The following is a 288,358-nucleotide window of genomic DNA, read 5'->3' as shown; positions in this document are numbered from 1 at the left end:
AAAAAACTAGTCAGGCTGAAATACACAAGGCTATAAGCAAGATGCAAAACTGAACAGATGTTATGACAGTGAGGATGCACAAAATAGAGAAATAAGTGATACAGAAGATAAAATCATGGAAAATAAAGAAGCTGAAGAGAAGAGAGAAAGAAAAGTATTTGAGCATGAATGTAGATTTAGGGAACTCAGCAACTCCTTAAAGCATAGTAACACTCATATCACAGGAGTCCCAAAAGAAGAAGAGAGGGAAAAGGGGCAGAAGGTTTATTTGAAAAAAAATTATAGTTGAAAACTTCCCTAACCTGGGGAAGGAAACAGACATTGAAATCCAGGAGGCATAGAAAACTCCCATCAAATTCAACAAAAGCTGAGCAACACTAAGACATATTTTACTAAAATTTTAAACTATGGAGATAAGGAAAGAATACTTAAGATTCTAAGATAAGAAAAGAAATCCATAACCTACAAAGGAAGACAAATCAGGTTCTCAACAGATCTTTTCACAGAATCCTGACAGGCCAGAAGTGAGTGGCATGATATATTCAAGGTGCTGAAGAGGAAAAATATGTAGCCAAGAATATCTTATCTAGCAAGTCTCTAAATAGAAGGAGAGAAAGAGTTTCCCAGAAAAACAAAACTAAAGGAGTTCCTGACCCCTAAGCCAGCCCTGCAAGAAATATTAGAGGGGTCTCTTTGAGTGGGAAGGAAAAACAAAAAGCAACAAAGATTAGAAAGGAACAGAGAAAATCTCCAGAATCAATGTAATTTTACAATGGCATTAAATTCTTATATATCAATAATTACTCTGAATGTAAATGGACTACTTGCTCCAATCAAAAGACACATCAAAAGACACAGTGTATCAGAATGGATTTAAAAAAAAGAAGACCCATCTATTTTTGCTTATAAGAGACTTATTTTAGATCTAAAAACACGTGCAAATTGAAAGTAAAGAGATGGAGAACCATCTATCATGCTAATGGACTTCAAAAGAAAACCGGAGTAGCCATACTTATGGCTAGATTTTAAAATGAAGACAGATAATAAGCATTTTGTAAAGTATATAATTGTCAATTCATTATGTTTTGCAACTGAAACTAATACAGTGTTGTTTATCAACTGTATTTTAATAAAAAAAAAAAACACCTTAACACCTATTTCTCATATTCTTTGTGTCATCCAACTTTGCCAAATCTAATTACTTACAAGAGAATAGTTCTCTGAGTACACCAATCAAACCCACCCGTGGGGGTCAGTGTCCTCTGAAATCCAGTATGTATGAACATTAAGAGTTATTTGGGAACACAAGAAGTGTGTGTGTGGATGCCAAACCAGCAGTTGACAGCATCTACTGTAACTACTGGATCCTCCCTACCAGTCAGTAGGCTTTCTTCTTCCTAACTAGAGGAAGCCACAGGTAGGTTCTCTTTGGATACATTCAGCCTCAAAACATGAAGCCTTCCCAAAGATCCACAGAAATTACTTCAAAAGACATTTGGAAACAAGATTTACAACATGGAGGACTTTGATCTCTGTTTCATAATGTCTACTTAACCTGCATTTCCTTCTTCTGACAGTTCTTTTTATTAACTGAGCTAAGCTATGGATTTGTCCATTGTAAGATTTGTCGTTTGCTCAGCCTTAGACCACGGTAACATCTCCCAAGGAGTCACAACCTAAGTCTTTGCTTCAAAGAGCAGAAGTGCTCATAGTTGGATGTGGACTACAGAGAGCACAGCACAGGTATGGAGTGGAAAAATCAAGGTCTTTGGAAAAAAATAAATAAATAAAAATTAAAAAAAAATCTGAGTTTGAATCCTGCCTTTGTTAGTTAATTGCTGATTAATTTTAGGCAAGATATTTAGCCTCTCTGAAACTACTTTCTCATCACAAAATAGAAATACTACTGGGACACCTGGGTGGCTCAGTGGGTTAAGCCTCTGCCTTCACCTCAGGTCATGATCTCAGGTCCTGGGATCCAGTCACGTTGGGCTCTCTACTCCACAGGGAGCCTGCTTGCCGCTCTCTTTCTGCCTTCCTCTCTGCCTACTTGTGATCTCTCTCTTTCTGTCAAATAAATAAATAAAATCTTAAAAAAAAAATACTACTACCCACCCAGAGGGCCATTGATGTGACTAAATGACTACCAATCTTTTCTCTCCTCATTTTCTTAGAGAAGTCTATATAGGGAATTATCAGATCATACAAGTGCAACCAATACACAGTTTCAAAACTATTGAAATATTGAAAACAGTTTTCAACATTTGGCTTAAATTCTCTAACACAAAACAAGTTGACTGGCTTTTAGTAATTATACTATAGAGAGTGGGACTTCATTGCACACATGGCTGAGATTAGAAGGCAATCTATAATTCAGAGAAGTCATTAAATGCTTGCCTGGCATTTTGATTTTTCTGTAGATGAAAAGTCATGATGTTTTCTAATATATTTGGAGGCATTTATGGAATTCAAAATGGTGTGAACAGCAACTCTGAGCACTGTCAAAACTGAGCATTCTCAGTGCGGTGGATAAATTATGTGGTTACTACTTAAATTATCACCTGTTAAACACAAAGTGTGCTACAAACCAAGTTATCTATAATATGTAAGATAAGAATAAATGTTTCCATCAGGAGCATTAATTTTCAGCCAAATTCTCTTTATCTGCATTGAAGTCCGAAGTGGAAATTTCTAAAAGTCCATAATATCATGAAATTTATTTCCCCTTCAAAATTTAAAAAACAAAACAAAACACAAACTTTAGTTGTAGTTTTCCAAGCAAGTTTGTGTACTTGAATTTTAATTATTTTGCAGTTCTCATTTGATAAACAACTATGACAAGTTGCCTTTGGGTCTAATGACATATGCTGTTAGTAGTACTGAGAGCTTTATCTGCCCTCCATTTGAACAAACCCTATGTTGTCTCAGGAAAAGAAAGGGGAATTCCCTCAAGTTAGCCTCCTTTATACCTGTCTGCAAATATCCATCCAGAGCCAAGTGTATTAGTGCTCAGTTAGCCTCACCGTGTAGATCCTGGCACGCTTGCAGCTGAGGACAAACCAGGTTAGGGATACATATAGGGCTACGAAGTAACCCACAGCTGAAAACTGATCGGTGGGTGTGTGGGGGGACAGTGGGGGTTATGAATGAAATGATGGCTTCCAATTTCCTGGAACAATAAGTGAAGTTTTCTCTTTTTCAAAAGGCAGCTTTTTTTTTTTTTTTTATATTACTGTTCATTGATTATGCAATATTAACTCCTGAGTATAAAAGAAAAATACTATTTTACTAAAGCTTTTATTTATTATTTTTTAATTATTTTATGTTAGTCACCAGATAGTACATCATTAGTTTTTGATGTAGTGTTTCAAGATTCATTGTTTGCGTATAACCCCCAGTGCTCCATGCAATCTGTGCCCTCCTTGATACCCATCCCTGGGCTAAGCCATCCCCCCACCCCTTTCCCCTCTAAAATCCTGTTAGTTTCCTGGAGTCCATAGCCTCTCATGGTTCATTCCAACTCTGATTTCTCCCCCTTCATTCTTCCCTTCCTTCTTCCAATGTTCTCCATACTGTTCCTTATGTTCCACAAATAAGTGAAACCATATGTAAATTGACTTTCTATGCTTCACTTATTTCACTTAGCATAATGTCCTCCAGTCCCATCCACGTTGATGAAAAAGTTGGGTATTCATCCTTTCTGATGGCTGAGTAATATTCCATTGTATATATGAATCACATCTTCTTTATCCATTCATCTGTTGAAGGGCAACTCAGCTCTTCCCACAGTTTGGCTATTGTGGACATTGCTGCTATGAACATTGGGGTGCATATGGCCCTTTTTTTCACTATACCTGTAACCAAAAGACAGCTTTAAAACATCTTTAATTTCCCGCAATTCACCTTCAGAAATGCTAGTGCTAAACTCCAATCATTTACTATATTGTGCGTACAGAGATTTTTACACTATCCAGCAGATAAACATGGATACTTCCTCCTATGCCTGGGGAGGAACCTGAATGCTCTCCTGTGTGGCAGTCTCACATCAATGCAGGCACAGAAGCTTTCAGGCTTGAAACTCATATAACCCTGATGCAAATGCTGGGTACATCACTGCCTGAGTCTGTTTCTTTTTCCTTTTTAACTAGTCATCTATTTTTAACAAAGAGTATATGACCTGTTTATTTGTCATAAAAACCACAAGGCTGAAGGCAGTTGGAAAGGATTGAATTTGATGGGAATTTTTTTAACTGACAGGAGAGCTGCCCAAATGTAAGGGCAGGGCTCCTCAGTGGTTGTGTTTGTGCTATGTCCAATCTTGCCTTGTGTCTGTGTTTCCATGTCACTGGGAGGAATGAGAAAAAATGGAGAGCAATGAGTACCCAGTCTTCCAACATCTGCTTTGGGGACCACATTCTGAAAGAAGAGTTAAAGTTCTAATAGTTGATAATAGCAGATATCATTTATGGACTGTGCTGCATGTACTAAACACTGTGCATTAGTTTTGCATGTATTATATCATTGCTTTCTCTGTGAGCTGCTGTTCTCTCTATTTTAAAAGTGGGATGGGAAAGCTGTGAAGAAGAGAGGCTGGGTGTCTTGCTCAATGTTCAAGAGTCATGCCATAGAATTGTATGATGCCTTCCTATGAGGCAATGAAGGAGTGTCTTGTTAGAAGATCTCCACTCAAGGCATAAGCTTGCGGTGGAACTGTCAGTGCCCCACCCAGACCCTGTAGGCAGCTTTCCAAGTTCATAGAACAGATTTCTCTCTTGCAGAACCTGAAAATCCTTGCCGAAGGTCATTCTTTGGCCACACTGTCCATGTGTTCAGCAGGCTGTAAGTGCTAGGAAATTAATGCCCAATGATTGACCAGGACAGTTCTGAGATATGTTTGTAATACGATTCTCCAGAGAAGCAGAACTAATGAGATGTGTGTGTGTGTGTGTGTGTGTGTGTGTGTGCATGCGTGCATGTGTGCTGACACACATAAAGACAGACAGAGACAGAGACAGGTTTAAGGAACTGGGTCACATGGTTGTGTAGACTAGCAAGTCCAAAATTTGTAGGATTGGCTAGCTGTCTGGAGACCCAGAGAAAAGTTGCTGTTACAGACCAGATCCAAAGGCAGACTGCTGACAGAACTCTTTTTTGCTTGGGGGAGATTAGTCTCTTTCTATTCAGGCCCTCAACATTATGGAGAGTATATCTTCTTTACTCAAAGTCTGCTAATATAAATGTTAACCTCATCCAAAAAAAAAAAAAAAGAAACAAACCTTGGCAGAAACATCCTAAATAATGCTTGATTAAATATCTGGATATGGTGGCCTAGCCAAATTAACACATAAAGTCAGCCATCCCAATGTTCTGCCCTATCCCCCAGATTTCCCAGGAGAACTATGCTCCAGCTACTCACAGTAATCACCGACTTGATGACAGACGGCATTGACTCCCTCCGCTCCTCTCTCATTTCTCCAGGTCCCTGTCTAGTGCCTCCTGGGTGCACTTCCCAGATAAAATGTAAAATGTGGCTAACTCCACATTTCCTAAAGAGGAATGTGATTGGCTATACTGATGCTATCAAACCAGGCCACTTGTTCGTTGACTGGTGCATAATTGGACTTCCCTTGAGTCAGACACTTTACTCAATGTTCAGATAGCCAAGGACAGATAGGTGGGGTCGGATAGAACAGACATGGCAAATGCTCACTTGCCCTTCAACAGATTATGCTGGGAGTCTTCCCATCAATAGGAAGAGGGGCAGAAAGACCCAAAACCCAATGTGGACATAAATCATTGTATAAATACTTGGAAGACTCCCTAAAGAAAGACTTGATTGGCGAGGATTCATTTTCATGGTCACATTTAAACAGTGGACTAGGCATAATAAAAAATAATTAACTTGTTTTCATCTAAAGTGCTTTCTTCCATTTTCTTTTTTTGAAGGGATGCCAACTTGATATGAAAGGTATTTGAAGTTAATACAGCCTTCAGCATCCAGGAGTGATTAAATCACTCTTGCAAAGTCATAGATATTAAATCAGAGACAGAGTCAGGACTAAGCCTATAGACAACTGAATTCACATGTCAAAGTGGAAATCAAAATATACCAAACTTACAGTCATTTCACAATAGATATGTGTATCAGGTCATCACATTGTACATTTTATTTTTTTGCATGTCTATAAAAATTATTTTTTTAGCTTATTTTTTGTTGAGGTATAATTGAAATATAACATTATATTCATTTCAGGTATACAACATGATGATTCAATATTTGTATACACTGAAATTATCACCACAGTAAGTCTACATGATTCATTTACATCAACTATAAGAACAGAAAAAGCTAAAGTGATAGAAGTCAGAAAAGGCTGAGGAGAGATAGGGCAGGGCCTGAGATGTTCTGAAGCGGTGGAAATATCTATACCTTGTTTTGGTTGCTGGTTATCTGGGTCTGTACCATTTTTAAAACTCAGTAAACTGAACACTTAAGATGTTATACTTTAACTAAAAGAAAGGAGAATCCAATATAATAATTTAATCAGTCAAGAAACATCAATGGACACTGAAACAATTAGGAAAAAATTGTTGGGGAATAGGATATCTACTTGATGCCAAAGTAGCATGCCTAGGGAAAACCCTACCTATTTCATGGCAGTCAGCACCACACCCAAAGGACCAGGCATAGCAGCATTCCCAGCAGAACAACTGTTTCATGCCTTGTGGTACAATGCAATAGGAATTAGCACCACCTATGAAATATCTTTGCCAAAATGTAGGACTTGAATCTAATCTAGCCTCTAGACCAAACCTCCAGGATACAGAATATACAGGAAATAGAACAGTTAAGTGACATGAAGAAACAATCAGACAAGTCCAGAATGTAGGATATTCTTCAAGTGGCTTGGATCCAAAATCAGTATCACCAGGGGGAAGAAAGAAGTAAGAGGACTGTTCTAGATTAGAAGAAACTAAGCACACATAAAAACCAAATGTGGGGGCCTAGCTGGCTCAGTTGATAGAGCATGTGACTATTAATTTTGGGCTTGTGAGTTCAAGCACCATGATGGGTGTAGAGCCTACTTAAAAAAAAAATAGGGAGATTATTTTTTTTAATGCAATGCACAAACTTTAATTAAATCCTGGTTTTTAACAAAGTTACAAAAGGGTTTTTTTGGGACAGATGGGAAAATTCAAATCAGGGAACCAAATATTAGATATTGCATAATTATTTTAATTTTTAAGTAGTGATAACAGACCATATTTATATAGGAGAATGTTCCTATTCTTCAAAGATTAATGGTAAAGGCTAAAGTATTTAAGGGTGGGATGTCATGAGCTCTGCAACTTACTTTCATGGTTGAGAAAAAATTTTATTTATACAAATATATAGTATAATTTAAGAAATGGCAGAATGTTAATTGCTGATGCAGAATATATGGGTGTTCATTGTACTCATTATTCCACTTTTCTCTATATTTAAGCAGTTTTGTAATAAAAACACTAGAATATAATACAGTTGAAAGGAGTCTAAATGCAATATGGTACACAGAATAGTTCCTTAAACAGAAAAATGACATTAGCAGAAAATCTGGTAAAATACAAATTAAGCCTATAAATTATAGTTAATATTATTGTGCTAATTTCCTAATAAAAGTACTATGGTTGTATAAGATCTTAACATTAAGGGAAGCTGCACAAAGGGAACTCCTTTTTCTATCTTGGAATATTCTGTAAATCTAAAGTTATTTCAAAATAGAAGTCTTAAAAGTGGCAACCAGTAATGTAAAAGCTAGAAATTTTTATTGTATTTTTATATGCATAAAAACAAACAACTTCAAGGTCGAGTATCTACAACAATGACCTTCCACAAATCTCTAGTTTGATGCAAAGAGACTTCAGGCATAAAAAACATTTCCTCAGGACCATGTATCAGACAGAAGGGAAGCAGTTGGTACCCACTGCCTGGACATTAGTGTGGCCGGTCAGACAGTAGCCTCGATCCTTGTGGGTGAAACCGCCATCTGGGCAGCAGCCAGCCACCTTGTTTTCCAGGCTCAGTGGAGCTTTCCTCAGTTCAGCAAAGACATGGGCTGAGCTGTCTGCCTGTGCAGCACTGACTGAAGACCTGACAGTGGTGCTAAAAGGCTCAGTTTCTCCCCAAGTAGTGGATGCTTGGCATGCTTGGGATGGGGGCATTCCAAAGGAAGAGGTCTCTTGGAGGGGGCTGTTGGAAGCAGGAGAGGTATAATCAGACTTTGGGGTTGATCAGTCCTGTTGTGGAAGGAGAGCCCTTCCTGGTCTGTCCCCTAACAGTAAGGATTTGGCAGGAAGTGGTTGGGGATGAAGGCCTGAGAAGAACCACTTTCCAGGGGTTGGAAGAAGTGGAGGTGGCTTGCCCACAGTGGGGGTATTCCTGCCTTGAAATGAGGCATGATCACTGCTAGACAAAGAGTCCAGTATCTCCAAGACTTCTAGTTGCCTTTTCCTGGTCTTCAGGTAGTCCAAGAGGAGGTTCAATTCATTTCTGTACAAATGGTTTCTCTCAGTCAACAGAAAGAGAAGGTCCTGGATGCTGGAAGGGATGGAGTGACTCTTAAGACACTCCAAAGCCTAGATGTTGTCCACCAGATCTCCAGGCCACAGAGCAATTCAGCCATTCCTACTGTTTCCATTTAGAGAGAAATCTGTATTTTTTAGCCACTAGCGCCAAAGCTTCTTCCAAGGGTATATAAGATGTATTTTGATTGACCCAAGAAGCATAGGTCTATCATTAGACTGTTCAGTAAGAATGCAGTCCATCAAAAACTAATGATGTACTCTATTTTGACTAATTGAATATGATTAAAAAAATAAACTTTTAAAAAATATTTTAAAAGGGAGAATACACCAAAATCTGAAGAAAATTATTACATGTGGAGACCAAAATGGCATCAGGTGTGGGATAATAATTGGGAATTTTACTTATTTTGTTGTTTATCATTCAGTGTGTTTCTATATATATGGGCATACCTCGGAGACATTGTGGGATGGTTCCAGATCACCTCGACAAAGCAAATATCACAATAAGGAAGGTCAAATGAAAAAAAAAAAAGGATGCAAATGGGGGACCCATCATCTTTAACTTCCTGGAGTGCTCATGTAAGACTCAATTTGGCAGAGAGGTGAGTCATACCCATCACAAGGGTATGACTGATGACCTATCACACTGATGGCCTATGACTGCTGTGTATTCCCTGCATTCTTCCTTGATAGAAATAATAACACTCTCTGAAGGCCTCTCTTGATCACCTTCTTTCTGAACCACTTGACAAAAATTCTGGAAAAGCCCTTCTTTTGAGCGTCCCTGCTACTGGCGTCACCAAACTGAGTGGACTGGTATCACTCTTGGTTCTCTTCATTCATTGAATAATCAGCCACATTCTGCCATAATTCTTTAATGCTTAGCATGTTTTCAGTCTCCTTTAAGCAGCTCTCTTTGGGAGAATAAGAAGTTGGAAGAAAAGTTTTATATTGGCTTACTACTAAAACTTTGAAGACAAAGCATAGTGTTCTCTCCTGAGCATGAAGCTGGCTCTGTGAGGTGCTCCTGCAGGTGCCTTTTGCCATTGATGATAATTTTCTTCCTTTTAGCCACTGAAGATCTTCCATAATGTCTTCTGAGAATCCTGGCCAATGAAGACATCTAAAGTCCTGAATGTCAATGATGCAAATACCTCTGGGAGGGAGATTCCAAAGGTCTTACAGGAGTATACGGTTACTTCATTGAGAATCTAAAACTGCCAGTGAGGGCGTCTCAGTTGGATTTTGGTGAACCTCCAGAATTATTGAATGTCAGCACCTGAGATCACACAGCTGGTAAGTGGCACAGTACAGATCAGCTGTGGAAACTGTCCACAGAAGGTGATGAAATCCGTGTGTAAATCTCAGCCTGCTGAGGATTCCCAGAAGCACTACCCACATTGTAAGCTTTAAACTTATGTATGTTGTATATCAATAATGTCACAATAAAGCTGGAAAAATAAATGAAAACAATGCAGTAAAAAAAAGAAAAAGAAAAAAAATATATACCATACAAAGCAGACACACATACATGTGCACACACACACTCATAAGTACATATGTCTTGGCCAAGTACAGCTCTAATCAAACTTGGAAAGTCTTCACTGGCTTTGCTTCTCTACTGATTACATTGCAGCTCTTGTTTTTAAACATTTTTCAAGTAATTGTGAATATGTCTATATTTCAAGTAATGTGAAAACAGAAGATAGGAAGTATACTGCAGCATTTTTAAAGATAATAAAGATAAATCATTGTATTTTGCCAGCATTATATACATGATTAAAATGGTTTTCTTTCTGCTAAATGTACGGTGTGCATTAGTGCACACCCTGAACATTGGAGATCTATTCTGACTTAACATGTTTCCACAGGTTTTCAGTCCAAGAACTTCCCAAGTGACTGCAGCCATCTCGTGCTCTGTGAGGGCAGTCCTGGGTCTATCTCATTTACTGTTGAGTCACCAATGCCCATCAACACTTGATGAAGGAATTAACAAAATGCCCACTCATGTGCCAGGCTCTGTGAAGGATGAAGAGGAACCCACCATACCCAACAATAAAGAAACTCACAGAGAAATTAATCATTCTGTCATTATTATGGATTTTCCAGTTTCCCTCTGTAGTTCTATGGTTTAGCTATCACTTTCCTATCATCCCCAAACAAGCAACCTCTAGTGTACTTTATGTACCTATAGATTGACCTTTCCGAACATTTCATATAAATGGAATCATGTAATATGTGATCTTTTGTGATTGCCTTCTTTCACTTATCATGTTTTTATGTTCAGCCATACAAAGCACATATGAGCACTTTATTCCTTGCTATGGATGAATAATATTCCAATAAATAGATATATCATATTTTGTTTATACATTCATCTGTCAATGGACACTAGGATTATTTCTACTTTTGACTACTATGAATAATGCTGCCATTCATATTTGTGTATAGTTTTGAATAGATAATGTGTTTTCAGTTCTCTCAGGTGGATACCTAGGAGTGGATCAAATGGTAACTCTTTGTTTACCATATTCTTGCTATCTTGATTTTGCTTTTTCTTTTCCAAGTTATCAGTTTCTTAAACCAGAACTATGACCCACATACATTTTTCTTGCATTTTCTTGAATTAAGTCTCCTAAATTCCAGTTTTTTCTTCTACTAGTTAGAAGTTATATATTCCATATTATTTTAACTATTTATCCCTTAACTTTTACTCTTTAATTTTAAGCTTTAAATGTCTAAGTCACACATATATTTTTTCTAATAAGTTCCTTCTCTATATTTCCCCCTTCCTAGGGGCCAAGAAGCCCCACATAGGCAAGAAGCATAATGTACGTTTTTATACCTTCTACTCCCCCGCCACCTACTGCCTTATCTCCATATTGAAATCATCTAGAATTCTAATGTCAGATAATTCTTTTAAAACATTTTCTTAATTAGTACTAATTTGGTTCTAGATTTTACTCACAATAGCATCTCTCCCCTTCCTCCTGGACTAATTCTTCTTGACGAGTTATAGCCTCCAGTATTTTTTCAGAGTCCATGAGTGGTATACTTTAAGTCCACACCTTTGAAAAAAATGCATGTAAATCACAAATTCAAATTTCCCTTCTGTGATTAAACCATGCAATCATCTCTGATTTTACTCACAGCAAAAGTCACACTTTTCAAATCCTAGCATGACCTGTTGCCCATTCTTCTCAGTCCATGTTAGTGACTGCTCAGATTCACTCATTGCTGCAGTAGCCCTCCTCACTATTCCTCTAATATGAGCAGGCAGGCAGGTGCCATCTCACCTTGTGCATTTGTTCTAGCTCTTTTCTCTTTGGAATATAATATTCTTCCCCCGGACAATTATTTAGCCAACTTCCTCACCTCAATTCTTTGCTCAGATGTTACCTTCTCAGTGTGGTTTCCTCTATATTTCCTTCTTCCTTTTAACCTGGAATACCCTGTTCTCTTTATTTCATTCTACTTTTTTTTTCCATAAGAAAAACAAAAAGTTTATCTCCCAACAAATGAGAGTCTAGGACCAGATGGCTTCACTATTGAATTCTACCAAACATTCAGGAAGAATTAATACCAATCCTTAAATTCTTCCAAAAAATAGAAGAGGAAGAAAATTCATTTGATAAGGGCAGCATTACCCTGATAGCAAAATCAGACAAGGACACCACAAAAAAAAAAAAAAAAAAAAAAAAAAAAAAAAAAGAGAGAGAGAGAGAAAATTACAAACCAATATGCCTGATGAACATAGATAAAAAAATTCTCAGCAGAACATTAGCAAACTGAATTCAACAAAATAGTAAAGGGACCATATACCATGATTAGGTGGGATTTATTACATGGATGAAAGGTGGCTCAACAGCCACAAATCAATCAATGTGAGACACCACATTAACAAAATGAAAGAGAAATATCATATGATCATCTCAAGAGATGCAGAAAAAGCATTTGACAAAATTCAACATCCATTTATGATAAAAACTCTCCACAAAGTGGGTATAGAGAGAGCCTACCTCAGCATAATAGAGGCCAAATATGATAAGCCCATAGCTATCATCATACTCAATAGTGAAAAGTTGAAAGTTTTCCCTCTAAGATTAGAAATAAGACAAAGAGTCCCACTTTCACCGCTTTTATTCAATACAGTACTGGAAGTCCAAGCCATAACAATCAAACAAGAAAAAAAATTAAAAATCATCCAAATGTAAAGGAAGAAATAAAACAGTCACTATTTGCAGATGACACTATTTGCAAATGATATTATAAATCAAAAACCCATAAGACTCCACCAAAAAACTATTAGAACTAATCAAGTTCAGTAAAGTTGCAGGATATAAAATCCATTGACCAAACATGTTACTTTTTTTTTAAGATTTTATTTATTTATTTGACAGAGATCACACGTAGGCAGAGAGGCAGGCAGAGAGAGAGAGAGAGAGAGAAGAAAGAGAGAGAGAGGAGGAAGTAGGCTCCCTGCTGAGCAGGGAGCAGGAAGCAGGGCTCTATCCCAGGACATTGGGATCATGACCTGAGCCAAAGGCAGAGACCTTAACACACTGAGCCACTCAGGCACCCCAAACATTTCTATACACTAATAACAAAATATCAGAGAGAGAAATGAAGAAAAAAATTCCATTTATAATTACCCCAAAGAACAAAATATCCAGGAATAAATTTAACCAAGGAAGTGAAAACCTGTACAATGAAAACTAGAAGGCACCAATGAAAGATGGTGAGGATACAAAGAAATAGAAAGATAATTCTGTGTCCATGAATTGGAAGAATTAATGCTTTGAAAATTTCCATACTACCCTAAGCATTCTACAGTTTCAATCCAACCCCTGTCAAAATTTCAATGCCATTTTTTTTTTTACAGAAATAGACCAACTATCCCCAAATTGATATGGAACCACAAAAGACCTATGAATGGGCCAAATGCAAAATGAATGCCTGGTTTTGTCTTTCTGGCCCTAGAAGTGGCAACAATTTTCTGCTGTTGCTAACTGTGGGTAACCTACACCCTGTTTAGATTCCCTACTCTCTCAACAATTGTTAAAATCTTTTACAAAACCCCTTCCATATTAAGATTCTAACATGGTTTATTTATTCATTTTTTACTGAATAGTTGACACACAATGTTACATTAGTTTCAGGTTTACAACATTGTGATTCAACAACTTTATACATTATGCTATGCTCACCACAAGTATAGCTACTATCTGTCACTATATAACATGGTTGCAATCCCATTGACTACATTCCTTGACTTTCATCCCCATAATTTATTCATTACACAACTAAAAACCTGTACCATCCCCTTCCCTTTACCCATTTTGCCCATTCCCCATCCCTTTACTCTGGCAACCACGAGTTTGTTCTATGTATTTATGGGTCTGTTTCTGTTATTGTTGTTTTTTTTTTTTTTGCCTATTTATTCATTTGTTTTGTTTTTTAGCTTCTATATGTAAGTGAAATCACTTTTTGTGTTTCTATGTTTGACTTATTTCATTTGGCATAATACCCTCTAGATCCAGCCATTTCATCACCAAAGGTAAGAGCTCACTCTTTGTTATGGCTGAATAACATTCCATTGTATACATATACTACATCTTCTTTATCAATTCATCTGTCAATGGACACTTAGGTTGTTTCCCCATCTTGGCTACTATAAATAATGCTGTGATGAATATAGGGTGCATATATCTTTTTGAATTAGTGTCTTCATTTTCTTTGGGTAAATACCTAGTAGTAGAATACTGAATTATATGGTATTTCTATTTTTAATTTTTTTAGAGATTTCCATACATTTTCCACAGTGGTTGCACCAATCTACATTCTCACCAACAATGCAGGAAGGTGTCCTTTTCTCCACATCCTTGCCAACCCTTGTTATTTCTTATCTTTTTGATATTAGCATTTCCAACAAGTATAAGGTGATATCTCTTTATGGTTTTGATTCGCATTTTTCTGGTGATGAAAGATATTGAGCATCTTTTCATGTATCTGTTGGCCATCTGTAGGTCTTCTTTGGAAAAATGCCTATTGAAGGTTCTCTGCCCATTTTTATTGGATTTTTTAGTGGGTTTTTTGATGTTCAGTTATGTAAGTTCTTTATATATTTTGATATTAACCCTTTATTGGATATACTGTTTGCAGATATGTTCTCTTATTCAGTAAATTGTCTTTTCATTTTATAAATGGTTTCCTTCACTGTACAAAAGCTTTTTACTTTGATGTAATCCCAATGAAACCACAAAATACCCCAAACTGCCAAAACAATCTTCAGAAAAAAGAACAAAGCTGGAGGTATCATAATCCCAGGTTTCAGTATATACTACAAAGCTATAAAATCAAAACAGTATAGTACTAACACAAAAATGGGCATATAGATCAACAGAACAGGATACAGAGTCCAGATAAAAATTCATGCTTATATGATCAATTAATCTACAGCAGTGGAAGGAAGAATATATACAATGAGAAAACATCTCTTCAATAGGTGATGCTAGGAAAACTGGGCAGCTACATGCAAAAGAATGAAACTGGATCACTTTCTTATACTACTCACAAAAATAAACTCAAAAAAAAAAAAAAAAAAGGATTAAAGACCTAGAGCCTCCCAGGCTAGTCTACTTTCAAGACAAATGGAAGTACTTAAAAGGTTCCATATAAGAAACATATCCTGTGTGGGACTTGATATGAAAAAGGATGGGAGGCAATGGCTAAGAGTAATTCATCTGTGTTCCTGGGGCTAGTTAAGAAGACCATCTCAGACACCTGAGTACTCTGGTTCTCACACTGGGTGTTATATGCAACTAATTGTTGCACACTACATCAAAAACTAATGATGTTGTCTAACTGAACATAATAATAAAAAAAAAAGAAAAGAAAGAGTAAATTTAAATTTATAATTTACTTACATTTGTAAGACCTGAAACTATAAAACACGCAAAAAAAAACCATAGGCAATATTCTGTTGGACATAGCCTTAGTACATCTTTCTAGGTACATATTTTTAGGTGAGGGAAACAAAAGCAAAAATAAACTTTTGGTTCTAAAAGGGTTTTGATTTTCTTGGCAAGATACTGATTGATACCCAACTATATAATTTACTTATTTATTACACTTGCAATTTGTCTTCCTATAAGCTCCACAAAGGCAGGGATATTTGGGTTTATTTTATTTACTGATATGTGGCAAATGCCTAGAATAGTGCCTGGCACATAGTAGGTGCTAAACAAGTATTTATTTATTGAATAAATGTTAATTTCTTTGCTGGATGCTGGAATGTGACTCCCCAGATACCTTTGTTAAGACTAAAGAACTTAACTGCCAGTGCTGTGGGAAGACATACCTTAGTTTTCAGGCTTCTCCAGAAATGGCTCTAAGCTAGAAAGAGCTGCTCCATCCAATGCTGCACTCTTTTCCTGGGAGCATCCTGCATCCAATAATTGATGCATATTAGAGTAGAAAGATCCAGTCCCTCACTATAATGTGGGACAACTCTGAAGTCCATCCCACCTCAGAGCTCCCCTTGGGTTCAGCAGAAGCAATTTCCAGGGCTTCATTGCAGCCCAACTTTTCTCTTTGCCTAATCCTATTTCCTTCTCTTCCCCCAGGGGTGTTGACCCCTCATAAAACTGAATACAAATCATCTCAGTGTCTGCTTCCTCGTGAGTCCAACCTGAAGCAGTTTTTTGGGGGGTATAAAACTCTAGGTAAAGTTCTTTTCCTTCTTTGCTTTAAAGCAATAGTTCTGTTGTCTTGTTTATAGTGATACTGGTAAGTATTTTAATTCCACCTGAATCTAGATATTTTATACTTGTGGTAGATGTTCAGTTGCCTTCCTTTTTTTTTTTTTTAATTATTATGTTCAGTTAGCCAACATATAGTACATCGTTAGTTTTTGATGTAGTGTGCAACAATTAGTTGCATATAATACCCAGTGAGAGAACCAGAGTACTCAGGTGTCTGAGATGGTCTTCTTAACTAGCCCCAGGAACACAGATGAATTACTCTTAGCCATTGCCTCCCATCCTTTTTCATATCAAGTCCCACACAGGATATGTTTCTTATATGGAACCTTTTAAGTACTTCCATTTGTCTTGAAAGTTGACTAGCTTGGGAGGCTCTGGACACTGTAGGTTCCACCTAGGCTGTCCTAAGCACCAATAGAATAAAAATCTCAGAATTGTCACCCACTTTAAGCACTGGTCTACCAGCTGAGACTCTGATCCAAGTCAGTCATTCAGTCATAATAACACCATTCTTCCTGGCCATACTTTTGTTAAGAAAGACAGAGTTGATTTTCTAGCCTTCGGTCATTGTTGGGTAGATAAGTGATGTGTACAGATGTACCATCTTGTAACCATGGGGTACCAGACTAGAAACAAAAGGCAAATACTCTATGGGATGCAAAGCCAAAAAACAACAACAATAACAACAACAACAAAAAGAAATATTCTGGATATCTGATGACATGAGTCACTGAATTAATACTGGAACCTTCTTACCCAGGACTTGAGTGTAAAGACTTTTCCTCACTGGGTGTCTGTGTGGCTCAGATGGTTAAGTGTCTGCCTTCAGCTCAGGTCATGATCCCAGGGTCCTAGGATAAAGTCCTGCATTGGACTCCCTGCTCCTTGGGGAGTCTGCTTCTCCCTCTGCCTCTGCCCCCCTCTCTCTGTCTCTCATGAGTGAATAAATAAAATCTTAAAAAAAAAAAGAATTTCCTCATTTTAAAAATCTTCTTTTGATTCTTCTATTTTTTGGACCGAAAAGCATCCTATCTGATGCATTGGGTAATCTTGCTTTTTTCTAGTCAATTTGGGGGTAGCATCTAAAATAGCAAAATCATTTTTGTCCTTTTCCTTCTGTCTCCTTCCTGAGGTCAGAATGTGTGCATCTTGTCAGAAGCTCTAGCAGTCATTTCTAAACTTTAAAAGAATAGCCAAGCAAATGAAGAAGACATCTCTGTCCTGAACCAGTGGCAGCAACATCCTCCCTCTGAGCATATTACAAAAGAAAATAAATCTTCAAGTCTTTAAGCTAGTACAGGTAGGTCCCTGTCAATAGCAGTCAAACATAACTCCTTATGGATCAAATATCCTTTGCATATTCATGTAGTAGGTTATCTACTTCTCAGGTTTTAGGAGCTTTTTATGTATTATAAAGATTTGGGGTACCTGGTGGCTCAGGTGGTTAAGCTTCTGCCTTCCACTCAGGTCCTGATCCCAGGGTGGAGTAATCCTCTGCTCAGTGGGGTGCCTGCTTCTCCATCCTCATCCTCCCCTTCCCCCGCCTCAAGTTCTCTATTATTGTCTTTCTCCCAAATACATAAATAAAATCTTTAAAAGAAGAAAAGATTCACCCTTACTGTATTACAAACTTTTTCTTCCTTCCTTCCTTCCTTTCTTTCTTTGTTTCTTTTTTTAAAGGAGCCTGATGCAAGGCTTGATCCCAGCACCCTGGGATCATGACCTGAGCCAAAGGCAGACACTTAACCAGCTGAGCCATCCAGATACCCCTACAAACACTTACTCAAGCAGTCTCTTTTCTATTAACTTTTACAGTATTTTGCCATGCAAATGATTTATAGTTTCATATAACCAGATTTTTTTTAAGCTTCTGAGATTCTCCTCTTGGTTAGTGTGGTAGTGTTAAAGATTAGCCAAGAATTCTTTGATACTCCTCCCAGCAAGAAGTGGAGCTCAATTCCCCTCCCTTGAGTATGGGCTGAACTTAGTGATTTATTTCTAATGAATAGAATATGGCAGAAGTAATGAGATGCCAGTTTTAAGATTAGGTTATAAAAAGACGGAGGCTTCTATCTTGGGCGTTTATTCTCTCTCTCTCTCTCTTTATCATGTCTTACTCTGGGGAAAGCAAACTGCCATGATGTGAGCAGCCCTGTGGAGGTATCATGGTGAGAAGTGAAGGCTTTCTGCCAACTGCCAGCAAGGAACTGAAACCTTGTGGCCAAGAGCCACATGAGTGAGCTCAGAAGTAGATCCTCTAGCCCCACTTGAGCCTTCGTATAACTACCATCCTGGCCAATAACTTGGCTGCAATCTCATGAAAGACCCTGAACCAGAACCATCCAGTTAAGTGACTCCAAGATTCTTAGGAAGTCTGTGAGATGATAAATGTTTGGTGGAGTGTTGGAGTGATCTGTTACACAATAATAGATAAGGAATTCAGTTACAAACCATGTCTGTTTTCCCAGATTATATCTGCACTGTCCTGCATTTTCTTGCAAGATTTTAACTTTTAAAAAGTATATGTTAGGTCTTGATTTAAAAAAACAAATTTTATTTCTTGAATCTACTTGATTTTATTTTTTATATGGCATAAAATAAATTCACATACTTTTTCTAGTAGGAGTATCATGTATTATATAATCCATTATAAATCTCTTAATTCCTCAAAGTATTACATTTTTATAGAAGTCAGGATTTCGGGGCACCTGGCTGGCTCAGTGGGTTAAGCCTCTGCCTTCGGCTCAGGTCATTATCCCAGGCTCCTGGGATCAAGTTCCACATCGGGCTCTCTCTCTGCTCAGCGAGAAACCTGCTTACCCCCTCTCTCTGCCTGCCTCTCTGCCTACTTGTGATATCTCTCTCTCCCTGTGTGTCAAATAAATAAAGTCTTAAAAAATAAGAAATCAGTATTTCTGATGTCTCCTGGAACAGAGACATCACTTATGTATTTGCCAATCTCTAATCTAATAGAAATCATTTGATTACAGATCAGAGGCCACCAGATGAGTCTATAGGCTCAATGGTGGCAGTATAGAGGGGACTGGACAGTAGAGGAAAGGGGTATGTTATATCAAGGGAGATACAGACATGGAAGAAACTTAGGGAGACATAGCTGGAGGTGCCATGGGAAACAGAGAAAGGAGGAGAAGGACCCTATCTTTTCTTTTCCTCCCATTCCTGAATCTTCTGCCAATGACTCACTTTCAATGGACCTTCCAGAAAGAAAGAGGAAGGAGATCAAGATAGGGTAGGAAAAGTCTAAGATTTCAGTATAGCTCCAAAAAAGTTTCAATCCAGCCAATCAGGAGTCCTCAAGTAAAAACTGTTAGAGGGTTCCAGCATTCCACTAGAATGCCCACTATATGTGGTCAATGTTGGGAGTAACCCCAGTAAGCATGATTTCAATGCAAACGTGGGGGAATCCAGAAGAGTAACAGCTAGAATAGTCAGTCAACTACATTTCCCTTGGTAGGATATCTGATCACTGTATTTCCATAGTCACCACTTATGGTTTTAAAATTCAATATGTATTTAAATCACTGAAACAGAACCACCAGTGGTCTCTAACTGCAAGGCTAGAGTTATATACTTTCTGACTACATAAATACTTAGCTTGTGCATCTTGTCAAAATACCATGTTATTTAAAAAAATGCACACCATACTCTATTTTCATCAATTGTCACAGCATAACTATCTTTTTTTTTTTTAGATTTTTATTTATTTATTTGAGAGAGAGACAGTGAGAGAGAACATGAGAGGCGAGAAGGTCAGAGGGAGAAGCAGACTCCCCATGGAGCTGGGAGCCCGATCGGGACTCGATCCCAGGACTCCAGGACCGTGACCTGAGCCGAAGGCAGTTGCTCAAACAACTGAGCCACCCAGGCGCCCCACAGCATAACTATCTTTTATACCTAAGGGAAAATAAAAAATATTTGGTATGCTCAGATTGAATGGCTATCATGTTCCAAGCAATGTTCTTAGGCTTGGGGTGAGGGTGGGAGAGATACAGGGATTTAAAAAGAAAAAAAAAAAGGACAGATTCTGCCCAAGTAGAGCTTACATTCTAGGGAACATGGCAGGATACAAAATAAAAGAGGGTAATATAATTAAAACCCTGATTTGTAGGGTGGATTGTACCCAAAGGGAAGGAGGCAGAGCAGGACATTAGATAGAGTAGTTCGGGCCCCTGAAGTGATGAAAGCTGATGAAAGTCTAAAAGAGAACGAATATTATAGTATAGCCCAAACAAACAAAATTAAATAAAAATCATGGAAATCAAGTGAATGAAATCACTTTTGCTGTCTCAAAATGTTTCATAAGTTATGTTCAATGCTTTAACTGCTTTTGGACAGTCTTAATAAGTAATAAATAGCAGTCAATATTTTAGATATTTAGAATTTTTGATTTTGAGATAAAATCAAATGGCTTCTTTTTATAATCTTTATGATTTTCTGTTAAATGACAAATTTAGAAAGTTTTAGGCTACTTGCAAGCATTTCTCTACAAAGAACACATTATAGATGTGGATAATATTAATTCACAATAAATAGCCAGATAGAAGTAATTTTCACATTTTCTCTTAGCATTGGTTGCCTACGTCAGAGAGACATGTTGATCTGCTGTATAAAGATCTCGATCAGATAAATGCGATTTATAGATCTGAGAAGACTATCTTGAGGCCAATTTGAGGAATTATCATTTATCTTCTGGAACATACATTTCAACAGCAATGTTCCTCATGTCTCCTACCTTCCATCAAGTGTTAATTAGAGCTGTGAATTAAATACTATGACTAAGAATAAAACAGATTAAAATATATCATGGTTAAGGTAATTGTAATGTCCATCCTGCTCTAATTTCTACAGTAAACTTGGTTTAGATAGACAATCAAACTCTTGAGACACAGTAGGCTCCACCTAGCACCAAATTTATTTAGCTTTACTAAAGGATGAGGGCCCATGACTCTTAGGCACAAGCATTCTGAGTGTGACATGTGTCCTCCTCACAAGAGACAGGACTTAGTGCAAATGACCCCAGCTCAAGAAAGTCATCAGCTCTAAGCCCTCCTCTGCTTTATGCCAGCTGGCTGTGTAACCCCCTATACACCTTCATTCTTTAGGGCAGCTGCCATCTCATCAATGTCAATTACTCATTGCTAAAGAACCAATTTTGACAGTGTGCATGTATAGACTAATCACTTGTACATAATCCTCAACCAAATTCTATTTAATCAGCAGCATATCATCCCAGTAATTCTTTGAATTTAATATTGCAAAAAGAAAAGATCAGGATTCAAATCCTCAGATACCCCTAAGCCTAGAGGAAAAACTACAGAACCAGCTGTTAACACTTTCTTTCAGTTCACCTCGCAATCCCCATTAAAACCTCCTTGATACACATTTCAGGCATTTTCTTATTCTTAGTATAGCAACTTCTATAATAGTTGTATAATATATATATATATATACTACAATATAGATAATCACTAAGATTTGCATCCTCCAATGAGGAGTTCCAATTCTTGGGATTCTCTTTGCAATACAAGTCAACAAGACTCTGCTCCATTCACAAGTTTTCTGATATATATTCCTTTACCAATTGCTCGATTCCTCCCTCCTCCATTTTCCTTCCTTGCCTGCATTGTTTGTCCCTTCTTTATAGGTATTGATAGAAACATTCAACTCTGTGGTGTCCTCTGGCAAGTTTCTATGGAAAGTACATCAATTGAATTTCATAAGTCAACTCCCCAAAACATCTATTCATCCTGGAGATCATCTTCTACATTGCCTTGATTTTCGTTTAGCTCTATATGTGAAGTTAAAAATCATTTATTATACTCTGTAACATGTTAGAATAATGCTTAATACATCATACATCAGTTGATATCATGGTGCCACTTTTTCAACTTTCTAAGCAAAAACACCTTTTTTCTCAGATACTGCTTATTTCCCTTAACCAAGGTGGTCACTATAGGCCACAGCTCAATAAACTCTAGGTTCCATCTAGTATGGGGATGACCATATTCCAGCCACCATGAAGCAAGTTTTCATTATACCAGGCTTCCAGTTTTCACTCTGCCTTACCACCCTTTGCTTTTCCAAATTCCAGAAGAATCAATGGGACATAGCCATCATATCTCACAGATAGTTACCCTCTTGGACATTCATTATTCTGATTCCATGATGCTTGACTGTATAGTTTGCAGTCACATCCACATCTGACATAGTCAAAAGCAGAGCAGATTCTGAGATACTGTGTAAGCAGCAAGATGCAATTCTTTATGCCCTTAGAGAGAAGCCATCCTGGCTTGTAACAATACAATGTATCAGGTTCCAGAAAAAACAAGACCATGTGTCCACCTCAGTTCAAAGATAGGATTTCTCTCAAGTCTAAAAGAGAACGAATATTATAGTATAGCCCAAACAAACAAAATTAAATAAAAATCATGGAAATCAAGCCTATTATTTAGGTTGGTCATCAGGTGATACTGAGTGATGTCACTTCTTTAAATCAAGCAACTAGAATTCTAAAGTGTAGCCAATATTCTAGCTTCATTCATTCAAATCTCATTCTCAAGAGAAAGCAAATCCAGAGTTTTCTCCCATATCTGCCATGGTTTAGCACAAGGGACATTTAAGAGCATTATTCTCTTGCTCCAAGATACAGTCTTGGGAAAATACAACATTATCCCTTATCAGCATCAGTAACCATCTGTCTGCTCCATTTCCATCTACCACAATTTACCTCTTGTCCATTTGTTATCCATCCCAGACAGTGAACCTGGATCCCTGGATTCAGCCATAATGTCCACTCATAGGACAGATAGCAGGATTAGCCTTGCCATAACTTCCTCTTTTGTCCATTTTCAGGAAGGAGAAGAAATCAAATTAGAAAAGCAAAGGATGAAAATAAAATTAAAAAAAAAAAAAAAAAGAAAAGAAAAGAATGAGGGAACTATACCAGCAGGCAGCTGGGAGGATAACATTTAGAGGCAGTCCTGGTGTAGACGCAAGGTGAAGCCATTAGCTTGCCCTTGTCACCTTTGGGGAAAAAAATCACAATTAAATTCCAAGATAATGAAATAGTATCTTGAGTCTTGTCACTGTAGTCTTGGCCCAAGTTATTCCCAAGAACTGAACTGACTGAGCCCTGCATTTTAGCCAGTCCGTTGACCATCTTCAGCTGTGGTGTATGTGCTATTAGAGTTCCCCAATTCTCCATAGTTGCTTCTTCTGAAAAGGAGACCATCCTAACATCAATGTGAAACAAACAAACCCTTAGTTTTGTTGGTTGTAAGCATATACTGGAAACTTCAGTTACCCTTGTGGGAAGATGTATTCCTTCCATAAAAAACAGCAACAATAATAAATTGTGCTGGCCTCCTTACAAAATTCATATAGAAAAGTTAGCATTAATCAAATCTTTCAATGTTTAACCTGTTCCTAAACACCTTTCACTGTGTATATAGCTTACTGAAAAGCTACGATAGCCAACATGTACTCTCCAGGAGCCACCTGCTTTACTCCTAGACCAAATAGGATGACTAATGTGACAGTGAAGAGATTATCAGTCCTGCTTCTGTTTAATCTTCCCATGACTCAGTATTGCTTAATATTCAGCTGAAAATGTGTGTGGTGGAGAAAAGAAGGAACATCATATATGGGAAATGAATTGCCACTTCTACCCAAAAGTATTCAATAAGTAGCCAAACACATTTGATCTTGAGGTGGATTTTCTTCCCAGTCACATTGGAATAATGTCAATAACTGTGAAGGGTCTGAGATTTTACCTTACTTGAAGGCTAAAAAATTTAGCCTGCTGTAGTGTCATTGTAGAAGCTATGAGATCCCTGGATCAAAAGACTTTATTACTCATAGAACATGAAACATAAAGGGCGTGTTTGCATGGTTCCCCTGGCACCAGGTAGATGCTGCACTGCAGGTATCAATTTACTGAAGCTAGGAAAAGCATCAGCATGATTAAGAACAGGAAGAATACTGGGGTGTCTGTATGTTTCAGTCAGTTGCACGTCCACTCCTGATTTCGTTTCAGGTCAAGATCCTAGGATCATGAGATTGAGCCCTGCATCAGCTCCATGCTCAGCGGGAATCTGCCTGAGATTCTCTCTTTCTCCCCCTCCTTCTGCCTTCATGCTCTCTATCACTCCCTCTCTAAAATCAACCAACCAATTAATCAACCAATCAAACTTTAAAAACAAAATAAATTAGAAAAATTTAAGAAGAGTAGAGTGTGCCTGAAGCCAGATCATCAAGGGAAGAATGAAGAGACTAGCAAGGTAAGCAGAAGCCATATTTTCAGGACCTATGAATCATGGTAAGAAGTCCTGAATTTTATTTTTTTTAAAGATTTTATTTATTCATTTGACAGACAGAGATCACAAGTAGGCAGATAGGCAGGCAGAGAGAGAGGAGGAAGCAGGCTCCCCGCAGAGCAGAGAGCCCGATGTGGGGCTCAATCCCAGGACCACAGGGCTCCATCCTGGAACCCTGGGATCATGACCTGAGCTGAAGGCAGAGGCTTTAACCCACTGAGCCACCCAGGCACCCGCTGAATTTTATTCTTATAGAGAGGGACCCATGCAACTCTTCAAAGTAGGAAATACCATAAAGTGATTTATGCCTGAAAAAGATCATTCTAGCTACTATGCGACAAAAAGATAGAGAAAGGTCGAGAGTGAGAAGTTTAGTCCAAGTGAGAGGTTAAGGATGGCTTAATTAGGAGGTGGTAGGAAAATGGAAAGACATAGATAGATTTAAAACCATAAGTAGCTCAAACCAATATGTCCTGCCAATGAATTGGTGGGGGTAGGCTCTGTGCTAGAGGTGAAGGAAGAATTGTGGCTGGGGTCCCCGTTTTTCAGCTTGAAGAAAAAAACAAACATATAAGAGGTGGGAAGCTAGGAAACAAGATTTGGGCAACCAGAGGGATATTGATAAGAGCTCCTTTTGAACAAAAGTGTATTGAAATGCATATAAATTTTGGGGTGTTAGTACTTTGGGTTTAAGTGAAGACATGGAACTAGACAATATGACCCAGTGAATTAGTACAGAGAAAAGACTAGAACAACACCATAGATGTGGACAAAGATTTAGCTATAAGAATGGACATCATTGTGTTCATCATAACAGAAAAAAAAAAAAAAAACCCTGTAGCCCCAAATCCATTAATAGATGAGTGATTAAACAATACTATGCCCCAAAGACTCCACCCCCAAATTATTAGAACTCATACAGCAATTCAGCAATGTGGCAGGATACAAAATCCATGCACAGAAACCAGTTGCTTTTCTATACACTAACAATGAAACTGTGGAAAGAGAATTTAAGGAAACTATCCCATTTACAATAGCACCAAAAAAAACATAAGATACCTAGGAATAAACCTAACCAAAGAGGAAAATGATCTATACTCTAAAAACTACAGAATACTTATGAAAAAAATTGAGGAAAAACATTCCATGCTCATGGATTGAAAGAATAAACATTATTAAAATGTTTATCCTGACCAGAGTAATCTACACTTTCAGTGCCATCCTTATTAAAATACCATTGGTATTTTTCAAGGAGCTAGAACAAACAAACCTAAAATTTGTATGGAACCAGAAAAAACCCTAAATCACTGAGGGAATATTAAAGAAAAACAAAGCTGAAGGCATCACGTTGCCTGACTTCAAGCTATATTACAAAGCTGTGATCACCAAGACATGATAGTATTGGCACAAAAACAGACACATAGACCAATGGAACAGAATGGAGACCACAGAAAGGAAATAGTCAACAAAACTAAGAAGCAACCCATGGAATGGGAGAAGATCTTTGCAAATGACATTACAGATAAAGGGCTGGTTATCCAAGATCTCTAAAGACCTTCTCAAACTCAACACTCAAAAACCAAAAAATCCAGTCAAAAAGTAGGCAGAAGACACGAACAGATACTTCTCCAAAGAAAACATACAAATGGCTAATAGACACATGAAAAAATGCTCAACATCACTAAACATCAAGGAAAGACATATCAAAACCACAATGAGATACCACCTTACACCAGTTAAAATAGCAAAAATTAACAAGAAGGAAACAGCAAATGTTGGCAAGGATGTGGAGAAAGGGGAACCCTTTTACACTGTTGGTGGGAATGCAAGCTGGTATAGTCACTCTAGAAAACAGTAAAGAGTTTCCTTAAAACATTAAAAATAAAGCTGCCTTATGACCCAGCAATTGCACTACTAGGTATTTATCCCAAAGATACAGATGTAATGGAAAGAAGGGACACATGCACACCAATATTCATAAGAGCTACGTCCTCAATAGCCAAACTGTGGAAGGAGGCAAGCTGCCCTTCAACAGATGAATAGATAAAGAAGAGGTGGTCCATATATACAATGGAATATTACTCAGCCATCAGAAAGGATGAATACTCATCATTTGCATCAACATGGGTGGAGGGGATTATGCTAAGTGAAATAAGTCAAGCAGAGAAAGACAATTATCATATGGTTTCATTCATGTGTGGAACCATGTGCATGTGGAATCTTAGCATTGAGGAACATGGGGGAAGAGAAGGAAAATTGAATGGGAAGAAATCAGAGAGGGAGATGAAGCATGAGAGACTATTGACTCTGGGAAACAAACTGAGGGTTTCAGATGGGAGGGAGGTGAGGAGGAGGGTAACTAGGTGATGGGTATTAAGGAGAGCATGTGTTGTGATGAGCACTGGGTGTTATATGCAACTAATGAATCATTGAGCACTACCTCAAAAACTAATGATACAATGGCTAACTGAACATAATAAAAAAAAATCTGTAAACAAAACAAAGCAATACTATATTTTAATACACAATTTTAATACTAAAATTGTGTTCTATAATGTATTTGCTTATATAGAAGAGGTTTATGATGTTAAAAGAGTTATGCAGCTACATATCCATTTTTATTCAAGAACTCCATGCATGTACAAAAAATAAGAGTAAAAGAAATAAGTATACATAAAAATATTAATGGTGGTCTGACTGGCTAGATTACAATTTTTTTCACTTCTACTTCTTCCTCAGAACATGTACTACTTGTATAATAGGAGAATAGTTATGAAAAAATGAATTGACTCCTCAAAACTCATCTTTCTAGGGACTTGTGTATAAGCATTAACCCCAGGAAACCAGACCAGTCCAATCTGTTTTACTTCTTAGCATCATTGGTGTAGTCAGTGGTTCTGACCCCTTGCTGCACACTAGAATCCATGGGGAAACTTGCATTTCTATGCCAGGGCCCTCACCCTAGAGATTCTGATTTAAATGGTCTGGGCTGGGGCCCAGGCATAACTCTTTGGAGGTCCAGGTGATTCTGATGGGCAGGTAGGGCTGGGAACCACTGGCAAACCCTGGCTTGGTCTCCAAAGCACGGTCTGTGAAAATTGGGAGAGGTGAGGAGGGTAGAAAAGAAGCTAGAAAAGGAGGAATTGTGAAAGAAAGAAGACTTGGAAATAAAACATTAGAGAAAAATTAATCAGGACACAAAATGCAAAGAGGAAAAGGTTGAGAACTCCTCCCACCTCAAAATAGCTTTTGTTTCACACCAGGCACTAGTTGCAAAAATCTGATCCTTGCACAGAAGTTGATAATAAGAGGCCGTTCCCAAAGCTGCTGGAGCAGGTGTTTCCTCCCAAAGGGGGGCGGGCCAGAACTGTAAATCTCATTTTGGAAGTTTCGATCCCTGAGGATACTATTCTGTGTTGCTGCCACTCTTGCAGCCATCTGTACTGAAACTCGGCTCCCGTTTCTGGGGCAGCCCTCGATCCAACTGGCAGCCCCACGGGTTTGCATTCTTGCACAGTGTGTGAATGGAGGGGGAGAGCCTTTGGCAAGGCAGCCCTGGGGTCTCCTTCCCTCAAAAGATTCGCCAGTGATCCTTGCCCTGCTGGCGTCCTCTTTTAATTGCTCCACTGTGGGGAGCAATTGAGATTAAACGGCTGCTTGCTGGGTGGCTGTGCAGTGCTAGGCCTGCATGGCCCTATTTGGAGCATTTGTTTGATTGAATGAAGCAACTACTGCAGTTGCTGAAGCTCCTGGGGTGTTCCTTGAAGTCATGTCAAAGCAGGCTCTTAATTTTGCAAAACAGCCTCCAAAGTCAAACTGGCTCTGTACTGGGGCCATTCTAGGTAGAGGGATGTCATAAGCAGAGAAGCCAGAAGGCACAGAAAGAACTGGGCAGAAGGAAATTTAGGACTACGAGTCAAGAAGATGGGTTATCCCAAAAGTCCAAGTTGCTCCTAGAAGTCCAAGCCAGAAACCCAGAAACCCCTAGCCCGCGAAGGAGAGAGACACACCCCCCTCACCACTCCCAGAGGTCCCACACTTCTCTAACAAAGCTGGGGAGCAGGAGGGGTGTCGGGAGAGGGTGGTGGGGTTATGGGCATTGGGGAGGGTATGTGCTATGGTGAGTGCTGTGAAGTGTGTAAAACTGGTGATTCACAGACCTGTACCCCTGGGGCAAATAATACATTATGTTTATTAAAAAATTAAAAATTAAAAAAAAAAAAGCTGGGGAGCCTCTGGGGTAAAGGTCATCCCAAGAGAGCCCAGCAGTTCTGTGTTTGGGATGCTAAGGCCCAGAGTAAGGATCACTAACTATGACCTTGGGCAAAGTGCCAAGCTTCCTGAGACCTCAGGTCAGTAAACCTGCAAAAGGGTGACAAGAAAGCATAGGAAATCAAGGTGTGTTTACATTTTTTCCTGGGAATGTTCTCAAAGATGAGCTTTGAGCCATGTTCAACCCCATAATACAGAATGGATTGGGGACCTCATTTAGATTGAACCAATGCAAATGCCAAATCTCTTGGCAACCCCAGAAGCTGACCACTTCCTATTACTTGCAGTCATACTCAGCCTCCTCTGAACTCTCTGGCCTCATTGATTATTACCTTCCCCCTCACTTAGTTTATCCCCACTCCCCTCACACACACACACACCTACCCCAAGACCTTAGCATTCAATTACGTACACCAGACTCATATTGGAGAGTAAATTATACTTCTAGTAAAAAGAACAAGCATTTCCATTTAGTATGGATCTCTTCAGGCCCTACTGCAAATGAATTACCAAATGTATGTATCAAGGCAGACCAACCAGGGAATGATGCCTGATTATTATCAATTATTAGCTATAAACCAATTGTAAATTGGGAGTTGTTTACTACACAGAAAGCTTTGCTTACTCGGACCTTGGATTCTGGGCAAAAATAGTTGACAGGACCTATTATTTACTGACTTCTAACATTTTGATGGTATAGTTCTAGCTTTCTTCTGCTTATAGTCAGTTTAGCCCAGTGTGCTGGGTAATCATTAAATGGAAAAGAAAAACATCTCAAACAGTCAGCCTATGAGATGTGAGGTAACTACACAAGAAACCAGAGCCAGAGTCAAACAGGCTTAGCAGATGTTAAGAAGGGTACAGACTAGAGAGAGCAGATCTCATCTAAAGGAGGCACTAACGAATTATTATTCCACGGAAAGGTGGGTTTGGTGCTACCAGGTATGATTTTTCAGTACAAGCCAGAAACCCAAATTTATGAGAAATTCCTGTTTTAAAATATTGACAATAATTCAAATTGAAGACAAAAAGTGGCATGGGTTAAACTGTATCTTTGGGACAGATTCAGCAAACAGACTGCCAGTTTGTGAGTTCTGAATTGACACAGAGAAGGTTGCAGCAAATAAGGAATGAGACCAATGGAGCTCTATAAAATGCAGAGTGAAGGGTGATGGCCCCTGAACTTGAGATCAGGAAAGGTGTCAGAAAGAAAACAAGTCTTAAGACACTGCCTGAAGAACATGATTTGGAGTTGCAGGCAAGTGTGTATATGCCTGCCAAACTTCAGAACAGCCCACAAAGGAATGGAGACAAGATGGACAATGCAGAGCCCAGCCAACTGAAGTATAGCAAGCATGCAAGTACAGCAGGATATTTAACCTTTCCTTTTACTGCCCATGTTTTCACCTTTTAAGAATATAGGTGGCCCTGGGTTCATTGCCTCAGGACAGAAGTCACAAGCAGCTGAGCTTGTTTCCAGAACCCCCTGGGTCTAGGGTATAATTCCCAAGAAAGGTGGTAGTAAAATGAAATAAATAGCCTAGAAAGGGCTTGCCCTTGGCTATGGAAGTGAAAGCAAGCAGAGAAGCTGAGAAGTCTAGTGGCAGAGGTAGACTGCTCTCCATTTGCCAGGAAGAACCATCTGGGAAGGTACCAGACCCCAGAAAGAAAAGGGATATAGTACACCCAGGCAGGTAAGTTTCTACATGGCTGCCCAGATAGATTCCCGGCTACCGTCTGGAAGTAGCAGAGAGTCCCCAGGAAAATGCATATTCTGTTTTACCACGTATGAGTGTATGTTGAATGCTTCAAAACCAGGGAGATCCCTCCCCATACCCTGGCTCCCCTGAAAAAGAGTAAAGTTAAAGTTTCTGAGGACCCAGTAAAATGGAGCCTTAAAATAAGAGTTGCTTTGTTTTTCACACACCTGAGTTTGTAGACTGAGATTTGTTGGGTCCCCAGTGTTGGGTCCCCCAATAATGGGTCCATGATTAAAGGAGCGAGACTGATACAAAGCAAAGGTCAAGCAAAGCTTTATTTCACCCCAAGCATCAAGAATCAAACCAACCAGCCGGGGCCACGCCCGGGACCCCTTCCTGCCTACAGACTAACTTTTATAGAGCAAAGGCCTCACACAGGTGGCGAATGAGATTGTAACACACAGAGAAAGCTGCACAGTCATGCTAGGTCACATATAAGTGACCAACTGAATTACAATTTACCCTATAGTAGACATTTGAACTAGCCTATCCCTTGGTGAGAATTGGCGCCCAAAAGGCAGGGTCCACACTCCTTGGTAGCTAGGGAGACAGTACGCACGCTTTACTGATTGGATGTCTCCACCTGACCTAACTCATCCCTGCATTCAGGCTGTTATCTCCACCTGACCTGACCCACCCTTGTATTTGGGCTCTGTTACCTGGGACTGGTTTCCTGGACTTGTTTTTAAATAAGTTCCCCTGGGGGTTGAGGGTCAATTTAAGTTTTACTGCATAAACAACAAAATGGTTGTTCAACCGAGGTGGGGCCACTCTGGCTAAATAGGCCCTTACAAGATTCAAACTGGATCCCTTACAGAGGAATTAAAGGTGAAGGTGAATAGGTCAGAAGCAGTGTCTGAACTTGACTCTAAGCTCCTCTGCCAATGATCAGAGGCAATCACTAACATGACCCCTACCCTGGTATTCACACCCTTATGTATTCCCTTTACACGTTGTACCAGGATTGGTCTGTGCATGACCAATAGCATACAGTAGAAATGATAGCACACCACTTCCAGGACTAGTTTATATGAAGACTGTAGCTTCTATCTTACTCTTGTGTGCTCTCTCTATCTGATCACTCTCTCTGGGAGAAGCAAGCTCTTGGGAACAGCTTTAGGAGAAACTCACATGGTAAGGAACGAAAGCCTCAGACAACAGCCAGTGAGGTGCTGAGGCCAACCACTGACTATGTGAGTGAACTTGGAAGCAGAGTCTCCATCCTCAAACAAGACTTGAGATGACTGCAGCCTCACAAGAGAGACCCTGAACCAGAACACCCTAGCTAAAGCCACTCTCAGATTCCTGACCCTTATAAACTGTGTGATAATAAGTGTTTGGTGTTTCTTCCTGTTTAGTTTTGGAGCAATTTATTATACGGCAATAGGTAACTAAAACATTACTCCCTCAAAAGATTCAGCAGAAGTTGAACCTAATAAATAGGAATTAAATGACTGGCCACCAGCAAAGTGCAGAAATGTTGTCCTTTCTCTACTGAGATGATGCCACTACCTTCTGCCAGTGGACTGGATTCAGGACAGAGAAATGGACAAGGTGGATAGTCAAGGATAGATCATGACCTTGAGCAGATTCAAGAGAGAGGATTCAGGTAGATAGTCAGGTATAGATGCTAAGCCACACTAAGCACTAGGCACTTCTGGGTGTTACAAATCTCGCACAGAAATTATATGTCATCAGAGGGAAGATTGCCATCATGGTTTACAGCACTTGAGAAGTGATGTGTTAGTTCCCAGGTGTCCTGGAAGCTTCAAGCCAAAGCCCCCCAAGCTGGGCAGCATAGTCACTTGCATTGGGTATTTTAAGGTAAAGACTAATTTTCAAGAGCAGCAAATCTTTGCAAGTCACTTCTTCCCTCCCACTCATTTTTTTTACACAGAAGGGGAACATTTGCTGTTTTTTTAGTGCCTAGAGCCTTAGCATCTGCCCTCTTGTCATTTGGGAATTGAGTTTTTCAGCACTTGCTGATTTTCAAAGTAGCCATTAATCACCCATGACAAACCAGAAGTGGTTATAAACTGGAGCACTGAAGGGTTAACCCAGGGATTCTTCATCTCTGATGTGTCTGACATTTATTCTGCATGGTCTATGAAGCTGGTGTGTGTAAAGTAGATACCCCAGAACCCAAGAGAGAGCCTGTGGGAGGCCTGCAATCTAGGCCTCCCTGGATAGGTTTTCTAAAGTCTTTCTTCCAGCATCAAGTCTGCTCACAGGTATCCTTCTGTCTTAGGAGACCCCACAGGAAGGTGCTTCCAGAATGGTGTCAGTGACTTCCCTCCAGTATGGGCTGGCTCCACTGCTAACTATTCCCACTAGAAATGTTTGCAATCCTAAATGAACCTATTTTGGATCCTGAGACTTAAAGGACTCTCTAAATTAGCACAGGGCTTTTACTCAAGGAGGGTCATTCATATCACCGCACCCTGGTGATTCTTCCTTTTAACCTTCTGACAAGTATCCATTCACAAAGGACTGAATATTATTTTAAACTCTCTTATCTGGAAGCTAGAAAGCAGGGATGAATTAAATGTAGACTTGTGGTGTCAGGGGAAAGGCAACTCATGATAAGCCGCCTCCGTTAAGTGTTAAGAAAATGTCCAAATGACTGACCAGTAGTCTTTATCATTGGGTGTTTGGATGGGCCAACCTGGGCTGGTGGCCAGGAGCAAAAGCTTTCTGTTACCTCCAGTCTCTCTTTGCAAGCAGGGCTTTTGCTTCCTAACTGTAGGAAGAAGAGGTTTAGGCAGACAAAGGAGGAAAGGAGAGAAAGCTGAGTGGGGCAGAAACTAGGGGTAGTATGGAAACAGCTCTTTTCCTGGACTCTTGGATGGGTTTGAACACCTATGGGTAGGGGCATAAGGAGCAGTCAGAATCATCACAAGAAGCTTGAGGATACTCTGGACACAGGCAGAGCTGCTTCTGGGCCCAGGGATAGAGTCAGACACAGCTGTTGGAAAAGGTCCATCTCAGTAGAGCTAAACATGCCTCCAGTCCCTCAAAGAAGGGGAATTCCTGAAACCATTCACATTCCTAACTCCATCTGCTTCTCATAGAATCCAATCTGTGATTTGGACACATTGGTTTTGTTAGAACATTGTTCTACTCATAATTATAATTATTGTAAAAGATTAAAGAAAAACTAATACCTGTGCTCAAAGACGAACAGGAAGTTTTCATATCACTAAGAGTATGCTTAGCATCCTGGGGCTTTGGAAGTTTGACTTTCTAGAACAGCTAGTACATTTCCTTCAGTCTCCAGTGTGGTGTCTGAAATATGTTTCTTTAAAGTGACCACAGACACCTGAAAGAGTGGGAGATGGTATTTGGTTAGCATGAGGCTTGGCCATGCTGTCAACAAAGGCCATGGACCATCTCACATCCTACTTTTCTAATAACCTATAGGGGTTTTCTAGAAGGGCCTCTATGGCTGGATGCCTGGAAAAATGTTTTCCGAAGCCTCTTCTATCCTCCCATTCCCAGATCTCTTGAGACTTAAAGATGTTTATGTCTACAGGGCAGGGTCCAAAGACAAAATTATAAGAGCCCCATTGTATAGATGAAAATGTAACTTTTGATTAAATGAAGGAACATGGAATCCAGAATCTCACTAAACCCAGTTAGAAACATGTGGTAACATTAAAAGGTATCTTTGGATGTGGCCAAATGGACCCCCTTCATTTTGCTCTCCACATGGTGTCTGCTTTGTTTTTGTAAAATAATAGCCAATTAAATGGGGCTCTATGGCACTGCCAGGGCAAGTAATGCCTGTGGGCCCAGCTAAAGCACCACTGGGAAATGCCACCAGAAACATGGTAGGATCTATTCTGGTGCTGGTGATGGCAGCATGGCAGTAGTTTAAGAGGCTACAAAATTTGGGGTCCTTCATGGCTATAAAGGCTCCAAATCTGGATTCTTATCTTTCCTGCAAATTACTTTCTTTTCTGCTTAAGTTAACCAGAGTCAGATTTGCAACCCAGACCCAACTTTCAATAGCCTCCAAGATGTAGACAAAGGAAGAAAACTTATTTCAATAGGAAGACTCAAATGTCTCCCAAAACAGAACCATACACCTGTCTGATGCACTCTTTCCCCCTGCTGGATATACTCCATTTCTGGTGGTTTGGGGTACACATTTGGTGTTTTGTTCTTTCAATTTGAACCATGACAACTGTCTCAAAGATAGCACACAGGCCTGGATCAGGTACTCTGGCAGACACGGAAGAGCCATGTTCTTAAAGGACTAGCTGAAAGGTAAAAATGGTATTTTTACTGAAAGGTAGAGGGTGGGTCCCTATGCTAATTAATGAAACTAAAGAATGATAGAAAATAGCCACTTTCCTTCCACAAAAGCAGACTTCTGCATAAAGTACCTCAGATGACATCCTGCCTCAGTCCTGCTCCTTGAGGAGCAGAGCTGAGACAAAACTTGCTTGAGGTAGTTGTTTCGTCCTGGTCTCCCAGGGATCAGCAGTGAAGAGAAAGGGAGCATTAGATGGGGAGGAATGAAAGCCATCATCAGATGTGCCATCATCATTGAGTAGTCACCACTGTAGGCCAGTGGGGGTCAGCCTTCTGAGAAGACCAGGAAAAGTATACCTCAGAATTGTCTACCTTGCGGACAAAAGGGAAAAGCATTAACAATGGGCTATGTCCACAAGCCAAGGGTTGCTCCATGGGGTCCTAACCCCACACATCCAGATTGCACATGTAGCTGTGTGAGGTAGACTCTCACAACTCCCACCTCCCTGTCACCCCAGGCCATAACAGTAGCTATAGGGCAGGTGTGGCCCTGCCAGCAAAAGGCACTGACACCTGGGAACTGTGCATTCTAGCTGTGCCTGGAATCAGATGCTAGGCCGTAGGGATGTAAGATGTCATGCAAAGCATCCCATCTCATTCCCACTGGTGCTCTCTCATAACCCATCTTGCTTTTCAGAAGGTTAGTATCATGTTGCATATTTGCTAAGAAAGATTGTTGCCTAAGTTTGGTCATTTTCAGGGTTTTGTCTTAAAGATTTTATTTTATTTTTTAAATAATCTCTTCACCTAACAGGCTCAAACTCACAACCCCTAGATCAAGTCACTTGCTGACTTGAGTCAGCTGACTAAGTCAAGCTAGGACCCCCAGTTATTTCCAATATTTCTGGGACAAGCCCCACATCATCATGGAGGAAAAGCAAAGATCCTGCCCAGTCTTGGCCTCTTTTTCTTATGTACACTCTTTAGCTTATGCATCATTGCTTTGGATTCATTATCGTGGCCTGGGCACAGGGAATAGTGTCCTAAGATTTGGGTTTGGGGGTTAGGAAAAGAAATCCTATTTAGGTCTAAAGCAGGAGCCTCAGGCTCCAGGCCAGCTTTTTCAGGCTCTGTAAGGAGGTCTGGGGGGTATATATCACAGGCTCAGCTAAAGTGGCTGCTAGTCTCTCATGACCTATTGTTCCTTGTGTGGGGGGCTCCCTTGAGGATCTCCCAGGAAGTATGTTACTGAACCAAGACATGACACAGGATTTCTCACCACTTTGAAGGCAATAGAGCACCTGCCTTTACCCATGACAATTACCTGGGCAAAGACGTGAATGATGTATTCCACCAATAACCTGAAGTTCTTCTTTATAGGTTTCATTTTTAGTTACCAGAATTGTTTACCTTATGTCATTTTTCTCCTCATTGTCTTCTGGGGAATGCCCTTTATAAAAATTGTACTGTATTTTGTAATGGTAAAAATTTTGTCACTGTAAAGCAGTAACAAAATGAAGCTTAGGGTTGGAATTCTGGCCATAATTATGTAACAATATCTCTGAATACATTATCATTGACAAAGTATCAAAGTAAATTATGAATTAAGTAAAAGAGTTCAGAGTTTATTAGTTTCCTCTAAGCTTAAGTTTATACTAATTTGGAGCGCCTGGGTGGCTCAGTGGGTTAAAGCCTCTGCCTTTGGCTCAGGTCATGATCCCAGGGTTCTGGGATCCAGTCCTGCGTTGGGCTCTCTGCTCTGCAGGGAGCCTGCTTCCTCCCTTCTCTCTCTCTCTGCCTGCCTCTCTGCCTACTCGTGATCTCTCTCTCTTTGTCAAATAAATAAAATCTTTAAAAAAAAAGTTTATACTAATTTTATTCTTCATTCCTAGTGATACCAGTATTTGTCATCACTAAATACTTTTTTCAGCAAAGAATTTATCAGTCTAAAACAAACTTTTCTCAACTAACTGATTTCTTTTTCAAGTCCACTAAGTCAAAGTGAGCGATTAATAATACTTTTTTCTATAAGGACAAGAATAGTGATCCAAACAGCATTAATGGGTATGAAAATATTAAATATGATAGCTATTAAATTGTGATATCTGTATCCTCTACCATTAAATATGCAAAAGCTATAACATGGTCTCAGTATAGGTTGAACTGTCATTGACAAATAAGAGTGCTAACTCAGGGAAGAAGCAGCCTAATCTAGTACTAGAGTCAGAAACTGCCCGTCACGCTTACCCTGACTTTTAGCCCTAACAGTCTCTTTCCTTCCAATTGCTCTTTTGCCCAGAGAGAGCTCTTAAAGCAACCATACTACAACACATCTCTTGCATCTGACTTTAGCTTTTATGTAAGTATTAGCAAAGCTCCATCTTCATATCCTTGCTAGAATTTGTTGATGTTTAACACTTATAACCCTATTTATTCAGAGATTAAAGTTTAGAGAAAATAAGATTATCCCATGTTGTACTTGAAAGAACACAGGTATATTCTGTATAACAACCCAACATACGATGTAAAAAAGTATCACGGAAAACATAGATAGGCCAGTGGGCATGGCAGTTGCCAAGGAAGAAACAGTGAGTGTGTACTAATAATATCTTGTCACAGGTAGGTGTCTCTCTCCTTACCTTTTGGAGAAATGCTCCCTTATACCCTCCAGCCATATAGCTCTGGTCAGTCTGCCAGTCACAGGCTGAATTGATCAGTGATTTGCCACATGTCCTTGTTCCAGCCAAATTCACATCAATCTAAGTCCCTCCTTGGAATTTTTCTTACTGAAGTTGTTGTGGGAATGCTTTTTTCTCTTTGATCTTGTGGCTATTAAAAAAACAAATGTGTCTGGAGCTGCCTGAAGCTTTTGTTCCAGTTTCCTCTGTACAGTGAGCCTGGGAGAACCAAATCAGCATGCAAAGAGAGGTAGGTATAAATGTAGAAATGCTTGGAGGTACCAGTGACATCCAAGTCCCTCAGTCTCGTTATCCCTGAGATCAGCTCTACCTGTACTCCCTCTTAGACAAAGGCAGAAACCTCTAACTGCCAGAGTCCAAATACAGAATGCTTCATAAACAGAGATGCCAACTGGGGCTCAAAGGCAGGTTAAGGCCTTGGATGCATGTTAAGAAAAAGAAGTGCAGGCTGGTGGCCTTACAATGATTAGACCAAAGAAGGAAATGTGCTGTCCAGGAATGGGAGAGAAGATTGATCAGAAATGAAAATAGGATAGTATACTTTTGGGTGCTATCATTATGGAAATAAATAACTTCTAAATTGGTTCAGAGTTCTAAAATAAATGTTGAAAAGTTTCCCTCACATGCTTGTTTCACAATCAGTTCTTATCCCTAGAGGATACCAATGTGATCAGTCTCTTTTATATCCATGCAGCTGTTTTTTGCATATACCAGAGATATACATAACTATTTTAGATATGTTTAAGTGCCAAAGTAAGACAGTAGTCCTGCATTTAGTAGGCAGTGGAAACCACTGTAGTATTTCTTTGTTTTTTTTGTTTGTTTGTTTTTGTGGGTTTTTAAAATTTTTTTTTATTTCTTTGTTTTTTAAAGCTTTTATTTATTTATTTGAGAGAGAGAGCATGAGCAGGGACAGACGGAGAGGGAGAGGCAGCCTCCTTGCTGAGCGGGGAGCCTGACTCAAGGCTCCATTCCAGGCCTAAAGGCAGACACTTAACCAACTGAGCTACCAGGTGCCTCTGTGGTATTTCTTTCTTGAGGCATAATTTACAAAAAATAAAATGAATTTGTCGATTCTTAAAAGACTTACATAGAGACAGTAGTGTTTTAGGAGGATTTGGTTATCAAAAGAGTTCTGAATTTCACTAGGTGTAGGTGGGCTTAATAGTTATGTGACATGACTGAGAAAAATAAAATAAAATGACCTGTGGAAAAATATTAAAGTTCTAATACAGGTGTAACTGGAGTTTCAAAAAGAAGGAAGACATAGAAAGGGTAAAAATATTTGTAGAAATAGTCCAAATTCCCAAATTTGATGAGAAATGAGAATTTAAAAAATGAAGAATCTTAGCATGACAAATACAAATAAATCACAACTTGGTACATTATAGTTTACTGTTAAAAACCAAAGATAAAAGAAATCTTAAAAGAAGCCTGACAAAAAAGGATACTTTACACTCAAGAGAACAAAATTAGGAACTATGGTTGATTTCTCATCAAAATCAATTGAAGGCAAAAAGTCAATGTAATGACATGTTTAAAAATGCTGAAAGAACCTCACACCTGTTAGAATGGCTATTATCAAAAAGACAGGAAATCACAAATGTTGGTGAGGATGTGGAAAGGGAACCCTTGTGCACTGTTATATATCCACACAGTAGAATATTATCCAACTATTAAAAAAGGGAAATCTTGTCTTTATGCAACGTGGGTGAAACTTGAGGGTTTTATGCTAAGTGAAATAAGTTAGAGAAAGACAAGTACCATATGATCTCACTTATATGTGGAATCTAAAAACAAAAACCAAGCTTATAGGTAAAGAGAACAGATTGGTGGTTACCAGAGGCTGGGGGTAGGGGTGGGTGAAATGGATGAAGGGGGTCAAAAGGTATAAACTTCCACTTATGGGGTACCTGGTTGGCTCAGTCAATTAATTTCTGACAAATATATATGGTAATATGTATAAAGCAATAACTATTACACTAAATTGTGAGGCTTATAATATATGTGGATGCTATACATATGTATATTTTAAGTATATATTATATGTATATGCATGTACATATACATATATACAGCTATCATACAAAGGATAATGTAAGTCAGTGAAAGTAACATGACTGTAAGGTATAGTTTAGGTGAAATGGTATGATATTAACTCAAAATAGACTGTGAAAAGGTAAGAATATGTATTATAATCCCCAAAGCAACCACTAAAATAAAAGTCAGCTGATAAAAATAAAATTCTAAAAAAAAAAAATTACACAAAAGAAGATAGGAAAGAAAGAACAAAGGAACAAAATACAATTTAGACAAGCAGAACACACATAGCAAAATGGCAACCCTAAATCTAACCATGATTCTATTAAGTGTAAGTGGACTAAACACTCAAAAAGCAGAGATTGTCAGTTTCATTGAGGAAAAAAAGACATATCTAACACGCTATCTACAAGATGTTTTTTTAAGTTTTTATTTAAATTCTAATCAATTAACATACAGTGTCATATTAGGTTCAGTTGTACAATATAGTAATTTATCACTTACATACAACATTGGGTGCTCATCACAAGTACACTCCTTAATCTCCATCACTTATTTCACCCACCCACTCACCTACCATCTGGTAATCATGTTTGTTCTCTATAGTTAAGAGTCTGTTTCTTAGTTTACCCCCTCTCTCTTTTCCCCCTTTGCTTATTTATTGTTTCTTAAATTCCAGGTATGATTAGAAATCATATAATATTTGTCTTTCTCTGACTTATTCAGCCTAACAAAATACTCTCTAGCTCCATCCATTCTGTTGCAAATGGCAAGATCTCATTCTTTTTGATGGTTGAGTAATAGTAATATTTATATATATGAATACATGCATACATGTATTCATATATATATGAATATTCGTATAAATATGTTCATATTTGTATAAATATGAATAGAAATATCTATATGAATATAATTTATATATTTATATTGAATGTATAAAAATATATATGAATATATGTATACATATATATATTCATATATATATCTCACAGAGTCTTCATCCATTCATCTATCAATGGATACTTGGGCTGTTTCCATACTTTGAGTTTTATAGACAATGCTGCTATAAACATCAGGGTGCATGTATCACTCTGAATTGGGATTTTTGTATATAAGAGATATTTTAAATACAAAGATATAGACAAGTTTAAAGTAAACCTATAGAAGAGAATATACCATGCAAAAAGGAAACTTAATAAAATTAAATTTGCCACATTAGGATTGTATATGGTACTCTGTAAGCCAAAAAATTGCTTTCAATAAAGAGACATTTCAAATTATAGAAGAATAAATTCTTCAGGAAGACAAAAAATCAAAATTTAAAAGTATAGGTCATCTATACATGAGGCAAAAATGGGTAGAACTAAGAAGAGAAAAAAATCCATAATTATAGTTGGAAATTTAACTTTTCTCTCTCAGTTACTGATAGAAAAATTAGACCAAAAAAAAAAAAAGAAAGAAAGAAAGAAAATCAGTGGGGACAGAGATTTGAAAAATACTGTTGACCAACTTGACCTAAATGACATCTGTAGAACACTTTACTACCAACTTCAGAGTATATATGGTACATTTATCAAGGTAGATTATGTGCTGAACCAGAAACTAAGTGCCAATAAATTCAAAAGATAAAATTCATACAGCATATGTTCTCTGTCCAGTGGATTTAGAAATCAGTAACAGCAAGTTATCTAGGAAAAAATAAACTGCAAATATTTGGAAATTAAACATACTTTCAACAAATCAAAGGAAAAATTAAGGGAAATTATAAAATATTTTGAACTGACTAATAATTAAAACAAAGTATATTAAAATGTATGGGATGCTACTAAAACATGCTTAGACTCTCAAAGGAAAATTGTACCTATAATTGTTTATTTTAGAATGGAAGAATTTTCTTAAATCAATTATCTAAGATTCCATGTTGAGTAACTATAAAGAAGAGCAAAGTAAACCCAAAGGAAACACAATACAAATAAACTAATTGATGCAATTGAGAAAATTAATAGACTGTAAAAGAGAAAAATAGAGAAAATACAAAAATGGAGCATGTTAAGAAGAAGTTGGTTCTAAGATTAACAAAATTGATAAGCCATAGTTACACTAATCAAGAAAATAAAAAGAACACAAATTACCATTATCAGGAATGAAAAGACATTAAAAGGATAAGCAAACATTATGAATGATTTTATGGTATTAAATAATTTAGACAAAATAAATTCCATGGAAAATACAAGCTTATTAAAGCTGATAGAAGGAGAAATAAGTAATCTAATGCCTATACCTATTAAAGATATTGACTATTATCAAAGTCCTTCTCATAAACAAGACTCTAGGCCCAGATGGTTTCATTAGCACATTCTATCAATCATTTAAGGGGAAAAACACCATCTTATACACTCTCCCAGAAAAAGGAGTAGGAAACACATCCTAACTTATTTTATGAAGCCAAAATTTTCTTAATACCAACACCAGACATAGGCAATACAAGGATACTGTAGATTAATATCTCTCATGTACATATAAGTGAGTACTTAGCAAAAATATTAATAAATCAATGCATTATGAACAAATGAGTTTTATACTGAGAATGCAAAATTAGTTCAAGGTTTGAGAACTAATAAGTAAAATCCCCCATGTTAACCTGATAAAGAGAAAAAAAATCACAAGATTTAAATAGATGCCAAAAAAGTATTTAACAAAATTCCACATCAATTTAGTATAAAAACCACTTAGTATACTAGGACTAGAAGGAAATTTCCTCAATCTGATAAAAGGCATCAACAAAAGACCTAAAGCTAACATCATACTCAATGATGAAATGATCAATGCTTTCCTCCTATAGTTAATGACAAAGCAAGAATACTCTTGCTCACATTTCTATTCAACATTGTCCTAGAAACTGTAGCCACTGCAACAAGGTAAGAAGAAAGAAAGCCATAAAGACAGAGGAAGAAGTCAAACTTTCTCTATTCACAGATGACATGATTGTTTATGTAGAAAATTTTAAAGACTCTATGGTATTGATAACTAGAACTAACAAGTGAATGTGTAAGGTCATAATATACAAGGTGAATATTGGAAAAAAATTAATTTTATCCATATACCAATTTAAAAACTGCAATTTTAAAAATCAATACCTTCTACAATAGCTTTCCAGCCTTCCTGGTATTTGGTTTGGCCTGTTACCAAGCTCTAGTCAATGGAACATGATGAGAGGTGTTCTGTATTTCTGCATCCTTCTAGGTATGGCTCAGAAAATCCTCAATCTTTAGTCCTCTCTCCCCTTCCTTATCATTACCAGAAACCTTGGCAGCCTTCAAGACTTTGAAGATGACAGAGCTGCAAGATAGGTGCCTGGGGCCCTGAAGTCCTACATTAAAAGAGAAATGCTTGCTATCAGGAATAAGTGTTTTGATACTTCTCATAACAAGTTTATCACATTTGATCCATTAGTTGATATTACCTTAACTGATGTACTGACCATCAATAGGGGATCAGAGAAGGAATGTGTGGTGTGTGAATATTCTAGAACACCACGCTGCAGTTAAATGCCATGATAAGATATACCCACACAACTGTGCATACATCTTAAGAATTGAATAGACAAAGACTGTAGCAACATTTTTCTAGTTGTCTCCTGAGGCCAGGAAAATAAATGCAAAAATAAACTATTGAGACTACACAAAAATAAAAAGCACAGTAAAGGAAATAATCAACAAGACAACCTACTGAAAGGGAGAAGATATTTGCAAGTGACATATCTAATAAAGAGTTAGTGTCCAAAATTTATAAAGAACTTATACAACTCAACACCCTGAAAACAAATAATCTAATTTAAAAATGCACAGAAGACATGAACAAAGAAATATCCAGATGGCCAAAAGACACATGAAAGGATTCTCAACATCACTAATCATGAGGGAAATGAAAATGAGAAAAACTAAAATGAGATACAATCTCACACTTGTCAGAATGGCCAAAAATAAAAAAACACAAGAAACAGCACATATTGGCAAGGATGTGGAGAAAAATGGAACCCTCTTGCACTGTTGATGGGAATGCAAACTGGTGTAGCCACTGTGGAAAACAGTATGGAGTTTACTCAAAAAAGTTAAAAATAAAGGGGATGCTTTGGTAGCTCAGTTGGTTAAACAGCCAACTCGATTTTGGTACAGGTCATTATCTTGGAGTTGTAAGATCAGGTACCCATTGGGCTCTGTGCTCTTTGAGGAGTCTGCTTGAGATTCTCTCTCCCCGTCTGCTCCTTCCCCCAGTTGCACTTGCTTGGTCTCTCTCTAAAAGGATAAATGAATAAAATCTTTAAAAAATATTTTTAAAAAAAGTTATATTTATTTATTTGACAGAGACACAGTGAGAGAGGGAGCACAAGTAGGGGAAGTGGGAGAGGGAGAAGCAGGCTTCCTACCAAGCAGGTTGCCTGATGCAGGGTTCAATCCCAGGACCCTGGGATCATGACCTGAACCAAAGGCAGATACTTAACAACTGAGCCACCTTGGTGCCCCTAAAAATATTTTTTTAAGTTAAAATTAGAACTTCCTCACAATCCAGTAATTGCACTAATGGGTATTTACCAAAAAATATAAAAACACTAATTCCAAAGGATACATGCACCTCAAAGTTTACAGTATCAATATCTACAATAGCCAAAGTATGGAAGCAGCCCAAGTGTCTATCTATAGATGAGTGGATAAAGAAGATGTGGTGCAAGATAAACTTGAAATGGATAAAAGACCTCAACATGAGACAGGAATCCATCAGAATACTAGAGAAGAACATAGGCAGGAACCTCTTTGATATCAGCCACAGCAACTTCTTTCAAGATACGTCTCCAAAGGCAAAGGAAACAAACGTGAAAATGAACTTTTGGGACTTCATCAAGATCAAAAGCTTCTGCACAGCAAAGGAAACAGTCAAGAAAACAAAGAGGCAACCCACGGAATGGGAGAAGATATTTGCAAATGACAGTACAGACAAAAGGTTGATATATAGGATCTATAAAGAACTCCTCAAACTCAACACATACAGAACAGACAATCATATCAAAAAATGGGCAGAAGATATGAACAGACACTTCTCCAATGAAGACATACAAATGGCTATCAGACACATGAAAAAATGTTCATCATCACTAGCCATCAGGGACATTCAAATTAAAACTACATTGAGATACCACCTTACACCCGTTAGAATGGCTAAAATTAGCAGGACAGGAAACAACATGTGTTGGAGGGGATATGGAGAAAGGGGAACCCTCTTCCACTGTTAGTGGGAATGCAAGTTGGTTCAGCCAGTTTGGAGAACAGTGTGATCTCTCAAGAAATTAAAAATAGAGCTTCCCTATGACCCTGCAATTGCACTCCTGGGTATTTACCCCAAAGATACAGATGCAATGAAAAGAAGGGCCATCTGTACCCCAATGTTTATAGCAGCAATGGCCATGGTAGCCAAACTGTGGAAAGAACCAAGATGCCTTTCAACAGACGAGTGGATAAGGAAGATGTGGTCCATATACACTATGGAGTATTATGCCTCCATCAGAAAGGATGAATACCCAACTTTTGTAGCAACATGGACAGGACTGTAAGAGATTATGCTGAGTGAAATAAGTCAAGCAGAGAGTCAATTATCATATGGTTTCACTTATTTGTGGAGCATAAGAAATAACATGGAGGACATGGGGAGATGGAAAGGAGAAGGGAGTTGAGGGAAATTGGAGGGGGAGGTGAACCATGAGAGACTATGGACTCTGAAAAAAAACCTGAGGGTTTTGAAGAGGCGGGGGGTGGGAAGTTGGGGTAACCAGGTGGTGCGTCTTAGGGAGGGCACATATTGCATGTAGCACTGGGTGTGGTGCAAAAACAATGAATACTGTTATGCTGAAAAGAAATAAAAAATAAAAAATAAATTTTAAAAAAAGAAGAGTTGGTGCATGTATGGGTGTGTATATTCCATTAATATATAAATAATATTATGCATACATATATATGCATATATATAATGGAATGTTACTCAGCCATAAAAAGAGTGGAATTTTGCCATTTAGAGCTAGATGAAATAAATCAGGCAGAGAAAGATAAATACCAGATGATTTTACCCATACGTGGAATTTAAGAAACAAAACAAACAAGCAAAGGGGAAAAATTAAGAGAGAGTTAAATCAAGAGACAGGCTCAATTATAGAGAACAAACTGATGGTTATCAGAAGGGAGAGGTCTTGGGGGAGGGGTGAAATAGGTGATAGGGATTACAAGTGCACTTGTGATGATGAGCGATCAGTGATGTACAGATTGTTGAATCACTATATTGTATACCCAAAACTAATCACTATATTGTACATCCAATACTAATACTGTATGTTCAACTAGGCTGGATTTTTTAAAAAAAGAACTATAAGAAAAATTAGAACAAAAAAGGACTGGGTAGACAGAAAGACTTAGATCCATAATGTGGAACCACTTATGTAAATTGGAATACTTTCTACATTGAAGGGATCATACACATACAAAGACATTATTAAGTACCTTAAAAAGGCTGGAGTGGAATGTGAGTGGACAAAGAGGAAAAACATGTGACCATAAAATGATACTCAACTCAGCCTGCAAGGAGACTGCACAAAGAGACAATGGGGTAGAAGATGGGGAGTCTAAAAGCAGATGCTACTAGGAGTCTATGTGAGATCAGTACACAAAGACAATGTTAAAGATTGTTTAGGAGGAAGTCCAATGGCACAGTTTGGTTTGCAGAAATAGCAAATAAAAGTATATTTAGTTTTTAAAATTCAGTTTGATATTTATTGTCACAAGTTAGGAAGGTATATGTTTTCTGGTAGATATAAAAATATCATTAAGTCATAATAGTGTTTCAAAGGAAAGGTTGTTGGAAATGGTAACCTGATAACCCAGGGGCTATTAATTAGAGCCTAAAAACAGGAATGTTAGAATTGAGACTATTATTTAACCAAAAGCTCTGCAGTGAATCTACAAAGAACTGCAAAGACCCCTGAATATACCTCACATGCAATTATTCATACTTGACCTTAGTTTTCTTTTAGAAAAAAACAGCTCAAAACTGTTAGACATTTCATCAGGTACATATAAGAAGGAAGAGGATCTGACTGCTTAATAATCCTACTGTTTTAAATTCCTATGTAAAGGAGAAGAGGCATAGTTCCAGTCTAGCCATTTGGTACATGAATTATATATGATTTTTGATGAGGCTCTTCAGACACTCATCTCAGTGTCTAACTGCTGAAAAGGGTACAATAAAAATATATTTAAGGCCCTGTGAAAAGAGCAACAGCCATTAAAGTTGTACTATTTAAAGAAAACTCATAACTGAATGAGATTGCTTTGGTCTCACTATAGTACTCACATACAACTTGGGAAGAAACACTCCTAGTGATACAAAACACATTTTGATTATTTGCTTATATTTGGGTAAGTTTCTGAAAGCTACCAATAACAGCAAGGGATACCAAAGAAGAATTTTATTTAAGAGGACAAAATATATAATAGAGGAAAAGGCAAGGAGTCAAATGTTTCATTACTGGTTTCAGCAATAAAATATTCAACACACACTTGTGGCCTCTGTACTACTGTGGTTCTCAAAACTTCGGTGCATTAAAATCTGTGCACTTTGTAAAGATGTCAAGATAAAATGCCTTTCCTTCACTATGAAACTGATGACTGGGATGACTGCTGAGGACATAGTCATCACACCCATTTTGCAAATGCTTTGCAGATGAAAACCCAGAATTATATTAGGGGACAGATGCTGCCAGGATGCATTATTTGAGATGCATTATGTAGCCAAAATGGAAAACATTCACTTTGAATTGTGTTGGGACAAGGTGGAGTGCAGAAAGGGTAGGAAAGAGGTTAAGAGAGATTCCCAGTTCACTCTTAGAATTCTTCTTTCAGGGTATTTGACGAATCTTTGCACTCTACAGCAAATTTTAAAATGTATCCTTTGGTGGCTAGCATTCCAGTAGGAAATAGCCTTTGGCACACCACCATCTAGTGGTATCCAAGAAGAACTCCAAAAGCTCTTTTTTTTTTTTTTTTTTTAAATGCTTTGGAACAGAGGAAGTGGAGGAGGCACTCACACTGGATTTTTTTTTTTAAGATTTTATTTATTTATTAGAGAGAGAGGGAGAGAGAGCGAGCACAGGCAGACAGAATGGCAGGCAGAGGCAGAGGGAGAAGCAGGCTCCCTGCCGAGCAAGAACCCTGATGAGGGACCCGATCCCAGGATGCTGGGATCATGACCTGAGCCGAAGGCAGCTGCATAACCAATTGAGCCACCCAGGCGTTCCCACACAGGATTTTGATAATGGCCATGCAGACTGTCCTTATCTGAATGAATTCTGCCACCTTCCATCATCGTTTTTTTTAGCGGGTGGGGAGGAACAGAGAGAGAGGGAGAGAGTCTTAAGCAGGCTCCATGCCCAGTAGGGAACCTGACAGGGCTCCATCTCACAACCCTGAGATAATGACCTGAGCCAAAATCAAGAGTCAGATGCATAACCAAGATAGCAACCCAATGACCACCCCCCACCCTGCCGTTCATCATCTTGAATAAGGCTAATAATATCTATTCCCAAGTCTATTGTGAGAATAAAAAGGACTCATATATGTAGTGCTCACCACTCTGCGGGGTGCAAAGTAATCACTAAAATATCTTCACTAGCAACCAGTGTTAAAGCCACTGACATTCCATGCTTAAAAACTCAACTCAAGCCATCTAGGTTTGTCAGGTTGCCCTACCGCCGTCATCCACAAACATAGGTGGGCAGAGGTAGCAGCACTTCCACGGAGCAAGAGCAAAAAAGAGAGGAAGGAAAAACTCCCCTTCCTCCCTGCACCCCGCCACATTTTTAAGGACAGAATTCTTAAAAACAGAACAGAGTTCTCAAAACAGAATTAGAATTAACCGTTTTGAATTTCACAAATAGCTCTGGGAAATCCAATAAAACATGGATTTGATGAAGTCCTAGAATCTAGGTGAGGTTCGGTGGGGTGAGGTCCGGAGCCGATGACCAAGAAAGAATCCTTGAGACATCTTTGGTGCAAAATGGTGGTTTATTAAAGCAAGGGGACAGGACTGGGCAGGAAGAGCTGCTGCCCTGGGTTGTGAGGGATGGCAGGTTATGTACCCTGGGGTTGGGGGAAGGTAAGGGAAAGGGAGGTTTCAATAGAACTTTCATATGCTAAAGAGGATCTACAAGGTACCGGATACTGGAGGTCCTGCCAGTGACAAGGTTGTTTTTCCCTTTTAGCAAGCCATTGACATTAAGATAGTTGGGGCATTCTTAAAGAATATTACTTTGTCCCACCCAAGAATGGAGGTGAGGGGGAGATTGTGAGGTGTCAGCCTTTTGCTTTGTCCTCAGCAAGCCTTCTGCTCCCTCATCAGATTCACCAGAAAAAAAATTGGGGCCATTCACTGAGCCCTGAAGCTTATTCCTATGAACCCTAAAGTCGACAATACCTCCTTGAGAAGCTGCAGGGCCATCAGAATAATAATCCTGTCCCTTTTTAAGACCATTACTTCTAGTGCTATGGGGAAGAGTTATTGGTAAATACAGGGCCCACTTTTTGTGTGTCCTCGTCTCTGCCCTGGGAATTGGGCTTGCCATTCATTCATTCATTCATTCACTGAGAAGAAGCTAATAGAAATCCTTTATGTCTACAGTAGATTTTCAGGTGTGTTCTCAAGCTTTACTGTCTCCTTCCTCCAAACTGGGAATAGGGGCTTGGGGGCTTCTCTAATGCAGTATGACAGCTGGAAGCAGAGGATGAAAAATCCGTAAAATACTGACATTAAGACCCGAGATATCTGTCTGATAATTTAGGATTTGAAACAATAAATAAGACAGGGCTCCAGGATTGCTAGCAGGCCTGGATAGTCATATCTTCATAAAAGCCTCATCCTTTATAAAGAAGTGCTCAAGTAAGGCTTACCTAAGTCTGAGAACCTCAGGACTTTCCTTAGCCCTATCACCAATCACTCCTGGGTCCTGGTGGGTATTTGGATCACAGCAGACCTTCTCAAATTCAAAAGTTGTACATGGTTCATTGTGATTTTAGGGACATCACTTAATGTAGTTTTTCATAGTTGAATAATTTTAGAAACATTATCTAATCTAAACGGGAGAATATGCATAGTTGAACATTCTGTCCTTGCCTGGTCAAATATACCACAAACCCAAGTGGGCTGCAGGATAAAGCAGGAAGAAGATAGTTGGTGTTGGTGGAGATCTTTTGATTTTCATTTCCCCCCATGAGAAGCTAACATTCCATTTTATATTTTGGTCTCAAATTGTATGCAGGCTAAATAATGCCTCTGTGGACAATCATGCCATACTAAGCCTAGCCACCTTGCTGATAAGCCATGGTCCCCCTTTTTCCCTTTTGTCTTCCAAACATTAGAGTCATCCTTCATATCTTACATTCTTTTACCCTTTCTTAATGCTTTTCTGTTTCATCTTTCATCTCAGCAATTCATTCTTTGGCTATATTTACTACTCTTCATCCTATATATGTGCTCTTTATCTGTACTTTTTGTAAAGTTTTTTTCCGGCGAGATAAACACAACACCAGGCAAAGTGGGTGCAAGGCAAGATTTATTAAAAACGCTCTCCGGCGAAGTTTCAGGGCTCAGGAGAAGGGGAGCCAGGAAAGTTGCGCCGGGAGGAGGCGAGGTTCCGCCACTCTGGAAAGCAGAGTGGCGGAAGTCGCACCCAAGGCAGGGAGGAGGGGGCTTTTAAGGGGTCTCGGAGGAAGCTCAGGGGTCTTTTGGAAGTTTCCCTTATTTGGATATCCCGCCTGCTCATCGGGATCCCATTGGTCCACGGGAGCCCGGGGCGGGGGTCTCAGATTCCTGCTTGGGCCTTTGTTCTCCTGTCCGAGCTCAGGTCTTGTGGCGGGAACTTTCGCCATCTTTAGTAGCCCTTCCTGCCAGCCCAACACTTTTCTCACATTTCTACTTGGTTCTTTGGTTTCTAGCTCTTGCTTCATGCTGCTAACACCATTCCTTATACCAAGTTTATTGATCATCTGTATTTTAGATCTTTGACCTGTTCCAAAACCCTGTTTCAGAGGGTTTGTGTTGTTTAGTTTGTGGTCTTTTATTTTAGTCTAGTTATGGAGTCTGCAGGCTATTTCCTTGGACATATTTGTCACCATACCTGATAATAGATCATGGGGAAAGCTAGGAGCCAGGTTCTCTTCTGTTTCAGTCTGGTGAGGCTGAAACATAAGTAGGAGAAGAACCCCGGGTACCATAGAGGCACCTTTGAAATCAATACCCTAATATCTGAGTTTTAATTGTAGAGTTGTAAGGGAATAGTATTTTGTCATCTTATGAAAGAATAAGAGTGTTAGGGTAGGCTAAGCCCCCTTTAGCTCAATTTCTCAGTGTCTCAAACACTGGAACCTTAGGCATATTTTAGTTTCCTTTTAATCAAGATCACACATGGTCTACATATATTTGCTGTAGAACTCATCTCAGATTAGGGTCCTCTCACAAGCATACCTAGGATTTTCTGAAGATTTTTAAATGCCAGAGAACCTGCACTTTTTTTTTTTAAGATCTTATTTGTTTATTTGACAGACAGAGATCACAAGTAGGCAGAGGCAGGCAGAGAGAGAGAGGCAGGCAGAGAGACAGAGTTGGGGGGAGGAAGCAGGCTCCCTGCTGAGCAGAAAGCTGATGTGGGGCTTGATCCCAGAACCCTGAGATCATGACCTGAGCCTAAGGCAGAGGCTTAACCCACTGAACCACCCAGGCGCCCCCACCCCTGCATTTCATTTTTAAATCAACACTTTGAGTAGCTACTTCACACTAGGTACTGAGTTAATCCACTGTGAGTAATGGGAATATAGGAACTGTTCCCTACTGTCAGTGTGTTTGGCCATCTGAAAGGAGAGAAGTCATCATGAAGAAATTTCCCTAACTTAAAAACTAATAAAAAAAAATTCCCTTTATCAAAAACAAGACCCAGCATTAGAAACGTTTGATCCATATCCTAAGCAGATGAGGGAAAAGCCAAGTTCTTTGGCTGCTTCATTCCACCCACCTTTCCTGGATTGGGCACAGCCTAACAAGCCAACACAACACCAGAGAAGGACAAGGACATCTCCAGGTTCAAAAGTGATGGGCTTCTCTCATTAACTACTTTTTTCAGAGTAGCAGTGGCCTACCATGGAAATGAATGGGAAACAGCCAGTAAGGTCTTCATGTTTAGATGGGACTATAAGGAAGGACTTAGACTAGACACAGTGCCATTCTAGTTTGGGTGATTTGGCAGGCTCCATTGGTGACCTAGGCTGGGTGGCCAAGGACAGAGGTGTTCCAAGCTAATAAAGGGAACTTAGAGCAAGGGGTAACAAACTAGAACAAGTGTCCAAGGAAACACTATTTTTTATTTAATAATGCTCACATTTGGCAGGATTCAATCCTGCCTTGTCCCCATATACATTATAGCTATGCAACAGAATCAAGACCCAACACCTGAACTGAGTTGAAAACAGAAACCCAAGAATTTATTATCAACTAAAATATCCTCTATCTAGCCTCTTCATAGCCATGATCAAAATTAAAATGGCTGAGTAGTGTAGTCATTCAGTTGTTACCATTGCAGACTGGCCTCTCCCATGGGTAGAGCAATAAGGTCCCTGTGAGCCTCACATGGTCTTGTACTTTACCCCCTTTTTTCTGATTTAATTACAATTTTCTGAATTAATTACAATTCAATTTCCAACTTTTGTTTCTAACCAAAGCCTCAAGGTCCCATGAAATATACCAATAACACAACTTCCTTTCAAGTGCCATTGTCCTAGGCAGGCTACATGGCTTAAATAGCCCCAGGGCCAACACTTTTCTAGGGATGATCCTAATGTTAGAAATGGGATTTCTCTATAGCTAGAACTTAAAAACAAAGCTAAAATTCAACTGTTTAATAATTTTAGAAAAGCCATAACGGCAAAATCAGGAAGAATAGCTTGGAACCAAAAGTCACTCCGCTGAATCAATGGCAAATTACCAGTTCCTAAACTGGGGCTGCTCAGATACTTCACAAAAACAACAACAATTGGCTGAGGATCCTGCTATTTCCCCTCACAACTGCATAGACTCTTCAGACCAAAGTTTGAATGGGTGGGGTGATAGCTGGAGGCTGTATTCTCCAGAAGATCAGATTAAATGCATAAAATAATTAATCTCTATGAAGATAGGGAGGCACATACCTGACTTTGGCTTGCCTCCATTCCTGGAGACTCAGCTTTTTCTACAAGGCCATTTGTTCGTCCTGAGCATACCCTTTCAGAAATCATAAAGCTCTCATTAAGTGACTCACGCAGTAGGTTTTCAAAAAGGATACTAGGCCCAGGCTGGATTCCCCCACCACCCACGAATAAGGAGGCTGTTGGGCTAGAGAGCTTTTATAGCTTGTGACTAGATTTCATGCTCTGGGAAACCTGAGAGGGAAGGAGTCCATAATTCTACTCAGTTGCTTCACAGGAAGGATTCTTCATATGAGCAACAGTACACTGTTTCTAATCAGCAATCAATACTTCTTATTATTGCAAAGCATACATTAGGTGAGTTCTTAAGAAAACTTGGAGTGGCTATATTTTTTAGGGAAGTCCGAAGTATTCCCCAGAGTCTAATGTGCCATTGGGAAAAACTACTGTCCAAATAGTACTTGGAAACATGGGTTAAGCTGATGGTTCTCATACCTTGTTGCACGTGGGCTATACCTGGGGAACTTAAAAGGTACAAGTTCCTGAGTCCCACCACAAGAGACTGGTCTGTGACTTTTCATTTGTATTAAACACCCAGATAATAACAAGGTAATTGTTCCATGTTCTACACAGTTGAAAGAGCAAACCTTCAGTAGGGCCAAAGGCTTACACAGCCTAGCCGGACCATACACTTTCAGGAGCACTTCCTATGACTCCATATCATAGGTGGTCTGCTCCAGGATGTATTCGAGATCCCACCATATACTCCACAGCTGTGTCTGTTCTATGTACAGAAGTGGCTCCAGGACCTCTCCATAGTTCAGAGATTAGGGTTGCTGGACAGAGGGACTGGGAAATAATGCTTGAGCTTAGATAATGAGCTTATTTGGGGTAGCTTGGGAAGGGTTGATGCTGATTGTTGGACAAGGGACTCTGACTTTATTGTAAGAATGATAAGTATCCTACAAAGATGGCTGATTCAGGCAGTGGTTGCAGGTGTCAAATTGTCTTACACTGGATTCTAAGGTCATTGAGGATTAGGACTGTGTGTTAGTGCCCCAGAAAAGCATTCCAAATAGTAGGTGCTCAATAACTAGTTGTTAAAGTTAATTGCCACAGCTGCATATCCCCTAAACCTAATACTAGATTCTCCTAAGTCAAAACTGTCACACAGGGTTACATAGGATGTGCACTGCAAAAATCTATCAGATGGAAGAATCCATCATTTATACTACAGTCATCAAAGACCAAAGTGTGAGAGCTAAAACCACAAAACTCAGAAGAAAATACAGGTGTAAATCTTCATGACCTGGGATTAGATACGTCATGTAAAGCTCAAGGAACAAATGAAAAAAATACAGTAATCAGAGTTCATAAAAATTAAAACTTTTGTGTTTCATGGACGCCATCAGAAAGTGAAAAGACAACCCACAGAATGGGAGAAAATTTGTATAAATCATGTATCTGGTAAGAGACTTTTTTTTTTTAAGATTTTATTTGACAGAGAGATCACAAGTAGGCAGAGAGGCAGGCAGAGAGAAAAGGGGAAGCAGGCTCCCTGCTGAGCAGAGAGCCCAATGTGGGGCTCAATGCCAGGACACTGAGATCATGACCTGAGCCGAAGGCAGAGCCACCCAGGCACCCCTGGTAAGAGACTTGTATCTAGACTATGTAAATAACTACTACACCTCAGTAGTAACATGACAAATAACTCAATTTTTTAAAAAGATTTTATCTGTTTATTTAGAGAGAAAGCAGGAGAAGTAAAAGTGAGAAGAAGAAGGAGAGTGCCGCTTCCAGTCAGCGACGGGAGAATTAGGCACAAACAAGTCAGCGGCAAAAGACTGGGAGCAGGGGACAACAGTAGAAAAGGACTGCTGCCGCGAGCAACTCCACAGTCTCACTTTTATTGGATAGAAACAATAGCCAACAGAAGGACTGATGAAGGTCAAACGTTAATCCCGTCTTGCAGACAAGCAAGGAGGAGGACAGAGTTTATAGTTAAACAAGCACATTCAAAGGACTCAAACTCACAACGGGCGCTTCTGAGAAGAGAAAGGAGCGATAGATAACAGAAAAGGGAAGCAGGCGGTTTTCGTTCCACCCTGAACTGACCGGGCATTCCCGGGTGCTCGGCTTCCCTGAAGCAGGTGGCGTTCCGCCCTGGGCGGGCCAGGTACTCTCAGCTGCCCAGCTTCACGGTCGTATATCGTCCTTCTCCCCAAAGACCTGTTGCTAGTATATGTATTTCTTAAGGCCATATCTAAATGTGCTTGGCAACTAGTAAAATCCTCCAGGAGTTACAGTTTAAGTAACAAATTGTTCCAAGGGGCAACAGCAGGTGAAGGAGAGAGAAAATCCCAAGCAGAAGCCACACTGAGCACAGAGCCCAACATGGTGCTTGATTCCAAGACCCTGAGATCATGACCTGAGCCGAAATTAAGAATCTGACACTCATCCACCTGAACCGCCCTGGTGCACCCAAAATAACTCAGTTTTTTAAATGAGCAAAGTATCTGAATAGACATTACTTCAAAAAAGTATGCAAATGGTCAATATACATATGAAAAGATGTTCATCATGTTTAGTCATGAGGGATATGAAATAAAAATCACAATGAGTTATCACTTCACACCTACTAGTATGGATAAAATCAGAAGACAGATAAATGTTGGTGATGATGTGGAAAATTTGGAATCTTCATATATTCGTGATAGAAATGCAAACAGGAGTCTGGAAGTTTCTTAAACGGTTTAATATAAAGTTGCATTATGACCCATCAATTGCACTCCCAGGTATAAACCCAAGAGAAATAAAAACATATGTCCAACAGAAACTTATACACAAGTATTGAAAGCATTGTTGTTTATAATAGCCAAAAAATGGATACAACCCAATTGTCCATCAGCAAACGAATAGGTAAACAAAATGTGGTATATTGATGCAATGGAATATTATTTGGTAATAAAAAGGAACAAGGTATTTTCTTTAAAATTTATTTATTTATTTACTTATTTTTATTTTCAGCACAACGGTATTCATTATTTTTTCACCACACCCAGTGCTCCATGTAATCCATGCCCTCTATAATACCCACCACCTGGTACCCCAACCTCCCACCCCCCCCCGCCACTTCAAAACCCTCAGATTGTTTTTCAGAGTCCATAGTCTCTCATGAAAAGGAACAAAGTATTAATACATACTATAACATGGACAAATCTTGGAAACATGCAAAGTGAAAGAAGTCAGACACAAAAGATCACATATGATTCCATTTCATATGAAATTCCCCAAACAGGCAAATCCATACAGATAAAAAGTATATTGTCACCAAGGGCTGGGATGGTTATAGGGAGATGGGGAATGGCTGCTACTGAGGATGGGCTTTCTTTCGGGCATGTGTAGTGTTCTGAAATTGATTGGGGGGATAGTTGCATAATCCTGAATGCATTAAAAACCATTGAGTTGTATACTTTAAGTGGATTAAGTGTATGATATGTGAATTATATTTTAATAAAGATGTTATTTCATTTAAAAAAAAAACCCACTACGATAAAACTAACAAGAAAAGGTCTAGAAGAATAAAGATGTTCTATATTTTGAAAATCTTTTTTGGTGAATTTGTGTAACACTAGATCTATAAAATAAGAAATTCTTCCAAGTGCATTTCATACCAGCTGGGCCACTATGTATGGTTTGGCAAATTATATGACCAACAACGTACTCAGTAGTGTGTAGGAACCTTGCCCAAGGTAAACTCCATCTCACACTGTATGCTTTCTAGCCTAGGAAGTAGAAGGTGACCTCTGCCCTGACCCTACATTGTATCAACAATCAAGAGCTATTCTTAATTTCCACTCATTCCTCCCCACTTCAAATGGCCCAGTTCACTTAAATTCCCTAAATATTACCTTGAAGTGCATAGCACATGAAAAAAGGCCAGAGTTGAGCAGAATGGATGTGAAACCCCAGCCTTACTCCTGGTTGAGTTTCAAGTATTTCTATTTACTTCCTGAGTCTGTACTGACCATCTGGGGACTCCATATATCTCCTTCCAGGTCCTGAAACCCTGGATTGTGATTCTTGTGAACAATTTATTGCCATGATTTCATTTCAAGAAAATGATTTGGATTGAGGAGTCAAGATGGCGGAGAAGTAGCAGGCCGAGACTACTTCAGCTAGCCGGAGATCAGCTAGATAGCTTATCTAAAGATTGCAAACACCTGAAAATCCATCGGCAGATGGAAGAGAAGAAGAACAGCAATTCTGGAAACAGAAAAACAACCACTTTCTGAAAGGTAGGACCGGCGGAGAAGTGAATCCAAAGCGACGGGAAGATAGACCCCGGGGGGAGGGGCCGCTCCCGGCAAGCGGCGGAGCAACCGCGCACAAAATCAGGACTTTTAAAAGTCTGTTCTGCTGAGGGACATCGCTCCAGAGGCTACCCGGGGCAAAGCCCACACGGGGTCAGCGTGGCCTCAGGTCCCGCAGGGTCACAGAAGGATCGGGGGTGTCTGAGTGTCGCAGAGCTTGCGGGTATTGGAACGGGAAAGCCGGCTACAGAGACGGAGCCGACAGTGAGCTCACAGCTCGGGGAGTGCGGCCCTGGGCTCTCGGCTCCTCCGGGCCAGAGACCAGGAGGCCGCCATTTGTATTCCCGTCCTCCGGAACTCTACGGAAAGCGCTCAGGGAACAAAAGCTCCTGAAAGCAAACCCAAGCGGATTACTCACCCCGGCCCCGGGTAAGGGCGGTGCAATTCCGCCTGGGGCAAAGACACTTGAGAATCACTACAACAGGCCCCTCCCCCAGAAGATCAACAAGAAATCCAGCTGAGACCAAGTTCACCTACCAAAGAGTGCGGTTTCAATACCAAGGAGAGCAGCAGAATTCTAGAGGAGGAGAAAGCAAAGCACGGAACTCATGGCTTTTTCCCTGTGATTTTTCTTAGTCTTGCGGTTAATTTAATTTTTTTCTTTTTCATTTTTTGTTCTTTTTTCTCGCCTTCAGGTGTTTTCTTTTTTTTTAAATTCTTTTCTTTTTTTTCTTTTTTTTTCTTTCTTCCTTTTTGAACCTCTTTTTATCCACTTTCTCCCCCCTCACGATTTGGGATCTCTTCTAATTTGGTTAAAGCATATTTTCCTGGGGTTGTTGACACCCTTTTAGAATTTTACTTGCCCCTTCATATACTCTTCTCTGGACAAAATGACAAGACGGAAAAATTCAACACAAAAAAAAGAACAAGAGGCAGTACCGAAGGCTAGGGACCTAATCAATACAGACATTGGTAATATGTCAGATCTAGAGTTCAGAATGACAATTCTCAAGGTTCTAGCCGGGCTCGAAAAAGGCATGGAAGATATTAGAGAAACCCTCTCGAGAGATATAAAAGCCCTTTCTGGAGAAATAAAAGAACTAAAATCTAACCAAGTTGAAATCAAAAAAGCTATTAATGAGGTGCAATCAAAAATGGAAGCTCTCACTGCTAGGATAAATGAGGCAGAAGAAAGAATTAGTGATATAGAAGACCAAATGACAGCGAATAAAGAAGCTGAGAAAAAGAGGGACAAACAGCTACTGGACCACGAGGGGAGAATTCGAGAGATAAGTGACACCATAAGACGAAACAACATTAGAATAATTGGGATTCCAGAAAAAGAAGAAAGAGAGAGGGGAGCAGAAGGTATACTGGAGAGAATTATTGGGGAGAATTTCCCCAATATGGCAAAGGGAAGGAGCATCAAAATTCAGGAGGTTCAGAGAATGCCCCTCAAAATCAATAAGAATAGGCCCACACCCCGTCACCTAATAGTAAAATTTACAAGTCTCAGTGACAAAGAGAAAATCCTGAAAGCAGCCTGGGAAAAGAAGTCTGTAACATACAATGGTAAAAATATTACATTGGCAGCTGACTTATCCACAGAGACCTGGCAGGCCAGAAAGAGCTGGCATGATATTTTCAGAGCACTAAATGAGAAAAACATGCAGCCCAGAATACTATATCCAGCTAGGCTATCATTGAAAATAGAAGGAGAGATTAAAAGCTTCCAGGACAAACAACAACTGAAAGAATTTGCAAATACCAAACCAGCTCTACAGGAAATCTTGAAAGGGGTCCTCTAAGCAAAGAGAGAGCCTACAAGTGGTAGATCAGAAAGGAACAGAGACCATATACAGTAACAGTCACCTTACAGGCAATACAATGGCACTAAATTCATATCTCTCAATAGTTACCCTGAATGTTAATGGGCTAAATGCCCCTGTCAAAAGACACAGGGTATCAGAATGGATAAAAAAACAAAACCCATCTATATGTTGCCTCCAAGAAACTCATTTTAAGCCCGAAGACACCTCCAGATTTAAAGTGAGGGGGTGGAAAAGAATTTACCGTGCTAATGGACATCAGAAGAAAGCAGGAGTGGCAATCCTTATATCAGATCAATTAGATTTTAAGCCAAAGACTATAATAAGAGATGAGGAAGGACACTATATCATACTCAAAGGTTCTGTCCAACAAGAAGATTTAACAATTTTAAATATCTATGCCCCCAACGTGGGAGCAGCCAACTATATAAACCAATTAATAACAAGATCAAAGAAACACATCAACAATAATACAATAATAGTAGGGGACTTTAACACTCCCCTCACTGAAATGGACAGATCATCCAAGCAAAATATCAGCAAGGAAATAAAGGCCTTAAACGACACACTGGACCAGATGGACATCACAGATATATTCAGAACATTTCATCCCAAAGCAAAAGAATACACATTCTTCTCTAGTGCACATGGAACATTCTCCAGAATAGATCACATCCTCGGTCCTAAATCAGGACTCAATCGATATCAAAAGATTGGGATCATTCCCTGCATATTTTCAGACCACAATGCTCTAAAGCTAGAACTCAACCACAAAAGGAAGTTTGAAAGGAACCAAAATACATGGAGACTAAACAGCATCCTTCTAAAGAATGAATGGGTCAACCGGGAAATTAAAGAAGAATTGAAAAAAATCATGGAAACAAATGATAATGAAAATACAACGGTTCAAAATCTGTGGGACACAACAAAGACAGTCCTGAGAGGAAAATATATAGCGGTACAAGCCTTTCTCAAGAAACAAGAAAGGTCTCAGGTACACAATCTAACCCTACACCTAAAGGAGCTGGAGAAAGAACAAGAAAGAAACCCTAAGCCTAGCAGGAGAAGAGAAATCATAAAGATCAGAGCAGAAATCAATGAAATAGAAACCAAAAAAACAATAGAACAAATCAACAAAAGTAGGAGCTGGTTCTTTGAAAGAATTAATAAAATTGATAAACGCCTGGCCCGACTTATCAAAAAGAAAAGAGAAAGGACCCAAATAAATAAAATCATGAATGAAAGAGGAGAGATCACAACTAACACCAAAGAAATACAAACTATTATAAGAACATACTATGAGCAACTCTATGGCAATAAATTTGACAATCTGGAAGAAATGGATGCATTCCTAGAAACATATAAACTACCACAACTGAACCAGGAAGAAATAGAAAGCCTGAACAGACCCATAACCAGTAAGGAGATTGAAACAGTCATTAAAAATCTCCAAACAAACAAAAGCCCAGGGCCAGACGGCTTCCCGGGGGAATTCTACCAAACATTTAAAAAGAACTAATTCCTATACTCCTAAAACTGTTCCAAAAAATAGAAATGGAAGGAAAACTTCCAAACTCATTTTATGAGGCCAGCATCACCTTGATCCCAAAACCAGACAAGGATCCCACCAAAAAAGAGAGCTATAGACCAATATCCTTGATGAACACAGATGCGAAAATACTCAACAAAATACTAGCCAATAGGATTCAACAGTACATTAAAAAGATTATTCACCACGACCAAGTGGGATTTATTCCAGGGCTGCAAGGTTGGTTCAACATCAACCTCAAATCAGTCAATGTGATACAACACATCAATAAAAGAAAGAACAAGAACCATATGATACTCTCAATAGATGCTGAAAAAGCATTTGACAAAGTACAGCATCCCTTCCTAATCAAAACTCTTCAAAGTGTAGGGATAGAGGGCACATACCTCAATATCATCAAAGCCATCTATGAAAAACCCACCGCAAATATCATTCTCAATGGAGACAAACTGAAAGCTTTTCCGCTAAGGTCAGGAACACGGCAGGGATGTCCATTATCACCACTGCTATTCAACATAGTACTAGAGGTCCTAGCCTCAGCAATCAGACAACAAAAGGAAATTAAAGGCATTCAAATTGGCAAAGAAGAAGTCAAATTATCACTCTTCGCAGATGCTATGATACTATATGTGGAAAACCCAAAAGACTCCACTCCAAAACTGTTAGAACTTATACAGGAATTCAGTAAAGTGTCAGGATATAAAATCAATGCACAGAAATCAGTTGCATTTCTCTACACCAACAGCAAGACAGAAGAAAGGGAAATTAAGTAGTCAATCCCATTTACAATTGCACCCAAAACCAGAAGATACCTAAGAATAAACCTAACCAAAGAGACACCGAATCTATACTCAGAAAACTATAAAGTACTCATGAAAGAAATTGAGGAAGACACAAAGAAATGGAAAAATGTTCCATGCTCCTGGATTGGAAGAATAAATATTGTGAAAATGTCTATGCTACCTAAAGCAATCTACACATTTAATGCAATTCCTATCAAAGTACCATCCATCTTTTTCAAGGAAATGGAACAAATAATTCTAAAATTTATATGGAACCAGAAAAGACCTCGAATAGCTAAAGGGATATTGAAAAAGAAAGCCACCGTTGGTGGCATCACAATCCCGGACTTCAAGCTCTATTACAAAGCTGTCATCATCAAGACAGCATGGTACTGGCACAAAAACAGACCCATAGATCAATGGAACAGAATAGAGAGCCCAGAAATAGACCCTCAACTCTATGGTCAACTAATCTTCGACAAAGCAGGAAAGAATGTCCAATGGAAAAAAGACAGCCTCTTCAATAAATGGTGCTGGGAAAATTGGACAGCCACATGCAGAAAAATGAAATTGGACCATTTCCTTACACCACACACGAAAATAGACTCAAAATGGATGAAGGACCTCCATGTGCGAAAAGAATCCATCAAAATCCTTGAGGAGAACACAGGCAGCAACCTCTTCGACCTCAGCCGCAGCAACATCTTCCTAGGAACAACGCAAAAGGCAAGGGAAGCAAGGGCAAAAATGAACTATTGGGATTTCATCAAGATCAAAAGCTTTTGCACAGCAAAGGAAACAGTTAACAAAATCAAAAGACAACTGACAGAATGGGAGAAGATATTTGCAAACGACATATCAGATAAAGGACTAGTGTCCAGAATCTATAAAGAACTTAGCAAACTCAACACCCAAAGAACAAATAATCCAATCAAGAAATGGGCAGAGGACATGAACAGACATTTCTGCAAAGAAGACATCCAGATGGCCAACAGAGACATGAAAAAGTGCTCCATATCACTCGGCATCAGGGAAATACAAATAAAAACCACAATGAGATATCACCTCACACCAGTCAGAATGGCTAAAATCAACAAGTCAGGAAATGACAGATGCTGGCGAGGATGCGGAGAAAGGGGAACCCTCCTACACTGTTGGTGGGAATGCAAGCTGGTGCAGCCACTCTGGAAAACAGCATGGAGGTTCCTCAAAATGTTGAAAATAGAACTGCCCTATGACCCAGCAATTGCACTAGTGGGTATTTACCCTAAAGATACAAACGTAGTGATCCAATGGGGCACGTGTACTCGAATGTTTATAGCAGCAATGTCCACAATAGCCAAACTATGGAAAGAACCTAGATGTCCATCAACAGATGAATGGATCAAGAAGATGTGGTATATATACACAATGGAATACTATGCAGCCATCAAGAGAAATGAAATCTTGCCATTTGCAACAACATGGATGGAACTAGAGCGTATCATGCTTAGCGAAATAAGTCAAGCGGAGAAAGACAACTATCATATGATCTCCCTGATATGAGGAAGTGGTGATGCAACATGGGGGCTTAAGTGGGTACGAGAAGAATAAATGAAAGAAGATGGGATTGGGAGGGAGACAAACCATAAGTGACTCTTAATCTCACAAAACAAACTGAGGGTTGCTGGGGGGAGGGGGTTTGGGAGAAGGGGGTGGGATTATGGACATTGGGGAGGGTATGTGTTTTGGTGAGTGCTGTGAAGTGTGTAAACCTGGTGATTCATAGACCTGTACCCCTGGGGATAAAAATATATGTTTATAAAAAATAAAAAAATATATTAAAAAAAAAGAAAATGATTTGGAGTTTTACCTTGAATTCTAAAGAACTATTAATTATTTCCTAATGGTCTAAAAGTGGAAAACACATTTTAACTGCTAAAGGAAGTTGAACACTGACTAACTGAAGAGTTTGGTACACTAATATTTATGAACAAAATGAGAGGATACATATAAAAAAACTTGAATGCTTATAAAACACAAGCGGTTTGTAGCTAGAAATAAGATGATACTAGTAGAGGACTTCAAGTCATTTGTCCTTAGGTTAATTATTTTGCCTCTTTTGGGCCTCAGTTTATCCATTAGTGAAGTAGGGGAATAGCAGTACCCTTTTCATAAGATTTTTATGAAGCATAAATAAATGTCGCCCTTGGCCCGCAAGGACGACAATGAGCCTGGTATGGTATTAATGCTTCATTTCCATTTATTTAATCAACTTCCTTAGCTTATATACAGCAGGGTGACCAATAAGGGGTCAAGCAATGGGGAGAGCCAATGAGAGTCCTGTTACTATGCTGATTAAATTTGATACAGCCAATAACTATGTCCTCCTTTAGGCGGGCTTCACCAGAAAGTTCATTGTATACTTGCAGCTATTTTGCTAGTAGTGAGCCAAGCACCTTCTTGTAATGGCGGGGACTTTCCCGGCCGGAGGCAGTCCCTGACATCTCCCCCTTTTTTATTTTATGGCAGAGATCGTGCCTGTCTTAGGTCGTCAGTAGCAGAAAACATCCTTACCCATCATCAGACACAAGATATCGATGATCTCTGTCCTGTCTTGGGTTGGTATGTTTCTCTACTGATCTTACCCGTCTTTGACTACCGATCTAGCATGCTTAGCCATATCTGGGGAGATGTCCCAGCCTCTATTGACATAGGGGCTTGTGCTATAGCTCGGCTCTGCTCTCGCTGCTATGTTCTCCATTGGTGAACGTTTCTGAATAGAAGCAGAATGCCAATAAGGAGGAGGACAAGATGACCATTTTTGGTGAACTGGAATATATTGCTGAATGTTTGAAATAGCTCTCGAAGAGAAGCTGGTTGCACACACGTACTATTTACTCAAGTTATCTCAGCCAGAAGGATTCGTGTGAAATTTTGAATATCGTCAGACCAAGTACCCTGCAAATACTACGAAAGCTGTTGGGAGGAATTGCTGGCCTTATTAAATTGAGAGAATTTTACAGGGGTAACACAAAGTGCAGAAAAAGGAACAATAGAACCAACACTCAGTATATCAGCTAGTGAAGAACGGGGGGAAGATAAAGGAAGAATTAGTTAAAGGTAAAGGATAGGGCCAAGCCTTCAGAATAGCCCATAATTCACGTGTCGCCGTCAGGGGAATTAGGAATATCAGAGTCCCCCACGACAGTAGGAGGATCATGGCTTCCTCTGTCCTCATCCTTGTTCTCAGAGGCCTTCCGGACCAATCTCTCTGAAATCCAAATTGGCACTTCTTTGTCCTGTGGGAAAACACAAATGGAGCCTCTGCTCCAGATTAATACAGGATCCGGGCCTTTCCATTGTCCTGTAAGGATATCCTTCCAAAGAACTAAGGGCTTGGGGGAAGAATCCATACGGGCTGAATGTCTTTCAGCTGCTGCTTGACCGTTTTTATCGAGCGTCAAAAAATTTAAAATAAATAGAATTGTATTTAGTTTGTCTTTAGGGGACCGGAACATGTTCCCTATTCCCCCTTTTTGTTTTAAAAGAGTTTGTTTGATGGTTAAGTGGGCACGTTCCACGATGGCCTGTTGACACATTGTGGGGCTGTTAGCCATACCCTGAGGAAGAACTGTCCATTCAAATCGCTGATCAGGACCAGAATGATTAATAGTGGGTATGGTAAATGCAAATTGGGGGGTATCACTGGAGTGTAATGGTATAGAAAAAAAAGCAATCTTTGATATCTACAACAATTGAAGGCCAACTCGAGGGGAGGGCAGATACCAAGGGTAACCCTAATTGGACTGGTCCCATGATAACCATTTGGGCATTGATTGCTCTCAAATCATGCAATAGCCGCCATTTACCTGATTTTTTCTTAATGACGAAGATAGGAGTATTCCATGGTGAAGTGGAAGGCTTTATATGTCCTGCAACAAGTTGTTCATACACTAATGTGTGGGCTGCTTCATATTTTTCTTTGGGCAGGGGCCACTGAGAAACCCACACAGGCTTGTCATTGTGCCATTGAATTTTCAAAGGCTCAGTGGCCCCTATGAAAAACCCAATCCCGGTCCACCAATCCCAGAGGTATAATTACTTAGGGGTACTGAATTTGTAATACCCTGATTTTTCCTCCCTAATCCTCCAACACCTGAATATCCAGCTTTAGTCATGAGGTTTCGAGCTTTCTCACTGTAAAAGGCTTCAGTAGTTAATTTTAGGTCCATTTGAGTAAGAATGTCTCTTCCCCAGAGAGATATAGGGATCTTAAGTACATATGGCTGAACCAGGCCGCTATGACCTTCATCATCCTTCCATGGTAATGTAGCAGCACTACACATGGGACTTTGGGCAACCCCTAGGCCTCTAAGGGTTTGATCAGCCCTTTGTAGGGGCCAATCTTTTGGCCAATCAACTTCATTAATGATACTACGATCAGCCCCGGTATCCAGAAGGCCCATACATTTTTTATTTCTGATCCACAGAGAATAAAGAGGTCTAGCCTCCATTCCAAGTGTTAGACATGCGAGGGGCGGGCCAGTGGAGCCAAAACCCCTCTGTCCATGGGATTTTTCTGTGTTGGGGAATAGTTTATGACAGCTTGGTAACACTATAATTTGTGCTATTTTATCACCTGGACTGATAACTGTAATGCCACGAGGGGAAGACACTAATATTTTGACTATTCCTGTATAATCAGCATCAATTACTCCGGGGTGTACTATTAATCCAGCAAGGGCTGTGGAGCTACGCCCTAATAATAGGCCTACAGTGTTCACAGGCAGTGGGCCCTTAAAATCCGATTCCACCACCTGGGTTCCCATCTCGGGGGTTAGTAAAAGTCTGGTGGTGGCACGGATGTCCAATCCGGCGCTTCCTTTTGTAGCCCGCCTTGGCTCGTGGGCGGGTAATGCGTGCGGGCTACCTGTTGAAGCACCCCATACATTTGAGGGCCCTGGGGTGATGGGCCCCATTTCCCGTTTTTTTGAATTCCTTGGGGGTAGTGGATTACCTTGAATATCTTTTACTGAGCGACATTCATTCGCCCAGTGTGTACCCTTGCCACACCTAGGACATATGCCAGGTTGCTTTACTGTTGGGGGACCCTTGCTGTCAGGACATTCTCGCTTAAAGTGCCCCTGAGCTCCACATTTGTAGCATTCCCCAGAATTTCCTTTAGCGCCCTTACCGTTGGGATAGCTAAATGCCCTGAAGGCCTTGAGTAATGGCTGAAGCAAGTACTTGTCCTTGAATAACGCTGTCATTAATATCCCTGCATACCTTAATGTATGTGCTTAAATCTTTAGCCTTCCATGGCCTAAGGGCCTCTTTACACCATTTATTGGCTTGCTCATAGGCTAGTTGTTTAATTAGAGGCATGGCTGTGTCAACATCCCCAAATACTCTCCCAGCTGTTTGCATCAATCTTGCAACAAAATCAGCATATGCTTCATTTGGTCCTTGTATCACCTTAAATAGTTGACCCTGCAAGTCCCCACTGCCCTGGAGGGTTTTCCATGCTTTGGTAGCGGCAGCCGCAATCTGCATGTATACGGCAGGGTTGTATTGCAGTTGGTCATGTTTACCAGTGTATGGCCCCATGCCCATAAGCATATCCAGATTCCATTGTGGATTGCCTGCAGCGGCATTACGCCGTGCAACATCCTGGGAATGCTCTTGCCATGCTGTCTTCCAGACCAAATATTGCCCTCCAGAGAGGGCTGCCCTTGCTAAATTCCCCCAGTCTTCGGGGATTAAATTCATGCCTGCTATGGACTCCACTAGAGAAATAGTAAATGCTGCCTGAGGGCCATACTGCATGACCGCTTCCTTTAATTGTTTAACTAATTTAAATTCCAAGGGCTGGTGATACCGTTGATGATTTTGGTCCTCTAGAACTGGGAAAATCGAGCTGCTATTGGCCCCCCTCCATGCGGTCTTCCAATCCTCATTAGCAGAGGGATGACATTTACATGTTATCTCCCCTGCCAGGGGATTGTAAGGAGGCGGAGCACTAGGGGTCACTGCTGAACAGGGAGGGTCTGGTTTTAATTTGAACTTCCACTCTAGCTCCTCCCCCGACATTTCTTCCCCTTCGCTAGAACTACGCCTTTCTGAAGCAAGAGATGAACGTTCTTCTTTCACTTCCTCGAGTGCCTCAGCGCCCTCCTGAATAACTGAATCACATTTCGGCTTATATCCTCCCAGGCACCCTCTGACTAGAGTCCATATAACTAACGTTCCTGGCGGCAACGGTTTATTTTTATCTCTCTTCTTAAAATCCTCACCTAACTGGTCCCATTGGGGGATATTTAGCAAGCCCTCGTCCAGAAACCAAGGCGCCACTGTCTCAACTGTATTCAAGAAAGTCCTAGCAGTTTTCGTTTTTAATGGCGTGCCATTGGCCTTTAGAAGGTCCTTTAGGGAACCCTCTAACCTCAACTTTGACAGTCCAGATCCCATAATTAGAATCCCAACCTAATGGCTGTTCCGTGTATACTCTCTGCTTAATTCCGGCTCTAAGGCCGCCCCGCTTCTTATTGCGGACTCACTAAATCCCGCCTCTAAGGCCGCCCCGCTTCTTATTGCAGTCTTGTACAAGATTCCCATCACTTTGATCGTGGTCCCTGCCCCACTTACCTGCGGACTTCTCCCTTGCAAGGTTTTTCTATTTTTCTTAATATTTCCCGGGTCTCAGCACCATTTGTCGCGCTCGGCCCGCAAGGACGACAATGAGCCTGGTATGGTATTAATGCTTCATTTCCATTTATTTAATCAACTTCCTTAGCTTATATACAGCAGGGTGACCAATAAGGGGTCAAGCAATGGGGAGAGCCAATGGGAGTCCTGTTACTATGCTGATTAAATTTGATACAGCCAATAACTATGTCCTCCTTTAGGCGGGCTTCACCAGAAAGTTCATTGTATACTTGCAGCGTATTTTGCTAGCAGTGAGCCAAGCACCTTCTTGTAATGGCGGGGACTTTCCCGGCCGGAGGCAGTCCCCGACAAATAAATTAATAGATATATTAAGAACCTTAGAAAAATATCCATTTCATACTCTTCTATTATTATAGTGTTTGTTAGTCTATTTCATAGCATATTCCAGATTTTACTTTGAATGAGTTTTGGAGGGATACTCCAACATGTTGGCCACCAGCTTATAAGCTTCCTCTTATCCTGACTCCAATTTTTCTGAATAAATAATAACAGCATAATTTAGTGGTTAAGAACCTGGTTCTGGAGCTGGTCATCTTGATATTAAACCTGGTTCTTTTATTTCCCAATAATCTCTTAGAGCCTCAGTGTCACCATCTGTTAAATACGGGGTTGCTGTGTAATAAATGAATTACTATATGTAAAGACTTAGAACACAGAAAGCACTGCATGAGCATTTTCTGTTATTATTAAGTTAGATTCAAAAATAAGAAAATGTTGGGGCGCCTGGGTGGCTCAGTGGGTTAAGCCGCTGCCTTCGGCTCAGGTCATGATCTCAGGGTCCTGGGATCGAGCCCCACATCGGGCTCTCTGCTCAGCAGGGAGCCTGCTTCCCTCTCTCTCTCTCTACCTGCCTCTCTGCCTACTTGTGATCTCTGTCAAATAAATAAATAAAATCTTTAAAAAAAAAAATAAAAAAAAAATAAGAAAATGTTATTGCTGGTTTTACAGTCAGAATTACTTATTCTTCTGGGTTGCTGCTAAAAAAAAATCTCAGGTACATAATCAGGTACCACCTAAGTCTACTCTCTCTAGACCTCACTACTGGAAAAGAATCTTAGGGCAACCATTCTGAGTTTAAAGCCCCAAATAAATATCAGCTCAAACATTTGAATTTGAATAAATACAAAGGAAAACAACTAATGGGAACCTTTCAAGGCAGTTATTTCTTCATGCAAATTCAGATTTCAGGAGAGATTTAAAAAGTACATTTGAAAGAAAGATTATTTTTTAAAAATCTATGATGTTGACAGGTCCTGGGAATAATTTCTGGCAGTAAAAAATGAAAGACAACAGTCTATTAAAGCTTAAGCCACGGGCGCTGGGTGTCTCAGATGGTTAAGCATCTGCCATCAGCTCAGGTCGTGATCTTCAGGTCCTGGGATCAAGTCTGGCTTTGGGCTCCTTGCTCCATGGGGAGTGTGCTTCTCCCTCTCCCTCTGCCTCTCCCCCTGCTTGTGCTCTCTCTGTCTCTCTTTCTCTCAAATGAATAAATAAAATTTTTTTAAAAAATAAAGATTAAGCCAGTGTAGGAACCCAATCATAACTGAATATGGTCATAAATCCTGGATTTCAGACCTTAAAAATATTTTATTATAAATATTGACTGGTTTGGCTAGATTAGAACCTGAAAGATCAGAAGAAATTTGACAGAATATGCACACTAGAAAGGTTACCTCTAAAGAGTTTCTTACGGATCCACATAGAAATTACTAAATCATCTAAAAAATTCAGTGAATCACAGAACAAGATGATGGTTGCTAATGTCAGCCAATGATGAAGAAAATGTACATGAACATAAGCATTACTCTTGATATGCTATTATGTATCTATAGCATACATATGAGAATTTGGACCCCTAAATTAAAATGCGTGGAAAGTTTCATTGCTGTCCTACTTAAGGGTCTCTTATTAGACATAAAATAGCCATCTCTCAAAAAGGAGGCCTCCTTCCTTAAGACCTCTCTTCTCACAGAAGAAGAGTTTTTATTAAAATCAAGTGTGGAGAGGAAATCACTGACAGATTGAACACATCCAAATTCAAATCTTTTATTTAACAAAAGATATCATGAAGAGAATTAAAAGACAAGCTACCAATGAGAGAAAGTACCAGGAATATGCATGATCAGGAAGGTAGTAATATCTGTAATATAGACAGAGTATATGAAAATCAACAAAATTGGCTAAGAATATGGATACAAATTCACAGGAGAAACAATAGTTGAAACTTCGTGAAACTATGTTGAACCTCAATAATATTCAAACAAGTGCAAATTAGAAATAGAAGATGCCATTTTGTCAATCACAAGGTGAAAAATTATAATATTAACAATAACACTAAGAATGTTTTATATTGTAATTTCCTTTTTCATTAAAATAAAGAAAATTTGAAAATTTCTTTATGACTAAAGAATTTATTCAGCCAGTATTTATTGAGTGCTACTAAAGCCAATCACAGTGCTAGACTATGTAGTAGTTAGTAAGATGAGTAAGAAGACACCTGCAAGTAAACTATAGCTTAGGGAGAAAGAGACCAATATCCAAGCAACCAACTAGATAAAATACAGAATGAAGTAGGTACATAACAGATTTGGAAGATCAGAAGATTCCCAGGGGGAGATATTCTCAAGAATGGCTAGCATTTGAACAGACCCAGTAATATTGAGCTGAAATAATACAGGCAGAAGAGAGAGGAAAGACATCCAGCTATAGTTTAAAAAAAAAAAAAGGTGAAATCACAGAATTTAGAAAGGTCGTGAAGAATCTGAACACTGAAGCTAGTCTGAACATGGTAGCCAGGTTGCAGATGGAGAGATCGGCAAATAGAAAATGACTTGTTTTCCAGCCTAGAATCTATAAACTCCCAACCAATTACCCTCATGTCTGTGCAGGTATTTGTTTCCAAAACTTTTTACTAAATCATGACATAAATGGGCTCTATCCTCAGGGCAAAATTAACACAGCCATCACCTAGGTATGTGACCCAGGTTCGTATCATCTGGATTAAATGGACAAATTGCTAGAAAAAAAAATTACAAAAAGTAGAAATCTTGAATAGTCCTAAGACCACTAAAGAAATTGATTCAGTGCTAAAAACAAACAAACAAACCTGCCTCTTTCCCCACAGAAACCTCCAATCTCAGAAATGCCCAGCAAGACATTTATGGAGGATATAATGATAATCTAGCCTAACTGTTCCAGAGTACATAGAAAAGAAGAAAATGCCCAAATCATTTTATGAGGCAAGCAAGACCATGACATCAAAACTTGGCAAGAACTATGTCAGAAAAAGGAGCACCTGGGTGGTTTAGTTGCTTAAATACCTGCCTTGGCTCAGGTCATAATCCCAGGATCCTGGGATTGAGTCCCATGTTGGGCTCCCTGCTCAGTGTGGAGCCTGCTTCTCCCTCTCTCTCTGTCCCTCCCACAACTCATGCATGCTCCCTCCCTCTTAAATAAATAAATAAATTTTTATTTTTAATTTTTATTTTTTTTAACAAAATATTTTTTTAAAAAGAACTATGTAAGAAAGAAAAAGTGTAAGGCAACATTATTAATAAGCATAAATACAAAAATCTCAAAAAAATACAGGCAACAAAAATTAATTAATATATGAAAGTGGTATTACACCATGACCAAGTTGAGTTTACCCCAGGAATGCAAGTATGTTTTAATATTTGAAAATAAATTAACTTAACTCATCACATTAATAGATTAAAGGAGAAAAATGACATGATTGTTTCAATGGAGAAAGCTTTTGGTAAATGATCTTACAAAATATATGAAAACATAAAAGCTAAGAAGGTCCAAAACAGACTTAAGCAGAAGCATATGATTGGAGGATTTGGTCCACCAGATATCAATTCTTTTTATAAAACTCTAGTAATGAAGAAAGTGATATTGATATAGGACTAGACAAATGAATCAATGGAAAAAAATACAGAGCCTAGAAATAGAGTCTCAAATATGAGGACACTATTTATAATGAAGGTGCATTGCATAATACTTGGGAAAGGATGATTTTTGCAATAAATGGTGCTAAAACAACTGAGTATTCATATGGGGAAAAATAATGTTGAAACCTGTATCTCGTGAACCAAAATGTGAGAGACAAACCTAAACTTTCAGAAGATAATGTAAAATATTGCTCTGACCTGTGGGCCAGAAAATATTTTTTAAACAAAGAACAGTGACTTTAAAGAAAAGCTTAATAAATTCACTACATTAAATTTAACAACTTCTGTTCATCAAAAGACACCACAAAGAAAGTGAAAAGGCAAGCCAGTCATAAAACTCAAATTCAGAATATGTAAAGAACTCCTACCAATAGTTAAAATTAAAAAGGCTATGTGTCATTGTAAATTTGTTCAAACCCATAGAATGTAAAAAAGTAAACTCTAAAGTAAACTATGAATTTGGGGGTAATGCTGATGTCAACGTAGATTCATCAGCTATAACAAATATACCACTTTAAGGGGAGTGCTGATAACGGAGGAGGCTATGCATGTGTGGGGGCAGGAGGCATATGGGTAATAGCTGTGCCTTCTGCTCAATATTGCTATGATCCTAAAACTGCATTAAAAAATAAAAATTGGTTCTTAAAGAATAATTATGAGCCAAAAGAATTTTTTTTAAAAACCAAAAGATTTGAATAAGCACAGCACAACAGAGGATATCTAAATAGTCAATAATTAGGGGAGAAAGGTGCATAAGTTTATTAGTAATCAAGGAGACTAAAATCTCAATAGGATACCATCATAGACCCACCAGACTGGAGAATGTGGAAAGTCTTAAAAAATAAAAATAAAAATAAAATCTAAGATATATGGAAAGTCTTATAATTCTAATGTTGCTGAGCATATGTTGTGATGGAAATTCTCCTATTTTCCAGGTGTGAATGAAAACTGGAACAACCACTTTGTATGTTCACAACTACTGGAATCCAGCTTTATCTAATCATAGAAGAAACAGTAGAAGAGAGATATACCCTTTGAGCCAGCAATTTCACTCTTGGACACTAAAGAAATTTGTTGACATATGTATCAGGATACACATAAAAAAATATTCAGAGCAACATATTTATGGTAGTTAAAACATGGATGCAAACCAAAAGCACATCAACAATAAAAATGGGGGGGGCGCCTGGCTGGCTCAGTGGGTTAAGCCGCTGCCTTCGGCTCAGGTCATGATCTCAGGGTCCTGGGATCGAGTCCCGCATCGGGCTCTCTGCTCAGCAGGGAGCCTGCTTCCTTCTCTCTCTCTCTGCCTGCCTCTCAGTGTACTTGTAATTTCTCTCTGTCAAATAAATAAATAAAATCTTAAAAAAAAAATGGGTAAGTTGAGATACATTAAGACAATGAAATAATGTGCAGCCATGAGCATGACCAAACTGAAGCAATGGATGAATATTGGCAACATAATACGGGAGGGAGGGAAGAAGAGAAAATAACTCATACAATATGACCTATTTAAATAAAGTTCAAAGAGAGCCAAAACTCAATTAGGTCATTTAAGAATAGCTGTATAGGGAGTAAAACTATAAAGGAGACAACAAATGGTTTCCACAAGAGGCAAGAAAGGATAGACGTTGCAAAGCATCTCATAATCAAGCTATGTTCCCTTTATTGGCCCTGATGTTAGTGATACAGGTGTTTGCTTTACAATTATGGATTAAAATATTAATTTCATCTATCAATGTTACATTTCACAAGTAAAAGCATAATTTCATTATATTTTTAAATTCATATTTGGTTCTCCTTTGTGTTCTAAAATATTTGATATGATTTATTTTTAGGTACTTACGTGAAATCATTTATAACAAGTAGAAATCAACCCATCTGCCTTTATGAGAATTTCAATACTAAACTATGGAACACAATTCAATTGTATGGATATCAACATTGAAGGAAGAAGGGGGACGATGGACTCAGAATTCACCCAGCACCAGATTATTAACAAGCTCCACGCTGCCACACATTCAGCTGAACTGACTCAGCTAATAGGCAGGAAGGTGGTATAAGAGGAAGGATGAGCCAGAACCTGCTAGTTTTGGGGTTGCTTAGGCATAGGTGGGCAGAGTTGCCAAGAAAACAAGTTCTTTGAACAGGTTCACATAGAGAGGTCAGGCCTGGGGAGAGGCAACGCAAAGCTTGAGGTCCAGAAATGGGAAGACTCCTCAGTGACTGCACAGGAAGGGACTGCAACCTTACAAAGGGCTTTTGATGTGGTATATGAGGTGAAATTCAGTGGCTTTAAAGAGATTCTAGCTGACAGGGCTCTTTTTGTGCATGGGTAGGGGGAGATTGAGTACAGAATCCCCATTTATAACAAGTAGAAATCTTGTCTTTCTTTAATTACTTCAGTGCTCACAATGCATAGCTGCTTTCTTGAATGGGAAAGTATGGTATGGCCTTTTTTTTTCCTTTGATGAGCATTGCTCCTTGTGAGGTACTTTGAAGCTTCTTTTATTCCTCAAAGAGTGGTCAGTGACCAAAAGGATATCTATCAAAAACCCTAGAAAATGGCAAAAAACTATGACCAAAACCAAAAGAGTTTTGATGTGGGAATTGGCAATATACCATGCTGAAGAACCCATTATCTCTATACTGAATTGTTTTGAATGTAGAGCTAACACTAGTGTGGAGTCTTGCATTTCAAACATCTCTAATGTTCTATGAACTAAGGCAAATCACTTCTCTAGTCTACCTTCTGCCCAGATCTTCATCCACTAATGGTGTGTTCTTACTCTACATGCAGTTATCCTTTCTTTTGACTCAGGGTTCTCCAACTTTTTTTGCAAAGGGGCACCTGGACGGTGATGGTTGTGGATGAGTAACATCTAGCTTACCAGTTTATAAACACATCACATTTATACCCTTCTGTGCTTACTGACTCCATGTAATATTCTCCCTTCAACAGAGGAGGGGTCATTATCAAAAGTGGTACAGGATGGGGCACCTGGGTGGCTCAGTGGGTTGAGCCTCTGCCTTCGGCTCAGGTCATGGTCTCAGGGTCCTGGGATCGAGCCCCGCATCAGGCTTTCTGCTCAGCGGGGAGCCTGCTTCCCCCATCTCTCTGCTTGCCTCTCTGCCTACTTGTGATTTCTCTATCAGATAAATAAAAAAAAGGAAAAAATTAAAAAAAAAAAAGTGGTACAGGATGGGGTGAGAGGGAGTTATGGAGATGCAAGGGGCTTGCCAATTTTTGTAAGCAAGACATAACATACTTATAAAAATCCTAGAATCAAGACTCGTGGGTGTCTCAGTCAGTTAAATGTCTACCTTTGGCTCTGGTCCTGGGATTGAGTCCTTCATTGGGCTGCCACTCCCCCCACTTGTGCTTGCTCTCTCTCTTTGACAAATAAATAAAATCTTTTTAAAATTGAAAAAGAAAAATCCTAGCATCTACTATTGAAAAGTAGATTTCTTCCCAAAAGATGTTCCTTCACAAAATCTTGCTCAAAGGAACCAAAGGCCAGAACTCTCTCTCTCTCTCTCTCTCTTTTTTTATTTTCAAGGAAATGGGCAGGGAAGGGGAAGCAGACTCCTCACTAAGCAAGGAGCCTGATGTGAGACTTGATCCCAGGACTGCAGGATCATGACCTAAGCTGAAGGCAGAGGCTTACCCAACTGAGTCACCCAGGCATGCAGGGTTGGAACTCTTTATTTCCTTTTTCTGAGGCTGAAGAGGTAATTCTTAGGGAGAAGAAGTCTGTCTTGGTTTGGAGATTTCTATGGAAAAAGAGGCGAAGTGCTGCCTGAAATGTCCAACTCTCTGAGCCATGCTCAACTGTTTGGGAGAAATCCAGCAGTTTGGGATCAGAGTGCAGGTTGACAAGTGGAGGTGATAAATCAAAACTAATTCCCTTCTCCCTCAAAGAGCTAGCTGTTCCCCCAGTGACTCTTAGTCAAGTACACCAATACAGTGGACAAAATTCGGCAAGCTAGAAGATCTCACTTCTCAGGCTTTCTAAGAAGATAAAGAAGGGGAGATATAACAAGTGAGAACCTCAAAATTATTCTAGTTTGAATTGGAACTCTTCATTCCTATGGAGGTGCTAATGTAGTAGGAGGGTACTAGGAAAATGCAGATTAACAAGGAAAGGACAAAGAGTAGGGATAGGCTGGAGGGCTGGAATGTAGAAGGCGACATTTGCTTATAGGAGGAAGTGCCTGACAGGTCCGCATCACTAGTTCCCAGCTGCCTGAGTCTCTGCCTCTCCCCAAATTCCTATCATTCTTGTATTGGTAAGATAAAGGGGTCAATAAATAACTTCATGACAACTGCTTGGAAGTTACAGGAGATAGGAAGAAAAGTGACAACTTGGGAGTTGTCTCCCTGTTGGATCTGCTTCCCATTTGAGGAAACCCAGAAGAAAAATTGTGGATAATACACAGCTGGTACTCAAGGGTAGTACCTAATGTAGCTTATTGAAGAGGGCTTGAAAAGTGAAGACAGGTGCCCCTCTGTTGGTTTCCTGCTGCACTGGCCTCTCTGGAAATAATTGAGTGAGCTCAGTGTCCCCCAAACTTAGAAGTCTCTATACCTCACTAGTTGAAACACGTGCTGGGACATGTGGCAGAGAGTCACTGGGGGATGTGACTATGGCTGAAGTGACTGTGGAGGAAACCAGGTCACACTGCTTAGAAGTCCTCTACCTCTGCAGGTAAGCCACAGGGGAGAAAACTGCTAAATGAAGCAGGGTTGGTTGGTTTGTACTTTCCTATAGTGAATCATAGGGTGTGTAGGCAGTGGTTACTGGGGTCCAAGCCAATTTCAGGAAAAAAATCAAAGTTTGAATGTAGCTTATCACAATGGCAGCACAGTACATAAACTCCCCTCAGATTCTACTCAGGGAAACAAATACTCTGGAGCACATTTATCCCAAGCATCCTACAAAATCTTACTTTATTAAGTACCACAAAGCACACAGGAAGTAATTTATCACCCGGGTCTCTTAGACCAGTGTTCTCAAACCTGAGCTTGCATCAGACTACCCTGCAAGGCTTGTTAAAACAAGATTGCAGGGCCCCACCCCAGAGTTTCTCATTCAGGAGATCTGGGGTAGGGCCTAATAATTTGCACTTCTAACAAATTTCCACGTGAAGCTATGTTGCTCAGGGATGTTTTTAGATGTGTTTTTTTGTTTGTTTGTTTTTGTTTTTGTTTTTGTTTTTTTTACTGGCAGAAGTACTCTGCATAGTAAAGGGCAGTAGTGACTTAAGTAGTGACTTAAGGAAAGTGCAGTATAAGTTGCAAGCAAATCGAGGTTTTAGTATCTGTGAAGACCATTACATTGTCTGAAGCCACTGGCTTCATAACTGTGCACCTCTCATTGTATGCCCACCGTTGTGAATACACTAGATGAAAATTGGGGTTGTGACTGCTTGCAGTCAGAAGTCTTCTGTTAACCATCAACTGGATTGATGACCTTTTAGGTAATCAGTTGTTTGGGAAAGTCAATGCAAAAACACTCTATAGAAAGTGTTTTTGCATTGTGTTTACAAAGTGTTTACAAGTGTGAAATACTGATTAGATGTTTGCTGTGTCTAACTGATGTGATGATGATATGAGCAAAGTACGCATGTCAGTAACACATAGCCAAATACATCTTGGGTAAATACAGGTTTTTTTGTATGATTAATTGATCTGATTTCCTGAACCTGATTACCTGTTTCCCGGCTACTTCCACCTGTATAACCAAGTACACTTGTTGGGGAACATCATGGAAAGTGTTTACAAGTGTGAAACACTGATCAGATGTTTGCTCTGTCTAACTGATGTGATGATGATATGAGCAAAGTATGCATGTCAGTAACACATAGCCAAATACATCTTGGGTAAATACAGGTTTTTTTGTATGATTAATTGATCTGATTTCCTGAACCTGATTATCTGTTTCCCGACTACTTCCACCTGTATAACCAAGTACACTTGTTGGGGAACATCATTGAAAAGTGGTGGCTGCCAGTTGACCCGTGAGCTGGACCAGGCACTCCGAGGCTCCTCACCCCCTCCCCTATTCTTGAAATGTAGGTTCCCCTTGCCTCTCCCACTATCGGAGGCTGCTTCAAGGACATAATCTAAACTTGAGCCAATTTTGAGATAGTGAGATGATGTTGAGAACACCTGCATGTTACACATGATTGAACATGTTACACATGATTGAGTTAAGGCCTCTTTATAAACTTTCAAGATTTGGTGGGCAGGCATAGCGACCCATTTATCTTGGTACTGCTCAAGACAAGCCTGGTACATAAACTCCCTTTGCCTATTGAAAATTGCCCCCTACCAACTGGATTGCTTAACAAATGGCATTATTTTTTTTCCAAAATTTCTAAAATGAAACTTGTGTACTTCCTCTAAGAACTGCCTTTCCTTTTGTAACCCTCCAAACTGTAAGACTTTTTCTGTTGTTTCTGTGCTTAAGAACTTGGCAACAGCCATAAGCTAACTTATTTTCTCATTACTTATGTTAACAGATGATATAATGAGATTGCTAGTTTGTTTGCATAACCCAAGATGTTAGTTAAAGGGTGTCAAAAAGGAGGTAAGAGTGTACACGTTCACAAAGATGAAAATGTATGTGTATAACATGTGACCTTGGTAAAGTACAGTTCTCTTTTCTTTAATCTGAAGTATCTTCTTTTAATTATGTAAAGATGCACTGCAAAGTTTTTGTACACAGGAGATACTGGAGTGTCAGTTGTAGCCTAAGCATATCTGACAAAGTTTCTCTTATGGAAAATAAAAATTATAAAGGAGAGAATATAAGATGTAATACCTGTTCACTCTGATAATATAGTTAGAGGAAACCATTAAATGCAGAGAGAATAGTAGAGCACATGGAAAAGTTAGGTGTCTTCAGTAATCATTTTGGAGGTTGTAGGAGCATTGGTTTTGTGGATCTGAGAGTACAGTGTGTGATGTAAGAGAGCAGATGTGTAATTATGGGATATTCTAACCCATCATCTCCTGTATCCTTGAGAACCCGTATTCCCTATACAGAAGAAAGGAGATAACGGGTAAAATGAAATAAATTAGGTAAAAATTCTGCAGTCATGAATTTGAAAGAGAGGTATTAGTATGGGTATTTTCATTTAACCTCCTCTTTCTGCTAAAGAGGTCTAGAAAAAACGACTAATCTGTTAGCACTGCTAGCACCTAGACTATGGTCTTGAAGTATCATTTCCTGTTAAGAGAAACCAGGGTTTGCCAGAGGAATGGATGATTCTGGGGCAGGATAAGAAATATAGAAGATGAGTTTGGAATGTCTTATCATGTCAGAAAGCAAGGAAAGCTATCAAAGTTACCAAAAACTAACAGGATTGTGTTTCTAAGCACTTGATGAAACTCCAAAGGCAGATGAAAGAATTGACACAATAATAAAGGAAATAGCTGTAATAGAAATACTCAAGAATGTAAGTCACCAGTAAATCCAAGAAAAATGTCACCTCTGGAGCATCATAGAGAACAAATTCTTAGTGTGGTGCATAAACAAATTCTAGAACACTGAAAAGAAATAAAATAAAATAGAATGGAAAAAGAAAAATGAAAGGTAGTCAACTGAACCAACATATTGCCCTGCTTTTTCTACATAGGCAGAACCACTAGGTAACCACTAGCAAATGAGGGGCAGCTTTTCTGTATAGAAGTAGCTACCCAGCTAATATATGACAGAATAGTAGATTTAGAATGTCACCATTTTGCACTCCCCAATGAATAAATGCATGTAGTCATTAAACATCAGGGGCTAATAATAATCAGAGAAAGAGAGGTGAAGAGACATCATGAGCCTCCTAATGCAAAAACATGTTGCCATCTAGGAAATTTTCTTGCCAAAAAAGAAAGAATTTGAATAGGATCAAGTCTCAGAAAATTCTGAGGACGGAAGAAAATGACAAATTACATTCTTAGGAATGTAATCACCAATATCCAGTCTATGGGAAACTTCAACAAATGACTCAATTTCTTCAAACTGCAAAAGGAAAAAGGGAGAAGGGGGAAACCTGAAGATTAAAAGATATCAAAGACATTGATTTTTAAGAAGCAAAGCTAAGCAATTGCATATAAGGACGAATATTCAGGAGTTAAAACTATGAAAAAAAGCAAGGAAGAGGGGCGCCTGGGTGGCTCAGTGGGTTAAAGCCTCTGCCTTCCGCTCAAGTCATGATCCCAGGGTTCTGGGATCGAGCCCCACGTCGGGCTCTCTGCTCTGCAGGGAGCCTGCTTTCCTTCCTCTCTCTCTCTCTCTGTGTGCCTCTCTGCCTACTTGTGATCTCTGTCTATCAAATAAATTAAAAAAAAAAAAGGCAAGGAAGAGGTGACTATTAAAGTCTGGATGGTCTTTACTTTTAGGGCACAGAGTGGCTAACAAAGTGATTGGCAAAGGTCCATTTTTTAATTTCGAATGATTGCATCATATCTGTTTTATAATCATGTATTAAACTGTATTTTATGTGAGTTTTCTGTTCCTGTTTTACAACAAAATAATGGAAAAAAGAGATACATGTAACCAACAAATTGTTGGTATCCTTTGCCAGAGGAAAGGTCTAGAAAACACTTTTTAAAAGCGATAGTCAACAAAATAGAAAAATGAGCAGAAGATTTGAAGAAGCACTTCACTGAGAGAAAATCCAAATACTCAATAGCAAGACAAGTGCTGAAGGGAAATACAAGTTAAAACTTCAATTAGATACTGCTACATGCCCTCAGAATATAACTTAAATGTTGGCAATATGCAGGAAATCTGAAGTTGCTGGTGGGATGTAAAATACAACTATTTTGGAAAACAGTTTGGAATTATCAGAGAAACGCAAAGACATATCCAGTGAAGGCTGTTAAATGTTTAACAGCTAGCTCTTTAGAAGGAAAGCCCTGATTTGCAGTATTTGTTGATTTCTGTGGTGTAAAAACTAGCAAGTAATGACTCTTTAAAAAAATATATGCATATATATATAAATAAAGGCAATTTTATATAATTTAATTTTTAATAAGAGGTGTTTTAATTTCCTTATAAAATTCCTGATGTTTTATTTTTTGGTTCTGAGGGGTCAGCATGAGCCAGGTCTAGCACATACACTTCCATGGCCACACACAGAAATTCCATACACCCCTAGATAAATGTGTTTATAGGTACACGTACAGAACCAGTCACAATCTTGTTTGTAATAGTTCAAAACTGGAAATAATCTATTATCCAATAATAAAAAATTAGATAACTTTGGTATGTTCATATAATGAAATTTATTACACAGCAATGAAAACAAACTGGAGCTGCATGTAGCAATATGGATGCACGTTTAAGAAAATGTTGAGGGAAAATTAAACAAAAGAATACATCCATACAACTCCATTAATATAAAGTTTAAAAACAGAAAATGCTATAGTGTTTAGACACAGGCATATAGGAAATGAAACTGTAAAGCAAACCAAGAAAATGTCATAAAATGAAGGTTCTATCTTTGGGCAGAAAAACAGAGTTGTACCCGAGGGTACATGTATTTCTGGAGTGCAGAAATACTGCTTCTTGAAGTGGTGGTAGTTTCTTAGACCTTCATTTTGCTAAACCTGTATTCTAAATATTCTTCTGCATGAGTATTGCATTTAAAATTTTTTTTAAAGTTAAAGTTAGTAGACAGTTTTCTCTAAGCATAACTTTTAGGTGCAGCAAAGTTAATATCTGAAAGATATGGATGTGATTGTCAAATTCTGACTTTGGTTTTCAGTTGGCATGGTATTAAGTTACCTCCCCTCTCACTCATTCCTGCTTCCAGATGGAAGCCTTCAATAGGAAAAAGGGGTTATCCTTCTCCTGCCCCCTCTACCCCAGCTCACCGCTTTTCCTGGCTGCCTGTGTTTTTCCCTTACTAGTAGCCTCAGAGAGAAGCTAAGCCTGAGATAGGCTGGACAGTCAAAGTCATCTCTTATGAGCTCTGCAGAGCCTTCTCTGGTCCCTCAACCTGAGCAGGTACATCTATATTCCAGGTGGTCCTGAAATTCTTTCCTTAGAACCTGGTCACCCAGCCACCTCCTAAGGTCACCCCAGATAGGACCAAGAAAACCTTATGTTAGCTCTCCCCTGCATGGTCCACATCTGGTGTGTGGTGGATGCTGTCAGTTCTTCTGCCCTGACTAGTCAAGGACAGCACACCCACTCAACCTGGCTAGCCTGCTGGCTCCACTACCAAGACAGAAAGTCAGTTCTTTCCCTCTCTGGATTTCCTTTGGTAGAAAGGAGTCAAGCCCCATCCATGGGTTCATTTTAGTTTTGTGAAGAATGAGTCAAGTCCCAGTTTGTCGGGGACCACCTCCGACCGGGAAAGTCCCCGCCATTACAAGATGGCGCTTGGCTCACTGCCAGCAAAATATGCTGCAAGTAAATAATGAACTTTCTGGTGAAGCCCGCCTAAAGGAGGACATAATCATTGGCTGTTTCAAATTTAATCAGCATAGTAACAGGACTCTCATTGGCTCTCCCCATTGCTTGGCCCCTTATTGGTCATCCTGCTGCATATAAGCTAAGGAAGTTGATGAAATAAATGGAGAATGAAGCATTAACACCGAACCAGGCTTCTTGTCGTCCTTGCGGGTTGAGGGTGATACCAGTTCTGGATCTCCCAACTAAATGGCGTACTGATCAAATCTCCAACAGATTTCTTGGGAGCCACCATTGTTGGGCTCCCAACAATGTGTTAGTGCCTTCTAACAAAAGGAAAGGGACAGAATTTGGCAGAACACCAGCTGTCACCAAAAGCATACTCTTACCAAGATTCACACTAATGTAATCACAAGAGTCCCTAAATGTGGATGAGAGAGTGTCAGAATGATTGACATGAAAAGACTTGAGCAGACATTGCTGCTTTGAAGATTGGAGATGTCACAGGCAAGGAATGAAAGCAGCCTCTAAAATCTGGCAAAGGCAATAAAATGGATTATCTTCTAGAGCCTTCCAAAAGGAACACAGTGTTGTTGACACCTTGATTTTAACCCAGTGAGATCCATTTCAGACTTTTGACCTTCAGAACTACCAGACAAATATATGTTGTTCTAAGCCACTAAGTTTGTGGTAATTTGTTATAGCAGCAATAGAAAACTAGTATAAAGGAAGAATGGAGACAAAACCAGGAGATTTCAACAGAACATCAATGCCAAGGGCAAATAAGTATGTGGATTTTGGAAGTATGTTGCTTACTTACTTCCTTTGGGACTTTAGAAAAGTTACTTAAGAGCTCTGTGCCTGAGGTTCCTCATCTGTGAAATAAGCTACTAACAATACTGTTTAGAACAGTGCTTTGTATATAAGTTCTTAATAGCTTTATCTGTTAACATTATTAGTACAGGATGATATGGGAGCAGGTAGAAATACCCCCTTACCTGGACTGTAACTGGACCTGAAAAGCATCAAAGGAAGATTAAGACTCCCTAGTTATCCCCCAAACTCTGCATGTCCCAACTCAGATCTCATTCTCAATCCTCTATGCCTTTGGTAGAGCACTTGGTCCATTAAGAAGATCCTCCATATCATTCTGAACATTCCCATCACCTTCCTGCTCTAACATAAATCTGCCCCCACTGCTAGTCACTATTTTCCCAATAGCCTCCTTAACTATGGGTAAGGAGAATTTGAGTTTTGGGGATATATCTAGTTTGGGATTCATAGGATATAATAATGAAAATCCCTGTACCCTGATGTGTAGTTAAGTTGCTGCTTGCTCTGTTGGACTAGGAATTACTTCTTCTCTTGTACATGGTTTACTCACCCAGTATAGGGGCCTATGGATCATATATCATATCATGATATGAAATTAGTCTGCAACTCCCACCACAGAGGTAAATGGGCAGTGGAAGAAAAATAAGATTTGGAACAAATGGGACCCAAAATTTTATGGAAAACTCTTTCAATTATTAGACATGTAAATTGCAAATAACAGATTGGGTTCTCATCAAAGCTCAGTTAAAATGAAAGATATCTCTTGTTTAATATACTAGGTAATGCAGCATGTGTAGCTGTAAATTCATTAGGCATTTATTTCTTTTTTTGATATGTAGAAATAAATGAAGACCCAACCAAATGAGAATAGGCAAAGTCTATTTATTCAGAACTTGCTATAACAAGTCAGCCATCATCACTTGCATTTTGGCAGAGACTCAAAGGCAAGCAGAGGAGTGGAAAAGCTTTCTGGTGGATAAAAGGGAAAGTTTCAAGTGTGCCCTAATTGGAGACTATTGGCATTAAAAAAAAGCTAGAGGTGGGCTAACTACAAGTGCTGTGTCTTAATATGATTGGTTAGGGGTGATATTTGGTTTTTGTCTGGTTAGTCCTACCTTGGAAGCAAAAATTAAGGAAGCTGTCAGGTTTTACTCAAATTCTGGTCATTTGGAACCCGTTGGTATAGAGGTTATTTTTGGCTTCCCAGACCAGTTGTTGGAGATAATGGTCTGACTTCCTACAGGTCTGACTTTCGGATAGTAGGCTCGCTTTCTGGGCTACTTACTGTAGATAAAGTTTTGGTTTCCTGTCCTGGTTGCTGCAGATTGGATCAGAGTTCTATTTCTATATATCATCTGGTCATTGTCTATTCATTTCAACTTTCATTTGAAATTGAAAGTTCATTTGAGTATCTGTGAAGGAAAATCAGTTTCCAAAGAACTAAGGAGCAAGGGCAAAAATGGTTGGACTTAGAGGCATCTGGTAGGTAAAAAGAAAAATGGTATGGGAGAGCTTGGTAAGCAGAGCCATAAAGTGTTGAGACAATCCATGAAAGGGTTAGTCTTGACAAATAGAGGAAGGTTCTTTCTGTGTAGCAGGAGAAAAAGAAAATGAGAGAGTAAATATACAAGGAGACAATAGTCAGATGATATATAGAAATAGAACTTTGACACCCCCTTCCCCCCAATCTGCAACAAACTGCCTAAGAAATTAATTCCCTTATCTGCAATAAATGGCCCAGGAAGTCAGCCTGCTGTTAAGTCAGACTTCTAAGAAGTCAGATTGCTATCACTAGTAACAATCCAGGAAGTTAAACAATAACTTCTGGAACAATCAGGTCAAAGTGGCCAGAACTTGATTAATAACTGACAACTTCCCTAAATTTTGTCCTTGTTTCCAACTTAGGACCACCAAAGAAAGACAGTATGCATCCCTAACCAATCACATTGATAGCCCACCTGTAGTTTCCCCAGGCCAATAACCTCCAAACAGGGCATGCCTGAAACCTTTCTTTTTTCTTCTTTCTTCTTTCTTTCTTTCTCCCTTCCTTCCTTCCTTCCTTCCTTCCTTTCTCTTTCTTTCTTTCTTTCTTCTTTCCTTCTTCTCCTTCCTCCTCCTCTTCTTCTTTTTTTCAACTAAAAAGCATTCCCACTGCTCTCCCCACCTTTGAGTTTCTGCCAAAATATGAGTGATGGTAGCTGACACCCTTGCTATCACAAACTCTGAACAAGTAGCTTTTGCTTTTCTCACTTGGCTGTTGTTTATTTCCTTCAGGAGAAGGAGCAGATAAAGACAGAGACTTAGTGATACAGAGGAAATGAGAGTCTCAAGATGACCAAGAACATAACACAAAAGGAGATAGTTTTACCCTTGGAGCCAAGAGTGTGGAGCTGGACACAGCTTGAGAAGATGGAGAAGGTTCAGGGGGGATGATGTAGAGAACAGAGTAGGGAATTAATAATATGAAAGGGATATGGTAGGGTAATTTTTTGAGCAGCCAGATGGTGGGACTACACGTATCCTGTAAACTGAAATGTATAAATTTAGAGTCAAACTTGGAAGGTGACAGGGGCCAGGCAGGAAGCATAAGCAAACAAACTTGGCTAAGGACCACAGGGAATAGTGGAGTCTGTCTCCAGCTACAGAACATGCCACACATGAAAGGGGGAGCAGCTATTCAGCTCCCACTGATTGGACCTGTGTGCTTCTGAAGGTGTAATGGTCCCAGATGCTCAATTTTAAAGAGAAACTAGAAATATAGAATTTTATAGAATTTTTTCAGTTTGTTTAAATGTTGGCAAATAATGTGATTTAAAAAAATAAGATCAATGATCCAGCAATTGCACTACTGGGTATTTACCTCAGAGATACAGATAAAGTCAAACAAGGGCCATAGGCACCCCAATGTTCATAGCAGCAATGTCCACAATAGCCAAACTGTGGAAGGAGCCAAGATGCGCTCCAACAGACAAATGGATAAAGAAGATATGGTCTATATATACAATGGAATATTACTCAGCCATCAGAAAGGATGAATATACAATATTTACCTCAACATGGATGGAACTGGAGGAGATTATGTTAAGTGAAATAAGTCAAACAGAGAAAGACAGTTATTGTATGGTTTCACTTATTTGTGGAACATAAGGAATAGCATGGAAGATATTAGGAGAAGGAAGGGAAAAATGAAAGGGGAGAAATCAGAGGTCAAGACAAACCATGAGAGACTATGGACTCTAGGAATCAAACTGAGGATTTTAGAGGGGAGGGGGGTAAAGGATGGACAAGCCTGGTGATGGGTATTAAAGAGGGAATATATAATATGGAGCACTGGGTATTATATGCAAACAATGTATCATTGAACACTACATCAAAAACTAATGATGTACCTGGGGCTAATAATACATTATATGTTAATTTAAAAATTTAATAAAAAACCTAATGATGCACTGCATGATGACTAACGTAACATAATAAAAATTATCAAAAAATAAAATAAAATAAAAATAAGATATAAAACATTCTATCAGTTTTGTTGTTGTACATTCATTTGCTTGAGGCTTCAGAGAATGAACTGAAGGATACACTGATGCCTGTTGTTGTTAATTCATCCTCTAATACTCTGAGCCTTTTTCTTACTGCTCTCCTGACTCCTCTAGTCACACTGACTACTCTATTTTAAATTGCAGCATCTCCAATAGCATTCCCTGGCACTCTTCTCTTACTCCCTATTTATCACCTTATCACCTATCCCCATGCATTTTTATTACCATTTTAGGTACTGCCTATTTTGCTTACTGTCCTTGCCCACAGGAATGCAATACTTGAAAGCAGGTAGTTTTTTCTGCTCTATTTCCAGGGTATAAAACAGTGCCTGGAATATAGTTTGCACTTAAATATTTCAATTGTTGATTAACTGGCTTTACACTTAGGCATTTTTAGCTACAAATTCAGGATTGCTTTTCCTTTTAAGTGATTTACGTTTTCCCTTGCCTTGGGTGTTTTTACTCATAGACAAGATTGTTTCTTGAGAATAAGTATCCAATAGTAACATAATCAAATTATTCTATTAATGTGAGAAATTGACTTTGATATTTATCACATTTGCCTTAGCAGTGGATATTAGAAGTTGTGGAGTGAGGGTGGACAAGAAGGGAAAAGACTGGAGATGGTGACTTATACATCCATTAATAGTTGACTAGATGGCTCAACATAACTCCTCCTTGGAAGATAACTAGAAAAACCATGTTAAATATAAAAATTAACTTCTTAGAACCATCAAAGATCTACCAACCTAGTGAAGAATTACAGAGGCGAAGTTCTGCAAAAAGATGCAACTCTAAAAAATGAGCCCAGTGATTAGGGGACTTCAACTGCTAATGCATTAGAGACAGAATTACCAGATAAAACACAACCAAATTTGAATTTCAGATAACAGCAAACATTTTTAGGATAAGTATATCCCAAATATTGCATGAGATATACTTGAACTAAGAAAAAGTATTTATTAGTTATTTAAAAGTTGTATTTACTGGATGTTCTTCAATATAAGAATGGACAAAAACTCTTCCCAACTCTCCCTTGAATATCCATGGAGCCATCATAAATATTAAATGACGTTCTTTCTAAGAATTGACCAGTGCCAGGCATCATATTCAGTGCTGGGAGAAGAGATATCAGTAAGATGCTCTCTTGGCTCTCAGGGGGGAATTTTCCTTCCTTGGGGTCTCTTGAATTTGTCACTTGCTTTTCCAGTGTTTTCCTATTACCTAGGGACTAAGGAGAGGGCTCTTTAGTTGGCCTCCTCCTTCCTACAGTCCTGCACAGCCCTTCCAGATCAGCCTTCCTGAACCTCAACCCACTGTCTGCTTTTCCAGAACCCCTCAAAAAAATTTGTTTTTCAGACTCCTCGTATCCAATAAATGGGTACTCAGCACTTGCTCTATGCCAGACACTCTTTTCAGTGGTAGAGATCCAGCAGGGCCCTACTGTAGCTGGAGGTTGGGAAAGACTTAATGAATAAGTATGCCATCTGGCTCACGATAAAAGTTCCATAGGAGGAATCTTCTATATTCAAGTGGTGACAACTTTTGAGTATTACCTGAGTCCTGTGATCCTAAAAAACAGGGAAGGTTAAGAAATCCCTCCACCCTTTGTATTCCAAAAAATCCACTTACTGAAAAGGACCACCTTTTACCATATAGCAGAGGTGAGACCTGTAGATACCTCTCTTACTTTCCTGTGACAAGGCCAGACGAGGATCCTCAAAATTCCCTTTCCTGCTTCATAAATGATTAGCTGAACTGCTTGTCCCCATGGATCAATTGGAACAGCATCTTTGTTAACCAAACTTTGGTTAAACTTCTCTTCTTCCTCCATGATCCTGAACTTTGGTCCATCCTTACCCTGAGTCAGCAAGGCCCCCCCATCCCCCATGCCCAAGAATAGGCTGGCCTCAGGGTCAAACATTCTCTGTTCTACTATCCAATTATAATAAGCCGTGATTATACTATCCCATACCTGGTTCATTCTAGCTTTATTTTTAACTACCTATAAAATAAAAATTCTTTTTGCCTTACCCTGGAAATGGATGTAGATCCCATGGTCATGGTGCTCTCCCTATTGAAATAGTCTTCCCCCCGCAACTATTGTCATAACCCTTTTGAACAGAAGTCTCTCCTTACTAAGTCCAGATTTGCTTTATATTTGATATTAGTCAGTGAAGGTCTCTCTTTAGAGCAACATTTGAGCAGAAGCCTAAAGGAAGTTAGGGAAGGGAGCATATTGATTCTGCAGTCAAATGCTCTACCCCTGAGCTATACCCCCTAGAATACTGATTCTGGTGGGAAGAAACATTCCACGTAGGGGAACAACAAATGCAAGACACAAGGAGCAATCATGCTTATCATATCCAAGTGGCAAGTGAGAAGGCCAGTGGGCTGGATTACCATAAGGATGAAAACCATAGAATCTTAGGATGAAGAGATACTGGGAATATGATTATACTGGGCCTATGAACCATCGGAACCTGGATTTTATTTTAAATGGGATGGGTAGCCATTGGAGGGTTTCTGGACAGAGACAACTTGATTTTAATGAAGTCACTTGACAAATGTATGGCTAAAGCTAGAAATGGGAAAACAGGTTTTTACAATACTCCAGGCAAGAAAGGATGGTGGCCTAACCAAGGGGCAGAAGTGGTGCACATCATGAGAAATGCTGAGATTCTGGATTTGTTTTTGAGACAGAGCAGTTTGCTGATGGATTAAATGGGAGTGGCAGAGCAGGGCAGTGAGAGAGAGGATTCCAGAATGAATCTCAGGTTTTTGACTTAAGTAACTGTATTTATGGAGTTATAGCTAACTGACCTGAGAGAACTAGAGGAGAAAAAAACTATGGAAGGATCAAGAGTTATCTTTTGGGTACGGAAATTTAAAGCATCAATTAGGTATTGTCTTAGCTTGGCAGAGCCCAAGGACTATTGGAGCCAGTAGTTTCTTTAGGAGGTACAGGGGCCAGCAATAAGAAAAGGGAACAGGAATGAAGAAAGGCCAATCAAAAGGTTTGATATTGCTCTCCTCTTCCTCTCCGCCATCTGCTCGGCAGACGCAAAGCAGCAACCATGCGTGAGTGTATCTCCATCCACGTTGGCCAGGCTGGTGTCCAGATTGGCAATGCCTGCTGGGAGCTCTATTGCCTGGAGCATGGCATTCAGCCCGATGGCCAGATGCCAAGTGACAAGACCATCGGGGGAGGAGACGACTCCTTCAACACCTTCTTCAGTGAGACTGGTGCTGGCAAGCATGTGCCCCGGGCCATGTTTGTAGACCTGGGACCCACAGTCATTGATGAAGTTTGCACTGGCACCTACCGCCAGCTCTTCCACCCTGAGCAGCTCATCACAGGCAAGGAAGATGCTGCCAACAACTACGTCCAAGGGCACTACACCATTGGCAAAGAGATCATTGACCTTGTCTTGGACCGAATTCGGAAGCTGGCTGACCAGTGCACAGGTCTTCAGGGCTTCTTGGTTTTCCACAGCTTTGGAGGGGGAACTGGTTCCGGGTTCACCTCCCTGCTGATGGAACGTCTCTCTGTCGATTATGGCAAGAAGTCCAAGCTGGAGTTCTCCATCTACCCAGCCCCTCAGGTTTCCACAGCTGTAGTTGAGCCCTACAACTCCATCCTCACTACCCACACCACCCTGGAGCACTCTGATTGTGCCTTCATGGTAGACAATGAGGCCATCTATGACATCTGTTGTAGAAACCTTGATATTGAACGCCCAACCTACACTAATCTAAATAGGTTGATAGGCCAGATTGTGTCCTCCATCACCGCTTCCCTCAGATTTGATGGAGCCCTGAACGTTGATCTGACAGAATTCCAGACCAACCTGGTGCCCTATCCCCGTATCCACTTCCCTCTGGCCACCTATGCCCCTGTCATCTCTGCTGAGAAAGCCTACCATGAACAGCTTTCTGTAGCAGAGATCACCAACGCGTGCTTTGAGCCAGCCAACCAGATGGTGAAATGTGACCCTCGCCATGGTAAATACATGGCTTGCTGCCTGTTGTACCGTGGCGATGTGGTTCCCAAAGATGTCAATGCTGCCATTGCCACCATCAAGACCAAGCATACCATCCAGTTTGTGGACTGGTGCCCCACTGGCTTCAAAGTGGGCATTAATTACCAGCCTCCCACTGTGGTGCCCGGTGGAGACCTGGCCAAAGTCCAGCGAGCTGTGTGCATGCTGAGCAACACCACAGCCATCGCTGAGGCCTGGGCTCGCCTGGACCACAAGTTTGACCTGATGTATGCCAAGCGTGCCTTTGTTCACTGGTATGTGGGGGAAGACATGGAGGAAGGAGAGTTTTCTGAGGCCCGTGAGGACATGGCTGCCCTTGAGAAGGATTATGAGGAGGTTGGTGTGGATTCTGTTGAAGGAGAGGGTGAAGAAGAAGGAGAGGAATACTAAAGTTAAAAATGTCACAAAGGTGCTGCTTTTACAGGGAAGCTTATTCTGTTTTGAATATTGAAAAGTGCTCTGATCAGTTAATTTGTATGTAGCAGTGTAGACTCTCATATACAATTACTGACCTATGCTTTAAAACACAATGCATTGTTACAGACCCAAGCTGTCCATTTCTCTGATGGGTTTGAATAAAGTATTCCCTGTCTTAAATGGAAAAAAAAAAAAGTTTGATATTAAGGTTGCTGCCATGTGCAATGAAAACTCAAATCCTCAAAAGTACCTGAGAAAATATACAAAATGCCTCCAGGATTGTCTGTCTGAAGGGCAGGGGGCAGGAGCCCTTATTCACTAGCTCCCCACCATTGCTGATCAATAGTTTCTCCAGGCTTGTTAACATCATTAACCTTTTAGTTGCCTATGCTCTGAACAGATCCAGCTGTCTGTTCTGGGGCATTGGAGGAAATCCCAGGGGGAAGAAAAGGAAAATTCTTTTTTTTATTAATTATTTTTATTAACATATAATGTATTATTTGCCCCAAGGGTACAGGCTGTGAATCATGGGCTTACGCACTTCACAGCACTCACCATATCACATATCCTCCCCAATGTCCATAATCCAACCACCCTCTCCACACCCCACCTCTTCCCAGCAACCCTCAGTTTGTTTTGTGAGATTAAGAGTCTCTTATGCTTTGTCTCCTTCCCAATCCCATCCTATTTCATTTCTTCCTTCCCTACTCCCAAACCCCCCACTCTGCCTCTCAACTTCCTCATTCAGGGAAATCATATGATAATTGCCTTTCTGATTGATTTATTTACTCAGCATAATACCCTCTAGTTCCATCCACGTCATCGCAAATGGCAAGATTTAATTTCTTTTGATGGCTGCATAGTATTCCATTGTATATATATACCACATCTTCTTTACCTATTCATCTGTTGATGGACATATAGAGTCTTTCCATAGTTTGGCTATTGTGGACATTGCTGCTCTAAACATTCGGGTGCACGTGCCCCTTCGGATCACTACATTTGTATCTTTAGGGTAAATACCCAGTAGTGCGATCACTGGGTCATAGGGTAGTTCTGTTTTCAACTTTTTGAGGAACCTCCATGCTGTTTTCCAGAGTGGCTGCACCAGCTTGCATTCCCACCAACAGTGTAGGAGGGTTCTCCTTTCTCCACATCCTCTCCAATATCTGTTGTTTCCTGACTTCTTAGTTTTAGCCATTCTGGCTGGTGTGAGGTGGTATCTCACTGTGGTTTTGATTTATATTTCCCTGATGCTGTGTGATGTTGAGCACTTTTTCATGAGTCTGTTGGCCATCTGGATGTCTTCTTTGCAGAAATGTCTGTTCATGTCCTCTGCCCATTTCTTGATTGGATTATTTATTCTTCGGGTGTTGAGTTTGATCAGTTCTTTATAGATTATGGATACTAGCCTTTTATCTGATGTGTCGTTTGAGAATATCTTCTCCCATTCTGTCAGTTATCTTTTGGTTTTGTTGACTGTTTCCTTTGCTGTGCAAAAGCTTTTGATCTTGATGAAGTCCCAATAGTTCATTTTTGCCCTTGTTTCCCTTGCCTTCTTCCCTTGGAAGAAGATGCTGTGGCTGAGGTTGAAGAGGTTGCTGCCTGTGTTCTCCTCAAGAATTTTGATGAGTTTCTGTCTCACATTGAGGCCTTTCATCCATTTTGAGTCTATTTTTGTGTGTGGTGTAAGGAAATGGTTCAGTTTCATTTTTTTGCATGTGGCTGTCCAATTTTCCTAATACCATTTGTTGGGGAGACTGTCTTTTCTATTGGACATTCTTTCCTGCTTTGTTGAAGATTAGTTGATCATAGAGTTGAAGGCCTATTTCTGGGCTGTCTCTTCTGTTCCATTGATCTATGTGTCTGCTTTTGTGCCAGTACCATACTGTCTTGATGATGACAGCTTTGTAATAGAGCTTGAAGTCTGGAATTGTGTTCTACCAATTTTGACTTTCTTTTTCAACATTCCTCTGGCTATTTGGGGTCTTTTCTGGTTCCAAAGAAATTTTGAGATTATTTCTTCCATTTCTTTGAAAAAAATGGATGGTGTTTTGATAGGGATTGCATTAAATGTGTAGATTGCTTTAGGTAGCAGAGACATTTTTACAATATTTGTTCTTCTAATCCATGATAATGGAATGCTTTTCCATTTCTTTGTGACTTCCTCAATTTCTTGCATGAGTACTTTATAGTTTTCTGAGTATAGATTCATTGCCTCTTTGGTTAGGTTTATTCCTAGGTATCTTATGATTTTGGGTGCAATTGTAAATGGGATTGACTCCTTGATTTCTCTTTCTTCTGTCTTGTTGTTGGTATATAGAAATGCAACTGATTTCTTTGCATTGATTTTATATCCTGACACTTCACTGAATTCCTGTATAAGTTCTAAAAGTTTTGGAGTGGAGTCTTTTGGGTTTTCCACATAAAGTATCATATCATCTGCAAAGAATGACTTCTTTACCTATTTGGATGCCTTTAATTTCTTTTTGTCATCTGATTGCTGAGGCTAGGACTTCTAGTACTATGTTGAATAGCAGTGGTGATAATGGACATCCCTGCTGTGTTCCTGATCTTAGTGGAAAAACTCAGTTTTTCCCCATTGAGAATGATGTTTGCTGTGGGTTTTTCATAGATGGCTTTGATGATATTAAGGAATATCCCTCCATCCTACACTTTGAAGAGTTTTGATAAAGAAAGAATGCTATATTTTGTCAAATGCTTTTTTGGCTTCTATTGAGAATATGATATGGTTTTTGTTCTTTCTTTTATTAATGTATTATATCACATCAATTGATTTGTGGATGTTGAACCAATCTTGCAGCCCAGGGATAAATCCCACTTGACTGTGGTGAATAATCCTTTTAATGTACTTTTGGGTCCTATTGGCTAGCATTTTGGTGAGAATTTTTGCATCTGTGTTCATCCAGGATATTGGTCTATAATTCTATTTTTTGATGGGGTCTTTGTCTGGTTTTGGGATCAAGATAATGCTGGCCTCATAAAATGAGTTTGGAAGTTTTCTTTCCTTTTCTATTTTTTTGGAACAGTTTCAGGAGAGTAGGTGTTAGTTCTTCTTTAAATGTTTGGTAGAATTCCCATGGGAAACTGTCTGGCCCTGGGCTCTTATTTGTTGGGAGATTTTTGATGACTGCTTCAATCTCCTTACTGGTTATGGGTCTGTTCAGGTTTTCTATTTCTTCCTGGTTCGGTTTTGGTAATTTATATATCTCTAGGAATGCATCCATTTCTTTAATTTTCTGGTTGACCCATTCATTCTTTGAAGGATAATGCTCTTTAGCCTACATGTATTTGAGTTCTTTCCAACTATTCTCTTGTGATTGAGTTCAAGCTTGAGAGCATTGTGGTCTGAAAATATGCAGGAAATGATCCCAATCTTTTGGTACCACTTGAGACCTGATTTGTGACCCAGGATGTGATCTATTCTGGAGAATGTTCCGTGTGCACTAGAGAAAAATGTGTATTCTGTTGCTTTGAGATGGAATGTTCTGAATATATCTGTGATGTCCATCTGGTCCAGTGTAACTGTCCCTCAGAACAATGTATTACTTAAAATATAACCCATGGGAAATTTTACTAGTTACCAAGTATGTTTAGATATAGCCTTAAGAAAAACACATACTGGCAACAGGCCTCTGGAGGAGAGGACGATATACGGCCTAGAACCTGAGCAGCTGGGGATGCCCAGCTCGTTCAGGGTGGAACGCCACCTGCTTCATTTTTCCGTTATCTGTCCCCTCCTCCCCAGAGCAACTGTAGCTAATTAGATAAGTCCTTTGAATGTGTTTGCTCAACTATAAACTTTATACTACTTGACCACACATATTTTGTCTTCCTTCTTGTTTATCTACATGGCATATGATTAATGTTTAGCTTTCTTCAGCTCTTCTGTTGATTACTGTCTACACCTAACAAAAATGGGACTGAGGAGTTGTTTGGGGCAACAGTCTTTTCTACTTTTGTTCCCTGTTCCCTTTCTCTTGCAGCTGAGTTGTTTGTGCCTCATTCTTCTTCCATGTGCCTTCAGGAAGTGGCAGGCTAGTTTGTCATTTAAGGCCTTTATTTCCTTGTTGATTGTTGATCTTTTGCTTGGATTATCTATCCACTTCAGTGAGGGGATGTTAAAGTTCCCTACTATTATTGTTTTATTGTCGATGTGTTTCTTTGATTTTGTTATTAATTGGTTTATATAGCTGGCTGCTCCCATGTTAGAGGCAATGTTACTTAAAATTGTTAGATCTTCTTGTTGAACAGACCCTTTGAGTATGTTATAGCATCCTTCTTCGTCTCTTATTGTAGTCTTTGCTTAAAATATAATTTATCTGATATAAGGATTGCCACCCCAGCTTTCTTTTGATGTCCATTAGCATGGTAAATTGTTTTCCACACCCTCACTTTAAATCTGGAGGTGCCTTAGGTCTAAAATGAGTTTCTTGTAGACAGCATATTGATGGTTTTTTGTTTTTTTATCCATTCTGATACCTGTATCTTTTGATTGGGGCATTTAGTCCATTTACATTCAGAGTAACTATTGAAAGATATGAATTTAGTGCCATTGAATTGCCTTTAAGGTGACTGCTTCTGTATATTGTCTCTATTCCTTTCTGGTGTACTACTTTTAGGCTATCTCTTTGCTTAGAGGACCCCTTTCAATATTTCCTGTAAGGCTGGTTTGGTGTTTTCAAATTCTTTAAATTTTTGTTTGTCCTGGAAGATTCTTATCTCTCCTTCTATTTTTAATGATAGCTTAGCTGGATATAATATACTTGGCTGTGTATTTTTCTCAATCAGTGCTCTGAATATTTCATGCCAGTACTTTCTGGCCTACCAGGTCTCTATGGATAAGTCTGCTGCCAATCTAATATTTCTACCATTGTATGTTACAGACTTCTTGTCCCGAACTTCTTTCAGGATTTTCTCTTTGTCAATAAGACTAGTAAGTTTTACCATTAAATGATGGGGTGTGGACCTATTCTTATTGATTTTGAGGGGGGTTCTCTGTGCCTCCTGGATTTTAATTCTTGTTCCCTTCTTGTATCAGGGTTATAATTTGCTCCAATATACCTTCTGCCCCCCTCTCTCTTTCTTCTTCCTCTGGAATCCCAATTATTCTACTATTATTTCATCTTATGGTATCACTTATCTTTCAAATTCTCCCCATGGTCCAGTAGTTGTTTATCTCTCTTTTGCTCAGCTTCTTTATTCCATCATTTGGTCTTCTATATCACTAATTCTCTCTTCTGCCTCATATATCCTAGCAGTAATAGCCTGCATTCTTAATTGTATCTCATTAATACCTTTTTTGATTTCAGCTAGATTAGATTTTAGTTCTTTTATTCCTCCAGAAAGGGCTTTTATTTCTCCACACAGTGTTTCTCTAATATCCTCCATGCTTTTTTTGAGTCCAGATAGCATCTTGAGAATCATCATTCTGAACTCTAGACCTGACATATTACCAATGTCTGTATTGATTAGGTCCCTAGCTGTCGGTACTGCCTATTGTCGTTTTTTTGTTTTGTTTTGTTTTGTTTTGTTTTTGTGGTGAGTTTTACAGCCTTGTCATTTTATCCAGATAGAATATATGAAGGAGAGAATAAAATACTAAAAGGGTGGCAAAAACCCCAGATAAATGTATGCTTACCAAGTCAGAGGAGACCCCAAACTGGGGGGAGAAGAAAGGGGATAAGAATAAATTTTAAAAATATATGTATGTATATGTATTAGATTGGTGAATAGAATAGAGCCACCCACTTGATTCTGGGTGTGTTTTGATCTCTTAGGAGAAACTACCTCCCAAAATTTTATAGAAAGAAAACATATATATACAAAAATAAGGGTAAACACCATAAAGGGATGGAATATAACTGTAAAGATGAAAATTTAAAAAAAATTCTAAAAAAGGGATCAATAAGATAAGTTGGTTGGAAAAAGAAAGAAGAAAAAAAGGGGGGAGAGAATGTGCTCAGGCTGGAGACTAGAACAAAGCGCTGTGTTAGATTTAGGGTATATTTTGATGTATTAGAAGAAACTGTATCCCAAAATTTTTTAGAAAACAGAAAACCTTATATATATTCAAAAAATAAGGTTAAATGCAATGAAGGATAAAATATGACTATAATAATGAAGGTTTAAAAATATTTTAGGTAGTATTGTGAAGATAAACTAGTTAAAAACATTAGAAGAGGAAAGAGGAAAAGTTAAAAAAATAGAATAAGAAAAAAAAAATTGAAAAAATTTAGTTTAACTTTGCAAGACTAAAGGATCATGGGGAGAAAGCCATGAATTGCATGCATTGTTTTCCCCTAGCTCTGGAGTTCCACTGTTCTCCTGATCAGTGAACTTGGTCCTGACTGGATGTTTTTGCTTCTGGGGCAGGGGCCTGTTGTAATGATTCTCAAATGTCTTTGCCCAAGGCGGAATTGTACCGCCCTTGCCAGGGGTCAGGCTAAGAAATCTGCTCAAGATCACTCTTGGGAGTTTTTGTTCCCTGAATGCTTTCCACAGAGCTTTGGAGGATGGGATTGAAAATGGCAGCCTTCCAATCTCCAACCCAGAGTTGCCGAGGGCTCGGGGCCCTATTCCTCAGTGTGCCCTCAGAGAAAAGGGGTCAATCACTCCAGTCTCCCTGGTCTCAAGCCGCACTCTGGGCTCACCCACCCTGTGACTGAGCATTTCTGTCTCTGGCTCACAGCCCTGTTTGGAGTCTCCAAACCCAGCAGATTCCTGCCTCCAGAGGAGGAAGGTGTGTCTCTCTGGATCTGCCACTTATGGAGTCCCTGCTCAAAAAGTAGGGGCCCGACTGTGCTGCAGATCATGGTTTAAGGTAACCCCAAGCTGAGAGCTCACTCCTCCGCTCTGCCTCCGTAGTCAGCTTCCCCGCTCTGATATCTGGGAACTCTGCCACACTCAGACACCCCCAGTCTTTCTGTGACCCCGAGGGTCCTGAGTCCATACTGTCCCTGCATGGCTCCACCCCTGCTTAGCTCCTAGAGTGATATCCTTCAGTGGAGCAGACATTTAAAAGTTCTGATTTTGTGCTCCACTACTCTGTCATTTGCTGGAAGCTGGCCCCTCCCCCCCTGGTCTCTCTTCCTGTGGCTTTGGATTCACTTTTCCACATGTCCTACCTTTCAGAAAGTGGTTGATTTTCTGTTCCTAGAATTGCTGCTCTTCTCTTCGATCTCCTGTTGAGTTTGTAGGTGTTCAGAATGGTTTGACAACTATCTAGCTGAACTCCTGTGACCTGATGTCATTTCCGTCTGCTACTCTCCACCATCACGCTGAGACCCAGAGAAGCTATTGAAAGGAAGGAAAGATGCAAATTGAATTCATTTTCCTTGTGACTCTTTTGGATGCAACCTCCAAACCCAACATCAGTAGCTGCTGCTGGGATTTTGTTCCCTCACTTTCTGGTTGGCAATGGTTGTAAGAGGAACCACGCTTCCAGCCTCACTAGAACATCAGCAGTTGAGGCTGCAGGAGCAGTAGCATCACCCCAAAATGAAAATTCTTGATTAATGTTCTCTGCTAAGTGAGTCAAAGCCAGAAAAAAACTGTTTAACCCGGCCACTTGGATAAAAAACATGGGGAGGAGACTACAAAGCAGGACGTGGTGCTAGAGATATATAACTTTAGAAGTCATCAATGTGTATATAATGTCCTTTTGAGTGGAAAATTGACTAAATAGAAGGAAATTTTCCCTATCACAATTCAAATCAAACCATCTAAGCAGACATCCACTCTACCTACTGGTTAGCTTGATTCTGACATAGTAGCCACTAGCATAGTCCCCTCCTAGCTGAGGTTATCCTGTATTGGATAGTGAAATGGCAAATCGCTCCTCCAAAAACAAGATAAAAGACTGCAATAATGACCCTAATTCAAATGGAAATTTGAGAGGCATAAATATAAGATCCCTTACAGAGATGCTAGTGTGCTTGTACCTGTAAAATAGTCATTCTTACAATAGGTATGTGCTTGCTTCTATCTCCCACTCAGACCAAAGGTGGTTGTCTCCTGAAGAATGATCTCTTGGGAGTACAGCAACCAGAAGAAACAGTTAGGAAATGATTGATTCACAGCACTTTTAAATTAGCTTCCTGCACCTCTAAGTGGTAAAATGAAGAGCTTAGACTAGACAATTTCTAAGGTCCTGCTTTCCTCACAGATTTCCATTGTTTTCCATTTTGGACTTAATACATTGACTGATTGAGTTCTTCATACTCAGTGACACAATCAAAAATTCTTATGATCAGGGGCACCTGGGTAGCTCAGTGGATTAAAGCCTCTGCCTTCGGCTCAGGTCATGATCTCAGGGTCCTGGGATCGAACCCTGCATCGGGCTCTCTGCTCAGCAGGGAGCCTGCTTCCTCCTCTCTCTCTGCTTGCCTCTCTGCCTACTTGTGATCTCTGTCAAATAAATAAATAAAATCTTAAAAAAATAAATTAAAAAAAAAAAGTTCTTATGATCAAACAGCATAGAGCAGGAGGAAAGAGTGATGACTCATCCTTGGTAGCTTTGGTTCTAAAGACCTGTAGTAGGTAGAGAGTTAATTGAGAGTCTCATGTCTGGACTTCAATATCTGAAGTAAAATATTGGCCTTTGATTTTTTTTCTAGAGGTAAAATAGTATCATTGATTTAAAAAACATTTTAAAGTTTCCAATATGTTATTATTTGCTGAACACCAGATTGATTGTGTGATATTCCTGGACAGAACATTTACAATCTAAAACTCAACAAGAAGCTAATCCTGAAGAAAGTATTAGAAATACTTAAGAGAAATAAAAATGACCATTTCTTGGGAGAATATCACGTTATTTAGACATTCATTTTAAGATTGTGAAAGAACATTTCCTGACACTTGTCAGGACACTTGTGTCAGAACAGAAGTCTTTCCTTTCATCCCCTTTGCTCCTTCCACCATAATCCTTAGTTACTGGGGATTTGGGGGGGGGGGTATTTTTATTCTTTAATTTTTTAATTTTTAATTTTTTATAAACATATAATATATTTTTATCCCCAGGGGTACAGGTCTGTGAATCGCCAGGTTTACACACTTCACAGCACTCACCAAAGGGGAGGGAGGATTCTTAAAGGAAAAGAAATTAAGTATTTTAAACAAAGGAATGTAATGCAGGAGTTGGGCTGAATGAGCAGAGAAAATGAACAGGGTTTCATGGTTTCCAGAAGGTTCCAGAGGTTCATAACAATAGAAAGACACTGCCTCTTCTTGAAGCAAAGAGATTTCAAGGTACCTGATGAAAGCTGCATCACAGTGAGCCTTACCAGCAAGAGTTGGAGTCTCAACGGAGACACATCCATGTCTGATAGGCAGCCTAAGGAAGACAAAAGTATCCCTTCTCCATTCTCCTACCAGTGTCCTCCATAGGCCAAATCTCACCCAAAGCCAGCTGACCTAGGGGAATGGAAAACACAGACTGCAGAGGCTGGCCCCTGTGATTCAAAGCAGGCAGTGGAAGGGTATGGGATTGCCCTGAGTGCAAACTGGACAGGCATGATACAGAATAACACTGTCAAAGCTGATAGATCCCAACAATAGAGAGGTTTGGTAGCCTTCTGGATGTTTGTACAAGTAGATGGATCTGTATCATGGATCTGTAGGACTGGCTTCATGGGCACATGATCTCTATGGTTGCACAGGCCCCATGAATTATGTAGCCTGTCCTGTGCATTAATAATCTACAGCTGCAGTTGTGGAATATAGAGAGAATGTGGCTGTGATGTTATCTTTCAGGTTAGAGACGCAAAGGACATTCAAGAAGCAGTGATGCTGAAGTTGACTTTGAAGGCTGAACAGTAGTGTCAGTGAGAATCCAGGGGCAAAGGGAGAGGGTTAATAGAAAAAGGGAAGGGAATAGAAGAGAAGGGACCCCCCGACTCTAGCAGAGGGCCAACTTTATGTAGATTGAGATGCAACCCAATAGATATGGGTAAATATTCTGCTCCATCTTCTGAACTCTGAAGTGTAGGAGATCTACTACTAGGAAGATTGAGTATTTTTGGTAAACAGCTCTGCCTGCCCTTTCCAGAAATTACCAAGCCCACTAGGATTATAATAATCATGTCACAGAAGAGAGCAGAAGATCCATAAAAACTTGTATGAACACACCTAATTTCCTCAGGTTTTCCATGAAAGCAGTTTGGTATGAAGAACTTGAAATCTGTAACAAAGATGAGAATTTCCTTATTGAATACACTCAGTGTATTCATTTTTCAATTTCCTATGCTACTAAACTCTTCCCATTCTTCTTTTATGCATTGCTAAACAGTTATGGGTCATAAAAGTTTTAAATTCTTGGGTCTATAGCTATATTTATCTCATCTGTTTTTATTCAGACCAAAGAAGCTGGACTCTTGAATTTTTATCTTTTATTTTACTAAGATCTTAGTAACAATATTTATCTTATAAATAGTAAAAGTCAAAATTATAAAGAGTTTCTCTTTTGATATGTTGAGGTTTTTATTTAACATATCTACGTAATATTTACAATCTGCTAGGCATTGTTCTAAGTGCCTTACAAATATTTGCACACAAACTTAAGTTCTCCATTTGTTAAAGCCCTTTGTTGAAGTGTTCTTTAACAAAAAGACAGGTTAACAAGAGAAAAACAGTTTAATGCATACAGGGTACATCATGCAGGAGAAACCTCAACAAAGAGTTAACATCAAGTGGTGGCTTAGAACTCTGGCCTATAAAGTGCTATCATCTTCAACAGTGAACACTAAATTTATTTAGAAGTGGTACCACAAAGGAAAACTATTTTAGGCTTCCTAGAGTGACAAACTGCAGGAAGATCGATATATAGGAAGAATCTAATGGAGTAAGGTTAATTTGCAGATTGCTGTAGTTTCTATCTCTATGCTGTAGATTCTATCTCTATGCTGATAGAAGTCTAGAGTCATCTCCAGTAAAGCAAAATTTATATCCTGCCTTTAAGCAGAAAGGGTGGGGAAGTTGAGAGAGTTTTTCCTGTATTTGTTGCTTCCTAATTGTTGTCAGCTCAAAACAATGTTTATGTCAAAAAGTCATATTTTGGGGTGACATATTCCTTCCAGAGACACTATTATTATTTCATTTTCAGATGAGAAAACTGAGGCACAAAGTGCCTCTTTGTGAATGAACATGTAGCCTGAAACCCCTTAAATAGCTTTTTCTATTCTGTAATTCTTAAACTGGTTTCCCTTTACTGAGTTTTTCACAAGCAGAAAGAAACAAGAGAAGTTTCTAGATCCTCTACACCTCCCTTACCTAAGTTCTAGTTATAGAAGATCCTAAGAATACTCCTTTTAAACTGCTTAACCAACCTACTTGGCTACTCTGGGCATCATACCATCTTTTTTTTTTTTTTTAACGATCACAAGTAGGCAGAGAGGCAGGCAGAGAGAGAGGAGGAAGCAGGTTCCCTGCTGAGGAGAGCCTGACGCTGGACTCAATCCCAGGACCCTGAGATCATGACCTGAGCCGAAGGCAGAGGTCTTAACCCACTGAGCCACCCAGGTGACCCCAATCATACCATCTTTTAATGTCCACACCCATTGTGTTAAAAAATCACCAAGTTTTTCTTAAAACATACAAAATGCAAAGACTAACAGAAGGTATCTGCGTTGAAAGAGATCCACGAGAAAAGAGCTGAAGGTAATGTGTTAGCAGGCAGGCAGGAATACCTGACACTCCTTGCTCCCAACACACACACACACACACACACACACACGCACACACACAAGTGTAGGGAGAAAGATAGCAGGGAAGCTTCCTTGAGAGGTGATTCTCACACTGTATCTTGAAGGGGAACATGTAGTTCACCAGGCAGAAAAGCAAAAAACAATTTCCAGGACTAGCATGTAGAGAGGCACAGGCCTGACACAGTATACAAAGTGCAGGAGATATGTATTGTTAGAAGATCGTTTTTTCCTCCAAAAGATAAAGTCATGATTTTCATAAAGATGTTAAAATGAAAGTGTGTTAATGACTTTCTATCATCAGGCAGATTTTATAATTACCAGTTGAGAAGACAAGTCCGAAGAACAGACCCATTTATAGATCAGGAATTTTAAAGAGAATGTGCAAATTGAGGCAAAACTGGGTTCTTCCACCAGTGAGAGGAGAACATCTATAGTTCTAGTCAACTGAACATCTATATGACAGAATTCGCATGTCTACAGACCATCTTATGCATTGCTACTACTTATTTAAAACTTAGAGCTGTAAGATAGCTCCCATAGAATCAGAATCAGATAACGCAGAAGGGTGACTCCTTCACATAATTTTCCACCGAAGCTCAACTTTTCCCATACAGTGACAGTAAGAGACAAAATTCATTAAATATCTAGTGGCCACATCAGAGAGGGCCACAAATACCAAACTGAAGAGTTTGGACTTCTTTCTGCTAGTTGTAGTCTCTGAGTAAAGAAAATTCATGAGGAGCCAAGCTGAGAAATGCCAGCATCTCCTTTCATGGGAGGGGAGGGGCAAGGCTGGCAGCAGGTAGAAGCTTCTTTGGAATAATACAAATATCACCAGCTAGACCCCAAGATCTGACTGTACTGCCCACCTGCTTGTACTCACTGACCTTTGTCCCACATTTTTCCTTAAGCTCTTTTTTCCTGCTTATACCTTAACTCAGGCAAATGAAAGTGAAATCTCCCTGGAGCAGTAACTACTGCCTCTGCCCACCCAGACAACCCACACTGGTTTGAACTTAACCCCTGACTCACGCTTGCACAGTTGGACCACAGAGTGGCCTGTGGAATGATTGAAGACTACTTTTACCTCATTATAATACTAAAATCTCCAGCCAAGAAGAAGCCTGAGCCTCGTTTACATAACATACAATGTCATGTATAGGAATATTTTCTTAAGACACATGCAGGATCCTATGCCTGCCTCTACATATGATAACAAGGCTTCTCTATCTAAATATTCATCCTAGCCCTAAATAAAAGGAACCCATTCACCCCTGCTAGGGAGTCACGGCTTTGGAAGTTATTACCCATAATCTCCTTATTTGCTGCAAATGAAGTTTCTTTGTGCCACAACTCAGTCTGGTGCAATTTCTGACTCACCAAGGAGCAAACTCAAGGTTGGTTCGATTACACAAGGACAGAAGCATGAATACAATTTAGGAGGCTGATGCAGTAGATCAGTCAGATTCCAGGAGCCAGAACCAAATAGCAAAGGGGAGAGTGGCTGACAAACACAGAAAGTAGAATCAAGCAGACATAATGAATGTGGCTGAGAGGGATGATGTGGAAAGAAGCTGTGTTTAAAGGTTTCTGAATTTCTTAAGACAAGTAAGTGGATGGTGGCACATCCACCAACACAGGAGCAAGCCTGTGAGGGAAGATAAGCTCAGTGTTGCAACCATACAAGAGCTTGAGGTGCCTATAGGATATGTGGGTAAATAAATCAAGAGGGCTGATAGAAAGGGACCCCACGTGGTTTGGGGATGGTTAGAAGCCACTGGCCAGCAGTCATCTCTGCCAGCGGCCAAGCGGAAGGGGCAGCAAGTGAGAGAAAGAGCCCTGAAAGTTTCCAGGAGACTCTGGCCTAGAAAGGCGCCACGGGCCACCGTCGCAAGCAGTGAAGCCTGCAATCAGGCCTTGCACTGGCTTGGGCCCTTCTGCCCGTTGGGCCCCGCCCAGCCTGCCTAGGTCTGCAGCGCCCAGACCCCACTTCCGCTTCCGGCCCCCGAGCCAGACGGCAGGCGGCGCGGAGCTGGGCCAAGGCTGGGGTCTTGGCAGCGGAAGCAGCTTTTGCGTGGCGGGTGGCCGCCTGTGAGTGGGTGCGGCCGGCCTCGGAGGGCATCAGCGGGCATCGCGGGCAGGGCGGGCCGCCCGGGGCTGATGCGGCGGCTGCTGCCCTCGGGCCCCACGGCGGCCCACGGGCGTGAAGGCGACGCGCGAGGCTCGAGGAAGCGAGGCCGGCGGCCAGGGCCAGGTGAAGCGGGAGGCTGCGGCCCTGAGGTCTGGGAACGCGAGGAGAGCAGGCAAAAGAGGAGAATGGTGGCCCGGGCGTCTGGGAGAGAAGAGGTGGAAAGTGACAAGTCGGGTGAGGAGTCCGGGCTGGGAAGGCTGCTGTGAGGCGGCTGAGAGGAGGGTCTTTGGGGGCCAGGGGAGCCCTTCGGACCCCTCAGATCCTCAGGGATTAGAAGCAGCAAAGGAGGCGGAGCTCCCCTTGCATTTGGGCAGACAGCAAGAAAGCGCTCAGGGATTGCTCCCATTTTTGCATTTGCACCTCAGCCTGCCCCATCATTGTTTCACACTAGTGTTTAACTTGAGTTTGTGTGGGCTTTACCGATGCACGTGGTTGACCAGGAGGGGGAAGAACAGGAATTCTCTTAGAAGGTGTTTGCCCTGTTAGGAGCCCTTGATCAGAATTACGGTAAGAGGAATTCCTACTAGTGATCCATTTTGGATAGTGTGAAGTGATACTGATGCTAGAGGTTATTCAGCTGCCTTGAAACTTATGTATGTAGTTCCTTAACAGAAATTAGGTCTTTCATTTAAAAGCATTTGTGTGTTCCCATACAGCTATTCAGGGAAATAAAAGTGGATGGCTTCACAATTTTTAAATTTTAAGTGGTATTGCTTTTTCCTCCTCAATATAAAATCTTTTCTGGTATGTTTTGTTGTTTTGATCAGCCAAGGAAAAAAGAAAAGTTACTGAAGCCTCAAGTGATGATCCACAGCCAGGGACTGACCTGGTAAGAAAGGAATCATTAACCAATTCGGAATCTTTCCAAACAGTGGAGTGCAGTGAATTTCAAAGTATGGCTTTCTTGCGGTCTTTGGGTAAGGAAGGTTTGGTAGAAGGTATTAAAAGAAGAATTTGAATTAAAAAACTTAAGGGCTTAGAAAGCCCTTAAAAAGTCCTTCTCAAAATAACTGAAAATAAGGCTACACAAAATATTAAGGTTGAATTCCAAGATGAACTGTACAGGAATACTTCAAAATATTCTTGTAACAGCTTGTCACCTGTAGTAGAAAGTAATTCCATTTTAAAATTACATGATTGCAGTTGTTTCCCCCATTCCAAGGGTTGTAATGATGAAAATAGCCTTTCATATAAACGTGATGGTGGACGTATGCATGTACCAGAAAATTCCTGAAAGTTAAAGAAAGAAAACTTTAGGAGTCTTGCAGATAAGAGTGACACAAATAATGCTCCTCAGCTTTTACAAACTGAAGAAAACTTAATGGGAGTAAATAAGTTATTGCTTGAAAAAAACTGATTTATACCAAAGTAAAAGTAATGGCTTGTTTTCCTGCCTTCAGAATGAAAACAATAAATACTCAATAGAGGAGAGCAATGTTGGGAGAAAACCCAGGAAAAGGATGAAGGTGTCTGAAAAAGGAGATGAAATGATTATTGAGATGAACTTCTCTAATATGTATAGCAAGTCTGAGTTGGCATTACAAGAAAACCAAACAGGTGCTGAGGATAAAGGAGCAGAGACTTTAGAGGCTAAAAAAAGTCCTTTAAAAGTTTTGAGAAAAATAAACCACAATACACTCTCGCCAGTGGGTCATTTATTAAGTCTTCCAGAAACAGCAGGGAAAAAACCAAGTCCTGGACATCATGTAAATGCTATGTTTCAGAAAACCCTTGAGCCACTTTTGGAAGAAGAAATAAAAAATGATTCAGAGCACTTAGGATTTAAAAGCATGGAGCAAGAAGAGTATATTAAGTTGGTGCAAAGCTCGATAGTGAAATTACCTAGTGATTGCAGTAATTTTGAAAAGAGATCTTCATGGGAAGAATTGAGAAATGAAGCTGAAGAATTGAAGTTAGGCTGTCACAGAACAATACCGATGACTGGTAAAAGAACTTGGCCTTGTTATTCCTGTGCTAGAATATCTGCCCAGTGTTGGAAAAAGTCTTCCTTGCCAGATTCAAATAACTGTCTTCCTGGGTCTCGGGAAAGTTTTAAGCAAGATGATTTTTTTAAACACCAAACAAATCAAACTCACTTAACTGATTCTAAATTATCATTACAAAGTACCATAACAGAAACAAACAGTGAATCTTCAAGTAAAGAAAAATTGGATTCTAATTTAAATTGTTTGTCTTTAGTCTCCACAATAGAACCTACTTTAATGATTATAAAGGAACCCATAATTGATGATAAAAAGATACAGTCAGAGGAACCAAGCAGAAGTGGTTCGGAGGTAGTTTCTAATACTACTGAAGATACTCAGCTAACTAATGTGCCTCAAAACTTAACAGGAAGTAAAAAAAAAGATAGAGGGAATTTAACAAAATTTAATTTGACAGTGGCTTCCCAGGATGTCCAGGAAGCAAATAACTCTATAGGCAAAACTATTCATCGAAAAGCATGCATTGCTAAGCAAACCCTTGTGGTTCCAGACTTAGTGAAAATACTGAACACAGGCCGGCTGACTAATTTTAAAATTCCATTACTTAAGAATAAAACAGAAAAAAAGAAAGAAAGAAATGCAAGGTCATCAGAGAGAGAAGCATATAGTCCCTTAGAACTTCTTGACAATTTATCTGGAGCCGAGGTAAGACAAAATAGGAATAAAGAAAATATTTCTACAGTAACTTCAGGACCTCAGTCTTTGAGAATACAAAATAGTGTAACTCCAGTGCAAGCTAATTCTGACTCATGCAGCTGCAAGCATTCCTGTAGTATTTCTTCAAGTTTTTTAAAGCAAGGTAATGGTAATAAACCATCCAACCACATCTCTGAACCAGGCAATATTATTTCAAACAAGGAAGCTGTTTCTCTCACAGTTGAAAGAAATACTTTTTCTTGTGATCTTGGGTGTATCGAGAAAAGTCCTGCTTTCTGCTCTAATGAACAAGAAACATTCAAACCAGTTTTCTCTGAAGTTAGTGGTAGAGAAATGACTAAGAACTTTTCAGAAATTAAAATGGGGTTTCCAGATATTCTTAAAGCATATGAAGATGATGTCCTCTTAATTGATGTCATTCAAGATGACCCAGACCTCTTTGGGGTCTCCAGTGAAGGGGAGCTCTCATTTACTTCAGAGTTCCCTATGATAAACCAGGAACCTAATGTTGCTGAAGAGCACCAGTCAACAGACTCTAAGCACATGGAACTTCCAGAAAAAAAAGAACCAAGCGATGACTTGAGGTATGCATGTTCCAGTATGCCTTTTGGTGCAGATTATTGTTGGTTTCAAAAGCATTTTCTGCTCTTAAGTATCACTAATTTATTCAGTCATCACTGAAGCTCCATTATTTTTTTAAACTCCCTTATTGCTGAGACCTGGACATGTCATTATGCTAAAATTAGTGAAAATAAAACAATTACACACTTCTTAGAAATTATAATGGGGCAGATTAGCTGTTCAGAATTTAAAAAGATGGTTTGTAAAGTGGCTTTTAAAACTACTAACATTGCTTCTTTCAAAAGTGTATTTGTTTTCTATTATTACAACAAATATAGATATACTTTTTTAAAAAAGATTTTATTTATTTATTTGACAGAGATCACAAGTAGGTAGAGAGAGAGAGAGGCAGAAGTAGCTCCCTGCTGAGCAGAGAGCCCGATATGGGGCTCGATTCCAGGACCCTGGGATCATGACCTGAACCGAAGGCAGAGGCTTTAACCCACTGAGCCACCCAGGCGCCCCAGTTACACTTTTATTTCTGACAAGTTACTTATTAAGAAGCTTATATTTTAACCCATCTTCTGTGATTTCCTTCTTAGATTAAAAATTAGTTTTTTAAGGAATGTAGAAGCCTTAGAAAGTTTATTTGATGTATTTGATGTATTTAGGACTCGAGAGTAGAATCAAAAGTTAAACTAGTTTTCAGAGGAAAGTAGCATTTTCTCAGGGTTCTGCTTTTTAAGGTGATGGTTCTAAATGATGATTTAGCCCCCAAAGAGGGCAAGTTTGCCTGAGGCAACTTAAAAATGAAACCCAAGTGGTAACTTTTGTGCTCAGGAATTTGATTCATTCTGGTTGGTCCAAATTTTATATTATGTCACATTTTACTAAACTTTTATGATTCTTTAAACTCTGATTTATATGTTACAATACTTGAATAAAGGAATGTTTTGTGAACAGAAACATGAAAACATTTTCTGCTAAGATTCACTGCTACATTACTTAAATCTCTCTGGTATTTATAAATTTTGTTTGGTTACTTTTGTGATATCATATTCTTCTTGATGTTCTTAGCGTTTTAAGAACTTGTTACTTATCACCAAATAGAGTCCTTTCTATCTGCTAAATGAAGGACTAAGAGCTTTATTATTTATTTTTAGTGATGTAATGAGATAGGGTTGATAATCTGCCCATTTTGAAGATGGAAAAAGTAAAGATGACAAGTTGTCACTTGTCCAGGGTCACACTGCTAATAACATAATCTGGATTTAATTTAGGTCTATCTTACTGTAGAATTAAGGGCTTAAGAAAAAAAAGATTAGTGGTCAAGAACTTGACCTTTGTACTCCTTATAATTTTTTAATCTCCTTGCCACCTAGCAGCTATGAGAACTTTTAGGCAAATTATTTTACCATATCTGTAAAAAGGGAAGATATTGCCTCACAGGTTAAATCAAAGAATGGATTTTGGTTTTAGCATGGCACTAGGTGAGGAGTAAGGGTTCAATAGAAGGTAGTTTTTGAACGTGATTTTAACTCTTGTTATACCATGCTTCCTTTGAGGAATTCATAAGGGAAATTAGAACAAATCTGCTATTTAGGAGAAGACCTCTCGGTTAGCTAGTAGGACGTTTCTACCACCAAAGGTAGAAAGAGAAAACTGTGAATTAGGCAGGAAGTTTGCTTTTTTGTTTGTTTGTTTGTTTTTAGTATAATGGCTCATTTTTGAAAAAGTGATAGATGTTTGTTACAGTAAAAGTATAAAAGGGGGAATCCTAAAACTACCACCACAAATAACAAATTAATTGCCAACAATTTGTATTTATTTAGGCATATAGGTAAATATAATTTTAGAAAAATTGTAGCATGCCATTTTTTAGTAAAAGCATTTACTTTTATTAACTTAATTGAGGGTATGGGGACTAAGGCAAACCTAAAGGGATTGCTGAAACAATACACTTCTCCTTCACAGGAGATTAGTTTCTAAGTGTCTCTTTTAAGTTAATAAGATTATTTAAAAGTTTGAATTTGATCATGACTTTTAAAAATTGTGTTCTTAGTTCAGATAGAAGCCAGCAGCATTTGCTTTTCTAAATTGATTCAGTTCCCCACCACCAATCCTTTTACTTACTTTCCTCTAATATTGGCTATTTAGTTAGCTATATTTTAAAGCTTTTTTTTTTTTTTCGGGAAGAGTTCATGATGGCTCTGTTCTTTAAGATCTTGGATACATGGGAATGTTGTCTAAGAGCAAATTGGATATAAAATTTTCAATTTATGTTTTTCCTTTTTACAACTATATAATCATTTCTACCTGTTTTCTCACTTTGAGTGGTGTTGTGGAAAAGTCTGAAGCCAAACTAATTCTCTGTTACTCCTTTAAACTGCTGCCACTGCTTCCACCATTATTGTCTTCTTTTCCTGCTCCCTCTTCCTCCTCTGCTGTCACTTGTTTCTCCTAGACAAGGTGAATCAGTTTGATTTGCAGTATCAAATTTACTTCAGATGATTTTTCTGATTGTCTTTGAACTTCATTTCTCCTTATTTCAAAAGCACCAATTATTATTCTTTTATTGGCTTCTTTTCTTTCATATCTCCTTCTGAAATTTTGGTTTTCAAATAAACTTGAAAATTTCCTCAGTTATTTTAAATGTTTTCTGCAATAGAAATACCAGTTTTATAATCATCTACAGTGCTAGGATAAACTTAACAGGGAAAAGTTGAGGTCTGATAACGAGAGGATCTGCTAATAGTTGTGCAGAAAGTTCTTAATGGTTCTAGAACTAAATGAAGCTTAAAATATAATTTCACATTTCACTTCTTTCCCTTTTATCAACCAGTTGGTAGTTCATGTATTACTTTTTCCTCATGCTAAGACAGTAAGAGGTTGAAGCCTGTTAGACTTGAGTTTGCATTTTATAGGAACAGAAATTAAAGGTGGGAGGGTTAGGCCCAAATACTGTTAGAAGTTCTGGACTTCCTCTTTTGTTAAAACAGGTAGAAAAACCCAAGTTAATACAATTATTGAGTAAAGTGTTCTTAGACATGTTAGGGAGAATTTTTAAGATGTTTAAGTTATGTTAGAATGCTTATTCATTGTTGATCTCTGCAGTGGGTAAAGCCTATATTAAAATCCAGATTGTTGGATTGGAACTAAAACACTTGAACTGATGAGCTTGGCAATCTATGATTTGTGAAATTTGTAAAATTTTTGAAGTTGCCTGCAAATACAGTTGGAAATCAGAGAATATAATAGTGCTGGATTTAGAATATAGGATTATCTTCAATCACAATTTTATTATATCCTAAAATTTCAGTTGAATGATATTATTCAGTGGATCATTGAGATTTTAAGAGTCTGCCAAGTATTTAAGGGAATTATTATGTAGCCATGGAAGAAAAATCAGTGTGTCTGAAATAAAAATATACAAACTAAAGTACTAAGAATACTAGTAGTTTAGAAAAAAAGAGATGAAAATGCATCCTGGGAAAGTCAAAATTTCTACTGATTCTTGAAGTTTGGATTGATTTAACAAAGGGGAAGAAGTTAAAAAGTTTGGTGGGGGAAGAAACATAATAAAAAGGTGGGCAGAAGATAAAGGTAGATATGAATATGGTTGTGTAGGGCAGATTATGAACCATTTGCTGACTCAGAGTTAGGAGCCATTTCTGTACCCATAGCACCTTTTGCTACCTTGGTTATGGCACTGATTTTTTTTTTTTTTAATTTTTTAAAATTTCTTTTCAGGGTAACAGTATTCATTGTTTTTGCACCACACCTGGTGCTCCATGCAATCTGTGCCCTCTCCAATACCCACCACCTGGTACCACAACCCCCCACCCCCGCCACTTCAAAACCCTCAGGTTGTTTTTCAGAGTCCATAGTCTCTCATGGTTCACTTCCCCCTCCAATTTCCCTCAACTCCCTTCTCCTCTCCAACTCCCGTTGTCCTCCATGCTATTTGTTATGCTCCACAGATAAGTGAAACCATGTGATAATTGACTCTCTCTGCTTGACTTATTTTACTGAGCATAATCTCTTCCAGTCCCGTCCATGTTGCTACAAAAGTTGGGTATTTGTCCTTTCTGATGGAGGCATAATACTCCATAGTGTATATGGACCACATCTTCCTTATCCACTCGTCCGTTGAAGGACATCTTGGTTCTATCCACAGTTTGGTGACCGTGGCCATTGCTGCTATAAACATTGGGGTACAGATGGCCCTTCTTTTCATTGCATCTATATCTTTGGGGTCAATACCCAGGAGTGCAATGGCAGGGATATAGGGAAGCTCTACTTTTAATTTCTTGAGGAATCTCCACACTGTTCTCTGAAGTGGCTGCACCAACTTGCATTCCCACCAACAGTATAAGAGGGTTCTTCTTTCTCCACATCCCCTCCAACACATGTTTCCTGTCTTGCTAATTTTGGCCATTCTAACTGGTGTAAGGTGGTATTTAAATGTGGTTTTAATTTGAATCTCCCTGATGGCTAGTGATGAACATTTTTTCATGTGTCTGATAGTATGGCACTGATTTTATGATAGTACAATTTACATCTATCTCATCTGTTAAATTCTTGGACTTCGTGAGTGTAGGAAATGTCCATGTGTCATTTACCTTTGCAAGTTCAATTCATCATACTTTGAGGGAAGGGAGAGAATTAAATTTTTAATTTCTTCTATAGTAGGCTATTGCTCAGGCATCTAGATTTGAATATATATAAGTGGAGACAGTGAATCCTTTCTTTCTAAAGTAAATAAATGTTGATGAATAATGGGAACTAAGACCGGATGAGTAGGGTGATGGCAGATTAAGAAGGTTGGAAAGTTCGTCATCAGCATTGGAACTCATCCGTACAGAACTGATGCTGGTGATCAGTGAGGATCAGTTACACCATCTTTGCAAATTGGATTTAAATCCATAAGGAACATTGTACGTTCTGGAGCTGATAATAATAAACACAAACTTATAGAGGGGAAAATGCCTGGTACCAAGGTCATTCAAATGACTCAAAGCGCAGTCTTTCTCTCCCTTGTATATTTGGACTGTAGCCTTTCAGGATGCTTACCTTGCTCCATTCTCCCTTTCCACTGAATATCTGAGACATGCTACAGTGCAAAATTTTACACTCAATTGTCAAAACTAATATATAGTGTCCACCCTATGATAGATACATCATTTATATTATTTTATTTAGTAAATTATTTATTTATTTAGTAAGTAATTATGAGTTTGAAACTGACCCTTTCTTTTTATTTTAATTTTTTTGAGTACAGTTGACTTATAATATTATATTAGTTTCAGGTATATAGCATAGTGACTCAACATCTCTGTACCCTATACTTTGCTTCCCACAAGTATAGCTACTATCTGTCACCATACAACGCTATTAAAATATCATTGACTGTTTCTGGTGCTGTGCCTTTTATTCCCATGACTTACTCATTCCATAATGAGAAACCTGTATCTCTTGCTCCCCTTTACCCACTTGTCCCATTCCCCTACTCCCTGTCCTTTTGGCAACCATCAGGTTATTCTCTATTGGTCTGATTCTGCTTTTTGTTTATTCATTTGTTTATTAGATTCCACATATGAGTGAAATCGTGTAGAATTTGTCTTTCTCAGTCTAACTGATGTCACATGATACCCATCCATGTTGTTGCAATAGCATGATCATCCTTTTTTAGTACTAAGTATTATTGTGTGTGTGTGTGTGTATGTACACCACATCTTTCTTATCCATTCATCTATCAATGGATACTTAGGTTGCTTCCATATCTTGGCTAATGTAAATGCTGCAGTAAACAGAGGTGCATATATTAGTGTTTTCATTTTCTTTCAGTAGTAGCATTATTGGATCATATGGCAGTTCTATTTTTAATTTTTTGAGGAACCTCCATACTGTTTTCCACAGAGGCTGTACTAATTTGCATTCTCACCAACAGTACATAAGGGTTCCTTTTTCTCCACATCCTCACTAATACTTGTTATTTCTTGTGTTTTTGATTTTAACCATTCTGACAGGTATAAAGTGATCTTTCATTGTGGTTTTGATTTGCATTTTTCTGATAGTTAGTGATACTGAGCATCTTTTCATGTGTCCATTGTCCATCTGTGTGTCTTCTTTGGAAAAATGTATGTTCAGGTCCTCCAAAACTAGCTCCCTTTAAAATTGAATCAAAGTGTTTAACTCTGCAAAGGACATACAGCTGGTAAGTTAGTAAGGGCTGAGATCTGAGCCCAGAGTAACCTGCTCTGAAGTTTGTCTCCCCAGCCCAAAACAATGCTGGGAGATTGGCATTTTGGTTACTTTTATGGCTTTAATTCAATTATTCTACAGATTGCTACAAAACATTAATTTGCTTTTGATCTCTTTTCTGTCTCATCTCTTTCTCTTTAAAGTGTCATTTTGACTTCACTTTTTTCTCTTGGACCATGTAAACCATTGTTTTTTGTCTTTGACAGGATATATTATACTTGGTGGAGTGATCATTTATTTGTAGTATTAGGGGACCTAGCACTGTGGCATTGGGTTAGGCAACCTCTGGCCAATGAATTGGATAATATTTCTCTGCTTTTGGCCACTTGTTATTTGCAGAATAATTGCCCTAGTAAATTTGTGGCAGCCCTGTTCAGAGACAGAGTACGTGAATGTATAAATAAATGAACACTGACCACAAGTCATCTAGTTAACTCTTAAAAAAGCAATAACATTCTGAGTTTTTCTTGGGCAATATTTTTCAGACTTGTTCTGCTAGTAATTATTCTAGAGCAGTCCTGTTCCACCTTTTTGTCAATTAACCTTAGTAAAGATACATAATTGTATTATAATCCAGTGTATATTTAAGAATATGTGAAACAGTGGATTTACAAAAACAATATTTTCTTTACTATAAGGGATGTAGTATCATATTTTGTATTTTATTTTGTTTTATTTAAAAAAAAAAGTCCTGGGTGGAACACATTAAACTTCATCATCCCCCTCGTAAAATGCTCTGGTTAGAGGATAAATCTAATGTAATCCATGTTGTTCTTCAGAAGCCTCTTTTACTACTCTCTCTTTTTTGCTCAGATCTTCTCTTTTGCATCTCTGTACTTCTGTAGCCTCACCCAAGTCTGTTTTTTTGTTTCCTTTCTTCCCCCTACCTTTCACTTTTAAAAAATTTTATTATATTGAAATTCAATTAATTAACATTAACATATTAGTTGCAGAGGTGGAGTTCAGTGACTCATCAGTTGTGTGTAACACCCAGTGCTCACTACATCAAGTGCCCTCCTTAATGCACGTAACTCAGTTACCCCATCTTCCCACCTACTTCCCCTTCAGCAACCTTCCGTTTATTTCCTAAAATTAAGAGTCTCTTATGATTTACCTCCCTCTCTTATTATATCTTATTTTATTTTTCCTTCTCTTCATTTTTGAACCTTCCCCCTCTCAAGGCAGAGCTATACCTTTCTACTCCACCAGTGCAAAACTGTAAAATAATTTGTGTGGATTATAATGTTGCTTTATTATTTTTTTAAACTCAGATTGACTGTCAAATTCAAAAAAAAACTAAATTACTTCTAAGAAGAGTGACATGTGCAATTTTACTTTCCTTGTGAGTTATTCATAGTAAAAATTTCTCACACTTTTAAACTTTGCCAGAAATAAAACTACTATTTTAATACAGTACTTTCAAATTAAAGCAGTACACTTGCTGTACCTTTTATGGCTTTGTTTTATTTGCAGGAATAACTGTCTTTGTGTGTGGAGGTATACCTATTTAAAAATGTAACTTTCATAATAATTAGCAACTGCAAAAACATTCCTCAATTCTTCTCTATTTGAGTCACTTAATTGTATTCATGTTATTACTTTAATATCTCTCACAGTTTTTCCTTCCTTTCAGTTCTCACTGCTACTGTCTTATTCATCTTTCTTCTAGATTATTGTAATGAGCTCCTAGTTAGTCTTCCTGAATTCTTAGTTTATCCTCCACATATTGATATTCAGAAATAGAAATTGATCTGCCAGTGACTGCTACATTGCTTCAGTGGCTTTTAGCCACCTGAGGATAGAATCTAAATTGCTTGGCTTGTCTTTTTTAAGGCTCTTAGTGGATTTCATTCATTCTCTTTGACAACGGTTTTAGTGGGGAGAAAGGGGAGTGAAAGGCTAATGAAAGATAAGCACAAGCTGCTCACTGTTTACACAATATATCATGTACTTGAATCCTTTTGCATGTTTCTTTTCTTCTTTTTTAATTTTTTAAAAAGATTTTGTTTAGAGAGCATGAGCAGATGGGAGGGGGGTGAACCAGAGGAAGAGGGAGAAGCAGACTCCTAACTGAGCAGGAAGTCAGATGCAGGGCTCAGTTCCAGGCCTTTGTAATCATGACCTGAGCTGAAGGCAGACTCTTAACTGACTGAGACACCCAGGAGCCCCTGCATGTTTCATTACCTGGAAGTCCCTTTCTTTTTATTCAGTTACTCAAATCTCATCTGAGCTGTTATTCTAAGAATTTGTTCCAGTAGTCCTCTTGGTATATCTCTCAGTATAATATGTCTGTTTGTATGTGAGCCTTCCTTATACTGGGATTTTCTAGATAGAAGAGAGGCATCTTCATTTGGGTCTCCCTGTTGGACCAGGAAGATGTTAGGTGCTAAGTATATGGAGAGCAAGTAGATACACATGGGCCCTGTCCTCACTGAGATTTTCATCTACCAGGAGAGACAGATAATTAAGCAAGTACAATCAAATATGATAGTAGAAGTACAAGATTTTAAAGGTTTCCTGGTCAAAGTAACATGTAAGATGAACACTAAAGGATTAGCAGGAATTAGCCGATTGGTGAAGAAAAGTAATTAGAATTTTGTCATAGAAGAAAGAGCCAATGTAAAGGCCCACAGGGAAAGGCATGTCATAACTGAGAAATAGAAATAATGTTCCCGTGGCTTAGGGCTTGTATGGCAAGAAATAAAGCTACAAAATGTGCAAAAAGCTAAGTCATTAAGGGCCTTTCAAACAGGATGACCATATAATTTATCTTCTGAACTAAAAAACTTTTGGGAGTGAAATGAGGAATTTTTAATAAGATATGCCAGGACAACAAGCATAAATAGACCAGCCTAGATACACTAGAAGTCATTGTGAGTTTGAACTTTATCCCAAGAGCATATAGGGATTCACTAAAGGACTTTTAAATAGACCAGATTTACATTTTAAAAATCATTGTAGCTCTGGCATGGAGAATAAATTGGTAGGGAGCTATTATAATAATTAGGCTAAAGGACAAGATGACTTAAAACAGAAATGGGAGTGTATTTGAGAGAGATTTAGGACATGAAGATTAATTAATCTGACAGATTAATCAGAAGTAGGAATTAAGAATGATACCTGGTTTCTCTCTTATTTCAAAGAAAGTCATAATTCTCTAACATGAAGGGGCAGGATTGGGGATGTGTTCTGGTAATGATGTGAAATTTAGACATGTTGAGTTGGAGAGACCACTGAAATACTAAAATGGAGCTATTTAGTAGACAGAGTCTAAAAGAGGGAAATAATTAAGGAAGGAGATTTGCATATTATGAGTCTCTGTTTGAATTTATTATTTTCTCATTCCTTAAAATGTATTTTTCTGATTGTTTTTAGGGCTTTATGTCAGGGAACAAATACTCCATGTTTTCCAAAGACTTTATAAAGAATGATGTATATAAAATGTTTTCTTTGGTTTTTCTTTTTCATGGGTAGGAAGTAATCCTGAACCAATGAACAGTCATAGAGCTGTAGGATAGGTGTTTTTTTTTTTTTTTTAATATTTTATTTATTTATTTTTCAGAGAGAGAGCAAGAGACTGAGCATAAGCAGGGAGAACAGCAGGCAGAGGCAGAAGCAGGCTCCCTACTGAGCAAGGAGCCTGATGTGGGACTTGATCCCAAGATCTTGGGATCATGACCTGAGCCAAAGGCAGCAGCTTAACCTATTGAGCCACCCAGGTGTCCCTGGATAGGTTTAATAAAACTAATTTATTAAATGAATAAAAATGGTGGGATTATGGGTGTTTACTATATTTTATTCTGTTTGCTTTTACATATTTTTAATTTTTTAAAAATGGAATTATGTTTGGCCATTTTTTAAATTTATTTTTTATTTTCAGCATAAGAGTATTCATTATTTTTGCACCACACCCAGTGCTCCATGCAATCCATGCCCTCTATAATACCCACCACCTGGTACCGTGACCTCCCACCCCCCACCCCTTCAAAACCCTCAGATTGTTTTTCAGAGTCCATTTGTTTTTGAGTGGCTCCTATAGATGTAGTTTTCATTTGTTGAGTCTATGCTATTGGGTTTTTTTTTTTTTTAAGATTTTATTTATTTGTCAGGGGAAAGAGAGAGAGAGCACAAACAGGCTGGCGAGAGAGAAACAGGCTCCCTGCTGAGCAAGGAGCCCCATGCAGACCTTGATCTCAGGATCCTGGGATCATGACTTGAGCTGAAGGGTCACTTAACCAACTGAACCGTCCAAGAATCCCTATACTATTGACTTTAAAAACATATTATCTCATTCAATCCTCTTGATAACTTCATGGATAGTTGAAAATTCCCATTTTACAGATATGGTTAGACTCAAAGAAATTACATAATGTTGCCATAGTTCACATAGTTAAGTGGCAGAACAGTATTTGAAGCCAGGTTGGTTAAACTCTGATCTCCATACTCTTGACCTTTAGACCACATGTTGTTTCAGAGACTACAAAAAAAAAAAAAAAAAGAGTCAAACTGCTCTCAAACTATATTCCTTTTACATTGTCAGTTATATACACACACCACACACACACACACACACTTCAGAATAGAAGTTAAGCATCAGCTTATATTGGTATAATACTTTAAAATTGTTTTGAATGCTTGATATATATCATCAGGTTCTCTCTGAGTAACAGTTTGAATGGCAGCACTCTCTGACAGTTGTAGCATATGTGTGTGTTTAAAGACCCAAATGAGGAATCTACTTGGGTATGCTGGGTTCTGAGCTCCAGTGTAATACTCTGTCCTTGGAGGACTTGAGCTGATATTCATCAGCTACTAAAGCTGGTAGTATATAATGTTTAGAGAAGTAGATAATTCTGTATAGAATCCATTATAATGTTCAAGCTCTGTTTACTTTATAATAGAAAACTTCCCATACTGGATCCTGGATTGATGAAGTCAAAGATCTGTGCTTCCTTATCAGCAGGTAAAATTTGACATTTTCAAAATATACAGTTTTGAAGTATCTTTTTATATCTCTATTCGGGCCTAGTCAAAACTCATTCATTACATAGGAAGCTCTTCATTTTAGAGTCTTAGCTATATATTTTATGGTTTGGCAGTTTTCCTCAGTTTTAGTTGCTTGGTTGGCAGATAAGATTTTGAGAAATTTTCCATTTGATTAGTTAGTAAGTAACTTTGTTAGGCATTATCTATAAAAGATAGATCATTGACCTTAGAGATTTTTGTGGCCTTATTTTGAAATGGAAATATATGTTTAGCTTTATCACATTTTAAATCTGAATTCTTACTAGAATTTTTTATAATTAATAGTTAATCATAAGTTTAAATACCTGGATCCTTACTTCACAGGCAATATTTTGAAAGTTAATTGTATTTTCATTTTCAAGTTTTAAAAATATATTGAATGTAGCTGGACATAGGAAACATCCTTACATTTGTCTTGATATATGTCAGTTTTGTTTTACTGCTAATTCTTTTTATATCGTGTAATGGAGTTATTCTGAAAGAGAGGGAGGAATAATTGTGTAGTTTGCTGAAACTAAAACGTTTGTCACGTTGGATTTTTTTTTGTTTTTTTTTTTTAAAGATTTTATTTATTTGTCAGAGAGAGAGAGGGAGCGAGAGTGAGCACAGGCAGACAGAATGGCAGGCAGAGACAGAGGGAGAAGCAGGCTCCCTGCTGAGCAAGGAGCCCGATGTGGGACCACGACCTGAGCCGAAGGCAGTTGCTTAACCAACTGAACCATCCAGGCGTCCCTGTCACGTTGGATTTTAAAAGAGGCTTAATTCTAACTTGTTTTCAGAACAATCTTTCAGTGATTTAGTTATTTTGCTGCATAAAGTTTCTACAGTTTAATATTATTTCTTTCCAGCAAATGAAATTAAACGTGATTCTGAAGGTGGAAACATTACCTTAGGGAAAGTTACTAATGAGACCTGTGAAAGTGAAAAGCCGAGAGACTTCATTGAACATGTAAAACGTTCAGACTTGGATGAAAAGGTACTGGGGAATTTATATTTTGTTTTTTCCTGGTCTAAATCATGGTAATGCAGAAATTCACGTTAACAGTGCTGTCAGTAGTTCAGACTTGGATGAAAAGGTGTTGTGGAGAATCTTCTTTTCTTTTCTTTTTTTCTTTAAATTCAATTAGCCTGCATATAGTACATTATTAGTTTCAGATGTGTTCAGTAATTCATCAGTTGTGTATAACACCCAGGGCTCATCACATCATGTGCCCTCTTTTTTTTTTTTAAAGGTTCTTTTTTTTTTTTTTAAGATTTTATTTATTTATTTGACAGAGAGATCACAAGTAGGCAGAGAGACAGGCAGAGAGAGAGGAAGGGAAGCAGCCTCCCCGCCGAGCAGAGAGCCCAATGTGGGGCTCGATCCCAGGACTCTGGGATCATGACCTGAGCCAGAGGCAGAGGCTTTAACCCACTGAGCCACCTAGGTACCCCTCATGTGCCCTCTTTAATGCCCATCACCAATGACCCCATTCCACCACCCTTCCTCCCCTCCAGCAACCCTTAATTTCTTTCCTATAGTTAAGAGTCTCATGGTTTTTTTCCTCTCTGATGACTTCCCATTCTGTTTTCCCTCCTTTCCTCTGATGTCCTCTGTATTGTTTCTTATATTCCACCTATGAGTAAAACCCTATGATAATTGTCTTTCTCTGATTGACTTATTTCACTTAGCATAATACCCTCCAATTCCATCTACATTGGACTGAATGATAAGTATTCATCCTTTCTGATGGCTCAGTAATAGTCTACTCTATATATGAACTACATCTTTATCCATTCATCTGTCGATGGACATCTAAGCTCTTTTCCATAGATTGGCTATTGTAGTAGGCATTGCTACTATAACCATTGGTGTTCACCCTTTGGATCACTACATTTGTATCTTTGAAGTAAATACCTAGTAGTGCAATTGTTGGGTCATAGGGTAGCTCTATTTTTAACTTCTTGAGGAACCTCCATGCTGTTTTCCAGAGTGGCTGTACCAGCTTGCATTCTAACCAACAGTGTAAGAGGGTTCCTCTTTCGCCACATCCTCACCACAGCTGTTTCCTGAGTTGTTTATTTTAGCCATTCCTGATTGGTGTGAGGTGGTATCTCATTGTGGTTTTGATTTGTATTTTGCTGATGCCAAGTGATGTGGAGTTTTTATTCGTATATCTCTTGGCCATATGTCTATCTTCTTTAGAGGAATGTTTGTTCATGTTTTCTGCCCATTTCTTGATTGGATTGGTTTTTTGGGTGTTGAGTTTGTTAAGTTCTTTAGAGATCTTGGATACTAGCCCTTTATCTGATACGTCATTTGTAAATATCTTCTCCCATTTTGTAGGTTGCCTTTTAGGTTTGTTTCCTTTGCTGTGCAGCAGCTTTTTATCTTGATGAAGTCCCAAAAGTTTGTTTGCTTTTGTTTCCCTTGCCTTTGGAAATGTGACCAGACAGATTTTGCTGCAGACAAGGTCAAAGAAGCTGCTGCCTGTGTTCTCCTCTAGGATATTGATGGATTTTTGTCTCATATTGAGGTCTTTCATCCATTCTGAGTTTATCTTTGGGTATGTTGTAAGAGAATGGTCCAGTTTCATTCTGCATGTGGCTGTCCAGTTTTCCCAGCACCATTTATTGAAGAGATTGTCTTTTTTCCATTGGATATTCTTTCCTGCTTTGTGGAAGATTAGTTGACCATAGGGTCCATTTCTGGGGTCTCTTTTCTGTTCCACTGATCTCTGTGTCTGTTTTTGTGCCAGTACCATACTGTCTTGACAATTACAGCTTTGTAATAGGACTTGAAGTCAGGTATTGTGATGCCACTAGTTTTGGTTTTCTTTTTCAACATTACCCTGGCTATTCAGGGTCTTTTCTGGTTCCATACTAATTTCAGGATTATTTTGTCCAGCTCTGTGAAAAATGTTAATGGTATTCTGATAGAGTTTGCATTGCTGCATATGATGTACGTATAGATTGCTCTGGGTAGCATAGACATTTTAATGAAATTTGTTCTTCCAATCCATGAGCATGGAATGTTTTTCCATTTGTTTGTGTCTTCCTCAATTTCTTTCATAAGTATTCTGTAGTTTCCTGAGTACAGGTCCTTTACCTCTTTGGCTGGTTTTATTCCTAGGTATCTATGGGTTTTGGTGCTATTGTAAATGGATTCTATTCCTTAATTTCTCTTCCTTCAGTCTCATTGTTAGTGTATAGAAATGCAACTAATTTCTGTGCATTGATTTTGTATCCTGCTATGTTGCTGAATTGCTGTATGAGTTCTGTTACTTTTGGGATAGATAGTCTTTTGGGTTTTCCACATAAAATATCATGTTATTTGCAAAGAGTGAGAGTTTGACTTCTTTGCCAACTTGAATGCCTTTTATTTCTTTTTGTTGTCTGATTGCTGTGGCTAGGACTTCTGTACTATGTTGAACTGAGTAGTTAGAGTGGGCTTCCAGTTGTGTTCTTGATCTTAGGGGAAATGCTATCAGTTTTTCCCCATTGAGAATGATATTCGCTGTAGGCTTTTCATAAATAGTTTTTATGATATTGAGGTTAGTTCCCTCTATCTGTACACTGTGGAGAGTTTTAATCAAGAAAGGATGCTGTATTTTGTCAAATGCTTTTTTTTTTTTTTGCATCATTTGAGAGGGTCATATTGTTCTTGTCCTTTCTTTTTATTTATTTATTTTTTTACCTCATCTTACATCATCTGTCCTTTCTTTTTATTAATGTGGCATACCACATCGATTGATTTGTGAGTGTTGAACCATCCTTGCTGCCCAGGAATAAGTATACTTGGTCATGGTGAATAATCCTTTTAATGTCCTGTTGGATTGTATTGGCCAGTATCTTGGTGAGGATTTTGGCACCCATATTCATTAGGGATATTGATCTGTAATTCTCTTTGGTGGGGGCTTTGGCTGGTTTGGGGGTCAAGGTAATGCTGTCCCCATAGAACAAGTTTGGAAGGTTTCCTTCCATTTCTGTATTTTGAAGCTGTAGAGATTCTTTTACATTTTCTTATTTCTTGTTCTGAATAGTTGTAATACAGATTCATCATAACAGTATGGTCAGGTGATAAGTATAACTTTTTGAGTAAAAGAATTGCATCATTCTGCCCTAGGATATATTGTTTAATGCTTTGTATAAGCACACTATTAACAGGTTTCCTTTGTCTGGGAAAGTGGGGTGTTTAATTATATATTTAGCCTTTTCTTTTTTAGTATGCTTAAGTTGATCTCAAACCTACATAAATCTAATTTGTTACATATCTTCCTGCCTCATTAAACATAGAGTACTGAATATCATTTGATCTTGAAATTTAAGAATATCATAGTATCCGAAGGCTATGAATGCATACAGCAGTTATTTAACCACAGATATAGAAGGCATAGGATTTGGAGCTAAACCTAACTTGATGGTGGAACATACCACTAGCATATGATACAGGGAAAAATTCAGATACCAAATATATTCTTGTTTTCTGCCAGAAAATGTGTGTGATTGTCTTAACCTTTTGCATAATTTAATTTACTCCTAGGCAACCATTTCATATTTTCTTTTTTCTCATTATTCCTTCTTATTCATCCTCACAGCTGACAATCTATTTTTCTACTTCACCAAAAAAATTGAAGTAACTGGAAAGGAACTTCCTACTTCCCTGCCAGTATAATAGCCAACCTAACTTGCATCTGCTCCCCAAATTCCAGCTTCTCCTCAGTTACAGTAGATGATCTAGCCAAGGTTATTCCTTCCACCTGTGTGCCAAAGTCCACCTCTTTCCTCTCTAAAAATACTACTCCAGTAATTCTTCTTTTTATTATTGGCTTATTTTTATCAATATATAAACATGTGGTTCTCCCATCTTCAAACCAAACCAAACCAAACCAAACAAAATGGTTTCATAGTCCCATTTATCTTTTCAGCTGTCATCCTATCTCTCAAATGCTTATCTTTACCCACCATCTCTACTTTCTGTCCTCTGGTTCTCTTGAACCCATTCCAAAGATACTTGCCTTCACTGCAACCAAAACTATCCTTAAACTCTTCAGTGACCTCCTTGTTGCTGGGTCTAATGGACATTATCTTAGTCTCAATGTTGCTTAACCTATCATTATTATTTGTCACAGTTGATCACACTTTCTTTGAAACCCTGGCTTTCAGGATAAACATACATGCCTGGTTTATTTTTTCCCTGTCTGCAACTTCCCAGTTGATTTTGCTGATCTCTCTTGATATACCTGACCTCTACATATTGTAGTGGCTCAGAGCCTAGACCACGATGTGTTCTTTCTTATCTAGATTGGCTCATTAAATGGTCCCGTCCAGCCTCATTGCATTAAATGCCATCATTGTGATAAGACTCTCAAATTTATAACTGCATTCTGAACTGCTTCTCTGAACAGATCTTTATGTTTAGTTGCCTACTGGACTTGTCCATTTAGATGTCCAGTTAGGCATCTCAAACTTAACATGTTCAGTCTGAATTCCTGAAACATCTATATACAGCCTACCAGATACTCATTTCAGATGTAACTGCACATAAAGACTGAGAGCAAAGAGATGGAAAAAGATGTTCCATGCAAATGGAAACAAAAAGCTAGTGTAGCTATACATATATCAAACAAAACAGACTTATAGCAATACTATAATAGTAGAGGACTTTAACATCTCACTTACATGAATCATCACGATTGGAAATCAGTAAGGAGACATATTAAGTGACATGTTTAAGACCAAATGAACTTAATACATATATATGGAACATTCCATTTAAAAGCATCAGAATATACATTCTTCTCAGGTACACACAGAACATTCTTTACGATAGATAATGTGTTAGGCCACAAAGCAAGTCTCAATAAATGCATGAAAATTTAAATCATATCAAGCATCTCTTCCTAACACAATTGTATGAAACTAGAATTAAATTATAAGAACAAAATCAGAAAAATGACAAATAATCTGAAGATTTAACAACATGCTATTAACAATTGAAGAGTCATAGAAGAAATCAAGAGAGAACTCCAGACAGTAACTGGACACAATGAAAACAGAAATAGGGCATACAAAAATCTGTGGGATGCAGCAAAAGCAGTTCTTTTTTTTTTTTTTTTTAAGATTTTTTTTATTTGACAGAGAGAGACACAGCAAGCGCAGCAACACAAACAGGGGGAATGGGAGAGGGAGAAGCAGGCTCCCCACTGAGCAGGGAGCCTGACACAGGGCTCAATCCCAGGACTCTGGGATCATGACCTGAGCTGAAGGCAGATGCTTAATGACTGAGCCACCCAGGCACCCCAGAAAAGCAGTTCTAGAGGAAATTTCATTGCATACAGATCTACCTCCAGAAACAAGAGAGATGTCAAACAATTTATCTGTATACCTAACAGAATTAGAGAAAGAATAAACAAAGCCAAAAGTTAATAGAAAGAAGGAAATAGTGAAGATCAGAATGGAAATAAATAGAGAATGAAAAGACAATAGAAAAGATCAATGAAACCTAAGAACTCTTTCTTTGAAAAGAGAAAATTCACAAACTTTTGGCTGGACTAACCAAAAAAAAAAAAAAAAGGGGGCTTAAATATATAAAATTAGAAATGAAAGAGGAGAAGGGGTTATAACTGATACCACAGAAATACTGTGAACAGTTAATTATAGGACAACAAATTGGGCAACTGTGAAGAAATAGATAAATTCCTAGAAACTTAAAATCTTCCAAGAGTGAATTATGAAGAAATAGAAATTCTGATTGCAACAATTCCCAGTAAGGAGATTGAATCAGTAGTCAAAAACCTCCCAACAAATAAAAACAGGACCAGACAGCTTCACTGGTGAACTCTGCTATAAATTTAGAAAATTTAATACCTACTTTTCTCAGATTTTTCCCAAAAATTGAAGAGGAGGGAACATTTCCAAACTCATTTTACAAGGTCAGCATTATCCTGATACCAAAATCAGACATGGATACCACAAGAAAAGAAAATCTTACCAGCTAAAATCCCTAATGATCGCAGATGTAGAAACCTTCAACATTAGCAAAGTGAATTCAATAATACTTTTAAAGAATCTTACACCATGATCTATGGGATATATTCCACAAATGCAAGGATGATTCTACATCCACATACCAATCCCTGTGATATGCCACATTAACAAAATGAGAGATAAGAACATATGATCATCTCAATAGATGCAGAAAAGCATTTGACAAAATTCAACATCCATTTATAGTAAGAATTCTCAACAAAGTGAGTATATAGAGAGAAAGTACCTCCACATAATCAAGACCATCTATGACCAATCCACGTTTAATGTCATACGCAACAGTGAAAGGGCAGAAGCTTTCCTCTGAGATCAGGAACAAGATAAGGAATCCTCCTGTTTCCTTTTCTTTTCAACATAGTATTGGAAGTCCTAATAAGGACAGTTAGACATGAAAAAGAAAATAAAAGATACCAAAATTGGAAAAGAAGACATAAAACTCACTATTTTCCAATGTCATGATATTATTTATAGAAAACCTTTAAGACACCACCAAAAAAACTGTTAGAACTAATGAATTGGATTCAGTAAAGTTTCAGGATATAAAATTAATATACAAAAATCTATTGTGTTTTTATATAGTAATAATGAGCTATCAGAAAGAAAAATTCAAAAAATCCTATTTATAATCACATCAAAGAGAGTAAAATGCCTATGAATAAATTTAATGAAGGAGGTGAAAGACCTGTAGATTGAAAACTGTAGTACACTGATAAAAGAATTTGAAGACATAGACAAATGGAAATATATTCCATGCTCATGGATTGGAAGAATTAATATCATTAAAATGACCAAACTACCCAAAGCAATGTACATATTCAGTATAATCTCTATCAAAATTCCAGTGACATTTTTCACAGAACTAGAACAAATAATTATAAAATTTATATGGAACCACAAAAGACCTTGAATAATGAAAGCAGTTGGTTATTCAAAGAACAAGGCCTGAGGTATCACACTCCTGATTTCAAACTATACTACAAAACTATAGTAATCAAAACAGTATGGTATTGGCATGAAAACAGACACATGGATCAATGAAACAGACTAGAGAGCTCAGAAGTAAACACATACATATATGGTCAATTAATTTATGATAAAGAAGGCAACATAACAATGGGGAAAGGACAGTATCTTCAATAAATGATGTTGGAAAAACTGAATGTAAGACCTGAAACCATAAGGCCTAGAAGAAAACATAGGCAATAATCTCCTTGAGATAAATGATAGCAGAGTTTTTTTGCATCTGATTCCAAGGCAAGGGAAACAAAGCAAAACTAAGCAAATGGGACTACATGAAACAAGTTTCTACACAGAGAAGGATACTATCAACAAAATGCAAAGGCAACTTAATGGGAGAAGACATTTTTATGTCCTATACCTCCTAAGGGGTTAATGTCCAAAATTCATGAAGAACTCCTACAACTCAATAACAACGAAAACCATAATCTAATTAAAAAATGGGCAGAGGACCTAAATTGTGTTTTCCCAAAGAAGATGTACAGTTGGCCAACAGATACATGAAAAGATGCTCAAAGTCACTCATCATCAGGGAAATGTAAAAAACCACAGTGAGATACCACCTTACACCTGTCTGAATGACTGTTATCCAAAGGACAAGAAATAACAAATGTTGTTAAGGATGTGGAGAAAAAGGAACTTTTGTGTACTGTTGGTAGGTATATAAACTGGTATAAATTCTATGGAAAAAATGTTTGGCAGTTACTCAAAATACTAAAAATAGAGCTACCATACAGTCTAGCAATTCCATTACTGGGTATCTAAAGAAATAAAAAAATATTAACTCAAAAAGATAAACGCATGCGTGTGTTCACTGCAGTATTATTTATCAGTATTACACTAAGTTAAACTAGAGGAAAACAAATACTGCATGATCTTTTTTTTTTTTTAAAGATTTTATTTATTTATTTGACAGAGAGAGATCACAAGCAGGCAGAGAGGCAGGCAGAGAGAGAGGAGGAAGCAGGCTCCCTGCTGAGCAGAGATCCCGATGTGGGGCTCGATCCCAGGACTCTGAGATCATGACCTGAGCCGAAGGCAGCGGCTTAACCCACTGAGCCACCCAGGTGCCCCACTGCATGATCTTTTTAAGTGGAATCAAAATCCAGATTGGTGGGTTTTGGTGGGTAAAGAACAGATTGGTGGTTGCCAGAGAGAAGGGGGGTTGTGATGGGGAAAAATGGGTGAAGGGGATCAAAAAACACAAACTTCCAGTTATAAAATAAATAAATATATGGCATAAGGGATATGGTTAACAATGCTATATTCACTTTGTGACAGATGGTAATTAAACCTGTTGTGATCATTTTGTAATGTATACAAGTATCAAAGTACTATGATGTATACTTGAAACTAAACTAATACTTCCTATGTCAGTTATAGCTCAATAAAAAATTAAATAATTTGTAAAAATTTTTTAAAAACTGAACTCCTGTTATATATCTCCTCATCTACCAAAAAACCAGTTTTTCCAATAATCTCTTTTTCTGTTAATGGCAGCTCCATCCTTTTATAATTACTCAGACTCAAAACCCTGGATTTCCTTACTTTTTCTTCTCAGTTCATATGCAGTCTGTAAGGAAAGCCTGCAGGTTTTACCTCAGATAATGTCTAGAAACTGTCCACTTTTCATCGTTCCCCACCAACACTACATAGCCCCAAGCTAATGTAATCTCTTAACTGAATTACTACAGTCACCTTTTAACAGATGTGTTTCTAATTTTGCCCTCTTGTAGTTTATTCTCAATATAGCATAAGTCAGATCATGTCATTCTTCTGCTTCCAATTCTCCATTGGTTTCTAATGACATTTGGATTCAAAGCCAGAGCCCTTAGTATCACCTGCAGTGCCTGTATCTTTTCCTTATACCCCTTGTTTTCTCTCTGATCTCTTGTACTCCTGCTGTATTCATTTCACTCTGACCATACTAGCCTCCTTGCTGTTCTTGGAACATACCAGCCTTTCTCCCACTTCAGGGCCTTTACCCATGCCATTTTATCTGTGTGTAATGTTTCCTAAACATTAGGAGTATAGCTGGTTCTTTTACTTCCTTCACATCTTTATTCATATTTCGTGTTCTCAGAGATAACTTACCTGGCCATCCAGTGTAAAACTTCAGTGTTCTTCTTTCTCCCAGCATTTCATATTCCCTTTTCTTATATTCATTTTGACTTAACATTGTATATATTCTCCTCCTACTAGAGTGAAAAATCCATGAAAGCAAGGATTTTTGTCCATTTTGCTTACTACTTCATCTCTAGCACCTAGAGCAGTAACTGATACAGGGTAATATTACAAATAATTGTTGAATGCATACGGAATGTGAACTCCAATTGAAAATAGTCTTTAAGTGCTAGAGGCATCCTGTAACATAAATAATCTCACCAAGTACTTGTTTAATGGTTTGATGATAATAGCCAGTATGTACTAAGCCTTTATTATATGCCAGCCAGCCTACCAGTAGTTATCACATTTTAGTCACATAATATAATGAGGTGTTATTCAGGAGTTCCCAAGGCCACCCTCAGATTTAGTGATTTTCTAGAATTACAGAGAGGTCAGCAAAGCTGTTATACTCAAAATTGCACTTTATTACAGCGAGGGATGCATGTTAAAATCCACAAAGAGTCGCATAAGGCAGAGTCCACAAGAAACCAGGCACAAGTTTCCAGTTGTCTTCTTCTAGTAGAGCCATATGGATGCTGCTTGCTTCTCCCAGCAGTGATGCGTGACAGCACAGAGAGTTTTGCTAGCTAAGGGAATTTACTTGAGCCCTGGTTAGGGTTTTTATTGGGGTCAGTCATGTTGGTATAGCTGGCTGGCTGCCTGTATGACTGACCTTTATCAGTCTCTCCAGATTCTCCAAAGGTCAAGCTGAAGTTAAATAACCCAAGGTCCCCACCATAAATCACATTGTTAGTTTAGGCTATCTGGAGTGGCACAAGGCCCCTACCGTGAATTACATTCACGGTATAGACTGTCTGGTCCCAGACCTACAGTTAAACAAAGACACATTCATCAGGTAGCATATTCCGAGGGCTTAAATGTTACCTCTGAGGAGTAGGTCAAAGACCAAACCTTCAGTATACATAATGTAGACAACTCTGGCTTGCTGAGATAGTTCTTTACTGGACATGGGGCATGTACTGTTACTTTCTTTTATAGATAAAGAAAGAGATTTTAGAGGCATGCCTTCTCCATGGTCCCACAGCAGAGTTCCTTGACTTTATAGCAAGAGTCAGCAAAGTTTTCTTTTATTGGGCTAAATAGTAAATACCTGTAAGATTTTGTGGGTCATTTAGATGCATGTAGCGACTATTCATATATATAAACAAGTAGAGTTGCTATGTTCAAGTAAATCTTTCCTTACAAAAACAGGCAGCCTGCAGGCTGTAGCTTGCCAACCCTTGCTCTGAAGTATTAAAAAATAAAACAACAAAAACAAACACAGTTTGTACTCTATTCTACTTAAAGCTGAGGAAAAGACTTAATCCATTCACTCCTGCAAGGATAGATTTTAGGAGATGTTTGCTAGAATTCACTGAATTTTTAGCACTGTTAATACTTTAAAGATGTAGACAATTTTTTGGCATAACTTTAAAAAATCTACAAAATTTTTTAGTTGCTTCCTAGTACAGTAAGATTTCTTGTTTTTGTTTTTTATTTTATTTATTTATATCAATTATTTTTATTAACATATAATATATTATTTGCCCCAGGGGTACAGGTCTATGAATCTTCAGGCTTACATACTTCACAGCACTCACCATATCACATACCCTCCCCAATGTCTATAACCCAACCACCCTGTCCACACACCACCTCTCCCCAGCAACCCTCCATTTTTTTTGTGAGATTAAGAGTCTCTTATGCTTTGTCTCCCTCCCGATCCCATCCTGTTTCATTTTTTTCCTTCTCTACCCCTCCAAACCCTCTACTCTGCCTCTCAACTTCCTCATATCAGGGCGATCATATGATAATTGTCTTTCTCTGATTGGTTTATTTGCTCAGCATAATATCCTCTAGTTCTATCCATGTCATTGCAAGTGGCAAGATTTCATTTCTTTTGGTGGCTGCATAGTATTCCATTGTGTATATATATACCACATATTTCTTACCCATTCATCTGTTGATGGACATCTAGGTTCTTTCCATAGTTTGGCTATTGTGGACATTGCTGCTCTAAACATTCGGGTGCACATGCCCCTTCGGATCACTACATTTGTATCTTTAAGGTAAATACCCAGTAGTGCAATCACTGGGTCATAGGGTAGTTCTATTTTCAACTTTTTGAGGAACCTCCATGCTGTTTTCCAGAGTGGCTGCACCAGCTTGCATTCCCACCAGCAGTGTAGGAGGGTTCTTCCCCTTTCTCCGCATCCTCTCCAACATCTGTTGTTTCTTGACTTGTTAATTTTAGGCATTCTGACTGGTATGAGGTGGTAACTCACTGTGGTTTTGATTTGTATTTCCCTGATGCCGAGTGATGTAGATCACTTTTTCATGTGTCTGTTGGCCATCTGGATGTCTTCTTTGCAGAAATGTCTGTTCATGTCCTCTGCCCATTTCTTGATTGGATTATTTGTTCTTTGGGTGTTAAGTTTGATAAATTCTTTATAGATTATGGATACTAACCTTTTATCTGATACATCATTTGCAAGTATCTTCTCCCATTCTGTCAGTTGTCTTTTGGTTTTGTTGACTGTTTCCTTTGCTGTGCAAAAGCTTTTTTTTTTTTTTTTATCTCGATGAAGTCCCAATAGTTCATTTGTTGCCCTTACTTCCCTTGCCTTTGGCAATGTTTCTATTCTTGTGTGTGGTCATCTATTTTTGTGTGTGGTGTAAGGAAATGGTCCAGTTTCATTTTTCTGCATGTTTTCCCAACATCATTTATTGAAGATATTGTCTTTTTCCCATCGGACATTCTTTCCTGCTTTGTCAAAGATTAGTGGACCATGGAGTTTAGGGTCTATTTCTGGGCTCTCTATTCTGTTCCATTGATCTATGTGTTTGTTTTGTGCCAGTACCATACTGTCTTGATGATGACAGCTTTGTAATAGAGCTTGAAGTCTGGAATTGTGTTCTACCAATTTTGGCTTTCTTTTTCAACATTCCTCTGGCTATTCGGGGTCTTTTCTGGTTCCATATAAATTCTAAGATTATTTATTCCATTTCTTTGAAAAACTGATGGTATTTTTCTTGGTTTTGTTTAAGATAAGGGGATGATACATTTTTCTAATACCACGGTAGGCCTTAATGTACCAACTCTTTAGAAAATCCATGACCAGACAGTAATATTTGTCTTCAAGATATCTGGCCATTAAGTTTGGGAATTGAACTTTATCCATCTCCCTCACCTTACATTTTAAGAGTTTGAGGGGATAAATAGGTTAACTTTGGTACGTATGTATGACCTATCACTTTTCTACATTCATGTACAGTTCTCTGTGAATTTTTAGAAATGTTCCTTATTGATATTTTATATATATTAATTTATATAATAATTATGTAATAAAGATATATGTTCGGTTTTTTCAGAAATCTTGTTTTTATTTTGTCTTGTATATCAGTTATACTCAGAATCCATATGTAACAATTGTTAGGTTTACCATGGTTGTAGTATTTGGTTAATGAATCTAGTTTTTGAACCCTAGATAGTTTAAATGCTAGTGTGCTTTTTTTTTTAAGGTTTTTATTTTGAAATAATTGTAGATTCACAGGAAATTGCAAAAGTAGTATAGTGAGGACCCAGGTACTCTTCAGCTAGTCTTTCCCAATGACTATATCTTTAAGTACAATATCAGAAACAGGAATCAGATATTAAATGTAAGTATATATACTTTTATTAAGTGGGAAGATTTTTGTAGCCATCTCTCCAAACAAGATAAAGAATTACTCCATCACTGCAAAGATCTTCCTTATGTTATTCCTTGGTTACACCTTTCCCCCTACTTCTTAAATTCCTAACCTTAGCAAACATTAATCTGTTTTCCATCTCTGTAATTTTGGTATAAATACAGATTTGCTGGAGGTTGGCTGGAAGATTATTAATTTTGTTATAAAAGAGCCAGCTTTGTTTTTATTGACTGATTGTTTTTCTCTTGCTCTGTTTTCTATTTCACTGACTTCTACTGATCATTTTTTCTCCTTTTTTCTGCTTACTTTAGATTTAATTTTCCCTTTTGTAGTTTTGTAAGGTGCAGCTAAGGTCATTGATTTAAAACTTACTTTCTGAGACAATTTAGTGCTATAAATTTATCCATGAATACTGCTTTAGCAAATCCCACATTTTTTAAACTTTGAATCGGTTATAGATTCACATACATTGGTAAGAAATAACAGAGAGAGATCTCATGTATCCTTTATCCAGTTTCCCCCAATGGTAACATTGCAAAACTGTAGTACAATATCACAACCAAGATATTGACATTAATACAGACAGAGATACAGAACATTTCCATCACAGCAAGGATCCCTCTTGTTGCCCTTATAGCCATACCTACTTTCTTCCTGGCTACCCCTAAATAATCCTTAACCCTTGATAACCACTAATCTGTCCTCCATTTCTATAATTTTGTCATTTCAAGAATGTTACGTAAATGGAATCATTCAGAGTGTTACCTCTTCAGATTTTTTTTTTTTTTACCCAGCATAATAATCTGGATATTCATCAAGCTTGTTGCATATATCAGTAGTTCATTCATTTTTATTGCTTAGTAATACTCCATGGGATGGGTTACCACAGTTTATTTGAAAGCTCTTCACTCATTGAAGGATATCTGCATTGTTTACAGTTTTTGGCTATTACAAATAAACTTCTGTAAACATTTATGTACTGGTTTTTGGTGAACCTAATTCTTAACTTCTCTGGGATAGATGCCCATGTCTGCAGTTGCTGGCTTTATGGTAATTGCATGCTAAGTTTTAAACTTGGTTAACTCAGCGTCCAGATTACTCTTTTGTGGTAGCAGTTTAAATCTTTGTTCAGTTCTTTTAGATTTAGCTGTGCTGTTTAAGAGTCACCTTAGAAAAACATAGTTTAGTGGTCAGCAAGAAATTTGGATGGAGTTTATAAGATTTCAGGGTTTCCTTTCTTAGGCTCTCTCCTTTTGTGGATTCCTAGCCTTACTTCCCAGTTTCTGACTTTGTCCTAAACTTAGCGTTCTTGTTTGTTGTTTGAATAAGGCAAATTTTTGGCCTTCTCAAGTAGTTCCAACTAGGACCCACCTTCAAGAATAAAGCTATGAAAGCAGAAGAATTAGCCAGTGCTATTCCTTCTTTCCAAGTGTAGACTTCTCTCCAGATTCTGCCAGCTATTCATATATTTCTAGTGTTTTCAGGCGGAGATTTTTAAAAATTTAATCTAGGATTTGTAGTTTTTACCTGCAGGAGGATTAGCCCAGTAAGACATACTCTACCATTACTCAAAGTGGTCCTGTTGTATATTATTTAAAATTTTATACAAATTGGAGCATTTTATACAAATGGTAACATACCATTCTTTTTCTTGCTTTTTAAACTTAATATATAGTGGAGAGTTTCTTTTGAATGTATATAATTATGCCTTTTTATAATTATATAATTATCTGCTGCATGGATATATTCTATTCAACAAGTTCCACTGTTGGTGGACACTTGGTTTGTTCCCATTTTTTGCATTTAAATATTGCTGCATTATGTATCCTTGAACATAAGGCATTTTGTATATATGCAGGCATTTTTGGATTAATTCTTAGAAGTAAAATTGTCAGATTGGCCTACATAAAGATGGCTGTGATTCATACTTTCAACAACATTGGGTAAGAATGCCAGTTTTCTCCCCCACACACTAACCAACTCAGTATTAAAATTTTTGTCCCATCTGTCTATTTTTACAAATGACTTTTAGTTTGGTTTTTTTTTAAGATTTTATTTATTTATTTGACAGAGAGAGAGATCACAAGTAGGCAGAGAGAGGAGGAAGAGGCTCCCCTCTGAGCAGAGAGCCCAATGTGGGGCTCAATCCCAGGACCCTGAGATCATGACCTGAGCCGAAGGCAGAGGCTTAATCCACTAAGCCACCCAGGTGCTTTTCTCTTAGACTAAGCATCTTTTAGTATGTTCAAAGGCCATTTATGTTTTTTTATGAACTTTCTTTTTATGTTTTTTTGCCCATTTTTCTTCTGAGATTTTTATTTTTATTTTTTATTTTTTTTACTTGTAGGAACTTTTTTTTTTTTTTAAAGATTTTATTCATTTATCAGAGGGAGTGAGAGCGAGCACAGGCAGACAGAATGGCAGGCAGAGGCAGAGGGAGAAACAGGCTCCCCGCTGAGCAAGGAGCCTGATGCAGGACTCGATCCCAGGACGCTGGGACCATGACCTGAGCCGAAGGCAGCCGCCCAACCAACTGAGCCATCCAGGCATCCCGGAACTTTTCATCTATTAAACATATTCTTACATTACACATTGTCAGGGAAATAGAAATAAAAACTATAATGAAACACCATCTCATACCTATCAAAATGGCTAAAATTAATAACACACACAAGACCAACAGATGTTGGCAAGGTTGCAGAGAAAAGGCAACACTCTTACACTTGTTGGTGGGAATGCAGGCTGGTACAATCACTTGGAAGACAGTATGGAGGTTCCTCAAAAATTTAGAACTTCCCTTGATTTAGCCATTGAACTGCTAGGTATTTACCCAAAGGATACAAAAGTACTGGTTCAAAGGGATATGTTCACCCCAATGCTTATATTTATAGCAACATTATCAACAATAGTCAAATCGTAGGAAGAGCCCAAATGTCCATCAGCTGATGAATGGATAAAAAAAGATATGTGCTGTGTGTGTGTGTGAGTGTGTGTGTGTGTGTGTGTGTGTGTGTCTGTAATGGAATATTACTCAGCCATAAAAATTAATGATTTCTTGCTTTTTGCAGCAAAATGAATGGAGCTAGAGAATAATATGTTAAGTGAAATAAGTCAGAGAAAGACAAATACCATATGATTTCACTCATGTAGAATTTAAGAAACAAAACAGTTGAACCTGGGGGAAAAAAGAGAGGTAAACCATAAAACAGACTCTTAACTATAGAGAACAAATAGGGTTGATGGAGGAGAAATGGTCAGAGGCACGAGTTAAATGGGCAATGGGTATTAAGGAGAGCACTTTTGATGAGCTCTTGGTGTTAAAAAGTGATGAACCCCAAAATTCTACACCTGAAGTTAATATTATACTGTATGTTTACTAACTGGAATTTTAAAATTTTTTTTAAAAAACTTATTTATTTATTTGACAGAGAAAGAGAGAGAGCACTAGCAGGGGGAGCAGCAGAGTGAGAGGGAGATGCAGCCTCCCCATTGAGCAGGGAGTCCGATGTTGGGTTGAATCCTAAGTCCCTGACATCATGACCTGAGCCGAAGGCAGATGCTTAACCAACTGAGCCACCCAGGTGCCCCAACGAACTGGAATTTAAATGAAAACTTGAAAGTACAAAAGTATACAAACAAAAAATATATTCTTTGTCATATGTGCCCACATTTTTTCCTGTTTTTTGACTGTGTTCTGACTTGATTTAGGAGACTTTACCTTGAAGGAGGTTTTTATTTTTAGTCAAGTCTGTTAGTTTTCTATTATGGTATTTGAATCATATTTAGAGAAGCCCTTCCCCATTTCAGGATTTAAAATTTTGTCCTGTATTTTCTCCTGGTGTTTTTTTTTCCCCCGTTTTTTATTATGTTCGAATTTTTATCTTTCTGAATCTAAAATTTATTTTGGGAGAAAGAATATAGAGACAAGGTACGCTTTAAAATTTTTTTTTCCATTTTATTTTATTTCTTTTCAGTGTTCCAGAATTCATTGTTTATGTACCACACCCAGTGCTCCATGCAATTCGTGCCCTCCATAATACCCACCACCAAGCTCACCCATTCCCTCACCACCACCCATCCAAAACCCTCAGTGTGTTTCTCAGAGTCCACAGTCTCTCATGGTTTGTCTCCCCTCTGACTTCCATTTGCAAATCAATCAATGTGATAGAATAAATCAAGAGATTAGAGAAGAACCATATGATCCTCTCAATTGATACAGAAAAAGCATTTGACAAGATACAGCATCTGTTCCTGATTAAAATGCTTCAAAGTATAGGGATAGAGGAAACATTCCTCAACTTCATAAAATCTATCTATGAAAAACCCACAGCGAATATCATTCTCAATGGGGAAAAGCTGACACCTTCCCTTTGAGATCAGGAACACAACACTCTCTCCACTCTTGTTCAACATAATACTAGAAGTCCTAGCAATTGGAACACAAAGCAATCAGAAAACAAAAAGAAACAAAAGGTATTCAAATTGGCAAAGAAGAAGTCAAACTCTCCCTCTTCACAGATGACATGATACTTTATATGGAAAACCCGAAAGACTCCAGCCCCAAACTACGAGAACTCATTCAGCAATTCAGTAATGTGGCAGGATACAAAAATCAATGCACAGAAATCAGCTGCTTTCTTAAACACTAGCAATGAAAATACAGAAAAGGAAATTAGAAAGTAGATTCCATTTACTGTAGCACCAAGAACCATAAGATACCTCTGAATAAACCTAACTAAAGAAGTAAAGGATCTGTACTCGAGGAACTACAGAACCACTTGTGAAAGAAATTGAAGAAGACACAAAGAGATGGAAGACCATTCCATGTTCGTGGATCAGAAGAATAAACATTCTTAAAATGTCTATATTGCCTAGAACAATCTATACTTTCAGTGCCATCCTGATCCAAATTCCACCGGCATTTTTCAAAGAGCTGGAACAAACAATCCTAAAATTTGTATGGAACCAGAAGAGACCCTGAACTGCTAAGGAAATGTTGAAAAAGAAAAACAAAACTGGGAGCATCACGTTCCCTGATTTCAAGCTTTACTACAAAGCTGTGATCACCAAGACAGCATGGTACTGGCACAAAAACAGACACATAGACCAGTGGAACAGAATAGAGAGACCAGATATGGACCCACAACTCTATGGTCAAATAATCTCTGACAGAGCAGGAAAAAATATACAGTATAAAAAAGACAGTCTCTTCAATAAATGCTGCTGGTAAAACTGGACAGCTATCTATAGAAGAATGAAGCTCAACCATTCTTTTCCACCATACACAAAGATAAACTCAAAATGGATAAAAGACCTCCACGTGAGGCAGGAATCTATCAAAACCCTAGAGGAGAACGTAAGTGGTAAGTAACCTCTTCGACATCGGTCATGGCAACTTCTTTCAAAACATGTCTCCAAAGACAAAGGAAATAAAAGCAAAAATGAACTTTGGGGACTTCTTCAAGATCAAAAGCCTCTGCAAAGCAAATGGAACAGTCAACAAAACAAAAAGGCAACCCACGGAATGGGAGAAGATATTCACTAATGACACTACAGACAAAGGGCTGATATCCAAGATCTATAAAGAAATTCCTCAAACTCAACCACACAAAACAGACTATCATGTCAAAAAATGGGCAGAAGACATGAACAGACACTTCTCCAAAGAAGACATACAAGTGGCTAACAGGCACATGAAAAAAATGTGCATCATCATTAGCCATCAGGGAGATTCAAATCAAAACCACATTGAGATACCACCTTATACCAGTTAGAATGGCCAAAATTAAGACAGGAAATAACAAGTGTTGGAGGGGATGTGGAGAAAGGGGAACCCTCTTACACTGTTGGTGGGAATGCAAGTTGGTGCAGCCACTTTGGAGAACAGTGTGGAGATTCCTCAAAAATGAAAAATAGAGCTACCCTATGACCCTGCAATTGCACTACTGGGTATTTACCCCAAAGATACAGATATAATGAAAACAAGGGCCACTTGTACCCCAATGTTTATAGCAGCAATGGCCTCAGTTGCCAAACTGTGGATAGAACCAAGATGCCCTTCAATGGATGAATGGATAAAGAAGATATACATATATCTTCCATATATACATGTCCATATATACAATGGAGTATTATGTCTCCATCAGAAAGGATGAATACTCAACAGCAACATGGAAGGGACTGGAAGAGATTATGCTGAATAAAAATTTTTTTGATGGATGGATTTTGTGTACTTTGTATTCTCCTAAGATAGAAAAATATCTAAAATATTTATATTCACACCTGTTGATGTCAGAATTTATGGTTTCTGCTTTTGGTGTCATGCTTAGGCTTTCTCCACCCTCCAAATTATACAAATACCCACCTTTATTTTATTTTTGCTACTTTGATATTTAGTTTTTATATTTAAGTCTGATGAATCTAAAAAGTATTTTGACATATGGCGAGTGAGTTGGTACTGAACTTATTTTCTATACAGTTAACTAGCCCATTTTTCTACTGCCATTTGTTTATTGAATCATTTCCTCGCAAATTTCAAATCCTGTCTTTAATATTTTCAAATTTTAATCTTGGAACTATTCCTTCACTTTTGTTTCATTGATTGCTCAGGTCCTTGTACTAATACCATACTATCGTTTATTTGAAAAATAAAAATATCTAGCAAAATAAAAATAAAACAAGGATAGTTTGGTTTAAAAGACACAAGGTTGTATTATAAATTTAAAATATTTTTTGGCTATTCTTCTAAGAGCACTTTAAACTCGCATGATAAAAAAGTTTAAATTAATTTGGAGAGAATTAACATTTAATATTCTCATTCAGGAATATGGTATATTTTTGTATTTGTGAATGTTTTAGGTTTCTCAGTTAATTTTTATAATTTTCTTTGCAAGGGTTAGTAATATATGCAGTATGTATCATTATTGTACTATGTGATTATATACTTTAAAAAAGAATAGTTGTTGGGAGTACCTGGGTGGTTCAGTTAGTTAGGCGTCCAACTCTTGATTTCAGCTCAGGTCATGGTCTCAGGGTATTGTGATTGAGCCCAGATTGAGCCTAGAGTTAAGCTCCATTTCCTGCTTGAAATTCTCTCTCTCTTTCTCTGTCTGCCCCTCCCTGCATGCCTGCACGCACGCACACACATGTGTGTGTGCGTGTGCGCGCAGACGTGCTTGCTCGCTTACTCTCTCAAAAAAAAAAAAAGAATAGTTGTTAAGAGAGTACATTTTCAGAGTTCTCATCACAAGGAGAAATTTTTTTTTTCTTTTTTTGGTTGCATCTCTGTGAGATGGGTGTTAGCTGAATCTAGTGTAACAGTTTTACAATATATGTAAATCTAACCATCATGCTGTATGCCTTACACTTATACAGTAATATATATCAATTCTCAGTGAGATTGGAAAAATTTTTGATAATTAAAACATTTAAGTTTTTTGAAATTAAAAAGACAAGAAAGATATAAAGTAAGGTATTAAATGGTTATCTCTGCTCAAATGATAGGTGATTTGGGAGTTTATTTTCTTGGTGCCTGCCTGTTTTCAAAAGTTTAATATTTATGCATGTATAACTTCTTTATACATGGTTAAATATTAAAAGTAACAATTCCAGAACACTTATGTGGCATGTTTTAAGTATAGTGATATATGAAATATATATAAATAGTTCTAATGAGAAAAATAAATTTATGTTCAAAAATACCATTGGAAAATAAAAAATCACTTAAAGCTTTTTATCTGAACGAAAATAAGTATAACTTTAATTGCTCATAATAATTTTAAGTGTTGGCTAGCTGAAGGTGATGTCAAAGGCTGAGTAAAGGGCGCCTGGGTGGCTCGGTTGGTTGGGTGGCTGCCTTCGGCTCAGGTCATGATCCTAGAGTCTTGGGATCGAGTCCCGCATCAGGCTCCTTGCTCAGTGGGGAGTCTGCTTCTCCTGCTGACCTCTCTACTCTTATGCGCGCTCTCTCTCTCAAATAAATAAATAAAATCTTAAAAAAAAAAAAAAAAGCTGTGTAAATTTATGATTTCTATTAATTTCTCTTAACAGAGGAATTTTTAAGTCAGTGTTCAGTATTTCAAATAATATATAGAGTTGTCAGTTGGCTATAATCTAGTGGTTTAAATAACATCTAATATATTTTAAATTATCTGGTAAGCCTCATAGCTTAATATGGAATGCAGAAATATTCACTTACACTTTTTAACCATAATCTCTTCACAGTGTAGATTTTCAGAAAAGGTGATTATTAAAGAAGAAAAAGAAAATATTTTTGAAGTTTGCAAAAGGTCGGTACCATTTTTAATTATGTAATTTTAATATAGTCATATAATTTGTATTTTTATTTTTGTATGTGTGTTTTTCATTCTTTGCTCTATGTACTTGGGCTACTATGCCTTAAGCCATACATGGATATTATTAATTGGTTTATCAGATATACTTAGATGTCAGGGATACTTTTAGTTACCTTAAAGCTGTGACAAAGATTTTTGAGCCATTAAAATATTTTTTGAGGAAGGAATAAGGAAGAGTGATAAAAGAAAAAAGAATGTGGAATGTGTATGTGACTTTTATGGAAGTAAAATGACAAGAAATCCGATGAATATTGCAGTTTGCAGGTATCTGATGTGGTTGTGGTAATTAGTACTAATAGTTACAGTACACTCACTAGTACATATGCAAATACCAAACTTAGAATCAGAGGGCACCTTGGAGATAACCTGACCCATCCTGCACCCCAGTTTTGCTCTTGAGGCAAGGTATACTCAGATCAGGTGACGAATGTATTCAAGTACTTTTATATTAAGGCTGTAGTTTTCAAAGTGTGATCCTTTTAGCAGTAGAATCAAATGCGAGCATGTCAGAAATAAAAATTATTTGGTCCTGTCCCTGACCTGCTGAATTAGAAACTCTGGAGATGGGGCCCATCAGTCTGTTTCAGTAAGACCACCAGCTGATCCTAATACGTGCTCAAGTTTGAGAACCTTTGTATGAAGGAAAAGCCTAGGTAAGAATTAGATTGGCATAAAAACCCAGTTTGATCCATGACCATTTGAAATTTTAAAAGGGAAAAAATGACAAAAGTTAACTGTTTTTCTTCTATTGAAAGCATTTTGCTTACAAACTAGGGTCACTGCAGCCTGAAGAGTTTTATCATCAGTTTGATTCTACCATAATGACCAGGCGTGTGACACTGGACAAGTCAAGCTTCAGTCATCCAATCAAAAACAAAAGAATTTTGCTAATCTTTTACATCTATAAAATTACGTAATTTTTATTTATTTCTTCTGTATTTTTGCTTTTGTTTTGAGAAAGGTTATGTTGGTTGCACATATTAGTGATGTCCCAAGTTGGAAAGAGAAGTGATTATCTTTATTTTCTGTTGTGTGCATGTGAGCAGATGCATGAGCAGAAGAAGGGTCAGAGGGAGAAGGAGACTCCCCACTGAGAGGGGAAGCCTAATGCAGGGCTTGATCCCAGGACCCTGGGATCATGACCTGAGCCAGAGGCAGACACTTCACTGCTTACCTGACTGGACACCTAGGCGCCTTTGTGTAATTTTTAAGCTCTGTCAATGCTACTAAGTTGAAACTGTTAAAAGCATGAGACCCTCTTTTTTCTTACTATTTTTATTCTCCTCTGACCCAGGGAACCCCAGCTGAAAAAGCTTGTTAGAATTGTTTTTAAGGTAAAATATAGTATCTGAGTGATTTTTCTCCTAAAAACTGAATTCATTTCCATCAGTCAGCTTCAAGATACTTCCCACTCTCCCCCTTTCTTATTTCTTTTTCTAGGTAAGTGAAACTCCAGAAAACTCTTTAAGTTTTTCTAAAATTGGTTATACAGGATCTCATGTATTAAAATAAAGTCAAAGCTGTTTAAATCTAAGCAACCAAGAAGAGTACATTTTTTATACCTTCTTCCCAAAGGAGGCTCTCAAGTACATGTATAAGTTTATTAAATATACTTGTCCTAAGAATAATTTATAATTCATTTATTTCACTGTACTGTCAATAGAATAATTGGATGTTCTTTTCTGGATTAGAATGCTAGCTAAGTTCCTTCTCAGCCTTTTTGTCTGGCATGATCAAAAATATTCTGCTCTAGTTTTAACCCAACCACCTTACTCCTACCCCTATCCTGACCATTTACCATGCTTTTGTTTCCTATTTAAGAAGGCAAGAACACTTACTGAAAATACTGAAGAATCATAGTATACCACATGGTATATAACATATACATAGTGTGTTAGGTTGTGTTTCCATTTATTTGATTCTCATTACTTTAATGTTCGTAGAGTAATTTGAATTCTGCTTTTGGCTTTTGTGCTCACACAGTGAAGATTCTAAAAATGCAGAGCTTGTGGTTGGTGAAAGTCAGCTAGCAGTACTGGCCCCCAAACCTCTATGCTTATCAGTGCCACCTTTGAATATAAGTGGTCATCAAGAAGACATATTACTGAAGCCCTGGATGAATGGTACTGTTTTCTTAGTAAAAATCTGTTGGCTTTTGATAATATAGAAACTGCACAGGAGTTTTTTTTTTTTTTTTTTTCACACCCAAACCAAAAAGGTTTATAAAAATCAAACCAAGCCTAGAATATGTTAAAATTGGAAAGTTTGTATATCTTTGCTTAGAACTTTTGATGGAACAATTTTTTAAATATCTGTATTTATGTCATAGCGGTAGTACAGATAAATTATAGGTTATTCCTAAAATATTCATATTTTGTTGAATATTTTAGAATTTCATAATGTATTTTAGAATTTGTATCAGTTTTTTTGATAATCCATAATGCTTTGAACAAAATAAACGAGACTGGAGGATGAATTTAGAAACAATAAAATTTCTTTGTGTAGCCCACATCTAATTCTTCCGTACTTTCCTGTTATTTACTTTGTGCTGTTGGTGTTGCATACTACAGCAGCATGCCCAGATGATTGTGTGTTTTATCTTAAAAAGCCTTAACAGTTTTTATAATGAAAATTACAGCAAAGCTATGCAGCAGAAACTTAAGCTTGTACCAAATTCATCTCAATGCTGCCAAGTGAAAAATGAAATTATTCAAAATAAACATGTTTATTTTTTAATCTTTAGAGAAAAACACTTCTAAATGTCTTAATTCTCATTTTAATTCTCATTTAACCAATGTTAAGGGAGAGAATGCCTGGTGCATTAGTAGCTCAGGCAGCCATAACAAAATACCACAGACCGGGTGGCCTAAATGACAGAAATTTATTTCACACAGTTATGGAGGCTAGAAGTCTGTGATCAGGTTTCTGGCAGGATTCCGTTTCTGGCTCTCTTCCTGACTTGCAGATGGCTGCCTTCTTGCTAAGTCCTCACATGGCCTTCCCTTGATGCATACATGTGGAGTGAGAGAGCAACACTCTGATGTCTCTTCTTATGAAGACACTAATTCCATCAGAGTAGTGTCTCACTCTTTCTTTTTTTTTAAATATTTTATTTATTTATTTGACAGAGACACAGCAAGAGAGGGGACAGAAGCAGGTGGAGAGGGAGAAGCAGACTTCCTGCCAAGCAGGAGACCCAACGGGGGATTCTATCTCAGGACCCGGGTATCATGACCAGAGCCAAAGGCTTAGAGAGAGAGCCACCCAGAAGCCTCTCATTGTCTCAATTTTATGACCCCATGTGTCCTTAATTAGCTCTATAAAAGACCCTATCTTCAAGATTTTATTTATTTATTTATTTATTTATTCATTCATTCATTCATTTGACAGAGAGAGAGAGTGAGAGAGTGTGCACGCACAAGCAGACAGAGCTCCAGGCAGGGGGGAGAGGGAGAAGCAGGCTCCCCGCTGAGCTGGGAGCCTGATTCGGGCCTAGATCCCAGGACCCTGGGATCATGACCTGAGCCAAAAGCTTGACTGACTGAGCCACCCAGGTGCCCCGAAAAGGCCCTATCTTCGAATAAATTCACCTTGGGGGTTAGGACTTGAACATATGAATCTGTGGGGGTTACATAGTTCATTTTGTAATACCTGGGTTTGTCGGTTTTCTTTCCTTAGAAATTTTAATTGTGTATCATATATGTCTGTTTAATACAGAGACTGTCATGTGAACACAGTGTTCAGTGCTGCTGTATAAGGCTTTTAAGAAAGTATCTTCTACTTAAAATGAGTTTAAAATTTTACATCTAGGCCTAGAAATACCTAAGGAGCAGCTAAGATGGAATCATTTTTTATTTCACAGGCACACTGTAGCATCATAGTCTGTGAACTGAGATGACTAGTCCAAAGTGAAACTTTAAAGCAGAGAGTAGTGGTAATCTGTTTCATTGTTATGAAGGGAACAAGTTATAACATGTTGGTGTGTGATGTCATTCTTAATCATTTCTAGATTTCAGATTTCCAGGAAAATATTCTCTCCTAAAACTGCAAAATCCTGAAACTTGTGAAATATTTAAGAGGGAAAAAAATTTAGGGGTAAGTCCTCAATATTAAAAAAAAATCCTATAAAGCACATATTTTGGTTGTATTGCGCTATCATTTTTTAAGCACTTCTGGCCATTTACAGATTTTGAATGGCAGTTGGTGGTAAGAAGCAGAAAATGAGTAGTGAGTCATCAGATATTCACAAATAGTATAAGACACTGAAAGCAGAAGGCCGAGTGGGTAGGGTGGAGAGGGGATATTCAAAACAGAAAATGTACGATGAATAGTACCCTGTAATGGAAGAAAAAGCTAGTGATTAAATTAAAGCAGTTTATAAGAAAAGTTTGTTGTAAATATTTGATTCTAACATTTCTCTTTCTGTTAATCAGAAAAGCTACAGAGAACTTAGGTTATAAATAACTGCATCTGAAATATGCATATTATAATAACTTTTTATAAAAGCATAAGGGGCACATATATGAGAAAGGGGAGGGAATGTATAAACTTTTAAAAACATTGTAAAGTAAAGCAATAGTAACTTTGGGATATTTTACATTGAAGGAAATTGCAAAAATTCAGACAAATCATTCTACATTTTTTTTTCATTATTTTTGAAAATATAAATTGGTTGAAAGTTTTTTTTATCAGGTCAGCAAACAATTTGATTGATACTGTTTTGGGTATATAATATTTCTGATTCCTTTAAATACTTTCTAACTTGATTATGGTATTTTACAATTACATAAAGGATTTATCTAATTTTCTAGGTGTTCCAGAAGCCCTTAGGGTTGATGCTACCCCATAGATACTGCAAATTTCATTTTAATACGTTACGTGGCTGTGAACGATCACAATGCAAGTTTGCTCATGTGCCTGAGCAAGGGGATGAGAAGGTAAAATATGTAAAGTCTTTGAAGAAGAGATTGTTTTAATAATCATCTCAGTCATATTTTTTTTATTTAATTTTTTTTCAGTGTTCCAAGATTCATTGTTTATGCACCACACCCAGCACTCCACACAATATGTGCCCTCCTTAACACCCACCACCAGACTCACCCAACCTCCCTACCCTCCTCCTCTCCAAATCCCTCAGTTTGTTTTCCAAAGTGGCTGCACCAACTTGCATTCCCACCAACAGTGTAAGAGGGTTCCCCTTTCTCCACATCCCCTCCAACACTTGTTATTTCCTGTCTTAATTTTGGCCATTCTAACTGGTATAAGGTGGTATCTCAATGTGGTTTTGATTTGAATCTCCCTGATGGCTAATGATGATGCACATTTTTTTCATGTGCCTGTTAGCCACTTGTATGTCTTCTTTGGAGAAGTGTCTGTTCATGTCTTCTGCCCATTTTTTGACATGATAGTCTGTTTTGTGTGGTTGAGTTTGAGGAATTTCTTTATAGATCTTGGATATCAGCCCTTTGTCTGTAGTGTCATTAGTGAATATCTTCTCCCATTCCGTGGGTTGCCTTTTTGTTTTGTTGACTGTTCCATTTGCTTTGCAGAGGCTTTTGATCTTGAAGAAGTCCCCAAAGTTCATTTTTGCTTTTATTTCCTTTGTCTTTGGAGACATGTTTTGAAAGAAGTTGCCATGACCGATGTCGAAGAGGTTACTTACCACTTACGTTCTCCTCTAGGGTTTTGATAGATTCCTGCCTCACGTGGAGGTCTTTTATCCATTTTGAGTTTATCTTTGTGTATGGTGGAAAAGAATGGTTGAGCTTCATTCTTCTATAGATAGCTGTCCAGTTTTACCAGCAGCATTTATTGAAGAGACTGTCTTTTTTATACTGTATATTTTTTTCCTGCTCTGTCAGAGATTATTTGACCATAGAGTTGTGGGTCCATATCTGGTCTCTCTATTCTGTTCCACTGGTCTATGTGTCTGTTTTTGTGCCAGTACCATGCTGTCTTGGTGATCACAGCTTTGTAGTAAAGCTTGAAATCAGGGAACGTGATGCTCCCAGTTTTGTTTTTCTTTTTCAACATTTCCTTAGCAGTTCAGGGTCTCTTCTGGTTCCATACAAATTTTAGGATTGTTTGTTCCAGCTCTTTGAAAAATGCCGGTGGAATTTGGATCAGGATGGCACTGAAAGTATAGATTGTTCTAGGCAATATAGACATTTTAAGAATGTTTATTCTTCTGATCCACGAACATGGAATGGTCTTCCATCTCTTTGTGTCTTCTTCAATTTCTTTCACAAGTGGTTCTGTAGTTCCTCGAGTACAGATCCTTTACTTCTTTAGTTAGGTTTATTCAGAGGTATCTTATGGTTCTTGGTGCTACAGTAAATGGAATCTACTTTCTAATTTCCTTTTCTGTATTTTCATTGCTAGTGTTTAAGAAAGCAGCTGATTTCTGTGCATTGATTTTTGTATCCTGCCACATTACTGAATTGCTGAATGAGTTCTCGTAGTTTGGGGCTGGAGTCTTTCGGGTTTTCCATATAAAGTATCATGTCATCTGTGAAGAGGGAGAGTTTGACTTCTTCTTTGCCAATTTGAATACCTTTTGTTTCTTTTTGTTTTCTGATTGCTTTGTGTTCCAATTGCTAGGACTTCTAGTATTATGTTGAACAAGAGTGGAGAGAGTGTTGTGTTCCTGATCTCAAAGGGAAGGTGTCAGCTTTTCCCCATTGAGAATGATATTCGCTGTGGGTTTTTCATAGATAGATTTTATGAAGTTGAGGAATGTTTCCTCTATCCCTATACTTTGAAGCATTTTAATCAGGAACAGATGCTGTATCTTGTCAAATGCTTTTTCTGCATCAATTGAGAGGACTATGTGGTTTTCTTCTCTCTTTTATTGATATGTTCTGTTACTTTGATTGATATTCAAATGTTGAACCACCCTTACAACACAGGAATAAATCCCACCTGCACATGGTGGATAGTCTTTTTATTATAATTTTGGATCCTGTTAGCTAGGATCTTGTTGAGAATCTTGGCATCCATATTTATCAGGGATATTGATCTGAAATTCTCCTTTTTGATGGGGTCTTTGTCTGGTTTGGGGGTCAGGGTAATGCTGGCTTCATAGAAAGAGTCTGGAAGTTTTCCTTCTTTTTCAATTTTTTGAAACAGCTTCAGGAGAATAGGTATTATTTCTTCTTTGAATGTTTGGTAGAATTCTCCAGGTAATCCATCAGGTCCTGGGCCTTGTTTTTTGGGAGGTTTTTGATCACTGCTTCAATCTTGTTATTCGATTTTGGTCTATTCAGGTTGTTAGTTTCTTCCTGATTCAGTTTTGGAAGTTTATAGGTTTCCAGGAATACATCCATTTCTTCTAGGTTGCTTAACTTATTGGCATGTAACTGTTTGTAATAATTTCTGATGATTGTTTCTAATTCCTTGGTGTTAGTCGTGATCTCTCCCCTTTCATTTATAATTTTATTAATTTGGGTCCTCTCTCTTTTCTTTTGGATTAGTTTGGCCAGTGGTTTATCAATTTTATTGATTCTTTTAAAAAGCCAGCTTCTGGTTTCATTGATGTGTTCTACTTGTCTCTAGTTTCTATCTCATTGATCTCTGCTCTAATCTTGATTGTTTCCCTTCTTGTGTGTGGGGTTGGCTTAATTTGTTGTTGATTCTCCAGTTCTTTAAGGTGTAGAGACAGCTGGTGTATTCTGGCTTTTTCAGTTTTTTGAGGGAGGCTTGGATGGCTATGTATTTCCCCCTTAGGACCGCCTTTGCTGTGTCCCATAGGTTTTGGACTGAAGTATCTTCATTCTCATTGGTTTCCATGAATTGTTTAAGTTCTTCCTTGAGTTCCTGGTTGATCCAAACATTCTTAAGTAGGGTGGTCTTTAGCTTCCAAGTGTTTGAATTCCTTCCAAACTTTTTCTTGTGATTAAGTTCCAGTTTCAAAGCATTGTGGCCTGAGAATATGCAGGGAATAATCTCTATTTTGGTATCAGTTGAGCCTGATTTGTGACCCAGTATGTGGTCTATTCTGGAGAACGTTCCCTGTGTGCTCAAGAAGAATGAGTATTCTGCTGTTTTAGGATGGAATGTTCTGTATGTATTTATGAGGTCCATCTGGTCCAATGTGTCATTAAAAGCTTTTTTTTTTTTATTGATTTTCTGCTTGGATGATATGTCTATTACTGAGAGTAGTGTGTTAAGATCCCCTACTATTAATGTATTCATATCAATATGGCTGTTTATTTTGATTAACAGTTGGCTCATGTAGTTGTCTGCTCCCATGTTGGGTGCATAAATATTTAAAATTTTTAGATCTTCTTGGGGGATAGACCCTTTAAGAATGATGTAATGTACTTCTATATCTCTGCCTAAAGACTTTAGTTTAAGATCTAATTATCTGGGGTGCCTAGGTGGCTCAGTGGGTTAAGCCTCTGCCTTCTGCTCAGGTCCTGATTTCAGGGTTGTGGGCTCGAGCTCCACATTGGGCTCTCTGCTCAGTGGGGAGTCTGCTTCTCTCCTCTCTCTGCCTGCCTCTCTGCCTATTTGTGATCTCTCTCTCTCTTAAATAAATAAATAAAATCTTTATAAAAATATGTAATTTATCTGATATGAGAATTGGTACCCCAGATTTCTTTTGAAGCCCATTGGCATGAAAGATGGTTTTCCATCCCTTCACTTTCAGTCTAGTTGTATCTTTAGGTTCCAAATGCGTCTCTTGTAGACAGCATATGGATGGGGCCTATTGTTTTATCCAATCTGAAACCCTGTGCCATTTTATGGGAGCATTTAGGCCGTTCACATTGGGAGTAATTATTGAAAGATAAGTTTTTATTGACATCATGTTGCCTGTGAAGTCCTTGTTTCTATACATTGTCTCTAAATTTCTGTTCTATGTCACTCTTGGGTTCTTTCTTCTTTTATAGAACCCCCCTTAATATTTCTTATAGTGGCAGCTTGGTGGTCACATACTCTTTTAAACCTTGCAGGTCTTGGAAGCTCTTTATCTCTCCATCTATTTTGATTGTCAGCCTTGCTGGCTAAAGTATTCTTGGCTGCATGTTCTTCTCATTTAGTGCCCTGAATATATCTTGCCAGCCCTTTCTGGCTTGCCGGGTTTCTGTGGACAGGTCTGACGTTATTCTAGTGGACCTTCCTCTGTATGTAAGGAAACTCTTCCCCCTAGCTGCCCTCAGAAGCACTTGTCTAAAATTATGATTTGTCAGTTTCACAATTATGTGCCTTTAGGTCTTTCTAGATTCATTGATATTGGCATGTGTCCTTTCTGTCTCTAGGACAGGAACCCTTGTTCTGTTCCTCAGACTGGAAAAATTTTCATCCAGAATTTGTTCAACTATATCTTCTATTCTTCTTTTTCCACCCTCTCAGTGATTCCAGTGATTCTGATGTTGGAACGTTTCATGGCATCATTTATTTCCCTAATTCTGTTTTCATGTCTTCTAAGCTATTTGTTCCATGACTCCTCCTGATCATTTTTCTCTATCATTTTGTCCTCTAGATCACTAATTCTTTCTTTTGCCTCTGTTACTCTAGCTGTTAGAGTATTGACATTAAATTGGATCTTCTTGATAGCATTTTAACTTCTGCCCTGATGGCTCTCTCTGCCTTTAGAGATTCTGTGTTGTCACTAATGGCTTTCTCCATCCTATCTATTGCCTGGATAATTGTTACCCTAAATTCCCTTTTTGACATACTGTTTATTTCTATATCCAATAGTTCTGATCGAGAGGACATAGTCTCTGAATTTTTCCTCTGTTGGATGTTCCTCCTCCTAGTCATTTTGGTGAGATGTGGTTAAGGGGTTTTATAGCTGAATATATCAACCACGATCCAGGCATGGTGCACCCTGGAATGCTTCGGAGCAATTGGAGTGACCCCCAAATAGAAAGAAAAAAGAAAAAAGGGAAAAGAGAAAAATGAGAGAGAGAAAGAAAAGAAAAAAAGAGAAAACCCAGCCAGAATGAGGCCAAAAAGTAAGATTTATAAGGTATATAAACAAAAACAGACAAACAAAAAGACCGACAAAGTAAATGACAAGAAAGAAGGAAAAAAAAAAAGGACCCAGTCAAAATGAACCCCAAGAATAAGGTTTATATAATACCAGAACAAAAACAAATACACAGAAAAACTGACGGAAGAAAAAGATGGGCAGGTGGTTATAAATCCTCGCAGTGGGAGAGGAAGGTTATTATTATTATTTTTAATTAATTTATTTATTTTCAGAAAAACAGTATTCATTATTTTTTCACCACACCCAGTGCTCCATGCAATCCGTGCCCTCTATAATACCCACCACCTGGTACCCCAACCTCCCACCCCCCGCCACTTCAAACCCCTCAGATTGTTTTTCAGAGTCCATAGTCTCTCATGATTCACCTCCCCTTCCAATTTACCCCAACTCCATTCTCCTCTCTAACGCCCCTTGTCCTCCATGATATTTGTTATGCTCCACAAATAAGTGAAACCATATGATAATTGACTGTCTCTGCTTGACTTATTTCACTCAGCATACTCTCTTCCAGTCCCGTCCATGTTGCTACAGAAGTTGGGTATTCATCCTTTCTGATGGAGGCATAATACTCCATAGTGTATATGGACCACATGAGGAAGGTTATTTTTGTTCTTCCTGGGTTTGTCTTGTTATCTTTGTTAAAGGACTCAACTTTCCAGAGATAAAACTGGTTTATATATAGGGTAGTATTGAATAGGGAAAAAGGATGACCTTAAAGCTTATATCTATATGTATTTAAAAAACAAGAAAAAACACAGATGTATGTATTAAAAAAGTTAAAGTTAAAAGTTATTACGGAGTATGTTATATTGAACCTCTAGTTGTAATGGTAGGTAGGGTAAAGAGATTAAAAGAACAAGAATTGTGAAAATGAATTAAAAACAAACAAAAAAGCTGTATCTATGAAATATACAGGTTTTAGGGTAATACCAGGAGCTTAATATATTGTTTTCTCCTGATGTTGGGGCTTTACAGTTTTATGGGGACCCTGTGGTGGTTGTCCTCTTGTTCTTTTGGCTTGCCTTTTGGGGTAGGGACCTGCTGTGTTGTTTTCTTTCAGTCAGTCTTGCTTGGGTTGAATTGTCCTGCTGCCTATAAAGGGGCTGGGCTCTGGAAACCAGTTTTTCAGGCTTTTGTTCTCTGGAGGTTTTTGTTAGTTTATTTGTTTGTTTTTGGCTCTCTTTGTGGCTTTTTGTAGGTTTAGTGTTAAGGAAACTCCACTTAGACCTCTGCCTCAGAGGGAAGCCTCAGTCTGCTCCCCTCTGGATGGTCCAGAACACACAGACTCCCCCTCTGCAAATTCTGCAAGCTGAAGTGCAAGGTCCCACAGGCAGTGCTTGTCCCCAGCCACTGTTTCAGGGGTCGCTTGAAGTGCCTGTTTGTCTCTGCACCCCTGTGTGTGCCACTAAATCCGGGAGTGAATTTGGTCCAGGGAGCCTGCCTTTGCCAGGACTGCTGTCTGGGGACGGGGTCCATGCTGTCAGAGATCATGCTGAGTTCCTTTAGGTGCAAGCTGGGAGTGTCAGACCCTTGGCTGGTTCTAGAGACCACTGGCTAGCGTCCACATCAAGGTCTCTCAGGCACAAGTGGGGACTGTGTGGTCAGACCCTGGTCATGCAATGCACACAGAACGTAAAAGGCTGTAGTTCTAGAGAGCGCCCACCAGACTGCTTCACCAAGAGTGGGAATGCACCCTGCCGAGAGGTGGTGCAAGCAGCACACAGTTGGGTGGTGCTAGGACCAGGAACTGGGGGCTCTGCTGCACTCTCTCCTGCAAGGGTGGTTGCCAGCGGTGGCAGTCCTTGGTCCAAGGATTTAGGCCTATGCCCATGACTGCCAGATTCCACCAGTTACCCCTTAAGATCTTTTGCTCTTTTTAAGTGCTTTTAACCAGACTCCAAGTTAATGCTGGTCCCCAACCACAGGGCACTTTCATATTGGGGTGTCACTTTCCAATGTGTTGCTTCTGGTGGCTCCCTGCCTCTTCTGTTTATCCTCCGATATCCATCCAAGAGTTCCTACTCTGCTTTACCTGTCTATTAGTGTCTTTTGCCCCCATAGAGATCCAGCAGTGTATAATCCTACATCTCGGGCTGATTTCATGGGTGTTCAGAGTGTTCTGGTAGATACTTAGCTCACTTTAGGGGACTGGTTGAAACAGGTCTCCTACTTCTCTGCCATCATGCCCCTCCTCTCTCAGTCATATTTTTTTTTTGTTTTTAAAGCTTTTTTTTTTTTTTAAGATTTTATTTATTTGACAGACAGAGATCACAAGTAGGCAGAGAGGCAGGCAGAAAGAGAGGAAGCAGCAGGCTCCCTGCTGAGCAGAGAGCCCAATGCAGGGCTCGATCCCAGGATCCTGGGATCATGACCTGAGCCGAAGGCAGAGGCTTTAACCCACTCAGATTTTCTTTGACTCCTAGTAGCGTAAATGAGCTTTGCCTGATTTTGTGCTTTATATAAATGAAGTCATTCTTTTCGCTCAATATTCATCTATGTTTTTTACTTAATTTTAAACATTTCTTTCTCATTGCTGTATAATATTGAATATTCTGTTGTGTGAGTATATCAAAATTTATTGATAAATATTACTTTTGATTCCTTTGGGTGGTTTCTAAATATGGTAATTACAATAGTGATGCTATCAGTGTTCTTCTGCATGTCTTTTGGTGAATATATATACACTTTCTGATGGGTTATACTTAAAACTGGAGTTGCTGGGTCATAGGATCTGCATATGTTCAAATTTAGTCTGCACTGCCAAATAGATTTCCGAAGCAGTCTGCCTATTTACACTCTCATCAGCAATGCCTGAGAGTTCTGGTTGCTTCATAGCCTTACCAGCTCTTGATATTTATTAGCCTTTTAATTTTAGCCATTCTGATGGGTGGGGCGTGATGCCTTCCTTAATGATGACTGATGAAGCTAAGCAGCTTTCAAAATCATTGTTGGATATTTGGATACCCTCTTTTGGGAAATACCTAAATATTTTTACCTATATACTATGGGATTGTCTTTTTCTTATTTATCTTAAGAATTCTTTATATATTCTAAGTTCTTTGTTGGGTATGTGTATAGCAGGTAACTTTTACTAGTGTATAAGTTCCCCTTTTAATTTCTTAATTTTTATGTAATTCTTATGTAGTTAATTTCTTAATTTTTATGTAATCCAATCTTGTCCATTTTTTATATTAACTTTTTGTATCCTGTTGAAGAAATCTTTGCCAAGATCTTGTGTTTTTTCTTTAAAAGATTTATTGTTTTACCTTTGTATTTAGAACACTAAGCCACTGGGTATTGATTTTTGTTTATGATGTGAAGAAAAAGGTAAAGATAAATATTTTTTTCCCGTGTGGATCCTTAAGTGACCCAACAACATTTACGAAAAAAAGACCACTCTTTCCCCCACTGTACTGCTGGGTCACCATGTCATATAAATTAACTGATTATATATGATTGGGTCTATTTGTAGGCTCTCTGTTCAATTTATTGGTAAGTGTATTTATCCTTAGACCAATAAATGGTTATTTTTTTAAATGATCTAAATAAGGTTTTTAAAATTTTGAACATTCAAGGATTTCCTCCCTTCTCTAGTTGCTTGCTAATCTTGTTTATCTCCTTGATTATTTCTTTGTCAAAGCATCTCTAAAATAAGGCTTCTGTTGTGAATTCAATATGCATTTCAAATCTGTGAGTTAACCGAATTTCAACTTTTTATGCCATTGCTTTAAGTTCACTTAAAAAATATAGAATAAACAGAAAGATAGGATGGAAATTTGTGTCTTTTTAAATGAAATATAAAAAGGTAATGTTTTGTTTTTTATTACTTGTAGGTTTGTATGGATATGTTTAAGAAATATATAAGTATCAACGAACTGTGTTTGCTACAACGTGCAGGTATGAGACAATGGAATGATTACTATAAATTCATGAATGTGAGTGTTTCAGACAATGTGCTGTTGTGTCTTACAGTTTGAAAGGAAATTTAATACTTATAAGTATGAAAACTGAATGCCTTAGAATGGCTCTGATGGTCTTAGAAGGATTAAAAATAAGTGGGGCATTTTGGTCACTAAAAAATTAGAATCCACTTTACAGTATACACTTTACAGTTCTCTTACATACTAATATTTGCATAATGTAGAAATTTTATGTAAAGGTGTTAAGACAGAAAAAGTAATATTGTTAATTGGCTTAAAATCTTTCTGATGGGATGTTTCAGATACTGGATCTTCCCTACTTCTTTATCCTTCAGTTTTAACACTTAACCCTTAGAGGCAAATGTACCATCCATACTGGGTTCTTGCAATTCCCTAAACAGGCCAGACTCTGTTATAATATCAGAGCCACTGTTTCTGCTATCTGGGATGCCTTTCTTCCATCCTCCTACCCCATAGCAAAGACTTATTTATCTCTCAAGTCTTAGTCATAGGAAATAGCAGATTGTTGTTCACTACTTCTGATCACAGAGGTGCAAAGAGATGGGCAGCTAAAACTCAAAGCTAGCAGAAGGAAGGAAATGATAAAAATTAGAGCAGAGATAAATGGAATAGAGAGTGAAAAACAGTGAGAAAATGAAACTAAAAACTGGTTCTTAAAAAAGGCCCAACAAGATGACAAACGTTTAGCTAAATAGACTAAGAAAAAAGGAATATTCACATTACTTAAATAAAAAATGAAAGTCAGACATTAACACAATTCTATAGAAATAACAACAATTATAAGAGAATACTATGAATACAATGGAATAATTGTACACAAAAGCAAATGAAATGGATGAATTCCTAAAAACATAAAACCTGCCAAGACTAAATGATGAATAGAAATTCTGAATAGAACTGTAACTAGTAAGGAGATTAAATCAGTAATCCAAAGTCTCTGACAAAAGCCCTGCACCCAATGGCTTCATTTGTCAGTTCTGTCAAACATTTAAAAAAAGAATACCAGATATTCTCAATCTTTCCCAAAAAGTTGAAGAGGAAGGAACACTTGATTACTTATTCTATGAGGTTGAGTTAGTCACTGCTTTGATACCAAAGCCAGGCATAAACACTGCGAGAAAAGAAAACTACAGATCAGTATCCCTTAAGAACATTGATACAGAAATCCTCAACAAAATACTAACAAACCAAAGTCAGCAGCACATTGAGAGGACTATGAACAACAGGTGGTAAGGATGCAGAAAAAGGGGAACCCTCTTGAACGGTTGGTAGAAATCCAAACTGGTGCAGCCGCTCTGGAGAACATTCTGGATGTTCCTCAAAAAGTTAAAAATAGAACTACCCTATGACCTAGCCATTGTACTACAAGATACAAAAATATAGATTTTAAGGGGTTCATGCACCTTGATGTTTATAGCAACATTATCAACAATAGCCAAACTCTGGAGAGAGCCCAAATGTCCATTGACTGATGAATGGATTAAAAAAAGATGTGGTGTATATATATACAATGGAATATTATTCGGCCATCAAAAAGAATGAAATCTTGCCATTTGCAGTGATGTGCATGGAGCTAGAGTGTATTATGGTAAGTGAAATAAGTCGGCCAGAGAAAGACAAATACCATATGATCTCATTCATATGTGGAATTTAAGAAAGAGAACAGGTGAACATATGAGAAGGGGGGGGGGAGAGAAAAAAAAGAGGGAAACAAGTGACTCTTAATGACAGAAAACAAACAGGGTTGATGGAGGGAGAAGGGTTGGGGAAGGGCTGGATGGGTGATGTTTCTTAAAGAGGGTACTTGTTGTGATGAGCTCTGGGTGTTGTATGTAAATGATGAGTCACTGAATTCTACTCCAGAAACCAATATTTGACTATATGTTAACTAACAAAATTGAAATTTAAAAAGTTGCATTTATTTATACTGTACTGTATAAGTGTGTTAAGTGTGCAATAATAATAAAAATACAATGTATACCTTAGTTAAACTTAATTTAAAAAATTTTAGCCATCATCCAAGCCCTCAGCACGTCCCAATCACTGATCACACTGATTACAGATCAGTGAATGAAAAAGTTCAAAATATTTGAAGAATTACCAAATGTGACACAGAGACATGAAATGAGCAAATGCTGTTGGAAGAATGGTACCACTAGGCTTACTTGATGTAGGGTTCCTGCAAACCTTTAATTTGTAAAAAAATGCAATATCTGCACTGTGCAATAAAATGAAGTGCAATAAAACAAGGTAGGCCTGTACTAACATATGTCTTTAAAAAAATGAAGTGGCATAAAGCAAGCTTCCAGAGAATAAGGGAAACCTGTATATGAAAAACCTACTTAGACATCATACTTCATGGTGAACGACTGAAAACTTTTAAGATCAGGAACAAAAGCAAGGATACCCATTTTCATCACTTCTGTTCAATAGAGAACTGGAAGTTCTAGCCAGAGTGATTAGGCAAGGCAATAAAATACATCCATTTTGGAAAAGGAAAAGTAAAATGATCTCTGTTTGCACATTATCAACAATAGCCAAAATACGAAAAGAACCCAGATATCCATTGACTGATGAATAGATAAAGAGGATGTGGGGTATGCGTATATGTGTGTGTGTACGCACATACATATATATAACAGAATATTATGCAGCCATCAAAAGAATGAAATCTTGCCATTTGCAACAATATGAATGGAGCTAGAGTGTCTATGCTAAGCAAAATAAGTCAGAGAAACACAAATACCATATGATTTCACTCATACGTGGAATTTAAGAAAACAGATGAAAATAGGGGAAGGGAAAAGAAAAAGAGGGTAACAAACCACAAAAGACTCTTAACAATAGAGAACATACTGAGGGTTGGTTAAAGACAGGTGGGAGATAGGCTAATGAGTGAAAGTAATAACAGAAACATTTCAGTTTACAATAGCATAAAAAATAATAAAATATTTAGGAGTTAACCATGGAACTGGAAATCATGTGTGATGAAATCTACAAAGCATTGCTGAAAAAAGAATAACCTGGAGGAATCATATTTCCTGACTTGAAAACTACCTACAAAGCTACAGTAAAAGAAAACCACAGTACTGACATACAGACAGACATACAAACCAATAGAATAGAATAAAGAGCCCAAACAAAACCCTCTTATATGTGATCAAATGATTTTAGACAATGGTACCAAGACCATCCAATGGGGAAAGGATAGTTCTTTCAACAAGTGATGGTGAGAATACTGGATATCCATATGCTAAAGAACCTTTACCTAATACTATCTTTACCTAATACTATATACAAAACATTAATTCAGGATGGATCAAAAAAGAGTTTAATGTAATTTAATATAAGACCTAAAACAATAAAAGCCTTGGAAGTCATAACAAAAGATTTACAACACTGGTTTGGCAGGAACTTCTCAGATGTGACATTAAAAACACAGAACAAAAGACAAAGACAAATTGGATTTCATGAAAATTAAAAAACTTTCTCCATTAAGAGACACTATCAAAAGAATAAAACTTCAGCCCACAGAATGGAAGAAAATATATGGAAATCATATATCTAATCATGGATTAATATCCAAAATATATAGAGAACTCCTAAAACTCAACAGCAAGAAAACCAACCTGATTCAAAAATAGGCAAAATACTTGAGTAGACCTTTTTTTTTGCAAGATGTACAAATGGCCAACAAGCTCATAAAAAAGATGCTCAACATCACTAATAATTAGGGAAAGGCACATAAAACTACACTGTGATACCACCTAACACCATTAGGATGGTTACTATCAAAACAAAAAGGATACAGAGAAATTTGAACCTTTGGCACTTTTGGTGGAAATGTGAAATGTTACATACACTGTGGAAAACAGTATGGCAGTTCCTCAAAAAATTAAAAATAGAATTACTATATGATCCAGCAATTCTTCTAGGTATATACACAAAAGAATTGGCATCAGGGTCTTGAAAGATATGTGTAGACACATGTTCATAGCAGGATTATTTATAATAGCTGAAATCTGAAGATCCCAAATGTTCAGTGACATGAATGGATTAGGAAAATTTGGTATATACATACAGTATATTATTCAACGTAAAAAAAGAAAAAGTCTTATTTCACTCAGCGTAATCTCTTCCAGTCCTGTCCATGTTGCTACAAAAGTTGGGTATTCATCCTTTCTGATAGGGCATAATACTCCATAGTGTATATGGACCACATCTTCCTTATAAGTCAAGCAGAGAGAGTCAATTATCATATGGTTTCACTTATTTGTGGAGCATAACAAATGGCATGAAAGACATGGGGAGTTAGAGAGGAGAAGGGAGTTGGGGGAAATTGGAAGGGGAGGTGAACCATGAGAGACTATGGACTCTGAAAAACAATCTGAGGGGTTTGAAGTGGCAGGGGTGGGAGGTTGGGGGAACTCAGGTGGTGAGTATTAGAGAAGGCACGGATTGCATGGAGCACTGGGTGTGGTGCAAAAATAATGAATACTGTTATGCTGAAAATAAATTAAAAAAAAAACATAGGAAAATAATCATTAAAAAAAAAAAGAAAAAGTCTAACATATGTTACAATATGGATGAACCTTGAGGTCATTATGTTAAGTGAAGTCAATCAGTCACAAAAAGCCAAATACTGTATGATTCTACTTATGTGAAGTACTTAGAGTAGTCAAAATCACAGAGACAGAAAGTAGAATGGTGGTTAATGGGAGCTGGGAGGAAGGGGGAAAGGAGAATTATTGTTTAAAGGGTACAGAGTTTCAGTTTTATAAGGTGAAAGGAATTATGGAAATGGATGAACATTTTGAATATATTTAATACCATTGAATGTACACCTAAGATGGTAAATTTTTTATTATGTACATTATATTACAATGAAACTTGGGGGGGGGCAATGTAGCAGTTCATGTCAAAAGCTATGAAAATAGTCAAACCTTTTTCTCCAAACAGTTTAACCAAAGGAGATCATTTTAAAGGAGAAGCTATATTAATATTTTAAATTTTAAAAGTATTTCCTGACAAAAGAAGGAGTGCTTCATGTCAATTACCATGGACTACTTAAACACTAACAAATTTTTTCAGACTATGCTTGCTTTCTTTAAACATATGTAGTTCCAGTTTAATAAGTTATAGTAGCAGATACTGAATTTCTCATGTTACCTGCTAAGATGGCAACTATGTAGATACTGCAAAGTGAATAGCAGGAAGAATTCATTTGTATGGGCCCAGGAAAAACAATTATAGTACATAAAGGAGCTTTAAAATAAAACTTAATGTTATTATTTTGTATTATTAAAGCTGTATAAGGTAATTATAACTTCAACATTAATTTTTCTTTTTTCTTAGATTTAAAATTTTTTTTAAAATTATATTATGTTAATCACCATATAGTACATCATTAGTTTTTCATGTAGTGTTCAAGATTCATTGTTTGTATATAAAACCCAGTGCTCCATGCAATAATGTGCCCTCCTTAAAACCCACCACCTGGCTAACACATTCCCCCATGCACCTCCCCTCTAAAACCCTCAGTTCGTTTCCTGGAGCCCAGTCTCTCATGGTTCATCTCTCACTCTGATTCACCCCCACTTCCTTTTCCCCTTCCTTTTCCTAATGTTCTCCATGCTGTTCCTTATGTTCCACATATGGGTGAAACCATATGATAATTATCTTTCTCTGTTTGACTTATTTCACTTAGCATCATCTCCTCCGGTTCCATCCATGTTGATCCAAATTTGGGGTACTCATCCTTTCTGATGGTTGTGTAATATTCCATTGTATATATGGACCACATCTGCTTTATCCATTCGTCTGTGGAAGGGAATCTTGGCTCCTTCCACAGATTGGCTGTTGTGAACATTGCTGCTATGAACATTGGCACAGGCATGTGCTCCTTCCTTTCACTACATCTGTATCGTTGAGGTAAATACCCAGTAGTATAATTGTGGGGCCATTTAGTAGCTCTATTTTTAACTGTTTGAGGAACATCCACATAGTTTCCCAAAGTGACTATACCAGTTTGCATTCTCACCAACAGTGTGAGAGGGTACCCCTTTCTCCATAACCTCTCCAACATTTGCTTTTTCCTGTCTTGTCAGCATTTGCCATTCTAACTAGTATAAGGTGGTATCTCAATGTGGTTTTTTTTTCTTTTTAAAATTTTATTTATTTATTTATTTTTTATAAACATATATTCTTATCCCCAGGGGTACAGGTCCATGAATAGCCAGATCCACATACCCCACAACACTCACCAAAGCACACCCCCCCCCAATGTCTATAACCCCACCACCCTTCTACCAATCCCCCTCCCCCCTGCAACCCTCAGTTTGTTTTGTGAGATTAAGAGTCACTTATGGTTTGTCTCCCTCCCAATCCCATCTTGTTTCTTTTATTCTTCTCCTACCCACTTAAGCCCCCATGTTGCATCACCAATTCCTCATATCAGGGAGATCATATAATAGTTGTCTTTCTCCGCTTGACTTATTCACTAAGCATGATATGCTCTATTCCATCCACGTTGTTGCAAATTGCAAGATCTCATTTCTTTTGATGGCTGCATAGTATTCCATTGTGTATATATACCACTTCTTCTTGATCCATTCATCTGTTGATGGGCATCTAGATTCTTTCCAAAGTTTGGCTATTGTGGACATTGCTATTATAAACATTCGGGTGCACGTGCCCCTTCGGATCACTATGTTTGTATCTTTAGGGTAAATACCCAGTAGTGCAACTGCTGGGTCATAGGGTAGTTCTATTTTCAACATTTTGAGGAACCTCCATGCTGTTTTCCAGGGTGGTTGTACCAGCTTGCATTCCCACCAACAGTGTAGGAGGGTTCCCCTTTCTCCACATCCTCGCCAGCATCAGTATTTTCCTGACTTGTGAATTTTAGCCATTCTGACTGGTGTGAGGTGATATATCTCATTGTGGTTTTGATTTGTATTTCCCTGATGCCGAGTTATATGGAGCACTTTTTCATGTGTCTGTTGGCCATCTGGATGTCTTCTTTGCAGAAATGTCTGTTCATGTCCTCTGCCCCTTTCTTGATTGGATTATTTGTTCTTTGGGTGTTGAGTTTAAGTTCTTTATAGATTTTGGACACTACTCCTTTATCTGATATGTCATTTGCAAATATCTTCTCCCATTCTGTCAGTTGTCTTTTGATTTTGTTAACTGTTTCCTTTGCTGTGCGAAAGCTTTTGATCTTGATGAAATCCCAATAGTTCATTTTTGCCCTTGCTGCCCTTGCCTTTGGCGATGTCCTAGGAAGTTATTGCTGCGGTTGAGGTCGAAGAGGTTGCTGCCTGTGTTCTCCTCAAGGATTTTGATGGATTCCTTTCTCACACTGAGGTCCTTCATCCATTTTGAGTCTATTTTTGTGTGTGGTATAAGGAAATGGTCCAATTTCATTTTTCTGCATGTAGCTGTCCAATTTTCCCAACACCATTTATTGAAGAGGCTGTCTTTTTTTCCATTGGACATTCTTTCCTGCTTTGTTGAAGATTAGTTGACCATAGAGTTGAGGGTCTATTTCGGGGCTCTCTATTCTGTTCCATTGATCTATGTGTCTGTTTTTGTGCCAGTACCATGCTGTCTTGATGACAGCTTTGTAATAGAGCTTGAAGTCCGGAATTGTGAGGCCACCAACTTTGGCTTTCTTTTTCAATATCCCTTTGGCTATTCGAGGTCTTTTCTGGTTCCATATAAATTTTAGAATTATTTGTTCCATTTCTTTGAAAAAGATGGATGGTACTTTGATAGGAATTGCATGAAATGTGTAGATTGCTTTAGGTAGCCTAGACATTTTCGCAATATTTATTCTTCCAATCCAGGAGCATGGAACATTTTTCCATTTCTTTGTGTCTGCCTCAATTTCTTTCATGAGTACTTTATAGTTTTCTGAGTATTGATTCTGTGTCTCTTTGATTAGGTTTATTCCTAGGTATCTTATGGTTTGAGGTGCAATTGTAAATGGGATTGACTCCTTAATTACTCTTTCTTCTATCTTGTTGTTGGTGTAGAGAAATGCAACTGATTTCTGTGCATTGATTTTATATCCTGACACTTTACTGAATTCTTATACAAGTTCGAGCAGTTTTGGAGTGGAGTGTTTTGGGTTTCCCACATATAGTATCACATCAACTGCGAAGAGTGATAGTTTGACTTCTTTGCCGATTTGGATGCCTTTAATTTCCTTTTGTTGTCTGATTGCTGAGGCTAGGACCTCTTGTACTATGTTGAATAGCAGTGGTGATAATGGACATCCCTGCCGTGTTCCTGACCTTAGCGGAAAAGCTTTCAGTTTTTCTCCATTGAAAATGATATTTGCGGTGGGTTTTTCATAGATGGCTTTGATGATATTGAAGTATGTGCCCTCTATCACTACACTTTGAAGAGTTTTGATCAGGAAGGGATGCTGTACTTTGTCAAATGCTTTTTCAGCATCTATTCAGAGTATCATATGGTTCTTGTTCTTTCTTTTATTGATGTGTTGTATCACATTGACTGATTTGTGGATGTTGAACCAACCTTGCAGCCCTGGAATAAATCCCACTTGGTCGTGGTGAATAATCCTTTTAAAGATGTACTGTTGAATCCTATTGGCTAGTATTTTGGTGAGAATTTTTGCATCTGTGTTCATCAAGGATATTGGTCTATAGCTCTCTTTTTTGATGGGATCCTTGTCTGGTTTTGGGATCAAGGTGATGATGGCCTCATAAAATGAGTTTGGAAGTTTTCCTTCCATTTCTATTGTTTGTAACAGTTTCAGGAGAATAGGAATTAGTTCTTCTTTAAATGTTTGGTAGAATTCCCCCGGGAGGCCATCTGGCCCTGGGCTTTTGTTTGTTTGGAGATTTTTAATGACTGTTTCAATCTCCTTACTAGTTATGGGTCTGTTCAGGCTTTCTATTTCTTCCTGGTTCAGTTGTGGTAGTTTATATGTTTCTAGGAATGCATCCATTTCTTCCAGATTGTCAAATTTGTTGGCGTAGAGTTGCTCATAGTATGTTCTTATAATAGTTTGTATTTCTTTGGTGTTGTGATCTCTCCTCTTTCATTCATGATTTTATTTATTTGGGTCCTTTCTCTTTTCTTTTTGATAAGTCTGGCCAGGGGTTTATCAGTTTTATTAATTCTTTCAAAGAACCAGCTCCTAGTTTCGTTGATTTGCTCTGTTGTTTTTTTGGTTTCTATTTCATTGATTTCTGCTCTGATCTTTATGATTTCTCTTCTCCTGCTGGGCTTAGGGTTTCTTTCTTGTTCTTTCCCCAGCTCCTTTAGGTGTAGGGTTAGGTTGTGTACCTGAGACCTTTTTTGTTTCTTGAGAAAGGCTTGTACCGCTATATATTCTCCTCTCAGGACTGCCTTTGTTATGTCCCACAGATTTTGAACCGTTGTATTTTCATTATCATTTGTTTCCATGATTTTTTTCAATTCTTCTTTAATTTCCCGGTTGACCCATTCATTCTTTAGAAGGATGCTGTTTAGTCTCCATGTATTTGGGTTCTTTTCAAACTTCCTTTTGTGGTTGAGTTCTAGCTTCAGAGCATTGTGGTCTGAAAATATGCAGGGAATGATCCCAATCTTTTGATACCGGTTGAGTCCTGATTTAGGACCGAGGATGTGATCTATTCTGGAGAATGTTCCATGTGCTCTAGAGAAGAATGTGTATTCTGTTGCTTTGGGATGAAATGTTCTGAATATATCTGTGATGTCCATCTGGTCCAGTGTGTCATTTAAGGCCTTTATTTCCTTGCTGATCTTTTGCTTGGATGATCTGTCCATTTCAGTGAGGGGAGTGTTAAAGTCCCCTATATTATTGTATTATTGTTGATGTGTTTCTTTGACTTTGTTATTAATTGGTTTATATAGTTGATTGCTCCCACGTTGGGGCATAGATATTTAAAATTGTTAGATCTTCTTGTTGGACAGCCCCTTTGAGTATGATATAGTGTCCTTCCTCATCTCTTATTATATTCTTTGGCTTAAAATCTAATTGATCTGATATAAGGATTGCCACTCCTGCTTTCTTCTGATGTCCATTAGCATGGTAAATTCTTTTCCACCCCCTCACTTTAAATCTGGAGGTGTCTTCGGGCTTAAAATGAGTTTCTTGGAGGCAACATATAGATGGGTTTTGTTTTTTTATCCATTCTGATATCCTGTATCTTTTGATTGGGGCATTTAGCCCATTAACATTCAGGGTAACTATTGAGAGATATGAATTTAGTGCCATTGTATTGCCTGTAAGGTGACTGTTACTGTATATGGTCTCTGTTCCTTTCTGATCTACCACTTGTAGGCTCTCTCTTTGCTTAGAGGACCCCTTTCAATATTTCCTGTAGAGCTGGTTTGGTGTTTGCAAATTCTTTCAGTTTTTGTTTGTCCTGGAAGCTTTTAATCTCTCCTTCTATTTTCAGTGATAGCCTAGCTGGATATAGTATTCTTGGCTGCATGTTTTTCTCGTTTAGTGCTCTGAAAATATCATGCCAGCTCTTTCTGGCCTGCCAGGTCTCTGTGGATAAGTCAGCTGCCAATCTAATATTTTTACCATTGTATGTTACAGACCTCTTATCCCGGGCTGCTTTCAGGATTTTCTCTTTGTCACTAAAACTTGTAAATTTTACTATTAGGTGTCGGGGTGTGGGCCTGTTCTTATTGATTTTGAGGGGCGTTCTCTGAACCTCCTGAATTTTGATACTCGTTCTCTTTGCCATATTGGAGAAATTCTCCCCAATAATTCTTTCCGGTATACCTTCTGCTCCCCTCTCTCTTTCTTCTTCTTCTGGAATCTCAATTATTCTAATGTTGTTTCGTCTTATGGTGTCACTTATCTCTCGAATTCTCCCCTCATGGTCCAGTAGCTGTTTGTCCGTCTTTTGCTCAGCTTCTTCATTCTCTGTCATTTGGTCTTCTATATCGCTAATTCTTTCTTCTGCCTCATTTATCCTAACAGTGGGAGCCTCCATTTTTGATTGCACCTCATTAATAGCTTTTTTTATTTCAACTTGGTTAGATTTTAGTTCTTTTATTTCTCCAGAAAGGGCTTTTATATCTCCCGAGAGGGTTTCTCTAATATCTTCCATGCCTTTTTTCGAGCCCGGCTAGAACCTTGAGAATTGTCTTTCTGAACTCCAGATCTGACATATTACCAATGTCTGTATTGATTAGGTCCCTAGCCTCGGTACTGCCTCTTGTTCTTTTTTTTTGTGGTGATTTTTTCCACCTTGTCATTTTGTCCAGATAAGAGTATGTGAAGGAGCAAGTAAAATACTAAAAGGGTGGCAAGAACCCCAGGAAAATATGCTTTAACCAAATCAGAAGAGATCCCAAATCGTGAGGGGAGAGAAAGGGGATTAAAAGAGGTTCCAAAAGAAAGAAAGAAAAAAAAAAGAAAAAGGAAAAGAATTTAAAAAAGAAAATGAACAAAGAAAAGTATAAAAAAAGAAAAAATATATATATTAGATAAACCAGTTTAAAAATATTAAAAAAGAGAAGGGTAAAAGTTAAAAAAAATTTTAACAGAAGAAGAGAAAAAAAACGAAAAAGAAAAAAATTAAATTAACTGCAAGACTAAAAAAAAATCATAGGGAGAAAGCCATAAGTTCCGTGCTTTGCTTTCTCCTCCTCTGGAATTCTGCTGCTCTCCTTGGTATTGAAACCGTATTTCCTTGGTAGGTGAACTTGGTCTTGGCTAGATTTCTTGCTGATCTCAGGGGGAGGGGCCTGGTGTAGTGATTATCAAGTGTCTTTGCCCCAGGCGGAATTGCACCGCCCTTACCAGGGGCTGAGTAATTCGCTCGGGTTTGCTTTCATGAGCTTTTGTTCCTTGAGCGCTGTCCGTAGAGTTCTGGAGGATGGGAATACAAATGGCGGCCTCCTGGTCTCCGGCCCGGAGGAGCCAAGAGCCCGGGGCCCCACTCCTCAATGCGCCCTCAGAGAACAGCGCCCAGTAACTCCCGTCTGCCTGACCTCCGGCTGCGCTTCGAGCTCACCGAGCCTGCGGCTGGTTCAAGGTAACCCCGAGCTGTGAGCTTACTGTCGGCTCTGTCTCTGTAGCCGGGTTTCCCGTTCTACTTCCCGCATGCTCTGTGACACTCAGACACCCCGGATCCTTCTGTGACCCTGTGGGACCTGAGGCCACGCTGCCCCCGTGTGGGCTTCGCCCTGGTTTAGCCTCTGGAGTGATGTCCTTCAGCGGAACAGACTTCTAAAAGTCCTGATTTTGTGCTCCGTTGCTCCGCTTGCCGGGAGCCGGCCCCTCCCCCCAGGGTCTATCTTCCCGATGCTTTGGATTCATTTCTCCGCCAGTTCTACCTTTCAGAAAGTGGTTGTTTTTCTGTTTCTAGAATTGCTGTTCTTCTCTTCGATCTGCCGATGGATTTGCAGGAGTTTGCAATCTTTAGATAAGCTAGCTGATCTCCTGCTAGCTGAAGTAGTCTCAGTTGCTACTTCTCCGCCATCTTGACTCCTCCCTCAATGTTGTTTTGATTTGAATTTCCCTGACGGCTAATGATGTTGAACATTTTTTCCTGTGTCTGTTAACCATTTGTATGTCTTCTTTGGAGAAGTGTCTATTCACATCTTCTGCCCATTTCTTAACTGGATTGTGTTTTGGGTGTTAAGTTTGAGATGTGCTCTATAGCTCTTGGATGACAGGCCTTTATCTGTGGTGTCATTTGCAAATAACTTCTCCCATTCCATGGGTTGCCTTTTTGTTTTGTTGACTGTTTCCTTTGCTGTGCAGAAGCTCTTGATCTTGATGAAGTCCCAGAAGTTGATCTTCGCTTTTGTTTCCTTTGCCTTTGGAGACATATCTTGAAAAAAGTTCCTGTGGCTGATGTTGAAGAGGTTACTGGCTATATTCTCCTCTAGGATTTTAATGGATTGCTGTCTCACATTGAGGTTTTTCATCCATTTTGAGTTTATCTTTGTATATGGTATAAGAGAATGGTCCAGTTTCATTCTTCTATACATAGCTGTCCAATTTTCCCAGCACCATTATTTAAAAAAGAGTGTTATTTCTCCACTGGATATTCTTTCTTACCTTGTCAAAGATTAGTTGTCCATAGAGTTGAGTGTCCATATCTGGGCTCTTTATTTTGTTCCATTGGTCTATGTATCTGTTTTTGTGCAAGTACCATGCTGTCTTGGTGATCAGGGAACATGATGCCCTCAACTTTGGTTTTCTTTTTCAGCATTTCCTTGATGATTTGGGGTCTTTTCTGGTTCCATACAAATTTCAGGATTGTTTGTTCCAGTACTTTGAAAATTGCTGATAGTATTTTGATTGGGATGGCATTGGAAATATAGATTGCTCTGGACAGCATAGACATTTTCCCAGTGTTTATTCTCTGATCCATGAGGTTGAAATATTTTTCTATCTTTTTGTGTCTTCAATTTGTTTCTTAAGTGTTCTGTAGTTTCTAGAATATAGATCCTTTACCTCTTTGGTTAGTTTTATTCCTGGGTTATCTATGGTTTTTGGTGCTATTGTAAGTGGAGTCGATTCCTTAATTTCCCTTACCTTAGTCACATTTTTAGTGTATAGAAATGCCACTGATTTTTTTTTTTAAAGATTTTATTTATTTATTTGACAGGCAGATATTACAAGTAGAGAGGCAGGCAGAGAGAGAGAGAGAGAGAGAGGTGGAAGCAGGCTCCCTGCTGAGCAGAGAGCCCAATGCAGGGCTTGATCCCAGGACCCTGGGATCAAGACCTGAATGAAGGCAGGTGCTTTAACCCAGTGAGCCACCCAGGTTCCACAATGCCACTGATTTCTGTACATTGATTGCTGAATTGCTGTATGAGTTCTAATAATTTGGGGCTGGAGTCTTGGGTTTTCTACATAAAACATCATGTCATCTGCAACAAGAGAGAGTTTGACTTCTTCTTTGGCAATTCAGATACCTTTTCTTTCTTTTTGTTGTCTGATTGCTGTTGCTAGGACTTCTAGTACTATGTTGGACAATGGTGGTGAGAGTAGGCATCCTTGTCATGGTCCTGATCTCAATGGGAAGGCTCTCAGCTTTTCCTCATTGTGAATGATATTTGCTGTGGGTTTTTCATAGATGGATTTTATGAAGTTGAAGGAATGTTCCCTCTATCCCTATACTCTAAAGAGTTTTAATCAGGAAAGGATTCTGTATTTTCTCAAATGCTTTTTCTGCATGAATTGAGAGGACCATATGGTTCTTGTCTTTTCTCTTATTAATGTGTTCTCTCAAACTGATTGATTTGCAAATGTTGATCAACCCTTGCATCCCAGGGATAAATCCCACCTGGTCATGGTGGATAATCCTTCTATTAATCTGTTGGATCTTAATAACTAGGATCTTGTTGAGAATCTTAGCATCCATATTCATCAGAGATATTGGTCTGAAATTCTTTCTATGGGGTCTTTTCTTGGTTTGGGGATCAAGGTAATGCTGACCTCATAGAAAGAGTCTGAAAGTTTTCCTTCTGTTTCTGTTTTTTTGAAACAGCTTCAGGAGAATAGGTATTTCTTTGAATGTTCGGTAGAATTCCCCAGGGAATCCATTAGGTCTTGGACTCTTGTTTCTTGATAGGTTTTTGATCACTGCTTCAATCTCGTTACTAGTTATTGGTCTATTCAGGTTGTCAATTTCTTCCTGTTCCAGCCTTGGAAGTTTATAGGTTTCCAGGAATAAATCCATTTCTTTTAAGTTGCTTATCTTATTGGCATATAGCTGTTGATAATAATTGCTGATGATTGTTTCTATTTCCTTGGTGTTAGTCATGATCTCTCCCCTTTAATTCATAATTTTATTAATTTGGATCCTTTCTCTTTTCTTTTGAATAAGTCTGGTCAGTGGTTTATTGATCTTATTAATTCTTTCAAAGAATCAGCTTCTGGTTTCGTTGATGTGTTCTACTGTATCTCGCATTTCTAATTCATTGATCTCTGCTCTAATCTTGATTATTTCCCTGCTTGTGCATGGGGTTGGCTTAACTTGTTGATTCTTCAGTTCTTTAAGGTGTAAAGAGAGTTTATTTATTCGGGATTTTTCTTTTTTTTTTTTTTTTTGAGTGAGGCTTGGATGGCTACGTATTTCCCCCTTAGGACCACCTTTGCAGTATCCCATAGGTTTTTGGACCGATGTGTCTTTATTCTCATATGTTTCCTTGAATTGTTTAAGTGCTTCTTTGAGTTCCTGGTTAATCCAAACATTCTTGAGCAGGATGCTCTTTAGCTTCCAAGTGTTTGAATTCCTTCCAAACTTTTTCTTGTGATTAAGTTCCAGTTTCAAAATAATGTGGTCTGAGAATATGCAGGGAATAATCTCAGTCTCTCAAATCAGTTGAGCCCTGATTTGTGACTCAGTATGTGGTCTCTTCTGGAGAAAGATCCATGTGCCCTTGAGAAAAGTTAATTTTCTGTTATTTTAGAGTAGAATGTTCTGTTTATACCTGTGAGGGCCATCCGGTCCAATGTGTCATTCAAATCTCTTGTTTCTTTGTTGATTTTCTGCTTAGATGATCTGTCTGTTGCTGAGAGTGGTGTGTTAAGATCCCCTATAATTAATGTATTCTTATCAATATGTCTCTTTATTTTGATTAACAGTTGGCTTCTGTAGTTGGTTGTTCCCATGCTAGGAGCATAAATATTCGTAATTGTTAGAACTTCTTGTTGGATAGATCCTTTAAGCATGATGTAGTGTACTTCTGTATCTCTTGACTAAAATCTTTAGCTTAAAATCTAATTTGTCTCTTATGAGAATTGCTACCCCACCTTTCTTTTGAGTCCCATTGACATGAAAGATGGTTCTCCAGCCCTTCACTTTCAGTCTGGATGTATCTTTAGTTTCAAAATTAATCTCTTGTAGACAGCATGTGGATGTGTCCCGTCTTTTTAGCCAGTCTGCTACCCTGTGCCATTTTAGGGGAGCATGTAGGCCTTTCACATTGAGAGTGATTATTGAAAGATACTTTTTATTGTCATCATGTTGCCTATGAATGTCTATTGTCATCATGTTCCTATAGAATGTCTATAAATTTCTGTTCTATATCACTCTTGGGTTCTTTCTTCTTTTATAGACCCCCCCCCCCTTTGTAGTGCTGGCTTGGTGGTCACAAAATCTTTTAATCTTTGCTGGTCTTGGAAGTTCTTTATCTCTCCATCCATTCTGAATCCAGGTAAAGTATTCTTGGCTGCATGTTCTTCTCATTCAGTGCCCTGAACATGTCTTGTCAGCCCTTCCTGGCATGCCAGGTTTCTGTGGACATGTATGATGTTATTCTGATGTACCTCCCTCTTTACGTAAGGAATCTCTTCTCCCTAGCTGCCCTTAAGACATCTTGTCTGAATTTAGGAGTTGAGAATTTCAAATTCTGCATCTGGACGTCTTTCTACCCTCACTGATCTTGGGAGGTGTCCTCTCTGCCTCTAGGACATGACCACTTGTTCCATTCTGCAGATTAGGGCAGTTCTCATCTAGGATTTGTTCACCTTTATCTTCTAGTCTTCTCTCTCTTTCCACCCCCTTAGGGATCCCAGTAATTCTGACATTAGAACCTTTCATGGCATCATTTTTTTCTCTAATTTTGTTTTGATGGCTTCTAAGCTGTTTGTTCCAGGCCTACTCCTGATCCTTCTCTCTGTCAGTTTGTCTTTTAGGTCACTGATTTGATCTTCTGTCTCATTTACCCTAGCTGTTAGAGTATTTGGATTAGATTGGATCTCATTGATAGCATTTTTAAGTTCTGTCAGATCAGTGCTCACTTCCACCCTTAGAGATTCTAGGTTGCCACTAATGGTCTTCTCCAACCTAGCCATTGTCTGGATAACTGTTACCCTGCATTCTATTTCTGACATATTGTTTATGTCCATATCCAATAGTTCTGTGACAGAGGTCACAGTCTGAATTTTTCCTCTGTTGCATGTTCCTTCTCCTAGTCATTCTGATGAGAGGCAGTTGAGGGGCTATGTAGCTGAAAATATCAACCACGATCCCAGCAAGGTGCACCCTATAAAGTTTTGGTGTAATTGGAGTCACCACCAAAAAAGAAAGAAAAAAGAGAGAGAGAGAGGGAAAAAAAAAAACCCAGCTTAAATGAGCCCCAAGAGTAAGATTTATAAAGTACAAAACCAAAAATGAACAGAGAAAAAGACCAACAAAAGAATAAAGAAAAAGAAAAACCCAGCCAAAATGAACCCCAAGAATAAGATTCATGAAGTACAAAAGGAAAAACACACAGAAACACTGACAAAAGAATAAGACAGGAATGTGGTTATAATCCCTCAATGTGGGTGATGAAGGGTATTTCGGTTCTTCCTGGGTATATCTTGATATCTTTTTAAAGGATTCAACTTTCCAGAGATACAGGGAATTTAAAACTGGTGTATATATATAGGGGTAGTCTTGAATAGGAAAAAAGGACTAACTTGAAGCTTATATCTATCTATCTATCTATCTATTTTAAAAGTATATGTTTCGAAAAAGTTCAAGTTAAAAAGTTACTTAGAGGAGCGCCTGGGTGGCTCAGTGGGTTAAGCCTCTGCCTTTGGCTCAGGTCATGATCTCAGGGTCCTGGGATTGAGCCCCACATTGGGCTCTCTGCTCAGCAGGGAGCCTGCTTCCCCCTGCCTCCTCTCTGCCTGCCTCTTTGCCTACTTGTGATCTCTCTTTGTCAAATAAATAAATAAAATCTTTAAAAAAAGTTACGAAGTAGTATGTTGTATTAAACATCTAGTTGAAATGGTAAGTAGGTAAAACAAAAATAAGAACAAGAATTATGAGAATGAATTTAAAGGAAAAAAAATTGTGACTACAAAATATACAGGCTGTGGTGCAATACCAGGAGCTTAATATATTGTTTTCCCCGATGTTGGGGTTTTACGGTTCTATGGGCACCCTATGGTTATTGTCCTCTTGTTCTTTCTGTTTGTCTTCTGGAGGTGGGGCCTGCTGCATTGTTTCTCAGTCAGTCCTGTTTGAGTCGTGTTGCCCTTCATCCTACCAAGGGTCTGGGCTTGGTGGAAACCAGTTTTTCAGGGTTTTGTTCTCTGGCGATTTTTTGTTCCTTTTCATAGGGTCAGAGCAAAGAAACTCTCTGCACCCAGACCTCTGCCTCAGAGAGGAGCCACAGTCTGCTCCTCTCTGAATGGTCCAGATCACATCAACCCCACCTCCGCAAACTCCGTTGAACACTGAAACCTCCCACAGCAGTGTACACCGCAGCCACCATCTCAGTGGTCGCTCGAGGCACCTGCTTGTCTCTGTACCCCCATGCCACCAAAACTGAGAGTGATATTGGTCGGGGTGAGCTTGTTGCTGGTGTCTGCCATTCCTGGGATCACTGACTGGAGCTCACGGCCACGCCAGGTACGCTCAGCTCCCATGGCAGCGGAGGCAGCGGGGGCAGCTGTGGTGGTCGCAGACCCAGGCAGGGACTGTCAACTGGAGCCCATGCTGGGTTCTCTTATGTGTGGATGGGTGCTGGCTGTGGCTGTCTTGGGATGGTGGGCTTAGGTCCATGCCTGCCGCTGCCCAGTCCCATCAATTGTCCCTTAAGTCCCTTTGTTCTGTTTGAGTGCTATTATTAATCCCTTTCCGTCTGGCAGCCACTGATCTCCAAGCTAATGCTGTTCACCAAATGCAGGGCACTTTCTCATTGGTGCATTACTTTCCACTGGGTTGGTTCTGGTGACTCCCTCCCCCTTCTTTGTATCCTCTGATATCAGTCTATGCACTTCCAACTCCTCTGTACCTCTCCACTAATGATTCTCTGCTCCTGTAGAGATCCAGAAGAGTTTATCTTAATCTCAGTATGTTTTCATGGGTGTTCAGAGTGCTCTGATAGATATATAGCTCACTTCAGGGGACCGGTTAAAATAGGGTCTCCTACTCTTCCACCATCTTGCCCCTCCCTCCAAAGATCTTATTTCTTGATTGATATATTGCTGAGATGATCTATTGCTGAGAGTGGAGTGTTGAGGTCTCCTACTGTAACTGTATTATTATCAATATTTCTCTTTATTTTAGTTAATAGTTGGCATATGTAGTTGTCTGCTCCCATGTTGGGGGCAAAATATTTACAGTTGTTAGATTCTCTTGTTGGACAGACTCTTTTAGCATGATATAATGTCCTTCTGTATCTCTGACTGCAGCCTTTAGCTTAAAATGTAATTTGTCTGATATGAGAATTGCTATTCCAGTTTTCTTTTGAGGTCCGTTGGCATGAAAAATGATTCTCCATCCCTTCACTTTGAGTGTGGATGTATGTTTAGGTTAAAAATGCATCTCTTGTAGATAGCATATGGGTGGATCATGTCTTTTTATCCAATCTGCAACTCTGAGCCTTTTCATGGGAGCCTACAGGCCATTCATTTTGAGAGTGATTATTGAAAGATAAACGATTTTATTGTCACCATGTTCCTGTGAAGTACTTGATTCTACAGAGTGTCTCTGTAAATTTCTGATCTATATCACTCTTGGGTTCTTTCTTCTTTTATAGAAGACCCCCTTAATATTTCTTGCAGGGCTGGCCTTGTGGTCACATATTCTTTCAGTTTCTGCTGGTCTTGGAAACTCCTTGTCTCTCCATCCATTCTGAATGGTAGCCTTGCTGGATATCTTTGTATTTTCTTCTCATTTGGTACCCTGAATACATCTTGCCAGCCCTTTCTGGCTTACCAGGTCTCTGTGGACAGGTCTGACATTCTGATGTTCCTTCCTCTGTACATAAGAAATCTCTTTCCCTCACTGCTTTCAAGATTGTTTCCTTGGATCTAAGATTTTCAAATTGTACTATTATATGTCATGGCATTGGTCTTTTCTCATTGATTTTTTGCAGGGTTCTTTTCTGCCTCTTGGACATAGATGTTTATTTCCTTTCCCAGATTAGGGAAATTTTCATCTACAATTTGCTCAAATATATCTTCTAGACCTCCATATGCAACCCCTCAGGATTAACAATAATTCTGATATTGGAATGTTTCATTGAGTCACTAATCTCTCTGTTTAATTCCTTGGATTTTAGTTTGATGTTCCTATCTCACCTTGATTTTCTTCTTTTCTTTCATTTTATCGTCTGTCTCACTAGTTGATTCTTCTGCCTTGTTTACCCTGTCAGTGAGAGTATCCAGCTTACACTGCATTTCATTCATTGTATTTTTACATTTAACCTGATTCGATCTCATTTCTGCCCTTAGAGATTCTACATTGTCGTTAATATTTTTCTTAAACCTAGATATCATCTTTATATTTGCTACTCTGAAATCAATTTCTGACATCTTGGTTATATACATATTCATTAGTTCTGTGGCAGAGGCCACAGTCTCTGAATCTTTCCCTTTTGGGGGGTTCCTCCTCCTAGTCATTCTGTTGAGAGGTGGTTGAGGGAATATACAGAGTCCAAATTATTGATCACAACACAAGCAAGATATACCCGTTTTATAGAGAACTTAGGGTTGTTGGCCTCTTGTTCTTTCACCCTGTCTTCTGGGGTAGGGGCCTTTGTGCTGTTATTCAGAAAACCCTGTTTGGGCAGAGTTGCCCTGTCCCCTGTGGCAGGGAGGAGCTTGGTGAAAACTGTTTTGCAGAGCTTTTATTCTCTGGAGGCTTTCTCTGGCAGTTTTCTTTGTCTCTTCTGAGAGCGCCGAAGTGACCATATCCAAACCTCTGTCTCAGAAGAGCAAGATTGCAATCTGCTCTTCAAGGAGCCCTCCTGGCCCCACTGTCTCCTTTTCTTTATGTGCTGCTAAATGCTGCAGTGTCCTGGGTTGTGCGCCCCACAGCAGCACTCCCAGCCCTTGCTTACTGGTCTGGGTTTGTCTCTGACCTTTGTGCTTCCAAAATCACAAGCCGTCCCTGATTTGCCTGTGTGCACAGCTCCAGGTTTCTGTCTGAGAGGTTGCCTTAAGGTCCTTTCCCCATGGCTATTGGTCTGTAAGGCTGGGTGCTTTTGCACTCCAGTGATGCAGGATCCTGGAGGCTCCAACCCCCTTCTGTTTATCTTTGCCCAAAGAATCACAGCTCCCTGCTTCATACCTAGAGACCAACCCCTAGAGATACTCTGTTTGTAGAAAGCCAGATATATCTTTTTACAACTCAGGCTGATTTCATGGGTGTTCAGAATGGTCTGGTAGACATTCAGCTCAGTTCAGGGGACCAGTTGAAATAGGCTCCCCCAGTCCTCTGCCATCTTTTTGTGGGTCTCTAATTTTTCTTATTATACTATTGAACTTTATCACTAGCTCTTGATTCCAAGCAGCACCATGTAATCCAGATAGTAATAAGTATTTTGGACAGGAATAATTACACAAAAATAAAACCCAAAGTAATTTTTATTAAGGTAATTTCAGATAAGGTATAGAGATTTTGACCTGCAAAATTTTGGAATGGGGAAAATAATCACTGATTGATCCCTTAAAGTTAAAGTAATTTTACTAAAATTAATGGGGAAAATTAGAAGGTTTAAGTGTTACATAGAAAATATATTAAGAAATTGAACTGACATTAAGAAACCACTTTCTCAAAGTAAATTAGTCCATGTACTTTGTAGTAGAATGTTCACAGTCATAGATTGGAATAAAAAACATCCTTAGGATCAACATGTTGGTGGGGTTAAAATAAGAAGAGGTGTGTGTGAGAATAACCTACAACCATCCCTAAATTATACACCTTCTCATCCCTGACCAAGTTGGGCCTGAAGAACCTCTGAGAATGTGGTTCCCTCAGAGTGCCTATTGAGACCATGTTGTATGAGGAGACTTGGGCCTTTTTTTTGTAGTTAGCACATGAGTTAGCTCTCTGTGTAGTGTGTGCTGTCTTTGGTTGATTTCAAATGTTATTGTTAACTTTTGCTTTACTTCCATCAAATATTGCTGATATGGAAATATACCTTTCAAGAAGATGAATTTATACTGCTTAACCTTTAACTATAGAAAATTTGTCTCATTTAAGAAAGATAAATATCTTAAAATCAGCAAGTAATTTTAAAATGTTTTTATTTTTAGTAAACACATTTATGGATTACTACCGAAAATTTCCACCGGGTATACACTTTGATTTGCAAGTGATAAATGACCTTCTAAATTCTTTACTCAAACATTGTTTATTGAAAGAAGTATTTCAGGTAGTGAACCTCAGCATAATGGTTAAAATGCTGGTAAGTAAACTGAAAATATATTCTTTTTAATATTATAAGTAGATTTCTCTATTATATTTCTTATTTGTGTAATTTAGCAGTTAAACTTCTGTGTTTATTGTATACTTCCTAGAGAACACTTTTATATTTCAGCATAAATGAATTTGAGAAATTTAAGGTAGAAGACATTAAAATGAGTAAATTTTTTGTTTTATCCAGCCTTCTCTGAAAATATTACTAAAAATATTTGAACACGTGGCAACTATGAAATTAAGGAATGCTGTACCTGCTTTAATTGATATATTTTGCAAGGTATGCTTTACTTTAATCTGTTTTATTCTCTGATAGTGAATAACTTAAAAATAATTATTTCCACTTATACTCTTAAACTACCTCTTACTCACATTCTTGATGCCAAAGAATCCTATTTTCAGAAAATTTTTTTTCTCTTGAAATAGGATTTATAAGCATATTCCAATGGCTGATAGGCCTTCCCCTCAGATAAATCATTCCAAGCACTTCTTTCTGATTTATGAGGTCATATCTATACCTTAAAGATGATTAAAGAAAACTCTTTTATCCAAAAGTTATGAGTTCATTTATTAACAAAAATAAATACAAAGATAAATATATAAATAGAAAACCATGACCAAAACAAAGAAAGTATATAGGGAGAAAATAGAGGTTCTAGGAATTGATTTTATATTTGGCACTAAACAAAAAGATAAAAGAATTTTTTTATGGCTTTTTGAAGATATATTAAAATTTGTGCTTTTGGATACATAATGGTATTTAGCATTGCCCAGCCATCCATTTCAGAACAGGCTAATATCAAGAAAACTTCCTATTTTCTTTGAGGAGCAGCATTAGAACCACTATAGCAGAATATACAAGTATTTCGGTAAACACCTCTAGGTCCACATTATAAAACTTGACAGAATTACCTGCCTAGAAATTTTTTGAAGTAGAAATTACTGATCATCACTAGTAGTTTTAGAAAATCTCAGTTTGATACTTCTCAGGAAGTTTACAATCTGGGATGAACTATAAACACAAGTGCTAGTAAGCTAAAGACAAAATGAGTATCAGACAGGAGGTACAGGTGATAAATTCAGTGAGACAACTTGGAAAGCAGAATATTCACGTTTTGAATTCAAACATTATTTTCACATTCACTTTAAATTCTTGAAGTAGGGTGTCTTACTGTGGTTCTCAAATATTGGAAGAAAATATGCTTTGAGTTTTTTTTAGTGAATTTTAATTCCACTTGACTCCTTGTTTCATTTTTTTTCCACCATTCTTTTTTTTTTTTTAAGGTTTTATTTATTTATTTATTTGACAGACAGAGATCACAAGCAGGCAGAGAGGCAGGCAGAGAGAGAGATCACAAATAGGCGGAGAGAGAGGGAAGCAGGCTCCCCGCCGAGCAGAGAGCCTGATGCGGGACTTGATCCCAGGACCCTGAGATCATGACCTGAGCCGAAGGCAGAGGCTTTAACCCACTGAGGCACCCAGGCACCCCATTTTTTAACCATTCTTATAGTTGTTACATTACTGATTTTTAAGCTCTCATATTTGTATAGGAATGACTCCTTTTTTTTTTTTTCCCCTCTGTAGTTTGTTGAAGCTGGGATGGTATTTGATGCAGAACACTTTAACTATATTGTCAAGCTCTTATACCAACTACAGGCTTCCCAACAAGAAATAACTGCAGTTCTGGAAATGAAATCCAGGTAAGAAAAGTCATTATAATTAAGGTTACATCATATATATATGTGTGTGTGTGTGTGTGTGTATGTGTGTGTATATATATGGTGTATGTGTGTATATATATGATGTATGCATATATATGATGTATATGTATACATCATGTATATAATGATATATATCATATATACACACATATATGTATAATATATACATATTATATATATGATATACATATATAATGTATATGTATATTTCTAGGGACTTACAAAGGTTGAAAGGAAAGCACTTATTTATCACTATTTATATTTGTAACATCTTGATAGTGGCCCACCATAAGCCTTTCTCCCATCTCTTGAATATGTCCTAGTCACATTGTCATTAGTTGGGCTGCCTCTAGACAGCCTTTCTGATCAGCCTCACCAAATCTTTCTCAGTACTTGATTCATCTCAGTGCCTGGCACATTAAGTGTAAAAGGAATCTCTTATCCTCTGTTTCAGAACTAACTTAATTATACTTAATGCACTCTCTTTTATGTGTATTATAAATTAATTCTTTTGTTTTTTTCGTTTCTTTTCATGTTAGCTAAACAAAATACCTTAATGCTTCTTCCTTATTCTTTCTCTCACTTGCTCACTCTCTCTATATGGCTTATGGGCCTCCCAAGGCCTTTTTATTTGGAAATCTATGATAATTATGAATAGCATCATAATATACCTATATTGAGAAAAAGGAAAACCATAACTTTTACAGAAATTTTAATTAAACTGTTACATACATAGTGTTACTAATTTTAAGTATTTAAAGGAAACATGACTTTTTAATGAAATCATATTTGATAACATACAAATAATATCAACCAGCAAAGACCTTGAGAAAGCCTAGAAAGCTCCTTCATACAGCTGCTACAACTGGTGTCATCTCATTTCTCATTATCTTCTAATAGAGAGGTTTTCAGACTTCTTGGTTTGTAGTGTCCATAGGCCGAAAGAAGTACATTAATGGTCTTATTTATTAAGCAGTTAGATCCAAACAAGTTGATAGTAACAATTTGATGGTATCTAACAGAAGGTGCTTTGAAAATTTAAAATAACCTGTGGAACTCCTCTGAATTTGCTTTAGTGTCCTGGATGGTATACAGCTAGGGAATTGCAGTGATTCTGCTAAGTGATGCTATTTCCTTTGAAGCACCAGTATTGAAGATATATTTGACTTTTTCAAGTTCTGTGGGTTTTTTCATTTCTCTAACTAATGGTAATTAATATTTAGGTTGTCTATAAAAATTATAATACTATTTAGGTTAAATAGATTTTTGGGACTACCTAAGAAATAACTTTTTGTGAGAAAAATACAATTTGTCTAGCACAGATTTCTAAGATATAATCAATTTATAATAACAAAAGTACATTGATATTTTCTTCCAAACATTAAGTCATTATTCTCCTGATCTATATGGCATTTTGGACAGTGACACCTATGACAGAGTGCTCAGATGGCTAGCAGATGTTTGTCTCTGTCAGACTGAGAAGCATCTGGCACAAGGGAAGTGTGCACTTCTAGATGCAACAGGAGCAACACTACCCTATATCCAGTACAGCTACACAACCAGACTTCGTTTTCTAATTTTCAAATTGACATGATCACACAAAAATTTTTGTAGCTTATTTTACAACCCCTAATTCTGAAAATTGTATACATATACACTCTGCTTCTTCCTGTTCCTCCCACTTTAAAAGAATTATCTAGTATTTTTAAGAGGAATTAACATCGGTGGCCTATTTGATGAAGGACAGACTAGGATAATAACTGTGGGTAGTTAAGGGGTATGGATTGTGGCTAGGGATGTGGACCTGGCCTCAATGCAAAAGGAAAAAAAGTTTAGTATTTATCATTTTATGTTTGAATTTTCCTGACACCCTTTGAAATAATTACCCTTTTTTGTGCTAGGGAAATGATTTTTAATGAACACTTATACTTTGATTTTGATTATAGTTTTTAAGTAGGTAGTTTATAGTTCATTAGAAAGGCTTTCACATTCATAAAGAATTCCAGCATATTCAGGATATCAATGAGAATTTAGGTGTGTTTATAATCTAGGATGTTTAATATACATTTATTGACTTTAAAATTTTTTTTTATTTGGAAATAATTTTAGATTCCCAGAATGTTGCAAAAATTAGTATAGAGACTTCCCATGCATCCTTCATCTAACTTCCTTTCATGTTAACATCCTACATAGTAAGAATGCAGTTATCAAAATCAAGAAATCAGTAGCCATAAAATCCAATTAACTGCACATCTCAGTGCATCCTAACTGGAGGTACATAGGGTCAACATATCTTATTACTGATTATGTTAACCTTGATAACTTAGTTAAAAATGCTATCTGCAAGTTTTCCACACTGTAAAGTTACTGTTTGTCCCTTTGTAACTAATATTTTGGGCAAAAGACTTTAACATTATACATTACCTTGTTTCTTTTCAAACCTTTATACATTAATTTTAGTATTCATCAGGGGATCTTTCCTACAGGTTACTACTGTGGTATTTGCCCAATTGTAATTCTGTATTTTCCCTATTCTACATTTATTAATTGGAATTTTGAGTAAAGAAGAGCTTTCCCTTCTCCATTTATTTATTTATTCATTTATATCAGTATGAACTCATGGCTTTTTATTTTATCTTATGGGTTATATATAATCTAATACTATTATTATTTTTTTTTGGTCAAATTCTTCTAGATTTGACCTTTGGAAGTCCTTCAGGGTTATTCCTATATCCTTTCATCATGTACTATTCATTTTTCTACCATTTTCTAATTTTTTAGAGCCACAGAGTTGTTTTAAGTTTCATCTTGTTTACCCTGTCCCAACATTTGCAACTAAGGAGACTTAGCAGTCTTAAATATGTATGTAGCAGACAACAGAGCTTCAAAATATATGAAGCAAAACTGATAGAACTGAACAGATAAAATAGACAAATCTGTAACTTTAGTTGGAGACTCTATAAAATCAAATTACCAAAGAAGATAGCAAGAAAGGAACAAAGGAACTACAAAAATAGAAAACAATTTAACAGAATACCAGTACTGAATCCTTGCTTATCAATATTACTTTAATGTGACTAGATTAAATTCTCTAATTAGAGGAGTGTCTGGATGGATTAAAAAACAAGACTGCCTTCAAAAGACTTACTTCAACTATAAAGACACATTTATGCTGAAAGTGAAGGCATGGAAAAAGCTATTCCATACAAATGGAAGCCAAATGAGGGCAGGCTGTACTTTTATCAGAAAAACTACACTTTAAGTAACAAGAGACATGTTCATTATATTGTGATAAAGGAGTCAGGTCAAGAGGATATCACAAATATAAATATATATGTATACCCAATATCAGAGCAGTCCAACACAGAAAGCAAAACTTAATAGATCTAATGGGAGAAATAGAAACCAGTGTAATAAAAGTAGGGGATTAATACCCATTTTCAACAATGCATATGTCATCCAGCAGAAAATCAGTAAAGAAACATGTGATTTGAACTGCACTTTAGACTAAATGGACCTAATATACATATACAAAACTATTCCAACCAACAGGAGCAGCGTATATTTCTTCTCAAGCACACTCAGACCATTCTCAGGATATATCATTCGTTAGTTCACAAAACAAGTCAAAAAATTTAAGAATATGGAATCAACTATCAATATGGAGCTAGAAATCAAAAATAAGAGGAAAACTGGAAAATCCACAAATATGTGGAAATTAAACAACATACTCCTGAACAACCAGTGAGTCAAAGAAGAAATCAAAAGTGAAGTAAAAAAAAAAATCTTGGACAAATGAAAATGGAAACACAACATACCACAATCTATGGGATTATAGCTAAAGCAGTTCTAAGAGGGACATTGATAGTGATAAATGCCTACGTTAAGACAAAAAGGGGATCTCAAACCTAACTGTATGTACACCTCGAGGAACTAGAAAAAACAAACTGAGTCAGGTTAGTGGAAGGAATAAAGATCAGAGGAGAAATGATTAGAGACTGAAAAACAATAGGTGAGAAAACAAAACTGGTTGGTTGGTTTTGAAAAGATAAAATTGACAAACCTTTAACTACACAGGAAAAAAGAGAGCATACTCACATAAATCGAAACGAAAGAGGCATCATTACAACTGATAGCACAGAAATACAAAAGCTTTACAATTACACACCAAATAATTGGACAATCTAGAAGAATTGAATAAATTCCTAGAAATATATAACCTACTAAGTTTGAATCATGAAGAAATGGAAAAATTGAACAGACCAATTTTGAGTACAGAGATTGAATTAGTAAAACAAAACAAAAAAGCAACTCCCTGTAAAGAAAAGCCCAGGAATAGATGGCTTTACTACTGAATTTTACCAAACAGTTAAGGAAGAATTAATACAAATCCTTCTCAAACCCTTCTAAAAAGTTGAATGTGAGGGAACACTCCCAGACTCCTTTACAAGTCCAGCATTACTCTGTTACCAAAGTCAGACAAGGATACTACAAAAACTGAAAAATCATAAGATGATACTCCTGATAAAATAGATACAAAAATTCTCAACAAAATATTAGTAAACCAAATTCAACTACACATGATATACCAAGATAAACTGGGATTTATCCCTGGGATACAGTAAGGGTTCAACATGTGCAAATCAATAAATATGATTTAGCACATTAACAGAATGGAGGATATATATCAAATGATTCAATAGATGCGGATAAAGCATTTATCAGAATTTAACACCCATTTGTGATAAAAATTCTCAACACATTAGGTATAGAAAGAATGTACCTCACTCTAGTAATGGCCATCTCTGACAAGCCCATAGCTGACATCATACTTAATGGTAAAAAAGCTGAAATATTTTTCTCTGAGTTCAGGAACAAAGAAATGATGCGTACTGTCACCACTTGTGTTGAGCATAATGCCAGAAGTCCTAGCCAGAGCAAATAGGCAAGAAATAAGAGACATTCTAATTAGAAAGCAAGAATTAAAATAGTCCCTGCAGATAACATGATCCTACATACAGAAAACCTTAAAGACTCCACCCAAACCTCTGTTAGATCTAGTAAGTGAAATATTTTTAATAAAGTTTTAGGATACAATATTGACATACAAAAAATTGGTTGCATCTTGAAAAAGCATTGGACAAAATATAATATCCATTTGTGATTAAAGAAAACCTTCCATAAAGTAGGGCTACAAGGAATGTACCTCAATATAATAAAGGCTAGATACAAAAAACCCCACACCTAATATCATCCTCAGTGGGGAAAAACAGAGCTATTCCTCTACTGTCAGGAAAAAGATAGGGATGTCCACTCTCATCTTTGTTATTTAACACAGTATTGGGAGTCCTAGTCACAGCAATCAGAAAACAAAAACAAATAAACGGTATCCAAATTGGCAAGGAAGAAGTCAAACTTTCACTGTTTGCAGATGACATGATGCTGTATGTAGAAAACCCAGAAGACTCCATCAAAAAATGGCTAGAACTCATACCCATATTCATTAAACTCACAGGATATAAAATCAATGTGTTGGGAAGACTGGACAGCAACATGCAAAAGAATGGAATTGGATCACTTCCTTACACCATATAAAAAAATAAATACATAATATAAAAAAATAAGTAATAGTGCTTTGGTGAGTGCTGATTCACAGACCTGTACCCCTTGGGATAAAAATACATGTTTATAAAAAATAATAAATAATAAATAATAAATGCCAGATCAGAAAAAAAAATTACTTTGACTTGACATTAAAAAAAAAAAAAAGTAATAAAATTTTAAAAATTGTAAAAGGCAGAATTGGGATCTTGGTTAAAAAAATTAAAAAAAAAAAAAAAAAAAGGATGAAAGACCTAAATGTGAGACAGGAGGGATGCCTGGTTGGCTCCATCTGTTAAAAGTGCCTGCCTTCGGCTCAGGTCATGAGCCCAGGGTTCTGGGACTGAACCCCTCTGTTGGGCTCTCTCCACAGCAGGGAGTCTGCTTCTCCCTCTCCCTCTGTTTGTGCTCGCTCTCTCTCTCTCTCTCTCAAATAAATAAAATAAGATAAAATAAAACAAAAGTGAGATAGGAAAGCATTAAAATCTTAGAGGCAGGGACGCCTGGGTGGCTCAGTTGGTTAAGCAGCTGCCTGCCGCTCAGGTCATGATCCCAGCGTCCTGGATCGAGTCCCACATCAGGCTCCTTGCTCCGCAGGGAGCCTGCTTCTCCCTCTCCCTCTGACTCTGCCTTCCACTCTGTCTGCCTGTGCTCGCTCTCGCTCTCTCTCTGACAAATAAATAAATTAAAAAAAAAAAAAAAAAAAAAAAAAAATCTTAGAGGCAAACACATGCAGTGTGTTTGACATTGGTCATAACAACTTCTTACTAGATATGTCTCCTGAGGCAAGGGAAACAAAAGCAAACATGAACTATTGGGACTTCATTAAGATAAAAAGCTTCTGTACAGTGAAGGAAACAGTCAACAAAACTAAAAAGCAGCCTATGGAATGGGAGAAGATACTTGCAAATAACATCTGAGAAAGGGTTATTATCTAAAATCTATAAAGAACTTATCAAACTTAAGAACCCCAAAATAAATAATCCAGGCAAGAAATGGGCAAAAGACATGAATAGACATTTTTCCAGAAGACCTACAAATGGCCTACAGATACATAAAAAAATGCTCAACATCACTTACCATCCAGGAAATGCAAATCAAAATTACAATGAAATACTACCTCACACCTGTGAGAATGGCTAAAGTTAACAATACAAGAAACAATAAGTGTTGGGGAGTATGCAGAGAAAGGAGAACCCTCTTGCACTGTTTGTGGGAATGCAAACTGGTGCAGCCACTCTGAAAAACTGTAGTTTCCCCAAAAAGTTAAAAATAGAACTGCCCTAGAATCCAGCAGTAGCCTGGATAGTACCTACTAGGTACTAACAAGGATACAAAAAATACTCTTTCAAAGGGTACATGAACCCTGACTTTAAAGCAGCATTATCAATAATAGTGAAATTATGGAAAGAGTACAAATGTCCATTGACTGATGAATGAATGAAGATGTGGTGTGTATATATATTATATATATTTACATATTATATATATGTATATAATATGTATATGTATACATATATAATATGTAAATATATACACCACATATTCATATTATATTGCATATATGTAATATTGTAATAATATGTGTATGTATATGTAATATATAATATATGTAATATTACATATTATATATGTGTAAATATATATAATATATATGCACACCACATCTTCATTCATTCATCAATGGACATTTGTACTCTTTCCATAATTTCACTATTATTGATAATATATGTATATATATATTATATATATGTAAATAATATATGTATATATGATAATATATGTATATTATATCAAATAATATATGATAATATATGTATATATACATATTATATATATGTAATAATACATATAATATATATACACACCACATCTTCATTCATTTCATTCTTTTCGATGGCTGAGTAATATTCCATTATGTATATATAATATGTATGTAAATATACATAATATATATAATATAATATATTACATACATATTATATATACATAATGGAATATTACTCAGCCATCGAAAAGAATGAAATCTCACCATTTCCAATAATGTGATTGGAGCTAGAGTGTATTATACTAAGCGAAATAGGTGAATCAGAGAAAGACAAATACCATATGATTTCACTCATATAGAATTTAAGAAACAAAACAAATGAGCATTAAGAAACAAAACAAATGAGGAAAAGGAGAGAGAGAAACTAAGAAACAGACTCTTAACTATAGAGAACAAACTGATGGCTACTAGAGGGGAAGTAGATGAAGGGATGAGTTAAATAGGTGATAGGGATCAAGGATCATTTGTTTTGATGAGCACCAGGTGTTTGTGGAAGTGTTGAATCGCTAAATTGTACACCTGGAACTAATATTATGGTGTATATTAACTGGAATTTAAATAAATGCTTAAAATGAAATTAAAATAAAAAACACCAGTTGCATCTCTATATACTAACAATGAAGTATTAAAAAAAGAAATCAAGAAAATCTCATTTACAATGACATCAAAAAATATACTTAAGAAATAAATTTACTGAGGAGATAAAAGATCTGTAAATTGAAAACCATAAAACATTGGTAAAAGAAATAAAAAATAAATGGAAGGATACGGGGCACCTGGGTGGCTCAGTGGGTTATGCCGCTGCCTTCTGCTTGGGTCATGATCTCGGAGTCCTGGGATCGAGCCCCGCATCAGGCTCTCTGCTCAGCGGGGAGCCTGCTTCCTCCTCTCTCTCTGCCTGCCTCTCTGCCTGCTTGTGATCTCTCTCTGTCAAGTAAATAAATAAAATCTTTAAAAATAAGTAAATAAATAAATGGAAGGATAGGAAGAATTAATATTATGAAAATATCCATGCTACCCAAACTAACTATAGATTTAATTCAATTCCTATCAAAGTTCTATTAACATTTTTTTACAGAAATAGAAAAAACAATTTCAAAATGCATATGAAACTACAACATAACCTGAATGGCTAAAGCAATCTTGAGTAGCAAGAACAAAATAGGATGTGGTGTATATATACAATGGAATATATATTATTCAGTCTTTAAAAATGTTACTCTACCATCTGTGACAACATGGATTAACCTGGAGTATATTATGCTAAATGAAATAAAGCAGACGGAGAAAGGCAAATCTGTATGATCTTACTTAGATATGGAATCGAAAAAAGTCTAACTCAGCAACAAATTAGAATAGTGGTTGTTACCAGGAGAAGGAAAATGGGGCAAATGAGATGTTAGCCAAAGGGTACAGAGTTGCAGTTATAACATTATTAAGTTCTAGAGACCTATTTTACAGCATGATGACTATAGTTAATAATAAGGTATTCTGTACTTGAAATTTGCTGAAAGTAGATCTTGTGTTCTGTGTATACACACACACACACACACATACACGATAGATACATTAATTATCTCAATAGTGATCATTATTTCACAATATATGCCTCTAGTAAAACATGTTATATATCTTATATATATATACAGTTTTTATTTGTCAACATGCCTTGTGTAACTGGAGAATAAGGTATCAATACCAATGCTAGCAAGGTTGTGGAAAAGTGTCTCATATGTTATTGGTGGGAATGTAAAATTGTATAGCTGTTCTGGAAAATAGTTCAGCAGTTCTTTAAAAACCAAACATATAAAAATCAAGTACAGTTACTGAACTACTGGGCATTTATCCTAATTAAATGAAAACTTTTACTCACTTAAAAATGTGTACAAATGTTTGTAGCAGCCTTACTTGTAGTAGCCAAAAACTGAGGGGGGGGGAATATGGATGTTCTTTAACAGGTGAATGAAAGACAATTGTGGAATATCCATACCAAGGAAACTACTTAGCAGTAAAAATCAACAAACTGTTGAAACATGGAATGTATTGACCTCATTGTGTTGAATTAAAAAACTGATTTCAAAGGCCACATGCTACATGGTTTCATTTATATAACATTCTCAAAATGACAGAGTATATCTAGGGACAGGACTAGGGGGTTGAGTATAAATGGATAGTATGAGGAAGTCCTTTCTGGTGATGGGGTTCTATATCTGTATTGTGGTGACAGTTACATAAATCTATACATGTAAAATTGCACAGAACTACACACACATACACAGATGAATACATGTAAAAAGTGGTGAAAACTGGGTAATATCTGTAGTCTATTAACAGTATTGTAACAATGTCAGTTTTCTAGTTTTTATGTTTTTCTACAATTATGTAAGAAATTGTCATTGGAAGAAGCTGGATGAAGGCTACCAGGACTGTGTACTATTTTGAAAATTCCTGTGAGTCTATAGTTTATTTCAAAATAATTTTTTTAAAGGTAAGTACACATATTTTGTCAAATTTCCCTCCAAGAGGGCTAAAACAATTTTTATGTATGGTATGTATATATATATGTTATGTTTGTATATATGGTATATGTGTATGTGTGTTTGTATATGCATTTTGGTATATGTGCATGTATGTATGCGTACACATACATGTACATCTATGTGGTATAGTGCATATATAAACACAGATATATGTATATTTATATAAAACCAGAAACATAAGAGACTGTTCAGCACAGCTTTTCTAACATAGTGTGTTGTCATACTTTTTAATCTTTTTGGTAACAAATGGTGTTCCTATGTTCTAATTTGCTTTTTTTTCTTTTATTAAAAATGAGTTTGAACATTTTCTTTTCATATATTCGAGGGCCATTTTTATACTACTTGTTGTTTTGATTCTGGTTCTTTGTTCCTTAAATGTCAAGCGTTCTTAATATATTATATTAGACCTTTCTCTGTACTATATATAACAGATATTTTTTCCCGTTTGTCCGTTGTCTTTTGAATTTGTTTATGGTAGCTTTTGCCATGCAAAAACTTTTATTTTTGTTCAACCTAAATTATCAGTCTTTTTTTTTTTTATTGCCTCAGTTTTGAGTCATACTTTTTTTTTTTTTAAGATTTTATTTATTTACAAATAACAGAGAATAAAGAAGCTGAGCAAAAGAGGGACAAACAGCTACTGGACCACGAGGGGAGAATTCGAGAGATAAGTGACACCATAAGACGAAACAACATTAGAATAATTGGGATTCCAGAAGAAGAAGAAAGAGAGAGGGGAGCAGAAGGTATACTGGAGAGAATTATTGGGGAGAATTTCCCCAATATGGCAAAGGGAAGGAGCATCAAAATTCAGGAGGTTCAGAGAACGCCCCTCAAAATCAATAAGAACAGGCCCACACCCCGACACCTAATAGTAAAATTTACAAGTTTTAGTGACAAAGAGAAAATCCTGAAAGCAGCCCGGGATAAGAGGTCTGTAACATACAATGGTAAAAATATTAGATTGGCAGCTGACTTATCCACAGAGACCTGGCAGGCCAGAAAGAGCTGGCATGATATTTTCAGAGCACTAAACGAGAAAAACATGCAGCCAAGAATACTATATCCAGCTAGGCTATCACTGAAAATAGAAGGAGAGATTAAAAGCTTCCAGGACAAACAAAAACTGAAAGAATTTGCAAACACCAAACCAGCTCTACAGGAAATATTGAAAGGGGTCCTCTAAGCAAAGAGAGAGCCTACAAGTGGTAGATCAGAAAGGAACAGAGACCATATACAGTAACAGTCACCTTACAGGCAATACAATGGCACTAAATTCATATCTCTCAATAGTTACCCTGAATGTTAATGGGCTAAATGCCCCAATCAAAAGATACAGGATATCAGAATGGATAAAAAAACAAAACCCATCTATATGTTGCCTCCAAGAAACTCATTTTAAGCCCGAAGACACCTCCAGATTTAAAGTGAGGGGGTGGAAAAGAATTTACCATGCTAATGGACATCAGAAGAAAGCAGGAGTGGCAATCCTTATATCAGATCAATTAGATTTTAAGCCAAAGAATATAATAAGAGATGAGGAAGGACACTATATCATACTCAAAGGGGCTGTCCAACAAGAAGATCTAACAATTTTAAATATCTATGCCCCCAACATGGGAGCAGCCAACTATATAAACCAATTAATAACAAAATCAAAGAAACACATCAACAATAATACAATAATAGTAGGGGACTTTAACACTCCCCTCACTGAAATGGACAGATCATCCAAGCAAAAGATCAGCAAGGAAATAAAGGCCTTAAACGACACACTGGACCAGATGGACATCACAGATATATTCAGAACATTTCATCCCAAAGCAACAGAATACACATTCTTCTCTAGAGCACATGGAACATTCTCCAGAATAGATCACATCCTCGGTCCTAAATCAGGACTCAACCGGTATCAAAAGATTGGGATCATTCCCTGCATATTTTCAGACCACAATGCTCTGAAGCTAGAACTCAACCACAAAAGGAAGTTTGAAAAGAACCCAAATACATGGAGACTAAACAGCATCCTTCTAAAGAATGAATGGGTCAACCGGGAAATTAAAGAAGAATTGAAAAAAATCATGGAAACAAATGATAATGAAAATACAACGGTTCAAAATCTGTGGGACATAACAAAGGCAGTCCTGAGAGGAAAATATATAGCGGTACAAGCCTTTCTCAAGAAACAAAAAAGGTCTCAGGTACACAACCTAACCCTACACCTATAGGAGCTGGAGAAAGAACAAGAAAGAAACCCTACGCCCAGCAGGAGAAGAGAAATCATAAAGATCAGAGCAGAAATCAATGAAATAGAAACCAAAAAAACAATAGAGCAAATCAACAAAACTAGGAGCTTGTTCTTTGAAAGAATTAATAAAATTGATAAACCCCTGGCCCGACTTATCAAAAAGAAAAGAGAAAGGACCCAAATAAATAAAATCATGAATGAAAGAGGAGAGATCATAACTAACACCAAAGAAATACAAACTATTATAAAAACATACTATGAGCAACTCTACGCCAATAAATTTGACAATCTGGAAGAAATGGATGCATTCCTAGAAACATATAAACTACCACAACTGAACCAGGAAGAAATAGAAAGCCTGAACAGACCCATAACCAGTAAGGAGATTGAAACAGTCATTAAAAACCTCCAAACAAACAAAAGCCCAGGGCCTGACGGCTTCCTGGGGGAATTCTACCAAACATTTAAAGAAGAACTAATTCCTATTCTCCTGAAACTGTTGCAAACAATAGAAATGGAAGGAAAACTTCCAAACTCATTTTATGAGGCCAGCATCACCTTGATCCCAAAACCAGACAAGGATCCCACCAAAAAAGAGAGCTATAGACCAATATCCTTGATGAACACAGATGCGAAAATACTCAACAAAATACTAGCAAATAGGATTCAACAGTACATCTTTAAAGGGATTATTCACCACGACCAAGTGGGATTTATTCCAGGGCTGCAAGGTTGGTTCAACATCCGCAAATCAGTCAATGTGATACAACACATCAATAAAAGAAAGAACAAGAACCATATGATACTCTGAATAGATGCTGAAAAAGCATTTGACAAAGTACAGCATCCCTTCCTGATCAAAACTCTTCAAAGTGTAGGGATAGAGGACACATACCTCAATATCATCAAAGCCATCTATGAAAAACCCACCGCAAATATCATTCTCAATGGAGAAAAACTGAAAGCTTTTCCGCTAAGGTCAGGAACACGGCAGGGATGTCCATTATCACCACTGCTATTCAACATAGTACAAGAGGTCCTAGCCTCAGCAATCAGACAACAAAAGGAAATTAAAGGCATCCAAATCGGCAAAGAAGAAGTCAAATTATCACTCTCTGCAAATGATATGATACTATATGTGGAAAACCCAAAAGAGTCCACTCCAAAACTGCTAGAACTTGTACAGGAATTCAGTAAAGTGTCAGGATATAAAATCAATGCACAGAAATCAGTTGCATTTCTCTACACCAACAGCAAGACAGAAGAAAGAGAAATTAAGGAGTCAATCCCATTTACAATTGCATCCAAAACCAAAAGATACCTAGGAATAAACCTAACCAAAGAGACACAGAATCAATACTCAGAAAACTATAAAGTACTCATGAAAGAAATTGAGGCAGACATAAAGAAATGGAAAAATGTTCCATGCTCCTGGATTGGAAGAATAAATATTGCGAAAATGTCTAGGCTACCTAAAGCAATCTACACATTTCATGCAATTCCTATCAAAGTACCATCCATCTTTTTCAAAGAAATGGAACAAATAATTCTAAAATTTATATGGAACCAGAAAAGACCTCGAATAGCCAAAGGGATATTGAAAAAGAAAGCCAAAGTTGGTGGCCTCACAATTCCGGACTTCAAGCTCTATTACAAAGCTGTCATCATCAAGACAGCATGGTACTGGCACAAAAACAGACCCATAGATCAATGGAACAGAATAGAGAGCCCAGAAATAGACCCTCAACTCTATGGTCAACTAATCTTCGACAAAGCAGGAAAGAATGTCCAATGGAAAAAAGACAGCCTCTTCAATAAATGGTGCTAGGAAAATTGGACAGCCACATGCAGAAAAATGAAATTGGACCATTTCCTTACACCACACACAAAAATAGACTCAAAATGGATGAAGGACCTCAATGTGAGAAAGGAATCCATCAAAATCCTTGAGGAGAACACAGGCAGCAACCTCTTCGACCTCTGCCGCAGCAACATCTTCCTAGGAACAACGCCAAAGGCAAGAGAAGCAAGGGAAAAAATGAACTATTGGGATTTCATCAAGATCAAAAGCTTTTGCACAGCAAAGGCAACAGTTAACCAAATCAAAAGACAACTGACAGAATGGGAGAAGATATTTGCAAACGACATATCAGATAAAGGACTAGTGTCCAGAATCTATAAAGAACTTAGCAAACTCAACACCCAAAGAACAAATAATCCAATCAAGAAAGGGGCAGAGGACATGAACAGACATTTCTGCAAAGAAGACATCCAGATGGCCAACAGACACATGAAAAAGTGCTCCATATCACTCGGCATCAGGGAAATACAAATCAAAACCACAAAGAGATATCACCTCACACCAGTCAGAATGGCTAAAATCAACAAGTCAGGAAATGACAGATGCTGGCGAGGATGCGGAGAAAGGGGAACCCTCCTACACTGTTGGTGGAAATGTAAGCTGGTGCAGCCACTCTGGAAAACAGCATGGAGGTTCCTCAAAATGTTGAAAATAGAACTGCCCTATGACCCAGCAATTGCACTATTGGGTATTTACCCTAAAGATACAAACGTAGTGATCCAAAGGGGCACGTGCACCGGAATGTTTATAGCAGCAATGTCCACAATAGCCAATCTATGGAAAGAACCTAGATGTCCATCAACAGATGAATGGATCAAGAAGATGTGGTATATATACACAATGGAATAGTATGCAGCCATCAAAAGAAATGAAATCTTGCCATTTGCGACAACATGGATGGAACGAGAGCGTATCATGCTTAGTGAAATAAGTCAAGCAGAGAAAGACAACTATCATATGATCTCCCTGATATGACGAAGTGGTGATGCAACATGGGGGTTAAGTGGGTAGGAGAAGAATCAATGAAACAAGATGGGATTGGGAGGGAGACAAACCATAAGTGACTCTTAATCTCACAAAACAAACTGAGGGTTGCTGGGGGGAGGGGTTTTGGGAGAAGGGGGTGGGATTATGGACATTGGGGAGGGTATGTGCTTTGGTGAGTGCTGTGAAGTGTGTAAACCTGGTGATTCACAGACCTGTACCGCTGGGGATAAAAATATATGTTTATAAAAAATAAAAAATTAAAAGTAAAAGATTTTATTTATTTGACAGACAGAGATCACAAGTAGGCAGAGAGGCAGGCAGAGAGAGAGGAGGAAGCAGAGAGCCCTACGCAGGACTGGATCCCAGGATCATATTGACCTGAGCCGAAGGCAGAGGCTTTTTTTTTCTTTTCGAAGGCTTATCCCACTGAGCCACCTAGGTGCCCCGAGTCATAGTTATTTTTTATTGCATCTGGATTTTGAGTCATAATTTCCCTGCACCAAGGTTTTGGAGGAGTTCACACATGTTTTCTTTTACTTGTATGGCTTCATTTTTGTAGTTAGGTTCATAATCTATTTGAAATTTATTCTTATGTGTGGTGTAAGATAGAGATCTAATTCTTTCCCCAGTTTTTGTCCAGCTTTCCCAGAACCATTTGTTAAATTTGAATGATTTGAGATGCTACCTCTATCATATACTAAACTTCATGTGTGCTTGGGTCTGTGTCTGGACTTTGTATTCCCTTGTACCAGGTCCACAGTGTTTTATTTATAGAGGCTTTAGTAGTATGCTTTAACATTTTGTTGGGATAATCCCCTGCAAAATTTTTCTTTTCCATGTCTTTCTTGCTCTTCTTGCATATATGTTTTTACCACATAAACTTTAGTATCAACTTCCTAGCCTTACATAGTAGCTTGTTTGTATTTTTATTGGAATTACATTAAATCTATGAATTAAACTTAGTAAAAACTAACATCTTTATAATATTGAATTCTATTAAAGAACATGAAATTTTTTCTGTTGTTCATACTTTATGTGTCTTTCAGGAGTGTTTTAGAATTTTCCTCTTATAAGTATTTAATCTTTGTTGCTATTGTAAATGAATTTTTTTGTATCATTATGTGCTGTATTTCTTTATTTTTTTGTATATATAAAGGACATTTTGTTTGTAAATTTTATATTCTGTTAATTCTCTCTAAAGTCTTTATTGTTTGAGCTAGTTTCATCTTTGAATCTGTGGGCATTTCCAGTTATACTATCATATCATTTGTGAATAGAGATTGTTATACTTCTTCTTTTCCATTGCAATGCCTATAAGTAATTTGCCTTATCTAATTGCCTTGGCTCATACCTCTAGTACAGTATTGAATAATAATGGATATAGTGGACATCCTTTCATTGTTCCTGATCTTAGTGGAAATATCTCTAGAATTTTCTCATTAAATACAGTCATGTCTTTAGGACTACAGTATATATATTTAATCACTTTAAGGAAGTATCCCTCAGTTCCTATATTTGTAAGTGAATCAATGTTATCATTGCCTTTTTAATATTTATGGAATTCATGATTTTTTCTGTTAGATTTATTAAAATGGTATATTATACTGATGGATTTTTAAATATTGATGTTACCATATAGTTGTGAAGTAAATACCACTTTGTCATGGTGTGTCATTTTCTTAAGGTGGTCTTGGATTCTGTTTCTCAATATTTTTTAAATTTTGTGGTAAAATACACAATATAAAACTTACTATCTTAACCATTTTTAAGTTTTCAGTTCAGTGGTATTAAACACATTCACATTGTTTTGCAACCATCATTCCCTAACTCTTCAATTTGAAAAACTGATTTGCTTGTTAATATTTTATCTAGCTTTTGCAACATCATTATAAGTAATATTGTTTTACACTTTTCTTTGTTCTGCCTTTATCTAGTTTAAGTATCAGTGTTATTTATATTTGATCCATGAAAGGAATTAGGAAGTTGTCCTTCCTTTTTAATGCTCTGGAATAATTTATTGAGCATTGGGACTAAATGATCAAAATTGACCCCAGAGTTGGCAGCTATATAGTACTCTTAGTTTAATGGTACAGTCATCTTTCTCCTTTTTCTTCTTTTTCTGTTTTCAGTTGCCAAAGGATGCTACTTCTTTAATTTTTGTCTTTTTTTTTTTTCCTTTCCCAGAGGCTATGCATTTTATAGATTGTGTTCTTTAAATCACAAACTTCTAAGTTCATTTTATGTGGTTTGTGTTCTAATTTACTCAGGTTTTTTTTTTTTTTTTTTTTTTTTTTTAGCATTTTCAACCTTACTGTGGACTTAGTCGTTGTGGTAGTATATTTTTAATCAATGTTAAGTCCTTCCTGTTCAGTTTTCCACAGATTTTTTTTGCATTGTTTTTTATTTTGGTCTATTTCTGCTTATCACAAATCTTTGTTGGGTCAGCAAAGGTAGAGTGGGAGTAGGAAAGATCAAATACTGGCTTTAATGATTTTTTTCTCTTTTTATCCATAATCATTTTGAAGCTTTGGCATTCTCTGTCTTAAAGTTACCTTATAGGCTGAAAGTACGGTTTCATGTGGAAATTGCTTTTTCCTTCTTGTTGCCTATAGTTTGGGGAGAAATAGTGTGAAGTAGATATCTATGCATTTGCTATTTTCTTTAGCTCTTAAGAATTTTTACTACATTCCTTCTTTTCTAGTCTCTTAGATATAAACTATAGAACAAGTGAATTAGGGGCAGTATTGACTTTTGGAGGATAAACATAATTAACCCTTTTCTATTGTTAAAGGTTGCAGATGAGGCAATTTAAAAAGAACTGGAAATGTGATTTAGATTCAGCCTTGAATGAAATAGAGGTATGACATATGACACTTATTTTTTTTTTTAAATAAATTGCTGGGATCTCTGAAAACCAGTAATAAAGAAACTTTGAATAGAGGGAAACGTTTTTTTAAACCCTCTTGTTAGAGAAAATTCTCAAGGGCAAGAAGTCTAATACTTTTTTTAACACTTTGAAATGCAGACAATTTCTAGAGTTATGGACTATTCTAAAAATAATTGTTCAGTTTCAAAATTAACATATTAAGGTATAGTAATCTAAGGCTTATTAGCCGTTAATTCTTGTCGCCAGACAGACTTGGTGCACAAGAAAGTTGGCTTTCTTACCATAATCCACAGATGGCTGCAGTATGTGAAATGATAGTGGAAAGCCAAGGTCAGTGTGCCCTCTCCAGGCATTTGGAGTATAAGAAATAGAGAACTTCCAAGATGATTTTACTATTTAGTTTAAGATCGTTTTTATACTCCTCTAGGAATTGTTGGTCTAGTCTTAATTAGTATTTGTATCTTTGAAGTAATCTTATGTTGGTGTGGAAAAGTATTTCTTTGTTTATAATAGAAAATAATGAGAAGATGTTAATTAAGTTTACTGAAATTTACTGTGTAGTCCCTTTCATACAAAAAATGTAGTGCCCAAAAGGATATTTGGGCCCCAAATTATTAATGGGGCCAAATAATAGCAAAATGCAATCTCTAAAAGTAGTAAAATAATGTATTTCTCCAGAGACAGCTCAAACTATATAGCTTATCACCTGTTTTCCATAAAACTTATCTCCATTGTCTAGTTCAGGTTTTGGGATGACATCATTAAGTACATTATGAAAAGGTTATTAAAAGAGACGTACAATGCAATCTGGAACTTACAGAGACTATGCTATAGTCAGAAACCCAAATTGCACAATAGCAAGTTATTGGTGGTGTAACACTGTCAGTAAGTTTTTGAGATCTACAGAGATTGTTATTAATTTCTATATATCTAATGCCTATATGTGTCTATTCCATAATATGTTTTTATAAATGACAGCTTTCTTTCTTTTTTCTTGTTTTGTTTCTAATAATTCTGATAGCATTGTAAAGAAAAAGGTGACTGGATCAAACTGGGAAATTTATACATTAACATAAAAATGGGCTGTGAAAACTTTGCAGATTTCCAGAGATTTTGTGCTTATATTGCTGAAACATTAACAAAAGACTGTAAAGAAGAGAGATCAGGTGTTCCATTTTGTGAATTTGCTGAAACAGGTAAAATGTCACTCTTTGGGTTTAAGTATTGTGTGTATTAGGATGGTGCAGTGTTTTAACAGGAATGTAAAGCTCTTACTATTTTCCATGTTGGGGATAATTTGATATTGCAGATTTCAGATACTTTTCCTTCTCTTTTATAAATCTTTCATCTTTTTTTTAAATTTTTTAAAGATCTTATTTATTTATTTGACAGAGAGAAATCACAAGTAGATGGAGAGGCAGGCAGAGAGAGAGAGAGGGAAGCAGCTCTCTGCTGAGCAGAGAGCCGGATGTGGGACTCGATCCCAGGACTCTGAGATCATGACCTGAGCCGAAGGCAGCGGCTTAACCCACTGAGCCACCCAGGCGCCCAAATCTTTCATCTTTTTATTATGAAGTTAGATTATAATGATATAAGGTCAAGAATTGTTTTAACACCTCATGTTTCATTTTCTTATCTGTCTTTTCATTCAGATTGGTAAAACTATTGCTAGCAAATTGTACTGGAGCACTTGAATTTTTGAATCATTGAAGTCGTTACTACCTTCACTAGTATAAGTCAACAAAATTCATATGTTTCTGAGACTTTTTTTTTTTTGGATGAGCTCTTCACTGCTGTATTTTTTTAATCAGAGGTCAGCAAACCTTTTCTGCAAAGGGCCAGTAGTAAATATTTTAGGCTTCACGCTATCAGATGTGATCACATAATCACATAGTTTTCTTTTCCTTTCAACCAACCCTTTAAAAATAGGGGAACCATTCGTAGCTCACAAGCTATACTAAAACAGACCACAGGCCTGATTTGTCCTATAGGCTGTGGTTTACCAACACCTGGTCTTTCTTCTAGTGTCAATAATTTCATATCAATTAGTCTTTGCTGCCATTTTAAGTGACTTTTTCACTTTTTTTTGACATGCCTACTTTGTGTTTCAGTTAGCAAAGATCCACAAAATAGCGAAGTAGATAAAACTTTGCTGGGAAGAATTGGAATCAGTGCTATGTACTACTATCACAAGCTGTTGCAGTGGCCCAAGGTATGTCATTAAATTTTTGTTTGGGGTTGGTACAGAGTGTATTAATTTAAAATTTTTCTAACAATATAGTTAACCCTGCAAATTAGAAATTTCCTAATTATTGTTATAAGTGGCAAATGAGTCCCAGACTATTAGTGTATCAGGTAAATGTGGAAAGGCAGTAGCATGAGACCAGTTACCCTGAATAAGTATCAGAAGTATGCTAAGTATCATATTTATTTGAAGCAACTTTCAATACAGAGTTTTGCTTCCTCTTAAGGATTTATAACATTATAATTTTGCATAAGTTCCAGACACCTTTTTTAAGATGAATCCAGGGAACTCACAATTAACAGAACTCCTTAAAAATCAGCTCCTGGAACACTTAGACCATATATTTTGATATCTATCTTTGAAGTTTAGCTCACCTTAGAAGTGGTCTGTTATTCTGGACCATACTGAACTACCATTCTTTAGATTTCTCTGAGGTGACAGGTGGTTGTAGATTCAACAAAGTGAAATAAAGTAGAGGACAGGAAAAATCTAAAATAGGAAGGAATTTCTGAGGGATGAATGGAGCAGTTGAGAATGTGGTCAGTACTGAATTGACTATTATAATGTATCTTTTGCTGCTTCTTTCTTCTTATAAAATAAGGTTATTTCATAAAGAAATATGTTCAATAACATATAAGTACATGGCCATTCATACACATACAAATTCATTGATTTTTTAAAATTAAAAACAACAACAACAACAGAATCCTTGTACATAAGGTCTCCAGTCTTTAAGGTCTTCAGAAGGTTAGCATTCACTGTGTGGTGGTAGGCCTGCAATGGGCAGAATATAGCTTGTCCCTAGTCTCATAGTCTAGCTTAAGTTTCATCATAGCATTAATTTCTTAGATATTTAATGCTTGGGACATTGAGGACTACATAACACAGTATTTTTGACAAAGATTGATTTTGTTGAAATTTTAGAGTGTATTTTAATTTTGTTCATTGTGATTATTTCTTAAGAGTCTGGTGAGTTTGTGCCTGTATTGTAATTTAAAATTTTCAGTATCTTATTTGGAATGAATATTTTATTTATTTTACTTAGTATGAATTTTTTTAGTGAAACCTATTCCTTTTGAACACAAAAGTAATACCACTGAAATTAAGCTAGAGCTTTTTCCTTAAAAATGTATTCATTTCTATAATCAACTTAAAAGTACCTTAACATCACAATATAGATCTAACTCAAATAGAATAGAATATAATATAAAACCAGGATCCACAAACTAAGAGCCAAATCTGACCCACAGCCTGTTTTTGTATATCTCAAGAGCTAAGAATGTTTTTTCATTTTTAAGGCATTAGAAAATTAAAACAGCAACAACCAAAAAGAATGTGAATCTGACCAAATTGGACCTGCAGAGCCTAGGTATTTACTATCTGGCTAATTATAGGAAAAGTTTTCTGACCTCTTATATAAAAAAATACTGTATATCTAATTTCTGATGTCCAAATGAGATATAATCTTTATGTAGACTATGTGAAATAATTAGTCTGTTGAATAAAAAACAATTTTCAGCCAGCAGTTTTATTCTTTTCTTTTCCCTACTATCATTCTTTATGTAAATTTTATAAGACATTACCTTGATTTTTCTCTTTCTCTCCCTCTTGGCTCTTAGGGTGATCCACAGAAGAACAAAAATGTATAGTTACTAGTTTTCCACTTTAGGGCAAGAAATCCTTTCTCCAAATGAAATCTTTAGGGGCAGCAAACGTATAAAAACGCTTAGAAAGGGGTGTTAGCAGGGTGAGGATTAATATGAGGCAAAGCCTTGCTTCCTCCCCTTCCCTTATCTGTCTCTGTTGCGAAGCAGGAGGGCGTTAAGGGAAGAGTCTTTTGAGAACCATCTGTCTAGAAGGATAATTCAAATTGGGTAATTGACTTCTGTATAACTACTGATGTTATGTTTCTGTGATACTCTAAATGAGTAATACTCAATATTCTTTATTTTTACTCTAGGGAAGGAAAGTCTTAGATAAATTATATGAATTAAAAATACATTTCACAAGTTTAAAAGGACTTACTGGGCCTGAGAAGCTAGCACCAAGATGTCAAATTGTGAATATTGCAGCAGAAATTTTTCTAAAAAGTGGAAGCCTAGATGGTGCCATTTGGGTATTGAGGGGTAAGTTATGATATATGCAAGCATAATTGTTATAAATTCTTGTGTATGTAATTACCTTAAATTGATGTTGAATTGTGGGTGGTAATTTGGCCTAGTAAACCTTAGTGATCATGTAGGTAGGAAAGGTAGTTGTGTAAAATGGAAGGAGAAAGTTAACCTTACTTTTTTTTTTTTTTTTGAGAGAGAGAGAAAGCACAAGCTGGGGCGGGGGCCATGGGGACAGGGGGAAGGAGGCTCCCTTCTGAGCAGGGAGCCAGATGCAGGGCTCCATCCCAGGACCCTGGGTTCACTACCTGAGTTGAAGGCAGATGCTTAACCGTCTGAGTAACTCAGGTGCCTGAAAGTTAACCTTACTTTAAAGAAAAAATTATATTGACCTTCTATTGAAAAGCTAGTTCTTACTTTGGCCTAGAAACCATACAAAAATGTTGCCCAGAATGAAGTAAGAAGTAAGAAGTGGAGGCTGAATTCAAACCTGGACAGTCCAGCTTCAGAGCCCAGGCTTCAGATGCTATCTAAGATAGGCAATTCCCTATTGTAATCTGCATAACTCTTATCTTTGTACATATAGGCAAACATAAGTTCAAACCAAGACAAGTAAAGCTCATTTTCCTAGTAAGTCCACCTATCTAACAGCAATTACAATGAAATTAAGCCAGTACAAGTACTTAAGATTAGTTTGCTATGAGGTAAATAAAAATTTAGAGAGCACACTGGTAACATAGCATGCTTTCTAATGGTAGCTCTGGCTACTTAAACCATCAGGAAGATGTTTTTTGTTAAAATGGGATAACAATGGAGAAACCTCAAGAATCTCTGGATTTAGGTGAGAAGATGGAATATATACACAAGTAAAGCAAATAGATAACGTTTACACTAACATAGAAACACATACCAGCACACATATAATGAATATGTAATTAACACATTCATATTCAAATAACATTATGAATATGCAATTAACATATATTATTTATATGTTTTTTTAAATTTATTTTTTATTTTCAGTATAATACTATTCATTATTTTTGCACCACACCCCGTGCTCCATACAATCCGTGCCCTCTATAATACCCACCACCTGGAACCCTGACCTCCCACCCCCTACCCCTTCAAAACCCTCAGATTGTTTTTCAGAGTCCATAGTCTCTCATGGTTCATCTCCCCTTCCAATTTCCCTCAACTCCCTTCTCCTCTCCATCTCCCCTTGTCCTCCATGCTTTTTGTTATGCTCCACAAATAAGTGAAACCATATGATAATTGACTCTCTCTGCTTGACTGATTTCACTCAGCATAATCTCTTCAAGTCCCATCCATGTTGTTACAAAAGTTGGGTATTCGTCCTTTCTGATGGAGGCACAATACTCCATAGTGTATATGGACCACATCTTCCTTATCCATTCATCCGTTGAAGGGCATCTTGGTTCTATCCACAGTTTGGCGACTGTGGCCATTGCTGCTATAAACATTGGAGTACAGAAGGCCCTTCTTTTCACTACATCTGTATCTTTGGGGTAAATACCCAGGAGTGCAATTGCAGGGTCATGGGGAAGTTCTATTTTTAATTTCTTGAGGAATCTCCACACTGTTCTTCAAAGAGGCTGCACCAACTTGCATTCTCACCAACAGTTGAAGAGGGTTCCCCTTTCTCCACATCCCCTCCAACACATGTTGTTTCCTGTTTTGCTAATTTTGGCCATTCTAACTGGTAAAAGGTGATATCTCAATGTGGTTTTAATTTGAATCTCCCTGATGGCTAGTGATGATGAAAATTTTTTCGTGTGTCTTATAGCCATTTGTATGTCTTCATTGGAGAAGTGTTTGTTTATATCTTCCACCCATTTTTTGATATGATTGTCTGTTTTGTGTGTGTTAACTTTGAGGAGTTCTTTATAGATCCTGGATATCAACCTTTTGTCTGTACTGTCATTTGCAAATATCTTCTCGCATTCCATGGGTTGCCTCTTTGTTTTCTTGACTGTTTCCTTTGCTGTGCAGAAGCTTTTGATTTTGATGAAGTCCCCAAAGTTCATTTTCGCTTTTGTTTCCTTTGCCTTTAGAGACATATCTTGAAAGAAGGTGCTGTGGCTGATATCGAAGAGATTACTGCCTATGTTCTCCTCTAGGATTCTGATGGATTCCTGTCTCACATTGAGGTCTTTTATCCATTTTTAGTTTATCTTTGTGTACGGTGTAAGAGAATGGTTGAGTTTCATTCTTCTACTTATAGCTGCCCAGTTTTCCCAGCACCATTTATTGAAGAGACTGTCTTTTTTCCACTGTATATTTTTTCCTGTTTTGTCGAGGATTCCTTGACCATAGAGTTGAGGGTCCATACCTGGGCTCTCTACTCTGTTCCACTGGTTTATGTGTCTGTTTTTATGCTAGTACCATGCTGTCTTGGTGATCACAACTTTGTAGTAAAGCTTGAAATCAGGTAATGTGATGCCCCCCATTTTATTTTTGTTTTTCAACATTTCCTTAGTGATTCGGGGTCTCTTCTGATTCCCTACAAATTTTAGGATTATTTGCTCCAGCTCTTTGAAGAATACCGGTAGAATTTTGATTGGAATAGCATTAAAAGTATAGATTGCTCTAGGCAGTATAGACGTTTTAACAGTGTTTATTCTTCCGATCCAAGAGCACAGAATGGCCTTCCATCTTTTTGTGTCTTCTTCAATTTCTTTCATGAGTGTTCCGTAGTTCCTCGAGTACAGATCCTTTACCTCTTTGGTTAGGTTGATTTCCAGGTATCTTATGGTTCTTGATGCTATAGTAAATGGAATCGATTCTCTAATTTCCCTTTCTTTATTTTCATTATTAGTGTATAAGAAAGCCACTGATTTTGTACATTGACTTTCTATCCTGTCATGTTGCTGAATTGCTGTATGAGTTCTAGAGTTTGGGGGTGGAGTCTCTTGGGTTTTCCATATAAAGAATCATTTCATCTGCAAAGAGAGATTTTGACTTCTTCATTGCCAATTTAGATATCTTTTATTTCTCTTTGTTGTCTGATTGCTGTTGCTAGGACTTCTAATACTATGTTGAACAAGAGTGGTGAGAGTGGGCATCCTTGTTGTGTTCCTGATCTCAACGGGAAGACTGCAAGCTTTTTCCCATTGAGGATGATATTTGCTGTGGGTCTTTCATAGATAGATTTGATGAAGTTCAGGAATGTTCCCTCTATCCCTATACTTTGAAGCATTATAATCAGGAACAGATGCTGGATTTTATCAAATGCTTTTTCTGCATCAATTGAGAGGACCATGTGGTTCTTCTCTCTTCTCTTATTGATTTGTCTGATCACAGTGATTGATTTGCAAATGTTGAACCATCCTTGTAGCCCAGGGATGAATCCCACTTGATCATGGTGGATAATCTTTTTAATGTGCTGTTGGATCCTGTTGGCTAGGATCTTGTTGAGAATCTTAGCATCCATATTCATCAGTGATATTGGTCTGAAATTCTCCTTTTTGGTAGGGTCTTTGCCTGGTTTGGGGAGCAGGGTAATGCTGGCTTCATAGAAAGAGTCTGGAAGTTTTCCTTCTGCTTCAATTTTTTGAAACAGCTTCAGGAGAATAGGTGTTATTTCTTCTTTGAAAGTTTGGTAGAATTCCCCAGGGAATCCGTCAGGTCCTGGGCTCTTGTTTTTTGGGAGGTTTTTGATCACTGCTTCAATCTCGTTACTAGATAGTGGTCTATTCAGGTTGTCAGTTTCTTCCTGGTTCAATTTTGGGAGTTTATAGTTTTTCAGGAATGCATCCATTTCATCTAGTTTGCTTAGCTTATTGGTATATAACTGTTGATAATAACTTCTGATGATTGTTTTTACTTCCTTGGTTTTCATTGTGATCTCCCCCTTTTCATTCATAATTTTATGAATTTGATATTTCTTTTCTTTTGGATTAGTGTGGCCAGTGGTTTATCGATCTTATTGATCTTTCAAAAAACCAGCTTCTAGTTTCATTGGTCCGTTCTACTGTATCTTTGCTTTCTACCTCATTGATCTCAGCATTCTAATCTTGATTATTTCCCTTCTTTTTTTTTTTAAAGATTTTATTTATTTATCAGAGAGAGAGAGGGGGAGAGAGCAAGCACAGGGAGACAGAATGGCAGGCAGAGGGAGAAGCAGGCTCCCTGCTGAGCAAGGAGCTCGATGTGGGACTCGATCCCAGGACGCTGGGATCATGACCTGAGCCAAAGGCAGCTGCTTAACCAACTGAGCCACCAGGCATCCCGATTATTTCCCTTCTTATGTGTGGACTTGGTTTGATTTGTTGTTGATTCTCCAGTTCTTTAAGGTGTAGAGACAGCTGGTGTGTTCTGGATTTTTCAGTTTTCTTGAGGGATGCTTAGATGGCTATGTATTTCCCCCTTAGGACCGCCTTTGCTGAATCCCATAGGTTTTAGACCAAAGTGTCTTCATTCTCATTGGTTTTCATGAATTGTTTCAGTTCTTTGATCTCCTGGTTGATCCAAGCATTCTTAAGCAAGGTGGTCTTTAGCTTCCAGGTGTTTGAGTTCCTTTTGAACTTTTCCTTGTGATTGAGCTCCAGTTTCAAAGCATTGTGATCTGAGAATCAGATCTTGAGTCCTGATTTGTGACCCAGTATGTGGTCTATTCTGGAGAAGGTTCCATGTGCACTTGAGAAGAATGAGTATTCTGTTGTTTTAGGGTGGAATGTTCTGTATATATCTAGGAGGTCCATCTGGTCCAATGTGTCATTCAATGCTCTTGTTTCTTTATTGATTTTCTGCTTCAATGGTCTGTCTATTTCTGAGAGAGGCGTGTTAAGATCTTCTACGATTAGTGTATTTATATCAATATGACTCTTTATCTTGATTAAGTTTTCTTATGTAATTGGCTGCTCCCATATTGGGGGCATAGATATTTACAATTGTTAGATCATCTTGGTGGATAGTCCCTTTGAAGAATAATGTAGTGTCCTTCTGTATCTCTAACTACAGTCTTTAGTTTAAAATCTAATTTGTCTGATATGAGAATCGCTACTGCAGCCTTCTTTTGAGGCCCATTGTCATGAAAGATGCTTCTCCATCCCTTCACTTTCAGTCTGGGTGTATCTTTAGGTTCACAATGGGTCTCTTGTAGACAGCATATGGATGGGTCCTGTCGTTTTATCCAGTCTGCAGCCCTGTGCTGTTTTATGGGCGCGTTTAGGCCATTTACATTGAGGGTGATTATTGATAGATACGTTTTTATTGACATTGTGTTACCTTTGAAGTCTTTCTGTAAATTGTCTCTATATTTCTGTTCAGTGCTATTCTTGGGCTTTTTCCTCTTTTAGAGAACCCCCCTTAATATTTCCTGCAGTGTCAGCTTGGTGGTTACATAGTCTTTTAAGCCTTGCCGGTCTTGGAAACTCTTTATCTCTCCATCCATTTTGAATGGCAGTCTTGCTGGATAAAGTATTCTTGGCTGCATGTTCTTCTCATTTAGTGCCCTGAATATGTCTTGCCAGCCTTTTCTGGCTTGCCAGGTCTCTGTGGACAGGTCTGACGTTATTCTGATGGGCTTTCTTCTGAACATAAGGATCTTCTTTGTCCTAGCTGCTTTCTTTTTTTTTTTAAAGATTTTATTTATTTATTTGACAGAGAGAGATCACAAGTAGGCAGAGAGGCAGGCAGAGAGAGAGAGAGGCGGAAGCAGGCTCGCTGCTGAGCAGAGAGCCCCATGCGGGACTCGATTCCAGGACCCTGAGATCATGACCTGAGCCGAAGGCAGCGGCTTAACCCACTGAGCCACCCAGGCGCCCCTGTCCTAGCTGCTTTCAAGAGGTTCTGCCTGCAATTATAATTCTTCATTCTTACTATTAGGTGTCTCGAGGACTTTCGAGAATCTGTAATCTTGTGGGGAAACCTTTCGGCCTCTAGTACATGAACGCTGGTTCCATTCATGAGATTTGGAAAATTTTCATGAAGAACTTGTTCCACTATATCTTCTCGACTTCTTTCTTTCTCCTCCCCTTCAGGGATTCCAATATTTCTGACATTGGAATGTTTCATGGCATCATTTATTTCCCTGATTCTGTTTTCGTGGCTTCTAAGCTGTTTGTTCCAGGCTTCCTCCTGATCCTTTCTCTCTATCTGTTTGTTCTCCAGATCACTAATTCTATCTTCTGTCTCAGTTACTTTAGTGTTGAGAGAATTTAGATTAGATTGGAACTCATTGAGAGCATTGTGAAGCTCATCCCTGGTAGCTTTCAGCTCTTTATTGAAAACATGATCTCTGGTCGTTTTCAGTTCAGCCCTTCAATTCCATTTGGTCACCCCATGACTTTCTCCACCCTAGCTATTGCTTGGATAATTGTTAGCCTGAATTCTCTTTCCGACATATTGTTTATGTTCATAGCCGTTAGCTCTGTTGCAGAAGGTCCATCCTCTGTATTTTTCTTCTGTTGGGCATTCCTCCCCCTAGTCATTTTGGTGAGAGATGGCTGAACGGATATAGCTGGATGTATCGACTATGGTGCAGTCAGGGTGTACCCTGGAACGCTTCCGAGCAATCAGGGTTCCCCACCCAAATGAGAGGAAAAAGAAAAGGAAAAGAAAAAAGAGGGGGCGTACCTGGGTGGCTCAGAGTGTTAAGCCTCTGCTTTCGGCGCAGGTCATGTTCTCGGGGTCGTGGGATCGAGCCCCGCATTGGGCTCTCTGCTCAGTGAGAGCTTGCTTCCTCCTCTCTCTCTCTCTGCCTGCCTCTCTGCCTACTTGGGATCTCTATCAAATAAATAAATAAAATCATAAAAAAAAAAAAAGAAAAAGAGAGAGGGATAGAGACAGGAACGAAAGGTGAGATAAAAGGGAAGGTTCAGCCCAAATGAGCCCCAGGGTAAGATTTATGAAGTATACAAACAAAAACAAATAAACAAAAAGACTAATGAAAGTATATGACAAGAGAAAAAAAATTATATATACATATATATAAAATTATATATATATATATATATATGCAAATAAAAGAAGAACCTCGTTAAAAAGGACCCTGAGTGTAATACTTATATACTATCGGGGCAAACACAAAAACACAGAAATCCTGGTGGAGGAAAAAGATGGGAGAGTGGTTGTAAATTCTCAGTGTGGGTGAGGAAAGTTGTTTTGATTCTTCCTGGATGTATCTTGATATCTTTGTTAAAGGACTCAACTTTCCTTAGATAAAGGGGGATTAGGAATTGGTTTATCTATAGGGGTGGCATTGATTGGGGAAAGGGGATTACCTTGACGTTTAACTCTATATGAATATTAGAAAATAAAAATTAAAAAAAGGAATAAACTAGACTAAACTAAACTAAAATTTAAAATAAAGGAAATTAAAAAAATAGAAATGCAAAAGGAAAACACAGGTGTATGTATCAAAAAGTTCAGGTTAGAAGGTTATTATGGAATTTGATGTATGGGACATCTCACTGTGATGGTAAATAGGTTAAAAAATTATCTATATAATATTAAAAAAATTATCTATATTAAAAAAAAAAGGAGCCAGAATAGTGGGAACGAATTAATAATAAAAATTGTCCTATGAAGTAGTGGTGGTTGTTCTCTTGTCGTCTTTTTTTTTTTTTTTTTTTTTTCCTTTCCTGGTTGGTTTTCTGGGGGAGGGGCCTGCCATGTGGGTTTTCAGTAAATGATGTTCTCAGAGTTATGTCCTTCCGCCCCCCTCAAGGGGGTGGGCTCTGAGGAAACAGTTTTTTTCAGGCTTTTGTTCTCTGGAGGTTTTTATATTTGTTCACTTTTGTTTTTCTCTCTCGCCTTGACTGCTTTTGATGGTTTTTGTAGGTTTAGAGGAAAGCAAACTGCACCCTGACTTCCCTCTCAGAGAGAAGCCTCAGTCTGGCTGCAGAGCCCAAATAAATCCCCCCTTAGCTGCTGGCAGAGCAGGTTCCCAGTTGTGGTTTCTGGGAACTCAGGATTTTTTGCTTGTACCCAAAACCACAGCAGCGGCGGCCGTCTGGGCAGCTCGACTGCCAGAGAAGTTCCAAGCAGCGATCGCACACTGAGATTTTCCCGCTGGCCTGGGCTGGGAGTGTCTGGTCTTTCGGGGTCTGAGAGCACCGGGCTGGCACCTGTGTGCACCTCTCTCAGGGGAGGGTGTGGGGCACGACTTGGACTCTGATGGCCTGGCAGGGCACTCGCGTGGGGACTGCAAAAAGGCTGTTCTTCTGTTGGCTGGTGAGGCTCCCAGCCCCTCACAGGAGCCAGGTGCCACATGATCTCAGGCGTGCTGGTGGTTCACGGACCAAGACCTGGTTTCTCCGCTGCACTCTCCCTGGCTCTGCGCCAGGGGTGGCTGTCCTGGGTCTGGGGACTTAAGCCCAGACCCGCAATCCGCCCCCCCCCCCACCGTGATCCTATGCTCTTTTTGAGTGCTTTCTACCAGACTCCTGAGTTAATGCTGGTCCCCAAACACAGGGCACTTTCATATTGGGTTATTAGTTTCCAATGGGTTGCCTCTGATGGCTCTCTCCCCCTTTTGTTTATCTTCCGATATCAGTCTGACTTTCCCACTCCACTTTATCTGCCCACTGGCGTCTTCTGCTCCAGTAGAGATCCAGATGTGTATAATTCTGAACTCAGGCTGATTTTGTGGGTGATCGGAGTTCTTTGGAAGTTAATCAGCTCACTTTAGGGTACAGATTGAAAGGGCACCTCCTCCTACTTTCCCGCCATCTTGTCTCTCCATATTATTTATATGTTAATCATTAAATATATATAGTACTTTGTCTTTGTTCAGGGATGAGAGTTTATGGAATGCAGAGGTTTTGAGTGTACTTCAGGATCAAAAATTTGTTGGAAAAGTTTTTCTTTAACTTAACAAACATAGCCAGTGAAGTTTGCTAAGTGGGGAAGAGTAACCAAAATATAAAAATAGAGATTAGCAAAATATAAGCCAAGCTTTCTTTGTTAGAAAGGAAAGATATGGCAAGATGGAAAGGTTGAAATAGTTGGTAAAAATGAGCTTATTGCACCTTGTGACAGGAAACTTCAGCCTAAAATTTTTTTCTTTTTTCTTTTTTTTTAAAGATTTTATTTATTTATTTGACAGAGAGAAATCACAAGTAGACGGAGAGGCAGGCAGAGAGAGAGAGAGAGGGAAGCAGGCTCCCTGCTGAGCAGAGGGCCCGATGCGGGACTCAATCCCAGGACCCCGAGATCATGACCTGAGCCAAAGGCAGCAGCTTAACCCACTAAGCCACCCAGGCGCCCCAGCCTAAAATTTCTGGCAAAACTATTCTTTCTCAAACTAGAGCCTAAAGGATTTTGTGAGAGGTTTTGGGATGGTCTATGGAGATGATAGATTTTTACAATTTCACTGTTATCTTTAAAAATTTGTATAAGTTAAAAACACAGGATTCTCTTTTTCAGGAACCATTTCAATTGAAAGTCACTTTAAAAAATGTATTTTATTTGTCAGACAGAAAAAGAGAGGGCACAAGCAGGGAGAGTAGCAGGGAGAGGGAGAGGCAGACTTCCCACTGAGCAGGGACCCCTACATGGGGCTTGATCCCAGGACCCTGGGACCATGATCTGAGCTGAAGGCAGGTACTTATCCAATTGAACCACCCAGGCACCCAAAAGTCATTTTCATTAATACAATTTTTTTTAAAAGATTTTATTTATTTATTTGACAGACAGGGATCACAAGTTGGCAGAGAGGCAGGCAGAGAAAGAGGAGGAAGCAGGCTCCCTGCCAAGCAGAGAGCCCGATGCAGGGCTTGATCCCAGGACCCTGGGATCATGACCTGAGCTGAAGGCAGAGGCTTTAACCCACTGAGCCACCCAGGCACCCCCATAAATACAAATTTACTTCTTCCAAAGAAGGACCCACAGAAGTATGCTGACTTCTTCCCAGAATTGTTTTATTATTTTTTCTTCTTTGGTGCTTCAAAATCAGGTTTGTTTTCTGTTTTTGTTTGTTTGTTTGTTTGTTTTCTTTTTAAATTATTTTTAAAATTATGTTTAGTTAACCAACATATAATACATCATTACTTTTTGATGTAGTGTTCAGTGATTCATCAGTTGCATATAACATCCAATGCTCAACACCACACATGCCCTCTTTAATACCCATCACCTGGTTACTCCATTTCCCTACTCCCTTCCCTTCTGTAACCCTCAGTTTGATTCCCAGATTCCAGAGTCTCTCATGGCTTGTCTCCCTCTCTGATTTCTTTGCAGTTTTCCTCCCTTCCCCTGTGGTCCTCCATACTATTCCTTATGTTTCACATATGAGTGAAACCATATGATAATTGTCTTTCTCTGATTGAATGATCTCACTTAATATAATACCGTCTGGTTCCACCCATGTCAGTGCAAATGGTAGGTATTCATTTTTCTGATGACTAAGTAATAATCCATGTATATATGAACCACATCTTTATCCATTAATCAAACTTGGCTCCCTCTACAGTTTGGTTATTGTGGACATTGCTGCTATGAACATTGGAGTGCATGTGCCCCTTCTTTTCACTACATCTGTATCTTTGGGGTAAATACCTAGTACATTTGCTGGGTCATAGGGTAACTCTATTTTTAACTTCTTGAGGAACTTCTATACTGTTTTCCAGAGTGCTGTACCAGCTTCCATTCCCACCAACCTTCACATCCTCGCCAACCTTGTTATTTCCTGTCTTGTTAATTTATGCCATTTAATGGTGTCACGTGCCATCTCATTGTGGTTTTGATTTGTATTTCCATGATGGCTAGTGATGTTGAACATTTTATCATGTGTCTGTTAGCCATTTGTATGTCTCTGGAGAAGTGTCTGTTCATGTCTTTTGCTCATTTCTTGACTGGATTCTTTCTTTTTTGGGTGTTGAGTTTGAGAAGTTCTTTATAGACATTGGATACCAGCCCTTTATCCGTAATGTTATTTGCACATATCTTCTCCCATTCCATGTGTTGCCTCTTAATATTGCTACCTATTTCCTTTGCTGTGCAGAAGATTTTATCTTAATGAAATCCCAGAGTTCATGCTTACTTTTGTTTCCCTTGCATTTAGAAGCATGTCATGAAAGAAGTTGCTGTGGCCAATGTTGAAGAGGTTACTGCCTATGTTCTCCTCTAGGATTTTGATGGATTCCTGTCCCACAATAAAGCCTTTCATCCATTTTGAGTTTATCTTTGTGTATGGTATAAGAGAATGGTTGAGTTTCATTCTTCTGCATGTGACTATCCAATTTTCCCAGCACCATTTGTTAAAGAGACTTTTTTTCTATTGGATATTCTTTCCTGCTTTGTTGAAGATTAGTTAACCATAGAGTTTGAAGGTCCATTTCTGAGGTCTCTCTTCTGTTCCATTGCTCTATGTGTCTGTTTTTGTGCCAATACCATGTTTTTCTGGTGATCACAGCTGTGTAATGTAACTTGAAGTCAGGCATTGTGGTGCCCCCAGCTTTGGTTTTCTTTTTCAACAATCCCCTGGCAATTCAGGTCTTTTCTGGTTCCATACAAATTTTAGGATTGTTTGTTCCAGCTCTTTTGATAGAGATTGCATTGAAAGTGGGATTGCTTTGGGCAGGATAGACATTTTAACAATGTTTATTCCTTCAATCCATTAACATGGAATATTTTCCCATCTCTTTGTGTCTTCCTCAATTTCTGTCATAAATCTTCTGTAGTTTCTAGAGGATAGATCCTTTACCTCTTTGGTTCAGTTTATTCTTAGGTATCTGTAGTTTTTGGTGCTATTGTAAGTGGATTTGATTCCTTAATTTCTCTTTCTTTAGTCACATTGTTAGTTTATAGAAATGCCACTGATTTCTGTGCATTGATTTTGTTTCCTGCCATGTTGCTGAATTGCTATATGAGTTCTAATAATTCGGGGATGGAGTCTTCAGGTTTTCCACATAAAGCATCATGTCATCTGCAAAGAGAGAGAGTTTAACTTCTTTGCCAATTTGAATACCTTTTCTTTCTGTTTTCTGATTGCTGAGGCTAGAACTTCTAGTACTATGTTGAACAGAATGGTTAAAGTGTGCATCCCTGTCGTGTTCCTGGCCTTAAGGGAAAAGCTCTCAATTTCTCCCCATTGAGAATGATATTTGCTATGGGCTTTTCATAGATGGTTTTATGATATTGAGGTATGTTCCCTCTATCACTATATTTTGAAGAGTTTTAGTCAGAAAAGGATGATGTAGTTTGTTAAATGCCTTTTCTGCATCAATTCAGAGAATCATTTGGGTCTTTATGTGGTTTTGGGATCAGGGTAATGCTGGTCTTATAGAGTGAGTTTGGAAATTTTCCTTCCATTTTTATTTTTTGGAACAGCTTCAGTAGAATAGGTGTTATTTCTTCTTTCAGTGTTTGGTAGAATGCTGCTGGGAAGCTGTCTGGCACTGGAGTCTCATTTTTGGGGAGTTTTTTGATTATTCTTTCAATTTCCTTGCTGGCTATTAGTATGTTCAGATAGTCTTTTTCTTCCTGTTTTAATCTTGGTAGTTTATAAGTATCCAGGAATGCATCCATTTCTTCCAGATTGCCTAGTTTGTTGGCATATAGCTGCTGGTAACAAGTTCCAATAATTGTCTCTATTTTCTTGGTATTGGTCCTGATTTCTCCCCTTTTATTCATGGTTTTATTAATTTGGGTCCTTTCTCTTTTCTTTTGCAGAAGTCTGGCCAGAGGTTTATCGATCTTATTAATTCTTTCAAAGAATCAGCTTCTAGTTCCATTGATCTATTCTGTTCTTCTGGTTTCTGTTTCATTGATTACTGCTCTAATCTTCATTATTTCTCTTCTGCTTTGTTTGGCTTTATTTGCTATTCTTTTCCAGATGCTGTAGGTGTAAAGGTAGCTGTGCTTCCGGGATTTTTCTTTTTCTTTTTTTTTTTTTAATTTTTTCAATTTATTTATTTTCGGAAAAACAGTATTCATTATTTTTCACCACACCCAGTGCTCCATGCAATCCGTGCCCTCTATAATACCCACCACTTGGTACCCCAACCTTCCACCCACCCGCCACTTCAAACCCCTCAGATTGTTTTTCAGAGTCCATAGTCTCTCGTGATTCACCTCCCCTTCTAATTTCCCCCAACTCCCTTCTCCTCTCTGACACCCCTTGTCCTCCACTATATTTGTTATGCTCCACAAATAAGTGAAACCATATGATAATTGACTCTCTCTGCTTGACTTATTTCACTCAGCATAATCTCTTCCAGTCCCGTCCATGTTGGGTATTCATCCTTTCTGATGGAGGCATAATACTCCATAGTGTATATGGACCACATCTTCCTTATCCATTCATCCGTTGAAGGGCATCTTGGTTCTTTCCATAGTTTGGCAACCATGGCCATTGCTGCTATAAACAGCAGCACCTGTATCTTTGGGGTAAATACCCAGGAGTGCAATTGCAGGATCATCGGGAAGGTCTATTTTTAATTTCTTGAGGAATCTCCACACTGTTCTCCAAAAAGACTGCACCAACTTGCATTCCCACCAACAGTAGAAGAGGGTTCCCCTTTCTCCACATCCTCTCCAACACATGTTGTTTCCTGTTTTGTTAATTTTGGCCATTCTAACTGGTGTAAGGTGATATCTCAATGTGGTTTTAATTTGAATCTTCCCGGGATTTTTCTAATTTTTTGAGAGAGGTTTGGGTGGCTGTGTCTAAGGACTGCCTTTGCAGTATCCCATAGGTTCTGAACCAGTGTGTTTTCATTTTCATTGGTTTGCATGTCTGTTTAATTTCCTGATTGATCCATTCATTCTTTAGTAGGATGCTTTTTAACCTCCAAGTGTTTGCATTCCTTCCAAATTTTTCTTTGTGGCTGAGTTCCAATTTCAATGCATTGTGGTCTGAAAATATTCAGGAATAATCTCAATCTTCTGGTCTTGGTTGAGACCTGATTTGTGACCCAAGTCACATGGTCTATTCTGGAGAAAGTTCCATGTGCACTCAAAAAGAATTAGTATTCTGTTGTTTTAAGATGGACTATTCCGTATTTATCTATGGAGTCCATCTGGCCCATTGTGTCCTTCAAAGTTCTTATGTCTTATTTGATCTTCTGGTTAGATGTTCTATCTATTGCCTTGAGTGAAGTGTTGAAGCCTCTTACTATTAATGTATTATTATCAGTTATGATTCCTTATTTTGGTTAATAGTTGTTACATGTAGTTGGCTCTTCCCATGTTGGGGGCATAGATATTTACGATTGTTAGATTTTCTTGTTGGATAGACCCTTTAAGTGTGATACAGTGTCCCTCTACACTTCTTATTATAGTTTTTGGTTTAAAATTTAATTTGTCTGATGTGAGAATTGCTACCTCAGCTTTCTTTTGAGGTCTTTTGGGCTGATAAGTCATTCTCCATCCTTTCACTTTCAATCTGGAGGTGTCTGTAGGTTCAAAATGAGTCTCTTATAGACAGCATATGGGTGAGTCCTGCTTTTTTATCCAGTCTGAAACCCTGTGGCTTTTAATGGCAGCATTCAGCCCATTCACGTTGAGAATAACTATTGAAAGATATGAAGTTAGTGCCATTGTATTGCCTTTAAAGTCCACGTTTCTATAGATTGTCTCTATAAATTTTATAGGATTTCCCTTTATATTTCTTGTAGAGCTGGCTTGATGATCACATATTCTTTCAGTTTCTGCTGGTACTGTAAGCTCTTTTTCCATACATTCTGAATAACATCCTTGCTGGATTAAGTATCCTGGGCTGCATGTTCTTCCATTTAGTATCCTGAATATGTCTTGCTAGTCTTTTCTGGCTTGCCAGGTCTCTGTGGACAGGTCTGATGTTATTTTGATGTTCTTCCCTCTGTACATAAGATATCTTTTCTCCCTGGCTGCTCTCAGGATAGCTGCTTTGGCTCTAAGATTTGCAAGCTTCACTAGTAGTATATGTCAGTGTGTTGATCTATTTTTATTGATTTTTGGAAGGAATCTTCTCTGCCTCTTGGGCACAAATGCTTGTTTCCTTCCCCAGATTAGAGAAGTTCTCAGGTCTAATTTGCTCAAATATAGCCTCTAGTCCTCTCTCTTTCTCCATCTCCCCAGGGATCACAATAATTCTGACCTTGGAATGTTTCTTGGCATTATTCTGTTCTTATGGGTTACTAGCTGCCTATCCCTATCTTCGTCAACTTCTTTTCTTTCTGTCAGTTTTTTTTCTAGATCACTAATTCGTTCTGCTGCCTTATGTACCCTGGCTGTTAAAATATTTAGTTTAGAATGTGTCTTGTTCATAGCATTTTAAAGTTCAGCTTGATTCAATCTCATTTCTGCCCTTAGAGATTCTATATTGTCACTAATGCTTTTCTTAAACCTAGTTATTGACTTCATGATTGCTACCCTGATGTCTATCTCTGACACCTTGCTTATATCCGTGTTCATTAGATCTGTGGAAGAGGACATTGTTTCTGGTTCTTCTCTTTGTTAGGAGTTCCTCCTCCTAGTCATTCTGTTGAGGGATGGTTGAGGGAATGTACAGAATCTAAAATATCAACCACTACATAAACAAAATGCACCTTAGAAAAAAATCTGAAGTTGTCGAAAGCTACCATGGATATGCCACCAGAGCCAAGATGATCCAAAACAAAACAAAACAAAAAAAAAAAGAAAGAAACAAAGAAAAGAGGGGGGAAAAAGGGTGAGGGGTGTGGGAAGAGTGATTATAATCTCTCAGGGTAGACACAGCAGGGTGATCTGCCTGTTCCTGCTTGATTTTTGGTCTGTGTATTAGAAGACACTATATCCTCAAATTGCAAAGAAATCAGAACTGACATATATATTAAGATAAAATTGAATAGAATGAAAAATGGGCTAGTGTGGAACATAAGTCTATAAAATATATGTGAAAAAAATAAAATTAAGAAGCGACTTAAAAACATAGGTTGGGAAATAATCTACTTGAAACAGGAACAGGGTTAAAAAAAATAAGAAGAAGAAATGAAACTAAAAAAGAAATGGAAAGTTTACCCTGCAGTATAAGCGAGTTGTAAAGGAACAACTGGAGCTCCCTATATTATTTTTCCTGGGCATTAGAGTTTTACTCCCCCTTCCCTTTTTTTAAAAGATTTTATTTATTTATTTGACAGAAATAAGCTTTGCTTATTTGAAACCTGTTCTTCCAGTCTGTCTTCTGGGGGAGCAGCCTGCTACTTAGGTGTCTTTGCCTGTGGGGAATTGCCCCACCGCTTGTCAGGGGGATGGGCTTAATGTGAGCTGGTTGGCTGCAGGACTTTTGTTCTTTGGCATCTTTCCACTTCCTTTTAGAGAAAGGAATCTCAAGCCCAGAGCTCCAGTGTTGTGGTGTCATGCCCCCACCTGCTAACAGATGTTCCAGGTCAATCTATTTCCACCTCTGAATGTACCAAACTCCACAGATTAATGCAGTTTGTGCCCAGGGCACCTCTCCTGGGGAGTCACGGGGACCTGCCAGCATCTTTGGGCCTTTTGACTCTGCCAGCGGCCATGGGCTCTTGCATGTGCACCATTTTTCACAGCTCCTAGGTCATGCTCAGTGTTGCCTCAGCATCTCTTCGTCGCCACACTGCCCTGAGAGCTATCCCTATCATGGGCACAAGCTGTTCTATATCTCCCCTAGGATATTAGACAGCCCGCACCTTCTAGTCCTTTCCAGAGTGGTCAGGCAGAGGTCTTTCTCTGTCCAGGCTCTGCTAGCCATTTATGGTGCCCAGAGCTGAAAGTACCCTCTGGGCTTGCTGACCGTAACCAGTCTCCCCACTCTACTGCTTGAGCATTCTATTACTTCGGGCTCCCCGTTCTTTCAGAGTCTTCTGGAAATCCTGAGTCTACAATGATACCTAGAATTCTGCCCTTCTTCACTCCCTGTACCCTTTTCAGAAGGGGATGCTTCTCACTAGATAGATTTCCAAAGGTCCTGTTTTTTTTGCCCTGGTGTTATATCACTTCCTGGTGTCTGGCTTATGGAGGCTCCCTCCCCTGTCCACTTATCTTTGGATATTTCCCCAGAAGATTCAAGGTTCCGCACCTCCTACCTTGCAAAAAGAGGTAATTTTTCTGCTTGTTGAGATCCAGATAAATATTCTTACATCTGAGGTTGAATTTGTGTGTGTTCAGAATGGTTTGATAATAGACATACAGCTAAATTCGGGGGAGGAGATGAAATGAAGTCCTCTATTCTGCCACATCTTGCCCCTCCCCCAGAATTGTTTTGTACTTAAAAGAATTCTGCAATAAACAGACCTGTCTGTAGAAAGGAAATACAAAGGTCTCTATCTCACTGATAACACGTGAGAGTAATACTCACGTATTATGAAATACATATTATGTAATATGAAATGCATATTAAAGTTACTGTCGGACTAGCAAAACAAGAGTTTAGTGATATACTTTTCCTGAGAGTATAGAGAAACAGGCATTCATATACATTGTCTTTAGCAGTTTATTGGCTAAATATCTGTCAAAATTTAGGCATGCTTATTTCCTTTTACATATCATCTCTATTTCTAGGAATTTCTCCTGCAAATGCAAGCATATGTACTATAAATTATCCAGAATCTTTTTTAATTTTTCACCATCAACAGTGATAACAAAGGATTCATATAACTTAAATGTCCATTAAGAGAGTACCAGTTGATTAACAGGATGATAGCCATAAGATGGAGTAGAATGAGGCAGATAGATACCCATTTGGAATGATCTGCAGGATCTATTGCCAGGTTAAAAAGGCAGAACAGTTGCACAGTAACAAAAATAAGTAATATTGATAAATACGTATTTGCTCTTACACCCTTAAAATATTTATAGAAGGATGCACCAGAAACAAATGGTAGTGGTTGCTTCTGGGAAGAGCAACTGAGTGATTGGAGGACAGGGATAAGTGGCAGATTAACTTTTTACATATTTTTTTCTATATTTTTTCCTTTTGAAAAAAATATGTACTTATTACCTACTAAACTTTCTGTAGAAGAGTTATACATTAGTCATGTTTGAGAAATGCAGAATATTTTACACATTTTAGTGAGTTGTAGACTTTATGATAAGAAATCTATTATTTTGGCTTTTTTTTTTTTTAAAGATTTTATTTATTTATTTGACAGGCAGAGATCACAAGTAGGCAGAGAGGCAGACAGAGAGAGGTGGAAGCAGGCTCCCTGCTGAGCAGAGAGCCCGATGCGGGGCTCGATCCCAGGACCCTGGGATCATGACCTGAACTGAAAGCAGAGGCTTTAACCCACTGAGCCACCCAGGTCCCCCTTATTTTGGCTTTTTAATTTGACATTTAAAACTCTTTCGCAGCACTAGTAGCTTCTATCTTGACAATTGAACAACATATTCCTGCCTTCTCCCCTTACCAGCATAAAAAAAGAGCCTTAAAATCATAATTTATATAATGATTGTTTCAAGGCTGAAGAATAAGTGTCTTAACTCTTTAGAATATACATTTTATAAAGTTATGCTATTTCTTGAGAAGCTGCCCTTGAACTTTAAAATAAATTATTGCCTTAATGTAAGTCACACATATTCATTATCAAGAAATAAGAAAAGGTAGATAAGAAAAACTGATGATAGAAATTCCTTATGCAGTCTACCCAGAAATGACTGTTAACTGCTTTAATGTACTGTACATATATTACTTATTAGAAAATTTAACTCTTACTCCTTTTTTGTGAATTACTAGTTCATGTTCTTGGTCTCTTTTCAGATTTTAGTCTTTCTCTTCATTATTGATCTAATAACATGAGTATTTGCTATATACCAAAGCATTGTGCTAAGTTTGTTACTTGTGTCATCTCATTTAATCAACACTAACCCAGTGAGGTAGGTGAAGGTATCCTAAGATAAAGACACTGAGGTTCAGAGAAGATCACACAGCAAATAAGTATGAAGCAAGAATTCCAGTCTAGGTCTGTCTGGTTGCAAAGTCCATATTTTTAAGCCTTATACCAGTACTGTTATTTCCCTAGTCTTTCCTCTAAATGGACTTCATGAAATTACAACTAGAGCCAAAACACAAACTACACAAATAGACCCGGATCTAACCTACTCAGCCACCTGAGGAAGACGGTGATTCTGATCTTGTTTTTATAAATCCAAGACAATGGTTCTCAAAACTGACCATCAGAACACACTGGAAGATTGTTAAAATACAAATTACTTGGCCCATTTCCAGATTTTTCTGATTCATTAAGTCTGGGATGGGCCCTGAGAATTTGCATTTCATATAAATTCTCAGATGTTGCTGATGTTGCTGGTCTGGGGACCTCACTTTGAAGACCACTACCCTATAACTCTCTCACATGAGGACTTCTCACATCTCCCTTGTGTCCCTAAACCACACTTCCTCAAGTCATTCCTTTAGTTTGTTAACCAGTGCTATTAAGTATTACCATTTTTATTATACATTACTTACAGATTTTCTTCCTTTAACTATCTTTGCACCTTCCTAGGGAGGAAATGTGTAGAGTTTTTGTTTTAGATTTTTTCCTAGTTTTATTGAGATATAATTGATAAACACCACTGTGTAAGTTTAAGGAGTATAACATAATGACACAAATGTTGTGAATCGATTAGTACTCCAAGTTTAGCTAATATCCATCATTTCATACAGATACCAAAAAAAAAAAAAAGTTGCTTTTTCCCTTGTGATGAGAAGGCTTAGGATCTACACTCAACAACTTTTCTGTATGTCATAGAGCAGTGTTAACTATAGTCACCATATTGTATATTACATCCCCAATATTATAATTGGAATTTTGTACCTTTTGACCACCTTCATCCATTTCCCTACCTCCCACTTCTGATAACCACAAATGTGATCTCTTTTTCTAGGAATTTTGTGTGTGTGTGTGTGTGTGTGTGTGTGTTTAAAGATTTTATTTATTTATGTGAGACAAAGTGCATAAGCACAAGGGGGAGGGGCAGAGGGGAAGAGAAAGGGAGAACCAGACATCCGAGTGAGCAGGGAGCCTGATGTGGGCTTGATCCTAGGATCCAGGGATCATGACCTGAGCCAAAGACAGATGCTTAACCAGCTTAGTCACCCAGGCAGCGCTAGGAGTTTGGGTTTTTTGTTTTTTTTTTTTTTTTTTAAGATTCCACATGTAAGTGAGATCATACAGTATTTGTCTTCTTTTTCTCTTATTTCCCCTAGCATAATGCTCTCAAGTCCCATCTCTGTTGTTGTAGGCTAGAATAGTTTAAAGCGCGCGTGTGTGTGTGCGCGCGCGCGCTTTGGTTTGTTTAGAAAAGTGTTAATCTTTTTGTAGTAGGAAATTTAGCATACATGTTAGCCTGAATACCTAGACCAGTGACTGTTATTGCAGTGCTAATATAAGCATATAAACAATGTTAATATTTATAAAACTGTATCATCTTCATTTTCAATCAGTGGAAAGCTCTGTTCTGCACAATGTTGTGTTAGGCCAGGCCATCTTCTTCAGTCTCTGTTTTCATATAACAGTTTCACTTCTATCTACCTATGTAAGCATAGCCACTATTTAGGTCATTACCACCACATCAAATGTGACCACTGGTTATTTTCAGTGATGGATTAGGTTTTTGTTAATTTCTTCTTTGTACTTTCTGTTTTGCTTTAATTTTCTGTAGCGACCATTTATATTTTAAAAATAAACATTTTTTTAAAGATTTATTTTAGAGAGAGTGCATGTGAATGGGGGGCAGGGCGCAGAGGGAGAAGGAGAGAGCGAAATCTCAAGCCGACTCCCCGAAATCAAGAGTTGAATACTTAACCGAATGAGCCACCCAGGCCCCCCAAAATATGAATATTAATTTAAAGTAAATCAACCAGCCTGGACTTATCCTGAACAATAATACCTATGAAATCACCAGTTTAATCTGTTTTTATACTTAATATGCTTTTTTATTTTTATAATTTTTGTAATACACAAATAAATTACTAAAATTATGTAACTAAAAATCAGTCAGGTACTTAAATCAGTGATGCATATTTATCACACTTAGGAAATACCATACTGTAAGTTATGCCCCTTAATATTATGAGAGCTCTTTCTTAATAATATTGTTATTAATTAATGATATAGTTATTTGATAATCTCACTGACTAGCCTTAATTAATATTAAAGATATTAGTTCTTGATCTGTTGGGATATTTGCAAATATTTTTCTTAGTTTCTCATTTTCCTTTAACTTTATGACATTTTTGCATTTTATTTTTCTTTTGCCCATCTGGCCTTTTTCTACTTAAACATAAACTGCTTTTTATCTTTTTAGTATTTGTTTTGGTATAACTTTTAATATTTTTAATATTCCTTTTTTTAGTATACCTGGCACACTATATTACATTAGTTTCAAGTGTACAACATAGTGACTCAACATCCCTATACATTATGTTTATGTTCACTACAAGCATAGCTAGCATCTATCACCATACAGTGCTATTAGAATACCTTTGACTAGGGGCACCTGGGTGGCTCAGTTGTTTAGCTCAGGTCATGATCCCAGGTCCTGATCCCAGGTCCTGGGACTGAGCCCCACATTGGGATCCCTGCTCAGCCAGAAGCCTGCTTCACCCTCTCTCCCTCCCCCTTTCTTGCTGTATCTCTGTCAAATAAATAAAATCTTAAAATAAAAAAAAAGAATACCATTGGCTATATTCCTTGTGCTATATCTTTTATTCCCATGACTTATTCATTTCATAACTGGAAGCCTTTATCTCCCACTCTCCTTGACCTATTTTGTTTATTCCCTGTCCACCACAGTTTATTCTCAGTATTTATGGGTCTGTTTCTGCTTTTTAAATTACTCCTAATTTTTTTTTATCATGCTTTAGGTAGTCCTTAGTGATCTCAAAATGATATATTTACCCTATGTTTTTCAAAATTTTGGTTTCATTACCAGATTTAAATTTTGATATGAGGTAGGAATGTAATTTTATTTCCCCAAAATGTCACAACTCTTCCTTTATTCACTTATTTGAAATGCTACTTTTACCTTATATTAGAATCTTGTGTCTGCTTATGTCTATTTCTGTACTAGCTTTCTCTCCCAGGGATTTCTGTTTCTGTAGCAGCACCAAACTCTTTTTAGTTGGTTTTAGAATATGCAACCTTCTCTTCCAAAACTATTATTTACATTCTCAAGTGTTTATTCTTTTGGATGAATTTCAGAGTTACTGAGTCAGTTTTTCTTATAGTTCTATAGGAAATTTGATTGGGATTATAATAAATGTATATATTAAAGGGGGGAGGTATCTTTAGATATTCTTTATGGTATATGCATTATTCACTGTGGTAAAGAGTAGTAATTTGGTAATCTCACTGACTAGCCTGGAGATTCATTTTCTGCAGACTGTCTTAATAGTCTTTATATTCTTAGTGCCCTATATTCAAAATCTTGCATGAGTAATGATTGAATATGCATATGTTGGAAGGTAAATAAACAATTGATATTATAGAAAATTTGCTTGTCCTTGACTCAGATTTTTTAGACAAATGGAAAATATTCCCAACTGTGGAACAGAGAAAAACAGGGTTAATGCAATGAGAACTTTTACTACCATAAGACTAGTATTTACACAAGTAAACTGGTTTTGTTTTTGAAAATTTAATTCTCATAAGAGTCATATTTTTTTTAAGATTTTTAAATTATTTTTTTATTAGAGAGAGAGAGTGAGTTAGTAAGAGAGAGAGAGGAAGAAAGCACCAGCCAGGGGAGGGGCAGAGAAGCAGACTCCCCACTGAGCAGGGAGCCTGACATGGGGACTTGATCCTAAGACTCTGGGATCATGACCTGAGTGGAAGGCAGACGCTTAACTGACTGAGGCACCCAGGCACCCTTTCATAAGAGTTCTTATAAAATATTCATAAAAGCGATAGAGTTATGAATGGGGTGGATTAGTTAAAAGCTATTAATTTCCAAATGACTTCCCAATTACCAGTCTCAGTTAACTTTGGTACATAAAATGACCAACTTACTCAGATTCTTTAAGATAGCTACACAGTTTGTTAAGATTTCAAAATGAATCTCCTAAAATACCATCTATTCTTTCAAAAAAGGGACCATTATTCTATCTTAATAATTTAAAAATGAGTACTAAATGAAGAACAATGTAATTGTTATGAGAAAAGACCACTTAGTAGTCTACTTTTTATAAATATGACATATCTACCAGATATATGTTTAACAAAAAATAATTGAACTTATTTGATAAAAATAAAATTCAGCTTATAAGGAATGGTGATTTAGTGGTTTTTTGGGGGGAATTATTGGGAGGAAATGAAAATTATGTTCAACAGATGATTTAGGTAGTCTTTCAGAAGATAGTAAGTTCATCTAAATTTCTTGATAAAAAATTTAAGCAAATTTGGGAGTAATGAAAGTATCTGTTTAAATGAGCACCAGTATTTGTAAAACATTGTGTAGCACATACTGTAAAGCAAGTCAAGCAATCGGTCAATCAAGTGGGCTCTAGTAATTTAACAATAAGCTCTTGTTTTAAAGCTATACTGGACAATTAAGATTTTATTTTGGCATTGTATACATGAATTGCCAAATCTTTCTTTAATATTTTTTGTATTTATTGTGCTGGGAAGGTCACAAAGGAAAAATGTCTCCTGAATTTAGTCCAGTTAAAAAAGAACATGGAAATGTGATTTGTTATATAACAATGTTTCATTTATGTATCTTGTATATGATGATTGAAGGAATTAGGTAAATGATAAAATACTGACATATCTAATATTTTAGCACCTCAGTGTTCTGTATTACAGTCTCCTATTGCTTTTGATATGCAAATCAGGGCAGAAATCAAGGAACTCAGCAATTATAAGTAATATTCTTTTTTTAAAGATGAATGAAAGGTACATAAAACTTTATTATGTTTTTATAACTTATGTACATTAGATATTCTTGTGTACATATAAAATATTTTATAATAAAAATTATTTAAGAAACTGGTGGGAAAACCTGTTCTCCAAAATAACTAATTAAATTGTGATTTTTTTTAAAGATCTTATTTATGTATTTTATTTTTTAAAGGTTTATTTATTTTAGAGAGAGAGAGAGACCACTCAAGTGTGGGAAGGGGCAGAGGGAGAAATGTTAGCATGCTCCACACTGATTGTGGAGCCTGATGTAGAGCTCAGTCTCATGTCCCTAAGATCACAAACTGAGCTGAATCCAAGAGTATGACGCTTAACTGACTGTGTCACCCAGGTTCCCCTTTATTTATTTGAGAGAGAGAGAGTATGTGTGCCAGCAGGGAAAGGGGCAGGGGGAAAGGAGAGAATCTCAAGCCAACTCTACACTGAGTACACTGCAGAGCCCAGTGCAGGGCTTAATCTCTTGACCTGGAGATTATGATCTGAGCTGAAATCAAGAGAGTTGGAAGCTTAACCAAATGAGCCACCCAGGGGCCCCTAAATTATGTATTCTTTATTGTAAAGTTGTTAAACTTGCCCACACAAATAATATTTTACATTATAACAAATATTCACTATAGTCGAAACATTGTCATACAAAAATAAACATTAACTTCAGAATCAATAACTGATTTGTACACTTAGAAAAATGAAGAATTAAAAAGTACATATAACAAAGTGCTCATTAGTTCGCATCTCCTTAGGATGGTGATCATCACTATATAAGTTGCTTTTAATGAATTTGAGTCATTGTTATCTTTTCTGAACACATACTTAAGTATTGATGCTTAACATATTTGAAAACAGTTGTGATTATACTGTTAAGTGTAATTTCCGTAGTATAAATTATTAGTACCTTTCTCTTTTTGGAAGAGTCAGAATGGATCATCAATACACCACTGTGGCCTTGTGATAGACTGGATGTACTCAATCGACATAATCTGCTCTGTACAATTGCACATGAAATCTTAGCCAAGAGCCTTTATAGACAGACATTTGAAGTTTTGCAAAATCTACCAGGTTTTCAAAATTCTCAAGGTATGTTTCAATTAATCTGTTGTTTCAAAAGTTTCAAATAATCTATTGTCCATATTTTTTTTGTTTTTTTTTAAGTTTTTAAAGATTTTGTTTATTTATTAGAGAGAGAGGGAGCACAAGCAGGGAGAGGCAGGCAGAGGGAGAAGCAGACTCCCCACCAAGCAAGGAGAACGCAGGACTCCATCCTAGGACCCTGGGATCATGACCTGAGCTGAAGGCAGACACTCAACTCACTGAGAACCCAGGCATCTCCATCTGATGTTTAAAGAAGAAACAGTTCTGCACCTGTTTTGGTTCAACATATATTTTTAATGATACTGTTTTCTGCAAATCTGTTCTCTGAAACTTGAATATGCTTTTTTGATTTTTGTTTTATTTTTTTAAAGCAGGGGTGCTTACCTTTGGGTTATCAGCATTTCCCAACTGTTTTCATCAGTCCCCTTTCCCTACCTGTCAGGTCAGCAGCAAACAGTAATGCCCACAGCAAGCTTTATGTGGTCAAAATTCATTGTATTAGAATAATGAAAAATACTTTTTCTGTTACTTACTATATATAAATATAGATTTTAGTTTCCATTACCTTGGAACATAGGGAAACATGGAATAATTGGAGGAAATTAACAAATGACAAGTTCAAAGAAAGGGAATGTTAATGTGGGCAATAGTAGGTAGCGCTCTTGAATCCTAAACTCAGGTCTTATATGAACAGGAAGAGAGTCCATGTTAAGGGAAGCATGAGCAAAAGCTTTGGGTCAAAATGAGCTGAGCGATAGGTTCAGAGTGGCAGCTTACCACTTCATCAGAATGTTAACCCAAGGGCCTCCCACAGTGCTTTATCAGTCAGAGAAGTTCCACTGGTAGAGATGTTCAGGAAGAGACGAAAAGGTAAGAAGATTAATTTTCTGCTAAGGCCTGAATCACTAATGAATGCTGCCAATAAAGTGATAAAGACCAGAGTCTAGGTTATAGATTGAACTGACTAAATATAGGGAATAAGAGACTGACTTCACTTTCTTCTAAGTGAGGAATTGAACTAGAAATACCCAATGAAAGATTTGTTTTTGAGAGAGAATATTAGGGGGTGATTTATTTTTAGTCATGGGAAATTAAGTCCGAGTTCTGAACTGTAGACAATGCAAGCAGAACTGTGCAAGTCATTCATTTTGAGACACTGCAGATGCAGACACATGGGATCACAAATGGATGTTAATGCAGCCTCTGCAATAATTGTCAAGCTTCCTTTCTTATTCTTTGTTACAAAGTAAATGAATGTATTTGCTTTTGTTGAATGCTTATTTGTTTCTTAGTCTATAAGATGATTGCATTTCAGTGACTGTGACTCCCATAGTGGGAAGCAAAGTGTCAAGGGGAACAGAGAGAAAGGAAAAGTAGTGAGAGAGAGAAGATGGAGAGACTAAAATCGATTTCATTATACCTTTGTTTTTGTTTGTTTTCCAGAAACTGTGGAGGTCTCACAGTATAGCCTTCTCTTTAATAAACTTCTGGATGCCTGTATAGAAAGCAACAGTCTTGGTATGTCATCCTCTGTAGCAGAATTCATGATTTCAAAGAACATCCCTATTGATTTCTCCTTTCTTAGAAGATTAATTACTTCTTTAGGAAGGAGTTGTTTATGGCTCAAAGCCAGAGCCCACTACAAAAGTAAGTTACATTTTTAAAAATTTATATTTGATACATTAGTTTGACTTTGATTTTCTAACCCTGAAGCCTTGTATAATTTTTATGACTAGGCATTTAAATATGTAAAAAGAACAGTTGATACACATTCAGATAATAGTGGTCTACCCAGATTTGTGCTCTCTTTGGAAACTTACTCTTTCTTGGTTTTTTGGGTTTTTTTGGGTTTTTTTGGTTGTTTTTTGTTTGTTTGTTTTACTATATCTTCATTTCTTTGTACATCAGTATGCCCACTGGAGGGTGCACAAAGGAAATAAATGACAGCATTTGAACCAGTTTGGCTTAGCTTGTAAGTATACCGGAGTAAAATAACTGGTAGAATGAAGTTTAAGGAGTATTTATATATTTTATTCATCCCCGCTATATCCCCGATCTTTATAAGTTAGAATATTTTATAGCAGGCCACATAGGAAGTACAGAGGCTGCCATTACTGAACATGATACACAAGTTTTTTGCATGGCTCCTAGTAATAGAATATTGTTAATCTATTTACAGTTGTTTCTCCCTAACCAGTAAGCCGGGAAACTAATGCTTTCTCTAATCCCAGCCACCCCACAGGTATTTGAATTGGGAAGTAATTTTGTATAGAATCTGAATCCAGAAAACAATTCTTTTCTGCATTCCTGCAGTAATTCATCTTAAATTTACTTTTTTTTCTTTTTTTTTTTTTTTTTTTTTTTTTTTTTTTTTTTTTTTTTTTTTTAAGATTTTATTCATTTATCAGAGAGAGAGAGGGAGAGAGAGAGCACAGGCAGACAGAATGGCAGGCAGAGGCAGAGGGAGAAGCAGGCTCCCCGCTGAGCAAGGACCCCGATGTGGGACTCGATCCCAGGACACTGGGATCATGACCTGAGAATGCTTCCAACTAAGGTTGCAGTAATTCATTTACTTTTCTTTTTTGAGACAGGAGAGTAAGAATTCCTCAGATCATGAGATCATGACCTGAGCCACCCAGACACAGTTAAATTTCTATTTCCTTAACTGCTATGTATATAACAAACATTTGAGTGCCTACTAGGTGTCACTACCGTGTCAGATTTGCCAAACATCCCAGCCATTCCTACCAGCAAAGTAACCTTTCTGAATTTGGAAGTGTTTTCTACCAGCTGTGATCAGTTTAGCAGGTGGTAACTTTTTCCCCAATGAAACAAGAAAGAAAATATTACAGGTAGTAAGTTAAGTATTATTTGGTAAAACTTTCATTTCAGTTAAATGTATACAGATTATGTGCTGGGTCAATCAAAAGAAGTTTTGAAAGAAGTTTTCTTTTTTTTTTTTTTTTAAAGGGTGATCAGAAATTTAGAGGAGATGTAGAATTGTTTGTTCATGAACACCTCATTTCAATTTTGTGGTTGTTTCAACTCCTTATACTATTTCCCTGCAGATAACTAGAAATCACACACAAGGTATATACATACAGTTTGCTGTAAATTCTTGATTTTAGTTTTTAGAATTATGTTGATGGGGTTATTTATTTTCCAAATAATTATGCAATTTGGGGAACATGCCATTGGAAGGTGTTTAGATGGCACAGGAACAAAACCTAAACTTGGAAACATTTCAGTGAGATTTCTATGGATCTCTATTTTTTAGTTGGAAATAAAATTCTAAAAGCAGTTGAACTTAAAAAAAAACGTAAAATTTTTTATTAACAGCTTTATTGAGATATAAGTCAAATACCATTACAGTTCACCCATTTATAGCAGTGGTAAGGTATTCACAGTTTGCAGCCATCACCACAGAACATTTTCATTATGCCAAAAAGAAACCCTGTATCCATTAGCAATCATTCCCCACTTTTCTCCCAAATTCTTCTAGTCCTAATTATAATTTATTTTTATAGTTTTTCTTTTTTAATAGTGTTAAAGCAATTCATGCCTAGGTGCAAGTCAGTACCTTTTTTACTAGCACTTTCCTTTTATCTAAACATATCTGTTCCTAGTTTCATATGCAGTGAACTTCTGGGACTTATGCAGGTGAGGTATAGGACAGAGTATTTTTGTTTTTTAAAAGATTTTCTTTGTTTATAAAAGAGAGAAAGAAAGCACTAGCAGGGGGAGGGGTAGAGAGAGAGGGAGAAGCAAACTCCCCGATGCCTATCAGGGAGCCTGATGTTGGGCTCCATCTTAGGACCCTGGGATCATCACCTGAACAGAAGGCAGATGCATAACAGGCACCCAGGTGCCTCTTGCTTTCTGTTGTTTTGTTTTTTGTTTTTAATTTACCTGAGTTATAGAATGAAATGAGTAATTTACAATCACTAACCAGTCTTTTCAACATTTTATTTCCTGTCAATGTTGACATTTAAAGTATCATTGGATCTTTAGATTTCGCTTCACCCATAGTTAGCACTCTAGGAAAGCCTTTCAGTGTCTTATAATCAGTCTAGTAGTACTTGATTCTGGGCCAATGGCTTTTTCATTAAGACACTGTTAAGACTATAGTGCTAGTGCCTTTGTTTTGCTTTTTTTTTTTTTAATATTTTATAGAGTTTTATTGAAATAACTTCACATACCATAAAATTCACCCATTTAAAGTGGACAGTGCATTAGTTTTCATTATACTCACAGAATTGTGCAGCCATCATCACAATCTAATTTTAGAACATCTTTAGCACCTCCAGAAAAAGAAATCCTAAATACATTAGCATTCCCTATATGCCTCCTGCTGACCTAGCCCTAGACAACAGCTAATCTACTCTATTTTTGTGGATTTGCACATTCTGGGCATTTCACGTCAGTGAAATAATTCAGTATGTAGTTTTTTTATGACTAGCTTCTTCCACTTAGCATATTGTCTCCAGGTTCATCCATGTTGTAGCATGTATCAATACTTTATTGCTTTTTATTGCTGAATAATATTCCATTGTGCAGAATTTATTTATCCACCCATCCTTTGATAGACACTTGAGTCATGTCTACTTTTTAGTTATTATGAATAATACTATTGCAAACATTCACATGCAGGTTCTTGTGTAGACATATATTTTTATTTTTCTTGGGAGCATAACTGCTGGCTCATATGGTAAATCTGTGTTTAGCATTTTGAGAAACTACCAATGTACTTTCTCAAAGAAGCTGCATCATTTTGTTTATATGCCCACCACCCAAGTTTGAGATTTCCAGTTTCTTCATATCCTCACCAACACTTATTACACTGTGTTTTTTATTTTAGCTTTCTTGGTGGATATAAACTGATATTTCACTATGGTTTTGATTTTGCATAATATTAATGATGTTGAACACCTTTCATGTGCTTATTGGCCATTTGTGTATCTTCTGTGGAGAAACGTCTGTTAAATCCTTTACCCATTTTTTTCTTTGTATGTTTCTTAATTGTATTTATTGGTTGAGTTGTAAGAGTACACACATATATACATGCACATAATATACATATAGATATATATACACTCTGGATGCAAGTCCTATGTAGAATACATGAATTTCAGTTTTTTTCTCCACTCTGTGAATTGTCTTTCCCTTTATTTATGGCTTGGCTTTGCTTTTTGTTTTCAAACTAATCACAAGGCAACTGTCCAGGGACAATAAAGTTGCCTTCCTAATGCTCCTTATTTGCTCTCCCTAGTCCTAAAAATACTGATTTTCTCTCAGGGCTGAAAAGTCAGGAAGGGAGATGTTATTAGTGTGTCCTTCCATTGTTTTTCCTGTAAAACCAAATGGGAATATTTTTCTTTTCAAATTTGCTTTTTAGGCAGAAAAGTTAATGATGGTAAATTTCTATTCATTTTGTTATTTTTTGTTTCCCCCATCTGGTCAGCAAAGTAAAATAAGAATGTATGTAAATTATACCTATCAATAGCTAGAAAAGTCAATGAGTTGATAGGGTTCGTCCTCTAAGAGACCTAGGGAGGTGGGACTACCTAGTGTTTAGAAATCCAAAATCTGTGGAGTCAGAAGGCTGGGTTATTCCCAAAGCCCCTTACCTATCATATGGGAGTCACTGTACCTAATTTCAAAGGTAGTAAACTGTCAGTTAAAATTAGGTAAAACCTATGTATTTAACACAGGTTCCTGGCACACAGTAAGTCCTCATAGATTAACCATCATCCACATTAGATTTCTTTTTCTTTTTTTTTTTTTTTAAGATTTTATTTATTTATTTGACAGAGTGATGGTGAGATAGGGAACAGACTCAGGGGGAGTGAGAGAGTGAGAAGGAGGCTCCCCCCTGAGCAATAAGCCTGATGTGGGGCTGGATCCCTGGCCTTGGGATCATGACCTGACCTGAAGGTAGCCGCTTAATGACTGAGCCACCCAGGAGCCCCCACATTAGCTTTCTTAAAGAACTTATTCTAACAAAATATTTTAAACAACTTTTATATACAGATTTAAATTGGTTTCAGTAAAGCATAGCAGTATAATATTGTTTATAGTCTTAGGACTTAAGGGGATTTCCGTATATATCATTTGTAAGAAACACCTGAACAGTTTAAAAATTAAATCTCTTTTCTTGAAAAGTAAAATTTTTAGAACATGAATTGGTGAGCACCTACAACACACTGAGCACCTACAGGAAAGATACATATTTTACTTATTTTTGTATCTAAATAGTTCTTAGCTCAATGTCACACATATAATAGACAGTAAATGTTTATTACCTAAACTATAACAGCAGTATAAATAAGTGTTCAAAAATAGTATATCTATGTGACAGAAAAATCATCAAATTATAATTTCTACTTTTTTCAACATTTTGGATTCATAATTCAGGATAGGCAATAATTACAAATATATGTAGTTGCCATTAGAGCAGATCCCATTAAAACAAAACGTGAGTTGCTATTCTGGTTTCTTAGTTACTCTGAAATTATGTTGTGTTGATTATGGTTTGAAATAAATGGGCAGGGCGCCTGAGTGGCTCAGTGGGTTAAGCTGCTGCCTTCGGCTCGGGTCATGATCTCGGGGTCCTGGGATCGAGTCCCGCATCGGGATCTCTGCTCAGCAGGGAGCCTGCTTCTCTCTCTCTCTCTCTGCCTGCCTCTCTTCTACTGTGATCTCTGTCTGTCAAATAAATAAATAAAATCTAAAAAAATAAAGAAGAAACTGAAATAAATGGGCAGTTGCCACAATGAGGTTCAAAAATTTAATATTTAGAGCAGAGTTTTTAAAATAAATTTCTTACTTCATATTTAATGTTTCAGAAGCATTTTACAAATATAATATCAAATGTTCTAGGATATATAATTTGTATAATAAACCATGTAATTTGTATAATAAACCTGATGTGCAGACCCATTCTGTAAGGTAAGTAATTAGTCACCTGTGGAAGTCTAGCTTTTCACCTTTTGGGGTTTTAGTAAAGTTTGATCTGTTTTTTGATTTCTAGGTGCTCTTTCATTGGGTTGCTACCCACCATTGGAGGGAAATTTATACAGAAAACTTCTACTGATTCCTTCCTATTTATCTGAGATTGAAATGCTTTTAGCTATTGAAATCTTCCTGGTATCTAATGCTAGTAGTATTCAGAGTCCTGGAACTTCTACACAGATACTGCAGATAGTTTTGAAAAGGTTAGTTGATATAACTTCTATTTGCATGCTAAAAGCACCATGGCTCCCTACACCTGTCCTAGGATGTAAATATTTTTGTACATCTTACATTTTATAATAAACATTATATATTTTTATGCATATTTTATATACACAAACACATATAGATGTGTATGTATGTATATATACATATTCACATATATTTATTACATGTAAAATATATATATATTAGTATATGTATGTATTTATAAACTTTGGTAACATTTAAATTGAAAAAGGATTTGACCTGCTGGAGACATAAAACCAAACAAGCTGGTAACATTTAATAAACACATTAGCAACTTCAAAGATGCTTTCTAGGGACAGAGAAATGGATCCTTTTTAAGAATCAGTCTTTCTTGTGTACAGGTAGATTTTTAGATAGGTATCTAAAAGTTACTTATCTTTCCGGTCAACACAGAAGATCTAAAAACCAAGTCTAAAAGGGAAATATGCAATGGTTTATTTGATTCAGTAAAGAATTATGTTGAACATAAAGCCATCAGCCTAGTTTCTAGATTTTGAAGTGTTGTTATAAATGCATAATATTATAATGTAGGTGTTGGAAAGACTGGTATTTCTTCAAATAATTTTGTGTAAAATCCCAGAATTTGGGCTTATACCACTTCAATTCCTTATCGGCCTATCCAGGAAACTAATAAAGATCTCATGGGTCTCCTGTTTTAGAGTTTTTTGACAAGAAGATTTCTTCAGTTTACTGGTGGTATAAACCACATCATCAGTTTGGATATCCTATCCATTATCTATTACTGTGTATAAATTATCCCCAAACAGCTTAAAATAGCAAATATTATTTTAGTTTCTGTGGGTCAGGAATTTTGGAGTAGCTTAGCAGTGTGGTTATGGCTCAGGATCTCTGAGGTAGTGGGTCAGGAGTTGAGGTCACCTACCTGATGACTTGACTGAGGCTGGAGGATCCATTTTCTAGATGGCTCATTAATATGTCATTGCCAAGAATCCTCATTTCCTTGAGTGTCTTCATGATAGGACAGCTAACTTACCTGAGAGAGTGATCTAAGAGAGAAAAGGCAAAGAGGAAGCTACAGTCCCTTTTATGACATATCAAGAACTGCGAAGGCTCTATTTGCAGGCTACCAGTCAGTCTGACGTAGTCACCTAGATCCTAGTGTAAGACACAAGATTCTTGCATTGGAGACAGAAGATGTTATTACTTATGGTATAGCAAGCAATATGATTATCTGCATATATGTTTCTCCTGTTTTCCTCCCCGAGTCCAACAGATGGGCCCAGCTGGATACCTTTACATGCACTGGGTTCTGTTACAGAAGAGTAATCTTGAACTTCAGGGGACCTGTTATAATGAATGATAAGCATGCCTGCCCTGTTGCTCTTCAGAGAAATATCATCTCTATCTTGTGAGGCTATAAGGAAACCTTCTCTTTGCTCTAGAAGACCCTGTCTTTGTCTTTCAAGATGGTCCACTATATAAACATCCTTGAAAGGCAGAACAAGAGATAGTTAGTGTCTCTGCTCTCAAAACTTACAGAAATGCAGAGACCCAGGAAGAATTGTCATCTAATAACCAGTGTCCAAAGGTACACACTGTCATTTTTGCTTAATTCCATGATAGTGAGTCATTTAACCTAGGCCATACTTAAGGGGAAGAAAATTAGAAAATACTTTTTTTAAGTAGGTTCCACACTAGGCTTGAACTCACAACCCTGAGATTGACCTGAGCTGAGATCAAGAGTTGGAGACTTAGCTGACTGTGCCACCCAGGCACCCCAGAAAATAATTTTAGGTTCACATTTTTTAAAAAAACCACTACAATTAGCTTTTTGTTTTTGTTTTTGTTTTTGTTATAGCTTTATTTTTTTCTGAGGGCCTCCTTCTGTACTACTGTGCACTATAAGTGGCATGAAGCATTTGGGCTCCCCAACTTGAAGGTTTGATTTTCTCATAGCTTTCCATTCCCCACATATATGCAGCCTTTTTATTCATTGTTGAATTTAGGGGGTATTTTTGACCTCAGTGCAAAAGCAGTGACATGCCTAAATCTTTAACTTTGTCCCAAACAATATTATTTTCTTTATTATTATTATCATCCTGAGACTTGCCTTGTTACACTAACCTCTCTCAGGGAGAATTTTCTTCATCTTTAGGCTTTCAAAAACTGCACCTAGTTGGCATATACCCAGTCCACCACATTTTAGGACAATTACTACATTCAGTAGTAGAAGGCACCTGCCAATCCTTCCTCTCTGTGATGACTGGTTCAACTTGGTGACCAAGCTGAAGTCCTCAATCGCACCATTCTGTGCCCCACACTAAGGTGTTAATGCAAGGAGACTCATTCTTGCACCTTGCTGTTGGGCCCTGCAGGTGCCAAGAGCAGGATACAGTGAACACAAACAACTGATGCCTAATGTAACAGCCACATCTCTATTTTAAACACTTCCCACTCCCTATCTCTTAGGGTAAACAGTCATTAAAATTTTATGAAATTTGGAGACTGGTAGAAAAGTTATTAGAAGAGTAAATTGTAGCACTTAGAGAAAACTCTTAAATCAAGACTAAAAAAAGTAACTGGAAATTTAGTAAAGACATAGCTACAATTCTATTCTGTTACCAAATGTTAGCAACCTGTTAAGTACATACTTAGAATTAAAAATAGCTAATATCAAGGTAAAATATGTGATTGCTAATAACTCCAAGTTTGATTAAATTCACTATTTTTGTACACATTACAGTGAATAGTTATGCCATTATCAACTTTCACAATACAGAGAGGTTATTAGCTGTGTTCTAGGTAAGTATTTTTCAAACTGTAGGTTGTAGTGCATTTGTGTGGTAAAATCAATATGGGTTTTGTAACCACATTATTTTCTTTAAATATTAATTTATTTGAGAGAAAGCACATATGGGGGAGGGGCAAAGGGAGAAGGAGAGAAAGTTGTAAGCCGACTCTGCTGAGTGCAGAGTGAGACTCAGGGCAGGGCCCGATTTCACGACCCTGAGATCAAGGCCTGAAATCAAGAGTCAGAAGCTTAATCAACTGTGCCACTCAGGAAGCCCTGCAACCACATTATTAAAAAAATAAAAGGGAGGCTCGATGGCTCAGTTGGTTAAGCATCTGCTTTCAGCTCAGGTCATGATCCCAGGGTTCTGGGGTTGAGTCCCACATCGGGCTCCTTGCTCAGTGGGGAGCCTGCCTCTCCTTCTGCCTGCTTCTTCCCCTGCATGTGTGCTCTCTCTCTCTGTCAAATAAATAAAATCTTTCAAAAAAATAAGAGACAGTAGAAAATAGAGTACATTGTCTTAAGGGTAAGTCTTGTGAAACTTCCATTTTTATGTATGAGGGTATATACAGGTCACAGTATAAAATGTCTTTTACTATGTGTCTTATTTGAAAAATTTGAAAGCCACTATCACTAAAAAAGACTCACAGCTTAGTACCAGTAAATGTAGATGACTGTTTTAAAGAAACTATAGTTTCTGACTTTGTGAGTTGTTCACTTTGTAGATGTGAAGAAAACAAATCTCGGAGCAAGGATGATTATCAAGCTGCAGTGGAAAGATTAATTATGGCTGCTCGTATATCAGATCCAAAGCTCTTCATTAAGCACATGACCGTCAATGTTAATAAGGAGCAGGTTTATAGTTTGGAGCACTGTTCTGCCCTGAAATGGTTGAAAGAGAATATGAAGTGGGCTGGAAAGGTCTGGCTTTTCAGTAACCATTAGTTAATAAAGGCTTTTTTTTTTTTTTTTTTTTTAAGTTCAAGTAATCATTGTTGAAAATAAAAGGCAGTAAAAATAGTTTTCACTGTATTCACCTTTTGCCCTTTATTGGTTTATATAGTAAGTTAATAGTTTCCAAACACTAAAAAGTTTGGATTAAAGTATGCAAGATGGTTTTATCCACACTGAAAAGTGATTTTTCAAATTACTTTTTGACTTCCCTTTAACTTAGGTAAACCCCTATTTATTCTGAAATCTAAACATTGGGAGATCAAAAACTGAATATTGTGCAGCATTTAATAAGAGTGAGTCATAAAAGGGAAAGTAGGTGAGCAGGTAACTGGAGTTTCCAGATAAATCTTTAGGGATATGAAATAAGTTTATAAACAGTACAGAGTCTAAGTCCAATTCTAAATCTGTAATCTAGAATAGTAAATACTAACAAAAAATGATTCAAATGCTAAAATTCCAAGGCACTTTCTGAGTTATACCAAAAAGTTTTTAAATTACTGTCTGAATAATTTTCCTTTAGTGTATCTTACAGTGTTTGTATTTTGAAAATTTGTAATTTGTTGCATTAGATATGACTAAAGAAAACAGTATTTTAAACATAGATCACAACATAAATACCCTAACAAGGACTGTTCCTAATCACCTTAGGAAGTTTAAACTCCTTTTCTCAAGTCTTCGGGATTTGTAGCACATTCTCCAAGATGATCATTCTCAATCCTTGATTTGATACTTAAGAACGAATTTAAAATCATTTAGAGAGAAAGTCTGAATAAAGTGAGTAATAAAGAGTAAGTCGTGACTAAGGGGATTGAAGGTATTTCCTAAAGTTTTCAAAATATGGTAATAGCATCACTGGAGTACGTCTATACCCTCCCAAGACTAAAAAAAGTTAAATCCTAGCACTTAACAAAATGCCTATTATCATATGATGAAATGTGAAATGAATACTAGAACGGGATATGGGAAGTGAGGCAGAGGAGAGGTAAAGAAAAATGCTCACTTCTCCAGTATGAAGACTGCCATTACTTAAATGCTGCACCTAGAAAATAGGTTTGGAGATTAATACCATCAGTTTGAGGCACCTTTGAGGACAAGCGAAGAGAATGGTAAGTGGACACTTAATAAATTAGTCCTTCCTATAGATGGAAACTGAAAACCGAAGAAAGGAGAGAAATATGACACCATTTAGATGTCGGTGGCCAGGATGCATCTGAAAAGATAAAATGCGCACGATGGTAAATTAAGCTTTTAGAAAAAAAAAAAAAAATGGGGTTGGATGGAATGGATCACAAGTGACCAAATTGTCCAGAGCAAGAGCCGTTAGGGATGAAACAAATGAAGGCGTCTTTCTTTTTTCCCTCTCTGAACAGTGCCAAAAGGTAGAGAAAAGAGTGGTTGTTGCATTTGCCTAATTTCACTTGTGGCCGGCCATTCCTGGGGATAAAGCCACCAGACCCAAGTAAAGCTAAATCTCAAGATGAATAGTTTTTAAAAGGGGGGCGGAGGGAATGCTTAAGGTTTGAAAATAGCAAGATCTCGAAGGGACCAAAGGAAAAAAATGTAAACTGAAGAAAATGTTTAGGAATTAGCCTTGTTTCTGAAAGGTATGCCAAAGGGCATACTTAAGTAAGACCTTTAAAAAAGCTTTCAAGAGAGCCGACCTAAGGCTTCCGCTCCGAAAGTGCCCCGGGCGATTTGCAAGGCCAGCCTCGCCCCCTCCCTGGGCGCCCGGATGCGGGAAAGGGCGGGGGGGGGGGGGACGCTAGGCGTCCCGGAGCATGCGCTCGTCACCCCTCCCCTCCCTTCTCCTGGCTCCAGCGCGTGCTCGGTCACCCTCTACTCCCCATCATGTCCACCCCGTTCCGGTCAGGCCCCGCCACCTGCCGTATACTCATTTTCCGACGCCCTCCGGCCTAGGTCGTTACGTCTCGGAGGGCTTATTTGCGTCTCTCAAAGCTTTCCGCGGAGCCCCCTCCCGGCCGGTCGGTAAGAAGGTGGAGGGCCAAGGGATTCAGGAGAGCGGGAACGACAACCAGATCACCAGGGCAAAGGCCTGCGGTCTGCTAGGACTTTCCCCCACGGCCGGCTGCGCGCAGGCGCTCAGGGAAGAAGGCCGGGCGGGCGTCGGCCAATGAGAGCGCAAGCTCGGCCCCCGCTGCGCGCTGAACTCGGCTCGAGCGACCTGCTGCGGCCGGCGCCGGAAGGACGCGCGAGCGGTGCGCGCCGGACTGGGATTTCAGGGCTGGGGCTCAGCGATCACTATCGGTAGGAACCTGTCAGTGGGTCCCGTGGGACGAAGGCGGTGGGAACGCCGGGCCCTGCGGCGCGCACCCGTTAGAAGGGCTGGCGCACCGGTGCGCATGCGTCTCTGCACAGGCTCGCGGGAGCGACGCTCCTTCCTCCTGGTATGGGGTGGGAGGTGGAGCAGGTCGGAGGGATCCCGCGCGGCGGACGCTGGGTGGAACTGTAAGCACGGCGGGAGGGCCTCCAGTGGTGCTTTCGGGCGGCGCAGCGCAGAAAAAGGGGTTCGGGGAGTCAGCTTGCTGAGTCTCCTTAGGTCCACGTGATAACTTCTGAACTGAGGCGATGCCAGGGCCCGGAGTGTGCGCACCGCGTCTGTTGTAACTTGTTTAGAAATGAGAAACCAAAGACGGTTTACGTTGGTTTCCGACTATGTTTCTAGCAAAAGATTTAGAAGGAAGCTAAAGAACCTAGGCACTTTGCTTTTGCTATAACTTCTTATTTACTAGGATTTGCTGCTTTGCTTTGTCTTGGCCTTTTTCGCTTCCCTGAGTAGTCAACTGAAAAGCAATGAAAAATTGCCTGCTTTTGTTTCTCCTTGACGAAACAAACTCCTTGTAAAAACTTACAATATAGTTACTAAGATAAGTTCACAGTGAGAGTAGCCTGAGGATATTAACCTTTGTTAAAATAAATTACGTTCGAATAAAAACTGTGTCAAATGGCCAAAGACCAATCCTAGGACCTTTATTTAACAAACACTGTTACTATTTGTGTATCTGTCAGAGGTAAGCAAAACCCTTTTTCTCTAAACAACCCATAATTTGTCTTTTCCACCAAATTAGATATCTCTTTCTCCTAGGTTTGATCTGTAACTGCATAGATTTATTGCCCTAGCATAGAATTTAGGTTAAAATCATAAATTTTCATTTTATGAAATACAAGCTAACATTACTGTTAAGTGGATAACAGTGACCATGTAAGATGCTTTGTAAATGAATTGTGACTTTCCTCATCTTCCAGCCTCAATCTAGAGTTCTCTGTCTCCTTGGAAAATACCTTCCAAATCCACTCCCCCTTCTAAATATTGTACCAGAGATTTCCCCGGTAATACTCAGTGCATTACTGTATTATTTCATTAACTATATTTTGTAATTATTTTGCCACTCCCTCCGTCTTTTCTAAACTAAATTTCTGGACAAGTGGGATTGGCTTAATGTTTTTTTTATTCACAGTACTTTGCACAGAGCCTGGCACATAAGAACTTGGTAAATGCCTGTTGATAAATTAGGTGAATTAAGGACCCATAGTGCTCCCAAGCCTGAATAGTTAGTTATTTTATAGCATGCCTGAGGCCTTTTCCAAATGGAAGAATAGTAGGCTACATGGAATCTGCTTAAAAACCACCCATGTAAGGGCGCCTGGGTGGCTCAGTGGGTTAAGCCGCTGCCTTCGGCTCAGGTCATAATCTCAGGATCCTGGGATCGAGTCCCGCATCGGGCTCTCTGCTCAGCGGGGAGCCTGCTTCCCTCTCTCTCTCTCTCTCTGCCTGCCTCTCCGTCTACTTGTGATTTCTCTCTGTCAAATAAATAAATAAAAATCTTTAAAAAAAAAAAAAAAAACCACCCATGTAAAAATTTGGACGCAAGAAGTTGACTTGTGTGCCCCAGGCTTTCAAACTGTTTTTCACTAGCAAGTGGGAACACCCAGCTCTACTCTGAAACAGGATTTTCAATCTGCTAAAAGTCATTTTGAATTTCTGGATACCTAAGTCCTATAAGGGAAAGAAATCTTGTCTTTTTAGCAATCACATTTCTTACAGTAAATTTAAAAGTTAACATTGCAGTTATCAGTCAGGCCCCTTACGATTTTGATTTTTCTGGGGCCTGTTTATTTCTAACTAGAGTGTTGAAGTTGGGTTCTTGGTCTAGCAGAGATGAGACTGACCCACATGAAAAGGCAACCAGCCATGTCTGCAAGAGGGCTGAGGTTTAACCTTGTTTCCACTTAGAATTTTTTTAAGTGATTTTTTTAAGTGCAAAAACGGGGTAAACCATACAGAAAACAAAGAACTAGTTCAAGGAAAACTTATGATTATTTGATTTTTCACATACAATTGAGTATCTAGGGATATTTCCCTAAGTTTGTTAAAGAAGTATTTTTAATTCTTAAAACTTAAAGTTTTCTGATACATCAATCCTGTAAAATAGTCCTGGTGAAAAACAGTCCTGGTGAAATAAGGGTTCCCTAACCTGAAGTGTGCATCAGAATCCCAAAGACATGTTAAAACAGATTGCTGGGCCCCATCCAGTTTTCTGATTCTGCAGGACTGGGGCGGGGCCTGGTCATTTTTATTTTTTAGAAGATCTCGGAGATTCTGTTTCCAGCTTTGACAACCACTGCCCTAAAGGTTGTTTCCTGTTTCTTTTTTTCTTGTTTCTTCACTAATCCATCTTTCCAAAAGGATCTTGATCCCATCATACTTTCCCTTTCACTTAGTTTTCTGAGTCCACTCTTTGAGAAGATCTTATGGGAAATACTTAAGAAAAACTCAGGACTCCAAGGGAAACTCTGCATTTCCTATCTGATTCTTCAGCAGAACCAGAGAAAAATATTTTTCATTTTTTCCAATGATTTATATAGGAAACAATTAGCTTAGAATAATAATTTTGTTGAGTGTATATCAGAATTAAATGAATATTTTTCATGTATATAGTCATTTTCCTATAGAAATATGAGTTGGCCATCATTGTTGGGGGAAGGGAAGATTGTTGGCAAAAGTAAAAGGAGTTCCATTTCCTCTCATGTTGTCTCTCTTCCTCCCAGCTGAGAAAACCACTTTATTCATTCATCAAAAAGGCAGTTTCTACAGCACAATACAATTTATTATACCCAGTTAGGTTCTCTTCTTTTTTTTTTTTTTTTGGAAGAGAAGTACTACTGTGAAACTTTTTATTACTTAGCAAGTGATAACTTTCTTTGTCTTTGAATAATAAAAATAAGCAGTTATATTTATTTGTTCCAATAGATTGTTTTCTCCCTAAAGTTTATGAAATTAAATCATACATTTGTAATTTATTTACTTGTATGTAGTCTTGCTCTGTATTTTTTAAGACTTTCACACACCCTTATTGTGATAATTCTGAGTTTTCCAATTAAGAAATTTGTTTTTGGATAAAATGTTGTGTTTAAATACATGTTCTACCTATATGTAAGCCCTTATTAGGAGGGGGAAAAGGAATTCTGCAGAATTTTATTCACCCTGCATTATATAATAATAATAGTTGTCACTTAAATGAATTTTCTATTTGCTAGATGTTGCTAAATCCTTTATGCACATTATTATATTTAAGTTTCACAAAAGTACTGAGACAAGCCCCTACTTTTAAGCATAATATACTCCTTAGAACATGTACAAAAGTCTAATGCAGGGGTGGGGGGCGCCTGGGTGGCTCAGTTATATGTCTGTCTTGGGCTCAGATTATGGTTCTGAGGTGCTAGAGTCCTGGGGTTCTGGGATTGAGTCCCATGTGGGGCTCACTGCTCAGTGGGGAGTCTCCTTCTCCCTTGGCCCCTCACCCTGCTCTTGCTGGTGTGCTCTCTCTCTCTCTCTAAAATAAATAAAATATTTTTCTAAAAAAGTCTAATGTGGGATTCCATATCCAGAGAGCTAAAAAATAATATTCTAGATTACATTTCAGCTTTTAGAGATAGACTGTAATGAGTATTTCCAGCATTTTATACGTATCTTTCAACATTTTCTCAAAAACACACAGTGCAGATAGTCCAGTGACTAGACAGATGAAAGCATCTATATTGTTGTTTCATTTTTTAAAATTTGTTAGTCTTTATTGCCAGTATTAGAATTATAATTCTTCCCTTTTGATAAAGACAAATGTCAATAAAATACTTACTGAATTGACATTTTCTACAATAAAGTTTCTGACTAAACTACTTCTGTCTAGCAGACTATAGCATAGTGTTAGCTCCAAGTATTCTCTCAGCTCATGAAAATTTTTTAATTTTTAATTAAAGGTCAGTTTGGGGTGACAGTATTTATTTACAGGTGTTTCTGCTATAATGACATAAACACGTTCCTGGAAATCCAGACATTCTACAGAATAATACACTAAAATAACAGGGGTTATGAAGAAAAAAAATACACACCACTCAAAACAAGACATGAAAGTCTCCAGCTTTTTCATCTGTACTAACAGCTTTCCAGATTGCTTGATGAAAAATGCAGGGGTACTTGAAGCTGCTAACCATCCGCTTCTTAAACCAAAGGAACTACTGGGGGATTTTCATGTTTTGTTATTAAGGTCTTTTACTTATGGCTAAAGCCTTTGTAATTGTAGAAAGATCACCTCTGATCTCTCCAAACCTTTAACATTCTGGGAAAAAACTGCATAGGATATAAGATCTTTCCCCTATTCACCAATTGCACATAAGCTATTTCACATTTAACTTTCTTCATAGAAGAGGCAGCTCTTGAACCTTCTGTATTATTTATGAGGTGAGAAAACAGACTCACAGGTAAAATAGCTTGCCCATGCTCACACAGGTAGTCAGAATCAAGATCAAGAGTTGAATACAGATTTCAGACAGGGCATCCTCCCTTTCCTAACCATTGTGCAGACTGCCTTCTCTGACAGTGTCATGTTAACTAAAGCGTTTTTGCCTTGCACTGGCTTAGACCAGCACAATCCAATAGAAATGTAGTATGAACCACGGATGTAATTTTACATTTTTCTGGTAGTGAACTGCTGAAGACAAAATCAGGTTGTGTTTTACTTTTTAAAAAGCAAAAAAAATAAAATAAGATTAATTTTAATAAATTATTTTAACTTCTAATTGATACAGAAAAGTATTAATGAGGTACTTTGCATTCTATCTTTGTACCAAATCTTTAAAATCCAATGCATACTTTACACTTAAAATGTATGTCAATTTGGAGTAGTCACATGTGGCATAGGCCTACATGCTAATTCTTTTTGCTCTACTGCCATGTGAACATTTTTTTAAACTTTTTTTTTAAGATTTTATTTATTTGAGAGGGAAAGAGGGAGCTGGAGGAGAAGTAGAAAGAGAGGAACCAGCTGACTCAGCGCTGATCATAGAGCCCTATGCTGGGTTTGATCCCAGGACCCCGAGGTCAAGACTTGAGCCTAAAACAAGAGTCATATACTTTACCCACTAGCCACCCAGGTACTCCCACCACCTTTTTAGGAAATCACCTACTCATCCAAAAAGCAGGCAGAAAACACCTCTTAACCTGTAGTAGCGTTTTTCTTTTTAAGTTCTCTCTAAATCTAGAAATAATGATTTAATGTTAAGACTTGTATTTAGGAACATTTTAAGATTATATTTAATCTCTGCCTCTCAAATAAAAATAAATAAATGAATCTTTAAAAAAAAAAATAGTTCATGCATTTCTTCCCCTCTACCCCCACTCCTACTTTTGCAGCCACCAATCTGTTCTCTTGTATCTATGAGCTTGGTGGGTTTCTTAATTTTGTTCTTGTTTGTTTTTTAGATCCCACATATAAGAGAGATCATACAGTATTTATCTTCCTTTGTCTAACTTATTTCACTTAGCATATTGTCCCTGAGATCCATCTATGTTGTTGCAAATGGCAAGATTTCCTTTTTTTTATGACCGAGTAGTATTTGATTGTATAAATATACATCTTCTTTATCTATCCATCAACGGTGTGATGTGGTTGTGTCCATATCTTGGCTGTTGTAAGTAATGATGCAAGAACATGGGGACGCCTATATCTTTTCGAATTAGTGGTTTTGTTTTCTTTGGATAAATACCCAGAAGGAATTGTTGGGTCATATGGTGGTTTAATCCTTAATTTTTTGAGGAAACTCCATAGTGGTCACACTGACTTACATTCCCGCAATACTATACAAAGGTTTCCTTTTCTCCACATTCTCACCAACTCTTGTTATTTCTTTTGTGTTTTTGATAATAATCATTCTAAAGAGTATGAAGTGATATCTCATTGTAGTTTTCATTTTTTTCCTGATAATTAGTGAGGTTGAGCATCTTCATATGTCTGTTGGCCATTCTGTATGTCTTCTTTGGAAAAATGTCCATTCAGATCTTCTGCCCATTTTTTAATCCGATTGTTTGTTTGCTATTGAGTTGAGTTCTTTATATATTTTGAATATTGGTCCCTTATTGGACACATCATGATTTGCAATTATTTTCTTCCATTCAGTAGGTTGCCTTTTCATTTTATTGATGTTTTCCTTTGCTGTGCAAAAGCTTTTCAGTTTGATGGAGGCCTAATTGTTTTTGCTTTAGTTACCAGATTTCCAAAAAACCATTGCCAAGACCTATTTTAAAGAGCTGGCCACCTTTGTTTTCTTCTAGGAGTTTTATGCTTTTAGGTCTTATGTTGAAGTCTCTTATCCATTTGGAATTAATTTTTGTGTCCAGTTTACTTCTTTCGTATATGGCTGTCCAATTTTCCCAGCATTCTTTAATTTTTTTTAATTTTTTTAAATTTTTGTTTTCGAGACAGAGTGTGAGTGAGTGGGAAGGAGGGGCAGAGGAGAGGGAAAGAGACTCTTTATTTATTTATTTATTTGACAGACAGAGATCACAACTAGACAGAGAGACAGGCAGAGAGAGAGAGAGAGGAGGAAGTAGGCTTCCTGCCGGGCAGAGACCCTGAGATCATGACCTGAGTCAAAGGCAGAGGCTTTAACCCACTGAGCCACCCAGGTGCCCCTTCCTAAGCATTATTTCTCGAAGAGACTATCTTTTCCCCATGGTATATTCTTGATTCCTTTGTCATAAATTAATTAACCATAATATGCATAGATTTATTTTGGGGCTCTGTATTCTGTCCCATTAATCCAAATGTCTCTTTTTATGTCAGTATCATACTGTTTTTTAATTACTGTAGCTTTTGAAGATTCTTCCATGTCTTTTCATGGCTCGATGGCTCTTTTGTTTTTTAGTGCTAAATAATAATCCATTGTTTAGATATACCACAGTTTATCCATTCATCTACTGAAGAACATCTTGGTTGCTCCCAAGTTTTGGCAATTATGAATAAAGCTTTTATAAACATCTGTGTGGGGGTGCGTATGTGGCTCAATTGGTCAAACATCTGCCTTCAGCTCAGGTCATGATCCCGGGGTCTTGGGGTCAAGTTCCGCATCAGGCTCCCTGCTCGGGGGGTATCTGCTTCTTCCTGCCACTCCCCCCTGCTTGTGCACCACCCACCCCTACCGAACAAATAAATAAAATTTTTAAAAAAATATTTAAAAAACTAAGCATCTGTGTGCAGTTTTCTATATAAAGATAGTTTTCAGTTCCTTTGGGTAAATACCAAGGAGTGTGATTGCTGGATCATATGGCAAAAGTATGTTTAGTTTTGTAAGAAACTGCCCTACTGTCCTGGCATTCCCACCAGCAGTGAGTGAGAGTTCCTGTTGTTGCACATTCTCATCAGCATTTGGGGTTATCAGTGTTCTTCTGGATTTGGGCCATTCTAATAGACGTGTAGTAGTGTTTCATTGTTTTAATTTGCAGTTCGCTAATGATATATCATGTTGAACATCTTTTCATATGATTATTTGTCATCTGTATATCTTATTTTATAAGGTATCTGTTCAGGTCTTTGGTTCATTTTTTTTTTTCCTTTCTTCAAAAACCTTATTTACTATAAAGACAAAACACCAAAATAGGTATAAATAATATAAAATTGGTTCAGTTGGGTAAAATTTTTAGTTAAAATATCTTGATATATTTACAATAACAAAGGACACATTTAATTTGGCCCTTTCTTGAATCAGGTTGTTCATTTTCTTGTTGAATTTTTTTAAAAAATTTGTGTGTATTTTGGATAATTATAGCCCTTCTTCAGTTATGTGTATCTTTTGCAAATATTTCCTCTCAGTGTGTGGTTTGTCTTCTCATTGTCTTTTGTAGAGCACAAGATTTTAATTTTAATGAAGTTCACTTTATCATTTCTTTTTTTCACAGATCATGCCTTTGGTGTTGAACTAAAAAGTCATCAACATACCCAAAGTCATCTAGGTTTTTTCAAGTGATATCTTCTAGATGTTTTATAGTTTTGTGATTTACATTTAAGTCTGTGATTGATTTTGAGTTAATTTTTGTGAATGGTGTAAGTCTATGACTACATGAATTTATTTGCATGTCAATGTCCAGTTGTTCTAGTACCATTTGTTGAAAAGACTATCTTTGCTCTAAAGATCAGTTGACTGTACTTACGTGGATCTATTTCTGGGTTGTCTGTTCCGTTCCATTGATCTGTTTGTCTGTTCTTTTACCAGTACCACAGTGTTGATTGCTAGAGCTTAAGTCTTGAAGTCTTGCTATAGTAAGTCTTGAAGTCAGGTAATGTCATTCTTCCTACTTTGTTCTTCTTCAATATTGAGTTGGCTGTTCTTAGTTTTTTACCTGAGTTTTATCCATAAAATAACTTTCTGGAGTTTTTGTTGGGATTGCACAGAATCTATAGATCCAATCTATTGTCCTATAGATCAAATTGGAAAGTACTTCTTGACAATATTGAGTCTTCCTATCCATGGACATGGGATATCTCTCAATTTATTTAATTCTTTGATTTCATTCGGATTGCACAGAATCTATAGATCCAATCTATTGTCCTGTAGATTAAATTGGAAAGTACTTCTTGACAATATTGAGTCTTCCTATCCATGGACATGGGATATCTCTCAATTTATTTAATTCTTTGATTTCATTCTTCATTTTTGTAGTTTTACTCATTTAGATTTTGTGCATATTTTGTTAGATTTACAGGTAAGCATTTCATTTTGGGGGATTTGCTAATATAAATGGAAATGTTTTAATTCAAATTCCACTTGTTCATCACTTGTATCTGCTTAACTTTTTAAGTGATTAATGGATGCCTGGGAATTGATGTTCATATATATTCAGAAATGTTTTGCCACCTGAGACCTGTGAGAAGGTAAGCTTTGTGGTTCATTGTGTAATTAGTATGGGGAGGGATTCTGTTACATATTTGACTAATTTTAATTTATTATTATTTTTCAAATTCTAAAATTATATTATGGTAGTGGAGGGCAAGAACAAGAAGAGAAAAAGAAAATTCATGTGACCATCCAGGTCCACCAAGAGTTCATTCAGGGCAGCAGGTGAATAGAATACCATCTTCCAGAATAGTTCAGTGTGAAAACATTAAGAGGAAAAAAGGTAAAGTAGGAAAAAAGGTAAAGTTTCTGTTATGTTGCCCTCAAGTCTATTGCTATCGTGTAGAAAACCACTTTACATTTAAATTGTATAGTAAGGTCATTTGACTACTGTATTTGCTATTTATGATATATAATCTAAATCCTACTTCAAGAAAGGATTTAAGGAGTTCAGCTATAAAATTTGATTGGCATTTTATAATAAGCATATATAGGATAATTGCAGGAGCCCTGTAGAGAAAAAGATTATTGTGTTAAAAAGCAAAACTGATTAAATAATTATTCAGACGTCAAATTTAGTTCTGGCTTCTTGGTAGCCAATCCAAAAAAGGGAAAAGTCGAGTGCGTTGGCTCCAAATATATAACTAAACACAACATTACATAAAAATGATATGTGAAGTTTTAATCTTCTAAAATATATTTGGCAAAAATTATTACTTTTAAATAACTATCCTCTTCAAGTAAGTAGTCACTGACAAAAGGGAGTTATTTTGGGGAAACAGAGTTTTTCCACCAACTTGTATATGACAAGGATTCTCAAAGAAAGGGAGACTTTCTCTGAATTTATGACACAGTTCTTAAGACATGGAGGGAAGAGGGGGAGAGGCAGGGAAACAAAGAATCTGAGATAGAGTGCACCCTGAAAAACTGTTCTGCAGATGTGTAGACCTTCTTCATTTTGTGATATCTTAATACTGTTCAACCACAGAAGACCAGGCTAACATATTGTTATTTACATTCTCTAATATGAGGAGAGCTCATAGGAGCCTGGAGGAACGCTTGCCTCTTCACTCTGTCATTGACAAGCAGGGAATAGTAGTGGTTGCATAATAGAGCCATGCTTCCAGCTTGTTTTATTCTAGCCTTCAGAAAACTGTATTTTAATTGTAATACATAAAATACCAGTTTCGTAACAATAGTTACCCTTGGCACACAGTATCCAGTGATATTTTCTGTTGCATGTCTTCTCTTTTTTTAATGTTAGTCATGGCCACATAAGCTTATTTTATAGCACTATGGATCATGAAAACTAATTGTAGTGCAAATTCTTAGTTGTTAATTAGAGATCAAGTCATAATCTTTAAGTATGAAATAGATACCAGTAGTGACCTTCTGTTACTTCAGTCTGTAAATTCCGTATCTCCTAAAGTGTTAATGGCTCTTCTTTTGATTTAACTCAAGGCAATTTTGCTCTAATCAGTAGGATAACTTTCTTTTTTTTTTTTTAAATCCATGTGAGTTAACAAATTTCTTCTTTACATGGTCTGTGTTCTACAAAAACTAGAAGTAAATTGTGCATGTATTTTTTTTTTTTAAAGATTTTATTTATTTATTTGACAGAGAATACAAGCAGGCAGAGAGGCAGGCAGAGAGAGAGAGAGAGAAGCAGGCTCTGCACTGAGCAGAGAGCCCGATGCGGGGCTCGATCCCAGGACCCCAGGACCATGACCTGGGCCGAAGGCAGAGGCTTTAACCCTGCTGAGCCACCCAGGCGCCCCTGTGCATGTATTTTTAAATGTACTTGAGATACTTATATTTAAATCCTCTAGTTTAAAAGTCAGCAAGGTATAGTCCGTGGTCAGATGGCCCCACTGTTTATTTAAGTACAGTTTTGTTTGACCACAGCCACACTCATTCATGTGCTTTATTGTCGCTGTTTTCCCACTACAGCAGCAAAGTAGAATAGTTGTAACACAGGCCATGGGGCCCACAAAGCCTAAAATGTTGACTATATGACCCTTTTTTAGAAAAAGTTTGCTGATCCCTTTTCTAGTGATTGATCTTTCAAAAATTTAATCCTTTCCTAATGTCTTATAAATCCAGATTTCCATGTGCTAAATTTGCTCAATTTCAAGTAACATAATATTGCTTTTGATATAATTTTCCTTGATTCTGTTAAGTTTCCTTTCATTAAATACCTACTAAACATTCATTTAACCTACCTTAACAATAATACTTGTGCCATACCTTCCGCTGTGCAGCTCTAAGGTACCTGCTGAGTTCTCTTGTCTCTATGGTTCAGTGGATTTACCTCAAAGCCCCACTTTACCAGCTGTCAGTGCCCAAGCAGAGCAGGAACACGAAGTCAGAATTGCTAGAATGCTAGCAAGACATGGGACTCTGCCAATGGGTGCCTTTGGTCCAACTCCTCATTGGCCTGGCTGACCATTCTTGGAACTTGTGCTGCAGTCCAGGACTTCCTACCCAGTCCTCCTGCCTTTGCTCTGTCCCTGTCAGACCTACATTGTGGTCTGAAAGGTCTCTCCACCTTCTCCCTTTCCTGGTTCTCTCACACATCTAAGTGTGTCTTGACCTCTGCTTTTCAGCGGTTGCCAACCAGCATAGTCAGCCTCAGCTTGTATGTGTAATATGGTTACTGCCTTCAAGGGCCCATGGTAGCTGAGGTGTGTGGGTGGATAGAGGAAGAGAAAAACAAATGGAAACATCATTTATACTTGACGGTATTGTTGCAAATATGGCAGGTAAGCAGTTTCTTAGAGTTCAGAGTTTTTAAAGTTTAGAAGAGGGAAAGAACTATAGTGAGGATACAAAAGGGAAGTTTGTGGGGGAAGTGGGCACCTTGTCTCCTGGTGTATAGTACTTACACAGTAATTGTTCAGTGAGTGGGAACAATTTGGGTAGGGCACTGGGAGCGTGTTTGGGGCTGAGAAATCATGCAGAAATGAGGGAGGAATGAGAAAGATTACTTTGGCCTAAAGTCGTCTTAGAGTGGTAGGAAATCACTGTAGAAAGACAGATTGGAAATGATTACAGAGGATTGGAAATACCAGACTAAGAAGTGGATTTTATTCGCAGGAGTTGAAACACTAGCAAAGGTGTTATAGTAGGGAATACTGTGGTAGTGGGATTTTAGGAAAATTAACCTGTATAGAAAATGGGAAAAAACACTAGGGGGTAGATGAATTGTGCAGTTCAACTTTTTGGTGTTAATGGGCAGCAGAGAAATGGAAAGAAGGAATGGTTTCCGGGACATTGTAAAGTGAGAAGAAACAGCCAATTTCCAGAGTACCCAAAATTGGGCAGTGGTACTGGCTGTGGATTTGTACTCTGGCAACATGGAGGAAAGGGGTACCGCAGTGACAGAGATAAGGAAGATAATCTTGGGTTGAACTGCTTCCTTGCTTTCTGTACCCAGGCTGAGATTAGAAGGAAAACAGTGACCTCTACTCCTTATTTTAGACACATAAAATTTGAGAGGCTGGCAGGATAGCTTAAGTGTCTGTGAGACATTTGGGAATGAGAAATGAAGCTCAAACGGGGAATCAGTGGAGCTGTCAGTGTTTGCTTACACGGCCTGATATTGAGACCATCAGTACCAGACTTATTGCTTACTTTATTGTTTAGACTCCTGTTGTAGTTCTTCATGCACAGCCTTGTATATTGACTTTGTAAAAGGTTTGAATATGTGCCAAAAAAAAAAAAAAAGAGGTAATCTGAAAATGTGGTTGGTCTCCAGATTGCCAAAAAATCTCCATAAATGATCCTGTAATCTCTATCATTTAAAAAATACAATAGCCTTCCATTCACTCAATAATGTATGAGACACACTTCTACTCAGTATTGTATGAGGTCATATATGAGACAAAAGGGTGCCTCATATTTAGACTTCTTTATAGACTGTTATAGAATGGAAAAGGTAAAATTATAATGTTCAAAAATAGATGTCACAGAAGTGCTTCCCAAAAATTGCAAATAATTTCATCTGGATTTAAAACTGTACTTTAAAAAATACTCCTAGATGTGTTTTGCCAAAATTTAAGAATGAGAATGTCGAGTTACCCAACTAGGATAATTTTAGCATGCCAGCTATGAGGAGGTAAACTAAGGGGCATCTTGTATCTCTTTTTAAGCATTGTACTCAAAATATTTTTCACTAGAAAAAAAAGATTACACTATGGATATTGAGGGTTTTTTATCTGAAGAAAAAAATGATAACAGGAAATTGTCACCATCTGCAGTAAAGCCACTTAACATTTCAAAGTAGTGTTTGAGGGGAAATTTTATTATTATTAGTTAATATTATTTTCTCATATTGCATCAGAGGAATTTATAACCAGTTTTAAGAAACCATGTGGCACTCTCTGCTTGTTAAAACTCTAATATATTTCTTATTTATTTGTTAAATTCTTTTTAATTAAAGTATAATCGACATACAGTGCCCTATTAGTTTCAAGTATACATCATAATGATTCAATGTTTTTATACATTATTAACTGATATCCATGATAAGTTTAGCTACCATCTGTCACCATACAAAGTTTTTACAATATTATGGAGTGTATTCCCTATGCTATAAATATATACCCACAACATAACCACAGTTTTTATTTCTGTCTTGTTTCTATGGTATTTTCTATATGTAATAATTTTAATGTTATTGTCACTTTATACATTGGGGATGTGTGTGTGTGTGTGTGTGTGTGTGTGTGAGAGTGAGTGCCTTGGTGAATAATAAATCCACATCTTTTTAAAAGGTTATGTCTAGAGAAGATATTTCCACACTGGTTTCTTTCCTCAAGAACTTTATCAGGAGCTGAAGCCGTCAATGCCTTGAGACCATTCTACTTTGCAGTACATCCAGATTTCTTTGGACAGCACCCCAGAGAAAGGGTAAACATTTATTTATTTATTTAACCTTTAGTCCCCATTTCATAACCTAAAGTTTTGCTAATTTTTGACACAATATTATCACACACAGTTGTACAAATTGTACACAGTTGTACAAATTTGGATTGTTCTGTTATAGTAATAAAGTCAGTGTTTTGACTTGCTTTGAAGATATACATATTGAAAATTGGAAATCTGATTATTGATGTTTTATGAAATCTGAGAGAATGGAAAATCCATACATTGGGCTCTGCTCCCAGTTCCTGGCACAGAGCTCCTGATACTCTTGTATCTTCGTAAGTGAGAAGAGCACTAGAAGCATCTCTTGTTCTGCTCTTTGGTCTTTGGCTCCATCCCTGACACCTGACTCCTAAAGGCCTTGTAAGTCCCTATATGATGGGAGCACGAGGAGCACCTTTTGTTCCATTGCAGTGACCCTGGGTGGCTCATGCATGGGAGCTGGTCACCAGAAGGACCAAGGCATGATTAGAAGCTTGGAATTTTCCGCCCCAACCCTCAACCTCCAGAGAGGAGAAAAGGACTGGAAATAGACATAATAATTGATCATGCCTACATGAGGAATCCTCCATAAAATTCCAGTAGTATGGGGTTCAGACAGCTTCCAGGTGGACAAACATCTCTACCCTGGAGGGTAGTGCTCCCAAACTCCATGGGGACAAAAGCTTCTGCACTTGGGACCCTGTGTCTCTCTTCAGCTGACTGTTTATCTGTGTCCATTATTATATCATTTAATATGGTAAACATGAGTTTTTCACTGAGTTCTGTGAGCTACTCTAGTGAATTAATAGAATCTAAGGAGGGGGTTGCTGCAAATTGCTGGTTGGTCAAAAACTCAAGTGATAACAGGTGTGACAGACATCTGAAGTGTGTATATGGCGGTGTGGCGGCAGAGGGAGAGGACGGTGTTGGGGAACTGAGCCCTTAACTTGTGGGATCTGATGCTGTCTCTGGATATATAATGTCAGAATTGAGTTAAGTTGTAGGACTACCAGCTGGTGTCAGAGAGAATTGCTTATTGTGGGGAAAAACCTCCACTCATTTGGTGACCAGACATGTCGGAAGTCAAGTATTTTGTGTGAATATACAGAAGGCACACAGGAGATAGACTGGGTAATTCCCTGTTTATGAAGGCTGCCATTTTTTATGAGGGCAATAAAGCTATCATGAAGAGTCTTTAAAGTATTAGTAATGTTTTCTGAACCAGTGTTTGGAGTAAAATTGAGTGTTTGAAAGAAAATTTCAGGCTTCTGTCACCATGGTCAGTCTGTTTTTTAAGGATGGTTACAAGGAAAGTTTTTCAGTGCCCTAAGTGGTTTTCCCTTCTGTTGCATGCTGCTGGTTCTCTTCCCTACAGCCTCACTTATTGTGTGCTCAAGGAATGCAGACGGAGATGGGAAGTAACTTATAATAAACTTAGTGAGGATGGTCAATATTATTTCATTTGTTCTCTTTATTTTCTTTAACATTAATACCTGGTTTAATGTTAAAAGGGATTTAGAACTCTTAAAAATTTAGAACATTTTTATATAGTTTTTTTCTACTTGCAGTGGAAAAAAATTTAATTAGTAAAATGAATCAACAAAAAAATATCCATTACTTTGAGGATGTTAATTACTTAAAGTTTTTAAACCCAACATATGTGGAAAAATTATGCCTAGTCGTAGGTGAATGTTTTCCCTCCTCTACCAGTGTATCTTTTGTTTTTTTATTAAAACTACTGTGTGCTCCAAAAGGTGAACTCAGCAGGCATGTGTTACTTAAACTCTACATTCCAAAGAAATGCCTAGCTTTGGTATTTGCCCTTGACTGCCTCCTGGGAGAGAAGCTCTGAGCCCTTCAAATATCCTGCCTGATGGGAATCTTTTGTATGTGTGAGCTATCAGGCCATGCCAGATATTTTACGCTAAAAATGTGATTTTTGGTGAATGCCTGTTTTCATATGTTGGGGTCCCTCTGGGTGTGCTGGAGACTGAACAGCTAAGGTCAGTCACATGGCCACTACATGCCTGCTTGATTGAGCCCAGTAAAATGCTGGACACCAGGGCTTGACTGAGCTTCTGCAGTTGGCAACACTTTTCATGCATTGTCACACATTGTTCCTGGGGAATCAAGTGCTAGCTCTACAAATCCACTGGGAGAGAACAACGGGAACCTTGAACCTGGCCTCTCCTGGACTCTATCCTACATGCCTTTTCCTGATTCTAATCTGTATCCCTTTGCTGATTTTAATCTCTATCCTTTTGCTGTAATAAACCATATCCGTGAGTGTAACAGTTTTTCTGATTTCTGTAAATCCCTAAAATGTAATTATTCTAGTAAATTAATATAGCTGACCCTTGAATAGTGCAGGGGTTGGGACACTAACCCCCTGCACATTTGAAAATCTGTATATAACCTTTGACTTCTCCCAGAACTTAAATACTAATAGCCTACTATTAACCAGAAGTCTTACCAATAATATAGTTAACACATATTCTGCATGATATGTGTATTGTATTCTATATTCTTTTTATTTTAATAGATTATTTATTTATTTATTTGACAGAGAGAGAGATCACAGGTAGGCAGAGAGGCAGGCAGAGAGAGAGGGGGAAGGACCCTGGGATCATGACCTGAGCCAAAAGCAGAGGCTTTAACCCACTGAGCCACCCAGGTGCCTTAGAGTAAAATAAGGTAGAGAATATAAAATGTTATTAAGAAATCATAGTGAATCAAAAAAAAAAAATCCATGTATAAGTGGTCCCATGAAGTTCAAACCCATGTTGTTGAAGAGTCAACTATATTTTCATTTACTCTTTTGACTTGTATTTGAGTGCCTACTCTGTGTGAAGCCTTGGTTTCTGGGTTTTTACTGGGGGGGGTCAGTCACGTAGATATGGTTTGTCCTTTCCTTTCTTTAGTTTAAGTGTCACATTCATGAGGCTCTCCCAGATTGCCTTATATGAAACTGTCACCCTGCCACCCAGCATTCTCTGTCCCCATATCCTGTGGTACTGTTTCTGTTTCCTTGCCATATTAGACATATTGTCACCAAAGTTCTAGCTCAGGGAAGGCAGTTCACCCTTCCTGGCCCCTCATGTTCATTCAGTCCAGTCTTCTCTGCATTTGTATGGAACACCCTTGTCTCTTTTCTAGAAAAACAGACTGAAAGTGCTATCTAAGCAGCAACAGAATAGGGTCTCAAAGTGAAGCACAGCTACTCTTAATCCTCTTCATTTTAACTCAGTTTTAAAATACAGAAAACATTTCTAGGTTTCAAAAATCAAAACTAAATACAAAGTTTACTCAGAAGTCTCACTCCTGTCCCATTTCTTTTGCCCCATTTGTATAACTTCTGGAGGTAACCATTTTCATTGGGTTTCTGGGTTGTTCTATATATTTCTTTTTGGCAAACATAGAAACTTGTAGCAAAACAGAATTACAAAGATTTAGTCTTAACACTAGCAGGAAAGGTACCTCAGCAGCCCACTGAACTATGGTAGCTAAGAATAGCATATTACAATCAGTTAAACAGACAAAAATAAACTGATTGTTCCTAATTTCAGATCATACAGTGTATCTGAGAAGAAACCTACAGTGATAGGAAACATGGTTACTATTTATGCCATTCCCTAGAGCTATTCCTTCACTAAAGGATGTTTCTTCTTTTCACTTAACAACCTTGGAAATAACTCCATGTCAATTCCTAGATATCTATACCACATTCTTTTTTTTTTTCTTTTCTTTTTGGTTGTATAGTATTCCATTGAATGAATGCACCATAATTCAACCAGTCTCAGGATGGTCATTTTAAGAGCTCTTTATTAGAGAGAAATGACTTGCAGATATTTTCTGTCAGTAGCTTATTTGTCAATAAACTGCTTATTGTGTGTGTGTATGTGTGGTTTTTTTGTGTGCCTTTTTTTTTTTAGTTTTTAGTTTTTTTATGTAAGTGGGCTCATCAATCACATATTATCAATCATGTATTAGAGATATTTAACTATAGTTAGACTTTTTCCACACCAAAGTTATAAAAGAGTTCAACATGTTTTCCTCTAGTACTTAGTTACTTTTTTTCACATCTTAGCCATAAAGAGTTTGTTCTGTTACATGTTGTAAGAATGTGGATCTAATTTTATTCTTCATCGAAGAGTTATGAAATCCCAACATTTTTAATACTAAATTATTCAGTACCCTCAATAACGTGTTTAAAGTTCAGGATATAAATGCTGTTGTTTTCTTGATCTGTTTTGTGTGTAAATGCTCCTTGGTATTTTTTTTTTCCAGGAAGTCAATGAAAATTCTCTTAAGAGATTGAGTGTCTACTTAGAAAACCTCCAGAAACCAGGCTTCAGGTCTTTGAAACCAACTCCGCTTACATTTTATGTAAGAGAAACGGAGCAGAATTCCTCTGAAGGCCAGGAACCCTTTAGCACTTCTGGTATGTTTTCTTATTTCTAGTGTTTCCCTTGCAAGCTATGTGATAAATATGTTTATTAAGTCTGCCGTTGCCTGAATACCTTTGGATTGAAGCCTTGGTCATAAATAAATAAGTAAGTATGTATGTATGTATGTGTGTGTAGATATGTATGTATGTATATAAAATTTGATTGTTCTCTCAGAATTTGATTCTGTTCCTGGCTTCCTGTGTTTGAAAAAGCCATTTTTTTGAGTTTAAACTTTTTTGTGTGTAAAACTGAATGTTCCTGTTTGTTCACCTCCTATTTCATATTTTAAGTGTTAACCATGTATATAACAATTTACATTTTTTAAAAAGTACAGCCTATATTACCTTACTTAGCCATCAAAGTACCCCATGAAGTAGGTAGTATTTGCCCAAGTAAATTATGTGCAGGGATTTTCCCAGGGCTGGAGATGGATTGTGGGTCTTGAACCCAGCCAGGTCTTTCAACTCCAGCTGTAGGCTCTTTTTAGTCAGTCTTAATAGATAGCCTTCTTTTTGGCCCTTTGTTACTGCTTTAGCCCTGATCCAAAAATATTTAAAATTAAGGGTAGATAGGTAGATACAGGTCTATCATTTCTCTACATATCTAAATAAAGGGGTCATCCTTTTGGTGATCCTTGAGGAAATGACTTTATTTTTAGAATGAACTTTAAAATAATTTAAAGGTTTACCAAGAGCTTTCTCTGAGTTAAGATTAAAACAAGTATAAAATGTGCTATAATTTTTTTCTGAAGCAAACTGTTAGACAACTCAAAATCTGATAGGTTTTTGGAACCTAGAATCTATTTCTAGCTCTGCCAGTGACTAGCTATGAGAGCTTAACTTCTGGTTCTTCATTATTAAAATGAGAAAGTTTAAGTACTAAAGCATGGAAGAGGTTAAGTACTGTGTTATGTACTGAAACACTCACAGTGAAGACCCCTGCCTTATACTTTGGGCTCACAGGGCTCCTGGGTGCTTACATGGAGTATGGAAGAGCTTGATCTAAGAAGTACTAAAACAGGATCTTTATGTTGAAAACAACTTCCCACCCAGTCTCTCTAGGAGTGAGCATTTGATAATACATTTACTCTGTTTTCTTAATCTCTCGTGTTTGTATGTGGGAGTTCAGGAATCAGAAATTCCTTTCCTTGACTCTTTTCCATCTACCTCTGATTTGGGAGTTTTATTAAAAATAGACACTATTCTCATTATCCAAGACAAAAAGTCAACTCATAGCCCTGTTGTGAAGGAACTGCTCTACTGAAGAATGCTTAAATGATAGTAGTAATAATAAGTAATTATGTTTATCACTCTAAATGACATAATTCTGTTTGAAATTGTAAACAATAACAAATATGTTGTGTAAGACCAAATATTCATAAATACTTTTTAATAAATACACAGTTAAGATTAAGCCATGAATTGAAAAATATCATATACTTAGGCATAGTGGTCTACTTAGATCTCATGATTTCTCTCTCCATAACAGATGGAATGTATGAGAGCAAATTACATCCTTTACAGTTTTTTAAAACAAGAATGTTATCACCAGTCTGTTTTTATTTGTCTGTATTTGGGAGAGTCAGACTCATTTCTAGTAGCTACAGTTGCCACTTTCACAAGCACCATCTATTGGGTTTGTCTTGAATGTTGACTATATGTGGAGTTAAAGAATAAACCAGGTCTATTTGTTAGGGAAGGAGCAAACAGAGGGAAACTCAGAAACTTAAGAAGTTTCACATAGCAAAGTAAGGACAGAGCTGGTACTAGAACAAATGTCTCCTTAATCCTAGTCTAATGTGATTTATATGCTACATTATCTATTCTTCTTTAAAAATATTGTTAGTAATCATTTTTACCTTTGCCTGTATGACAGAGATTGGCACTCTGACAAGTATTTAATGTCTTTAATCTCTTGATCTGATTATAAAATTAAGATCATTCCTAATTAAGATGGTAATAAGGTAAAGTGGTTACTACTGATTTTCATTACTAAAATTAAAGTCTTAAATTACTTCTTCACTTTTGATGGCCTATGAGGAAATAAACTTCCTTCAAACAAGTAGAAGATTCACCGGGAGCTTTCTGTGAGTTAATACTACAATAAGTAACTGTAGGCAGCTGTGACTGAATAAAGACGGAAATCCTCAACTTTCATTAATGGTAAACTTTGAGCCATTCATTAAACAAAAATGGATTATAGAAAAAATGAATTCAAAGTGGGAGATAATACAGCATATATGACAAAAAGATAATGTATAAAGAGCTCTTAGAAACCAAAAGGAAAACACAAAGTAGCTCCATTACAAAAATGGGCAAAGACAATGGCTAGACAGTTCAGGAAACAATATATACAAATAGCCAAAAAAATTAAAATGTTTAACTTTAGTAATCAAATCCAAACTAAACTAATGATGTACTGTTTTCCAATAAAGTATATGCACATTCCTTAGCCCTTACATTCAATTAAGTAGTTAATGGGATTGATAAGGTAGAAACAGATTTATCCTTGACTGAGCTCTTCCTACCCTCAAACACAGGAATTAGGACTTTACTTTCTTCTTTCACCAACTAGAACAACTCCCTTACTAGTATTTCTCACTTTACCATAAAATGATTCAAGGAATTCAGCTAAAAAAACTTTCTTAGTTTGCATGTTCTAGATTCCTTAACTCTGTGTGGCAAGCGGAATGTGTATCTCTTGAGAATAATTTAAATTGTGAAATCTGTCATCAGTGCCAAAGATAAGAAAATACATTTCAGGGGCGCCTGGGTGGCTCAGTGCGTTAAAGCCTCTGCTTTCAAATCAGGTCATGATCCCAGGGTCCTGAGATCGAGCCCCACATTGGGTTCTCTGCTCAGCGGGGAGCCTGCCTCCCCCTCTCTCTGCCTGCCTGTCTGTCTACTTGTGATCTTTGTCTGTCAAATAAATAAATAAAATCTTAAAAAAAAAAAAAAGGAAAATACATTTCAGCCTTATATAAAAAGTGAAAAATAAAAGCTTTTATGTCCATCAGTTTCAGAAATGTCAAAGAAATTATGCTTCGTTTCCTTCATTATGTGGACTGATATATATAACTGCTAATAAAAAATGGATTGATCCATACATACAGACATGGAAGAGTCACCAAGTTTAAGTAACAAAAGCAAGTTCAAAGTAATATGTCTAGAGTGATACTGTTTATATATTAAAAGGAAACAATCCAAACTGTAGGTGTATGTTTGTGTAAATGAATAGCATATATTGTATGTAATGAACACAGAAACATGAACACAGAAAAGGTCTAGAGCAGTCCGACTGTCCAAGAGAACTTTCTGTGATATAAATGTTCTGCATTCACACTAATATAGCGGGCACAAGTGCCATGTGACTGTTAAGCACTTGAAATGTTAGCATGACCAGAAACTGAATTTTAATTTTGTTAATTTGCATTAATTTAACTCTAAACTGCCACTTAGGGCTAGGAGCTACCGTATGAAATAGTGCAAGTATGTTATAGATGTGACTAATAAATCTAAAATATATATTTAAATATATATATTTTTAAATATAAGTCTAATAAAGATGTGAGGTTTTATCCTTTTTAAAAGGAGACTTTTATGTTTATTATTATTTTTATGTTTATTATATGCATCTCTAATTACTTATATAATAATGTTATAATTTTCAAAACCAATTAAAAGTACTTTTTAAAAATGAGGAAAGAATCAGCATGCTCTTATGGAGAAAATACTGGGCTTGAAGTCAACTCAGATTTAAACCCTTGTTCTGCATTCTTCCTATTTCTTCGCATTTGCAAAGAGATAATAATCACATGGTTGGTAGGGTGTTGAGAAGTTACATAAATTCAGCTAGAATCATGCCTAACCCCCACTAATGAAGAGATAAAAAGGAGAAAACAAATTTCCTGTTGAGGTTGTAACAAGTTAAGATTACTAATCTTATCCCACTGACTATCCATAATCAAACTAAGATTGTAAAGTGTTAACTTTTAAACAATTAAGGAGTTTCACATCCCTTCCAAAAAATGTTGAGTTATTAAGTAGTTGTGTGGACAAGTGTGAAGATAATCTCCTGTAATCACAGAAAATTCAAGATGGGTTTGTGGCACCCCTGAGACTAGACTCTCTGGCTGCTCTCATCTGAACCACTGTCACAGTACATCCTCCCCATCCCCTCCTCTCCCCCTTTGTCTTAGTGCCAGAAACTGCCTTTTATGGACACTTGCTCATAAGAGAGTTTTTCCATCTCTTAGACTGTCGAGACCAAATTTATGGGCAGCACTGAAAATATTTTGAATCCCCTCCATGGGCTGGATCCAGGTCTCAAGTGCCAAACTAGACAGAGAACTGACCAGGGAATTCATGAAGGTAAAGATAACTGCATTGTAGTTTTGGACAAGGGAAGTAGTTTTCTGTTTACAGATTATTTACCAGTAGGATAGTTTTTAATCAGTAATCAAATGTTTTTAAAAGATTTTTATTTTATTTTTGTTGTTTGAAAAGGTGTTTTTAAATAAGTGAATAATCATCTGTATTAATTGTTTGGGGGAATTATATTCTCTAGGATTTCGAGCAGTCAAATTTACTTTGCACACCAGAGATCTGCTAAGCACAGTATTATATATTCTCAACTCCTGCAGTTTATCTGTTGAACATATCCAAAGCTTGAATACTAATGTGCATTCTGCTAAAAGGATGTCTGACAGGCCCATCAAGTGGGACAAATCTTACTACTACTTTACTGGATTTAAGGACCCTCATGAAGACCTCGAACAAGTCTCAAGAATGGAAACAACCCTAACGTATGTAAAAGTTCTTATTTTACTAAACTTATTCGTAGTTCATATTTAGAATGAGAGTCTGATCTTCCAAGAAAAGTAATTTCTATTAAAATAGTTAATCCAGTAACCATTATGAAAAAGATTTCATGTTTCTTAAAGTTGCCCAAGTACTTCCAACTATATTTAATTTGTAGTCTTTTGATACCAAACATGCATACAGGGGATTGTTTTGTTTTAAGTTTTAAAAATTCTGCTCTTCAAGTTACCCCTGGTAAGTAGAGAAAAGATATACACCTAAGACTATAAAAAAAAGTTAGTTTTTTTCATGTGTTAAACATTTCCAGTTTCTCCAGATAGCTCAACAGTAATGTCCTTTAGTGTAATAATCCATACATGATAGAAGTGCATGGAGACAACATTTGAAAATATCATCTGGGGGGTTATAAAGTATAAGCTATCAGCTATAAAATAAATTAGTCCTAGCGATATAATAATGTATAGTGTGGGGACTGTGGTTAATAATACTGTATTGTATATTTGGAAGTTGCTGAGAGAAAAGATCTTTTCAGTTTTCATCACAAGAAAAAAATGTGTTACCATGTATGGTGATGGTGTTAACTAGACTTACTACGGTGATCATTTTTTAATATATACCAATATTAAATCATTATGTTTTATACATGGAACTAATGTTATATGTTAGTTATATCTATATTTAAAAATATAATCTGGAAATACTGAGAAAGAATAATTTTTAATTATAAAAGCCATGTATGAAATATTTCCCTTTTACTTGTCCTGTTTGTAAAGTCACCATTAATATTTTTTTGAATAAGTCCTTTTTGGACTCCATAAACACCACCCATATTCTTTGCCTATAGTTGTACCTAAAGAGTTCATGGCTTACCAGAGGATTCTCATTTATTACATCATAAATTATCTTTAATTATCTACTGGCCAAACATCTACTTTGTGAACTACCTATACTAACTCAGGAATCCCTGCCCTTGCTATCTAGCTAGATTCCAAATAAAGCCATAGAGACAAGAAAGTAGTAGTCTAGTACAGAAAGGGAGACAACCTGTCGGAAGGCATGTGTGTACATGTCTATGATGGTCTCCCTCTGGTCTGTGTATGTGTGTAACTAGGGGGTAAATCACCTCCCTAAATATGTGGATTTTAATTGTTCCAATTCTCTTTGTAAACAAAACCAGAATGAAAATGTGACTTTGGGAATGATAATGACAGACCAGAAGTAATGAAGTAATGAAGATAGAAATTGATGTATAGGGGCACCTGCGTGGCTCAGTTGGTTAAGCCTCTGCCTTCGGTTTGGGTCATGATCTCAGAGTCCTGGGATCGAGCCCTGCATTGGGCTTTCTACTCAGCGGGGTGTCTGCTTCCCCCTCTCTCTCACTTGGCCTGCTGTGAGTATGAGCAGCTCCAAACCCTTTGAGCCAGTCTTGACCTTTTCCCAAACACAGATACTGCCCACTTTGAAGGTACTCTACTGAGGTCTTACTCAACAGTTTGTTTTAGGTGAGTTTTTCCCAGTAAGGATTCCAGGAGCTTTTATCATAAAAGTCAGAATAATATCTGTATCAATTTCTTGTTTCAATTATTAATTTTTTAAATTTGTAATTATTTTAAAATAATTATAAAATCATCGAATCATTGGAGAGCTTTCAACTCATGAATTGAGTGATGCTGCCTTCTAAGATTTAGGGTACCTGTGACAGCCAAAACTTGTTAGCCACCATGGTCATTTTGGCCATATGCAGTTCATGTTTTTATTTTGATTCTTGTATTGTTTAATTTCATCTTGTATATTTAGGTTGCAGAAGAGGAATCAGAAGGCGCACATAATTATAATGGTCACAAAGAACATAAAAATGATAATTCAAATTTACATCAAACTGATCTTCACTGGATTTATAAATTGTATTCACCTGATCAAAAGTTATTCTTAAAAGCATGTTAAGCTTTCCTCTAGGATTTCTAATAATTTCTTCTAGTATTTCAAGATACAATTTTTTTTTTTAAGATTTTATTTATTTATTTGACAGACAGAGATCACAAATAGGCAGAGAGGCAGGCAGAGAGGGGGGAAGCAGGCTCCCTGCTGAGCAGGGAACCCGATACGGGGCTAGATCCCAGGACCCCGAGATCATGACCTGAGCCTAAGGTATAGGCTTGACCCGCTGAGCCACCCAGGTGTCCCCAAGATACAGTATTTTAAAAAGATAATATAATAGCAGTGTTTTTTTTTTTAATAGCAGTATTTTTTAGTGTAAACTGAAATCATCTCTTAATGTTGTGAAATAAAACCTAGAAATTGTGAAAATAAATCAGTCAGGATTTTTTTTTTAAGTAGAAGAATTACCACATTATAAAGCTCCGTTCAATCTGTTTTCATATTACATCTGGTAATTACATTTTTTTTTTAAGTGGTAGTTACATTTCAATCCATGTTTAGGACATGCTATGTAATTCTGAATTTCTTGGCAAGTTGTGCTTTATCTTACTTCAAAATCATTTTACTGTATAACCATATAAAATGGATAAAGTGAAATTTTTAATACCTCGAGTTTTTTTTCTATACTGTAATAGAAGTTTGCCAGTCTAAAAAAAATTGGGAAATTCCACTCCATGGACATGTTGTAGGTTTTAATATGTCCATATTTTGGGTATATTCTCTAATTTCCAAATAATATTATAACAAAATGAATTTTAATTTGTGCTTGGAAGGAGCCAGTGGGATCCATTTCTGTCTAAACAAATAATCCCATATGAAATACCTTTTCCAAAGAAAAAAACATGTCATGGAACTATAGAAAGGCCATTGAAATGCTACTCTATCATGCACTGAAATCCAGTAAATGTCAGACTTCCATTTTTTGCATTTGAATTTTGTTCAAGGAGTTATATTTCACTTTCAGTGTAGAAGTTCTAAGTCAATCTTAGTGTTCACAAAATGCCACATTGTACAACTACAACCTTGGAACTATTTCTGTAGAACATTTGGAAATTTTAGTCATGATTTAACTGGTATCATGCATTTATTTATTCTTCCTTTTCTGTAGGCTAAGTCAGTGTTTTTCACATTGCAAGTATGATGCAACTTAGTGATTAGGGATCAGCAAAGTGGTTTTGCTTTTGCTTTCATCTTTTTTTACATTTTTAAAAATACATGTTTTCAGTAAGTTTAAGTAGTGTTTCTCAAAATACTTGTTTTAGTTATGTAGAAACATATATGTGTGTGCATGTGTGTACCTACTGAGTCACCATTTAAAAGTTCTTACTGTGAAAAAAAATTTCTTTGTATGGATTGCCATCCAAGAAGTTTGAAAAGCTATTTGTGTAAATGCCTTACTTGTTCCACGCAGTTTGAGGCCTAGGAGTTTGAAATTTATGCCATCTTAATTTTATTTTGATTTGCATTATGGCTCTCCTTTTCATGCTCTTAAATCCATGAAGAACTGAACTTCTTGGGAGTTACTGAAATATTTTTTTTAAGATTGTATTTATTTGAGAGAGAGTGAGTTAGAGAAAGAGAGACTGGGAACACAAGCAGGGGGAGCAGCAGGCAGAGGGAGAGGGAGAGGAAATAGCAGACTCCCTGCTGAGTAGGGAGTCTTACCTGGGGCTTGATCCCTCAGGACCTGAGCTGAAAGCAGGTGCTTAACCAACTGAGCCACCCAGGTGCCCCAGCATTATTGAAATATTTTTATCTAAAAAGAATCATGAACCTAGGAAGTAAACTAAATGTCTTCAATTTGCATCTAACTTTACACCTTGTACATGATATTCCTGTATTCGTTTTATTAAATTTTTTAAAAAAGATTTTATTTATTTATTTGACAGAGGGAGAGAGAGAGAGAGAGAGAGCATAAGCAGGCAGAGGGGTAGGCAGAGACAGAGAGGGAAGCAGGATCCCCGCTGAGCAGAGAGCCTGATGCGGGGCTTGATCCCAGGATCCTGAGATTATGACCCAAGCCGAAGGCAGAGGCCCAACCCACTGAGCCACCTCGGTGCCCCTGTATTCATTTCTATATACCACTTTGCTTTGGCTTCATTTCATTATCAGTTTTTTTTTTTTTTTCTTCTCTTTGCCTGCCTCTTATCAACAGTACATGTATTAGGATGCCTGGGTGGCTTGGTGGGGAGCCTGCTTCTTCATCTCCATCTGCTCCTTGTCCCAGTTCATGCTCACTCTCTCTGTCTCAAATAAATAAATAAAATCTTTTTAAAAAATGCTCTAAAAAAATACATGTACTGTATTTAGCACTGTAGGTATAATGAAATCATTTTTGAAACCAAAGCGAGGTCTAATAAATTAACCACCATGAAGTAACCACTTCATAGCCTAATATGGTTATAATCAAAAAGAGAATAGCAAGTATTGGGAAAGATGTGGGAAAAACAGATGTCTACATAAAAACTTGCTCATAGCAGCATTATTCATAATAGCCAAAAGTAGTGCCGCCGTAGCGCAGTAGGCAGCACGTCAGTCTCATGATAGCCAAAAGTGTCCCATCAGCTGATGAATGGATTTCCAGAATCCCGTGTCTGTCCCGTGTCTGTGGTCTGTTTATAGGATGAAGTAATATTTGGTCATAAATACAAATGAAGTACTATACATGCTACAGCATGGATTTTTTTTTTGAACATTATTTTGTTTTTGTGTTTACTTATTTGACAGACAGAGATCACAAGTAGGCAGAGAGGCAGGCAGAGAGAGAGGAGGAAGCAGGCTCCCTGCTGAGCAGAGAGCCCAATGTGGGGCTCTATCCCAGGACCCTGAGAACATGACCTGAGCCAAAGGTAGAGGCTTAACCCACTGAGCCACCCAGGTGCTCCACTTTGAGAACATTATGCTAAGAGAAAGAAGCAGCCACAGTGGACCACACATTGCATGAGTCCATCTACAATCAGAATTGGCAAATCTGTGAGATAGGAAGTAGATTAGTGGTTGCTAAGAGCTGGAGGGGAGTATTGAAGTAACTGCTCATGGGTACATGATTTCTTATTAGGGTGATACAAGAGTCCTAAAATTGATTGTGCTGGTGATTGCACAACACTGAGAACATACTAACAATAGATGACTTGTTTGGTGTATATATATATATATATATATTACATTTCATTAAAGCTTTTCTTTTTATTTATTTTTAATTTAAATTCCAGTTACATACAGTGTAATACTAGTTTCAGGTGTAGAATTTGGTGATTCAGCACTTCCTTACAACACCCAGTGCTCATCACAAGTGCACCCCTTAATTCCCATCACAAAGGACAAAAAGGTTTAGATATTGACAATTTTGGGGCGCCTGGGTGGCTCAGTGGATTAAGCCGCTGCCTTCGGCTCAGGTCATGATCTCAGGGTCCTGGGATCGAGTCCCGCATCGGGCTCTCTGCTCAGCAGGGAGCCTGCTTCCCTCTCTCTCTCTCTCTCTCTGTCTACTTGTGATTTCTCTCTGTCAAATAAATAAATCTTTAAAAAAAAAAAAAAGAAAAAAATAGATATTGACAATTTTACGTGGCTCACCCTAGTACTATCATTAGCAGAGAGCTGCCCTTGGAATCGTCCTCTGGAACGTTACGCTAATACAGTGTGGTTTTCAAGAAGTTGTTTCTTCCCTTGTTGGATTGTCTATGGTCCCAAGTGGTACTCTGATCAAAATATTATCTTGTACAAGAAAGCCAAGGTCATTACTTTAGTTTCCAGAATCCTGTGAAAGGACCAAACAGCAAAGATCAGTTGGGTCTCTGGACCCATTTGGATGTCTTGTTTGGAAAAATGTCTATTTGTGTCTTCTGCCCGTGTTTTAACTGGATTATTTGTTTTTTAGGTGTTGAATTTGATTAGCTCTTTATGTATTTTGGATACTGACTCTTTCTCAGATATGTCATTTGCAAATATCTTCCATTCTGTAGGCTGCCTTTTAGTTTTACTGATTGTTTCCTTCACTGTGCAGAAACTTTTTATCTTGATGAAGTCCCAATAGTTCATTTTTGCTTTTGTTTCCCTTGCCTCAGAAGACTTATCTAGTAAGACTTTGCTATGGCCAATGTCAAAGAGATTGTTGTCTGTGTTCTCCTCTAGGACTTGAATGGTTTCCTGTCTCATATTTGGGTTTCTCCATTTTGAATTTATATTTGTTTAGGATGTAAGAAGGGGGTCCAATTTTATTCTTGTGCATATTGCTGTCGGTTTTCCCAGCACCATTTATTTAAGAGACCATCTCTTTCCCATTGCATAGTCAATCCTTCCTGCTTTACTCAAGATTAATTAATTGACCATATAGTTGTAGGTCCATTTCTGGGGTTTCCATATGTTCCATTGAGCAATGTCTATTTTTGTGCCAGTACCAGACGGTTTTGATCACTACGGCTTTGTAATCTAACTTGAAGTCTGGGATTTTGATGTCTCCCACATTGTTTTTCTTTTCCAGATGGCTTTGGATATTTAGGGTCTTCTATGGTTCCATACAAATTGTAGGATTGTTTGTTCTAGTTCTATGAAAAACACTGTTGATATTTTGATAGGGATTGCATTAAATCTGTAGATTGCTTTGGGTTGTATAGACATTTTAACAATATTTGTTCTTGTAATCCATGAGCATGGAATGTTTTTCCATTTCTTTGTGTCATCTTCCATTTCTTTCATCCATGTTTTTATAATTTTCAGAGTACAGGTCTTTCACCTCTTTGGTTAGGTTTATTTCTAGGTAACTTATGGTTTGGGGTGCATCAGTAAAACTTTAAAAAAACTATTACTACTCTTTTTAAAAATATATTATTGAGGGACGCCTGGGTGCCTCAGTTGGTTAAGCATCTGCCTTCAGTTTGGGTTGTGATCCCAGGGTCCTGGGAGGGAGTCCCACATCAGGCTCCCTGCTCAGTGGGGAACTTGCTTCTCCCTCTCCCTCTGCCTGCTGCCCTCCTTGCTTGTGACCTCTCTCTCTTTCTCTGTCAAATAAAATATTTTAGGGAGCCCAAGGTAGGACTCGATTCCAGGACTCTGGGCTCATGACTTGAGCTGAAGTCAGATGTGTAATTGACTGAGCCACCCAGATGCCCTTCATATATCCTAATTTCTTATCTCTGTATTGCTTAGTAGAAGTGTCTTCCTTTGCAGAACAATTTTATCTTCCTTACCTCCCAACACAACACAGTATCAAGCATTTCAAATAAATATTTGATAGATGCATAAGGATTTTATTGGTTTCAAGATTATCAACTTGATTATTTTTTAAAAGTCTATTCTGCCAGCACCTGTTAAGTCATATTCTAGTTATGATGACTTCCATTGTATATATAAAAAATTAAATTTTAATAAGAAATAAATTTTAAACCTGTTCTTAGATTTCTAGAGATGGAATAAAGGTTTAAAAATTCAAGATACTCCAAAACCTCTCCCTTCTGTGTATCACAGTTTTCAGTGGGCTGTGCTAGATCTTCACGCATATACATCCATCGTTCACTCATATTCTCCCCAGGGAAGGTGGAACTATCACTTCTACGAGAGCAAATGTGGAAATAATGTTATGGTACAACTAATAAGATGAAAAGTCAAACTGAAAAGACACATCTAATGGTGCTGGTGACACACTTAAAGGACAGTGAATATGTCCTAATGAAGGAACTTGAAAGATTACTTTGGGGGTTCTAGCTGGGTAGATTCCAATTTCTTCCTTTAGTTTAATCTTAATCATTAGTGCCCTGTGCTTTCCATGCTTACTCCTCCATATCTCTATCCAAGCCCCTCCACTGGCCAGACCTTACCAGCCCAGTCTCTTTTTACCACAGAGTCTCCCAAAACACCTGTCCTTTCAGGTAGGTCTGTTTATTCCCCTGTTAACACCCAGCGGAAGTTAACTCTATTACTTTGGGCTCTATTCAACTCTCCCCACCTTGTGTTTTGCCTATAATTTGGTAGAGGTTTGATTGGAAACTTAGTTTAACACTGGAGCTGCTTTACTGCAGTGCCAATGTCTTGTAGAACTAGAAATGTTTGCCTTAGCGTCAGTATTTAAAGTCTCTCTCTCTCTCTTTTTTTTTCTCTAGATCCTGGTTAGATAACAATGGGAAAAGTGCAGTTAAAAAACTGAAGAACAGTTTGCCCCTTAGGAAAGAGCTAGAGCGTTTAAAGGATGATCTGTCCCATCAGCTGCAGCTCTCAGACATCAGGTAACAATGACAGAACCTAATGTAGAGACTAAAATAAGCATATATTATCTGCAGGTCACAAGCTTTCCAGCAGAAAATATTCCAGCAAATATTGGCATCTTTCACTGTAATTATTCTGATAACTATAAATAGCCTTCAGTTATCTTTTTCTGAAAGTAGTCAAATGTTCATCTATGTAAGAAAACTTCTATCAATCTCTTGTTTACAATTGTGAAATAAGGTTTAGATACTGACATTTTTAGCATAAGAGTTTAATTTTTTAATGTTAAAAGAAAAATATCCTTTTCTATATGCAGTAATATATAAAAAGTAATTATTCCTCCATCCTGTGAGATCAGTATTCAAGTTTAAAATGAGTAAGGGAGACAGAAAATATGGGTGTCGTATTCTTGGTTCTGTGTTTTATAGCATGACTTTTTAAAGACATTTCACTAACCTGGAAATCAGTTATATAAAGGTAATAGACATTTATTATAAAAACAGATTTAACAGCTATTTAACAGTAAGGAAGGTACAAGGGGGCCCTAGTGTGATTCGGGCATGGGGGGAACCACCCGTTACAGGAACTGAGAAACTATTGCCCAGTTTTGTGCTTGAATGTTTCTATTACTGTTTGTTGTAACCTGTTTTGTTTTTTTCAACCTTCACTATCAGGAATTTTTTTCTTTCTTTTGAACTAAATGACTATTTGGTTATCATAATAACACCTTTTTCTTGTGCCTATGGAGTACTGATAATACATGTTTTGTTCTTGTATATTCAAATCATAGTGGATTTGGGGGGCTTCTTTTAAGTCATAGTTTTATAAGATAATTTGGATTTCAAGGGAATTGTGTAGACTTGGGGTGTGTGGGATGTTTGGATTTGTGCTGATGGCTGCTTTTTTATCATCACATCAGTATTTTTTGGCCCCGCTTTGATTATGCGGATTCCTCGAATCCCAGTTTAGTAGCACGGACTTCTCTAACCAAAACCTAACAACAAGATCCTTTTTAAAAGTTTGTAAAATAAATAAATTTATGCACACAAAAATACCTTTTTCTAGTGTAAATTCTAAATGAACTATCAAAGAGACTGGAATTAGGAAAGTTAAAGGTTTTTTTTAAGGATTTCTTAACATAAAAAGAAATAAGCATTATATTACAATATGGTGTAGAAATTTCTCAGCTTTGATTTTGCCATGGTAAATGTCAGTAAATATGAAACATATAAACAAAAGCTCTTTGGGTTCCCCATTTTTAGGAGTGCAAAAGCTTTCTGAGACCAAAACATCTGAGGATCATGGGTATGATGGCTTTCCACTATTGGAAAATCAGCCACGCCTCCAAAAGATGGAAACATTGTGACCAAGGATTGTTTCTAACTCTGAGCCACCTGTGTGAAAGACCAGTTATTAATAAGAACTGTATTTAATAGCTTTATCACAGTATTAATTCTTTGAAATTATATCTGTTTCATCTGTGGGTTAATTGAAAATCCACTTTACCAGCGATGACATTCATCAGAATTAGTGATAGGATGAAGGAAAAAGCTGTTTTTTGAGAGCTTGTTTTGGGTGCCTTACTCCTCCATATATGTTATTCCTTAGATTTATGCTGCCTGTGCTGGGGGAAGTGATCCCACTTTGTATGTATGAAATGGAAACATTAGGAAGCCTATAACGGACTTAGTCAAGGTCACAGAGCCAGTAAATCACAGAATTAGAATTCAAAGAGGGATGTTCTGATGCTTCTAAAGATCAGTGGTCTTTACATTTGTATTCCAGTGCCTCTGACACCATGTGGATGTCAGGTTCTGTTTCATCACTAAAATTCAGTGTTCATTTAGAAAATAAGTGGATTGCATGTCATTTTAAAAAATCACTAACTCTAGAATAAGATAAAAAGGATGTGATCTAGACCTAGAGTTCCTAATGAGAACTTAAATCAAAAACAAAATCGTCATCACTGAATGACGTGGAGATGAGAAAGGTTTTCTTAGGTGTTCCCCATTTCATTCCTTTATTTTAAAATAACAACAGCATGGTGTATTTGCTTGTTTTAAATGTTTGGGTATCTGAACATAGTAGTAATATTTTTACTCTCTGGCAAACCATTCATTTTCCATTTGGTTGCTTCATAAAAAAAATAGCTAGTTGGAAAACTTAAGCCTACTTGAGAAACTCCTTGGTTTTCTCGGGAATCAGGCAGCTGGGAGTGAGAGCAGGCCTCCTCCCTCAGGGCTGCCTGGTGTTAATGCACCTGTGTGCTCTGTTGTACCAGGTGGCAGAGGAGCTGGGGAATTGCGCATCGATGTAGCCAGCTGCATAGTTTAGGCCGCTTAGCACAGCAGAACTTGGAAACACTGAAAAATGCAAAAGGTAAACAATTTCCATTTTCTTTTAAAATATCACTCAGCTGCTATACACATCTGTAAATTGTGGAAGTAAACAAAGTGTTAAAAGCCCTTATAGATGGGACTTTATCACAGCTGAATTTTAAAATCTGTTCCTTTGAATAAAACAATGACATGAAATCAGCCTTTGAATAAAACAATGACATGATACCAGGGTGGCTCAGTCTGTTAAGTGACTGGCTTGATTTCAGCTCAGGTCATGATCTCATGGTCTAGAGGTGAAGCCAGGTGGCAGACTCTGAGCTCAGCACAGAGTCTGCTTGGGATTCTCTTCCACCTCCTCTGCCCTTTCCTCCCACCCTCCCTCAGATGTGCATGCTCATGCTTTCTCGCTTTCTCTCTTTCCTCCTTCTCTCTAAAATAAATCTTTAAAAAAAAATTTTTTTTTTAAATCAGCCTTGGGTACCTGGATGGTTAAGTCAGTTGTGTCTGCCTTCAGCTCAGATCATGATCCTGGGGTCGTGGGATCAAGTCCCGCATAGGGCTTCCTGATCAGTGGGGAACATGCTTCTCCCTCTGCTTGCTGTTCCCCCTGCTAGTGTTCTCTCTCTCTCTTTCAAATAAATAAATAAAATCTTTAAAAAATAAAAAATTAGCCTTTAAGCTTCTGCTGAATTTCACCCTGAATTTGTATACTAAATTTAAATCATCATTTGCATAATGCTAAAGAAATGAAGCATCTCTGGACAGTGACCAAAGTGTTTGTGTTTTATTATCAGGATGTACAATAATATTTACAGACCGATCCGGGATGAGTGCAGTGGGCCATGTGATGCTAGGAACAATGGATGTCCATCATCACTGGACAAAAGTAAGGAAAAGTTTTAAGGCAAAAAATCTTGACTTGTCATAGACCTACCTTTGTTTTAAACTATGCTATTTTGCCAGTAAACTAAAAATCTCTAATCATAGTTTCAGCTATTTTCAGAATAGATGTTTATTATCATGTAGTTAAAATACTTAGAGACCTGATTTTTAAGTCCGTTTTTATTTGGAAATTTTATAGTCTTTCCTGAAGCATAGCCTAAAAGGCCTGCATCCTATTGTTTTGGTTTTAACAGATTTACAGTATTATAATTGACATACAATAAACTACACATATTTAGTGTGTATACTTTGATGAGATTTAGCATATGTAAATGCCCACGAAGCCATTAACACAATCAAGGTAGTGAACATATCCATCACCCACAGAGTATGCTCATGTCCCCTTGTAAACTCTCTCCTCCATCTGCCACCCTCTCCCCAAGCAACCAGTGGCCTGCTCTCTATCACTATAAATCAGTTTATATTACTAGAGCTTCATATAAATGGAATCACAAAGTATATACTTCTTTTTGGGGGGGTTCTGTTTTCTTTCATTTGATATAATTTCAGATTCATCCATGCTGTTGCATGTATCAAGAATTTATTCCTTTTTATTTCCATGTAGTATTCCATCATATAAATATACCATTTGTTTATCCATTTACCTATCAATGGACATTGAGTTATGTCAGTTTTGGCGATGGGAAATAAAGCTGTTAGAAACATTATGTCCAGATGCCCATATATTTCCTTTTCTCCTAAAGTGGAATAGTCAGATCATAAGTAGGGTATTTTACCTTTTGAGAAATTGCTAATGCTTACAATGGTGGTTTTTTTAAATTTTAGCCATTCTAATAGATATGTGGTGCTATCTCATTTGGATTTAATTTGCATTTCCATAATGACAGATGATGGAGAGTATCTTTTCATGGGCTTATTTGCTGTCCATATACTTTTGTGAACTGTCTGTTCAAATCAAATATTCAGTAGAAGATACTTGCAAACCATGTCTGACAATGACAAAGTCTGTGTACCGAGTGCATAAAAGAACACTCAAAACTCAATAATCAAAAAAACCAAACAATCCCAAAAAAACAAAAGTCTTGAGCAGCTACATCACAAAAGACCTACAGATGACAAATTTTTTGAAAGGCTAAAATAAAAAATAATGACACCAAATTCTGGTAAGGGTGCAGAAACACAGGATCACTCATCTGTCACTGGGAGGATTAGGTAGAATGGTACAAGGGCTCTGGAAAAGAAAATGACAGCACAGAACTAAACATGTTTAGTATGTGACCCAGCAGTCGCACCCTTGGGCGTTTGTACTAAAGAAGTGAAAAATTATGTCCACACAAAAACCTGTACATGAACGTGCATAATAGCCAACAACTAGAACAACTCCAATGTCCTTCAGGCTGTGAATGATTAAACTGTGGCACATCCATACAACAGAATATTACCCAACAGGAAGAAGGGATGAACTACTCATACCAGCAACAACCTGGATGGATCTCAAGGGCATTGTGCTGAGTGCAGAAAGTCAGTATCAAAAGATTACATACTCTGTGATTCCACTTTTATAACATCCTTAAAATAACAAAATGGCGGAAAAAATATCAAAATGGTGGAAAAAAACAGATTAGTGGTTGCCAGGGGTTGGGGAGTAGGGGGCTCTCCCCCGTGGTCCGTGGGGGATCGCTGAGCGCACAGGATCCCTATGGTGGAACTGTTCTGTATCATGTGGTCATGGGATGTGACTCTACACATGGGATAAAACTGCATGTAGTTGGATACACACTTACATACACACAACTAAGTGTAAGTAGAACTGATGAAGTCTGAATCAGGCCAGTGGATTGTATCAATGTCAGTTTCCCGGTTGTGATGTTATACTGTAGTTTTGTAACACGTTACTATTGGGGAAAGGGTGAAAGATGTACGAATCTACAGTTTTCTGAAAATGAACAGTTTTTTAAAGATAGTTACCATTTATACATAGATAAATCATTAAGAGAAAAGTGGAGTAAGTGGGTAGGGAAATGATTTTCAGAGTGTTAGAAGTCTATTATAAATATTTGTAGAATTAGTATACTGCTTTTGCTTTTATTAGAGCAGAGGTTTTGATGCTTTTCCACGCCTGTGTAAGTTGTGCATCCCTGGCTCTCTAGGTAAAGTATGAGTCCTCAGCACAGCACGCCAAGGCCTTCCCACTTCAGCGGACCAGACTCTGGTCTCTCTTCCCGGGCACACTTCCATGTGCATCTACCTCCTGCGAAATCCAGTCTTTTCAGACGGTCACATTAGACTTCCTTAGAAAGCTTTACTTGTGTGTCTTCTCTGTATCCACTCATGCTGACGTGGCACTTAGTACAAAGAATCCTGATTCTTGTTTTGTTTACTTGCACCCTGACTGAGAAGCAGGGCCGAACGCCTATAATCTATACACTACAGGTGCTTAATTTCATGCTTACTTATATGGTAGGTGCTCAGTGATGTTTATTGCATGGAATTTGAGTTTTGTTGAATTAAAGTAAATTCTGAAGAAGTACACTTAGCATTGAAATCCATGTACTTGGGTGGCCTGGGTGGCTCAGTGGCTAAAGCCTCTGCCTTCAGTTCAGGTCATGATCCCACGGTTCTGAGATCGAGCCCCACATCAGGCTCTCTGCTCAGCATGGAGTCTGCTTCCCTTCCTCTCTGCCTGCCTCTCTGCCTACTTGTGATCTCTGTCAAATAAATAAAATCTTAAAAAAAAAAAAAAGAAATCCATGTACTTTATTTCTCAAACCCTTCTCTATTAGACCATGTAATCATTCTAAACTAATATGAGATTTAAATAACAGTACTTAGGACTTATTTTCATTTGGAACTATTTCTTTCTGTAGTCTCTTCAGTCCTATCCAAAAATCCCTAAGATTATAGTGGTTTGTTTTGAATATTAATGTTTCCAGCATTACACTAAGTCTTTTTCTGTCACTTATTAGAACTTTCCTTCTAGGAAAACAGCTTTTCTTGTTAAAATTTCTCAATCCCATTTATTGGAATCCTAAAATTGAGCTATTACAAATAACATAAAACTAAATATTTCTTTCACTTTTTTTTTTTTTTTAATTGTGTAGCTTTTTGAAAGGTTACCAAGTTATTTTGACCTGCAGAGGAGGCTGATGCTTTTAGAAGACCAAATAAGCTATCTTCTCGGAGGCATGCAAGTGGTTTATATTGAGGAATTGCAACCAGTATTGACGCTTGAAGAATATTACTCTCTTCTTGATGTGTTCTATAATAGACTGTTGAAAAACAGAATACCCTTTCACCCTCGAAGTCTGCGTGGTTTACAGATGATCCTTAACAGGTAAATATCTAAAACAAGAATGACTTTTATTCTTTCACTTACATGTGTTGTGTGTGTAAGTAGATTAAATTGTTTTGTGTTTTTCTTAGGAACTAAAGAATGTCACTCTCATTAGCAACACTCTTTTTACACATTAAAAAAGCCAGCATGGATGGAACTAGATGGTATCATGCTTAGCGAAATAAGTCAAGCGCAGGGGCGCCTGGGTGGCTTAGTGGGTTAAAGCCTCTGCCTTCGGCTCAGGTCATGATCTCAGGGTCCTGGGATCGAGCCCCGCATCAGGCTCTCTGGTCTGCAGGGAGCCTGCTTCCTCTTCTCTCTCTTCCTGCCTCTCTACCTAATTGTGATTTCTCTCTGTCAAATAAATAAAATATTACAAAAAAAATAAGTCAAGCGCAGAAAGACAACTATCATATGATCTCCCTGATATGAGGAAGTGGAGATACAACATGGAGGGTTAAGGGGGTAGGAGAAGAATCAATGAAACAAGATGGGATTGGGAGGGAGACAAACCATAAGTGACTCTTAATCTCACAAAACAAACTGAGCGTTGCTGGGGGGAGGGGGGTTGGGAGAAGGGGGGTGGGGTTATGGACATTGGGGAGGGTATGTGCTATGGTGAGTGCTGTGAAGTGTGTAAACCTGGCGATTCACATACCTGTACCCCGGGGGTTAAAATATATGTTTATAAAAAAATAAAAAATTTAAAAAAATTTTAAAAAAGCCACTTGGAGAGGATGAAGGATTGACTCTGTAAACAGTCTTGAAATACATTGCCACTTACAGGGCAAAGTCAGTCCTATGAAAAACTGTCTAGGATTAAACTAATATTGCATCAGTAACCCACATTTTTGTGCACATACAATTTTCACAACCTGTGCTTGGTGCTAAATACACACCTCCCCTCACACCTGAGAGTGAAGTGGGCTACAGCCTCTGTCTCACAGATGAGGGTGGCCACGGGGTGAGGAGGAATGTGGTCATCCCGAGGGTGTGTGTCTTTGAGGAACAGCAAAACTTAAAGCCTAATTTTGCTATATACTTTAAAAGTAAAGTAGATTTTCTTGATGAATTCCTTCATCACTCATCAGACTATTTTCTTTGGGGTGGAGTGAGAAACAAGGGATGAGTAATTCTTCCTTTCACGTGTGTTTTGTTCCAGTGACAGATATGCTCCAAGCTTGCATGAACTTGGGCACTTTAACATCCCAAGCCTCTGTGACCCAGCAAACCTCCAGTGGTTTATCCTTACCAAAGCCCAGCAGGCGAGAGACAACATGAAAAGAAAAGAAGAGTAAGTGCCATGAGCCCTTTGTAATGTCCTGCCTGTCAGGCAGTCTGTCAAAATTCAGGTATTCAGAATTCATAAAGGTGGGACATAAGAATTGCATGAAACTTAGGAATTAGACTGATTTGTGCATATTCCACGTTTATTTATCCCCTACCTTGGTCTGCGAGGAATTGCATGTGGTGTTTCTGATTATGACAGCCTCAATGACATTACACCATGTGCCTCCATTTGAGAAGCAAGGCTTGTTAATATAAAAATCAACTCAGGGGCAGAACAAACAATAAGAATATCAGAAAGAAATTCTCCAGATGGAAAAAGGTAGCAACAAGGAAAAAATCAGTTACTGCTTAAGTAACAGGAATCTTGATGGTTTAAAACTTTGAAAACAATGGATTTTAAGTAAATGAGAAGTTTTAAAGTAAAAAATTATTTCAGTTCATAAGCAGTCCTGTCTCTGTTGTTGTTTGTATCTTTGAAGGACTCATAGCTGACAGTTTCCTGATTTGTGGGCATTGGATGCTGCTTGATAATGTTTTATGTATCTCCTATGAAGAAAGGAGGATATTACATTCAAAAGAGGTTTTTCTAAGGACATTGGCAAAGGAGGTTTGGATACTGAGAATTTACTCACTCGTTCATTCATTTAGCAGTCTTTTGCCATGACTGCTGTGTGCCACCAAGAGAATGATGGGCCCAGGTCCTTGCCCTCCTGGACTGTGTTTCTGGCAAGAGGTGTGGGTTCTGCATGCATCTGCGGTAGCTGGACAAGAGAGGGCCAAGTGAGAAGCACCAAGGGTAGTGCTCCCAGAAGGCCACAGGGCCACAGGGAACACAGTGGCCCAGAGAACGTGGTTGCACAAGTCCAGAGAGGAGAGTAAGAAGGACAGAGACCAGAACCTGGAAGGTAGAGGATCTGAGGTAACCGTTCAGCAGTGTGCTGGGGAGTCCCTGGTTCCGCATTTCTTCTGTCTTGCTCCCCATTAACTCCTCCATCACCACCAGCTGCTCATGTGAAAGAAAGGGTGGTGGTGGAGGAGAGCCATAGAAGACAAGAGATAACAGGATTGTTTTGTGTATAAAATAAGTTGAAGGAGCTACATCTCTTTGTTTTGTTTGTGGACTTGGTGACAGCTCTCTTGGCCAGCTCCAATGGCACGGATGTCCCATTTCTTGACTGGTTAGTAAGCCTTCATGTTGTGATGTGATTTCTCACCGTTGTAAGTCAGCTTTAACCCTTGGAAGCAGCTCTGGCCCACCTGTCACTGTGAGGGCTGATGGTTTCAGTGGCTACACTATAGTTGCTGCTTCTGGTTTTTCCATGGCCATGGAAAATGGAAAGTTTTCCATTTTGTAGCTTTGGTGTCCTGCTACTAGGTTTTGAGGAAGTAAAATAAAAAGAAATGCAGTTCACATAGGTTACTTTTTGAAAGTTCCATCCTACCTGTGAGGTCAACACAGTGACTCATCAGAGCAGCCAGAGTGAGTTGCCCTGTGAGAAGTCGGGTCGGGGTCTGTCACTCCACTGAACTGGCCTGCAGGCTAGGGTCCCTTTGACTTTCCCCTCACTCATTTTGTTCCTCTTGGTTTGCCTTTCACCTCCCTCAGGTCTCAGCCCATGTTCACCTTCTCCTTCTCACTGAGGTCTTCCCTGAACATCAGCAGGAAACAGTGCCCCCCCCCCCGACTGTGGCACCCCTCCACCACCCCTGGTCTCCCTATTTCCCTCGTACTCCACACCACTAGTCTTTAAAAGCTGTTTCCCTCATTTATTTGCCCTCCCATCACCAGACAGAATGTAAGCATCATGAGGGCAGAGACTTTTTTGTCTTTTTTGTTCCCTCTCATCCCAAGATCAGTGCCTGGCACACAGGTGGCCTTCAGGAAGCATCCATTGGCTGAATCCATTAACTGGCATGTTTCCTGAGCATCTTTCTGGCTTCGAGAGGAAGCCACTTTGTCACTGGTCCTAATATACCTTTCCTCTTACTCATCACCTTCCCCCTCCTTATACCTCTGACTCTAGGCCCAGAGTTTTCCCTCCACTTTGCCTTGTCCTTCCCTTCATTCTCCCATCCACCCTATTAAGGTTGCCTTCCGTGTAATCATTAAGGGGTGGTTAAGACTATGGTTTGTCGTAGATGAAGTTTGTTCTTAGACTGTGGTTCAGTTCTTAGATTGCAGAAACCCAATTTATGAAAGAGCTAAAAGCTTGCAGGTGTTCTTTCCAAAGAGGAAGGGAACTTGAAGCTGCTCATACCCATGGGAGTCCTCTGAGTACCTCTGCAAGACCCTCGGCTTGATGGACAGTTTAAAACCAGTATTCTAAGCTAATATCTGGGTCCCAAGTAGATCCTACATGGCCTTCTCAAGACTGCATGATTTGTAGCCCCCTCCTCAACATGTCCAGGCTACCGGACATGTGCATTGTAGAATACCCACCCTCCTTTGGAGGCTGGTAATGACCCATGTACAGCTCTTCCGTAGGGCAGGCATAACCTAGATTTTCTTACACGAACTGCCCTCACTCATTGCTTTTGTGGTAACTCACTCATGTTTCATCCTACCCCCTATATCACATACTATAAATTTTATTATCACTTAGACAAACTGGAAACAGTAGAAATGTACAATAATAGAAGAATGTTTAAATAATTCTGATACTGACCTAGAGTAGGAGAAACCATTTAAAACAGTGTTCATTTACTCCACTAATATTTACCACAGACTTTGGTGCCTAGCCAGCCCTACGTAGTCACCAGGGCCGGACAGTGGGAACAGATAGCCTTGTGGAACTAAGTGTCAGAGGCAGAAGGAGCTTTATATGGGGGGGGGGGGGGGATATCATTTTGTCAGGGGAAAGAAGGGTCATTTCCCCTTAGGAAATGTCTGGCCCATTTCTTAGTATTAGAAGGAAAGGAAGAGAACTTGCCACCAGCCACACTCACCATCTCATGGTGCTTCTTTTGTTTGTACTGTGCCTCCCTTTTTCCTCTATATCATTGTTGTTGTTGAGGTATGAATATTATAAAGCAAAGAAATGATAAGGAAAGACAAAAAATAATTTCAATCTCTCTGCTTCAGACTCCAGAGACACCCCGAAAGAGAAAGGCTGTTCCCCACCATCTCCTTATTGGAGGGGCCAGCCAGAGAGAGCCCCAGTGAAGGCTGCCCTCTCTGGGCTCGATTCTCCTCTGAGATTGCACCCCAGAAGGACTGATGGGCCCTTGTGGTTGTTAAGGTTGTGGCCTAGGGGTTGGGGCAACCTAGGAATGAGGCCAGAGGCTTCTCTGAGAAGGAAAGGAAATGCATGTTCTGCCCAGAGATGTGTATAAAGATATGTCATTGGAGAACTAAACAGTAACTTGACCAGATGCCAGGCTCTCTATTTCTAAGTCAGATTGTTAGTATCTTTTTTTTTTTTTGAGCCAGTGAGAAAAGCCCTTTACAAAAAAAGTTTGTCAGTCTCTGCTATTGATGGTACCTATGGTTCTTCCTGTCTAGAAAGATTAGGTACAGGTTCAACTTGAACATTCTGAGAACCCCCTCAGCCCTAACTGCTGTTCAACTTCTTGAATCTCTAAGCAGCATTGTCTAGAAGAAGTCCTCTTACAGGAAAAAAAACTACCACCACCTGATAAAGTGTTCTGGGTGTTGTTGAAGGGAGTGAGTCAGTAATTACAGACCCCTGCTACTCATTGCCGCTGACTACAATGATCATTTCTGTTTTCATATATTTTCCTAGCTTTTGGATATTTCATGGTACTTTTTTCCTTTATGCAAAGATTAAGAGTTGGTAAATAGAGGTTAATTGGGTATTTTTAACTAGTGCAGTACTTAAACTTCTTTAGGAACCCTTGGCCGTGGCACTTTTGGTTTACTCACCTTACTGTGTGGTGAGTACTCTTCCCAAGAGATGTACATGCTTGTCTGCACACCCCTCAAGGGTGTAACAAGGTGGAGGCCTCTTTCACACATCCCAAGATTTGGAGGATTGAATCTGTTAATCAACGTATACCCATAAACATTGGCCACCTGTGGGGAGAATGTATTTAAGACACTGAGTTCTACCCTGAGTTGAACTCAGGCCCTTGATGGAAAGAGAGGCATTGTAGCCCATAGGCCAAGGGGAGGGAACAGAAAGGGAGCTGATGGGCACAGAAGTGAGTGGAGGGAAGGTGCCTCTTCCCCAGGTGCCTGGTCTTATTGTGAGCCTGGTGGGTGTTTGGGAGTCTCTAGAAGTCATGACTGCCCTAGGGTCAGACTGTACACCTACAGTCTAAAACTAGGGATTTTACACTCAGCTTTCTGCTTTTACTAACAGCTGCTGAGTGAGGCAGGAAAAGAACTTTTAAAATTATGTCTTAATTATTTTTACCCATTACTGCTAAAAGATTGAACAAATAGTTTCAAAGATACATGTATAAGAACTATTGGCATGTCTTCTAAACATGTCATTTACCCTTTCTGGATACCATTTTCAGTGTTGAAAGTAGAAAGTTAGACTCCAGTGTTTATGGTAGCAATGCCCACAGTAGCCAAAATATTGAAAGAGCCTAGATGTCCATCGACAGATGATGGATAAAGATGTTGTACAATGAAATATTACTTAGGCATAGGAAAGAACGAAATCTTGTCATTTGCAATGACATGGATGGAACTAGAGGGTATTATGCTAAGTAAGGGAGTCAGAGACAAATATCATATGATCCCACTCATATGTGGAATTTAAGAAACAAAACAGATGAACATAGGGGGAGGGAGGGAAAAACAAAATAAGACGAAATCAGAGAGGGAGACAAACCGTAAGAGACTCTTAACTCTAAGAAATAAACTGAAGGTTGCTGGAGGGGAGGTGGGTGAGGGGACGGGGTCACTGGGCGATGGGCATTAAGGAGGGCATGTGATGGAATGAGCACTGGGTATTGTATGCAACTGATGAATCACTAAATCCTGCCTCTGAAATATTACAGTATATGTGAACTAACTTGAATTTAAATAAAATCTTGAAAGAAAGAGGCCCAGTATATAAAATTATATCTACACTTTATGTTCTTTTATTTGGTGGTAGCTTGTGGCAATATTATGTTTATTTTCAATATAACAGGTTAAAAGTTATTGAAAATGAATTGATACAGGCTTCAACGAAGAAATTTTCTCTGGAAAAGTTTTATAAGGAGCCCAGCGTTTCTAGTAAACAAATGGTGGATTGTTGTAAGAGACTTCTAGAACAGTCACTGCCTTACCTAAAAGGGATGCACCTCTGCATTTCACATTTTTATTCTGTTATGCAAGATGGAGACCTTTGTATTCCTTGGAATTGGAAGGATGGAGAAGCCATTAAATAACAGAAAATCTGTATTATTTTTGAGGTGATAAGAAACTGTTAAACTTCTTTAAATCCACAATCTGACATAACAGTATTATTTACATATTACAAGAACGAAGTTTCTAACTGCTGCTCTAAAAGTGGAACTTTTTAAAAAATTAATTTCTGCTACAAAACTCATTTTAAAAGGTTTTATCTCACAGTCTTATGGTGTTTCTTATCTGATTGGCAAGATTGGGTAAAAAGATGTCAGAATGAACATTTTTTAGCAATGTGTACATAGGATATCTCTGTATTTTTATATGACTTAACGTGGGTATAAACAGGTCTCATTCAGCATAGCTCTCAAGTAATGGGACTCATGCAAATGGATAGTTGCCTCTTGTGTGTCAGCATAAATGTGTGTTTTGCAGCCAGGAGGGGATAGTTACTGTTTAAAACAGGAGACTTATGGGTACCAAAAATTAGATAACCAGATTTTTCCTGAAAGAAAGAGTAGAAGGAAAAACAAAGCAATGTATAGTATTCACATTGTCATAAGTAGTCTGATACCAGTTTGTTAAAACATCTTAGTGACAGAAAATTTAGGTTTAAATCCAGAAGTTTTCTTACCTATTAAAATATTATAACTGTTGGTTAGGATGACACTATCAGACAGTAAATGTCTTTGAATCAGTGGCGTGACTCATTTATTTTTGTGGACAAACTATCTGGAAAAACCTTGCTTATTTCCCCAAGAGTTCCAGCAAGTAGGGAGTGTAAAATGGTTCAGGCCATTCAGGATTTCTGTCATCCCTTCAACCCTGGCTTCCTGTTCCTACCAGTGTTTGACACGTGGCTTCCTGTTCCTACCAGTGTTTGACACGTGGGGTGAGGCCCCTCTGAGCCACCCCTTGTGCATAGTTGTGTGGGCTCCCTGAGGCCACAGCACAGCTTAGCCCCCAGGGACACGAGGACCTGCTTAGAGACACAGGGCTTCTCTCTTCACAGGTGTTTCCATTCAGATAATACATTTTACCAGGTCCAAAACCTCTTTGGCACGTTTCTTAAGAGGATAAGATAAATCCTAATTTGGGACACCATTTTGTAGCCCCTGCTGCTGAAAAAATAGGAAAGTTTTTTCCCCACTGAAAGAAAAGGAGCTATTAACAGCCATTCTTAAGTACAATTCAAATTCATCTAAAACACTGTTATTTAGGGACGCCTGGGTGGCTCAGTTGGTTAACCAGCTGCCTTCAGCTCAGGTCATGATCCCAGCATCCTGGGATCGAGTCCCACATCGGGCTCCTTGCTTGGCGGGAAGCCTGCTTCTCCCTCTGCCTCTGCCTGCCACTCTGCCTGTGCTTGCTCTCGCTTCTCTCTCTATGACAAATAAATAAATTAAAAAAGAAATTTAAAACACTGTTATTTAAACTGTTTAAATTCTAATTCAAATGTGTGTTTAAAAGAAATAGTGATTTGTAATTTTTATAGTTTGTGCATATCATCTCTTTGAACCTATCATCTCTTTGAATTTTTTTTTTTCTGTTGCCTATAAAGATTTTCCAGAGCCAAATGATGGGGATGAAAAATTCCTTCCTTAAAGGGTACATAAGAAAATTTATTGAAATATAAGTTTGGATTATGCCGTTTCAAAAATCAAGTAATAACAGTATCCTTAGTAATGTTTTGAATTGGTCTTTGTTTCAGAACTGATTAATATAATAAATAATACACTAATCAGATTGTCTTTCTTGCTATTCAATTATTAATAGTTTTACAACTATTGCAATGTAATAGGAAGTTACAAGACATTGATAACATCTTTGATCTCCTCTTCCAATCTAACATAAAAAGGAAAACTCTGTCCCACCACTGAAAACTGGCATAGAATGAGGCCCCTTCAACTACAAAGCCATGGAGCAGAAACAGTCTCCAAAGGGACCTGAGCTCCAGACCCAGGCCAGACCTCTCCCAAGGAAGATGCAGGCCCAGAGCCCAGGCTGTCTAGTCAGGGAGGCATAGGTCCAAAGCCACATCTGTCTGCAGGACAGGTCCCCCAGGCCCTACTTCCTCTTTTATTTCTTTTCTTTTCCTTTTTTTTTTTTTTTAAGATTTTATTTATTTATTTCACAGACAGAGATCACAAGTAGGCAGAGAGGCAGGCAGAGCGGGGGGGGGGGGGAGCAGGCCCCTCGCTGAGCAGAGAGCCTGATGTGGGTTTCCATCCCAGGACCCTGGGATCATGACCTGAGCCGAAGGCAGAGGCTTTAACCCACTGAGCCACCCAGGCGCCCCCTTCTTTTATTTCTTAAAGACCTCTAGGTCCAGGCAGCCTACCTGAGCAAATGAGAGGGCATTGAGAAATGGATAGGTGAAGTAAGGGGGATCAGGGCTGTGTCAGGAGTCAGCTCACCTCTGGAACCTCTAAGGACTGTGTGTACATCCCTAAGTGAACCCCTCCAGCTCGGGCCACTGTCCCTAGTACCCTGGTGTTCCTACTTCCTTTAGACTAATCTGGCCTTGCCACCCCACCCCACCTGCCATTAGTGGGGGACCTGAGTGTCTTTCACACATGCCAGTAAGACATCAGTCTTGTGGAGACTGGTGGCTCCCAGGCTCTGGGCTGTTCTGCAGGGAGCCATGGTCCTGGCAGCCTCCTACCACAGACCCCAGGGCTAGGACCCCAGACATCCAGGAGGCTAACATTCAGACCCAGGTGCAAAAACCACTGATGCATTAGGTGAGACCTGGCAGCTGGTTGATCACAAAGCGCCTCCCTATTTCAAGAGTGCCTCTGACCAGTGCTGCCTGACCACAGACCCCAACCACAAGCCGTCTGACCTGGCAGGGTCACCCAGGTGCCTATCCCATGAGTTAGAACTGACACAATCCCCAGGACACCTTGGTAGAACTCCTAGTGGCTCACTGCACTGAGTGACCTGGGACAAGACCTCACTTCGCCTCAGTGTCCCCATCTGTAAAATGAGATGGTGGGTCACATTCTTAGAAGTTCTTCCCACGCTCAGTGAGTCTCCCCAGAAATGCAGAGCCCTCCCTTGGATGGTCCTTGGCTGCCAGCCCAGGCACCCCTTACTCCTTAGCAGTTGGGACAAGGAGGAGAAGGTGGAATAGCCAGTGGCCACAGAAACCAGACCTGAGTTGGTGCAATGGAACTCTCTTTTAATCCCCAGTCCCCTGTACTGCAACCTCAGTCTACTGGTCACTCAAAACCTTACCCTCACAGGGACATACCTAATACAGAGCATATGGGAATTTTCCCCCTAAGGTGACAGATGTTGCACATGGGGAAACTGACACCCAAAACTGAGAGGAGACTTGGCCAACACCATTCTGCCTCCTCCCAATAAGAGAAGTGGGATCAGAATCTAGGTTTCCCAAGGGTTTTGAGGAATCTGAGCAGGCAGCAGCACCCCCAGCTCTACATGGGCCTACCACTGGTGGGCATAGGTAGGCTGGTGGGTAGTGCTGGGTATAGGTGGATCACAAGTCAAGATAAGATGTGCCCTTGGAGAAGTCCTTACCCCAGCAGGTGTGGGGGGCATAACAGAGACCGAGACCTTGGATGGCATGGCATGTCAGGCTGGCCACTGTGGTGTGGCTGGCCAGTGGGCAGCAAGGCCATCT

At 38.0% G+C, this 288,358-nt stretch overlaps 3 protein-coding genes across 11 annotated transcripts; all 3 read left to right on the top strand.

Moving 5' to 3' along the window:
* The first annotated feature begins 89,944 nt into the window (after positions 1 to 89,944).
* Positions 89,945 to 91,328, top strand: LOC101692890 (tubulin alpha-1A chain-like). Its single transcript, XM_004833880.3, has one exon. It carries the CDS (start codon positions 89,972 to 89,974, stop codon positions 91,325 to 91,327), a length of 1,356 nt encoding a protein of 451 aa, XP_004833937.2. The 5' UTR covers positions 89,945 to 89,971; the 3' UTR covers position 91,328.
* Positions 91,329 to 105,152: 13,824 nt separating this feature from the next.
* TOPAZ1 (testis and ovary specific TOPAZ 1) lies at positions 105,153 to 238,412 on the top strand. The gene is given in 22 exon segments (XM_045089042.1): positions 105,153 to 105,477; positions 105,479 to 105,596; positions 106,039 to 106,619; positions 106,621 to 108,515; positions 119,658 to 119,719; positions 120,630 to 120,757; positions 141,907 to 141,971; positions 144,021 to 144,160; positions 146,047 to 146,132; positions 146,849 to 146,974; positions 155,868 to 155,931; positions 177,973 to 178,124; positions 178,323 to 178,415; positions 179,721 to 179,836; positions 197,714 to 197,780; positions 198,831 to 199,005; positions 199,921 to 200,021; positions 202,015 to 202,180; positions 226,897 to 227,061; positions 228,520 to 228,723; positions 234,107 to 234,290; positions 237,814 to 238,412. Coding segments are annotated over 22 exon segments (5,145 nt in total). The 5' UTR covers positions 105,153 to 105,240; the 3' UTR covers positions 238,034 to 238,412.
* A 1,433-nt stretch (positions 238,413 to 239,845) lies between these two features.
* On the top strand, positions 239,846 to 285,408 carry TCAIM (T cell activation inhibitor, mitochondrial). Of its 9 annotated transcripts, none has more exons than XM_045089036.1 (12): positions 240,202 to 240,307; positions 248,606 to 248,652; positions 249,192 to 249,264; positions 254,002 to 254,137; positions 258,422 to 258,575; positions 263,149 to 263,386; positions 271,436 to 271,558; positions 273,820 to 273,917; positions 274,672 to 274,763; positions 277,882 to 278,114; positions 279,277 to 279,408; positions 284,510 to 285,408. In XM_045089036.1, coding segments are annotated over exons 2-12 (1,521 nt in total). In that variant the 5' UTR covers positions 240,202 to 240,307; positions 248,606 to 248,651; the 3' UTR covers positions 284,751 to 285,408. The 9 variants fall into 9 exon arrangements, with proteins under 9 accessions (XP_044944969.1, XP_044944967.1, XP_044944970.1 ...); XM_045089039.1 differs by having other exon boundaries at positions 248,606 to 248,669; XM_045089032.1 differs by lacking the exons at positions 240,202 to 240,307; positions 248,606 to 248,652 and adding an exon at positions 239,848 to 240,028.
* The last annotated feature ends 2,950 nt before the right edge of the window (positions 285,409 to 288,358 follow it).

Source organism: Mustela putorius, unplaced genomic scaffold (genome assembly GCF_011764305.1).
Source record: "Mustela putorius furo isolate JIRA1106 unplaced genomic scaffold, ASM1176430v1.1 tig00003834_pilon_pilon_pilon, whole genome shotgun sequence".
Classification (NCBI taxonomy): domain Eukaryota; kingdom Metazoa; phylum Chordata; class Mammalia; order Carnivora; family Mustelidae; genus Mustela; species Mustela putorius.
The sequence above is the reverse complement of the archived record's forward strand: the minus strand, read 5'-3'. Positions and strand labels throughout refer to the sequence as shown.

Bases quoted from the DNA above. Each gene is read 5' to 3' on its own strand.
- LOC101692890 (XM_004833880.3), top strand. From the start codon at position 89,972: ATGCGTGAGTGTATCTCCATCCACGTTGGCCAGGCTGGTGTCCAGATT.
- TCAIM (XM_045089033.1), top strand. From the start codon at position 240,403: ATGCGTCTCTGCACAGGCTCGCGGGAGCGACGCTCCTTCCTCCTGGTA. The intron at 254,138-258,421 runs GTAAACATTTAT...TTTTTTTTCCAG, and splicing joins GACAGCACCCCAGAGAAAGG to GAAGTCAATGAAAATTCTCT. The intron at 258,576-263,148 runs GTATGTTTTCTT...TATATTCTCTAG, and splicing joins GGAACCCTTTAGCACTTCTG to GATTTCGAGCAGTCAAATTT.